The 277,097-nt window shown below is 45.0% G+C and overlaps 10 protein-coding genes and 2 non-coding genes across 17 annotated transcripts; 5 read left to right on the top strand and 7 right to left on the bottom strand.

The window, feature by feature from the left end:
* Positions 1 to 40,373: 40,373 nt before the first annotated feature.
* LOC100196392 (glucosylceramidase beta) lies at positions 40,374 to 50,419 on the bottom strand. The gene is made up of 5 exons (NM_001141421.2): positions 50,335 to 50,419; positions 41,572 to 41,640; positions 41,116 to 41,307; positions 40,840 to 40,986; positions 40,374 to 40,667 (listed from the first exon to the last, which is right to left on the bottom strand). The coding sequence occupies exons 2-5, from the start codon at positions 41,633 to 41,635 to the stop codon at positions 40,570 to 40,572; spliced, it is 501 nt and encodes a 166-aa protein (NP_001134893.1). The 5' UTR covers positions 41,636 to 41,640; positions 50,335 to 50,419; the 3' UTR covers positions 40,374 to 40,569.
* Positions 50,420 to 66,820: 16,401 nt separating this feature from the next.
* On the top strand, positions 66,821 to 79,882 carry asal (Mannose-specific lectin). Of its 2 annotated transcripts, XM_014201873.2 has the most exons (4): positions 66,821 to 67,062; positions 69,516 to 69,608; positions 69,942 to 70,035; positions 78,826 to 79,882. In XM_014201873.2, exons 3-4 carry the CDS (start codon positions 69,946 to 69,948, stop codon positions 79,069 to 79,071), a joined length of 336 nt encoding a protein of 111 aa, XP_014057348.1. In that variant the 5' UTR covers positions 66,821 to 67,062; positions 69,516 to 69,608; positions 69,942 to 69,945; the 3' UTR covers positions 79,072 to 79,882.
* Positions 79,883 to 100,797: 20,915 nt separating this feature from the next.
* Positions 100,798 to 111,518, bottom strand: LOC106591640 (28S ribosomal protein S29, mitochondrial). 2 transcript variants are annotated; one of them, XM_045699031.1, is made up of 13 exons: positions 111,328 to 111,518; positions 111,047 to 111,088; positions 107,617 to 107,730; positions 107,427 to 107,528; positions 107,246 to 107,354; positions 105,439 to 105,531; positions 105,219 to 105,349; positions 102,979 to 103,059; positions 102,220 to 102,384; positions 101,940 to 101,999; positions 101,742 to 101,831; positions 101,380 to 101,497; positions 100,798 to 101,283 (listed from the first exon to the last, which is right to left on the bottom strand). In XM_045699031.1, exons 1-13 carry the CDS (start codon positions 111,352 to 111,354, stop codon positions 101,198 to 101,200), a joined length of 1,218 nt encoding a protein of 405 aa, XP_045554987.1. In that variant the 5' UTR covers positions 111,355 to 111,518; the 3' UTR covers positions 100,798 to 101,197. The 2 variants fall into 2 exon arrangements, with proteins under 2 accessions (XP_045554987.1, XP_045554992.1); XM_045699036.1 differs by having other exon boundaries at positions 111,314 to 111,461.
* Positions 111,519 to 112,099: 581 nt separating this feature from the next.
* On the top strand, positions 112,100 to 140,580 carry LOC106590786 (histone-lysine N-methyltransferase ASH1L-like). The gene is given in 13 exon segments (XM_045699017.1): positions 112,100 to 112,301; positions 118,182 to 118,894; positions 120,227 to 122,944; positions 122,947 to 124,567; positions 133,031 to 133,340; positions 133,652 to 133,825; positions 133,936 to 134,027; positions 136,659 to 136,732; positions 136,831 to 136,876; positions 137,108 to 137,243; positions 137,354 to 137,517; positions 138,134 to 138,228; positions 138,419 to 140,580. Coding segments are annotated over 12 exon segments (6,114 nt in total). The 5' UTR covers positions 112,100 to 112,301; positions 118,182 to 118,324; the 3' UTR covers positions 138,533 to 140,580.
* A 1,016-nt stretch (positions 140,581 to 141,596) lies between these two features.
* On the bottom strand, positions 141,597 to 168,734 carry LOC106605797 (uncharacterized). Its single transcript, XM_045712843.1, has 13 exons — positions 167,769 to 168,734; positions 166,776 to 167,551; positions 165,266 to 166,581; positions 152,854 to 152,976; positions 152,507 to 152,583; positions 151,775 to 151,792; positions 150,226 to 150,400; positions 149,566 to 149,671; positions 149,435 to 149,481; positions 148,762 to 149,279; positions 148,384 to 148,628; positions 148,123 to 148,281; positions 141,597 to 146,410 (listed from the first exon to the last, which is right to left on the bottom strand). Exons 1-13 carry the CDS (start codon positions 168,732 to 168,734, stop codon positions 146,245 to 146,247), a joined length of 4,692 nt encoding a protein of 1,563 aa, XP_045568799.1. The 3' UTR covers positions 141,597 to 146,244.
* A 2,359-nt stretch (positions 168,735 to 171,093) lies between these two features.
* fpps (Farnesyl pyrophosphate synthetase) lies at positions 171,094 to 175,367 on the bottom strand. 2 transcript variants are annotated; one of them, NM_001140378.1, is given in 10 exon segments: positions 171,094 to 172,592; positions 172,759 to 172,893; positions 173,031 to 173,108; positions 173,208 to 173,280; positions 173,439 to 173,527; positions 173,618 to 173,740; positions 173,949 to 174,029; positions 174,144 to 174,284; positions 174,468 to 174,623; positions 175,307 to 175,367. In NM_001140378.1, coding segments are annotated over 10 exon segments (1,080 nt in total). In that variant the 5' UTR covers positions 175,310 to 175,367; the 3' UTR covers positions 171,094 to 172,391.
* A 509-nt stretch (positions 175,368 to 175,876) lies between these two features.
* On the bottom strand, positions 175,877 to 180,328 carry LOC123728170 (protein FAM189B-like). The gene is made up of 6 exons (XM_045699007.1): positions 180,139 to 180,328; positions 179,703 to 180,043; positions 179,187 to 179,255; positions 178,913 to 179,094; positions 178,627 to 178,773; positions 175,877 to 178,522 (listed from the first exon to the last, which is right to left on the bottom strand). The coding sequence occupies exons 2-6, from the start codon at positions 180,016 to 180,018 to the stop codon at positions 178,271 to 178,273; spliced, it is 966 nt and encodes a 321-aa protein (XP_045554963.1). The 5' UTR covers positions 180,019 to 180,043; positions 180,139 to 180,328; the 3' UTR covers positions 175,877 to 178,270.
* Positions 180,329 to 181,078: 750 nt separating this feature from the next.
* LOC123733553 (protein FAM189B-like) lies at positions 181,079 to 249,923 on the bottom strand. Its single transcript, XM_045712842.1, has 9 exons — positions 248,492 to 249,923; positions 247,792 to 247,848; positions 246,782 to 246,889; positions 246,292 to 246,408; positions 186,164 to 186,271; positions 185,863 to 186,023; positions 181,521 to 181,620; positions 181,147 to 181,219; positions 181,079 to 181,089 (listed from the first exon to the last, which is right to left on the bottom strand). The coding sequence occupies exons 1-9, from the start codon at positions 248,720 to 248,722 to the stop codon at positions 181,079 to 181,081; spliced, it is 966 nt and encodes a 321-aa protein (XP_045568798.1). The 5' UTR covers positions 248,723 to 249,923.
* Positions 249,924 to 250,461: 538 nt separating this feature from the next.
* On the bottom strand, positions 250,462 to 260,564 carry LOC106605895 (ras-related protein Rab-13). Its single transcript, XM_045699001.1, has 7 exons — positions 259,901 to 260,564; positions 259,003 to 259,063; positions 254,775 to 254,835; positions 254,410 to 254,487; positions 252,769 to 252,858; positions 252,462 to 252,527; positions 250,462 to 252,232 (listed from the first exon to the last, which is right to left on the bottom strand). The coding sequence occupies exons 1-7, from the start codon at positions 260,022 to 260,024 to the stop codon at positions 252,113 to 252,115; spliced, it is 600 nt and encodes a 199-aa protein (XP_045554957.1). The 5' UTR covers positions 260,025 to 260,564; the 3' UTR covers positions 250,462 to 252,112.
* A 432-nt stretch (positions 260,565 to 260,996) lies between these two features.
* LOC106605899 (40S ribosomal protein S27) lies at positions 260,997 to 265,568 on the top strand. Of its 3 annotated transcripts, XM_014201900.2 has the most exons (5): positions 260,997 to 261,102; positions 261,688 to 261,796; positions 262,451 to 262,561; positions 263,385 to 263,503; positions 265,294 to 265,568. In XM_014201900.2, the coding sequence occupies exons 1-4, from the start codon at positions 261,097 to 261,099 to the stop codon at positions 263,474 to 263,476; spliced, it is 318 nt and encodes a 105-aa protein (XP_014057375.1). In that variant the 5' UTR covers positions 260,997 to 261,096; the 3' UTR covers positions 263,477 to 263,503; positions 265,294 to 265,568. The 3 variants fall into 3 exon arrangements, with proteins under 3 accessions (XP_014057375.1, XP_045554942.1, XP_014057376.1); XM_045698986.1 differs by lacking the exon at positions 263,385 to 263,503 and having other exon boundaries at positions 260,998 to 261,102; XM_014201901.1 differs by lacking the exons at positions 260,997 to 261,102; positions 263,385 to 263,503 and having other exon boundaries at positions 261,646 to 261,796.
* LOC123739739 (small nucleolar RNA SNORA13) lies at positions 262,205 to 262,340 on the top strand. Its single transcript, XR_006767896.1, has one exon. It is a non-coding gene; the product is annotated as a small nucleolar RNA SNORA13 (small nucleolar RNA).
* On the top strand, positions 262,636 to 262,770 carry LOC123739750 (small nucleolar RNA SNORA13). The gene has a single exon (XR_006767907.1). It is a non-coding gene; the product is annotated as a small nucleolar RNA SNORA13 (small nucleolar RNA).
* Positions 265,569 to 277,097: the final 11,529 nt, after the last annotated feature.

The following is a 277,097-nucleotide window of genomic DNA, read 5'->3' as shown; positions in this document are numbered from 1 at the left end:
AGAAGGTGGTACAGTACCTGAAGTGGGCCATGCTATAGAAGGTGGTACAGTACCTGAAGTGGGCCATGCTATAGAAGGTGGTACAGTACCTGAAGTGGGCCATGCTATAGAAGGTGGTACAGTACCTGAAGTGGGCCATGCTCTAGAAGGTGGGACAGTACCTGAAGTGGGCCATGCTATAGAAGGTAGTACAGTACCTGAAGTGGGCCATGCTATAGAAGGTGGTACAGTACCTGAAGTGGGCCATGCTATAGAAGGTGGTACAGTACCTGAAGTGGGCCATGCTATAGAAGGTGGGACAGTACAGTACCTGAAGTGGGCCATGCTATAGAAGGTGGGACAGTACAGTACCTGAAGTGGGCTATGCTATAGAAGGTGGTACAGTACCTGAAGTGGGCCATGCTATAGAAGGTGGTACAGTACCTGAAGTGGGCTATGCTAAAGAAGTTGGTACAGTACCTGAAGTGGGCCATGCAATAGAAGGTGGTACAGTACCTGAAGTGGGCCATGCTATAGAAGGTGGGACAGTACAGTACCTGAAGTGGGCCATGCTATAGAAGGTGGTACAGTACCTGAAGTGGGCCATGCTATAGAAGGTGGGACAGTACAGTACCTGAAGTGGGCCATGCTATAGAAGGTGGTACAGTACAGTACCTGAAGTGGGCCATGCTATAGAAGGTGGGACAGTACAGTACCTGAAGTGGGCCATGTTATAGAAGGTGGTACAGTACCTGAAGTGGGCCATGCTATAGAAGGTGGTACAGTACCTGAAGTGGGCCATGCTATAGAAGGTGGTACAGTACCTGAAGTGGGCCATGCTCTAGAAGGTGGGACAGTACGTGAAGTGGGCCATGCTATAGAAGGTAGTACAGTACCGGAAGTGGGCTATGCTATAGAAGGTGGTACAGTACCTGAAGTGGGCCATGCTATAGAAGGTGGTACAGTACCTGAAGTGGGCCATGCTATAGAACGTGGTACAGTACCTGAAGTGGGCCATGCTATAGAAGGTGGTACAGTACCTGAAGTGGGCCATGCTATAGAAGGTGGTACAGTACCTGAAGTGGGCCATGCTATAGAAGGTGGTACAGTACCTGAAGTGGGCCATGCTCTAGAAGGTGGGACAGTACATGAAGTGGGCCATGCTATAGAAGGTAGTACAGTACCGGAAGTGGGCTATGCTATAGAAGGTGGTACAGTACCTGAAGTGGGCCATGCTATAGAAGGTGGTACAGTACCTGAAGTGGTCCATGCTATAGAAGGTGGGACAGTACAGTACCTGAAGTGGGCCATGCTATAGAAGGTGGGACAGTACAGTACCTGAAGTGGGCTATGCTATAGAAGGTGGTACAGTACCTGAAGTGGGCCATGCTATAGAAGGTGGTACAGTACCTGAAGTGGGCTATGCTATAGAAGTTGGTACAGTACCTGAAGTGGGCCATGCAATAGAAGGAGGTACAGTACCTGAAGTGGGCCATGCTATAGAAGGTGGGACAGTACAGTACCTGAAGTGGGCCATGCTATAGAAGGTGGTACAGTACCTGAAGTGGGCCATGCTATAGAAGGTGGGACAGTACAGTACCTGAAGTGGGCCATGCTATAGAAGGTGGTACAGTACAGTACCTGAAGTGGGCCATGCTATAGAAGGTGGGACAGTACAGTACCTGAAGTGGGCCATGCTATAGAAGGTGGTACAGTACCTGAAGTGGGCCATGCTATAGAAGGTGGTACAGTACCTGAAGTGGGCCATGCTATAGAAGGTGGTACAGTACCTGAAGTGGGCCATGCTATAGAAGGTGGGACAGTACGTGAAGTGGGCCATGCTATAGAAGGTAGTACAGTACCGGAAGTGGGCTATGCTATAGAAGGTGGTACAGTACCTGAAGTGGGCCATGCTATAGAAGGTGGTACAGTACCTGAAGTGGGCCATGCTATAGAACGTGGTACAGTACCTGAAGTGGGCCATGCTATAGAAGGTGGTACAGTACCTGAAGTGGGCCATGCTATAGAAGGTGGTACAGTACCTGAAGTGGGCCATGCTCTAGAAGGTGGGACAGTACCTGAAGTGGGCCATGCTATAGAAGGTAGTACAGTACCGGAAGTGGGCTATGCTATAGAAGGTGGTACAGTACCTGAAGTGGGCCATGCTATAGAAGGTGGTACAGTACCTGAAGTGGTCCATGCTATAGAAGGTGGGACAGTACAGTACCTGAAGTGGGCCATGCTATAGAAGGTGGGACAGTACAGTACCTGAAGTGGGCTATGCTATAGAAGGTGGTACAGTACCTGAAGTGGGCCATGCTATAGAAGGTGGTACAGTACCTGAAGTGGGCTATGCTAAAGAAGTTGGTACAGTACCTGAAGTGGGCCATGCAATAGAAGGTGGTACAGTACCTGAAGTGGGCCATGCTATAGAAGGTGGGACAGTACAGTACCTGAAGTGGGCCATGCTATAGAAGGTGGTACAGTACCTGAAGTGGGCCATGCTATAGAAGGTGGGACAGTACAGTACCTGAAGTGGGCCATGCTATAGAAGGTGGTACAGTACAGTACCTGAAGTGGGCCATGCTATAGAAGGTGGGACAGTACAGTACCTGAAGTGGGCCATGTTATAGAAGGTGGTACAGTACCTGAAGTGGGCCATGCTATAGAAGGTGGGACAGTACCTGAAGTGGGCCATGCTATAGAAGGTGGTACAGTACCTGAAGTGGGCCATGCTATAGAAGGTGGTACAGTACCTGAAGTGGGCCATGCTATAGAAGGTGGGACAGTACAGTACCTGAAGTGGGCCATGCTATAGAAGGTGGGACAGTACCTGAAGTGGGCCAGGCTGTAGAAGGTGGTACAGTACCTGAAGAGGGCTATGCTATAGAAGGTGGTACAGTACCTGAAGTGGGCCATGCTATAGAAGGTGGTACAGTACCTGAAGTGGGCCATGCTATAGAAGGTGGTACAGTACCTGAAGTGGGCCATGCTATAGAAGGTAGTACAGTACCTGAAGTGGGCCATGCTATAGAAGGTGGTACAGTACAGTACCTGAAGTGAGCCATGCTATAGAAGGTGGTAATGTACCTGAAGTGGGCCATGCTGTAGAAGGTGGTACAGTACCTGAAGTGGGCCATGCTATAGAAGGTGGGACAGTACAGTACCTGAAGTGGGCCATGCTATAGAAGGTGGTACAGTACCTGAAGTGGGCCATGCTATAGAAGGTGAGTACAGTACCTGAAGTGGGCCATGCTATAGAAGGTGAGACAGTACAGTACCTGAAGTGGGCCATGCTATAGAAGGTGGTACAGTACCTGAAGTGGGCCATGCTATAGAAGGTGGTACAGTACCTGAAGTGGGCCATGCTATAGAAGGTGGTACAGTACCTGAAGTGGGCCATGCTATAGAAGGTGGGACAGTACAGTACCTGAAGTGGGCCATGCTATAGAAGGTGGTACAGTACCTGAAGTGGGCCATGCTATAGAAGGTGGTACAGTACCTGAAGTGGGCCATGCTCTAGAAGGTGGGACAGTACGTGAAGTGGGCCATGCTATAGAAGGTAGTACAGTACCGGAAGTGGGCTATGCTATAGAAGGTGGTACAGTACCTGAAGTGGGCCATGCTATAGAAGGTGGTACAGTACCTGAAGTGGGCCATGCTATAGAAGGTGGTACAGTACCTGAAGTGGGCCATGCTATAGAAGGTGGTACAGTACCTGAAGTGGGCCATGCTATAGAAGGTGGTACAGTACCTGAAGTGGGCCATGCTCTAGAAGGTGGGACAGTACCTGAAGTGGGCCATGCTATAGAAGGTAGTACAGTACCGGAAGTGGGCTATGCTATAGAAGGTGGTACAGTACCTGAAGTGGGCCATGCTATAGAAGGTGGTACAGTACCTGAAGTGGGCCATGCTATAGAAGGTGGGACAGTACAGTACCTGAAGTGGGCCATGCTATAGAAGGTGGGACAGTACAGTACCTGAAGTGGGCCATGCTAAAGAAGTTGGTACAGTACCTGAAGTGGGCCATGCTATAGAAGGTGGTACAGTACCTGAAGTGGGCCATGCTATAGAAGGTGGGACAGTACAGTACCTGAAGTGGGCCATGCTATAGAAGGTGGGACAGTACAGTACCTGAAGTGGGCCATGCTATAGAAGGTGGTACAGTACAGTACCTGAAGTGGGCCATGCTATAGAAGGTGGTACAGTACCTGAAGTGGGCCATGCTATAGAAGGTGGGACAGTACCTGAAGTGGGCCATGCTATAGAAGGTGGTACAGTACCTGAAGTGGGCCATGCTATAGAAGGTGGTACAGTACCTGAAGTGGGCCATGCTATAGAAGGTGGGACAGTACAGTACCTGAAGTGGGCCATGCTATAGAAGGTGGTACAGTACCTGAAGTGGGCCATGCTATAGAAGGTGGTACAGTACCTGAAGTGGGCCATGCTATAGAAGGTGGTACAGTACCTGAAGTGGGCCATGCTATAGAAGGTGGTACAGTACCATACCTGAAGTGGGCTATGCTATAGAAGGTGGGACAGTACAGTACCTGAAGTGGGCCATGCTATAGAAGGTGGGACAGTACAGTACCTGAAGTGGGCCATGCTATAGAAGGTGGTACAGTACCTGAAGTGGGCTATGCTATAGAAGGTGGTACAGTACCATACCTGAAGTGGGCTATGCTATAGAAGGTGGGCCAGTACAGTACCTGAAGTGGGCCATGCTATAGAAGGTGGGACAGTACAGTACCTGAAGTGGGCCATGCAATAGAAGGTGGGACAGTACCTGAAGTGGGCTATGCTATAGAAGGTGGTACAGTACCATACCTGAAGTGGGCTATGCTATAGAAGGTGGGCCAGTACAGTACCTGAAGTGGGCCATGCTATAGAAGGTGGTACAGTACCTGAAGTGGGCCATGCTATAGAAGGTTGTACAGTACCTGAAGTGGGCCATGCTATAGAAGGTGGTACAGTACCTGAAGTGGGCCATGCTATAGAAGGTGGTACAGTACCGGAAGTGGGCCATGCTATAGAAGGTGGTACAGTACCTGAAGTGGGCCATGCTATAGAAGGTGGTACAGTACCTGAAGTGGGCCATGCTATAGAAGGTGGTACAGTACCTGAAGTGGGCCATGCTATAGAAGGTGGTACAGTACCTGAAGTGGGCCATGCTATAGAAGGTGGTACAGTACCTGAAGTGGGCCATGCTCTAGAAGGTGGGACAGTACCTGAAGTGGGCCATGCTATAGAAGGTAGTACAGTACCGGAAGTGGGCTATGCTATAGAAGGTGGTACAGTACCTGAAGTGGGCCATGCTATAGAAGGTGGTACAGTACCTGAAGTGGGCCATGCTATAGAAGGTGGGACAGTACAGTACCTGAAGTGGGCCATGCTATAGAAGGTGGGACAGTACAGTACCTGAAGTGGGCTATGCTATAGAAGGTGGTACAGTACCTGAAGTGGGCCATGCTATAGAAGGTGGTACAGTACCTGAAGTGGGCTATGCTAAAGAAGTTGGTACAGTACCTGAAGTGGGCCATGCTATAGAAGGTGGGACAGTACAGTACCTGAAGTGGGCCATGCTATAGAAGGTGGTACAGTACCTGAAGTGGGCCATGCTATAGAAGGTGGGACAGTACAGTACCTGAAGTGGGCCATGCTATAGAAGGTGGGACAGTACAGTACCTGAAGTGGGCCATGCTATAGAAGGTGGTACAGTACAGTACCTGAAGTGGGCCATGCTATAGAAGGTGGGACAGTACAGTACCTGAAGTGGGCCATGCTATAGAAGGTGGTACAGTACCTGAAGTGGGCCATGCTATAGAAGGTGGTACAGTACCTGAAGTGGGCCATGCTATAGAAGGTGGGACAGTACCTGAAGTGGGCCATGCTATAGAAGGTGGTACAGTACCTGAAGTGGGCCATGCTATAGAAGGTGGGACAGTACAGTACCTGAAGTGGGCCATGCTATAGAAGGTGGGACAGTACCTGAAGTGGGCCATGCTATAGAAGGTAGTACAGTACCTGAAGTGGGCTATGCTATAGAAGGTGGGACAGTACCTGAAGTGGGCCATGCTATAGAAGGTGGTACAGTACCTGAAGTGGGCTATGCTATAGAAGGTGGTACAGTACCATACCTGAAGTGGGCTATGCTATAGAAGGTGGGCCAGTACAGTACCTGAAGTGGGCCATGCTATAGAAGGTGGGACAGTACAGTACCTGAAGTGGGCCATGCAATAGAAGGTGGGACAGTACCTGAAGTGGGCTATGCTATAGAAGGTGGTACAGTACCTGAACTGGGCCATGCTATAGAAGGTGGGACAGTACAGTACCTGAAGTGGGCCATGCTATAGAAGGTGGTACAGTACCTGAAGTGGGCTATGCTATAGAAGGTGGTACAGTACCTGAAGTGGGCCATGCTATAGAAGGTGGTACAGTACCTGAAGTGGGCCATGCTATAGAAGGTGGTACAGCACCTGAAGTGGGCCATGCTATAGAAGGTGGTACAGCACCTGAAGTGGGCCATGCTATAGAAGGTGGGACAGTACAGTACCTTAAGTGGGCCATGCTATAAAAGGTGGGACAGTACAGTACCTGAAGTGGGCCATGCTATAGAAGGTGGGACAGTACCTGAAGTGGGCCATGCTATAGAAGGTGGGACAGTACAGTACCTGAAGTGGGCCATGCTATAGAAGGTGGGACAGTACAGTACCTGAAGTGGGCCATGCTATAGAAGGTGAGACAGTACAGTACCTGAAGTGGGCCATGCTATAGAAGGTGGTACAGTACCTGAAGTGGGCCATGCTATAGAAGGTGGTACAGTACCTGAAGTGGGCCATGCTATAGAAGGTGGGACAGTACCTGAAGTGGGCCAGGCTGTAGAAGGTGGTACAGTACCTGAAGAGGGCTATGCTATAGAAGGTGGTACAGTACCTGAAGTGGGCCATGCTATAGAAGGTGGTACAGTACCTGAAGTGGGCCATGCTATAGAAGGTGGTACAGTACAGTACCTGAAGTGGGCCATGCTATAGAAGGTGGTACAGTACCTGAAGTGGGCCATGCTATAGAAGGTGGTACAGTACCTGAAGAGGGCCATGCTATAGAAGGTGGTACAGTACCTGAAGTGGGCCATGCTATAGAAGGTGGGACAGTACCTGAAGTGGGCCATGCTATAGAAGGTGGTACAGTACCTGAAGTGGGCCATGCTATAGAAGGTGGTACAGTACCTGAAGTGGGCCATGCTATAGAAGGTGGTACAGTACCTGAAGTGGGCCATGCTATAGAAGGTGGTACAGTACCTGAAGTGGGCCATGCTATAGAAGGTGGTACAGTACAGTACCTGAAGTGAGCCATGCTATAGAAGGTGGTACAGTACCTGAAGTGGGCCATGCTATAGAAGGTGGTACAGTACCTGAAGTGGGCCATGCTATAGAAGGTGGGACAGTACAGTACCTGAAGTGGGCCATGCTATAGAAGGTGGTACAGTACCTGAAGTGGGCCATGCTGTAGAAGGTGGTACAGTACCTGAAGTGGGCCATGCTATAGAAGGTGAGACAGTACAGTACCTGAAGTGGGCCATGCTATAGAAGGTGAGACAGTACCTGAAGTGGGCCATGCTATAGAAGGTGGTACAGTACCTGAAGTGGGCCATGCTATAGAAGGTGGTACAGTACCTGAAGTGGGCCATGCTATAGAAGGTGGGACAGTACAGTACCTGAAGTGGGCCATGCTATAGAAGGTGGTACAGTACCTGAAGTGGGCCATGCTACAGAAGGTGGTACAGTACCTGAAGTGGGCCATGCTATAGAAGGTGGTACAGTACCTGAAGTGAGCCATGCTATAGAAGGTGGTACAGTACCTGAAGTGGGCCATGCTATAGAAGATGGTACAGTACCTGAAGTGAGCCATGCTATAGAAGGTGGTACAGTACAGTACCTGAAGTGGGCCATGCTATAGAAGGTGGGACAGTACCTGAAGTGGGCCATGCTATAGAAGATGGTACAGTACCTGAAGTGGGCCATGCTATAGAAGGTGGTACAGTACCTGAAGTGGGCCATGCTATAGAAGGTGGGACAGTACAGTACCTGAAGTGGGCCATGCTATAGAAGGTGGTACAGTACCTGAAGTGGGCCATGCTATAGAAGATGGTACAGTACCTGAAGTGGGCCATGCTATAGAAGGTGGTACAGTACCTGAAGTGGGCCATGCTATAGAAGGTGGTACAGTACCTGAAGTGGGCCATGCTATAGAAGGTGGTACAGTACCTGAAGTGGGCCATGCTATAGAAGGTGGGACAGTACCTGAAGTGGGCCATGCTATAGAAGGTGGTACAGTACCTGAAGTGGGCCATGCTATAGAAGGTGGTACAGTACCTGAAGTGGGCCATGCTATAGAAGGTGGTACAGTACCTGAAGTGGGCCATGCTATAGAAGGTGGTACAGTACAGTACCTGAAGTGGGCCATGCTATAGAAGGTGGTACAGTACCTGAAGTGGGCCATGCTATAGAAGGTGGTACAGTACCTGAAGTGGGCCATGCTATAGAAGGTGGTACAGTACCTGAAGTGGGCCATGCTATAGAAGGTGGGACAGTACCTGAAGTGGGCCAGGCTGTAGAAGGTGGTACAGTACCTGAAGAGGGCTATGCTATAGAAGGTGGTACAGTACCTGAAGTGGGCCATGCTATAGAAGGTGGTACAGTACCTGAAGTGGGCCATGCTATAGAAGGTAGTACAGTACCTGAAGTGGGCCATGCTATAGAAGGTGGTACAGTACAGTACCTGAAGTGAGCCATGCTATAGAAGGTGGTACAGTACCTGAAGTGGGCCATGCTGTAGAAGGTGGTACAGTACCTGAAGTGGGCCATGCTATAGAAGGTGGGACAGTACAGTACCTGAAGTGAGCCATGCTATAGAAGGTGGTACAGTACCTGAAGTGGGCCATGCTGTAGAAGGTGGTACAGTACCTGAAGTGGGCCATGCTATAGAAGGTGAGACAGTACAGTACCTGAAGTGGGCCATGCTATAGAAGGTGAGACAGTACCTGAAGTGGGCCATGCTGTAGAAGGTGGTACAGTACCTGAAGTGGGCCATGCTATAGAAGGTGGTACAGTACCTGAAGTGGGCCATGCTATAGAAGGTGGGACAGTACAGTACCTGAAGTGGGCCATGCTATAGAAGGTGGTACAGTACCTGAAGTGGGCCATGCTACAGAAGGTGGTACAGTACCTGAAGTGGGCCATGCTATAGAAGGTGGGACAGTACCTGAAGTGAGCCATGCTATAGAAGGTGGTACAGTACCTGAAGTGGGCCATGCTATAGAAGATGGTACAGTACCTGAAGTGAGCCATGCTATAGAAGGTGGTACAGTACAGTACCTGAAGTGGGCCATGCTATAGAAGGTGGGACAGTACCTGAAGTGGGCCATGCTATAGAAGATGGTACAGTACCTGAAGTGAGCCATGCTATAGAAGGTGGTACAGTACCTGAAGTGGGCCATGCTATAGAAGGTGGGACAGTACAGTACCTGAAGTGGGCCATGCTATAGAAGGTGGTACAGTACCTGAAGTGGGCCATGCTATAGAAGATGGTACAGTACCTGAAGTGGGCCATGCTATAGAAGGTGGTACAGTACCTGAAGTGGGCCATGCTATAGAAGGTGGGACAGTACAGTACCTGAAGTGGGCCATGCTATAGAAGGTGGGACAGTACCTGAAGTGGGCCATGCTATAGAAGGTGGTACAGTACCTGAAGTGGGCCATGCTATAGAAGGTGGGACAGTACCTGAAGTGGGCCATGCTATAGAAGGTGGTACAGTACCTGAAGTGGGCCATGCGATAGAAGGTGGTACAGTACCGTACCTGAAGTGGGCTATGCTATAGAAGGTGGGACAGTACAGTACCTGAAGTGGGCCATGCTATAGAAGGTGGGACAGTACAGTACCTGAAGTGGGCCATGCTATAGAAGGTGGTACAGTACCTGAAGTGGGCCATGCTATAGAAGGTGGTACAGTACCTGAAGTGGGCCATGCTATAGAAGGTGGTACAGTACCATACCTGAAGTGGGCTATGCTATAGAAGGTGGGCCAGTACAGTACCTGAAGTGGGCCATGCTATAGAAGGTGGGACAGTACAGTACCTGAAGTGGGCCATGCTATAGAAGGTGGGACAGTACCTGAAGTGGGCCATGCTATAGAAGGTGGTACAGTACCTGAAGTGGGCCATGCTATAGAAGGTGGGACAGTACAGTACCTGAAGTGGGCCATGCTATAGAAGGTGGTACAGTACCTGAAGTGGGCCATGCTATAGAAGGTGGTACAGTACCTGAAGTGGGCCATGCTATAGAAGGTGGTACAGTACCTGAAGTGGGCCATGCTATAGAAGGTGGTACAGCACCTGAAGTGGGCCATGCTATAGAAGGTGGTACAGCACCTGAAGTGGGCCATGCTATAGAAGGTGGGACAGTACAGTACCTTAAGTGGGCCATGCTATAGAAGGTGGGACAGTACAGTACCTGAAGTGGGCCATGCTATAGAAGGTGGTACAGTACCTGAAGTGGGCCATGCTATAGAAGGTGGGACAGTACAGTACCTGAAGTGGGCCATGCTATAGAAGGTGGGACAGTACAGTACCTGAAGTGGGCCATGCTATAGAAGGTGGTACAGTACCTGAAGTGGGCCATGCTATAGAAGGTGGTACAGTACCTGAAGTGGGCCATGCTATAGAAGGTGGTACAGTACCTGAAGTGGGCCATGCTATAGAAGGTGGTACAGTACCTGAAGTGGGCCATGCTATAGAAGGTGGTACAGTACCTGAAGTGGGCCATGCTATAGAAGGTGGTACAGTACCTGAAGTGGGCCATGCTATAGAAGGTGGTACAGTACCTGAAGTGGGCCATGCTATAGAAGGTGGTACAGTACCTGAAGTGGGCCATGCTATAGAAGGTGGACAGTACAGTACCTGAAGTGGGCCATGCTATAGAAGGTGGTACAGTACCTGAAGTGGGCCATGCTATAGAAGGTGGTACAGTACCTGAAGTGGGCCATGCTATAGAAGGTGGTACAGTACCTGAAGTGGGCCATGCTATAGAAGGTGGTACAGTACCTGAAGTGGGCCATGCTATAGAAGGTGGTACAGTACCTGAAGTGGGCCATGCTATAGAAGGTGGTACAGTACCTGAAGTGGGCCATGCTATAGAAGGTGGTACAGTACCTGAAGTGGGCCATGCTATAGAAGGTGGTACAGTACCTGAAGTGGGCCATGCTATAGAAGGTGGGACAGTACCTGAAGTGGGCCATGCTATAGAAGGTGGTACAGTACCTGAAGTGGGCCATGCTATAGAAGGTGGTACAGTACCTGAAGTGGGCCATGCTATAGAAGGTGGCTACAGTACCTGAAGTGGGCCATGCTATAGAAGGTGGGACAGTACAGTACCTGAAGTGGGCCATGCTATAGAAGGTGGTACAGTACCTGAAGTGGGCCATGCTATAGAAGGTGGTACAGTACCTGAAGTGGGCCATGCTATAGAAGGTGGTACAGTACAGTACCTGAAGTGGGCCATGCTATAGAAGGTGGTACAGTACCTGAAGTGGGCCATGCTATAGAAGGTGGTACAGTACCTGAAGTGGGCCATGCTATAGAAGGTGGTACAGTACCTGAAGTGGGCCATGCTATAGAAGGTGGTACAGTACCTGAAGTGGGCCATGCTATAGAAGGTGGTACAGTACCTGAAGTGGGCCATGCTATAGAAGGTGGGACAGTACAGTACCTGAAGTGGGCCATGCTATAGAAGGTGGGACAGTACAGTACCTGAAGTGGGCCATGCTATAGAAGCTGGTACAGTACAGTACAGTACCTGAAGTGGGCCATGCTATAGAAGGTGGGAGAGTACCTGAAGTGGGCCATGCTATAGAAGGTGGTACAGTACCATACCTGAAGTGGGCTATGCTATAGAAGGTGGTACAGTACCTGAAGTGGGCCATGCTATAGAAGGTGGTACAGTACCTGAAGTGGGCCATGCTATAGAAGGTGGTACAGTACCTGAAGTGGGCCATGCTATAGAAGGTGGGACAGTACCTGAAGTGGGCCATGCTATAGAAGGTGGGACAGTACCTGAAGTGGGCCATGCTATAGAAGGTGGTACAGTACCTGAAGTGGGCCATGCTATAGAAGGTGGTACAGTACAGTACCTGAAGTGGGCCATGCTATAGAAGGTGGTACAGTACCTGAAGTGGGCCATGCTATAGAAGGTGGTACAGTACCTGAAGTGGGCCATGCTATAGAAGGTGGGACAGTACAGTACCTGAAGTGGGCCATGCTATAGAAGGTGGTACAGTACCTGAAGTGGGCCATGCTATAGAAGGTGGTACAGTACCTGAAGTGGGCCATGCTATAGAAGGTGGGACAGTACAGTACCTGAAGTGGGCCATGCTATAGAAGGTGGTACAGTACCTGAAGTGGGCCATGCTATAGAAGGTGGTACAGTACCTGAAGTGGGCCATGCTATAGAAGGTGGTACAGTACCTGAAGTGGGCCATGCTATAGAAGGTGGGACAGTACAGTACCTGAAGTGGGCCATGCTATAGAAGGTGGTACAGTACCTGAAGTGGGCCATGCTATAGAAGGTGGTACAGTACCTGAAGTGGGCCATGCTATAGAAGGTGGGTACAGTACCTGAAGTGGGCCATGCTATAGAAGGTGGTACAGTACCTGAAGTGGGCCATGCTATAGAAGGTGGGACAGTACAGTACCTGAAGTGGGCCATGCTATAGAAGGTGGTACAGTACAGTACCTGAAGTGGGCCATGCTATAGAAGGTGGATACAGTACCTGAAGTGGGCCATGCTATAGAAGGTGGTACAGTACCTGAAGTGGGCCATGCTATAGAAGGTGGTACAGTACCTGAAGTGGGCCATGCTATAGAAGGTGGGACAGTACAGTACCTGAAGTGGGCCATGCTATAGAAGGTGGTACAGTACCTGAAGTGGGCCATGCTATAGAAGGTGGTACAGTACCTGAAGTGGGCCATGCTATAGAAGGTGGTACAGTACCTGAAGTGGGCCATGCTATAGAAGGTGGTACAGTACCTGAAGTGGGCCATGCTATAGAAGGTGGGCCAGTACAGTACCTGAAGTGGGCCATGCTATAGAAGGTGAGACAGTACAGTACCTGAAGTGGGCCATGCTATAGAAGGTGGGACAGTACCTGAAGTGGGCCATGCTATAGAAGGTGGTACAGTACCTGAAGTGGGCCATGCTATAGAAGGTGGGACAGTACAGTACCTGAAGTGGGCCATGCTATAGAAGGTGGTACAGTACCTGAAGTGGGCCATGCTATAGAAGGTGGTACAGTACCTGAAGTGGGCCATGCTATAGAAGGTGGTACAGTACCTGAAGTGGGCCATGCTATAGAAGGTGGTACAGCACCTGAAGTGGGCCATGCTATAGAAGGTGGTACAGCACCTGAAGTGGGCCATGCTATAGAAGGTGGGACAGTACAGTACCTGAAGTGGGCCATGCTATAGAAGGTGGGACAGTACAGTACCTGAAGTGGGCCATGCTATAGAAGGTGGTACAGTACAGTACCTGAAGTGGGCCATGCTATAGAAGGTGGTACAGTACCTGAAGTGGGCCATGCTATAGAAGGTGGTACAGTACCTGAAGTGGGCCATGCTATAGAAGGTGGTACAGTACCTGAAGTGGGCCATGCTATAGAAGGTGGGACAGTACAGTACCTGAAGTGGGCCATGCTATAGAAGGTGAGACAGTACAGTACCTGAAGTGGGCCATGCTATAGAAGGTGGTACAGTACCTGAAGTGGGCCATGCTATAGAAGGTGGTACAGTACCTGAAGTGGGCCATGCTATAGAAGGTGGTACAGTACCTGAAGTGGGCCATGCTATAGAAGGTGGGACAGTACCTGAAGTGGGCCATGCTATAGAAGGTGGTACAGTACCTGAAGTGGGCTATGCTATAGAAGGTGGTACAGTACCTGAAGTGGGCCATGCTATAGAAGGTGGTACAGTACCTGAAGTGGGCCATGCTATAGAAGGTGGTACAGTACAGTACCTGAAGTGGGCCATGTTATAGGTGGTACAGTACGGTACCTGAAGTGGGCCATGCTATAGAAGGTGGTACAGTACCTGAAGTGGGCCATGCTATAGAAGGTGGTACAGTACCTGAAGTGGGCCATGCTATAGAAGGTAGTACAGTACCTGAAGTGGGCCATGCTATAGAAGGTGGTACAGTACAGTACCTGAAGTGAGCCATGCTATAGAAGGTGGTACAGTACCTGAAGTGGGCCATGCTATAGAAGGTGGTACAGTACCTGAAGTGGGCCATGCTATAGAAGGTGGGACAGTACAGTACCTGAAGTGGGCCATGCTATAGAAGGTGGTACAGTACCTGAAGTGGGCCATGCTATAGAAGGTGGTACAGTACCTGAAGTGGGCCATGCTATAGAAGGTGGGACAGTACAGTACCTGAAGTGGGCCATGCTATAGAAGGTGGGACAGTACCTGAAGTGGGCCATGCTATAGAAGGTGGTACAGTACCTGAAGTGGGCCATGCTATAGAAGGTGGTACAGTACCTGAAGTGGGCCATGCTATAGAAGGTGGGACAGTACAGTACCTGAAGTGGGCCATGCTATAGAAGGTGGTACAGTACCTGAAGTGGGCCATGCTATAGAAGGTGGTACAGTACCTGAAGTGGGCCATGCTATAGAAGGTGGTACAGTACCTGAAGTGAGCCATGCTATAGAAGGTGGTACAGTACCTGAAGTGGGCCATGCTATAGAAGATGGTACAGTACCTGAAGTGAGCCATGCTATAGAAGGTGGTACAGTACAGTACCTGAAGTGGGCCATGCTATAGAAGGTGGGACAGTACCTGAAGTGGGCCATGCTATAGAAGGTGGTACAGTACCTGAAGTGGGCCATGCTATAGAAGATGGTACAGTACCTGAAGTGAGCCATGCTATAGAAGGTGGTACAGTACCTGAAGTGGGCCATGCTATAGAAGGTGGGACAGTACAGTACCTGAAGTGGGCCATGCTATAGAAGGTGGTACAGTACCTGAAGTGGGCCATGCTATAGAAGGTGGGTACAGTACCTGAAGTGGGCCATGCTATAGAAGGTGGTACAGTACCTGAAGTGGGCCATGCTATAGAAGGTGGTACAGTACCTGAAGTGGGCCATGCTATAGAAGGTGGTACAGTACCTGAAGTGGGCCATGCTATAGAAGGTGGTACAGTACCTGAAGTGGGCCATGCTATAGAAGGTGGTACAGTACCTGAAGTGGGCCATGCTATAGAAGGTGGTACAGTACCTGAAGTGGGCCATGCTATAGAAGGTGGTACAGTACCTGAAGTGGGCCATGCTATAGAAGGTGGTACAGTACCTGAAGTGGGCCATGCTATAGAAGGTGGGTACAGTACCTGAAGTGGGCCATGCTATAGAAGGTGGTACAGTACCTGAAGTGGGCCATGCTATAGAAGGTGGTACAGTACCTGAAGTGGGCCATGCTATAGAAGGTGGTACAGTACACCTGAAGTGGGCCATGCTATAGAAGGTGGTACAGTACCTGAAGTGAGCCATGCTATAGAAGGTGGTACAGTACCTGAAGTGGGCCATGCTATAGAAGATGGTACAGTACCTGAAGTGGGCCATGCTATAGAAGGTGGTACAGTACCTGAAGTGGGCCATGCTATAGAAGGTGGTACAGTACCTGAAGTGGGCCATGCTATAGAAGGTGGTACAGTACCTGAAGTGGGCCATGCTATAGAAGGTGGGACAGTACCTGAAGTGGGCCATGCTATAGAAGGTAGTACAGTACCTGAAGTGGGCTATGCTATAGAAGGTGGTACAGTACCTGAAGTGGGCCATGCTATAGAAGGTGGACTACAGTACCTGAAGTGGGCCATGCTATAGAAGGTGAGACAGTACAGTACCTGAAGTGGGCCATGCTATAGAAGGTGGTACAGTACCTGAAGTGGGCCATGCTATAGAAGGTGGTACAGTACCTGAAGTGGGCCATGCTATAGAAGGTGGTACAGTACCTGAAGTGGGCCATGCTATAGAAGGTGGTACAGTACCTGAAGTGGGCCATGCTATAGAAGGTGGGAAGGTACAGTACCTGAAGTGGGCCATGCTATAGAAGGTGGTACAGTACCTGAAGTGGGCCATGCTATAGAAGGTGGGACAGTACAGTACCTGAAGTGGGCCATGCTATAGAAGGTGGTACAGTACAGTACCTGAAGTGGGCCATGCTATAGAAGGTGGGACAGTACAGTACCTGAAGTGGGCCATGTTATAGAAGGTGGTACAGTACCTGAAGTGGGCCATGCTATAGAAGGTGGGACAGTACCTGAAGTGGGCCATGCTATAGAAGGTGGGACAGTACCTGAAGTGGGCCATGCTATAGAAGGTGGTACAGTACCTGAAGTGGGCCATGCTATAGAAGGTGGGACAGTACAGTACCTGAAGTGGGCCATGCTATAGAAGGTGGGACAGTACCTGAAGTGGGCCATGCTATAGAAGGTAGTACAGTACCTGAAGTGGGCTATGCTATAGAAGGTGGGCCAGTACAGTACCTGAAGTGGGCCATGCTATAGAAGGTGGGACAGTACAGTACCTGAAGTGGGCCATGCAATAGAAGGTGGGACAGTACCTGAAGTGGGCTATGCTATAGAAGGTGGTACAGTACCTGAACTGGGCCATGCTATAGAAGGTGGGACAGTACAGTACCTGAAGTGGGCCATGCTATAGAAGGTGGTACAGTACCTGAAGTGGGCTATGCTATAGAAGGTGGTACAGTACCTGAAGTGGGCCATGCTATAGAAGGTGGTACAGTACCTGAAGTGGGCCATGCTATAGAAGGTGGTACAGCACCTGAAGTGGGCCATGCTATAGAAGGTGGTACAGCACCTGAAGTGGGCCATGCTATAGAAGGTGGGACAGTACAGTACCTTAAGTGGGCCATGCTATAAAAGGTGGGACAGTACAGTACCTGAAGTGGGCCATGCTATAGAAGGTGGTACAGTACAGTACCTGAAGTGGGCCATGCTATAGAAGGTGGGACAGTACCTGAAGTGGGCCATGCTATAGAAGGTGGGACAGTACAGTACCTGAAGTGGGCCATGCTATAGAAGGTGGGACAGTACAGTACCTGAAGTGGGCCATGCTATAGAAGGTGAGACAGTACAGTACCTGAAGTGGGCCATGCTATAGAAGGTGGTACAGTACCTGAAGTGGGCCATGCTATAGAAGGTGGGACAGTACAGTACCTGAAGTGGGCCATGCTATAGAAGGTGGTACAGTACCTGAAGTGGGCCATGCTATAGAAGGTGGTACAGTACCTGAAGTGGGCCATGCTATAGAAGGTGGTACAGTACCTGAAGTGGGCCATGCTATAGAAGGTGGGACAGTACCTGAAGTGGGCCATGCTATAGAAGGTGGTACAGTACCTGAAGTGGGCCATGCTCTAGAAGGTGGTACAGTACCTGAAGTGGGCCATGCTATAGAAGGTAGTACAGTACCGGAAGTGGGCTATGCTATAGAAGGTGGTACAGTACCTGAAGTGGGCCATGCTATAGAAGATGGTACAGTACCTGAAGTGGGCCATGCTATAGAAGGTGGTACAGTACCTGAAGTGGGCCATGCTATAGAAGGTGGTACAGTACCTGAAGTGGGCCATGCTATAGAAGGTGGTACAGTACCTGAAGTGGGCCATGCTATAGAAGATGGTACAGTACCTGAAGTGGGCCATGCTATAGAAGGTGGTACAGTACCTGAAGTGGGCCATGCTATAGAAGGTGGTACAGTACCTGAAGTGGGCCATGCTATAGAAGGTGGTACAGTACCTGAAGTGGGCCATGCTATAGAAGGTGGTACAGTACCTGAAGTGGGCCATGCTATAGAAGGTGAGACAGTACCTGAAGTGGGCCATGCTATAGAAGGTGGTACAGTACCTGAAGTGGGCCATGCTATAGAAGGTGGTACAGTACCTGAAGTGGGCCATGCTATAGAAGGTGGGACAGTACAGTACCTGAAGTGGGCCATGCTATAGAAGGTGGGACAGTACAGTACCTGAAGTGGGCTATGCTATAGAAGGTGGTACAGTACCTGAAGTGGGCCATGCTATAGAAGGTGGTACAGTACCTGAAGTGGGCCATGCTATAGAAGGTGGTACAGTACCTGAAGTGGGCCATGCTATAGAAGGTGGTACAGTACCTGAAGTGGGCCATGCTATAGAAGGTGGGACAGTACAGTACCTGAAGTGGGCCATGCTATAGAAGGTGGTACAGTACCTGAAGTGGGCCATGCTATAGAAGGTGGGACAGTACAGTACCTGAAGTGGGCCATGCTATAGAAGGTGGTACAGTACAGTACCTGAAGTGGGCCATGCTATAGAAGGTGGGACAGTACAGTACCTGAAGTGGGCCATGCTATAGAAGGTGGTACAGTACCTGAAGTGGGCCATGCTATAGAAGGTGGGACAGTACCTGAAGTGGGCCATGCTATAGAAGGTGGGACAGTACCTGAAGTGGGCCATGCTATAGAAGGTGGTACAGTACCTGAAGTGGGCCATGCTATAGAAGGTGGGACAGTACAGTACCTGAAGTGGGCCATGCTATAGAAGGTGGGACAGTACCTGAAGTGGGCCATGCTATAGAAGGTGGTACAGTACCTGAAGTGGGCCATGCTATAGAAGGTGGGACAGTACAGTACCTGAAGTGGGCCATGCTATAGAAGGTGGGACAGTACAGTACCTGAAGTGGGCCATGCTATAGAAGGTGGTACAGTACCTGAAGTGGGCCATGCTATAGAAGGTGGTACAGTACCTGAACTGGGCCATGCTATAGAAGGTGGGACAGTACAGTACCTGAAGTGGGCCATGCTATAGAAGGTGGTACAGTACCTGAAGTGGGCCATGCTATAGAAGGTGGTACAGTACCTGAAGTGGGCCATGCTATAGAAGGTGGTACAGTACCTGAAGTGGGCCATGCTATAGAAGGTGGTACAGCACCTGAAGTGGGCCATGCTATAGAAGGTGGTACAGCACCTGAAGTGGGCCATGCTATAGAAGGTGGGACAGTACAGTACCTTAAGTGGGCCATGCTATAGAAGGTGGGACAGTACAGTACCTGAAGTGGGCCATGCTATAGAAGGTGGTACAGTACAGTACCTGAAGTGGGCCATGCTATAGAAGGTGGTACAGTACCTGAAGTGGGCCATGCTATAGAAGGTGGGACAGTACAGTACCTGAAGTGGGCCATGCTATAGAAGGTGGGACAGTACAGTACCTGAAGTGGGCCATGCTATAGAAGGTGGGACAGTACAGTACCTGAAGTGGGCCATGCTATAGAAGGTGGTACAGTACCTGAAGTGGGCCATGCTATAGAAGGTGGTACAGTACCTGAAGTGGGCCATGCTATAGAAGGTGGTACAGTACCTGAAGTGGGCCATGCTATAGAAGGTGGTACAGTACAGCACCTGAAGTGGGCCATGCTATAGAAGGTGGTACAGTACCTGAAGTGGGCCATGCTATAGAAGGTGGTACAGTACCTGAAGTGGGCCATGCTATAGAAGGTGGTACAGTACCTGAAGTGGGCCATGCTATAGAAGGTGGTACAGTACAGTACCTGAAGTGGGCCATGCTATAGAAGGTGGTACAGTACCTGAAGTGGGCCATGCTATAGAAGGTGGTACAGTACCTGAAGTGGGCCATGCTATAGAAGGTGGACAGTACAGTACCTGAAGTGGGCCATGCTATAGAAGGTGGTACAGTACCTGAAGTGGGCCATGCTATAGAAGGTGGTACAGTACCTGAAGTGGGCCATGCTATAGAAGGTGGGACAGTACAGTACCTGAAGTGGGCCATGCTATAGAAGGTGAGTACAGTACCTGAAGTGGGCCATGCTATAGAAGGTGGTACAGTACCTGAAGTGGGCCATGCTATAGAAGGTGGTACAGTACCTGAAGTGGGCCATGCTATAGAAGGTGGGACAGTACAGTACCTGAAGTGGGCCATGCTATAGAAGGTGGTACAGTACCTGAAGTGGGCCATGCTATAGAAGGTGGTACAGTACCTGAAGTGGGCCATGCTATAGAAGGTGGTACAGTACCTGAAGTGGGCCATGCTATAGAAGGTGGTACAGTACCTGAAGTGGGCCATGCTATAGAAGGTGGTACAGTACAGCACCTGAAGTGGGCCATGCTATAGAAGGTGGTACAGTACCTGAAGTGGGCCATGCTATAGAAGGTGGTACAGTACCTGAAGTGGGCCATGCTATAGAAGGTGGTACAGTACCTGAAGTGGGCCATGCTATAGAAGGTGGTACAGTACAGTACCTGAAGTGGGCCATGCTATAGAAGGTGGTACAGTACCTGAAGTGGGCCATGCTATAGAAGGTGGTACAGTACCTGAAGTGGGCCATGCTATAGAAGGTGGTACAGTACCTGAAGTGGGCCATGCTATAGAAGGTGGGACAGTACAGTACCTGAAGTGGGCCATGCTATAGAAGGTGGTACAGTACCTGAAGTGGGCCATGCTATAGAAGGTGGTACAGTACCTGAAGTGGGCCATGCTATAGAAGGTGGTACAGTACCTGAAGTGGGCCATGCTATAGAAGGTGGTACAGTACCTGAAGTGGGCCATGCTATAGAAGGTGGTACAGTACCATACCTGAAGTGGGCTATGCTATAGAAGGTGGGACAGTACAGTACCTGAAGTGGGCCATGCTATAGAAGGTGGGACAGTACAGTACCTGAAGTGGGCCATGTTATAGAAGGTGGTACAGTACCTGAAGTGGGCCATGCTATAGAAGGTGGTACAGTACCTGAAGTGGGCCATGCTATAGAAGGTGGTACAGTACACCTGAAGTGGGCCATGCTATAGAAGGTGGTACAGTACCTGAAGTGGGCCATGCTATAGAAGGTGGTACAGTACCTGAAGTGGGCCATGCTATAGAAGGTGGTACAGTACCTGAAGTGGGCCATGCTATAGAAGGTGGTACAGTACCTGAAGTGGGCCATGCTATAGAAGGTGGTACAGTACCTGAAGTGGGCCATGCTATAGAAGGTGGTACAGTACCTGAAGTGGGCCATGCTATAGAAGGTGGGACAGTACAGTACCTGAAGTGGGCCATGCTATAGAAGGTGGGACAGTACAGTACCTGAAGTGGGCCATGCTATAGAAGGTGGTACAGTACAGACCTGAAGTGGGCCATGCTATAGAAGGTGGTACAGTACCTGAAGTGGGCCATGCTATAGAAGGTGGGACAGTACAGTACCTGAAGTGGGCCATGCTATAGAAGGTGGGACAGTACAGTACCTGAAGTGGGCCATGCTATAGAAGGTGGGACAGTACAGTACCTGAAGTGGGCCATGCTATAGAAGGTGGTACAGTACCTGAAGTGGGCCATGCTATAGAAGGTGGTACAGTACCTGAAGTGGGCCATGCTATAGAAGGTGGTACAGTACCTGAAGTGGGCCATGCTATAGAAGGTGGTACAGTACCTGAAGTGGGCCATGCTATAGAAGGTGGTACAGTACCTGAAGTGGGCCATGCTATAGAAGGTGGTACAGTACCTGAAGTGGGCCATGCTATAGAAGGTGGTACAGTACCTGAAGTGGGCCATGCTATAGAAGGTGGTACAGTACAGTACCTGAAGTGGGCCATGCTATAGAAGGTGGTACAGTACCTGAAGTGGGCCATGCTATAGAAGGTGGTACAGTACCTGAAGTGGGCCATGCTATAGAAGGTGGTACAGTACCTGAAGTGGGCCATGCTATAGAAGGTGGTACAGTACAGCACCTGAAGTGGGCCATGCTATAGAAGGTGGTACAGTACCTGAAGTGGGCCATGCTATAGAAGGTGGTACAGTACCTGAAGTGGGCCATGCTATAGAAGGTGGGACAGTACAGTACCTGAAGTGAGCCATGCTATAGAAGGTGGTACAGTACCTGAAGTGGGCCATGCTATAGAAGGTGGTACAGTACCTGAAGTGGGCCATGCTATAGAAGGTGGTACAGTACCTGAAGTGGGCCATGCTATAGAAGGTGGTACAGTACCTGAAGTGGGCCATGCTATAGAAGGTGGTACAGTACCTGAAGTGGGCCATGCTATAGAAGGTGGACAGTACAGTACCTGAAGTGGGCCATGCTATAGAAGGTGGTACAGTACCCTGAAGTGGGCCATGCTATAGAAGGTGGTACAGTACAGTACCTGAAGTGGGCCATGTTATAGGTGGTACAGTACGGTACCTGAAGTGGGCCATGCTATAGAAGGTGGTACAGTACCTGAAGTGGGCCATGCTATAGAAGGTGGTACAGTACCTGAAGTGGGCCATGCTATAGAAGGTGGTACAGTACAGTACCTGAAGTGGGCCATGCTATAGAAGGTGGGACAGTACAGTACCTGAAGTGGGCCATGCTATAGAAGGTGGTACAGTACCTGAAGTGGGCCATGCTATAGAAGGTGGTACAGTACCTGAAGTGGGCCATGCTATAGAAGGTGGTACAGTACCTGAAGTGGGCCATGCTATAGAAGGTGGTACAGTACCTGAAGTGGGCCATGCTATAGAAGGTGGTACAGTACCTGAAGTGGGCCATGCTATAGAAGGTGGTACAGTACCTGAAGTGGGCCATGCTATAGAAGGTGGTACAGTACCTGAAGTGGGCCATGCTATAGAAGGTGGTACAGTACAGTACCTGAAGTGGGCCATGCTATAGAAGGTGGTACAGCATACCTGAAGTGGGCCATGCTATAGAAGGTGGTACAGTACCTGAAGTGGGCCATGCTATAGAAGGTGGTACAGTACCTGAAGTGGGCCATGCTATAGAAGGTGGTACAGTACCTGAAGTGGGCCATGCTATAGAAGGTGGTACAGTACCTGAAGTGGGCCATGCTATAGAAGGTGGTACAGTACCTGAAGTGGGCCATGCTATAGAAGGTGGTACAGTACAGCACCTGAAGTGGGCCATGCTATAGAAGGTGGTACAGTACCTGAAGTGGGCCATGCTATAGAAGGTGGTACAGTACCTGAAGTGGGCCATGCTATAGAAGGTGGTACAGTACCTGAAGTGGGCCATGCTATAGAAGGTGGTACAGTACCTGAAGTGGGCCATGCTATAGAAGGTGGTACAGTACCTGAAGTGGGCCATGCTATAGAAGGTGGGACAGTACAGTACCTGAAGTGGGCCATGCTATAGAAGGTGGGTACAGTACCTGAAGTGGGCCATGCTATAGAAGGTGGTACAGTACCTGAAGTGGGCCATGCTATAGAAGGTGGTACAGTACCTGAAGTGGGCCATGCTATAGAAGGTGGTACAGTACCTGAAGTGGGCCATGCTATAGAAGGTGGTACAGTACCTGAAGTGGGCCATGCTATAGAAGGTGGTACAGTACCTGAAGTGGGCCATGCTATAGAAGGTGGTACAGTACCTGAAGTGGGCCATGCTATAGAAGGTGGTACAGTACCTGAAGTGGGCCATGCTATAGAAGGTGGTACAGTACCTGAAGTGGGCCATGCTATAGAAGGTGGTACAGTACCTGAAGTGGGCCATGCTATAGAAGGTGGGACAGTACAGTACCTGAAGTGGGCCATGCTATAGAAGGTGGTACAGTACCTGAAGTGGGCCATGCTATAGAAGGTGGTACAGTCACCTGAAGTGGGCCATGCTATAGAAGGTGGGACAGTACAGTACCTGAAGTGGGCCATGCTATAGAAGGTGGTACAGTACAGTACCTGAAGTGGGCCATGCTATAGAAGGTGGTACAGTACCTGAAGTGGGCCATGCTATAGAAGGTGGTACAGTACCTGAAGTGGGCCATGCTATAGAAGGTGGTACAGTACCTGAAGTGGGCCATGCTATAGAAGGTGGGACAGTACAGTACCTGAAGTGGGCCATGCTATAGAAGGTGGTACAGCAGTACCTGAAGTGGGCCATGCTATAGAAGGTGGTACAGTACCTGAAGTGGGCCATGCTATAGAAGGTGGTACAGTACCTGAAGTGGGCCATGCTATAGAAGGTGGTACAGTACAGCACCTGAAGTGGGCCATGCTATAGAAGGTGGTACAGTACCTGAAGTGGGCCATGCTATAGAAGGTGGTACAGTACCTGAAGTGGGCCATGCTATAGAAGGTGGTACAGTACCTGAAGTGGGCCATGCTATAGAAGGTGGTACAGTACCTGAAGTGGGCCATGCTATAGAAGGTGGTACAGTACCTGAAGTGGGCCATGCTATAGAAGGTGGTACAGTACCTGAAGTGGGCCATGCTATAGAAGGTGGTACAGTACCTGAAGTGGGCCATGCTATAGAAGGTGGTACAGTACCTGAAGTGGGCCATGCTATAGAAGGTGGTACAGTACCTGAAGTGGGCCATGCTATAGAAGGTGGGACAGTCACCTGAAGTGGGCCATGCTATAGAAGGTGGTGACAGTACCTGAAGTGGGCCATGCTATAGAAGGTGGTACAGTACCTGAAGTGGGCCATGCTATAGAAGGTGGTACAGTACCTGAAGTGGGCCATGCTATAGAAGGTGGTACAGTCACCTGAAGTGGGCCATGCTATAGAAGGTGGTACAGTACCTGAAGTGGGCCATGCTATAGAAGGTGGGACAGTACAGTACCTGAAGTGGGCCATGCTATAGAAGGTGGTACAGTACCTGAAGTGGGCCATGCTATAGAAGGTGGGACAGTACAGTACCTGAAGTGGGCCATGCTATAGAAGGTGGTACAGTACCTGAAGTGGGCCATGCTATAGAAGGTGGTACAGTACCTGAAGTGGGCCATGCTATAGAAGGTGGTACAGTACCTGAAGTGGGCCATGCTATAGAAGGTGGTACAGTACCTGAAGTGGGCCATGCTATAGAAGGTGGGACAGTACAGTACCTGAAGTGGGCCATGCTATAGAAGGTGGGACAGTACCTGAAGTGGGCCATGCTATAGAAGGTGGTACAGTACCTGAAGTGGGCCATGCTATAGAAGGTGGTACAGTACCTGAAGTGGGCCATGCTATAGAAGGTGGGACAGTACAGTACCTGAAGTGGGCCATGCTATAGAAGGTGGTACAGTACCTGAAGTGGGCCATGCTATAGAAGGTGGTACAGTACCTGAAGTGGGCCATGCTATAGAAGGTGGGACAGTACAGTACCTGAAGTGGGCCATGCTATAGAAGGTGGTACAGTACCTGAAGTGGGCCATGCTATAGAAGGTGGTACAGTACCTGAAGTGGGCCATGCTATAGAAGGTGGTACAGTACAGTACCTGAAGTGGGCCATGTTATAGGTGGTACAGTACGGTACCTGAAGTGGGCCATGCTATAGAAGGTGGTACAGTACCTGAAGTGGGCCATGCTATAGAAGGTGGTACAGTACCTGAAGTGGGCCATGCTATAGAAGGTGGTACAGTACCTGAAGTGGGCCATGCTATAGAAGGTGGTACAGCACCTGAAGTGGGCCATGCTATAGAAGGTGGTACAGTACCTGAAGTGGGCCATGCTATAGAAGGTGGTACAGTACCTGAAGTGGGCCATGCTATAGAAGGTGGTACAGTACCTGAAGTGGGCCATGCTATAGAAGGTGGTACAGTACAGTACCTGAAGTGGGCCATGCTATAGAAGGTGGTACAGTACCTGAAGTGGGCCATGCTATAGAAGGTGGTACAGTACCTGAAGTGGGCCATGCTATAGAAGGTAGTACAGTACCTGAAGTGGGCCATGCTATAGAAGGTGGTACAGTACCTGAAGTGGGCCATGCTATAGAAGGTGGGACAGTACAGCACCTGAAGTGGGCCATGCTATAGAAGGTGGTACAGACAGTACCTGAAGTGGGCCATGCTATAGAAGGTGGTACAGTACCTGAAGTGGGCCATGCTATAGAAGGTGGTACAGTACCTGAAGTGGGCCATGCTATAGAAGGTGGTACAGTACCTGAAGTGGGCCATGCTATAGAAGGTGGTACAGTACCTGAAGTGGGCCATGCTATAGAAGGTGGTACAGTACCTGAAGTGGGCCATGCTATAGAAGGTGGTACAGTACAGTACCTGAAGTGGGCCATGCTATAGAAGGTGGGACAGTACAGCACCTGAAGTGGGCCATGCTATAGAAGGTGGTACAGTACCTGAAGTGGGCCATGCTATAGAAGGTGGTACAGTCACCTGAAGTGGGCCATGCTATAGAAGGTGGTACAGTACCTGAAGTGGGCCATGCTATAGAAGGTGGGACAGTACAGTACCTGAAGTGGGCCATGCTATAGAAGGTGGTACAGTACCTGAAGTGGGCCATGCTATAGAAGGTGGTACAGTACCTGAAGTGGGCCATGCTATAGAAGGTGGTACAGTACCTGAAGTGGGCCATGCTATAGAAGGTGGTACAGTACCTGAAGTGGGCCATGCTATAGAAGGTGGGTACAGTACCTGAAGTGGGCCATGCTATAGAAGGTGGTACAGTACCTGAAGTGGGCCATGCTATAGAAGGTGGTACAGTACCTGAAGTGGGCCATGCTATAGAAGGTGGTACAGTACCTGAAGTGGGCCATGCTATAGAAGGTGGATACAGTACCTGAAGTGGGCCATGCTATAGAAGGTGGTACAGTACCTGAAGTGGGCCATGCTATAGAAGGTGGTACAGTACCTGAAGTGGGCCATGCTATAGAAGGTGGGACAGTACAGTACCTGAAGTGGGCCATGCTATAGAAGGTGGGACAGTACCTGAAGTGGGCCATGCTATAGAAGGTGGTACAGTACCTGAAGTGGGCCATGCTATAGAAGGTGGTACAGTACCTGAAGTGGGCCATGCTATAGAAGGTGGTACAGTACCTGAAGTGGGCCATGCTATAGAAGGTGGGACAGTACAGTACCTGAAGTGGGCCATGCTATAGAAGGTGGGTACAGTACCTGAAGTGGGCCATGCTATAGAAGGTGGTACAGTACCTGAAGTGGGCCATGCTATAGAAGGTGGTACAGTACCTGAAGTGGGCCATGCTATAGAAGGTGGTACAGTACCTGAAGTGGGCCATGCTATAGAAGGTGGGACAGTACAGTACCTGAAGTGGGCCATGCTATAGAAGGTGGTACAGTACCTGAAGTGGGCCATGCTATAGAAGGTGGTACAGTACCTGAAGTGGGCCATGCTATAGAAGGTGGTACAGCAGTACCTGAAGTGGGCCATGCTATAGAAGGTGGTACAGTACCTGAAGTGGGCCATGCTATAGAAGGTGGTACAGTACCTGAAGTGGGCCATGCTATAGAAGGTGGGACAGTACAGTACCTGAAGTGGGCCATGCTATAGAAGGTGGGACAGCACCTGAAGTGGGCCATGCTATAGAAGGTGGTACAGTACCTGAAGTGGGCCATGCTATAGAAGGTGGTACAGTACCTGAAGTGGGCCATGCTATAGAAGGTGGTACAGTACCTGAAGTGGGCCATGCTATAGAAGGTGGGACAGTACAGTACCTGAAGTGGGCCATGCTATAGAAGGTGGTACAGTACCTGAAGTGGGCCATGCTATAGAAGGTGGTACAGTACCTGAAGTGGGCCATGCTATAGAAGGTGGTACAGTACCTGAAGTGGGCCATGCTATAGAAGGTGGGACAGTACAGTACCTGAAGTGGGCCATGCTATAGAAGGTGGGTACAGTACCTGAAGTGGGCCATGCTATAGAAGGTGGTACAGTACCTGAAGTGGGCCATGCTATAGAAGGTGGTACAGTACCTGAAGTGGGCCATGCTATAGAAGGTGGGACAGTACAGTACCTGAAGTGGGCCATGCTATAGAAGGTGGTACAGTACCTGAAGTGGGCCATGCTATAGAAGGTGGTACAGTACCTGAAGTGGGCCATGCTATAGAAGGTGGTACAGTACCTGAAGTGGGCCATGCTATAGAAGGTGGTACAGTACCTGAAGTGGGCCATGCTATAGAAGGTGGTACAGTACACCTGAAGTGGGCCATGCTATAGAAGGTGGGCGTACAGTACCTGAAGTGGGCCATGCTATAGAAGGTGGTACAGTACCTGAAGTGGGCCATGCTATAGAAGGTGGTACAGTACCTGAAGTGGGCCATGCTATAGAAGGTGGTAAAGTACCTGAAGTGGGCCATGCTATAGAAGGTGGGACAGTACAGTACCTGAAGTGGGCCATGCTATAGAAGGTGGTACAGTACCTGAAGTGGGCCATGCTATAGAAGGTGGTACAGTACCTGAAGTGGGCCATGCTATAGAAGGTAGTACAGTACCTGAAGTGGGCCATGCTATAGAAGGTGGTACAGTACCTGAAGTGGGCCATGCTATAGAAGGTGGTACAGTACCTGAAGTGGGCCATGCTATAGAAGGTGGGACAGTACAGTACCTGAAGTGGGCCATGCTATAGAAGGTGGTACAGTACCTGAAGTGGGCCATGCTATAGAAGGTGGTACAGTACAGTACCTGAAGTGAGCCATGCTATAGAAGGTGGTACAGTACCTGAAGTGGGCCATGCTATAGAAGGTGGTACAGTACAGTACCTGAAGTGGGCCATGTTATAGGTGGTACAGTACGGTACCTGAAGTGGGCCATGCTATAGAAGGTGGGACAGTACAGTACCTGAAGTGGGCCATGCTATAGAAGGTGGTACAGTACAGCCTGAAGTGGGCCATGCTATAGAAGGTGGTACAGTACCTGAAGTGGGCCATGCTATAGAAGGTGGTACAGTACCTGAAGTGGGCCATGCTATATTAGGTGGTACAGTACCTGAAGTGGGCCATGCTATAGAAGGTAGTACAGTACCTGAAGTGGGCCATGCTATAGAAGGTGGTACAGTACCTGAAGTGGGCCATGCTATAGAAGGTGGTACAGTACCTGAAGTGGGCCATGCTATAGAAGGTGGTACAGTACCTGAAGTGGGCCATGCTATAGAAGGTGGGACAGTACAGTACCTGAAGTGGGCCATGCTATAGAAGGTGGACTACAGTACCTGAAGTGGGCCATGCTATAGAAGGTGGTACAGTACCTGAAGTGGGCCATGCTATAGAAGGTGGTACAGTACCTGAAGTGGGCCATGCTATAGAAGGTGGTACAGTACCTGAAGTGGGCCATGCTATAGAAGGTGGGACAGTACAGTACCTGAAGTGGGCCATGCTATAGAAGGTGGTACAGTACCTGAAGTGGGCCATGCTATAGAAGGTGGTACAGTACCTGAAGTGGGCCATGCTATAGAAGGTGGTACAGTACCTGAAGTGGGCCATGCTATAGAAGGTGGTACAGTACCTGAAGTGGGCCATGCTATAGAAGGTGGTACAGTACCTGAAGTGGGCCATGCTATAGAAGGTGGTACAGTACCTGAAGTGGGCCATGCTATAGAAGGTGGTACAGTACCTGAAGTGGGCCATGCTATAGAAGGTGGTACAGTACCTGAAGTGGGCCATGCTATAGAAGGTGGGACAGTACAGTACCTGAAGTGGGCCATGCTATAGAAGGTGGTACAGTACCTGAAGTGGGCCATGCTATAGAAGGTGGTACAGTACCTGAAGTGGGCCATGCTATAGAAGGTGGTACAGTACACCTGAAGTGGGCCATGCTATAGAAGGTGGTACAGTACCTGAAGTGGGCCATGCTATAGAAGGTGGGACAGTACAGTACCTGAAGTGGGCCATGCTATAGAAGGTGGGACAGTACAGTACCTGAAGTGGGCCATGCTATAGAAGGTGGTACAGTACCTGAAGTGGGCCATGCTATAGAAGGTGGTACAGTACCTGAAGTGGGCCATGCTATAGAAGGTGGACTACAGTACCTGAAGTGGGCCATGCTATAGAAGGTGGTACAGTACCTGAAGTGGGCCATGCTATAGAAGGTGGTACAGTACCTGAAGTGGGCCATGCTATAGAAGGTGGTACAGTACCTGAAGTGGGCCATGCTATAGAAGGTGGTACAGTACCTGAAGTGGGCCATGCTATAGAAGGTGGGACAGTACAGTACCTGAAGTGGGCCATGCTATAGAAGGTGGTACAGTACCTGAAGTGGGCCATGCTATAGAAGGTGGTACAGTACCTGAAGTGGGCCATGCTATAGAAGGTGGTACAGTACCTGAAGTGGGCCATGCTATAGAAGGTGGTACAGTACCTGAAGTGGGCCATGCTATAGAAGGTGGGACAGTACAGTACCTGAAGTGGGCCATGCTATAGAAGGTGGTACAGTACAGCCTGAAGTGGGCCATGCTATAGAAGGTGGTACAGTACCTGAAGTGGGCCATGCTATAGAAGGTGGTACAGTACCTGAAGTGGGCCATGCTATAGAAGGTGGGACAGTACCTGAAGTGGGCCATGCTATAGAAGGTGGTACAGTACCTGAAGTGGGCCATGCTATAGAAGGTGGTACAGTACCTGAAGTGGGCCATGCTATAGAAGGTGGGACAGTACAGTACCTGAAGTGGGCCATGCTATAGAAGGTGGTACAGTACCTGAAGTGGGCCATGCTATAGAAGGTGGTACAGTACCTGAAGTGGGCCATGCTATAGAAGGTGGTACAGTACCTGAAGTGGGCCATGCTATAGAAGGTGGGTACAGTACCTGAAGTGGGCCATGCTATAGAAGGTGGTACAGTACCTGAAGTGGGCCATGCTATAGAAGGTGGGTACAGTACCTGAAGTGGGCCATGCTATAGAAGGTGGTACAGTACCTGAAGTGGGCCATGCTATAGAAGGTGGTACAGTACCTGAAGTGGGCCATGCTATAGAAGGTGGTACAGTACCTGAAGTGGGCCATGCTATAGAAGGTGGGACAGTACAGTACCTGAAGTGGGCCATGCTATAGAAGGTGGTACAGTACCTGAAGTGGGCCATGCTATAGAAGGTGGTACAGTACCTGAAGTGGGCCATGCTATAGAAGGTGGTACAGTACCTGAAGTGGGCCATGCTATAGAAGGTGGTACAGTACCTGAAGTGGGCCATGCTATAGAAGGTGGGTACAGTACCTGAAGTGGGCCATGCTATAGAAGGTGGTACAGTACCTGAAGTGGGCCATGCTATAGAAGGTGGTACAGTACCTGAAGTGGGCCATGCTATAGAAGGTGGGACTACAGTACCTGAAGTGGGCCATGCTATAGAAGGTGGGACAGTACAGTACCTGAAGTGGGCCATGCTATAGAAGGTGGTACAGTACCTGAAGTGGGCCATGCTATAGAAGGTGGTACAGTACCTGAAGTGGGCCATGCTATAGAAGGTGGATACAGTACCTGAAGTGGGCCATGCTATAGAAGGTGGTACAGTACCTGAAGTGGGCCATGCTATAGAAGGTGGTACAGTACCTGAAGTGGGCCATGCTATAGAAGGTGGTACAGTACCTGAAGTGGGCCATGCTATAGAAGGTGGTACAGTACCTGAAGTGGGCCATGCTATAGAAGGTGGTACAGTACCTGAAGTGGGCCATGCTATAGAAGGTGGTACAGTACCTGAAGTGGGCCATGCTATAGAAGGTGGTACAGTACAGTACCTGAAGTGGGCCATGCTATAGAAGGTGGTACAGTACCTGAAGTGGGCCATGCTATAGAAGGTGGTACAGTACCTGAAGTGGGCCATGCTATAGAAGGTGGTACAGTACCTGAAGTGGGCCATGCTATAGAAGGTGGGACAGTACAGTACCTGAAGTGGGCCATGCTATAGAAGGTGGTACAGTACCTGAAGTGGGCCATGCTATAGAAGGTGGTACAGTACCTGAAGTGGGCCATGCTATAGAAGGTGGTACAGTACCTGAAGTGGGCCATGCTATAGAAGGTGGGTACAGTACCTGAAGTGGGCCATGCTATAGAAGGTGGCTACAGTACCTGAAGTGGGCCATGCTATAGAAGGTGGTACAGTACCTGAAGTGGGCCATGCTATAGAAGGTGGTACAGTACCTGAAGTGGGCCATGCTATAGAAGGTGGTACAGTACCTGAAGTGGGCCATGCTATAGAAGGTGGGTACAGTACCTGAAGTGGGCCATGCTATAGAAGGTGGGACAGTACAGTACCTGAAGTGGGCCATGCTATAGAAGGTGGTACAGTACCTGAAGTGGGCCATGCTATAGAAGGTGGTACAGTACCTGAAGTGGGCCATGCTATAGAAGGTGGGACAGTACAGTACCTGAAGTGGGCCATGCTATAGAAGGTGGGACAGTACACCTGAAGTGGGCCATGCTATAGAAGGTGGTACAGTACCTGAAGTGGGCCATGCTATAGAAGGTGGGACAGTACCTGAAGTGGGCCATGCTATAGAAGGTGGTACAGTACCTGAAGTGGGCCATGCTATAGAAGGTGGATACAGTACCTGAAGTGGGCCATGCTATAGAAGGTGGGACAGTACAGTACCTGAAGTGGGCCATGCTATAGAAGGTGGTACAGTACCTGAAGTGGGCCATGCTATAGAAGGTGGGACAGTACAGTACCTGAAGTGGGCCATGCTATAGAAGGTGGTACAGTACCTGAAGTGGGCCATGCTATAGAAGGTGGTACAGTACCTGAAGTGGGCCATGCTATAGAAGGTGGTACAGTACCTGAAGTGGGCCATGCTATAGAAGGTGGTACAGTACCTGAAGTGGGCCATGCTATAGAAGGTGGTACAGTACCTGAAGTGGGCCATGCTATAGAAGGTGGTACAGTACCTGAAGTGGGCCATGCTATAGAAGGTGGGACAGTACCTGAAGTGGGCCATGCTATAGAAGGTGGCTACAGTACCTGAAGTGGGCCATGCTATAGAAGGTGGTACAGTACAGCACCTGAAGTGGGCCATGCTATAGAAGGTGGTACAGTACCTGAAGTGGGCCATGCTATAGAAGGTGGTACAGTACCTGAAGTGGGCCATGCTATAGAAGGTGGTACAGTACCTGAAGTGGGCCATGCTATAGAAGGTGGGACAGTACAGTACCTGAAGTGGGCCATGCTATAGAAGGTGGTACAGTACCTGAAGTGGGCCATGCTATAGAAGGTGGTACAGTACCTGAAGTGGGCCATGCTATAGAAGGTGGGTACAGTACCTGAAGTGGGCCATGCTATAGAAGGTGGTACAGTACCTGAAGTGGGCCATGCTATAGAAGGTGGTACAGTACCTGAAGTGGGCCATGCTATAGAAGGTGGGACAGTACCTGAAGTGGGCCATGCTATAGAAGGTGGTACAGTACCTGAAGTGGGCCATGCTATAGAAGGTGGTACAGTACCTGAAGTGGGCCATGCTATAGAAGGTGGCGTACAGTACCTGAAGTGGGCCATGCTATAGAAGGTGGTACAGTACCTGAAGTGGGCCATGCTATAGAAGGTGGGACAGTACCTGAAGTGGGCCATGCTATAGAAGGTGGTACAGTACCTTAAGTGGGCCATGCTATAGAAGGTGGGACAGTACCTGAAGTGGGCCATGCTATAGAAGGTGGGACAGTACCTGAAGTGGGCCATGCTATAGAAGGTGGTACAGTACCTGAAGTGGGCCATGCTATAGAAGGTGGTACAGTACCTGAAGTGGGCCATGCTATAGAAGGTGGGACAGTACAGTACCTGAAGTGGGCCATGCTATAGAAGGTGGGACAGTACAGTACCTGAAGTGGGCCATGTTATAGAAGGTGGTACAGTACCTGAAGTGGGCCATGCTATAGAAGATGGTACAATACCTGAAGTGAGCCATGCTATAGAAGGTGGTACAGTACCTGAAGTGGGCCATGCTATAGAAGGTGGTACAGTACCTGAAGTGGGCCATGCTATAGAAGGTGGTACAGTACCTGAAGTGAGCCATGCTATAGAAGGTGGTACAGTACCTGAAGTGGGCCATGCTATAGAAGGTGGTACAGTACCTGAAGTGGGCCATGCTATAGAAGGTGGTACAGTACCTGAAGTGGGCCATGCTATAGAAGGTGGGACAGTACAGTACCTGAAGTGGGCCATGCTATAGAAGGTGGTACAGTACCTGAAGTGGGCCATGCTATAGAAGGTGGTACAGTACCTGAAGTGGGCCATGCTATAGAAGGTGGTACAGTACCTGAAGTGGGCCATGCTATAGAAGTTGAAACAGTACCTGAAGTGGGCCATGCTATAGAAGGTGGGACAGTACCTGAAGTGAGCCATGCTATAGAAGGTGGTACAGTACCTGAAGTGGGCCATGCTATAGAAGGTGGTACAGTACCTGAAGTGGGGCATGCTATAGAAGGTGGTACAGTACCTGAAGTGGGCCATGCTATAGAAGGTGGGACAGTACAGTACCTGAAGTGGGCCATGCTATAGTAGGTGGGACAGTACCTGAAGTGGGCCATGCTATAGAAGGTGGTATAGTACCTGAAGTGGGCCATGCTATAGAAGGTGGTACAGTACCTGAAGTGGGCCATGCTATAGAAGGTGCGACAGTACAGTACCTGAAGTGGGCCATGCTATAGAAGGTGGGACAGTACAGTACCTGAAGTGGGCCATGCTATAGAAGGTGGGACAGTACCTGAAGTGGGCCATGCTATAGAAGGTGGGACAGTACAGTACCTTAAGTGGGCCATGCTATAGAAGGTGGGACAGTACCTGAAGTGGGCCATGCTATAGAAGGTGGGACAGTACCTGAAGTGGGCCATGCTATAGAAGGTGGTACAGTACCTGAAGTGGGCCATGCTATAGAAGGTGGTAAAGTACCTGAAGTGGGCCATGCAATAGAAGGTGGTACAGTACCGTACCTGAAGTGGGCTATGCTATAGAAGGTGGGACAGTACAGTACCTGAAGTGGGCCATGCTATAGAAGGTGGGACAGTACAGTACCTGAAGTGGGCCATGCTATAGAAGGTGGTACAGTACCTGAAGTGGGCCATGCTATAGAAGATGGTACAATACCTGAAGTGAGCCATGCTATAGAAGGTGGTACAGTACCTGAAGTGGGCCATGCTATAGAAGGTGGTACAGTACCTGAAGTGGGCCATGCTATAGAAGGTGGGACAGTACCTGAAGTGAGCCATGCTATAGAAGGTGGTACAGTACCTGAAGTGGGCCATGCTATAGAAGGTGGGACAGTACAGTACCTGAAGTGGGCCATGCTATAGTAGGTGGTACAGTACCTGAAGTGGGCCATGCTATAGAAGGTGGTACAGTACCTGAAGTGGGCCATGCTATAGAAGGTGGTACAGTACCTGAAGTGGGCCATGCTATAGAAGGTGGGACAGTACAGTACCTGAAGTGGGCCATGCTATAGTAGGTGGGACAGTACAGTACCTGAAGTGGGCCATGTTGTAGAAGGTGGTACAGTACCTGAAGTGGGCCATGCTATAGAAGGTGGGACAGTACCTGAAGTGGGCCATGCTATAGAAGGTAGTACAGTACCTGAAGTGGGCCATGCTATAGAAGGTGGTACAGTACCTGAAGTGGGCCATGCTATAGAAGGTGGTACAGTACCTGAAGTGGGCCATGCTATAGAAGGTGGTACAGTACCTGAAGTGGGCCATGCTATAGAAGGTGGTACAGTACCTGAAGTGGGCCATGCTATAGAAGGTGGGACAGTAGCTGAAGTGGGCCATGCTATAGAAGGTGAGACAGTACAGTACCTGAAGTGGGCCATGCTATAGAAGGTGGTACAGTACCTGAAGTGGGCCATGCTATAGAAGGTGGTACAGTACCTGAAGTGGGCCATGCTATAGAAGGTGGTACAGTACCTGAAGTGGGCCATGCTATAAAAGGTGGGACAGTACAGTACCTGAAGTGGGCCATGCTATAGAAGGTGGTACAGTACCTGAAGTGGGCCATGCTATAGGAGGTGGGACAGTACAGTACCTGAAGTGGGCCATGCTATAGAAGGTGGTACAGTACCTGAAGTGGGCCATGCTATAGGAGGTGGGACAGTACAGTACCTGAAGTGGGCCATGCTATAGAAGGTGGTACAGTACCTGAAGTGGGACATGCTATAGAAGGTGGGACAGTACCTGAAGTGGGCCATGCTGTTGAAGGTGGGACAGTACCTGAAGTGGGCCATGCTATAGAAGGTGGTACAGTACCTGAAGTGGGCCATGCTATAGAAGGTGGGACAGTACAGTACCTGAAGTGGGCCATGCTATAGAAGGTGGTACAGTACCTGAAGTGGGCCATGCTATAGAAGGTGGGACAGTACCTGAAGTTGGCCATGCTATAGAAGGTGGTACAGTACCTGAAGTGGGCCATGCTATAGAAGGTGGGACAGTACAGTGCCTGAAGTGGGCCATGCTATAGAAGGTGGGACAGTACCTGAAGTGGGCTATGCTATAGGTGGTGGTACAGTACCTGAAGTGGGCCATGCTATAGAAGGTGGGACAGTACAGTACCTGAAGTGGGCCATGCTGTAGAAGGTGGGACAGTACCTGAAGTGGGCCATGCTATAGAAGGTGAGACAGTACAGTACCTGAAGTGGGCCATGCTAGAGAAGGTAGTACAGTACCTGAACTGGGCCATGTTATAGAAGGTGGGACAGTACAGTACCTGAAGTGGGCCATGCTATAGAAGGTGGGACAGTACAGTACCTGAAGTGGGCTATGCTATAGAAGGTGGGACAGTACCTGAAGTGGACCATGCTATAGAAGGTGGGACAGTACCTGAAGTGGGCCATGCTATAGAAGGTGGGACAGTACAGTACCTGAAGTGGGCCATGCTATAGAAGGTGGGACAGTACAGTACCTGAAGTGGGCCATGCTATAGAAGGTGGTACAGTACCTGAAGTGGGCCATGCTATAGGAGGTGGGACAGTACAGTACCTGAAGTGGGCCATGCTATAGAAGGTGGTACAGTACCTGAAGTGGGACATGCTATAGAAGGTGGGACAGTACCTGAAGTGGGCTATGTTGTTGAAGGTGGGACAGTACCTGAAGTGGGCCATGCTATAGAAGGTGGTACAGTACCTGAAGTGGGCCATGCTATAGAAGGTGGGACAGTACAGTACCTGAAGTGGGCCATGCTATAGAAGGTGGTACAGTACCTGAAGTGGGCCATGCTATAGAAGGTGGGACAGTACCTGAAGTTGGCCATGCAATAGAAGGTGGTACAGTACCTGAAGTGGGCTATGCTATAGAAGGTGGGACAGTACAGTGCCTGAAGTGGGCCATGCTATAGAAGGTGGGACAGTACCTGAAGTGGGCTATGCTATAGGTGGTGGTACAGTACCTGAAGTGGGCCATGCTATAGAAGGTGGGACAGTACAGTACCTGAAGTGGGCCATGCTGTAGAAGGTGGGACAGTACCTGAAGTGGGCCATGCTATAGAAGGTGAGACAGTACAGTACCTGAAGTGGGCCATGCTAGAGAAGGTAGTACAGTACCTGAACTGGGCCATGCTATAGAAGGTGGGACAGTACAGTACCTGAAGTGGGCCATGCTATAGAAGGTGGGACAGTACAGTACCTGAAGTGGGCTATGCTATAGAAGGTGGGACAGTACCTGAAGTGGACCATGCTATAGAAGGTGGGACAGTACCTGAAGTGGGCCATGCTATAGAAGGTGGGACAGTACAGTACCTGAAGTGGGCCATGCTATAGAAGGTGGGACAGTACAGTACCTGAAGTGGGCCATGCTATAGAAGGTGGGCTGTTTGTAAAAGATGTCTCGGCTGTAGTACACGATGATGGGGCTGTCCACGAAGTTCTTCACCCAGTTGGGCCCTCCTCCTTGGTCCAGAGCCAGGTTCCAGTCTGTCCAGCCCACCACATAGTGGTTCAGGTCCTACAGCAGACAAGAGAGGAGAGGGAGAGTAGAGAGAGGAAGAAAGTGACTCATTCACTGTCTAGTTTGTGTTGTTGTGTTACCTGGCATTGCATCAGCATAAACAATACAGGAATCTGACAAAACATTGAGGTCACACTCAACTTGTTTTTGTCTGACGTCATGCTGACCTGTTCAATTACCTGCTACAGTAACACCTTCACTTGCACATGTACACCTGTACGATGTCATTCTCACCCGTGAGCCATACGACTAAGAAATAGTACGTATTGACGATCCTCATTCTAGGTCATATGGCTATCTAACCTGTATGATGCTGTGTGCGTACTGCTCAGCCCTCTCCCAGCTGCCCAGCCGTACTCCTCTGTCTGTGGGGCTCCAGCCAGCACAGGCCTCCGTTCCAAACAGGTAGTATTCTGGGTACAGGTGGTGGGTAGTGCCGAGGGAGAGCTCTGCCGGCACCAGGGTGTCCAGGTACCAGTGGACTCCAACACCATGGATATACCTGCCAGCACGCACATCACTGAGGACCTGGGGGGAGGAGCATACTTCAATATTGTCCAAATGTACACTTTCAACATCTCACTATTTCTTTATGGACTTCTCCCCTTTTCCCATTCCTCCTTCTTTTGTTGACTCTCTCTACTCTCTGTCCTTGACCCTACCTTACCCCATCCCTTCATCTCTCATTCCTTTCCTCCCTCTCAAAGCCTACCCCTGTTCTTTTCTTCTTTCAGAGTCCCTCTCTCTCACCACTTTAGCCCAGTGTGGCAGTAGCAGTCTGTTGTCGTCCAGGATGAGGAGGTGTGTGTGGGGGTGTGTGGAGGTGTGCAGGGCGGGGCCAAGGTCTAGGCCCACCCAATCCCTCTGCTCCTCTGCTGTGAAGCCCAGAGCCTGGAAACTGGAGCAGAGAAAACAGATTACTGTTATAATATAATATATGCCATTTAGCAGACGCTTTTATCCAAAGCGTGCATAGATTTGACGTATTTTGGTGGTTCCGGGAATCGCACCCACTACCCTGGCTTTACAAGCTCCATACTCTACCAACTGAGCTAAAAGAACCTGTAACATGTACTTCCTCTATAACTAACTTCATTACCAGAATGTAATTACTAACTAAATATCACTTTTTCCTGTTGTCAATTATGTACCTGCCTTAGATACACATGTAATATAAAGTGAGATGTGACCTGTAGTTGGTCATCTGTCCAGCAGAGGGCTCGTTGCCTGTGGTCATGGCCCAGAATGACAGGTTGTATTTGGCATACTCCTCCAGGAACCTGAGGAAGAGGAAGTAGAATGAATACTCAGAGAGAGGGGGAAAAGTCCAACTCCTCTGTAAGGCTCCATGTCCCCAGTTCTTTGTGTGTATGATTTTTGTATGATAACTGACAGGGTATTTAGGCCAGGTCTTTGTGTGTATACTGTATGATACCTGACATAGTATTTAGCCCAGGTCTTTGTGTGTATACTGTATGATAACTGACAGGGTATTTAGGCCAGGTCTTTGTGTGTATACTGTATGATACATGACATAGTATTTAGCCCAGGTCTTTGTGTGAATACTGTATGATAACTGACATAGTATTTAGCCCAGGCCTTTGTGTGTATACTGTATGATACCTGACATAGTATTTAGCCCAGGTCTTTGTGTGTATACTGTATGATACCTGACATAGTATTTAGCCCAGGTCTTTGTGTGTATACTGTATGATGCCTGACATAGTATTTAGCCCAGGTCTTGTGCTCCTTGCCCCCAGGCTGGCCCTTCAGAGAGCCCTTGCCAGTGAGAGCACTGTTGGTCTTCAACCATGCGGGGGCGCTCCAGGCACTGGCCAGCAGAGACAGGGGGTGGGGCGACAGGGCCTGGGCTCGCTGCAGCAGGGGGATCTGGGATTGGAACAACAACAGGGAAGTGGTGTTGTGAGTACATACATCCCTATTCATCCATGACTGCATGGCCATGCACGACTCCAACTCATTCATCAGTGGTAGGCCTGTTACCCGGCTACCGTCAGACATTCGAAGACATTACAGGTGTATCAAAGCCAAGACAGGGAGACAAAAAAACTGCTTCTAATACCAGGCCATCAGACTGTTGAACAGCCATCACTAGCTGTCTACAAGGTGATGCACACTCACTGACACCGCATACTGTCCCATGTTATAGAGACATTGAACCACTAGTCACTTCCTGTTTCACACTGTATTTAAATACTGTATCCCGACATAGATAAATTATTCTGCATTATTGAAGGTCCCCAAGAACACAGTGGCCTCCATCATTCTTAAATGAAAGACGTTTGGAACCACCAAGACTCTTCCTAGAGCTGGCCGCCCGGCCAAACTCCACTTCACAATAACAGCACTTACAGTTGACCAGAACAGCTCTAGCAGGGCAGAAATGTGACAAGCTGACTTGTTGGAAAGGTGGCATCCTATGACTGTGCCACGTTAAAAGTTACTGAGCTCTTCAGTATGGGCCATTCTTTGCCAATGTTTGTCTATGGAAATTGAATTGCTGTGTGCTCGATTTTATACACCTGTCACAACGGTGTGGCTGAAATAGCCAAATCCACTAATTTCAAGTGGTGTCCACATACTTCTGGCCATGTAGTGTACCACTGCTGTAAATCCCATTCTTAGTTTAGCTTGTGGTGTACATACTGTATGGATTTCATTTGGATACTGCTACAGTGCTGTTTAGGGTGTTCATTTGATTCGGACGTTCTTCATTTCGTGTCTTTTTTTTTTCTTCTTTTAATTGTTTGACATCTGACTGCAGTGTTTGGAGCCAGTAACATAAGCATTTCGCTGCACCGCTGTAACACCTGCTAAACTGTTTACGTGACCAATAAACTTTAATTTGATATGTTTACAATCTAACAAGTCAAAGAACAGAAAGTCTCTCTGTTTCCAGCTCTATCTAAACCACCTTCATGTTAGTGTCTTCTGGTGTTAAGGTAAAGTTGTCCAGGTTGTAATCTCCAGGTGAGTCGGCGTAGGTGTACAGATGGGTTGAGAAGTCACAGCTGGCAATGGGCACCCGCACCACACTGTACCCAATACCGGGAACACAAAGCAACAGCAGTATACACACTTAACTCAGCCTTTATTTGACCAGGTTTGTCCCATTGACATAAAAGGTCTTACTCAAATAAAATAGGCAGGACTATTCTAGTAATTATGATTATAGCTATGGCCCTTACTGACACCCTGACCTCTCACCCTGAGCAGAGAAGTACTGTCGTAGTAGCTGGTCCTGTGTTCTGGGGGACAGAGACAGGATGTTGATGGCAGCTGAGTCTGTCATGGCTCCTCCAAACCCTCTGATCCTCTGGTACTTCTGGTTGGGAACCACAGTCAGCCTGAGAACTGGGAGGGAGAGAAGGGGGTGGTCAGTACAGGTCCTGAAGGGTAACAGTGTGTGCAGGCTTTTGTCTTTTTTTGTTTCTCACCCATGGGCTAGTGGGGGTTGTTGTTTTCAGCCCAGGCTATTCTCACCTGCTCCAGTGCTGTTGTTCTGTACCTGTCCCTGTCCTCTCTGCAGCCTGCTGCCAGCCTTACTGCTGGTGAAGGACAGGAACTGCCCCAGTGCAGGTAGTGTGTCCGACCCAATACTGTCACAGTGGGTGGAGTTACACTCACACACCACCGAGCCATGGCCAAAGTTACGGGCCACACACTCATCACTGCCTGGGGAGAAAACACACACAGGGTTATAGAGGGTCGTTTATAAGGGAAATGAGGAGAAGGGAAGCTATGGGTCTTGGGTCATCAGCGTCAATAAATGACATGACTGACAGTGGTAAATATGCTGATTTAAACAATGCAGTTCAGAAACGTGTCATAAAGCTGTATGTGTTAAGTAGTTATAAACATGGTCATGGCTGGTTCTACATTTAATTCGACTAGTTAGTTAGTTCCCATGTGAAAGTGGCCATACATAACATACTGTACCTCTGGATCGTGTTGCTACTCCAATGAACAAAGCGAGAGGGATGAGTGCTGTTGACAATGGCATTCTATCTGTAGAGAGAGCAGAGAATAACAGCAGCATGCTGACAGGTGCTGTAGCCTACTAGCCCCTGGTCATGACTCTCAGTTCCATTACATACATACGGAGTAACGTATGGCTCCTTTAGTCCATTAGCTAGTGTCATTTTAATCCGCAACTGTAACATTCACTGTCACCAGTGCGCATCAGAGGTTCGTTCTTACTTAGTTTTTATCAGGATCTTTGACATGTCATAAAGTGCACGTCAAGTATTGAGTCACATGTCCAACTGATCGATTTTCTCTGCTATGTCCGGATTGTCCAAAATTGTATGGACCTCGATAGTCATATGACAAGCGCACTGTGGTACGTCACTTCGATGTAAATTGTAGTTTACCGCTAGGGGTCGCCAGTGACAAATACAAGGTTGGGAACATTGCCCACCATAGTATTGTAACCAATGTGTAACAAGCCTGCAAAGCCTGAAATTCACGTAGCTAGTTAACTAGCATAAACAGTTCGGGACGATCATTTCCATGAAATAATCAAGTTGTGGTTTATTTGGATGAATATAGTAGCCACCAACCTGGACCCAACGCACACAGGCGCTACTCAAAGTGACTGGCCCAGCGCGCCCCAGACAGCGTCGTCACATACAGAAACTCATTTGCATAACACTGTGTGATAGACTGAGAGATATTCAAACGTATACACACGTTAGTTTACGTTACCCATGTAAATATAATCCATGGATTCTATTTCTGACATTAACTTAGACTGAAACACATCATTTAACTGACTAAACATAAAACAATATATATGTAACCCACTGAGACATTGTACAGTGACCACACAGATAGAACAATAACCTAGTGTGGGTTAGTTATTGACATTTTTTTTTTTAACCAGGTAAGCTAGTTGAGAACAAGTTCTCATTTACAACTGCTACCTGGCCAAGATAAAGCAAAGCAGTGCGACAAAAACAACAACACAGAGTTACACATGGAATAAACAAGCTTACAGTCAATAACACAATAGAAAAAAGAAAGTCTATATACAGTGTGTACAAATGGCGTGAGGAGTTAAGGCAATACATAGGCCATAGTAGCGAAGTAATTACAATTTAGCAAATTAACACTGGAGTGATAGATGAGCAGATGATGATGTGCAAGTAGTGATACTGGTGTGGAAAAGAGCAGAAAGGTTCATTAAAACGATATGGTGATTAGGTAGGTAGATTGGGGGCTATTTACAGATGGACTATGTACAGCTGCAGCGATCGGTTAGCTGCTCAGATAGCTGATGTTTAAAGTTAGTGAGGGAAATAAAAGTCTCCAGCTTCAGCATTTTTTGCAATTCGTTCCAGTTACTGGCAGCAGAGAACTGGAAGGAAAGGCGACCAAAGCAGGTGCTGGCTTTGGGGATGACCAGTGAGATATACCTGCTGGAGCATGTGCTACGGGTGGGTGTTGTTATCGTGACCAGTGAGCTGAGGTAAGGCAAAGCTTTACCTAGCATAGACTTATAGATGACCTGGAGCCAGTGGGTCTGGCGACTAGAGCATACAGGTCACAGTGGTGGTTGGTATAAGGGGCTTTGGTAACAAAAACGGATGGCACTGTGATAGACTGCATTATGAAAATCTTTGTCAATGCTTTCTGAATGTATATGGTTACCAGTGTTAAAAACCAAACCCTCTTGCCAAGCGGGCTTCCTAACTGTTAATATATAGTTCAGTGCTCCTAACAGTTCTTTGGGGTCCACCCCCTGACCTGCTGCAATTGACTCAGGTGCTTGACACTTTCTCTTGTAGGTGCACAGGGCATCTCAGTGTTTACGTCCGTTTGTGATGTATATGTCTCTGTGTCTTTGACTAGCTTTCAGTCCTGACAGTGTCCAGTTCCCTTTCAGCTGACACATCAACATCCCTTGGAGCCCACAGTTTACCATTTTCCTCCACCCTTCTCCTGAAGGGTAACCTAGGCAACACTGGTTTATTGTGCTCTGAAACAACCCCAAAGTAAGGTTTGAGTATAAGTAAGGTTATAGTGTACGATGGAATAATAAGGCCCATTCCACTGTACTACAGTACTTCATACAGCACATCTGACCGTTGTTTCTGCAATTTAAAAGTAAGCTGACAACCTCTTCTTCTGGTATTCACTAAGCCACACCCATTCATTATCCTCATACCTGGGGGTGTCATCTTTAGATCAAACACTGTGGCCCTCCAGGATATCTCTCTCTTGCTCTAATCATGTCGACTATCTCCTAGCAAATCCTTTTCAAACTTTGTGTAATGAAGAAATACAGAGAAAACTTCTCGTGGTGCTCATTAGCCACTCAACATTACATAAGGACATGGCAAAAAAATTGAAGATTCATCCAGAGTTGTTTGGATGGAAGCAGTGGCTAGCAGCTGTATTGAGGTAGCTAACGTTAGCTAGTTAGGACGTATCTTTGTTGATGTTTGATGTCAGACCGATGCTGAATTTGATTCTGAACGTAAAATACACTTTACACTTTAAAAGTAAATGCTAAAGTCCTGTGGTCTTTAGTGCACTAAGAGCTAAATATAGGGGAAGTAACTAGCCTATAAACTGATCATAACCCAAATGTTAGAAAGTTTGTGTGGCTCAAAACTCATTTCTTGCATTGGTGCATTCAATTTGTAGTGTAGTGGTTTTGATGCATATTCGTTTTATGTACATATCTTATTTTTGCCCTACCAATATTTACATGTTAAAATCACCACTGTCAAGCCATAACACCCCATTCTTCACATGTAATGCCTCCCCACAGTTGTTTGAATGGCTTGAATTTCGTCTGTTTGCATTTCAACAGGGCGCTCTGCTCTACCCTCTTTTTTCAATTTCTTTAACTGGAAGACCACTGGGTCTCTATCCTGTGCTTCCAAAAGGAAAGCTGCATTTGTTTGAACTAACTGGCTTGTTTGAGCTCTGACTGCAGGCTCAATAGCGACACCCTGAGGCTTGATGACGATGGCTCTCAGATTGACAGTAAACTACCGTGGGTCGGCTGTGTCTACAGGTCATTACCTTAGTCCCTTCCCTTAACCCTAATAGCCCAGATCTAAAGACACCAAAGAGCTGGAGTTTAGACTGGGACTGGACATAAAATAACTTTAATCAGGGCGTAGAGACACCGTCTGAGACAGAGTGGCGATGACCACCCCGCCACACTGAGGAAAGAGAGGGACAGAGAGAGACCCATATACTGTAGGGGCGTTGGTGTAAATGACAATCAAATATTTATTTTGGACCTTTATTTTAACAAGGAGTCCCATTGAGACCAAGGTCTCTTTTGCAAGGGAGCCCTGCATCTCACAATTACACAACAAATGACACATAGGAAATACACCAGAAAATAAATATACAAGGAACACACTCATGAAAAACAATCACATTCCTCAGCAGAGGTCCTCATTAAACACTGAAATGCCCAAAAGGCACCAATACATCCATTTCTAGGGAACTCTGAAAACTGTTCCATACTGTACATGGGGTGGAAAGAAACAGATGGAATTTCCAGAGTTAACTTGTTAGGGCTAGGGGGCAGTATTTACACGGCCGGATAAAAAACGTACCCGATTTAATCTGAGTATTACTACTGCCCAGAAACTAGAATATGCATATAATTATGGGCTTTGGATAGAAAACACCCTAAAGATTCTAAAACTGTTTGAATGGTGTCTGTGAGTATAACAGAACTCATATGGCAGGCAAAAACCTGAGAAGATTCTGTACAGGAAGTGCCCTCTCTGACCATTCCTTAGGCTTCTTGACTCTTTTTATTGAAAACTTAGGATCTTTGCTGTAACGTGACACTTCCTACGGCTCCCATAGGCTCTCAGAACCCGGGAAAAAGCTGAATGACGTCTTTGCAGCCCCTGGCTGAAAAACATTAGCGCCTTTGGTAAGTGGTCTATCAGAGGACAATGAGACTGAGGCGCGTGCACGAGGCGACCCCATGTTTTTATTTTCTCTCTCTTTGAGCTAAAACACAGATTCCCGGTCGGAATATTATCGCTTTTTTACGAGAAAAATGGCATAAAAATGGATTTTAAACAGCGGTTGACATGCTTCGAAGTACGGTAATGGAATATTTAGAAATTTTTTGTCACGAAACGCGTCGGGCGCGTCACCCTTCTTTACACTTCGGATAGTGTCTTGAACGCACAAACAAAACAGAGGATATTTGAACATAACTATGGATTATTTTGAACCAAACCAACATTTGTTATTGAAGTAGAAGTCCTGGGAGTGCATTCTGACGAAGAACAGCAAAGGTAATAACATTTTTCTTATAGTAAATCTGACTTTGGTGAGGGCTAAACTTGGTGGGTGTCTAAATAGCTAGCCCTGTGATGCCGGGCTATCTACTTAGAATATTGCAAAATGTGCTTTCACCCAAAAGCTATTTTAAAATCGGACATAGCGAGTGCATAAAGGAGTTCTGTATCTATAATTCTTAAAATAATTGTTATGTTTTTTGTGAACGTTTATCGTGAGTAATTTAGTAAGTTCACCGGAAGTGTTCGGTGGGAATGCTAGTTCTGAACGTCACATGCTAATGTAAAAAGCTCGTTTTTGATATAAATATGAACTTGATTGAACAAAACATGCATGTATTGTATAACATAATGTCCTAGGAGTGTCATCTGATGAAGATCATCAAAGGTTAGTGCTGCATTTAGCTGTGGTTTTGGTTTTTGTGACATTATATGCTAGCTTGAAAAATGGGTGTCTGATTATTTCTGGCTGGGTACTCTGCTGACATAATCTAATGTTTTGCTTTCGTTGTAAAGCCTTTTCGAAATCGGACAATGTGGTTAGATTAACGAGAGTCTTGTCTTTAAAATGGTGTAAAATAGTCATATGTTTGAGAAATTGAAGTTATAGCATTTTTGAGGTATTTGTATTTCGCGCCACGGGATTCCACTGGCTGTTGACTAGGGTGGGACGCAAATGTCCCACCTAGCCCAGAGAGGTTAACTGGGCAAAGTTTAGATATCAGTACGGGAACCGTAGCTTCTCCCCCAGACGCCTCATGTTTCAGTGTTACAGGAGCGGATAGCCTCTCCATGCACTGATGTCCCGTTGCTGATCGTACAATGATTTTCTCCCCTGATGACGCAATCCCCCTGGGGGCATCCTCATTACATATGGCTGTTCTACAAGCACCAGTATCACATAGGAACTTAATTTTCTTTCCAATACTGTAAGAGTTAAAAACGGTTTCTGTTCCTGTGCCAAGGCCAGATCCACATTAGCTAATTCAAACACTTCACATTCAAAATCTAAGTTATTTGACATACTCAGTTTTAAATCTAGTTCTCCATCGTCACTGTCAGGCCCTCCATACCAGTTTGTCCAGTCAGTCTCGTTCTCTGTCATAGGGTCCTTCTCTAGTCAGGATTCATCGTCTTCGTCCTCTGAATGAGGTTTTGGGCGTCTTTCCCTTTTTATCTACCTTACACTTTGGTTTTTGTTTACAATCGCGGTGATTATGTCCCGTCCTACCACAATGCTCACATGGGGCCTTACACTCTCTAGCAAAATGCCCATCTTTCTGACAATTGTAACATTTTCTAGTTCCCCCCTTTGACGTTCCTTTTCCGTCTGGTCTAGTCCTGTCCTCTCTTTCTCTTCCTCCCATGACCTTGTCTTCTAAAACTGACATTGGAAATGCATCTTTCCTGTTCTCTTTCTTCCTCCTTTCTGTCTGTGCATGCTGTTCATGGTGGACAGCATATCTTTTTACCTCCGCCAGGGTAGCTAATCCCCATCCTACCAAATTTTTCCTCACCTCCTTACTTACTTCAGGATGCATCCCTGTCAAAAAGGCTATCTTTAATTGCTGATGATAAGGGGTGTTTTGGTCTCCCCCGTGGGGAGGTTCTGGTGTGCCACTGTTGGCGTTAAATACATCCTTTAACCGTTCTAGGTACTGGCTGACCGTCTCACTATCTCCGTCTGCATTCAGTTATCTTGGAGAAATCGGCATGTCGGTGATAATGTACCGTCAGATTAGCGCATAATTCCGTGATTTTAGCTCTAAAAGGATCCCCTGGCCCCTCGGTCCACTGAATGACGTTCCCGTCCTGCCCCGTGGGCACCCACGCCCCACGCACGGCGAACCAATCCTTACCTACAATGGTTCTGACTGCTCTCTCTATCTCCCCTGTGTCTAATCTAAAACTGGACGCTAGCCCGTTCAAATCTCTCTCAAATCCAGCCATTCCTGTCTTAGGGTGGGGAATCCCTTCCACTGCCTTCTCTATATCTCTCTGTGTCCAGGGCCTGTAGACCCGAACAGTAGGTTCGTTATCCCCCACCCCAGCTTGGGGATTGGGTAGTTCTATCAGGGGATACTGCTCTTCTCTCTCCCCACTGTCTTCTTCCCCACTATAATACTGAAACTCCCTCCTTGGTTTTAGTCTATTCCTTTCTCCTGTGTCTGATGTTCTCCTGAGTAGTCCTGATCGGTTCTGCCTTGGAGAATGTGCTTGATACTTTCCCTTCCACAACATTTCTCTATCTTTTATTGTTTGAGCCTCGGCCCATGCCCTTTCCAACTCTACTTTCCTCGATGCTGCAACAATCAGTTCCTGTTCTTTCTCCCTCTCTATTTTTCTATTTCTCTCATTCTCTCTCTCTCTCTCTCTACCTCTTCACCACCCACGCCTCGATCATAAGCTGGGGGAGGTTCAACCCGGGGCGGCAACTGCACTCTCCTCTGAACCACCACCACCTCATCATCGGGATTTCCCCTCCACGCTTGGTCTACCAGCGATGGGTATAGGTTTTGACCCCCACCCCCACCCGATTGGCTTATTCTTTCGGCTGGAGGAGCGGAGGGTAGTGTTTCTTGGCTCTCTATGACTTCCTTTTTCTTCTCTCCTTCCACCCTCTTTCTGGCTTCTGAAAGCCAGACCCTAGCTGTGTTCAAACCTTGTTTTTTCGGCTTGTTCTCATCTCTCCCACATTCCTTATGCATCCGTTTAATCATAGACTCCAGTTTATCTACGTCCAGGCGACCCTCAAACCCATATTTCTTCCTCCATTTTGGGCCATAATCTACATTCCGTTTATCTTTTAGCTCCATATATCTCTTATCGCCTGTGAGTTCTCCACGCCCCTTAGACCCTTTACTTCCCATTTTAACCTGGTTTTGTTCTATTACGACTACTAATTTGGATCTATGATTATCTTACCTTGTTTTATTTAATTACACTCTGTTAATTTGGATCTACAATTAGTTTACCTTGTTCCGTTTAATTTAATGCTCTTGCCTCTCCTCCTTTTTGGACTTTATTTCAGTGTTGTCTTTTGAATCGGATCTATGGTTAATTCACTCTTGTTAATTGACCATCGGAGTTATCTTGTTCGCATAGGACGGTAATTCTATCTCTCAAAACCTATTTTATATCCTCTCCTCTCCTCAATTTAGGATTTTATTTACGTATGTCTCTTGACTCGGATCTATGGCTAATTTACCACTCGTTAATTAACCCTTTAAGTTATCCTATTTGCACAAAATCACCGTCCTATCTCACAGCACCTATTTTATATCCCTTCTTAATAACCTCTCGGCCACTTCACAAAGAAAACACTGACCTCAATTATTAAGCTAGTTTAATTTATGGTAGTGCACATGTACCTCAGGTCTTTGCGGACCTGCGCCCTTATCGATTTTGTTAATACACAAAATAAAAACACCTTAGTGAATCTGTTTAGAATAACTAAGCTCTTATTATTGATAAATTCCAAGTATTTAGAACATCAAATCCAAGATACCTTAAATTATTCCCCCAAATTCGTGAATAAAGATTTACTGATCTTCGTCTTGTAGGCTGGGAAAAGCAATGTTGGTTGGATTCCGTCACCGTCTCTGTCGACCTTAGATATATGCCGGCCTGTTATGGAACCCCAACGTCAGGGGTCAGGTCTTTAATTTACGGGTCAAAGACCCGCCCGTGCACGGTTTTCGGCGTGTCACCTTTGGACGACAGGGGCAGGTATTGAAATCCGGCTCGAAGGACCAAATTATTATGAGAATTTTGTTCCCAATGTTCATAAACTGAACTTCAATTAAACTACTCAGTCTGCACCCCAGAGTTTGTAAGGTTCTGGTTAAATGACACAGACGGAGGCCCAGCCTACAATAGTCAACCAAGTTTATTCACGAGAGCTCTGAATATCATACAATGTACACAGCCTTTTATACCTAACATTTGGTCATATCATATGTCATACCCCTTACAGATGCCCCCTCCTCTTCTTTAACACTGTGTAAATAAGCACACAAGTCTTCTCCATCACATACATTGCTTATCATATCCTGCCCCATGTTACATAATCTACTGTAAGCCTAAAGGTTTCTCCCCTCCCAGGGTGGGGAGACCTTCTTCCTGTTATTAGTTTCACAGTGGTCACAAGTTGTCTGTTAACAGTTCCCCTTTTTCCTTGAATGTCTTGCTTACATTGCTAAATCCTTAAGCTTAAACTTTTCCTACACACACACACACATTAGTACCTTCATCTTATAATCACTCGGTTATACATTTTCAGGGTGAAATCATTTAGTCAAACCTTTAATCATAACATTTTCATTACAGGTTCTTAGAAGAGAAGTGCACTGAACCAATCATGTTGCAAGACTGGATCCCAGACTAATAAAGGGCACGTTGACGCTGGACTCACCATGTCCACCAGCTCTCCTAGTGGCCGACCCTCCTCAGTGCTCTCTCTCTCTTAGTCCACACATACCGCTGCCTCAACTTGATCTAAAACAACAACACAAGGAGAGATACACTAGTCACACATACAGCACACCTCAAGTTTCCATACATACCTTACTTCTAATGTCTTATGTTAGGATTAGGGGAGGGAAAGCTGATCCAAGATCTGTTCCTGCAGGCAACATGTACCTGGCGCCCACTATCAGTCTGAGGAGGAGGAGCTACCTTGGAGAGAGAGTTTTCATTGGTGGATCTGTAGGTGTGTAGCCAGTTGGAGGCATGAACTGGCTGGTCGAAGCGGGAAGCGTGGTAGGAGGAGGGCAGCAGTTCCTTACAGTTCTTCACCTACAGGTGGGCTATAGAGAGGAGATTATTATCACAATCATTATTATCATCATTCTTTTGTCTGTCTGTGTGTATGCCGTCTCGGTGTGTGTGTGTGTAGTACTAGCCATCCCTGTGTGGAGCAGTAGTGGACAGTATGACAGAGAGACATGGTCTTCCCACTGCCCTTCACCCCATCTACACAACCAGTCAAGGTCAACACCAACACAATACAACACAATACAGGTAGACAACACTGGTCAGACAGGTATGGGGATGACTGTGTGTATATTAAATGTGTAAAGGTACATTGAGGTGTGATCAGGTGTATTAGGTAGGGTAGGATACAGAGTAGGTAGCGCAGGGTGGGCTTGCTGTAGTCGGCTCTCTTCAGGTGAGATATCAGCTCCAGAGCTCGCTGCCTCACCATCACACAGCCCTCATTAAATGTCTTCACCTGGACACGGGTACAGACAGTCAGTCGTACTGTAACACACACACACTAACACATTTTGGACACGGACAGGTTAAGGTGTGTATACTGTATGATCCATAACATATTATTTAGCCCAGGTTTAGGTGTGATTACTGCATGTTACCTGACATGGTATTTAGCCCAGGTCTTGTGCACCTTGCCCCCAGGTTAACCTTTTATTTAACCAGGTTAGTCTTGTTTTAAGGGGAGACCTGGACTCAAGAGAGACATGGACTCAAGTAAGACCTGGACACAAGACTCAAGATAGACATGGACTCAAGAGAGACATGGACTCAAGTAAGACCTGGACACAAGGCTCGAGAGAGACCTGGACACAAGGCTCGAGAGAGAGACCTGGACACAAGGCTCGAGAGAGAGAGAGACCTGGACACATGGCTCGAGAGAGACCTGGACACAAGGCTCGAGAGAGAGACCTGGACACATGGCTCGAGAGAGAGACCTGGACACAAGGCTCGAGAGAGAGAGACCTGGACACAAGGCTCGAGAGAGAGACCTGGACACAAGGCTCGAGAGAGAGACCTGGACACAAGGCTCGAGAGAGAGACCTGGACACATGGCTCGAGAGAGACCTGGACACAAGGCTCGAGAGAGAGACCTGGACACAAGGCTCGAGAGAGAAACCTGGACACATGGCTCGAGAGAGACCTGGACACATGGCTCGAGAGAGAGACCTGGACACATGGCTCGAGAGAGACCTGGACACATGGCTCGAGAGAGACCTGGACACATGGCTCGAGAGAGACCTGGACGCATGGCTCGAGAGAGACCTGGGCGCATGGCTCGAGAGAGACCTGGGCGCATGGCTCGAGAGAGACCTGGGCGCATGGCTCGAGAGAGAGTGAGACCTGGGCGCATGGCTCGAGAGAGACCTGGACACAAGGCCCGAGAGAGACCTGCCCCCTGTCTCTGCTGGCCAATTCCTGGAGCGCCCCTGCATGGTTGCAGACCAAAAGTGCTCTCACTGGGAAGGTCTCTCTGAAGGGTTAAATAAAATAAATTGTATGGTGTGAACCCAGTGGAAAATGTAGTACTACTCCTGCATGCCATCAGATTTTATGGGTGAATCTCATTCAAATGTTTTATTTGTCAACAACATAAAGTGACATCGTATTGATCAGAGTGATGAGTCCTGTTCATTTGATTGACGGTTGTATGGAGTGGTTCTGGCTTTATTAAGTGTTTAACAGTTTGCATATCTCTCTGAAAAGAGTATATTCAAAATGTCTCCACTGGTCACAATGGATTGAGCGATGAACACTTAGCTTCAACACAAATCCCTCAACCAGTTTCTTGGCCACTGTTTCTGCTTCCTGATTAGGTATGGCGTTAGCACTCTTTTTTTTGTAAGAGGCAATGTACAACCATGTCCCTGTTGGAGAACCCTCTGAAAAAAGTTCCAGATAGAACTATTTTCGGATCATATCGAACCCGTTTTGATTCCACATAGAACATCATATTATTTTGGGTGTAGCGAAATGCTTGTGCGTCTAGTTCTAACAGTGTAGCAATATCTAACAAGCAATATCTAACAATTTCACAACATATACCCAATACACACAAATCTTAGTAAAGGAATGGAATTAAGAATAGATAAATATATGGACGAGCAATGTCAGAGCGGCATAGACAGTAGAATACAGTATATACGTACGAGATGAGTAATGTAAGATACAGTTGAAGTCGGAAATTTACATACACCTTAGCCAAATACATTTAAACTCAGTTTTTCACAATCCCTGACATTTAATCCTAGTAAAAATTCCCTGTTTTAGGTCAGTTAGGATCACCACTTTATTTTAAAAATGTGAAATGTCAGAATAACAGTAGAGAGAACGATTTATTTCAGATTTTATTTCTTTCATCACATTCCCAGTGGGTCAGAAGTTTGCATACACTCAATTAGTATTTGGTAGCGTTGCCTTTAAATTGTTTCACTTGGGTCAAGTGTTTCGGGTAGCCTTCCACAACCTTCCCACAGTAAGTTTGGTGAATTTTGGCCCATTCCTCCTGACAGAGCTGGTGTAACTGAGTCAGGTTTGTAGGCCTCCTTGCTCGCACACGCTTTTTCAGTTCTGCCCACAAATGTTCTAAAGGATTGAGGTCAGGGCTTTGTGATGGCCACTCCAATACCCTGACTTTGTTGTCCTTAAGCCATTTTGCCACAACTTCGGAAGTATGCTTGGGGTCATTGTTCATTTGGAAGACCCATTTGCGACCAAGTTTTAACTTCCTGACTGCTGTCTTGAAATGTTGCTTCAATTTATCCACATAATTTTCCTTCCTCGTGATGCCATCTATTTTGTGAAGTGCACCAGTCCCTCCTGCAGCAAAGCACCCCCACAACATGATGCTACCATCCCCATGCTTCACGATTGGCATGGTGTTCTTTGGCTTGCAAGCCTCCCCCTTTTTCCTCCAAGCATAACGATGGTCATTATGGCCAAACAGTTCTATTTTTGTTTGATCAGACCAGAGAACATTTCTCCAAAAAGTACGATCTTTGTCCCCATGGGCAGTTGCAAACCGTAGTCTGGATTTTTTTATGGCGGTTTTGGAGCAGTGGCTTCTTCCTTGCTGAGCTGCCTTTCAGGTTATGTCGATATAGGACTCGTTTTACTGTGGACTTTTGTACCTGTTTCCTCCAGCATCTTCACAAGGTCCTTTGCTGTTGTTCTGGGATTGATTTGCACTTTTCGCACCAAAGTACGTTCATCTCTAGGAGACACAACACGTCTCCTTCCTGAGCGGTATGGCAGCTGCGTGGTCTCATGGTGTTGATCCTTTTGTACTATTGTTTGTACAGATGAACGTGGTACCTTCAGGCGTTTAGAAATTGTTCCCAAGGATGAACCAGACTTGTGGAGGTCTACAATTTTTTTTCTGAGGTCTTGGCTGATTTCTTTTGATTGTCCCATGATGTCAAGCAAAGAGGCACTGAATTTGAAGGTAGGCCTTGAAATACATCCACACGTACACCTCCAATTGACTCAAACAATGTCAATTAGCCTATCAGAAACTTCTAAAGCCATGACATCATTTTCTGGAATTTTCCAAGCTGTTTAAAGGCACAGTCAACTTAGTGTATGTAAACTTCTGACCACTGGAATTGTGATACAGTGAATTATAAGTGAAATAATCTGTCTGTAAACGATTGTTGGAAAAATGACTTGTCATGCACAAAGTAGATGTCCTAACCGACTTGCCAAAACTATAGTTTGTTAACAAGAAATTTGTGGAGTGGTTGAAAAACAAGTTTTAATGACTCCAACCTAAGTCTATGTAAACTTCCAACTTCAACTGTATGTAAATATTATTAAAGTGACTAGTGTTCCATTTATTAAAGTGGCCAATGATTTCACACTTTGAGATATCAGCTGATGTAAGAAGGGCTATATAAATACATTTAATATACACAATGTCTGTGTATATTTAAATGCAGCAGCCTCTCTGTGCTAGTGATGGCTGTTTAACAGTCTGATGGCCTTGAGATAGAAGCTGTTTTTCAGTATCTCGGTCCCAGCTTTGATGCACATGTACTGACTTCGCCTTATGGATGATAACGGGGTGAACAGGCAGTGGCTCAGTTGGTTGTTGCCCTTGATGATCTTTTTGGCCTTCCTGTGACATCTGGTGCTGTAGGTGTCCTGGAGGGCAGGTAGTTTGTGGTTGTGTGGTTGTGGGCGGTGCAGTTGCCGTACCAGGCGGTGATACAGCCCGACATGATGCTCTTAATTGTGCATCTGCAAAGGTTTGAGAGGGTTCTAGGTGACAAGTCATATTTCTTCTGCCTCCTGAGGTTGTTGCGCCTTCTTCACCACACTGTCTGTGTGGGTGGACCATTTCAGTTTGTCAGTGACGTGTACACCGAGGAACTTAAACTTTCCACCTTCTCCACTGGTGTCCAGTCGATGTGGATAGGGCAGTGCTCCCTCTGTTGTTTCCTGAAGTCCACAATCATCTCCTTTGCTTTGTTGACGTTGAGTGAATGTTATTTTCCTGCCACCACACTCCCAGAGCCATCACCTCCTCTCTGTAGGCTGTCTCATCGTTGTTGGTAATCAAGCCTACTACTGTTGTGTTGTCTGCAAACTTGATGATTGAGTTGGAGGCGTGCTTGGACATGCAGTCATAGGTGAACAGGGAGTACAGGAGGGGGCTGAGCACGCACCCTTGTGGGGCCCCAGTATTGAGGATCAGCAAAGTGGAGGTGTTGTTTCCTACCTTCATTACCTGGGGGCGGCCCGTCAGGTGGTCCAGGACCCAATTGCACAGGGCGGGGTTCAGACCCAGGGCCTTGAGCTTAATGATGAGCTTGGAGGGTACTATGGTGTTGAATGCTGAGCTTTAGTCAATGAACAGCATTCTTACATAAATATTTGTCTTGTCCAGATGGGATAGGGCAGTGTGCAGTGTGATGGCGATTGCATCGTCTGTGGACCTAATGGGGAGGTAAGCAAATTGAATTGGGTCTAGGGTGACAGGTAAGGTGGAGGTGATATGATCCTTGACTAGTCTCTCAAAGCACTTCATGATGACAGAAGTGAGTGCTACGGGGCAATGGTCAGTTCAGTTACCTTTGCTTTTTTGGGTACAGGAAAAATGGTGGACATCTTGAAGCATGTGGGGACAGCAGACTGGGATAGGGAGAGATTGAATATGTCCGTTAACACACAAGCCAGCTGGTCTGCGCATGATCTGAGGACGCGGCTAGGGATGCCATCTGGGATGACAGACATCCGAAGGTTAACACTTTTAAATGTCTTATGTCAGCCGCAGAGAAGGAGAACCCACAGTCCTTGGTAGCGGGCTACGTCGGTGGCACTGTGTTATCCTCAAAGCATGCAAAGAACACGTTTAGCTTGTCCGGAAGCAAGACGTCGTTGTCCGTGACGTGGCTGGTTTTCCTTTTGTAGTCCGTGATTGTCTGTAGACCCTGCCACACACGTCTCGTGTCTGAGCCGTTGAATTGCGACTCCACTTTGTCTCTATACTGACGTTTTGCCTGTTTGATTGCCTTGCGGAGGGAATGACTACTCTGTTTGTATTCTGCCATATATTCCCAGTCACCTTGCCATGGTTAAATGCGGTGGTTCGCGCTTTCAGTTTGGTGCAAATGCTGCCAACTATCCACAGTTTCTGGTTAGGGTAGGTTTTAATAGTCTCAGTGGGTACAACGTTTCCTATGCACTTCCTGATAAACTCAGTCACCGTCTCAGTGTATTTGTCAATATTGTTCTCGGAAGCTAACCGGAACCTATCCCAGTCCGCATGATCAAAACAATCTTGAAGCGTGGATTCCAATTGGTCAGACCAGCATTGAATAGTCCTTAGCATGGGTTCTTCCTGTTTGAGTTTCTGCTTATTGGAAAGGAGGAGCAAAATGGAGTCGCGGTCAGATTTGCCAAAAGGAGGGTGGGGGAGTGAGCATGACAACCATCTTGTGTAAATCGGGGATGTCTCCTTTCATATCTGGAAAAGGACTAAATAGTAGAAGTAGAAACTGATGCTGCTGCAGCATTGCTCATCTTCACAGTGGGAATCCAGTCGACATGGGTGTCTTGATAGAGGTCAGCTGGTCAACCTACAGTACATAAACAAATGAAGAACCCAACTGATGTTAGAATATCACTTCTTCATTTCACCTATACCATCTGTGCTCTTGACTGTTTGGTTGTGTTTAATTCAGGCGTTTTTGTGTCATATAATGATTAAATCTATTGTTGGGCTGGAACAACCAACAGTTATCACTGCAGGTTAACCTATCCCATTGAGGCCTTGGTTCTATACTGTAATGTCCATACATTTCCATCCTCTTATGAATAAAGTTCAACAAATTATCATTGGGCCAATAATGTCCTCCTCCAGGCTAGATGCACCTGTACAATTTGTGTATCCCCTTCGAAGGCCTAGATTACATGGTTGCATTCAAGACAAGGACGTTTGTATTGATCTGTTGTCTGTGTCAGCAGAGTAGGCCTAAGATAATCTGTGATTTGCCATATTAAAAAAGATTCTGCTAAAGTCTCCAGTCATATAAAGTGTAGTAGAATTGCATGAAGTGTTTATCAAAGGCCACATTTTTCCCGTGCAAAAGAAAGACATGTCTCTGATATGGCCTATAGGCCTATGCCACTATGCGCTCATTAACAGCCTTAATGACTATCCAATGTACTCCTCACATTAGGAATAGTCGGCTTACATTAATCTGCAAAAACGACTACAAGCACTAGACTACAAGCACTGCACAGACAATGACCGTAGTGAAGAATCAACTAGTTTTAGGCACTTTAATCATGCAGCTTGGGGTAGCCACTTAGCTGTTGTTGGAAGAATTAATGTGGTGGTCTTCCAACATGCCCGCCAGGAGGAGTCTTATGTCAACTGCAACCCACTACCATTGCTACTACTAACATTACTACTGCTGTCGTTACCACTACTACTATTTCACAACCATAAATACTTCAAGACTAGCAAGCAAACACATTTAACTTTTCTAGTTCAACTAGGACTGGTACATTAATAGGGCAATCTGCAGTTGCTACATCCATTTTTCAACTTGTAAATTAATGACATGATGATGTTCCCATTGATTCTTGAAGAATATAACTTGTAAATGCGTCAATCATCAGAACACAAAATATAAGCTTGTTTTTACTCCAATATTTGTCAACAAAGTAAAAGTAAACAAACACTATAAACTATCAATTTTATATCCTGGATGGTCAGTCCTTGCATCCATAGCTCTGTCTATGAATTTAAGAGTGGTTACATTTCCCCAACCCCATCCCTCAGCTTTTTACCAAAACAGGGGCGGGGAAGAATCTTGGTTATTATTTCAACTGTGGATTGATGGGGAGATTGGTGGTGAATAACACATACATTCTTCAGAAACACTGTTCTTGTCATGGTTCCACCTGTCACCAGAGGGTAGAGACCATCCTAGAGGAGTAATGACACTCAGGTGTGTTCTATCACCAATTATGATTTCCCTTTTAAGAGAGATGTGTTTTCTGTTTCCATTTGCAGAAGCTTGATTCGTTTGCCGTGTGCGTTTGTTGCCTGAATGAGTGGTCTAGCCCTAGTGTTTGTTGTTTTCCCAGTGTTACTGTGATGTTACTGTTTCTCAGTAAAGTATTTTAGTTTATCCTAAACCACTGATTCCTAGTCTGGTCTCTTCTCTGCACCTGGGTCCAACCCCATGTCACAGTTCTGTTAATAGTTCACTAAAGTTTATTGCAACATACTGGCAGCCTACTCGTCTTCTGTTATTCCATGGTAATGACTACTACCTGATGTTATGGAATGATAAAGAAATGTGGGCGAATACTGAGAAACATCCTCCTTTAACTTGTCACAGCATGCTAATGAGACTTCCATTGAGTAACATTTTTCCAGAGAACCATTGTGAGCGGATGTCATGCCTATTCTTCAACATTGACACATTGAATAACCAATCTGATGCATTGCATCAAATAAATCAAATCAAATGTTATTAGACACATGCGCCGAATACAACAGGTATGCTTACTTACAACAGTGAAATGCTTACTTACGAACCCCTAACCAACAATGTAGTTTAAAAAAATACAGATAAGAATAAGAGATAAAAGTAACAAGTAATTAAAGAGCAGCAGTGAAATAACAATAGCGAGACTATATACAGTGGGGTAATGATACAGAATCAATGTGCGGGGGCACCGGTTAGTTGAGGTAGTATATACATGTAGGTAAAGTTATTAAAGTGACTATGCATAGATGACAAGAGAGAGTAGCAGTGGTGTAACGAGGGGAGGGGGGGTCACTGCAAATAGTCTGGGTAGCCATTTGACTAGATGTTCAGGAGTCTTATGGCTTGGGGGTAGAAGCTGTTTAGAAGCCTCTTGGACCTAGACTTGGCACTCCGGTACCGCTTGCCATGTGGTAGCAGAGAGAACAGTCTATGACTAGGGTGGCTGGAGTCTTGACCATTTTTAGGGCCTTCCTCTGACAGCGCCTGGTATAGAGGTCCTGGATGGCAGGAAGCTTGGCCCCAGTGATGTACTGGGCCGTTCACACTACCCTTTGTAGTGCCTTGCGTTCGGAGGCAGGCACTGATGCAACCAGTCAGGATCCTGTCGATGGTGCAGCTGTAGAACCTTTGAGGATCTGAGGACCCATGCCAAATCTTTTCAGTCTCCTGAGGGGGAAAAGGTTTTGTCGTGCCCTCTTCACGACTGTCTTGGTGTGCTTGGGCCATGTTAGTTTGTTGGTGATGTGGACACCAAGGAACTTGAAGCTCTCAACCTGCTCCACTGCAGCCCCGTTGATGAGAATAGGGGTGTGCTTGGTCCTCTTTTTCCTGTAGTCCACAATCATCTCCTTTGTCTTGATCACGTTGAGGGAGAGGTTGTTGTCCTGGCACCACACTGTCAGGTCTGTAACCTCCTCCCTATAAGCTATCTCGTCGTTGTCGGTGATCAGGCTTACCACTGTTGTGTCATCTGCTAACTTAATAATGATGTTGGAGTCGTGCCTGGCCATGCAGTCATGAGTGAACAAGGAGTACAGGAAGGGACTGAGCACACACCCCTGAGGGGCCCCTGTGTTGAGGATCAGTGTGGCGGATGTGTTGTTACCTACCCTTACCACCTGGGGGCGGCCCGTTATGAAGTCCAGGAACCATTTTCAGAGGGAGGTGTTATTTCCCAGGATCCTTAGCTTATTGATGAGCTTTGAGGGCACTATGGTGTTGAATGCTGAGCTGTAGTCAATGAATAGCATTCTCACATAGGTGTTCCTTTTGTCCAGGTGGGAAAGGGCAGTGTGGAGTGCAATAGAGATTGCATCATCGATGGATCTGTTGAGGCGGTATGCAAATTTGGGGGGGGTCTAGGGTTTCTGGGATAATGGTGTTGATGTGAGCCATGACCAGCCTTTCAAAGCACTTCATGGCTACAGACCTGAATACTACGGGTCGGTAGTCATTTAGGCTGGTTACCTTAGTGTTCTTAGGCACAGGGACTTTTGTAGCCTGCTTAAAACATGTTGGTATTACAGACTCGGACAGGGTGAGGTTGAAAATGTGACGACACTTGCTAGTTGGTCAGCGCACGCTCGCTGTACAAGTCCTGGTTATCCGTCTGGCCCTGCGGCCTTGTGAATGTTGACCTGTTTAAAGGTCTTACTCACATCGGCTGCGGAGAGAGTGATCACACAGTCTTCCAGAACAGCTGGTGCTCTCACGCATGTTTCAGTATTATTTTCCTCGAAGCGTAGAAGTAGTTTAGCTCGTCTGGTAGGCTCGTGTCACTGGGCAGCTCTCGGCTGTGCATCCCTTTGTAGTCTGTAATGGTTTGCAAGCCCTGCCACATCCGACGAGCATCAGAGCCGGTGTAGTACGACTCGATCTTAGCCCTGTATTGATGCTTTGCCTGTTTGATGGTTCGTCTGAGTGCATAGCGGGATTTCTTATAAGCTTCCGGGTTAGAGTCCCGCTCCTTGAAAGCGGCATCTCTAGCCTTTAGCTCAGTGTGGATGCTGCATGTAACCCATGGCTTCTGGTTGGGGTATGTACGTACGGTCACTGTAGGAACAACGTCATCAATGCACTTATTGATGAAGCCAATGACTGATGTGGTGTACTCCTCAATGCCATCGGAGGAATCCGGGAACATATTCCAGTCTGTGCTAGCAAAATAGTCCTGTAGCTTAACATCTGCTTCATCTGACCACTTTTTTATTGATCTAGTCACTGGTGCTTCTTGCTATAATTTTAGCTTGTAAGCAGGAATCAGGAGGATAGAATTATGGTCAGATTTGCCAAATGGAGGGTGAGGGAGAGTTTTGTATGCATCTCTGTGTGTGGAGTAAAGGTGGTCCAGAGTTTTTTTCCTTTGGTTGCACATTTAACATGCTGATAGAAATTTGGCAAAACGGATTTAAGTTTCCCTGCATTAAAGTCCCCGGCTGCTAGTAGCACCGCCTCTGGGTGAGTGTTTTCTGGTTTGCTTTAGTGCCAGCCTCTGACTGTGGTGGTATGTAAACAGCTATGAAAAATACAGATGAAATCTCTCTAGGTAGATAGTGTGGTCTACAGCTTATCATGAGATACTATACCTCAGGCGAGTAATAGCTTGAGACTTCCTTAGATATCGTGCACCAGCTGTTATTTACAAAAATACATTGTCTGCCACCCCTTGTCTTACCAGACGCCGCTGTTCTATCCTGCCGGTGCAGCATATAACAAGCCAGCTGTATGTTGATAGTGTCGTCGTTCAGCCGTGAAGCATAAGATATTACAGTTTTGAATGTCCCATTGGTAGTTTAATTTTCCGCGTAGGTCATCTAATTTATTGTCCAAAGATTGCACGTTTGCAAGAAGAATGGAAGGAAGTGGGGGTTTTTGCGATCGCCTACGAATTCTCAGAAGGCAGCCCGCCCTCCGTTCCCTTTATCTCCTCCTCCTCTTCACGCAAATCACAGGGATCTGGGCCTGTTCCCGAGAAAGCAGTATATCGTTCGCCTCGGGCTCGTCAGACTCGTTAAAGGAAAAAAAGGATTCTGCCAGTCCATGGTGAGTAATCACAGTCCTGATGTCCAGAAGTTTTTTTCAGTCATAAGACACGGTAGCGGCAACATTATGTACAAAATAAGTACAAAAACAAGATACAAACAACGCAAATAAACGAACAAAACAACACAATTGGTTGGGGGCACGTAAAACGTCTGCCTTCTTCTCCGGCGCCATTTTACAACTGTCATACCCAATCATCAGAACACAAAATAAAAGCTTGGTTTTACTCCAATTTTTGTAAACAACGGAAAAGTAAACAAACACTATAACTTATCATTTTGATATCATGGATGGTCAGTCCTTGCATCCATAGCTTTTTCTATGAATTTAAGAGTGGTTACATTTCTCGAGCCCCAACCCTCAGCTTTTTACCAAAACATGGCCGGGGAAGATGTTTGGTTCTTGTTTCAACTGCGGATTGACGCTTTAAGATGGGTGGGGAATAACACATCAATTCTTCAGAACACAGTTCTGTTAATAGTTCACTAAAGATATTTGCAACATACTGGCAGCCTACTCGTCTTCTGTTATTCCATGGAAATGACTACTACCTGATGTTATGGAATGATAAAGAAATGTGGGCGAATACTGAGAAACATCCTCCTTTAACTTGTCACAGCATGCTAATGAGACTTCCATAGTTGGGTGTTGAGTAACATTTTCCCAGAGAACCATTGTGAGTGGGAGTCATGCCTATTCTTCAAACATTGACACATTGAAAAAAACAATCTGAAGCATTCTATCAATTAACACACGCTAGTTTTAAGCATCTGTTCCAGAAAGGGTAGGATTTAAGGCCCTTTCTTACCAAGTCCTTTCCTCACTCCTGAGTCCTGATGTCACGACTTCCGCCGAAGTCGGTCCCTCTCCTTGTTCGGGCGGCGTTCGGCGGTTGACGTCACCGGCCTTCTAGCCACCGCTGATCCACTTTTCATTTTTCCATTTGTTTTGTCTTTGTTTTACACACCTGATTTCAATCCCACAATTACAGTTTCATTATTTAACCCTCTGTTCCCCCATGGGTTTTTGTGAGTGATTGTTTATTGTATTTTCGGTCTGTCATGGTCTGTGTGTATTTGTTACTTTGTTATTTGACATGTTGAGTACAGGGGCGGAAATCCCAGGGGGGACGGGGGACACACGACCCCCCCATCCTGGGAAAAATATGATTTGTGTCCCCCAATATATCACTGAAACATAACTATGTAATTTAAATAATATTTCATAATACGCAATGAAAGCAATTGTGCTGATTATAGACACTTAATAGCTCGTTTTTAAGATTCAAAAGATTGCGACCCCCCCACCCTTTGCCTCACAATGGTTTGATCCACTGCCAGTTCCTTAGCTTGTGAGGTAACGTAGAGGTCGTATCTACTGTCTGAAAGGCACTCAATGCACGTAACTGACGTGAGGTTAATCCAGTCAATCACGCACACACACTAGCTGAATATGCAGAGCTAGCGCGCAAATATTAACTATTAAGCTAGCTAGTACCTATTCCATTTATGTGGCGTCGTCAAAGATGGAATCTTTTGCTATCGTCAATTTATTCCAAGATCAGCATTCATGTAAGTTAGTGCTTCAAAGTCCCTGTGATAAGGTTAGCGATAAACTGAACAGAACTACACTCTCTTCTACCATTGTTTTAAATATATTTAATGGCCTCGTTGCAAAAGCTAAATTGTCGCAAGGGAACTTTTATTTATATATTTTATTTGACCTTTATTTAACCCGGGTAGCAAAGATTATAGCAAACACCACTGAATTGGTGCTCGCTAGCTTTGCAAATTCAGCTATTGTTAGAAGCCAGCCAATATGAAACAAACGATTAAAATTACAAAAGGTTGCAGCATATGTTGTGTAAGTGGTGAACTCATACAGCTGTCAACTCTTGTCACTGCAATCCGTTTCACATTTGCTAGCTACCTTTTAGATCGAAGCCCATATAGAATGATAGAAGATAAGACGATAGAAGCCCATCTCCTACTGTAAATAACCTACACACTGTGTGTGTGTAGCCAACCAGGTAGAAAAATGGCAGAAAAAAGACGGACATCAGAGTATTTTTCAGTACACCAAAACGCAAAGTAAGAACCCTAGTAGCCTAATATCTCAAAGACTAGTTGATAAAATGTTCATAAGAAAGAAATGAAATTCTAATGGAAATGTTTCACAATGATGTCATTAGGCAGAGCAGGCAACAGATGGCACACAGACAGCAGAGTTGGGGACAGATATGCAGGGACAGACTGGCAGAGACAGGGAGTCTCAGTTAAGTTTGTTGAGTCTTTGTTTGGCAACATTATGAAAGGTTCTCAATTTGTTTGACTTGTAAAATAGGAACATAATTGGAAAATGCCATGGATACCCCCACTCTCAACTTAAACTGGTGACTGAACTAAGATTTGTTAAAGGCAATGGTATTACTATTGTGATTAGTTGTGTAGTTTTGGGTACCGGTAGTTAGGAGTACAGCAAACACTTTATTTCTTTGGTTCCTCAATATACATTTACCATATTAAACGTAGGCTATGTGTTACAGCACTACTTTTGGTGTCCCCCTCAGGAATTGCTCTTGAGAAAATGTAATGTAATTGTCCCCTCCAAAGTTGATATCAGATTTTCGCCCCTGGTTGAGTAAAAGTACGTTGATTACTCATATCTGCTGTCCTGCACCTGACTCTCTACACCAGCCACACATAGGACCCATTACACCTGAAGTAATGCCTTGGCAAGTTGAGGAGGAAGTGACACTTTGAGAATGAGGAAACATTGCAGGAAAACATTCAATAACATATTTATTTTCATCACAGAAAAACTGATAGGCTACTACAGGATTCTCTTGACATGGGATTTCACCAACTATCTTTCTTTCCTCAAACCGTGGCAGAAATGAACTGCTTTATAGTAGTGAATGTGGTATTTTATGGTTTATTTGAATAGGGACAGGTACAAACACATTAACACATTTAATAAACAATAATCTGATGCATTGCACCATAGTGTATAGCGCACTTGTTTTCAACACCTGACTCGTGGTGTTGATTGTGCTTCTGGAATATGTTGAGTCATTGTCAGTAGTGTAAAGTACTTCATTAAAAATACTTGAAAGCTTCTGTACTGCACTGCGGCCTCGTGTTTTGGTAGCCCATGCCATGGTGTGTCGTTGTCCAGCAACCGGCGCAGAGGCTCACAGACTGTTGATAGGTGTGGCATGAACTTTGCAAGATAGTCTGCAAAGCCGATGAGACGCTGTACTCCTTTTGCATCAGAGGGGTATGGCATGTCGAGGATCACTCTGACTTTGTTTGGGTCTGGCTTCAGGCCTTTGGCCGAGAGAATGTGGCCATGGAAGTGGACGTCTTTCACCTTGAACTGCAGCTTCTTCAGGCCAAGGCAAAGCTTAACTGATCGGCAGCGGTCCATCAGTGCCAGGAGCTTCACATCATAGTCGCGTTCTGCTTTTTCATCTGTGTCACCACAACCACAGCCTACGATCAGGACATCATCGGCGATGGGTTCAATGCCCTTGAGCCCAGCCAGTAACTCGTGCTGCTTGCGTTGGTATACCTCAGGCGCCACTGAGGCACCAAACGGGAGCTTGAGCCAGTGTTTCTGGCCCCAGGGGTCCAGAAGGTATTCATGAAGCTGCTTTCTTCGTCCAGCTTGCATTGAAGGAATGCATCTCGGGCGTCCACCAAGGTGAAAATCCTAGCCTTGGGAAGCTTGTAGAGGACATCCTCCAGTGTCGGCATGATGTAGTGGGATCGTTTCAGTGCTTGGTTCAGATGCTTTGGGTCGATGCAGACCCTCAGCTTCTCTGTTTTTTTCACTATGACCATATTGCTGATCCAGTCAGTTGGTTTAGTCACAGATGTCATGTGGCCATCGGCCTCATACTTGTCCAGCTGGGCCTTCACAGCCACTTTCATTGCAATGGGCACATTGCGAGGAGCACACTGGACTGGAGTGACGCTCTCATCCAATTCAAAGTGTACCTCCCCAGGCACTGATTCAACGGGCCTGTTGAATACATCGGCATATCTGCTGAGTAGTTGTTCTTCGGACAGGGGTCCATGCTGGACATGCTCCACGATGTGCAGGTCATTTGGTACGGTGAATTGTATCAGTCCCAGGCGTTCGCATGTAGAGCCTGAGAGGAGAGAATGTTGACTGGTTTTCACAATCTCAAACTCCAGCTTGTGTTTGCGTCCCCGAATAACACATTCGGTCACAAAGATGCCCATAGAGCTCATTAGCTCTCCTGTGTACAGCTTTAGTCTAGTATCACTGGGCAAGAGATGTGTATCAGGTGCCAGATTGATTTTGTATTTGTAGCTCATTACGTTGCTTGTTGTGTAGTCGTAGTGTCACAAACCATTTCTTCCCTCTTCAGTGTACAGCTCCAATGGATTCATGCATGTAAATGTCACTTTCACTGTTCTGAACACTGAGTGACATCATCAACACAGTGAATCTTGCCCTCACTCACCCGTCTTTTGCTTTTGAGACACACTTTTACAAAGTGATTATTAGTTCCACAAGCTCTGCATGGTTTTCTGTAGGCAGGGCAGTGCTCTTTGCCTCGTGCATGTGTATTTCCACAGTATTTACATGCTATGGGGCTCTCTGTGTTCACCGTTCGTGGTGAATTACTCTGCCTCGATTGGTTTTGTCTGAATGTCTGCCTGGCAACAGCGTGAACAGTGTCAACGTCGGTGCGTGGGGTTTTGATTTCCATTGCTCTCATTCTCATGTCAGTGACTTCAGCAGTGCGGCACATTTCAATGGCAGTTACTAATGTTAAGCCTCTCTCTCTCAGTAGACGCCGGCGCGTATCCTCATTTGCAATTGCCAGTACTATTTTGTCACGAAACAATTCATCTTTCAATCCCCCGTATTCACAAGTAGTGGATCTTTCTCTCAAACGTGTTACAAAGTTGTGTACTGACTCACCCTCTTCCTGTTTGCAGCTTCTGAAAACAAACCAATCGTAAATGACGTTCCTGGCAGGTTTTAAGTAATTCTCCAATGCATCCAATATAGCCATTGCATCACACTGTTGTCGTGCTGTGAGGGTGAGATTGTGCTTGTAGATATGCCTGCATTTGCTGCCCATTAACCTCCTCAGAGTTGCCGCTTGGACGTCGTTGGGTTTCTCATGTAGACCGGTTGCCAGCGCATAGTCCTCGAATTCATCCCTGAAGTTGTTCCAATTAGTATTCCAGTCCCCTGTGAGAACCATGGGAGTTGGTGGCGGAATGTTCGCTGCCATAGCGATGGAATAGGAGATCTCTTTGCCTTCAGCCATCGACGTAGGTAGTGATGCTAGCTTGCCAGCTAACAACGAGTTGATCAGTGTTGTGACTAGCAGTAGGAAACGGCGTGTGTTCGCAAATGGAACGTAACTGCGCCTATACTGTACTTAGCTACAAAAATAACAAACGTGTTGTATTCGAGCCACTTCTGATACCATGTTTCAGTATGATATGTTGGATAAAGGAATAAAGACAGACACCAATGTCAAGTTCAATAGCCTTCAAGCATTGTACAAATCCCTACACGCGTAGTCCGGGGAACAGTCCGTCTAGTCGATTACCTATCAACTAGACTCCGTAACAATCATCCCTGGTCATTTCTACTGCCCCTGATCTAGCGGACTCACTAAACCCTAGCTTTGTTTGTAAATTATGTCTTAGTGTTTAAGCGTGCCCCTGGCTATCGGTAAATATAAAAAAACTAGAAAATGGTGCAGTCTGGTTTGCTTAATATAAGGAATTTGAAATTATTCAATTATTCAACTTTTACTTTTCATACTTAAGTATATTTTAGCAATTACATTTACTTTTGATACTTAAGTATATTTAAAAACAAATATATATATATATATATATATATATATTTACATACACTGCTCAAAAAAATAAAGGGAACACTTAAACAACACAATGTAACTCCAAGTCAATCACACTTCTGTGAAATCAAACGTCCACTTAGGAAGCAACACTGATTGACAATAAATTTCACATGCTGTTGTGCAAATGGAATAGACAACAGGTGGAAATTATAGGCAATTAGCAAGACACCCCCAATAAAGGAGTGGTTCTGCAGGTGGTGACCACAGACCACTTCTTAGTTCCTATGCTTCCTGTCTGATGTTTTGGTCACTTTTGAATGCTGGCGGTGCTTTCACTCTAGTGGTAGCATGAGACGGAGTCTACAACCCACACAAGTGGCTCAGGTAGTGCAGCTCATCCAGGATGGCACATCAATGCGAGCTGTGGCAAGAAGGTTTGCTGTGTCTGTCAGCGTAGTGTCCAGAGCATGGAGGCGCTACCAGGAGACAGGCCAGTACATCAGGAGATGTGGAGGAGGCCGTAGGAGGGCAACAACCCAGCAGCAGGACCGCTACCTCCGCCTTTGTACAAGGAAGAGCAGGAGGAGCAATGCCAGGAGCCCTGCAAAATGACCTCCAGCAGGCCACAAATGTTCATGTGTCTGCTCAAACGGTCAGAAACAGACTCCATGAGGGTGGTATGAGGGCCCGACGTCCACAGGTGGGGGTTGTGCTTACAGCCCAACACCGTGCAGGACGTTTGGCATTTGCCGGAGAACACCAAGATGGGCAAATTCGCCACTGGCGCTCTGTGCTCTTCACAGATGAAAGCAGGTTCACACTGACCACATGGGACAGACATGACAGAGTCTGGAGATGCCGTGGAGAACGTTCTGCTGCCTGCAACATCCTCCAGCATGACCGTTTTGGCGGTGGGTCAGTCATGGTGTGGGGTGGCATTTCTTTGGGGGGCCGCACAGCCCTCCATGTGCTCGCCAGAGGTAGCCTAACTGCCATTAGGTACCGAGATGAGATCCTCAGACCCCTTGTGAGACCATATGCTGGTGCGGATGGCCCTGGGTTCCTCCTAATGCAAGACAATGCTAGACCTCATGTGGCTGGAGTGTGTCAGCAGTTCCTGCAAGAGGAAGGCATTGATGCTATGGACTGGCCCGCCCGTTTCCCAGACCTGAATCCAATTGAGCACATCTGGGACATCATGTCTCGCTCCATCCACCAACGCCACGTTGCACCACAGACTGTCCAGGAGTTGGCGGATGCTTTAGTCCAGGTCTGGGAGGAGATCCCTCAGGAGACCATCCGCCACCTCATCAGCAGCATGCCCAGGCGTTGTAGGGAGGTCATACAGGCACGTGGAGGCCACACACACTACTGAGCCTCATTTTGACTTGTTTTAAGGAAATTACATCAAAGTTGGATCAGCCTGTAGTGTGGTTTTCCACTTGAATTTTGAGTGTGACTCCAAATCCATACCTCCATGGGTTGATAAATTGGATTTCCATTGATTATTTTTGTGTGATTTTGTTGTCAGCACATTCAACTATGTAAAGAAAAAAGTATTTAATAAGATTATTTTATTAATTCAGATCTAGGATGTGTTATTTTAGTGTTCCCTTTATTTTTTGAGCAGTGTATTTATATATATATATATATATATATATATATATATATATATATATATATATATATATATATATATTACTCAAATAAGATTTTACTGGGTGACTTTTACTTTAGCCATTTTTTATTAAGGTATCTTTCCTTTTACTCAAGTAGGACATTTGGGTACTTTTTCCACCACTGGTCATTGTAACTATCATGTTCATTTCAGTTTCACTTGGTCAAATATAATGTACAGTGGATGCCACCCATTTCCTCATCCTTATTACTCCACCCCCTTCACCTGAGCAGGGATATAAGGCCAGAGCTGCTTCATCACCGCACAACTGCAACCTGCCACTGAACCTGCAATTCACCTCTTCAATCTACTGCTCCTAAATACTTGTAAGTTCCTTTAAGAACTTGAGGTAACTCTTACTTGAACATGTGTGTTTTTTCATTTATGCACAGGGAATGGCCACAGTTAAATTAGGTTTTAATGAGTTGCATTTCCATTACTTGTGTATATTATTTAGTTGTTTACATTTGGCATTTAGAACAGAAATGATCCATTGTCATTATAAAAGGACTAGTTTAGGTACATTTTTTCTCTCTCTCTCTCTTTTTTTGTCTAAATGTGTTTTGCTCCTTCCTGTTTGGGTTTGTGTTTACTATAGAAGCAGACTTTGCCACTATAATAAACTGCAGCAAATAAACAATATAAATCCTCTCTTTCAGAATCATGAGTATGAACTACATGAGCACCGAGAGGATTCTGCTGAAAGGGGACTACCTCCTCTCCAACAATGGACAATTTAAAGCTATCTTTCAGGTACAATAGTTAGTGAAACACATACATTTCAATTATATTAACATTAGATATCTGGTCTGCAACTGATTTTGACCTTAGAAAAGTATATTTTGTAGGGATGTAACGATTCACGCTTTGATCAGACAGACAGCGTCATTAAATCAAAGCTGTGTAATAAATTCTGTAGTCAAACTTTAATTATATATTTCAAAAATGTTTAATGGATATGTGTGCAACAAAAGTTCAACATTCACCTTCTGCTACCATTAACGTCAAGCTGTCTACGCATACAGTTTGATGCATAAATTCAATAAATCCAACATAATTCGGGGCGTTCCTTGATATCAGGAAACGTCGGTTGGTGTCTGCCATTGATCAGACCATCGATATTAGGAAATATCCATTGGTGCCTGTCATTGGTACCTGCCATTGGTCAGTTCCTGCACTGTCCCATGTTGTTTATAGCAAAGAGACTTACAGATTTCCAATGTGGAAAAAGTTGCTATTTTTAAAGTCATTTTTTATTTAACCTTTTTTACCTAGACAAGTCAGTTAAGAACAAATTCTTATTTACAATGACGGCCTACACCGGCCAAACCCTGGGCCACCGCTGGGCCATTTGTGCGCTGCCCTATGGTACTCCCAAACACAGACAGTTGAGATACAGCCTGAATGCTTTAATGCTTTACATATGATCAGATTCTTCTTCTTTTTTTATTACTTTGACTGTCAGTGGATGGATGCATTTTGTACCGCCATGAAACAGCACTAATAAACTTGACATTATTGTATTGCATAGCCTACAACAGACATATTAGACTGTAAAAAGTCAATTACACAGTTAACAGTAATAAAGTTTATTGAACAACCATTCAAAGTTAAAAACATTACAACAGTCTAACATTGACAAAACTAAATTAAAATTAGACCGTTTGAATGAATTTCTGGCAAAGTGAGAGGCTATAACACTGGTGCCTTCAGCTATCCTCAGCTGAACCTTAATCTTGAAATATGATCTTTATTCTCTATATATATATACACACACACACTACTGTTCAAAAGTTTGGGGCCACTTAGAAATGTTATTGTTTTTGAAAGATAAGCACATTTCTTGTCCATTAAAATAACATCAAATTGATCAGAAATAGAGTGTAGACATTGTTAATGTTGTAAATGACTAGTGTAGCTGGAAACGACTGATTTTTTTTATGGAATATCTACATAGGCGTACATAGCCCCATTATCAGCAAGCATCACTCCTGTGTTCCAAAACCACGTTGTGTTAGCTATCATTTGCAAAGTCTATCATTTGAAAAGGCTAATTGATCATTAGAAAACGCTGTTCTGATTAAAGAAGCAATAAAACTGTCCTTCTAGAGACTGGTTGTGTATCTGGAGCATCAGCATTTGTGGGTTCAATTACAGGCTCAAAATGTCCAGAAACAAATAACTTTCTTCTGAAACTCGTCAGTCTATTATTGTTCTGAGAAATGAAGGCTATTTCATATGAGAAATTACCAAGAAACTAAAGATCTCGAAACTGAAGATCTCGAGGCGTCTGTTTTTTCTCTGAGTAAGAAAAGCTATTCAAGAATTGACTACATTTCTTTCTCTCCAAAAATGCATTCAACAATTTACTGGATAAAAACAATTTGTGATATAGTGATATTGATCATTCTGATTAACAGAAAAATACACTTCGGAACAGTAGTTGGAGAATTATCAGCGGGCATCTTCTGGATCCGAAATGTATTAAATACCTAAACTAAAACCTTTACCATTACAAATGTAGACATAGAGGACAGAGAAAAGCCAACAGCTGATATCATTTGTTATGCCTTTAAGGTGTACATTGGGGCGGCAAGTAGCCCAGTGGTTAAAGCGTTTGGCCAGTAACCGAAAGCTTGCTAGATCGAATCCCCGAGCTGACAAGGTAAAAATCTGTCGTTCTGCCCCTGAACAAGGCAGTTAACCAACTGTTCCTACACCGTCATTGTAAATAAGAATTTGTTCTTAACTGACTTGCCTATTTAAATAAACATTTTAAAAAACATTAGGGAAATAATAATCTCATACTCTGCAAAAAGTTACATCTGATTTAGAAATTAAAATGAAAGAAAAATAAATAAATCACAACCTTAGAAAAAGCACATAAAAAATCTTTACAAGATAAAGAAGAAAATAACATTTCTGAATTTAAGCAGGAATACGATCTTTTACTTTTAAAGAGAGCCAACTCTTAAACTCAAATAAAGCAAACTACTTACTGGCAAATAAGCCTGGTAAATATCTCACAAAACGAATACATGCTAAACCAGTTATAATTGTAAAAGATACAAATGAATGTTAATTCGAAACAACAATGCAATTAATGACAATTTTAAAAGCTTTATGGAAATTGAGATAAATCAGAATAAACAGTTGGATGAATCCTATAGCCTTCTTAGCCTCAACAACCCTGAAGCAATTATCAGCAGATGAAAAATAAAATCCTAAAAACAGAGACCACCAAAAAATAAATATTAGATGCTTTTAAAACATTCGCGTGGAGAAAAAGCACCAGGAATGGGCAGCTTTCTCATCGAATTACCTCATGAATGGACTTGCAATATATTTTATTTTTATTGTACAGGTTCACGATCAGAAATAGTTTTGGTAGTTTTTCTTTAAACAATCAGTGTATATTAGGGATGTGCATCTTTCCCGTTTAAAACGATTAGATACGTAGGCCTATCTAGATACATGGGCTCTTATATGAAACATGTTTTAGTTTGAAACGATACGGTTTGATTAGAGAACGAATTGATGAGATTCAGTTCGATGCGATATGATTCTATGCACTAACATTTGTTGCATAAACACATTCATTTCCCATTCTAAATGAATATCTGCTGCTGATGGAGATCATGAGCTAGATTTTTTTTTTACCTTTATTTAACCAGTTAGGCTAGTTGAGAACAAGTTCTCATTTACAACTGCGACCTGGCCAAGATAAAGCAAAGCAGTGCGACACAAACAACAACACAGAGTTACACATGGAATAAACAAGCATACAGTCAATAACACAATAGAAAAAAAGAAAGTCTATATATAGTGTGTGCAAATGGCGTGAGGAGGTAAGGCAATAAATATGCCATGGTAGCGAAGTAATTACAATTTAACAGATTAACACTGGAGTGATAAATGACCAGAGGATGATGTGCAAGTAGTGATACTGGTGTGCAAAAGAGCAGAAAAGTAAATAAAAAAATATGGGGATGAGGTAGGTAGATTGGGTGGATTATTTACAGATGGACTATGTACAGCTGCAGCGATCGGTGAGCTGCTCAGATAGCTGATGTTTAAAGTTAGTGAGGGAAATAAGTCTCCAACTTCAGTGATTTTTGCAATCCATTCCTGTTACTGGCAGCAGAGAACTGGAAGAAAAGGCGGCCAAAGGAGGTGTTGTCTTTGGGGATGACCAGTGAGATATACCTGCTGGAGGCCGTGCTGCGGGTGGGTGTTGTTATCGTGACCAGTGAGCTGAGATATGGTGGAGCTTTACCTAGCATAGACTTATAGATGACCTGGAGCCAGTGGGTCTGGCGACAAATATGTAGCTAGGGCCAGCCGACTAGAGCATACAGGTCGCAGTGGTGGGTGGTATAAGGGGCTTTGGTAACAAAACGGATGGCACTGGGATAGACTGCTTCCAGTTTGCTGAGTAGAGTATTGGAAGCTATGTTGTAGATGACATCGCCGAAGTTGAGGATCGGTAGGATAGTCAGTTTTACTAGGGTAAGTTTGGCAGCGTGAGTGAAGGAGGCTTTGTTGCGAAATAGAAAGCCGATTCTAGATTTCATTTTGGATTGGAGATGTTTGATATGAGTCTGGAAGGAGAGTTTACAGTCTAGCCAGACACCTAGGTATTTGTAGTTGTCCACATATTCTAGGTCAGAACCGTCCAGAGTAGTGATGCTAGTCGGGCGGGCGGGTGCGGGCAGCGAACGTTTGAAGAAGCATGCATTTGGTTTTACTAGCGTTTAAGAGCAGTTGGAGGCCACGGAAGGAGTGTTGGTTGGCATTGAACCTCGTTTGGAGGTTAGTTAACAGTGTCCAAAGAAGGGCCAGAAGTATACAGAATGGTGTCGTCTGCGTAGAGGTGGATGAGGGGATCACCCGCAGCAAGAGCGACATCGTTGATTTAAACAGAGAAAAGAGTCGGCCCGAGAAATGAACCCTGTGGTACCCCCATAGAGACTGCCAGAGGTCCGGACAACAGGCCCTTCGATTTGACACACTGAACTCTGTCTGCGAAGTAGTTGGTGAACCAGGCCAGGCAGTCATTTGAGAAACCAAGGCTATTGAGTCTGCCGATAAGAATACGGTGATTGACAGAGTCGAAAACCTTGGCCAGGTCGATGAAGACGGCTGTACAGTACTGTCTTTTATCGATGGCGGTTATGATATCGTTTAGTACCTTGAGCGTGGCTGAGGTGCACCCATGACCAGCTCGGAAACCGGATTGCACAGCGGAGAAGGTACGGTGGGATTCGAAATGGTCAGTGATCTGTTTATTAACTTGGCTTTCGAAGACTTTAGAAAGGCAGGGCAGGATGGATATAAAACACACTGGTAATAGGGGTTGCAACAATGGCGACGGATAATTTTAGAAAGAGAGGATCCAGATTGTCTAGCCCAGCTTATTTGTACTTGTCCAGGTTTTGCAGCTCATTCAGAACATCTTCTATCTGGATTTGGGTGAAGGAGAAGCTGGGGAGGCTCGGGCAAGTAGCTGCGAGGGGTGCAGAGCTGTTGGCCGGGGTTGGGATAGCCAGGAGGAAAGCATGCCAGCTGTAGAGAAATGCTTATTTAAATTTTTGATTATCATGGATTTATCGGTGGTGACCGTGTTTCCTAGCCTCAGTGCAGTGGGCAGCTGGAAGGAGGTGCTCGTGTTTTCCATGGACTTTACAGTGTCCCAAAACTTTTTGGAGTTAGAGCTACAGGATGCAAATTTCTGTTTGAAAAAGCTAGCCTTTGCTTTCCTGACTGACTGAGTGTATTGGTTCCTGACTTCCCTGAACAGTTGCATATCGCGGGGACTATTCGATGCAAGTGCAGTCCGCCACAGGGTGTTTTTGTGCTGGTGGAGGGCAGTCACGTCTGGAGTGAACCAAGGGCTATATCTGTTCTTAGTTCTACGTTTTTGAAAGGGGCATGCTTATTTAAGATGGTGAGGAAATTACTTTTAAAGAACGACCAGGCATCCTCGACTGACGGGATGAAGTCAATATCCTTCCAGGATTCCTGGGCCAGGTCGATTATAAAGGCCTGCTCGCAGAAGTGTTTTAGGGAGCGTTTGACAGTGATGAGGGGTGGTCGTTTGACCGCGGACCCATAGTGGTTGCAGGCAATGAGGTAGTGATCGCTGAGATCCTGATTGAAAACAGCAGAGGTGTATTTGGAGGGCAAGTTGGTCAGGATAATATCTATGAGGGTGCCCATGTTTACGGATTTAGGGTTGTACCTGGTGGTTTCCTTGATAATTTGTGTGAGATTGAGGGCATCTAGTTTAGATTGTAGGACTGCTGGGGTGTTAAGCATATCCCAGTTTAGGTCACCTAACAGAACGAACTCTGAAGATAGATTAGGGGCAATCAATTCACATATGGTGTCCAGGGCACAGCTGGGAGCTGAGGGGGGGTCTATAACAGGCGGCAACAGTGAGAGACTTATTTCTGGAGAGATTAAATAAAAAAATTAGAAGCTCGAACTGTTTGGGCATAGACCTGGAAAGTATGACAGAACTTTGCAAGCTATCTCTGCAGTAGATCGCAACTCCTCCCCCTTTGGCAGTTCTATCTTGATGGAAAATGTTGTAGTTGGGTATGGAAATCTCCGAATTTTTGGTGGCCTTCCGAAGCCAGGATTCAGACACGGCAAGGACATCAGGGTTGGCAGAGTGTGCTAAAGCAGTGAGTAAAACAAACTTAGGGAGGAGGCTTCTGATGTTAACATACATGAAACCAGGGCTTTTTCGATTACAGAAGTCAACAAATGAGAGTGCCTGGGGACACGCAGGGCCTGGGTTCTGATTCCTGATGATGACTGCTTGTCTAGCTTGCTAGCTAAAATTTTTAAAGTATGATGTTGACATGATCAGTCCAATCAAATCTACGGTAGATATAACATAATGCGTGTGTGTAAATGATGTATGTCTATATAGGCACTTGAGCTGAGCAATAATGGAGACTAGGCATCTACCACCCCACTCAATGTTGTCTCTGAGCATTTCCTGTTATCCTGTAAGTAAATCCGAGACACTGCATTTAGTATGGATATGCAGTGGCAATTTTAGCATGTAAATCTTGGTGGGTGAACAGAAAAAAAAAATGTTTTAGATGCATGACAGCAAAGCCAATACACAACACTAAGCAATACACGAATTGCACTATAATGGTGACAAACGGTGCCCACAAACTGTTAAGGCCTTCATAAAGCTGTCCCAGCAGCAGAGATTTATTTTCAGCACAATGGACTAAATCATTACCACCTGGCTATCATTGGAGCCTTGTCTGGCAGCGAAACAGTTAATTCATCCTCATTTACTGCCTTTTAAAAAAACATAGCTGATATGGCTACTTGCTTAAACAAATGTGGTTTCTACTGATAATTGATATGTACAAACTATGGCATAAGGGGACAACGAGCAGAGAAGAGGCAATCCGTAATTTCGATCACAACATTAATGAGCGATCTAGAATGGACGCAGTCAATATTGCTAATTGTTCAGCACTTTTGAAATGTACAGTGACAGAATTCAGAACATGGGCCGTTCTTACAGTATTCTCCCTGTACAAGTCAGTACCATAGGAGAAAGGGGGCATATAAGCAGACAATGAAAGCTCTTACAATATTCAATGATTACATTACTCTAAAACAGGCTATAGGCTACATGTGCACCACCAAGTCAGAACAGTAGGGGGGAGGGACCAAATTATTAGGGTGAGGCACATGGGCTACTAACAGCTTACTACACAAAATACACGTAGTAGTACTTTCTTAGCTACAGTATACATATCTCCCTGTCATATTATATAATTTATGCAGCAGCAAACAAGACATTTTTGGACTCCCCTTGTTGTGCCGTGCTCACTTGAACAGGAAGGTGGCGCGGCGATGCTTGTGGGCAAATTTTTCATCAAACTTTGTCATCAAAGTCTGGCATTTTCTGGATTTATGGTGTTTTCAAGACAATTGGGAACTAGAAAAAGAAACAAGGTTAAATCATGACGTCAGTGATCTTCAGGTCGGAGCTCTAGAAAGAGGCCCGAATTCACAACTTTGAATTCCGAGTTGAATGACCACTCAAAAATGTATTTTCCAAGTCTGAGCTTGTTTTTTTCAGAGTTCCCAGTTGTCTTGAACTCATTAAAGTCTGAGATTTCCAAGTTCCAAGTTTTCAGTTGTTTTGAATGCGGCAGAAGGCATGCTGGATTGACAGCATGGCCAATGTATTCAAACTTTTCTGGCCCGTGGTGTTGAATGTTTATCCTTTTAAGCTTGGAATAGAGACCCTTAAACCCAGACTTGGACCACACACCGTCTCCACTGAATAGCAGGCTAGTGATTGCTTTGCAACGCTTGCAGTTAGCCACTGATTCCTTCCAAACAACTCATTGTTGAATTTGCCATTTCCAACTTGTTGTGTAATGTTTATGTCCAATGGCTGATGAGCAGCAATACATTTTATCTATAATTTCTCTCCATATGACAAGGATTGAAAAGGATTTGCCAGCAGACTGTCAGCGTTATTCATGACGATGACTGCTTGTCTAGCTTGCTAGCTAAAATGTTGAAAGTATGATGTTGACATGATCAGTCCAATCAAATCTATGGTAGATATAATGTGATTTAACATAATTTATCTGTGGCCAATGACCTTGAGCCTTCTTGGATGGGCACTTCTAATGTAACTCTATAGCAGCACCCATGGGGCTTGAATTTGAGGTCTCCCTGTATATTTTGTGGTGATGTGGTGTCCCCATGAGTGACAGAACACTGAGCCAATCACGGCGCAACTAGAGAACATTACCAACCCCTAAGCTCTGTATTTTCCGATGGCTGCCCCACCACCACCACAGAAAGCACTGAGCTAAGCTGAAACACCTGCATTTTGGAGCTGTCTTACTCAAAAAAGCAAAAAAAAAACCATGTTCGTATGCGGATTTATTAACAACATTTTTTTTTTTTTTTTACATTGTTTGCAAACTGATATGTGACACGTATTAATGCCAAAATAACATGTAAAGCAGGCTCTGCCCCACCTTCCCTCAATGACATGTTACGTTTCCTAATGTGTGTATTAATTTGTGGATGTTCATTATACATTTCGATTGATATGTTACGAATTGCAGATTTTAATTTAGAATGGAAAATTAAACAAATCTTAGTGCATCGATTTACATCGCATCAAACCAAATCGCATTGATTCATTCTCTAATCAAACCGAATCGCACCGAATTGTTTCATATGAAAACGTATCATTCCTGTATCATATCGCAGACCAAGTATCTAGATACGTATCAAATCGTCTTGAATGGGATAAATGCACACCGCTAATATTTTGATTTAGCTGACAAACACTTGCCGCGAATATTGAAAAATAATTTGGGAAATATTTTTCGCCCTATAACTTAATTATTTATTTTTTAAGTAATCATTTAAAAGTGGATGAAAGGAATACACAGCAGTACAGAACAGAGGCATCCTGAACAGAGGTCATCTTTCTCTAACATGTTTATATGGTAATTCATTTTCTCTTTGCAGACCGATGGCAACTTTGTGCTCTACGGTTGGGGTCGGGTTGTCTGGGCATCAAACACTGTGAACAAAGATGCTCAGAGGCTCATCCTCCAACAGGATGGTAACCTGGTCATCTACACCACACAGGACCATCCCATTTGGGCAAGTCACACTGCCCGTTGCAACAATAGACAAAGAGGTCACCTCACCCTCACTGACAAAGGTACCCTGGAGCTCTACGGAGATCGAGAGGTGATCTGGAAATCATAACATCATTGGATCCTCATACCTGTCTACTGTAACACCGACCGGCCCAACAATGCACAAAGAGGTCACCTCACCCTCACTGACGAAGATGCCCTGATGCTCTACAGTCCCAGAAATGTGGTCTGGTGCTCTCGTGAGGACACTAGTAATGAGGCAGAGTAACATCTTCACTTTACCATACCTGTCTACGTCTACCACTAAAATGTGGATTCAAAAGCCTTGAGGCTTTTTCAAATCAAATCAAATGTTATTAGTCACATGCGCCAAATACAACAGGTGTAGTTACGAGCCCCTAACCAACAATGCAGTTAAAAAAAATAAGGATAAGAATAAAAAATAAAAGTAACAAGTAATTAAAGAGCAGCAGTAAAATAACAATAGCGACACTATATACAGGGGGTACCGATACAGAACAAAAGAGCAGGGGCACCGGTTAGTTGAGGTAATATGTACATGTAGGTAGTTAGTAAAGTGACTATGCGTAGATGATAACAACAGAGTAGCAGCAGCGTAAAAGGGGGGGGAGCAATGCAAATAGTCTGAGTAGCCATTTGATTAGGTGTTCGGGAGTCTTATGGCTTGGAGGTAGAAGCTGTTTAGAAGCCTCTTGGACCTAGACTTGCCATGCGATACCAGAGAGAACAGTCTATGACTATGGTGGCTGGAGTCGTTGACAATTTTAATAAAGAATAAAATAAAGAATATATTGGCTTTTAAAGTAGTGGTTTGTGTTGTAATTCTGTGCATTGTGACTGTGCTGATTCTCAATGTTTTCTGTAGACAATAAACATCACTACTAACTTTTCATCATGGAGATTATAGCTTTTTTGGCTCACATAAAATAATACATGAGACCTCAGAAATACTGTATCATGCATCACAACAGAATGAATTATGGCAGGATACACACATATACATGGATTATAACGTTACAGCTATGTGTGAGGTTGTGTCTGTGTTTGTCAGTTAGTGGGTGTCTGTATCAGTGTATCTATTGATTGTTCATGATTATGGGTGTGTGAGTGTGTGTGTCCATGTGTGATGTTACAGGAAGGCACACAGTCTCTCCAGTACAGAAGAGTTTCTGTTGCTGAGGAAGGTCAGTTCTTTCTTCCTCTGTCCAGCCTGATGGGGAGAGAGAGAGAGAGAGAGAGAGAGAGAGATGGGGAGAGAAATCTCTCAGAAATCAGTTCAACATGTCATAATCTAAACCATCACAAACAGTGCCAGTAGTGAAAGTGATTATCTCTTACTGTGTGGGTGTTGTAGCCAGTGGCGGTCCAGGTAGTAGAGGTAACAGCTCTCACCTCCTTCTCACTGAGGGTGCTGGTGCATATGAATATGGAGTAGAATCTTCAGATCTCCTCTCCAAGAATTTGGAAATCTTACATTTTTACATTTTTATTTCCATATTTGCCCCCAAAAATATATACACATTGTTTAGTATATACCACAGGCACTAACTAATAGTGAAAAAGTGAAATATGGCGACGAAAACCAACAGAACATCTAATGCAAAGTTGACAAAGGCCCAGGCCCAACAAGCAGCAGCTAGCACCATTTTGAGAACTGATGACTACAACTCTCCAGCTACCCAGCAACAAGATTCTGCCACGGCCATGTGTCAACAAATGAAAGAGGCTGTAATAACTATCAATGATCGTTGAACAGGCTTGAGACAATGTTTGAGTCTCAAGACAGCACAGGCCGAACTGAAGGGCTGCATAGACACCTGAGTGAAGAACGAGCAAAGGTTCTCAATTTAGAGGGCAGGAGTCGCAGGCTGAACATCAAACTCGTGGGGATTTTGGAGGACGAAGAACAAGGGAAACGCACAGAGTTTGTGTCTAAGCTCATTCCCAAGCTGCTGGGCGACGATAACTTCCCAAAGCCCCTCATAATTGACTATGCATACCGCTCTCTACAGGTGAAGCCCTCACTAGGTGCCAAGCCGCACATCATAATCGCAAGGGTACATCACTTTCAGGAAAATAAACTCATTCTATGACTTGGATGACAGCAAGCTATGGAATACAAAGGCCAAAAGGTTCTCATCTTCTCAGACTACACCATGGAGGTGATGGAGCAACAGTGCACATTCCAAGATGTGATGCAGACCATGAGAGAGGCAGAGGTGAAATAGAGCTTTCGTTTTCCAGACAAGCTACATGTTCATCACAACGGCATGCCAAGAGTCTTCACCAAGCCCAAAGAGGCTGCAAGCATCAAATCAAAACTACAACAAACCGCCTGAAAGCGTGAAATCACTCGCCACAAAATTCTGGGATATTGTCTGAGCAAACAGTGGATTTTATGTTTATTCATGAACGGTAACATATTAATTTGTTTTCCAACAACTGAGGAGAGGACTGTTAGTTAAGTCTAAGTGTTGTTAGCTTGTTAGCGTCGTATTTGTCTGTTCTAGCCATCATGACCGGCGGTCTTAATTTACGTGAGATTGGTGAAAACAGTGCTTCATTTGGGGAAGCAGTCGGGAGGCCGGGTTTCTCTGGGGTCTGTTACTGTGTTTTGTTTTCTGCTGCCAGACAAGTTTTATTTTAATTCGTACATGTTTAAGATGTTTTATTTGAAATGTTCTTGGATATAAATGCCAGGAAACGATCATGGTAATCAGTCAGATGTTAAAGGTGTCATATTAATCTCCTGGAATGTGCACGGTCTCGGGCACACACGCAAAAAGGGTATGGTATTTAAGCAATTGAAATCACTTGGTGCTGACATCATTTTCCTGCAAGAAACGCACATAAAAGCCACGGTGCAGCAACATCTGAGATCCAACTGGATTTCTCAAGTTTATCAATCACCCTTCTCTTCCAAGGCTTGAGGTGTTGCTATTCACTTCTGTAAAAACATCCCTTTTCAACTCTCGTCCTTGTCTACAGACCCACACGGTAAGTATATCATAGTATCAGGGAAAATTAATACTGTTATAATCACAGACACCATTCAAACAGTTTTAGAAACTTTGGAGTGTTTTCTATCCAAAGCCAATAATTATATGCATATTCTACTTACTGGGCAGGAGTAGTAACCAGATTAAATCGGGTACTTTTTTTATCCAGCCGTGTCAATACTGCCCCCTAGCCCTAACAGGTTAAACGTGTTACTGTTCTGTACGGTGTTTGCCGGGCTGCGCCCCGTGCGTTAAACGTTTCCGTACGATTCTCCTATTTTTGGGTGTTATGCGCACCCTGCGCTTTTTTTCGGACGCCTTATTGTCTACGGTGGAAATAAACTTTTGATCTACCGGACCTCAGTCTCCTGCATTTGACTCTGCTCCTTTCCTGCTCCTAAGAGAATACGTGACAGTAATCAGTCAGATGTTAAAGGTGTCATATTAATCTCCTGGAATGTGCACGGTCTCGGGCACACACGCAAAAAGGGTATGGTATTTAAGCAATTGAAATCACTTGGTGCTGACATCATTTTACTGCAAGAAACGCACATAAATGCCACGGTGCAGCGGCATCTGAGATCCAACTGGATTTCTCAAGTTTATCAATCACCCTTCTCTTCCAAGGCTTGATGTGTTGCTATTCATTTCTGTAAAAACATCCCTTTTCAACTCTCGTCCTTGTCTACAGACCCACACGGTAAGTATATCATAGTATCAGGGAAAATTAACTATTTCCCTGTCACCCTATTTAACGTTTATGGCCCAAACATTGATGACCCACATTTCTTTCGTAATGTCTTTGATTTACTCCCAGATCTTAGTACCACTAATCTAATAATCAAAGGCGATTTTAATTGTTACATTGACCTGTATCTTGACAGACTGTCTACAAGTACTCCACCAAATATCACCTCTGTCCAGGTTCTAAATAATCTAATCAAATCCAGCAATCTAGTGTACATCTGGAGACGGCAACATCCTACTCATTCTACTCTCATGTTCCCAAGTATTATTCTACAATCGACTACTTCCAAATAGATTCCAAATTGATACCCAACGTGCTCAATTTGAAATGACATAGCATCTTAATAAGTGACCACAGTCCAATTATCTTGTCCCTCAATCTTGCTTTACCAAAACAGAATTACAGTTGGCGTTTTAACCCCTCCTTGCTCACAGACCATGAATTAATTGACTGCATGACAGCCAAGTTCAAGTCCGGGCTCTGGCTGGGCCACTCAAGGACATTCAGAGACTTGTCCCGAAGCCATTCCTGCGTTGTCTTGGCTGTATGCTTAGAGTCGTTGTCCTGTTGGAAGGTGAACCTTATCCTCAGTCTGAGGTCCTGAGCGCTCTGGAGCAGGTTTTCATCAAGAATCTCTCTGTACTTTGCTCCGTTCATCTTTCCCTCGATCCTGACTAGTCTCCCAGTCCCTGCCGCTGAAAAACATCCCCACAGCATGGTTCTGCCACCCCCATTCTTCACCGTAGGGATGGTGCCAGACGTGATGCTTGGCATTCAGGCCAAAGAGTTCAAACTTGGTTTCATCAGGCCAGCAAATGTAGTTTCTTATGGTCTGAGAGTCCTTTAGGTGCCTTTTCGCAAACTCCAAATGGCTGTCATATGCCTTTTACTGAGGAGTGGCTTCCGTCTGGCCACTCTACCATAAAGGCCTGATTGGTGTAGTGCTGCAGAGATGGTTGTCCTTCTGGAAGATTCTCCCATCTCCACAGAGGAACTCTGGAGTTCTGTCAGAGTGACCATCAGGTTCTTGGTCACCTCCCTGACCAAGGGCCTTCTCCCCTGATTGCTCACTTTGGCCGGGCGGCCAAAGAGGAAGAGTCTTGGTGGTTCCAAACTTCTTCCATTTAAGAATGATTGAGGCCACTGTGTTTTTGGGGACCTTCAATACTGCATGAATGTTTTGGTGCCCTTCCCCACATCTGTGCCTCGACACAATTTTGTCTCGGAGCTCTACGGACAATTCCTTTGACCTCATGGCTTGGTTTTTACTCTGACATGCACTGTCAACTGTGAGACCTTATATAGACAGGTGTGTTCCTTTCCAAATCATGTCCAATCAATTGAATTTGCCACAGGTGGACTCCAATCAAGTTGTAGAAACATCTCAAGGATGATAAATGGAAACAGGATGCACCTGAGCTCAATTTCGAGTCTCATAGCAAAGGTTCTGAATACTTATGTAAATAAGGTATCTGGGTTTTTTTTATCTGATAAATTTGCAAAACAAATTGAAAAACCTGTTTTAACTTTGTCATTATGCAGTATTGTGTGTAGATTGATGAGGGAAAAAAGTATTTCATCTATTTTAGAATAAGGCTGTAACATAACTAAATGTGGAAAAGGTCAAGGGGTCTGAATACTTTCTGAATGCACCGTATATTCTTCCAGATTTGATGCTTCTAGTTCTGATGTATCAGCCTTCTTATATTCCATCAGCCTGCCAAAACTTGATGATAGTGACAAAAAGTAACTGCCAAAACTTGATGATAGCACTAATGTGCTTGAACAACATGTAAAAAACATTATTCATCCGGATCAGACAGTGTTCATCTCCGGAAAGTCTTTTCATAATGTGCGCAGGCTGCTTAACATTCTATATGCAAATCATGCGAAAGGCTCCAAGGCGGCTATTATATCGCTAGATGCTCAAAAAGCGTTTGACCAAATAGAATCATCATACATGTTCGAAACACTCACTAGGTTTGCATTTGGTCACTTATTAATCACCTGGGTCAAAATGCTCTGTGCCTCCACAACATACTTTATTCTGACCTCCAGTGACAAATCCAGTCCTTTTGAACTACATAGATCTGTTCAGCAGGGCTGGCCACTCAGTCCTCTGCTCTTCGCTGTTTCCCTTGAACCACTAGCGATACAAATAAGGGACCATCCTAATTTTCAAGGTCTTAAAGTAGGAAACAAAGAAAGCTGCATTTTGTAATAAGCTTCTATACATCTCGGACCCAGTAGCCTCTGTTCCTAACTTACAAGACTTAATCAATTCATTTGGCAAAATATCTGGCCATTTAAGAAATTGGGGGAAACGTGATCTCATGCGTATCTCAAATCAAATCAAATGTATTTATATAGCCCTTCTTACATCAGCTGATATCTCAAAGTGCTGTACAGAAACCCAGCCTAAAACCCCAAACAGCAAGCAATGCAGGTGTAGGAAAAACTCCCTAGAAAGGCCAAAACCTAGGAAGAAACCTAGAGAGGAACCAGGCTATGAGGGGTGGCCAGTCCTCTTCTAGCTGTGCCGGGTGGAGATTATAGCAGAACATGGCCAAGATGTTCAAATTTTCATAAATGACCAGCATGGTCAAATAATAATAATCACAGTAGTTGTCGAGGGTGCAACAGGTCAGCACCTCAACCGCTCCTGCTGTCTTTAGAGAGTTGGAAACAGCAGGTCTGGGACAGGTAGCACGTCCGGTGAACAGGTCAGGGTTCCATAGCCGCAGGCAGAACAGTTGAAACTGGATCAGCAGCACGGCAAGGTGGAATGGGGACAGCAAGGAGTCATCATGCCAGGTAGTCCTGAGGCATGGTCCTAGGGCTCAGGTCCTCTATGAGAGAAAAAGAAAGATAGAAATATAATTAGAAAGAGCATTCCTAAATTCACACAGGACACCAGGTAAAACAGGAGAAATACTCCAGATATAACAGACTGACCCTAGCCCCCCGACACATAAACTACTGCAGCATAAATACTGGAGGCTGAGACAGGAGGGGTCAGGAGACACTGTGGCCCCATCCGATGATACCCTTGGACAGGGCCAAACAAGGTAGGTTATAACCCCACCCACTTTGCCAAAGCACAGCCCCCACACCACTAAAGGGATATCTTCAACCACCAACTTACCATCCTGAGACAAGGCCGAGTATAGCCCACAAAGATCTCCGCCACGGCACAACCCAAGGGGGGGCGCCAACCCAGACAGGAAGACCACGTCAGTGACTCAACCCACTCAAGTGACGCACCCCTCCTAGGGACGGCATGGAAGAGCACTAGTAAGCCAGTGACTCAGCCCCTGTAACAGGGTTAGAGGCAGAGAATCCCAGTGGAGAGAGGGGAACCGACCAGGCAGAGACAGCAAGGGTGGTTTGTTGCTCCAGTGCCTTTCTGTTCACCTTCACACTCCTGGGCCAGACTACGCTCAATCATAGGACCTACTGAAAAGATGAGTCTTCATAAAGACTTAAAGGTTGAGACCAAGTCTGCGTCTCTCACATGGGTAGGCAAACCATTCCATAAAAATGGAGCTCTATAGGAGAAAGCCCTGCCTCCAACTGTTTGCTTAGAAATTCTAGGGACAATTAGGAGGAGTGCGTCTTGTGACCGTAGCGTACGTGTAGGTATATACGGCAGGACCAAATCGGAAAGATAGGTATGAGCAAGCCCACGTAATGTTTTGTAGGTTAGCAGTAAAACCTTGAAATCAGCCCTTGCCTTAACAGGAAGCCAGTGTAGGGAGGGTAGCACTGGAGTAATATCATCAAATTTTTTAGTTCTAGTCAGGATTCTAGCAGCCATATTTAGCACTAACTGAAGTTGATTTAGTGCTTTATCCGGGGAGCCGGAAAGTAGAGCATTGCAGTAGTCTAACCTGGAAGTAACAAAAGCATGGATTCATTTTTCTGCATAATGTTTGGACAGAAAATTTCAAATTTTTACAATGTTACGTAGATGGAAAAAAGCTGTCCTTGAAACAATCTTGATATGTTCGTCAAAAGTTAGAGATCAGGGTCCAGAGTAACGCCGAGGTCCTTCACAGTTTTATTTGAGACGACTGTACAACCATCAAGATTAATTGTCAGATTCAACAGATCTCTTTGTTTCTTGGGACCTAGAACAAGCATTTTTGTTTTGTCCGAGTTTAAAAGTAGAAAGTTTGCAGCCATCCACTTCCTTATGTCTGAAACTGTCATAGGAATTTTCTATCCTAATGATATTAATTAACAATCAATAAGCCTTGACTAATCCCCAAGGTTTGTAAGACAATGGGTTAATAATTAGGCAAGGACTCAGCTTTCTGCAAAAGGTTCGTACGGTTTATTCAGAGAACGTTCTGCCCAACATTAACAAAGAAGTTCATTTTATCCTCTCTCTCCGCTTACGCACACACCTCCACACCAACAGTAGATTACCTACGCACACACATACACACAAACAGTAGGTGAACAGTATCTCTCCCTTGACTTCCCACCACTGTTAATCACTATCCAGCGCTGCCCGTTCCTTTCCCCCGAGATTAGAGAAGCCTTGAGGGTCACTCCCTTTCTCCTCTAAGTTACTCCAAGTTCCTCAGCTGCAGGGTCAAGCACAGTCTACTTGTTGTTATCTTAGGCCCACTAAAACACACACACACACACACACACACACACACACACACACATTTTGTCCTGGGCCTCTACTAGACCTTATGGGACTAACGTTCAGTACATTAATTATTCATTATCCATGCTACATAACTACTAATTAATAATAGATTATTGATTCATTTACCTTTATTAGATAATTCTCTTATCAGAAACACAGGCTTCCAGCGAGGGCAATTGTGTGGGGCTTCACCATTTTTCATTGAAATGTACAGCTGTGTGTCATCCGCATAGCAGTGAAAGTTAACATTATGTTTTCGAATGACATCCCCAAGAGTTAAAATACACAGTGAAAACAATAATGGTCCTAAAATGGAACCTTGAGGAACACAGAAATGTACAGTTGATTTGTCAGAGGACAAACCATTCACAGAGACAAACTGATATCTTTCCGACAGATAAGATCTAAACCAGGCCAGACCTTGTCCGTGTAGACCAATTTGGGTTTCCAATCTCTCCAAAAGAATGTGGTGATCAACGGTATCAAAAGCAGCACTAAGGTCTAGGAGCATGAGGACAGATGCAGAGCCTCAGTCTGACGCCATTAAAAGGTAATTTACCACCTTCACAAGTGCAGTCTCAGTGCTATGATGGGGTCTAAAATGAGACAGAAGCATTTCGTATATATTGTTTGTCTTCAGGAAGGCAGTGAGTTGCTGCGCAACAGCTTTTCAAATTTTTTTTGAGAGGAATGGGAGATTCAATATAGGCCGATATTTTTTTAGATTTTCTGGGTCAAGGTTTGGCTTTTTCAAGAGAGGCTTTATTACTGCCACTTTTAGTGAGTTTGGTACACATCCGGTGGATAGAGAGCCGTTTATTTAAAGAGGAGTCCGTGATTTCCTTTCTAATGATCATGATCTTTTCCACAAAGAAGTTAATTAATGATCCTAGGAGGGCCAAGCACAGGAAGCAGCTCTTTCAGGTTTAGAGGCCATGATTATTTAAATCATTGTGTCAAGAGATATAGTACTAAAACACTTGAGTGTCTCCCTTGATCCTAGGTCCTGGCAGAGTTGTGCAGACTCAGGACAACTGAGCTTTGGAGGAATACGCAGATTTAACCTGTTAACCTCTTTGGGTAGGGGGCAGTATTTTCACATCCGGATAAAAAACGTACCCGATTGAATCTGGTTGTTACTACTGCCCAGAAACTAGAATATGCATATAATTGTTTGATTTGGATAGAAAACACCCTAAAGTTTCTAAAACTGTTTGAATGGTGTCTGTGAGTATAACAGAACTCATATGGCAGGCCAAAACCTGAGAAGATTCTGTACAGGAAGTGCCCTCTCTGACCATTTCTTGGCCTTCTACACTCTCTTTATCGAAAACAGAGGATCTCTGCTGTAACGTGACACTTTCTAAGGCTCCCATAGGCTCTCAGAAGGCGCCAGAACGTTGAATGATGACTCTGCAGCCCCTGCCTGAAAAACAGTAGCGCATTTGGATAGTGGTCGATCTGAGAACAATGAGACGGGTCCGCGCGTGCACGTGAAGAGGCCATTTTACATTTTCAGTCTTTGAACGAAAAAGACGTCTCCCGGTCGGAATATTATCGCTATTTTACGAGAAAAATCGCATAAAAATTGATTTTAAACAGCGTTTGACATGCTTCGAAGTACGGTAATGGAATATTTAGATTTTTTTTGTCACGATACGCGCCGGCGCGTCACCCTTCGGATCGTGTCTTGAACACAAGAACAAAACAGAGGATATTTGAACATAACTATGGATTATTTTGAACCAAAACAACATTTGTGGATGCAGTAGAAGTCCTGGGAGTGCATTCTGACGAAGAACAGCAAAGGTAATCCAATTTTTCTTATAGTAAATCTGAGTTTGGTGAGTGCCAAACTTGGTGGGTGTCAAATTAGCTAGCCCGTGATGGCGAGCTATCTACTCAGAATATTGCAAAATGTGCTTTTGCCGAAAAGCTATTTTAAAATCTGACACCGCGATTGCATAAAGGACTTCTGTATCTATAATTCTTAAAATAATTGTTATGTTTTTTGTGAACGTTTATCGTGAGTAATTTAGTAAATTCACCGGAAGTTTTCGGTATGTTTGCTAGTTCTGAACGTCACATGCTAATGTAAAAAGCTGTTTTTTTATATAAATATGAACCTGATTGAACAAAACATGCATGTATTGTATAACATAATGTCCTAGGAGTGTGATCTGATGAAGATCATCAAAGGTTAGTGCTGCATTTAGCTGTGGTTTTGGTTTTTGTGACATATATGCTTGCTTTGAAAATGGCTGTGTGATTATTTTTGGCAGGGTAGTCTCCTGACATAAATCTAATGTTTTGCTTTCGCTGTAAAGCCTTTTTGAAATCGGACAATGTGGTTAGATTAACGAGAGTCTTGTCTTTAAAATGGTGTAAATTAGTTGATTGTTTGAGAAAATTGAATTGTGGTATTTTAGTTGGTTTTGTATTTCGCGCCGTGCGATTCCATTGGCTGTTGGCTAGGGGTTCCGCAGACATCTGTCCTTAAAGAGGAGTCCGTAATTTGCTTTCTAATGATCATGATCTTTTCCTCAAAGAAGTTCATGAATTTATTACTGCTGAAGTGAAAGCCATCCTCTCTTGGGGAATGCTTCTTTTTAGTTAGCTTTGCGATGGTATCAAAAATAAATTGTTCTTATTTTCCTCAATTAGGTTGGAAAAATAGGATGATCCAGCAGCAGTGAGGGCTATTCGATACTGCACGGTATTGTCTTTCCAAGCTAGTCGGAAGACTTCCAGTTTGGTGTGGTGCCATTTCTGTTCCAATTTTCTGGAAGCTTGCTTCAGAGCTCGGGTATTTTCTGTATACCAGGGAGCTAGTTTCTTATGACAAATGTTTTTCGTTTTTAGGGGTGCAACTGCATCTAGAGTATTGCGCAAGGTTACATTCATTTCCTCAGTTAGGTGGTTAACTGATTTTTGTCCTCTGACGTCCTTGGGTAGGCAGAGGGAGTCTGGAAGGGCATCAAGGTATCTTTGGTTTGTCTGAGAATTTATAGCACGACTTTTGATGCTCCTTGGTTGGGGTCTGAGCAAATTATTTGTTGCGATTGCAAACGTAATAAAATGGTGGTCCAATAGTCCAGGATTATGAGGAAAAACATTAAGATCCACAACATTTATTCCATGGGACAAAACTGGTTCCAGAGTATGACTGTGGCAGTGAATAGGTCCGGAGACATGTTGGACAAAACCCACTGAGTCGATGATGGCTCCGAAAGCCTTTTGGAGTGGGTCTGTGGACTTTTCCATGTGAATATTAAAGTCACCAAACATTTGAATATTATCTGCTATGACTACAAGGTCCAATAGGAATTCAGGGAACTCAGTGAGGAATACTGTATATGGCCCAGGAGGCCTGTAAACAGTAGCTATAAAAAGTGATTGAGTAGGCTGCATAGATTTCAAGACTAGAAGCTCAAAAGACAAAAACATATATATTTTTTAATCTCATATAATATTACAGCAAGCGAGCTACAGAGGATACCATTTTAAATGGTGCATGACCACTTAACTTACTAAAAATACCCAGAAATCCAAAGCTCATCTTCAAGCTTAACTACAGTGAGCTGGTAGCCAGAATCTTCTCATTTTTCTTACCTCTTCATTTTTGAAGACATTGGACTCGACAATCTTGCCATTTGTCTGGGGTTACAAAAAACATCATATTTGTTAAGCCTACTTGCAAAAGCCCAAGGAAAGTGGTGGTATAGGCCTACACATCTTTACGCATTACTACTGGGCTGCAAATGCCAGGGCATTAACATACTGCCATCTGGGTTTCCCTGATAAGTTGGACACGGTTGCCCCCCTGTGGCTACATATGGAAGTCAAGTCTGTAACAAATTCCTCTCTTCCAGCCTTGCCTTTCTCCAAATCAGTGCCCAAACAAACTGACAGGCAACAACTCTGTTAGTTTTAGTTTTATTCAGGACTAACTCCTCCAGCAGATTTATCATGATTTGGGGACCTTCTGGACAAAGACTGATTGTGAACACTAGGAATGCTTAGTGTTGTTCTATTCCAGTCACATGTCTTGCTTAAGCAATACCTCACATGTCTGGCAGCTGTGTTTTTTTTTGGCATTGTTTTGTGTGTTTTTGTTTTGTACTAAATTGCAAAAGAAAATCCTTTAAAATAAAATATATATACAAAAAAATATATAAACTCCTCACTGTAGAGGGAGACTGGTACTGAGACAAACGGGTCCATGCTGTCAAAGCCACAGAGGATGAGGATAGAAGTTTTTATAGGTGAACTTCTGTTTCTATTTGACAGGTCATACAATAACATGAAACATGATGCATGAAAACACGTCAGAAGGGTCTTGTCCAAAAACATCTAGATCATTGCCATAGTCCCTTCCCCCTAATAGCCCTGATCTAAAGACACCAAATGGCTGGAGGTCGTTTTTGGACTGGACATACAACAACATTAATCACAACACAACAGCAGTAGGCCTGATTAACAACAATGACGAGACAGCCTACAGGGAGGAGGTGAGGGCCCTGGCGGAGTGGTGCCAGGAAAATAACCTCTCCCTTAACGTCAACAAAACGAAGGAGCTGATCGTGGACTTCGGGAAACAGCAGAGGGAGCACGCCCCTATCCACATCGACGGGACCGCAGTGGAGAAGGTGAAAAGCATCAAGTTCCTTGACGTACACATCACTGACAATCTAAAATGGTCCACCCACACAGACAGTGTGGTGAAGACGGCACAACACCGCCTCTTTAACCTCAGGTGACTGAAGAAATTCAGCTTGGCCCCTAAGACCCTCACAAACTTTTACAGATGCACAATTGAGAGCATCCCGTCATGCTGTATCGCCGCCTGGTACGGCAACTGTATCGCCCGCAACCGCAGGGCTCTCCAGAGAGTGATGCGGTCTGCCCAACGCACACTTCCTGCCCTCCAGGACACCTACAGCACCTGATATCACAGGAAGGACAAAAAGTTAATTGAGGACATGAACCAACCAAGCCACTGCCTGTTCACCCGGCTACCATCCAGAAGGAGAGGTCAGTACAGGTGCATCAAAGCTGGGATCGAGAGTCTGAAAAACAGCTTCTACCCCCAAGCAATAAGACTGTTAAATAACCATCACTAGCCAGATACCTTAGAGGCTGCAGCCCTAGTCACTTTAATAATGTTTACATACTGCTTTACTCATTTCATGTGTATACTGTATTCTATTCTACTGTATTTTAGTCAATGCCTCTCCGACATTGCTTGTCCTAATATTAATATATTTCTTAATTCCATTCTTTTACTTTTTAATTTGTGTGTACCCCTGACTTCGCATTAGACATACAGTTGAAGTCAGAAGTTTGCATACGCCTTTGCCAAATACATTTAAACTCCGTTTTTCACAATCCCTGACATTTAATCCTAGTAACAATTCCCTGTTTTAGGTCAGTAAGGATCACCACTTTATTTTAAGAATGTGAAATTTCAGAATAATAGTAGAGAGAATGATTTATTTCAGCTTTTATTTCTTTCATCACATTTCCAGTGGGTCAGAAGCTTACATACACTCAATTAGTATTTGGTAACATTGCCTTTAAATTGTTTCACTTGGGTGAAATGTTACGGGTAGCCTTCCACAAGCTTCCCACAATAAGTTGGATGAATTTTGGCCTATTCCTCCTGACAGAGCTGGTGTAACTGAGTAAGATTTGTAGGCCTCCTTGCTCGCAAACACTTTTTCAGTTCTGCCCACATATGATCTATAGGTTTGAGGTCAGGGCTTTGTGATGGCCACTCCAATACCCTGACTTTGTTGTCCTTAAGCCATTTTGCCACAACTTTGGAAGTATGCTTGGGGTCATTGTTCATTTGGAAGACCCATTTGTAACCAAGCTTTAACTTCCTGACTGCTGTCTTGAGATGTTGCTTCAATATATCCACATAAGTTTCCTTCCTCGTGATGCCATCTACTTTGTGAAGTGCACCAGTCCCTCCTGCAGCAAAGCACCCCCACAACATGATGCTACGAACCCCATGCTTCACGGTTGGGATGGTGTTCTTTGGCTTGCAAGCCTCCCCCTTTTCCTCCAAGCATAACGATGGTCATTATAGCCAAACAGTTCTATTTTTGTTTCATCAGACCAGAGGACATTTCTCCAAAAAGTACGATCTTTGTCCCCATGTGCAGTTGCAAACTGTAGTCTGGCTCTTTTATGGCAGTTTTGGAGCAGTGGCTTCTTCCTTGCTGAGCGGGCTTTCAGGTTATGTTGATATAGGACTCGTTTTACTGTGGACATAGATACTTTTGTACCTGTTTCCTCCAGTATCTTCACAAGGTCCTTTGCTGTTGTTCTCGGATTGATTTGCACTTTTCGCACCAACGTACATTCATCTCTAGGAGACACAAGACGTCTCCTTCCTGAGTGGTATGACGGCTGCGTGGTCTCATGGTGTTTATCCTTTTGTACTATTGTTTGTACAGATGAACGTGGTACCTTCAGGAGTTTGGAAATTGTTCCCAAGGATGAACCAGACTTGTGGAGGTCTACAATTCTTTTCCTGAGGTCTTTGCTGATTTCTTTTGCTTGTCCCATGATGTCCCATGATGTCAAGCAAAGAGGCACTGAATTTGAAGGTAGGCCTTGAAATACATCCACATCCAGAAGCTTCTAGAGCCATGACATGATTTTCTGGAATTTTCCAAGCTGTTTATAGTCACAGTCAACTTAATGTATGTAAACTTCTGACCCACTGGAATTGTGATACAGTGAATTATAAGTGAAATAATCTGTCTGTAAACAATTGTTGGAAAAAATACTTGTGTCATGCACAAAGAAGATGTCCTAACCGACTTGCCAAGACTTGTGGAATGGTTGATAAACGAGTTTTAATGACTCCAACCTGTATGTAAACTTCCGACTTCAACTGTAAATCATCTTCCTCAAGTTATAAACCAACGTCAACTCCTCTGGGAGGGACGGACGGACGTAGGGACGTAGGGACGTAGGGACGGACGGACGTATTTAAACACTTGCTTAGGTACAACCTCTGATCTTTCCAAGCATTTTTTATATGCTAAAACAGGATAAAAATTTTAAGAAAAATAAGAAAACATATCAAATCATACTACTGTATGTAAACGTCTGTCTGTCTGTCTGTCCGTCCGTCTGTCCAGACAGACGTTTACATACAGTAGTATGATTTGATATGTTTTCTTATTTTTCTTAAAATTTTTATCCTGTTTTAGCATATAAAAAATGCTTGGAAAGATCAGAGGTTGTACCTAAGTAAGTGTTTAAATACGTCCCTACGTCCGCCCCTACGTCCGTCCCTACGTCCGTCCGGACAGACAGACAGACAGACAGACAGACAGACAGACAGACAGACAGACAGACAGACAGACAGACAGACAGACAGACAGAGAAAAAGAGGATGAAATGGAGGGAGAGAAAGAGACAGCTTCTATCTCAAGGCCATCAGACTGTTAAATAGCCATCACTAGCTGGATACCACCCGTTTACTCAACCCTGCACCTTAGAGGCTGCTGCCCTTGTCACATTAATAATGTTTACATACTGCTTTACTCATTTCATATGTGTATACTGTATTCTATTCTACTGTATTTTAGTCAATGCCACTCCGACATTTTAGATTTGTGTGTATTGTTGTAAGGAAGCTAGGACCACACGCATTTCACTACACCCACAATAACATCTGCTAAATATGTGTATGTGACCAATAATTGATTTGAACAAGAGGTAATCATTTTTCCTGAGCTCTCCATTAGACATAGAGGATAACCACTCCATGCAGTTCTCACCCAGTCATTGTAGATCATCTTCCTCACGTTATGAACCAACGTCAACTCCTCTGGAGCCACTTGACAGACAGGAGAAAGAAAGAGAAAGAGAGAGAGGTCAGTCAGGTACTCAACCCTTACACAGAAATTACAAAGACAACAAAATGGAAGCAATAAATCAACATCACAGTGACTGACTATTTAGAATGTATTAGTACAGGGCTCTGGTCCTCCAAGAGCAAGGTCCTCCCCAAGAGACCATTGACTCCATCTACAGCCAAAGCCAGCCTGAAGCCCCCGTCAGCCCTCTCTGTCCCCACAGCCTGTAGCCTCATCTCCCTCAGCACTACTGCTCACAATGCGTTTAAACTGTGATACATGGTACGGTGTTCTTATAAGAGAAGTGCACTGAACCAATCATCTGGTAGAACTGGAGCCCAGACTAATATAGGGCAAGTGTACACTGAACGCTCCATGTCCACTAGCTCCCCTAGTGGCCGTCCCTCCTCAGTGCTCTCTCTCTCTGCCATTTTACCTCTCTCACTGCCATTTACCATCTGGACAAAAAGAACACCTATGTGAGAATGTTGTTTGTTGACTACAGCTCAGCGTTCAACACCACAGTGCCCTCCAAGCTCATCATTAAGGTAGGGACCGGGTCGACCCCAGGTGGTGAGGGTAGGCAACAACACATCCACCACTCTGACCCTCAATACAGGGGTCCCTCAGGGATGCGTGTTTAGTCCCCTCCTGTACTTCCTGTTCACCCACGACTGCGTGGCCGAGCAGAACACCATCATTAAGTTTGCCGACGACACGATGGTAGTAAGCCTGATCACCGACAACGATGAGACAGCCTACAGGGAGGAGGTCAGAGACCTGGCAGTGTGGTGCCGGGACAACAACCTCTCCCTCGACATCAGCAAGACAAATGAGCTGATCGTGAATTACAGGAAACAGAGGGCTGAGCATACCCCCATCTACATCGATGGGGCTGTAGTGGAGAAGATTGTGAGCTTCAAGTTCCTCGGTGTCCACATCACTAAGGAATTATCATGGCCCACACACACCAACACCGTCGTGAAGAGGGCACGACAATGCCTCTTCCGCCTCAGGAGGCTGAAAAGATTCAGCATGGGCCCTCAGATCCTCAAAAAGTTGTACAACTGCACCACTGAGAGCATCTTGACTGGCTGCATCACCGCTTGGTATGGCATCTGCTTGGCATACGACCCAGTACATCACTGGGGCCGAGGTCCCTACCATCCATGACCTCTATACCAGGCCGTGTCAGAGGAAGGCCGTAAAAATTGTCTAAGACTCCAGCCACCCAAGTCATAGACTGTTCTCTCTGCTACCGCACGGCAAGCGGTACCGATGCACCAAGTCTGGAACAAACAGGACCATGAACAGCTTCTACCCCCACCAAGCCATAAGACTGCTAAATAGTTAACAATAGCTATCCAAACTATCTGCATTTACCCTTTTTGCACTAACTCTTTTGACTCATTACATACGCTGCTGATGCTGTTTATTATCTATCCTGTTGCCTAGTCACTTTATCCCTTTATCCCTGTTTGAAAAGGAAATCATCTCCAAAAAAATCAAGCCTTAGAAAGTTGGTTGCAATTTCAGTTTTATCCACCTGAAAAGACAGAACAAATAATACAACAAATATTGTGGTTAAACTCAAATATACTAATTGATAAAAAAAAAACGTATTTTTCAAAGAAATGTTTAAAAAAGGTATAATTTTAGTGAATGATATCATAAATAGGACTGGTGGAGTTATGTCACACATGCAGCTAACACAGACACATGGAAATGTCTGCTCTACCCAAAATTACAACCAACTAATTGCAGCATTACCACAAAAATGGAAGAGGCAAGTAGAAGGGGAAAAAAGTAAGGAACTTGTATGTCGGCCCTGTATTAAAGAACATAAATGGTTAAATAAAAGTGTGATAAATAAAAACATATACCAATTTCATTTAAGGACCAAAAAACTGACAGCTGTGCCATATAAATTGCAAAATAGTTGGGAAGAGATTTTCGATGTACCCATTCCATGGCACATGGTTTATGAATTGATACGCAAAACAACGCCGGATTCAAATCTTTGAATTTTTCTATTTAAATTACTATACAAAATTCTTGCAACCAATAGAATGTTAAATATATGGGGGATACAATCTTCCCAGCTCTGCAGATTTTGCTGTGAGGAGGCAGAGTCATTAGATCATTTATTTTGGTATTGTCCATATGTAGCTCGTTTTTGGTCACAGGTCCAGGAATGGCTGAAGAATTGCAACATTTGCCTAGAACTAACGCTGCAGATAGCAATACTGGGTGATTTGAAAAGCCATAGTCAATCAATCAATAATATAATAATTATTTTAGCAAAAATGTTTATTTTTAAATTTACAATCTGTAGAAGCTATGAGAATAGAAAGGTTCAGTACTTTTTTCAAATAGAAATACAAAAAGGATGGTGTTGAGAGATAGATGGGAGGGGTTGAATGGATCTGAAGGGTGGGACTAATAACAAGATAACCAATGTAAAACATACAGGGTCTGTAAAATGTATATAGGTTCAGAAATATGGATATAGATTTACAAAAGAATATATATGGGGGATTGGAAATGATGCAGACAATTACATTGATGGAAGCAACAATCTTTCCGCAATGTTAAGCTGATCCAGCCCTTAATAAAAAAATAATAAATAAATACAATTAAAAAAGTAAAATAGTTAACAATAGCTATCCGAACTATCTGCATTTACCCTTTTTGCACTAACTCATTACATATGCTGCTGTTGCTGTTTATTATCTATCCTGTTGCCTAGTCACTTTATCCCTACCTATATGTACATATCTACCTCAATTACCATGTACCCCTGCACATTGACTCGGTACTGGTTCCCCCGTGTATATAGCCAAGTTATCGTTACTCATTGTGTATTTATTCCTTGTTATTTTACTGCTCCTCTTTAATTACTTGTTTTTTTTCTATTAGTTCTCTTTTTTTCTCTCTGCGTTGTTGGGAAGGGCCCATAAATAAGCCTTTCACTGTTAATCTACACCTGTTGTTTACGAAGCATGTGGCAAATACAATTTGATTAGATTTATTTGGATTTGCCACTGTGTTTTTAACCGTTTACATGTACATACTGACCCAACTTATATTGCCTGTCAAAAGACTGTTGATACTATTTGTGATTTCTGAACTAAAATCATTTCAAATTTGCTTAAAATCGCCATCAACTTCAAAGGGAAATGTGGGATTTGCCACTGCTCTTGATCCGTTTCAGCTAAAGACCAACCCAACATTCAAATGTGCAGAATGACTCAACATAGATAATGTCAACACAGATTTTTGCTACCATTCATACTTTATAAACTATAAAGCTTGTTGTATCCCCATTCATTTTAATGGCAGATTGCAGGCTTCAACATTCTTAACTGAAATCCCTGCAACAGAACTTTCAGAATGTTCAAACTAAAACTTAAAAACACATTATATTGCTTAAGATATTATCTGACCCGGAGCCAGGATAAAGTGACTAAGGGGGGCAGTTGAAATCGGCGATGGGGCAAAACATTTGGGGGGGTTTTGCATTGGAATTATATTGAATTCTGATTATACTGTATAATCACGCTATACCACAATACACATAAAGTTCAAATGCCGAGACTCCGAGATCATTGAAATGCTTTTGAAATCTGTGATGCGCTGTATTAGCACAATGGACGCCCTACAGCTAGGCTGTTTTGGTAATGAATATTACCTAAAAGATCGATAGGGCAATTCACCTATTACAAACAGCCTATGTGAATGCAGTCGTACACACAGCTGTTTTACCAAAAATAATGCAAACTAAATGCTGAAAGTTGTAGCCTAGTTATTCATGCATGCAAACAAAAATACTGAATAGCAGTTTGGCTTAGAATACCGAAAACTGCGAACAGAACAAAACAAAGAAACAGTGGTACCAACTAGTAGGAGTAGTAAACAAAATATCAGATGAATAAAGGCATGACAATCTATATTTAGGCTAGTTATATTAACAGTAAATAAACGCAGTAAACCAAAGATGAACGGAGATCCAAAACATAGCCTACAGCAGGGTTCCCCAACTGGCGGCCCACGGGATGAATTTGTCGGTTAAGTAATACTGCAAGACAGCACAGCAAATAAATTAACTTTTAGGTATAAATTAAAAACCTACAGGGTTGGGTCAAATCCAATACAACACAGAGTGAAACCCTTTTCTATTTTCAAGTATTGTGGTGGCAGCATCATGTTATGGGTATGCTTGTCATTGGTAGGGATTGGGGAGTTTGTCAGGATCAAAAGAAATATGAAAGGAACAAAGCCCAGGTAAAAAGTTAGTCTTTGGAAAACCTGACCCTGGGATAGTTTTCTTTTTCAGCTAGACAATTGCACACATTTTAATTCCAAAGACACACCAGAATAGATTGCCAAGAGGTGACAAGGTTTAAATATCACTTCGCATCAATAATCCCCAACCAACAATGCACTAAGCCTGAGTAATTTTGACTAAATCGATGGATATACTGTGTTACCCTAAGAGTTGTGCAAAATTGGTGGTAAGGATCCACCAATTATTTACAGATGTAATGGCTGCCAAAGGTGCTTCTGCCAAGTACTACCCTGAGGAGGGGGTGGTTACCTATCAAATTATGAAATTTATTTATTGGAACATTTTCTATAACTTTTTCACTTTTAAAATGTGGATTAGGTTGTGTAGATCTGTAGGAAAAAAACAAATGTAACCCATTCTTAGCAAAATGTGAAAAAAAGTTCAAGGGGGTGTAGACTTTCTTTTGGCACTGTATATTTTGCTGACGTACACCAGTGGGTTTTGGCGTACACTACGCTAATATGAAAAAAATGTAATTTAGGAAATGTTATCACCCTCTAACTTAATAATAATAATTTATAAGTGGATCAAGGGAATGCACACAGCAGTACAGAACAGAGGCATCCTTTTACGCTAATTCATTTTATATTTGCAGGCCAATGGCAACTTTGTGCTCTATAGTTGGAGTCAGGTTCTCTGGGAATCAAACTCTGAACACAGATGATCATGAGCTCATCCTCCAACAGGATGGGAACCTGGTCATCTACACCAGGGTTTCCCAAACTCAGTCCTGCTGAGTCAGTTGTGTAGTGCCAGGGCAAAAAAACTAAACGTGCACCCAGGGGGGCCCCAGGACTGAGTTTGGGAAACCCTGATCTACACCACACAGGGCCATCCCACAGGCCACCCATCAATGCACAAAGCGGTCAACTCACCCTCACTGACAAGGGTGCCCAGGTGTTCCAGTCCCAGAAATGTGGTCTGGTGCTCTCGTGAGGACACTAGTAATGAGGCAGAGTAACATCTTCACTTTACCATACCTGTCTATACCACTAAAATGCATATTCAAAAGCCTTGAGGCTTTTTAACCCTTTGATTTGGTCAAATAAAAATGTATTGACTTTTAAAGTAGTGGTTTGTGTTGTAATTCTGCGCATTGTGTCAGATACTCTCTATATTCAAAAGACAAACATCACTACTAACTTTATCGGCTCATATAAGAGAACATGAGATCTGTTTTTCATGTACATTTTTATTATGAAAAAGACATACACTATCATGCATCACACCAGAATAATTTATGGAGGGATACACACATATACATGGATTATAACATTGCAGTTATGCGTGAGTCTGTATTGGTGTTTGTCCCATAGAGAATGATAGAGGCCGCTAGTGGCCTTGATAGTGCGTCGGCAGCACCATTGAGGGCTTCCACCATGCTTCCGCCATTTTAAAGTAGTCAAAGTAGTCAACTGAGTGGGGATTCCTATGGGTTGTAGCCTCAATGGGGCTGCCCATGCTGTCACAGACGCTGTAAAGGCACAGATATAAAGATGAGTCCTCTATCTATCTCTATGGTTTGTCCATGATTATGGGTGTGTGTGAGTGGGAGGGAGTGGGTCCATGTGTGATGTTACAGGAAGGCACACAGTCTCTCCAGTACAGAAGGGTTTTTGTTGCTGAGGAAGATCAGTTCTTTCTTCCCTTCCTCTGTCTGACCTGATGGAGAGACAGAAATCTCCCAGAAATCAGTTCAACATGTCATAGTCTAAACCATCACAAACAGTGCCAGTGGTGAAAGTGACTATCTCTTACTGTGTGGGTGTTGTAGCCAGTGGCGGTCCAGGTAGTAGAGGTAACTGCTCTCAAACTCCTTCTCACTGTAGAGGGAGACTGGTACTGGGACAAACGGGTCCATGCTGTCAAAGCCCTCCTGTAGGAGGAACAAAGAGGATGAGGATAGAATTTTTTATAGGTGAACTTCTGTTTCTATTTGACTGGTCATACAATAACATGAAACATGATGCATGTAAACACGTCAGAAGGGTCTTGTGCAAAAACCTCTACATCCTCCCCTTAGCCCTTGTTAGCCCAGATCAATAGACACCAAGGGTTAGAGGTCGTTTTTGGACTGGACATACAACAACATTAACCAGGATGTAATCATAACCCCTGACCTCTCCCAGCAGCTCCTGGGGCAGGTAGGCAGAGCTTGGAGCGTAGAGCGACCCTGTCTGAGACAGAGTGGCGATGACCGCCCCTCCACACTGAGGAGAGAAAGAGAGGGAGAGATAGGGGTGGTGGTGTAAATAACAATCATGTAATTTTCTTATGTCTATTAGACATAGAGGATAACAACTCCATGCAGTTCTCACCCAGTCATTGTTGATCATCTTCCTCAAGTTATGAACCAACGTCAACTCCTCTGGAGCCACCTGACAGACAGGAGAAGAGAGAGACACAGAAAAAGTAGAGAGAGAAGGGAAAAGTGACAGGAAAAGAGGATGAAATGGAGGGGAGAGAGAGACAGGTCAGTCAAGTAAGCAATCTTTACACAGAAATTACAAAGATACAAAAATGGAAGCAATATAAATCAACATGTATTTTTTATAGATCCACAGTGAGAGGTGAATGAATGTATAGGTGTATAAGTACAGGGCTCTTATCCTCCTTCTTGAGCGTGGTCCTTCCCCAGAGACCGTTGACTCCATCAACAGCCACAGCCAGCCTGAAGCCCCCCTCTGTCCCCCCAGCCTGTAGCCTCAGCTCCTTTAGAACTGCCCCCACCACATCACTGCTGCTCTTCACACGAGACACTCCCTGGGGTGAAAAAAACACAGTTTAACAATGATACGTGGTATGAGATTCTCAAGAGAAGTGCACTGAACCAGTTATGTTGCAGAACTGGAGCCCAGACGCAAGGCGTTCACATGATTCCCAGCCAAAACAGGTCGGAACAGTTTGTGCATATATTACGACGACATTGTGATGTTTGTGTTCATTTGTTTCTGGAGGCAAGCCGAAGTCGGTAGCTGAAGTCTACGCCCCTTCGTTGGTGATTGGTCAACAGTAGGGATTCTGCAATAAAGTCTTTGTTGTCATTCAACAAGAGATTACTTGTTTTCATGCACATTTTTTCATTGAAAAATACTGCACCATACATCTTAGTTAGATATAAAATTGCACGACTAAGATCTCCTTGGCAAAAACTTCATAACAGATTTAAGTTATTTTAGATTAATTCTGACTACGGCACCTCAAATGGACAAACAGCACTATTAACGCTTTCTCATTTTTGAAGTGAAGGTCTTTCAAGGGAGCATGCGAGCACACTCGTTCGGTTCGCCTAGCCAAGTTCGGCCAAACTAAAGGATGCTGACGCCTTAATAAAGGGCACGTTGACGCTGGACTCACCATGTCCACCAGCTCCCCTAATGGCCGTCCCTCCTCAGTGCTCTCTCTCTTAGTCCACACGTACCGCTGCCTCAACTTGATCTAAAACAACAAGGGGAGACAGTGACAAATACAGGATGCCTCAAGGAGTAAAAATATGCTAAACAACTGTATGCAATAGTATTTAAAATGACATCTCTGTACCACACACACACAATTATCAGTAAGGTTCCTAAGTCAAGCAATGAATTTCAAGCACAGATTCAACCAAAGGCAAGGGAGCTTTTCCTACGGTTCACAAAGGACACCTATTGGTGGTTTGGAAAAATACAAATAAAACAGACATTGAATATTCCTTTGAGTATGGTGGAGCTATTATTGATGCACCATCCAAAGTGTAAAATTAAACCCACTTCGCCACAGTGATACAGGCGGCAATCCTAACGTAGTTTCCGGAGAGGCAGGAACCGCTCAGAGATTTCACCATGAGGCGAAACGTGATTTTAAAAAGTTTGAGTTTAAAGGCTGTGATAGGAGATAACGGAGGATGGATCAACATTGTAGTTATTTCACAATACTAACATAATTGATAGAGTGAAAAGAAGGAAGCCATCCTGTTTGCAATAAGGCACTAAAGTAATACTGAATAAAATGTGGCATGAAATTAACTTTTTGTCCTGAATATCACTGAGTATCATGTCATATCTTCAAGAATGGTGGTGGCTGCATCATGTTATGGGTATGCTTGTCATCGGCAACACCTCTGGAGTTTTTTAGGATAAAAAGAAACAGACACTGGGAAACAAACAAAGCCAAATATACACTGGAATTGCTTACCAAGATGATATTGAATTTTCCTGAGTGGCCTAGTTATAGTGTTGACTTACAATCAGCTTGAAAATCTATGGCAATAGTTGAAAATGGCTGTCTAGCAATGATCAACAACCAACTTCACAATAAAAAATAAAAAAAGAATAGGCAAATATTGTACAATCCAGGTGTGCAAAGCTCTCAGAGACTTACCCAGAAAGACTCACAGCTGTAATTGCTACTAAAAGGTGATTGACATGTATTAACTCAAATCAAAATATTAGTTTTATTTTCCATGAATTAAATTTTTTTAATGTTTCTTCCACTTTGAAAACTTGTGTAGATGGTCGACAAAAAAACAACAATTAAATCAATTTTAATCCTGCTTTGTAACAACAAAACCTGGAAAAAGTCAAGGTGTGTGAATACTTTCTAAAGGCACTGTATCTTATTTCTAATGTTAGGATTAGGGGATGGTAAACTGATCCTAGATTTGTTCCTACAGGCAACACGTACAGTGCCAGTCAAAGGTTTGGACACACCTACTTATTCCAGGGTTGTTTTTTTTATTACTATTTTCCACATTGTAGAATAATAGTGAAGACATCAAAACTATGTAATAACATATGGAATCATGTAGTAACCCAAAAAGTGTTAAACAAATCAGAAAATATTTTTGATTACCGTAAATTTGGGACTATAAGCCGCAACTTTTTTCCCAGGCTTTGAACCTCGCGGCTTAAACAATGACGCGGCTAATATATGGATTTTTCCCGCTTTCAATTTCCAAAAAAAACACATTCTGTGACGTGCTCAGTTTTTTGGCGGCATGAAGCTTTGATTTGACCAATGAAATTGTTGAACGGGTTAAGGTCAAACAACTTTTTTGTTTACTGTTTAGATTAAATCGAGCGCTCTCAAACTTCCCATCATTCTGATTACGGTAGTCATTTTGTCACCCTCATCATGGCAAAGACACGGAGAAATGCATATGATGCAGCTTTCAAGTTGAAGGCAATTGATCTGGCTGTTGGAAAAGGAAATAGAGCTGCTGCACGGGAGCTTGGTCTTAATGAGTCGATGATAAGACGTTGGAAACAGCAGCGTGAGGAATTGACTCAGTGCAAAAAGACAACTAAAGCTTACTGCTAATTTTTTATTTTTTGTTACAAGCCGTGTTTCGTTAAAGCCTGTGTAAAGTTAATTTGTTTCAATGTACCGGTAGGCACCTGCGGCTTATAGACATGTGCGGCTTATTTATGTTCAAAATAATAAAAAATAATAATAATTCGGTGCGTGCGGCTTATATTCAGGTGCGCTTAATAGTCCGGAAATTACAGTATTCAAAATAGCCACCCTTTGCCTTGATGACAGCTTTGTACACTGTGTGCCCAAACTTTTGACTGGCACTGTACCTGGCGCCCACTATCTATCTGAGGAGGAGGAGCTACCTTGGAGAGGAAGTGTTCATTGGTGGTTCTGAAGTTGCGTAGCCAGTTGGAGGCCTGTATTGGCTGGTCAAAGCGGGAGGTGTGGTAGGAGGAGGGCAACAGCTCCTTACAGTTCTTCACCCACAGGTGGGCTATAGAGGAGATTATTATCACAATCATTATTATCATCATCATTATTTTGTGTGTGTGTGTATGCCATGTTGGGGTGTATGTGTGTTACCATCTGGTATGTGTAGTACTAGCCATCCCTGTGTGGAGCAGTAGTGGACAGTATGACAGAGAGACATGGTCTTCCCACTGCCCTTCACACCATCTACACAACCAGTCAAGGTCAACACCAACACAATACAGGTAGACAACACTGGTCATAGAGCGGTACGGGGATGACTGTGTGTACAGTCGTGGCCAAAAGTTTTGAGAATGACACAAATATTAATTTCCACAAAGTTTGCTGCCTCAGTTTGTATGATGGCAATTTGCACATACTCCAGAATGTTATGAAGAGTGATCAGATGAATTGCAATTAATTGCAAAATCCCTCTTTGCCATGGAAATGAACTCAATCCCCCAAAAAACATTTCCACTGCATTTCAGCCCTGCCACAAAAGGACCAGCTGACATCATGTCAGTGATTCTCTCGTTAACACACGTGCCGTCATATTTTTTATATATATTTTTTTATTATATTTTAGTCATTTAGCAGACGCTCTTAACCAGAGCGACTTACAGTAGTGAATGCATACATTTCATACCTTTTTTTTCGTGTGCTGGCCCCCCGTGGGAATCAAACCCACAACCCTGGTGTTACAAACACCATGCTCTACCAACTGAGCTGCACAAAAAGGACTTCACAGGCAAGGATATTGCTGCCAGTAAGATTGCACCTAAATCAACCATTTATCGGATCATCAAGAATTTCAAGGAGAGCGGTTCAATTGTTGTGAAGAAGGCTTCTGGGCGCCCAAGAAAGTCAAGCAAGCGCCAGGACCGTCTCCTAAAGTTGATTCAGCTGCGGGATCGGGGCACCACCAGTACAGAGCTTGCTCAGGAATTGCAGCAGGCAGGTGTGAGTGCATCTGCACGCACAGTGAGGCAAAGACTTTTGGAGGATGGCCTGGTGTCAAGAAGGGCAGCAAAGAAGCCACTTCTCTCCAGAAAAAAACATCATGGACAGACTGATATTCTGCAAAAGGTACTGGGATTGGACTGCTGAGGACTGGGGTAAAGTCATTTTCTCTGATGAATCCCCTTTCCGATTGCATCCGGGAAAAAAGCTTGTCCGGAAAAGACAAGGTGAGCGCTACCATCAGACCTGTGTCATGCCAACAGTAAAGCATCCTGAGACCATTCATGTGTGGGGTTGCTTCTCAGCCAAGGGAGTGGGCTCACTCACAATTTTGCCTAAGAACACAGCCATGAATAAAGAATGGTACTAACACATCCTCAGAGGGCAACTTCTCCCAAACATCCAGGAACAGTTTTGTGACGAACAATGCCTTTTCCAGCATGATGGAGCACCTTGCCATAAGGCAAAAGTGATAACTAAGTGGCTCGGGGAACAAAACATTGACATTTTGGGTCCATGGCCAGGAAACTCCCCAGACCTTAATCCCATTGAGAACTTGTGGTCAATCCTCAAGAGGGAGGTGGACAAACCAAAACCCACAAATTCTGACAAACTCCAAGCATTGATTATGCAAGAATGGGCTGCCATCTGTCAGGATGTGGCCCAGAAGTTAATTGACAGCATGCCAGGGCGGATTGCAGAGGTCTTGAAAAAGAAGAGGTGACTCTTTGCATCAACTTCATGTAATTGTCAATAAAAGCCTTTGACACTTATGAAATGCTTGTAATTATACTTCAGTATTCCATAGTAACATCTGACAAAAATATCTAAAGACACTGAAGCAGCAAACTTTGTGGAAATTAATATCTGTGTCATTCTCAAAAATGTTAGCCACGACTGTATATTAAATGTATAAAGGTATATTGAGGTGTGATCAGGTGTATTAGGTAGGGTAGGATACAGAGTAGGTAGCGCAGGGTGGGCTTGCTGTAGTCGGCTCTCTTCAGGTGAGATATCAGCTCCAGAGCTGGCTGCCTCACCATCACACAGCCCTCGTTAAACGTCTTCACCTGGACACGGGTACAGACCGTCAGTCATACTGTAATACACACACACACACACACACACACACACACAAATACCTGTTGTTGGTATCGTGGCGGCAGGCCGTGGGGGAAGACAGTGTGGAAGTGGGAGGGGGGCACAGTGTAGTACTGCCCTAGGTGCTGTTCTGACTGACAGGCCTGGGGACAGAGGGAGATGAAATATCAGTACCCTCCACACTTATTACCACATGCTACAGAATAAAGTGTGATTGATTCTTCCACCTACCGGGTCGTTCTCCTGTGTTCTGAAGATGGAAAATGTCTCCGGTCTCGTCTCCATGCCAACCGCCTCCAGCTGCTGGCCACACCCACTGCCATGGAGCGGCCGCACCGGCACTACCTGTCCGTGACATCATCACATTCCACAGGTAAGATGCAGGTGGAGGTGTTGAGCGTCTATCATAGTCCAAAACGTGTACGCCTAAGCACAGCAGTGTTCTAGAATTTAGGACCGTTAAAATGAACTACAGTACAGTGGTGAAGCACAAAACACATTTCTACTAGTACCAGCACATCTCCAGAAAGACATGTACTGTATTTGTATCGTACTGACTTTTTATATGCATTGATCACATGGAAACTGACATCCCAACGCATCTTAAATGTTAATAAATATTCATAGCTAGCACTAGCTCAAGATGTACTCTTAAGGAGCCTAACGTCGCCGTTACTCCTTAAGGTCCAAGGACCTTATGTTATTTTCAGAGGTAGACTGGCTCTGGCAGCCAAAACTTCTAAACGCCAATCGATTCTCAAATGCGATACTAGAAAAATAAGGCCCTTTACTTTTATATCACATCAAAATAATTTAACAAATGCAAAATACACACATACTGTACACCACAGGAGGATGGTGGCACCTTAATTGGGGAGGACAGGCTCGTGGTAATGGCTGGAGCGGAATAAGTGGAATGGTATCAAATAAATAAAACATGGTTTCTAGGTGTTTGATGCCATTCCATTAGCTCCTTTCCAGTCATTATTATGAGCCGTCCTCCCCTCAGCAGCCTCCACCACTGTATATTGTTTTTTAAATTTTAATTTCACCTTTATTTAACCAGTTAGGCTAGTTGAGAAGAAGTTCTCATTCACAACTGCGACCTGGCCAAGATAAAGCCAAGCAGTGCAACACAAAACAACAGAGTTACACATGGAATAAACAAACATGCAGTCAAGTATATATACACAGTGTGTGCAAATGAGGTAGGATAAGGGAGGTAAGGCAATAAATAGGCTATAGTGGCGAAATAATTACAATATAGCAATTAAACACTGGAGTGAGATGTGCAGAAAATGAGTGTGCAAGTAGACATACTGGGGTGCAAAGGAGCAAAATAAATAAAATAAATAACAGTATGGGGATGAGGTAGTTGGATGGGCTATTACAGATGGGCTATGTACAGGTGCAGTGATCTGCTCTGATAGCTGGTGCTTAAAGATAGTGAGGGAGATATGGGTCTCCAGCTTCAGTGATTTTTGCAGTTCGTTCCAGTCATTGGCAGCAGAAAACTGGAAGGAAAGGTGGCCAAAGGAGGAATTAGCTTTGGGGGTGACCATTGACATATACCTGCTGGAGCGCGTGCTACGGGTGGGTGCTGCTATGGTGACCAGTGAGCTGAGATAAGGCGGAGCTTTACCTAGCAAAGACTTATAGATGACCTTGGAGCCAGTGGGTTTGATGACGAATATGAGGCGAGGGCAAGCCAACAAGAGCATTCAAGTCCCAGTGGTGGGTAGTATATGGGGCTTTGGTGACAAAACGGATGGCACTGTGATAGACTGCATCCAATTTGCTGAGTAAAGTGTTGGAGGCTAATTTGTAAATGACATTGCCGAAGTCAAGGATGGGCAGGATAGTCAGTTTTACTAGGGGGTTTGGCAGCATGAGTGAAGGATGCTTTGTTGCGAAATAGGAAGCCGATTCTAGATTTAATTTTGGATTGGAGATGCTTAATGTGAGTCGAAGGAGAGTTAACAGTCTAACCAGACTCCTAGGTATGTGTAGTTGTCCACATATTCTAAGTCAGAACCGTCCAAAGTAGTGATGATGGACGGGCGGGCCGGTGTGGGCAGCGATCGGTTGAAGAGCATGCATTTAGTTTTACTTGCATTTAAGAGCAGTTGGAGGCCACGGAAGGAGAGTTGTACGGCATTGAAGCTTGTCTGAAGGTTAGTTAACAGTGTCCAAAGAAGGGCCAGAAGTATACAAAATGGTGTCGTCTGCGTAGAGGTAGATCAGAGAATCACCAGCAGCAAGAGCGACATCATTGATGTATACAGAGAAAAGAGTCGGCCCGAGAACTGAACCCTGTGGCACCCCCATAGAGACTGCCAGAGTTTCGGACAACAGCCCTCCGATTTGACACACTGAACTCTGTCTGAGAAGTAGTTGGTGAAACAGACGAGGCAGTCATTTGAGAAACCAAGGGTGTTAAGTCTGCCGATTAGAATGTGGTGATTGACAGAGTCGAAAGCCTTGGCCAGGTCGATGAATACAGCTGCACAGTATTGTCTCTTATGGATGGCGGTTATGATATCGTTTAGGACCTTGAGCGTGGCTGAGGTGGGCCGGTGAGGGCAGCGGTGAGGTGGGCCTCCTCTGCATCTCACAAAGACATGGCGGATGGAACCAAACATCTCAAATTTGGATTCATCAGACCAAAAGGACAGATTTCTACCAGTGTAATGTCCATTGCTTGTGTTTCTTGGCCCAATCAAGTCTCTTCTTCTTATTGGTGTCCTTTAGTAGTGGCTTCTTTGCAGCAATTCGACATGGTCTTTTACCAAATAGGGTTATCTTCAGTATACCACTCCTGCCTTGTCACAACACAACTGATTGGCTCAAATGCATTAAGGAAAGAAATTCCACAAATAAACGTTTACCAAGGTACACCTCTCAATTGAAATGCATTCCAGGTGACTATGTCATGAAGCTGGTTGAGAGAATGGCAAGTGTGCAGAGCTTTGAGCTTTTCATTGTTTTGATGTCTTCACTATTATTCTACAATTTCGAAAATAGTAAAAATAAAGAAAAACCCTGGAATGAGTAGGTGTGTCCAATCTTTTTACTGGTACTGTATATATTTTTTTTATTGTTTCTCGCTGATATGAAAGATAAGGAAGCGATGCATGTTAATGTTCAGACCGAGCGTTGGGGCTCTTAACTAAACACTTATGTGTAATGGAAATGAGAGTTGAGTCAGCACATAATTAGGTATAAGGGACTATAGTATTAGTGCAAGCCTCAAGCTCTCTTCATTCTAATACTCAATCATAGACACTTACCGACAGTTGTGGCTGCTTTGTGTGATGTATTGTTGTCTCTACCTTCTTGCCAAATTGTGCTGTTGTCTGTGCCCAAAAATGTTTGTACCATGTTTTGTGCTGCTACGATGCTGTGTTATCATGTGTTGCTGCCTTGCTATGTTGTTTTCTTAGGTCTCTCTTTGTGTAGTGTGGTGTTGTCTCTCTTGTCGTGATGTGTGTTTTGTCCTATATATTTCTTTTTTTTTATCCCAGCTCCCGTCCCCGCAGGAGGCCTTTTTGCCTTTTGGTAGGCCGTCATTGTAAATAAGAATTTGTTCTTAACTGACTTGCCTAGTTAAATAAAATAAATAAAGCAATGAATTTCATGGGATCTTGCACCATGGACTCACCGTTTGTCGTAATCTGAAGGATAGTCTGCGAAGGGCCATGGTCTGGAACATGAATAAGTACATAAACCCAGGTCAGTTTACACAGTTACACTGGTACCATCTGTACTATTGCAGGGGCGACCTTCACTGTAAAATAATGACTATGTTTTTAGGACTAGCAATGTAATCTCAGCTCAATATCTGCTAGCAAGACACTAACATGCATCCTTGTTTTACAGTACACTGCAGCAAGACTACAACAACTGTATGTACACAACAACAATTTACCAATTAATTCATACAATTAAAATCCAAACAGGCAAGGTCATGTAGTTTTAGACGGTTCAGGTCTATTTTGAAAACACTGAAGAGTTGCACAATTTCGGTCGAACTGTCACGGTGCTAAATCTGTGGCGGTCGCCATTTTGGTTTGTAGACGAAGGATGTTACGTAGAGAGCTGAAATATGCGCATCGTTTCCGCAAATCCAGATGTCATCCACAGTTTTTTTTTAGAGCTAGGTGGTCTTATTTAGAACCAGTCTGATTTATATATATATAACGTCCACATAATAACTGTTTGTTGGCCTAAAATAGATTTAAGTCAATGGACCTAGGATTTAGGCCTATAGGTTTCCAATGGTTATGACAGGATGAGGAAAAACTGTATAAACATTCTCAGGGTGATTCTATGCAAGATGGTCCCATACATTTCAAAGTGGAGTATGCGGGAATGAAACCAAAAAATATATTGTTTTCGTTTGTTATATAATTATAGCCTTAGGCCTAGTATTTGACATTCAACCACAATAATGTTCGATAGAGATAATTTTTTTAATGAAATACAATTTCTTAACAACAAAAAAAAAAACAGTAGGCTTTGGCTGTATAGGCTTACATTTACATCATTACATTTACATTTAAGTCATTTAGCAGACGCTCTTATCCAGAGCGACTTACAAATTGGTGCATTCACCTTATAATATCCAGTGGAACAACCACTTTACAATAGTGCATCTAAATCTTACAGTCTACTGCATCTCCCATAGCGCACATCAATCACCCTTCTCTCCCTCCCTTCTCTCCCGCCTCTTGGAGCTCCTGAAAGAGTGCGGTGTGTTGCTTTCAGCTTGTTTGAGACTGCTGTAACCTTCTACTCAGTGCATCTACTACGGGCGCTTTCCGCTCAGAAGCCCCGGTTTTGTGAATGGGCTTCAGTCCGCTCTGACTTCAACCGTGCCCGGGTAGCGCAAGGAACGAATTCAGATATGCAAACAGGTAACTGCTTGGGAAAGAAGGGCCAAGAGAAAGCAAGGCTTGATATGTCGTCGCCATTTTGTTATAATTTTTTTATATCATTATGTATTTCTAAATAATTTAGGCTATTTTGTGAACATAAGTTTTTAGCAACTTTTTAAAAATCATTTAGATGCACATTGAACTGTTGAGGTATTTTATTATTTCGGCCAACTGCACATATAGCTTCTGATTACATTTTCTCACGAAAGTTGCCTTTGCTAAGAGATTGCTGGCGTATGTGCTCATCATTTATTACGAGTGAAGCTCGCAACTATGCAATCGAATAGAAAGCCTAGCTGTCAACAATGTTTTGGCACAGAATGACGCAGCCTCACGGGGGGCGTTCACCGTCCTCTAGCACAGTGCACGATCTGATCAGTCTGAAGGAAACAATGTAGCCGAACTTTCCCTTTTCCTGGCTGGCTGAGAAATAGTTACAAAATAAACTAAACAAAACTGGCCCGCGATTGATACCCCACCTCCCCCATTTTTTATAACAAAATAAAACATAGGATTTTGTTTATGTAAAAAAAAAAAAAAGACTAAAATCACAAGGAATTCAGCTACACATTTGTTTAATTTAGGAAATATGTTCCCAAGTATACCACAAATTAAAAAAGAGACATGTCTTTTGTATGTGATCATGTCTCAATGTAATCAAGGTATGAAATGATTGCTATTTTCAAAATACAATCTATTATTGGTATTAGTTGTGGTGAATTTGCAGCATTATTATAATTATGCACCGGGCCATAACCATCGACTCCGCGGCGGAATCTACTTGTCTTCGCCTGCAGTACTGTAACAAGCTCTCCACCTAGCTGTTGAGACATGTTACTACGGAGAATGCTACTGTAGTGTCTTCAACCCAGCGCTATGAAAACCGCCGCGCAAATGTTGTTCTCTTCTGTATCCAGCCAGCCTATGCGTAGGGATTCCTAGGAGGAGTAGGCCTAGCGACTTTAGTTATGTAACCAAACCAATATCTGAATACATCGCATGATTGTTGACGGTTGTCGAGAGGATAGGACAGTATCACCAAGCTCTCTTATCTTGTCTAATGTAGGCTAAACGCAGTTCTGGGACACGCACGCTCGGTAAGTAGCACGAATATGTCTAATTTTGTAACATATCAAACCATCATGTTATGTTAGTTAGTAAGTATATGCTAGCGTGCTGTATCACAGCGTTGCGACAATATTGCATCTGTCATATAATTTATTATGGGGGTGTGGGACCAGGGTTGAATTTTCCCTTCACAGACTGTGATAATATTTATTAAGCCAATGTTGCTGACACAAGTATTATAAGGTAGACAGAGGACAGATGAGGGAGGGGAAAGGGGCATGGACTCATCACACAAAAAAATACTGTATCATCATAGAGAATTGTGATAACTGACAGACATGTAATAGTTTAATGGTTAAATTCGTTGTGCAATTATATGTATTATTGGCAGATGTTCTATGAAATAGGCTATATGAATGACAACAACAACAATGGCACGTGTCATGTCATCACCTACGTTATGTGTGCACTGTGCGTAATGCCTACAAGCTACCATAGTTCACACGATGCATCGCCATTCGCAAAATAAACTAGTGCGTAATGTTGACATGACAGTGACACCGTGAACGCGGGTAGATCACACAAGTGAGTGTGGTACTGGACATCACTCCCCTCCGCTCTAGATCAGCCAGCCAGTGTAGCAGCGACCAGGGTACACAATGTACGCCCCACCGACCAAGAGCCTGATACAGACAGTAATAACTGTGAAGAGAAGGGCAGAGAGTGTGCGTGTGTGTCACAACATTAGCTCTCTTAGATATATTGGTAACGAACATGTTAAGACTCCTGGGGGGTACTGATAGTCTATTATTGAGAATAGAATTGTATTGGATTCATCGTTTGTGTGTGTCTCCTAAAGGTCTGAACCAAGAGTTTGATATCAGACCATTTGTTACATGAATATATCACTTTGATTTATCTTGCCTTCCAGGTCTCCTTGGCCATTTTGTAAATATATATTATTTTCTGTAACTACTACATGTTCCCATCTCATTGATATCAAATTATTAGAGGTACACAAATAGTTTTTGCACCCACCATGTGTCACCATGTGTGCGTAATGGTCATGTGAGGTCAAATGTGAATATTTTGGGATGTGAGCACTCAGTTTGTTTATTTGACCTGACGAAGATCCGTTTCAGATGGAAACGTTGTCAATAAAGTGGTGAATTGGGAGCTTTAACAGTGTGCAGGCCTTCTTGTTCTTTAGTAGTGTTCTTTATTAGCCCAGTACCTATGTTTTTAAGGATGTGCGTATGACCACCAACTTTTCTCTGTGTGTGTCTCATCAGCTTGTATGGAGTAGCGGTACCACTTAGTATACTGAAATACTATCTCAACCGATCACTATCATGTACACTACATGACCAAAAGTATATGGACACCTGCTCGTCGAACATCTCATTCCAAAATCATAGGCATTAATATGGAGCTGGTTGGCCAGGGAAACCCATTTAATGAAGCTCCTGACAAACAGTTATTGTGTTGACGTTGATTTCAGAGGCAGTTTGGAACTCGGTAGTGAGCGTTGCAGCTGAGGACAGACGATTTTTATGTGCTACACACTTCAGCACTCGGGTGTCCCATTCTGTCAGCTTGTGTGGCCTACCACTTTGTGGCTGAGCCGTTGTTGCTCCTAGATGTTTCCACTTTACAATAACAGCACTTACAGTTGACCGGGGAAGCTCTAGCAGGGCAGAAATTTGATGAACTGACTTGATGGAAAAGTGGCATCCTATGACGGTACCACGTTGAAAGTCACTGAGCTCTTCAGTAAGGCCATTCTACTGACAATGTTTGTCTGTGGAGATTGCATGGCTGTGTGCGCAACTTTATACACCTGTCAGCAACGGATGTGGCTGAAATAGCCGAATTCCCTCATTTGAAGGGGTGTCCACATACTTTTGTATATATAGCGTATAATGGGATGATCTGTCACTAGTGTGTTTTCATAGAGATGCTTATGTACTAGTAGTTATGGCTGATAACAGTGACAGTCTGATGGAGATGGTTGGATATGAGAGGGCCCTTACAATGATTTAACCCACTGCTTGTTGAGTGCAGAGGATCAAAATGATAATAGTGTCAACTCTATCCATCACTCTGACATCTGCAATAGCTGTAGACCCGCTGCTTAAAGGCAGACTGAGCGAAATTACTTTGCCACGAGCAGCACCGGAGATATTGAGATGAGCAAGATGCAAGACTTCACTCTCACTCAGTCACACACAGTATCTGCGCATGTGCAGGGCTTCGCTTCACGCTGTTCACAGCGTGGTAGCCAGGTCATCAAAACAGAGAAGTTGAGCCAATGCTCAATTACAGTAGTTGTTGCGAAAATTGACCCACTATGCTGTTTACTTTCTGCATCTACATCATATCGCTGAGTCTACTTTTAATGTTGCGATATCGTTGACTGCTGGTTAGTTAGCACGACAGACACTACCTTGGAACAGACAGACAGGCTGTTTATAGGACTGAGGTTCATAACATTCCTATTTAGTCATAGTGAATAATACCATTAGCTTTTGTTCTGTCCAGTATGTATTGGCCACACCTCTTTCCTCAGTCTATCTACATGTAGGCTACGTGTGGGCCTGCTTGTTGACTCATGGCACTTGTACTTGTGTTATCTAAACACGTAATGTTGCCTATTCTATAATGCCATATTCTGAAAATGAAAGGTATTTCAACCTGTCACTCAATCTAGCCAACTTTACATTGTATTGACAAACAGGGCTATACTATATTGTACTGTAGTATACTGTACTATACTGTCCTCTATCTCACCATGTCTTCATGTCACTGTGACCTCCACAATATGTACACTCTCTCTCTCTCTCTCTCTCTCTCTCTCTCTGTGTGTGTCTGTCTATCTGTGTGTGTGTCTGTCTATCTGGGTCAGGCCACAGTAGTGGTCACTGTAGAGGTGACCAGTAGTCTGAGAGATACTGAGCTCTATATGATAACATGGTCTGACTGGAAGCCTCTTCAGAGGAGAAGGACAAGGCACTGTTGAGAGACAGATGAGTTGTTTCGTAAGAGGCTCTCCATAGAGAGTAAAGAATGTACAACAGGGTGTGTTTTATTAGGAAATGAAGAGAGGGAGAGAGAGAGAGGAATGAGACAGAGGGGAATGAGACAGAGGGGATGATAGGGAAAGAGTTATAGGAGATGGTGTTTGTTTTGGCGTGTATTGGTCAGCACATAGACTACAGAGCAAGTGTGTATGTGTGAGAGGGAGACAGAGAGAGGGAGACAGAGAGAGGGAGACAGAGAGAGGGAGTCAGAGAGAGGGAGACAGAGAGAGGGAGACAGACAGAGAGAGTAGAGTAAAGTATGGCTGTTCAGGGGAACATTATTGTTGGGTGTGTTACTTGCCATAGCATCACATTAAAAGTCCATTTACAAAGGGGTCAATGAAAAGCTTACTTGACTTAGAGGAAACCAGGAGAGGGGGAGGAATTCACACTCGTTTCCAAAAATAAGTTTTGCCCGTTCCTACGGATTGGTGTTACACCACTACTGAGAGGGGAGGAGGGGAACGTTCTGGAGGACGTGAATGGAAGGATTGAGGTTGAAGAGGAGAAAAAGAATGAAGAGAAGAGGGGGAGGAAATATGGTTTTCATTAACATGGATACGGTGCCTGGTGCTGGGTTGACCGTTTTACTGTGTGGTCTGTTCCGAGAGAGAGAGTTGCAAAGGGTTGCTGACAGACATGAAACAGAGAAGGTTGGAGAGAAAAGAGAGAAAGGCAGAGTACAGTAGAGAGGAGGGAGGAGGGAGGGAAAGGTAGCAGGGTTGTGGTGTGGAGAGAAGTAGAAGTTGGTATCGAGCATAAGCCCTTAGATCTGTGATCCCTTCACGAACGAAAGAAAGAAAGAAAGATGGAGAAAGGAAGGAATGATACCTTTTTAAAGAATTTGAAGAGAGTTTTCCAGTAAGTGCAGGCATTCTTGGAAAGGGCTGCTCTGCTGAGTATGATTGGTCCCCTGGGGTTCCGTTCAGTGAGGTCATCAGTGAGGTCATCATCTGAATCATCTCCTGAGTGACTTTACTGCAATCTGCTTCATACGACCACACACACACACACACACCATACACACACACACACACACACACACACACACACACACACACACACACACCATACACACACACACACCACACACACACACACACACACACACACACACACACACACACACACACACACACACACACACACACACACACACACACACACACACACACACACACACACACACACACACACACACACACACACACACACACACACACCATACACACACACACACACCATACACACACACACACCACATACACACACACACACCATACACACGCGGCTAGGGAAATTGTATTGCAGCATTTTCTTCAGGACTTTGGCCGGAGAGAGCGGAGGAAAGAGAGGGAGCTGACTCCAGTTGTAGGGTTTAGTATAGTGTCGGGTTGCCAGGCTGGGTGATGCTGTGGTCAGCTGCAGTGGAGAACAGGACATAGTCTACTTGTAAGCTGACATTTAACTGGTGTCTTTTGTCGTCTGTTGAAAGCATTATAGGAAGTGCCAGTATAGTTTAGAGGCAGTATAGTTTCTGTGTTTTCACGTTCTTGTAAAGTACTTTACATTTGGATTGTCATTCTGTTGTTTTTCAGTAAAGCTGACAGAGACTTCTCCTGTTGTTGTTGTATTGCTGCTACTAATGTCTGGTGTCAGTGAAATGACCTCTTTCTCTGTCTGTTTCTCTCTTTCACTCCATCCTTCTCAGTTCAAGCCTGACTGACAGACAGAGAGGGACAGAGCGCTGGACATTTGGGTCAAGAAAGCTTTTTGATATTTAATCTCTGGACAATACCTGTTCCCTCCCACCCTGGGTGCCTCACCCCCCACCCCTCCCCCCTCACATCTCTGATGGACCAGAGAGCGAAGGGGGGTCCATATCTACCTCCACCATCCTCACCGCCTCTCCTCCCCACAGCCCCACCACAGCAGTACCCAGAGAAAGAGGTAGGCGGTGGGACGAGGAAGAGGATAGAGAAGGAAGCAGGTGGTGCAGTACTGGAGGTGCTCATTGAGGGGCGCTGTGGTGCTGCAGGGCAGAGACAGCTCCCATTCCCAGGCAGAGAGAGGAGCTGCACTGAGGGTAATGTGAGGCTGAGGATCGGAGTCCAAACGGCCAAACGCACCAAGAAACCCCCCAGGACCCTGGAGGGCTACGAGTGTAAACCCACCATCAGGACGTACCAGAGGCCTGGGAGGGGGGCAGCAGGGAGGGGGAGTCAGGAGGGAGGGGGGAGTGGGCAGGGGAACAGCCCTCTGGAGGAGGGGGACGGAGAGCAGAACCAGGGGTCAGACCCCAGCACCACCCAGACCAGGAAGATACACTCCTCCTCGCCTCCGTCTTCATCATCATCATCATCAACAGCCCCTACAACCACCCCTCCCAGCCCAGCCAACCCTCAGACTGCGCCAGCCAAACAGGTAAGAAGAGAACCACTACTACCTCACTGAATACCTGACTTGTTAATCGCTTGCTACTAGTTTATTACATTGACTAGTACTTCAGTTCTGTTTTATACACCGGCTCCCCTACAAATCTCTCCAGTGTGAAGAAGTATTCACATTTGACACAATTATATATTATTACACATTTATGTAGGCTTGTGCATGATATGCATTAGTGTTCAGTATGTGTGTTTCCTATTCATCCCCCAGCAGGCGTGCTATCCGATCCAGAACACTCAGCGGTTCCTAATGGTTTCTAATAATAATAAGGTCAAGTGAGTGATTGTCTGGATAGAGAAAGTTAAACAGCAGCAGCAGTGGTGTGTTAGAATAGAGAACAGGACTATTAATAGTCACACAGCACAGCAACTATTAGCAGCTGATCCAGACATTGGTCCATCAGCTCTTATGACAATCACCCACCCCAGAGAGTAGATTATTGCTTTAGCTGCAAACACACCAGTCAAATTACAGGACAAGCATGAAATGTCAAGCCTCCTCATCTCTATTCGTGGCCATTTATAGCTACCAATAGCACAGCTGCCTTTCTCTCTCTTTCTCGATCGCTCTCTAGTTCTCTCTACTCTGTCTCTTTCTCTCTGTCTATTTTTACCTCCCCTCTTTTCTCTACCTGCTCTCATTTCTCTTTCTCTCCACCTCTCTCTCTTTCTCGATCGCTCAATTTCTCCTCTTGCCGGGTCAACCTCATTTCAGTCTCCATCACCTCAGCTTCTCTCCTCCCATTTGTCCTAATTTCTCTATCTTTCTCTCGCTCTCTCTTCGTCTCTCTCGCTCTCTCTCTTTTCCTCTCTCTCTCTTCCTCTCACGCTCTCTCTTCCTCTCTTCCTCTCTTTCTGTCTCTTTCTCTCTCTCTCTCTTTGTCATTGTGTCCTTTAGCTGTCTTCCAACAGGCTTGCACCAGCACCCCACCCTTACTGTTTCTCTCTCTTGTTTGCTCTCCTTTTCCCTCCCTCTTTCTCTTTCCTCTCCCTGTCCTCTCTCTGACCCACTAATGCTAATGAACTATGCAGCTCTGAAACACATTACATTTACATACCTCTACTTCCTTGTCAACAAGGGCACAATGCTGTAAATTATTAGAAAATAGCAATTGTGTAATACATGAACAGAACTCTATCATAGGTCTAACCGGGATTCTTTTGGAGAAATATTTCTTTCAAATATTTTTGATTATATTAAAATCTTTACCTGTAAATTAACTAGATATTTTCTGATCTTTTCTGACATAATAAATGACCAATCTGATCTGATAACAATGTGTTTATAACCATGTTTTCATCCCAGCAGGTCCCTGTGAACCTGGGCTATAAGAAGTCAGACACCCTACCGGAGAAACCAAGGCACCCTGACCCACCTGATGCCCACAGCAAACTACCCTCACCTGCCCAAATGGACCAGGCAACCCCCTCTGACCCCACAGCTTCATCTCCCCATTCCCCCTTGGTAAAGGACCCTAGCGGTGAGGCAGGTGTTAAGGGGGAGGGAGGTATGCTGAATGGAGGAGTACCTACAGTCACCTGCCATCCTACCAGACTCACAAAGGTCAAAGGTCGCAAACAGAACTGTTCTTCCTCAGCCGCCCCCTCTAACGTGAACTCAACAACAAGACCTCCAGCCTCCAGCCCCCATCAGGCTGACATTGCAGCCCAGGACAGGACTACAGACTTCAGCTGCCCTCCTACACCGCCCCCATCCACACCCCTACTTCCAGACCAGAGAGGAGCCCCAGTGGCTGATGGAAGACTGAGTCCTGCTGCCTCCCTCACCAGCCTGAGCAGGGGACCATTACTACCGTCCTCTGTGGGAAATGAGAGAGGGAAGGAAGAGAAAGCCAAGAAGAAGAAAGAGAAAGATGACAAAGCGAGGGGTGAGAAAGGGAAGGGCAAGAGAGGGGAGAAGGGGAGAGGGAAGGAGGACAGAGGGAGGAATGAGAGTCCAAAGATGGACAGAGATGAGAGAGGGAAGGAGGGAACTGGGATGGATGAGAGCAGGAGGGATATGACGGGGAAGGAGGAGAGAAATGGGGACGAGGACAAGGAAAGAGAGAAGCCCAGAGACTTGAGGATGAATAAATCGCCCTCTTCTACAAAGTGTCAGATGTTGTCTGAGGTTCAGAGCAGGAAGACAGGTACACCCAGCCCAGACCTGACCAGAGGAACAGGGGAATCAGATGATACTCGTGCCCCCTCAAGACCCACCGTCTCTCCCTCCAACCCATCCACTGCCTCCTCTCCCCTCACCTCCCTCCCTCCTCCCTCTCTCTCTCTCCACTCTTCCTCTCCTCCTACTTCCCCCCGAGAGCAGGACAGCCGTCCACTGAAGAAACGTAAGACCCGACGGCCAAGCTGGACCAGGCTGGTGAACCGGGCACAGAGACTGGCAGAGAACCCAGATGGCCCCCAAGATGCCCCCTTAGTTGCCCCACAGACCCCCACTAGCCCCCAGACATCCCCTACTTCCCCCCAGACATCCCCCACTACCCCCCAGACACCCGCAACTACCAACTCACCCAACCTTTGGTCAGCTGAGTCATGCCTAGCCCCCTCCGTTCCCCCACCCTCCAGTCCGTCCTCCCTCTCCCCCTCTACCTCAACCCCTGTGAGACCCAGACCAGCAGGGCGACCCCCATCCCCCACCCAGTCTCACCTGTTGACCTCTGACCCTAGCCCTTCACCTGGACCTGGCCGTCCCGTCTCTCAGGCCAGAAAAAGGGGTCGCCCCAAATCCCAAACCTCGAGCTTAGACGAACCCCAACCCAGACACTCCCCCAAACCTACCCGAGCTGAGGTGCTCCCTCATGGGCATGATGAGACTCCGGACCCCCATGTGCTCAACCCAGTGCTGGATCACAGTCCCACCCTCACCAATCCCTCTAGCCCCAACCCCACGCCCAGGAAACGAGGTCGCCCCAAACGGCTGCCCCCCTCCCCCCTCCTCCCCAAACAGACTCTACAGGACCACAACAGGGGTACACTGACCCCCTCTGGAGGTGAGGAGGGGGGTAAAGACTTCCCCTCTGAAAAGGGGAACAGGAAGCTGAGGATGAGGAGCATCATCGGAGAGATGAAGAGGAGGAAGAGGAGGAGGCTACTCAGGGAAATGCTTTCTGGGTGTGGAGGGGGGAAGGAGGGGAGAGGAAGAGAGGGAGGTAGAGAGAACTCTCGTGGGGGTGCAGGAGGGGTGTGTGGGTTGGCCACAGCACCCTCCCTGTCCTCCTCCTTTGGGGGTAACCTAGGTCCCCAGATCAACGTGAGTAAGAGGGGGACCATCTACATGGGAAAGAGGAGAGGACGCAAACCCAAAGCTCCAGCTAACTCTAACCCTGCCTCTCAGTCCACACTGTTCACCAGTCTCTCTGGTCCCTCTCTCTTCTCCTCTCCCCAGCCCCATCCTCCCCTCTCTCACCCATTCCCCTCCCCATCTCTCACCCACTCCAGTGGAGCCCAGAGCCCTTACAGTGATGGAGGCTGCACAGAACCAGCTCCCTCCCTCTTCCTCCCCCACACCTTCTCCCTCCCCTCACCCTCCTCCTCCTGCGCATCACCACGTCCTCTCTCCTCCTCCTTCTCCTCCTCCTCATCCCTCTCTCCCTCCCTAAAGAGGAGTTCTCCAGGTCAGGGACGACATCCCCTCTTCCACCATCCCTCCAGCAGACTCTCTTCTCCTCCTCTTCCTCACCCTCCTCACCCTCCTCACCCCCATCTGCCTGACTTCCCCGCACACCTGAAAGAGGCCACACCCTCACCTATCAGTAAATCACACAGCAAGGAGATGTTGCCTAGTGACAGTGTGATTGGAATGGACCACAACACTATCTCAGAGCGGGGGGAGAGGAGGGGCCGAGGGAGAGGGGGGGTAACCATGGGGATGACCTCAGATGTCACCAGGTCAGTGTTCCGGACAGGTTTAGGGGTCAACCTGAAGGGTCAGAGACAACCCTCGCCCTCCATGTTACTAGAACACCCCCCTGTACCCTCACCCATCAGAGTGTCAGCCTCACCCCCTCTCCCCCCTCTGCCTCCCCCAGACACACGCCTCCTTCTGACTTAGTGGAACCCAGAGACAGACACAGGCACAGGCGGAGGGGGTACGAATGTCCCTATACCTGCCCCCCCTGCCCCTGCCTAGGGCACAACCAGCGCTCCCACCTGGACCTCTGCCCCTGCCTCGGGCACCACACACACAAGAGACAGAAACACAAACGCAAGAGGAAGTACCAGCACCTGCTCATGCACGCGCACGACCCAGACTTCCTCTCTGAACTGGACGATCTCATTGGGCAGTTCAGCGAGGTCCGCATCGGTCGCCATCGTGATTGGGCGAGAGCTGGACTGGGGCAGGATCTCGATGAGAGTGGGGGGAAAAGACGCCACTCTTCCTTATTGTCATCGCAAAATTTCCTCTCAAACGTTTACAGAATCAACTTGAGTGGATACTACTCGCCTCACCCCCTGTCTTACCCCCCTCACCCCTCCTTCTCCCCGCTCCACCCCCACCCCTGCCACGGCCTGCCTTATGGCAGCAGAAAGCCAGAGCAGAGGTTGAGGTGTGGCTGTCCCACCAAGCCCTGTGAGTCCCTAGACCAGGGTGACTGTGGCCAGGGGCGGAGGTGTGCCTTACAGGGTATCGCAGGGCACCTCCACCCCTCCTCTCTCAGTACCCCCCTGTCCTCCTCCACCACCTCTTCCACCACCCCCATGCCTCTGGGTTTTGGCTACTACAGAGGCTATCCTCTGACCATGGCCCATTACCCAAACCCCCACCCCTCCTTTCCCCTGCCTCCCCCTCACCCCTACGCCCCCCACCACCCCCACCTCCACCCCCCTCACCTCCTCCTCAACCCAGCCAGGTTCCACAGGAGGAGGAGCAGGCAGCTGAGGGAGGCTGGGTTGGGTGGAGGTGGAGGTGAGGACGTGGGGGTTAGGGGTGAAGGAAAGAGGGCCGGGGTCCGTTCCTGTCCAGCAGGGTCCATCCCTGGTAGGTCCTGTGTCTGTGGGGGGAGTGAACACAAGCTCAGACACAAACATCGTCACAGACAGCGTGATCGTGACGGAACGGAAGAAGAGGAGGGGAGAGTTGCAGGGTCACAGCTAAGGTCAGAGTTCACCACAGGGTCAGGAGAAAGTAGAAAGACTGGAGGACAAGGGAGTGCTGGGTTGATGGAGTCTCCATGGCAACATAGGCACGGCAAATACCCCTCATCTTTCTTCTCTGCTTCTGCTAAACCAGCCTCTTCATCATCATCATCATCAGAGAGGCTCAAACACACACCCCTCACATGTCTAGGCTCCTCTCACCTGTCCTCGTTTGGGGAGGGCTGGGGGGGTCGGCAGAACCCCTGGCTGAGGAGAGGGGGGCTGGGGGCAGGATTCAGACCCCCCGATCCCACCTGGGGCACTCTGACAGAAGGGCAGAGAACGGCCGCTGTGGGGGGGTCAGAGAAAGAGGCGGGGGAGAGACACACACCCTGTCACAGCACCTTCACCCCCCCGACACACACCAACCTCTTCACCTCCTCTGTCACCAGTGGGAGGGGCATGAGGAGCGGAAGAGACAATTGGAGACCAGGGAGTCAAGACGGGTCACTGAGGAGTGAGGAGCCATCACAGACAGAGAGGAGAGGCACAGGTGAGACGGGAATGTTGTGTGAGTGTGTGTGTGTGTGTGTGTGTGTGTGTGTGTGTGTGTGTGTGTGTGTGTGTGTGTGTGTGTGTGTGTGGAGAGAGAGTGAGAGAGAGAGAATTATTGAAACCAGGCACCCAGGCTAGACATACTACAGTGACAGCAGGTTTTCACATAGCAGAGACAGTAGTAAGGTTGGTAGACTGTCCTTCTCTCAGGTAATGTAATCACTACATAAGAGAGGAAATTAGTCTCTGTTCTTTTTATTATCACAGCAGTTAGAGACATGAACAGAGAACCTGCATGACACATGAACTGTCACACATACACGCGTACACTCACACACGCACACATTATTTTCCCCTCATTTGTTGGTTCATTCTCACAGTCTGTTAATAACCCTTCCAGTCCGATCTGCCAGAGATCTTAGAAATGTCTCTGGTTGTGAAGTTGGCCACCTGCTGTGCTGTTTGAGCCCTGGGCTATGAAGCTATGAGCAGAACACAGTCATTAGTTAACCACTAGTCTCTATGTATAGTCCTGTTCATGTGTCACTGTCTCAGCTGCTGCTTGTCTGTCTGCCTGCATGGCTGGCTGGCTGGCCAACATACTGTACACTGGCTGGCTGGCTGGCTGGCTGGCCAACATACTGTACACTGTCTGCCTGGCTGGCCAACATACTGTACACTGGCCGGCTGGCTGGCCAACATACTGTACACTGTCTACCTGGCTGGCCAACATACTGTACACTGTCTGCCTGGCTGGCCAACATACTGTACACTGTCTGCCTGGCTGGCTGGCCAACATACTGTACACTGTCTGCCTGGCTGGCCAACATACTGTACACTGTCTGCCTGGCTGGCCAAAATACTGTACACTGGCTGGCTGGCCAACATACTGTACACTGGCTGCCTGGCTGGCCAACATACTGTACACTGTCTGCCTGGCTGGCTGGCCAACATACTGTACACTGTCTGCCTGGCTGGCCAACATACTGTACACTGGCTGGCTGGCTGGCTGGCCAACATACTGTACACTGTCTGCCTGGCTGGCCAACATACTGTACACTGGCTGCCTGGCTGGCTGGCCAACATACTGTACACTGTCTGCCTGGCTGGCTGGCCAACATACTGTACACTGTCTGCATGGCTGGCCAACATACTGTACTGTACACTGTCTGCCTGGCTGGGCAACATACTGTACACTGGCTGGCTGGCTGGCCAACATACTGTACACTGTCTGCCTGGCTGGCCAACATACTGTACACTGGCTGCCTGGCTGGCCAACATACTGTACACTGGCTGGCTGGCTGGCCAACATACTGTACACTGGCTGGCTGGCTGGCCAACATACTGTACACTGGCTGGCTGGCTGGCCAACATACTGTGCACTGGCTGCCTGGCTGGCCAACATACTGTACACTGGCTGGCTGGCTGGCCAACATACTGTACACTGTCTGCCTGGCTGGCTGGGCAACATACTGTACACTGGCTGCCTGGCTGGGCAACATACTGTACACTGTCTGCCTGGCTGGCTGGGCAACATACTGTACACTGGCTGCCTGGCTGGGCAACATACTGTACACTGTCTGCCTGGCTGGCCAACATACTGTACACTGGCTGCCTGGCTGGCCAACATACTGTACACTGTCTGCCTGGCTGGGCAACATACTGTACACTGGCTGCCTGGCTGGCCAACATACTGTACACTGTCTGCCTGGCTGGGCAACATACTGTACACTGTCTGCCTGGCTGGGCAACATACTGTACACTGGCTGGCTGGCCGGCCAACATACTGTACACTGTCTGCCTGGCTGGCCAACATACTGTACACTGTCTGCCTGGCTGGCTGGCCAACATACTGTACACTGTCTGCCTGGCTGGCTGGGCAACATACTGTACACTGTCTGCCTGGCTGGGCAACATGCTGTACACTGTCTGCCTGGCTGGCCAACATACTGTACACTGTCTGCCTGGCTGGCCAACATACTGTACACTGTCTGCCCTGGCTGGGCAACATACTGTACACTGGCTGGCTGGCTGGCCAACATACTGTACACTGTCTGCCTGGCTGGCCAACATACTGTACACTGTCTGCCTGGCTGGGCAACATACTGTACACTGGCTGCCTGGCTGGCCAACATACTGTACACTGGCTGCCTGGCTGGCCAACATACTGTACACTGGCTGGCTGGCTGGGCAACATACTGTACACTGTCTGCCTGGCTGGGCAACATACTGTACACTGGCTGGCTGGCTGGCTGGCCAACATACTGTACACTGTCTGCCTGGCTGGCCAAAATACTGTACACTGGCTGGCTGGCCAACATACTGTACACTGGCTGCCTGGCTGGCCAACATACTGTACACTGTCTGCCTGGCTGGCTGGCCAACATACTGTACACTGTCTGCCTGGCTGGCCAACATACTGTACACTGGCTGGCTGGCTGGCTGGCCAACATACTGTACACTGTCTGCCTGGCTGGCCAACATACTGTACACTGGCTGCCTGGCTGGCTGGCCAACATACTGTACACTGTCTGCCTGGCTGGCTGGCCAACATACTGTACACTGTCTGCATGGCTGGCCAACATACTGTACTGTACACTGTCTGCCTGGCTGGGCAACATACTGTACACTGGCTGGCTGGCTGGCCAACATACTGTACACTGTCTGCCTGGCTGGCCAACATACTGTACACTGGCTGCCTGGCTGGCCAACATACTGTACACTGGCTGGCTGGCTGGCCAACATACTGTACACTGGCTGGCTGGCTGGCCAACATACTGTACACTGGCTGGCTGGCTGGCCAACATACTGTGCACTGGCTGCCTGGCTGGCCAACATACTGTACACTGGCTGGCTGGCTGGCCAACATACTGTACACTGTCTGCCTGGCTGGCTGGGCAACATACTGTACACTGGCTGCCTGGCTGGGCAACATACTGTACACTGTCTGCCTGGCTGGCTGGGCAACATACTGTACACTGGCTGCCTGGCTGGGCAACATACTGTACACTGTCTGCCTGGCTGGCCAACATACTGTACACTGGCTGCCTGGCTGGCCAACATACTGTACACTGTCTGCCTGGCTGGGCAACATACTGTACACTGGCTGCCTGGCTGGCCAACATACTGTACACTGTCTGCCTGGCTGGGCAACATACTGTACACTGTCTGCCTGGCTGGGCAACATACTGTACACTGGCTGGCTGGCCGGCCAACATACTGTACACTGTCTGCCTGGCTGGCCAACATACTGTACACTGTCTGCCTGGCTGGCTGGCCAACATACTGTACACTGTCTGCCTGGCTGGCTGGGCAACATACTGTACACTGTCTGCCTGGCTGGGCAACATGCTGTACACTGTCTGCCTGGCTGGCCAACATACTGTACACTGTCTGCCTGGCTGGCCAACATACTGTACACTGTCTGCCCTGGCTGGGCAACATACTGTACACTGGCTGGCTGGCTGGCCAACATACTGTACACTGTCTGCCTGGCTGGCCAACATACTGTACACTGTCTGCCTGGCTGGGCAACATACTGTACACTGGCTGCCTGGCTGGCCAACATACTGTACACTGGCTGCCTGGCTGGCCAACATACTGTACACTGGCTGGCTGGCTGGGCAACATACTGTACACTGTCTGCCTGGCTGGGCAACATACTGTACACTGGCTGGCTGGCTGGCCAACATACTGTACACTGGCTGCCTGGCTGGGCAACATACTGTACACTGTCTGCCTGGCTGGCCAACATACTGTACACTGTCTGCCTGGCTGGCCAACATACTGTACACTGTCTGCCTGGCTGGCCAACATACTGTACACTGTCTGCCTGGCTGGGCAACATACTGTACACTGGCTGGCTGGCTGGCCAACATACTGTACACTGTCTGCCTGGCTGGCCAACATACTGTACACTGTCTGCCTGGCTGGGCAACATACTGTACACTGGCTGCCTGGCTGGCCAACATACTGTACACTGGCTGCCTGGCTGGCCAACATACTGTACACTGGCTGGCTGGCTGGGCAACATACTGTACACTGTCTGCCTGGCTGGGCAACATACTGTACACTGGCTGGCTGGCTGGCCAACATACTGTACACTGGCTGCCTGGCTGGCCAACATACTGTACACTGGCTGCCTGGCTGGCCAACATACTGTACACTGGCTGGCTGGCTGGGCAACATACTGTACACTGTCTGCCTGGCTGGGCAACATACTGTACACTGGCTGGCTGGCTGGCCAACATACTTTTCACTGTCTGCCTGGCTGGCCAACATACTGTACACTGTCTGCCTGGCTGGCCAACATACTGTACACTGGCTGCCTGGCTGGCCAACATACTGTACACTGGCTGGCTGGCTGGCCAACATACTGTACACTGTCTGCCTGGCTGGCCAACATACTGTACACTGTCTGCCTGACTGGGCAACATACTGTACACTGGATGGCTGGCTGGCCAACATACTGTACACTGGCTGGCTGGCTGGCCAACATACTGTACACTGTCTGCCTGGCTGGCCAACATACTGTACACTGTCTGCCTGCCTGGCTGGCCAACATACTGTACACTGGCTGCCTGGCTGGCCAACATACTGTACACTGGCTGGCTGGCTGGCCAACATACTGTACACTGTCTGCCTGGCTGGCCAACATACTGTACACTGTCTGCCTGGCTGGGCAACATACTGTACACTGGATGGCTGGCTGGCCAACATACTGTACACTGTCTGCCTGGCTGGCCAACATACTGTACACTGTCTGCCTGGCTGGGCAACATACTGTACACTGGCTGCCTGGCTGGCCAACATACTGTACACTGGCTGGCTGGCTGGCCAACATACTGTACACTGTCTGGCTGGCTGGCTGGCCAACATACTGTACACTGTCTGCCTGGCTGGCCAACATACTGTACACTGGCTGCCTGGCTGGGCAACATACTGTACACTGGCTGGCTGGCTGGGCAACATACTGTACACTGGCTGGCTGGCTGGCCAACATACTGTACACTGGCTGCCTGGCTGGCTGGCTGGCTGGCCAACATACTGTACACTGGCTGGCTGGCTGGCCAACATACTGTACACTGGCTGCCTGGCTGGCTGGCTGGCTGGCCAACATACTGTACACTGGCTGGCTGGCTGGCCAACATACTGTACACTGGCTGCCTGGCTGGGCAACATACTGTACGGTACACTGTACGGTACACTGTCTGTCTGGCTGGCCAACATACGGTAAGTGTAATACTATAAAGCTAGGTGTTATTTTAGATTCTGAACTCCATTTTGAATCACACATTAGGAATGTGACCAAAATAGCTTTTTGCCACCTGAGGAACATTGCCAAGGTGCGGCCGCTTCTCTCTTAGGCTGGTACAGAGAGACTCATCCATGCTTTTATTACAAACAGGCTTGACTACTGTAATGCCTTCCTGTCTGGTCTACCCAAGAAAGCCATTGGTCAACTGCAAAACATACAGAATGTTGCAGCGCGGGTACTGACCAAGACCAGATGGAGAGAACACATTACACAGGTTTTAAGGTCTCTGCACTGGCTGCCTGTGAGTTTTAGAATTCATTTAAAGATTATTCTATTGGTTTTTAAAACAATCCACGATTGTGCACCCCAATGCATGTCAATTAAGTTATGTACCCAGTAGGTCCCTCAGGTCCTCTGGTACTGGCCTTTTAACTACCCCAAAGCCTAGGACCAAGAGACATGGAGAGGCAGCCTTTAGTTATTATGCCCCCTGCCTCTGGAAGAGCCTGCCAGAGAACCTGAGGGGGGCCGAAACTGTGGACATATTTCAAATAGATCTTAAAACATACCTTTTCCTTAGGGTGCTTTTTAGTCATTCAGGTTTTATTGTTATTCTTTAGTTTTTTATCCTCTTATGTTTGTGGTGTAGTAAATATTCTATTTTCATATGTTTTATTTTTTATGTGAAGCACATTGTGTTGCATTCCATGTCTGAAATGTGCTGTGTAATTAAAGCTTCATTTAATTTGACTTGCTGTACACTGCGTGGCTGGCTGGCCAACATACTGTACTGTACACTGCCTGGCTGGCTGGCCAACATACTGTACTGTACACTGCCTGGCTGGCTGGCCAACATACTGTACTGTACACTGCCTGGCTGGCTGGCTGGCTGGCTGGCCAACATACTGTACTGTACACTGCCTGGCTGGCTGGCTGGCTGGCTGGCTGGCCAACATACTGTACTGTACACTGGCTGGCTGGCTGGCCAACATACTGTACTGTACACTGGCTGGCTGGCTGGCCAACATACTGTACACTGGCTGGCTGGCTGGCCAACATACTGTACTGTACACTGGCTGGCTGGCTGGCCAACATACTGTACAGTACACTGGCTGGCTGGCCACTGCCTGGCTGGCTGGCTGGCTGGCCAACATACTGTACTGTACACTGCCTGTCTGGCTGGCTGTCTGGCCAACATACTGTACTGTACACTGCCTGTCTGGCTGGCTGGCTGGCCAACATACCGTACTGTACACTGCCTGGCTGGCCAACATACTGTACTGTACACTGCCTGGCTGGCTGGCCAACATACTGTATTGTACACTGCCTGGCTGGCCAACATACTGTACTGTACACTGCCTGGCTGGCTGGCCAACATACTGTATTGTACACTGACTGGCTGGCCAACATACTGTACACTGCCTGGCTGGCTGGCCAACATACTGTATTGTACACTGACTGGCTGGCCAACATACTGTACACTGCCTGGCTGGCTGGCTGGCCAACATACTGTACTGTACACTGCCTGGCTGGCTGGCTGGCCAACATATAATACTGTACACTGCCTGGCTGGCTGGCTGGCTAACACACTGTAATGTACACTGCCTGGATGGCTGGCTGGCCAACATACTGTACTGTACACTGCCTGGCTGGCTGGCTGGCCAACATATAATACTGTACACTGCCTGGCTGGCTGAGTGGCTGGCCAACATACTGTACTGTACACTGCCTGGCTGGCTGGCTGGCCAACATACTGTACTGTACACTGCCTGGCTGGCTGGCTGAGCGGCTGGCCAACATACTTTACTATACACTGCCTGGCTGGCTGGCCAACATATAATACTGTACACTGCCTGCCTGCCTGGCTGGCTGGCTGGCAAACATACTGTACTGTACACTGCTTTGCTGAGTGGCTGGCCAACATACTGTAGTATACACTGTCTGGCTGGCTGGCTGTTCAACATACTGTACAGTACACTGCCTAGCTGTCTGGCCAACAATACAGTACACTGCCTACCTGGCTGGCTGGCTGGCTGGCCAACATACTATACTGTACACTGCCTGGCTGACAGGCTGGCCAACATACTGTCCAGTACGCTGGCTGGAAAAACACTAGAAGGAAAGGCTGCTCAGTCAGGGTTAATGTTGGGGAATTTTGGAAAGATGGGAAGAAAAGAGATACTTGAGGAGAAGTGATGGATAGAGGGATGGCGGGGGACTGATAGTGAGGGAGGATAGAGAGGGAGGGCAGAGGGAGGGAGGTAAAGAGTTGTTTTTGAGAGGGGAGGAGGGAGGATGGATTTGTTTGGCAGTCGCACATCATCTAACCAGACACATATGTGACTGAGCACACACACACACAGCCCACACACACACATTCTAATGTATAATTTGTGTGTGTGGGTGTTTGCGCGCGTGCGTGTATACCAGAGGGGGCTTGTGGGAGGAGATATAGGTGGACGGGCTCTTTGTAATGCCTGGAATGGAATTAGTAGAATTGTACCAAACACATCAAATACATGGAAAGATTGACTCTGTTCCAATGATTCTATTCCAGCCGCTACAATGAGCCCGTCCTCCTAAAGCTCATTCCACCAGCCTTCTCTGGTGCATACCGTGCGCGTATGTGTGTGTGCTTGACTGCTTGTTGTGATTCCCAGAAGGGGAGTATATGATTTGAGGGGAATACCAGGCAGCAGTGCAAAGGAAGTGTAGAGTCACCCCATCCCAGGCACACACTGAGACAGACTGCTGCTGTTTCAGTTACTGATACATATACACCTCTCTCTCTCTCTCTCTCTCTCTTCCCCTCTCTTTATTTCCCAATCATTCCCTTTCTCTCCTCTCTCTCTTCCCCTCTCTTTATTTCCCAATCATTCCCTTTCCTCTCTCTCTCTTCCCCTCTCTTTATTTCCCAATCATTCCCTTTCTCCTCTCTCTCTCTCTTCCCCTCTTTATTTCCCAATCATTCCCTTTCTCCTCTCTCTCTCTTCCCCTCTCTTTATTTCCCAATCATTCCCTTTCTCCTCTCTCTCTCTTCCCCTCTCTTTATTTCCCAATCATTCCCTTTCTCCTTTCTCTCTCTTCCCCTCTCTTTATTTCCCAATCATTCCCTTTCTCCTTTCTCTGTCTCCCACCTCTCTCTGTCCTCTCTCTCTCTCTCACTCCCTGTCCTCGCTCCAATGACTTCTCTCTGGACTCAAGACCCACACTATGACCTGAGCAGGAGGCAACTGAAGTGGCTGAGAACCGGTCAAAGTTTTGGGGCTAAGAGAGGGCCTGGACGACCCAGGAAGAACCCTCTAGCCTCCCCTTTGGTCTCCCCCTTCCTCTCTCCTACAAGCCAACCAAACCCTCCAACTGAGACAGACGTCCAGAACAGAGACAGAAACAGAGGAGGAGGAGATTCAGTACAAGAGGTGATTGAAGCTGTGATTCAGAGCCAGAGGAGGAGAAGACGGAAGAGGAGGCGCATTGAGAAAGAGGAGGTTGAGCGTCCATCCTGTCTCCAAAGGTAAACCGTCAGAACTCACCCTTATCCCAATTGACCCAGCGAGTGCCCTCGCAGATGGTCGTAAAGTTTAACGCAACAACATTTCACTCCCACAGCGATCAAAGCGTTACTGAGAAAGTCTAGAAAATGCATGCTGTTTTACATACCCTGCAACTAGCTGCTAGATGTGCACTGAAGGCTTAATACCTCACACAGACAAAGTATATTAACACATGGTTGACAGCACTGTGTGCTAAGCCAGTGCCCTTTCTCTCTCTTTTTCTTTCTCTCTATCCTATCTCTCGCTCTCTCACTTTATTCCTTCCTCTTAGTTCTGGTGAAGGTGAGCCAGTCACCCACACCCCCTCCATATGCACAGGCCAATCAGAGCTAACCCAAACTCCATCCCTAACCCCGGCCAGCCAATCAGATAAGGGAGCTGACCAGCTGCCGAGGAAGAGGTTTCAGAGGGCGGGGCTCTACTCAGATGACTACAAAACTACAGAGTGAGTTTTCATACACCCGTTCATACAAACTAACTTCACATACTCTGAATTGATTTCACAAATGGTGTGTATTCTATTTATTTCCTAGTGTAAATGTGTCTCTTCCCCAGTCCCTCCTCTCAGAACCAGCTGAACAGAGAGAGACTGGAATATACACCAGGAGAACAAGACTACAGCCTCCTGCCTGCTCCCATACATGTTGGTGAGTTTTTATTTGACCTTTATTTAACCAGGTAGGCCAGTTGAGAACAAGTTCTCATTTACAACTGTGACCTGGCCAAGATAAAGCAAAGCAAAGCAGTGCAACACAGACAACAACACAGTTACACATGGAATAAACAAACGTACAGTCAATAACACAATAGGAAAAAAAGTCTATATACAGTGTGTGCAAATGGTGTGGAGTGAAGGCAATAAATAGGCCATAGTAGCGAAGTAATTACAATTTAGCAAATTAACACTGGAGTGATAGATGTGCAAGTAGAAATACTGGTGTGCAAAAGAGCAAAAAAAGTAAATAATAACAATATGGGGATGAGGTAGGTTGTTGGATGGGCTATTTACAGATGGGCTGTGTACAGCTGCAGCGATCGGTAAGCTGCTCAGATAGCTGATGTTTAAGTTAGTGAGGGAGATATAAGTCTCCAACTTCAGCGATTTTTGCAATTCATTCCAGTAATTGGCAGCAGAGAACTGGAAGGAAAAGCGGCCAAAGGGAGTGTTGGCTTTGGGGATGACCAGTGAGATATACCTGCTGGCGCGCGTGCTACGGGTGGGTGTTGTTAGGGTGACTTTACCTAGCATAGACTTATAGATGACCTGGAGCCAGTGGGTCTGGCGACGAAAATGTAGCGAGGGCCAGCCGACGAGAGCATACAGGTCGCAGTGGTGGGTGGTATATGGGGCTTTGGTGACAAAACGGATGGCACTGTGATAGACTGCATCCAGTTTGCTGAGTAGAGTGTTGGAGGTTATTTTGTAAATGACATCGCCGAAGTCGAGGATCGGTAGGATAGTCAGTTTTACAAGGGTATGTTTGGCAGCGTGAGTGAAGGAGGCCTTGTTGCGAAATAGGAAGCCGATTCTGGATTTAATTTTGGATTGGAGATGTTTAATATGAGTCTGGAAGGAGAGTTTACAGTCTAGCCAGACACCTAGGTATTTGTAGTTGTCCACATATTCTAAGTCAGAACCATCCAGATTAGTGATGCTGGTCGGGCAGGTGGGTGCGGGCAGCGATCGGTTGAAGAGCATGCATTTAGTTTTACTAGCGTTTAAGAGCAGTTGGAGGCCACGGAAGGAGTGTTGTATGGCATTGAGTCTCGTTTGGGGGTTTGTTAACACAGTGTTCAAAGAAGGGCCAGATGTATACAGAATGGTGTCGTCTGCGTAGAGGTGGATCAAGGAATCACCCGCAGCAAGAGCGTCATCGTTGATATATACAGAGAAAAGAGTCGGCCCGAGAATTGAACCCTGTGGTACCCCCATAGAGACTGTCAGAGGTCTGGACAACAGGCCCTCCGATTTGACACACTGAACTCTATCTATACGTCTATAACAGTTTGGATCCAGACTGTCACCCTCTTTGAAGAGGGGGGTGACCGCGGCATCTTTCCAATCTTTAGGAATCTCGGACGATACGAAAGAGCGGTTGAACAGACTGGTAATAGGGGTTGCAACAATGGCGGCAGATCATTTTAGAAAGAGAGGGTCCAGTTTGTCTAATCCAGCTGATTTATACGGGTCCAGGTTTTGCAGCTCTTTCAGAACACCTGCTATCTGGATTTGGGTGAAGGAGAAGCTGGGGAGGCTTGGGCAAGTAGCTGCAGGGCAAGTAGCTGCAAGGGGTGCCGAGCTGTTGGCCGGAGTTGGGGTAGCCAGGAGGAAAGCATGGCCAGCTGTAGAGATATGCTTATTGAAATTATCGATTATCGAGGATTTATCGGTGGTGACAGTGTTTCCTAGCCTCAGTGCAGTGGGCAGCTGGGAGGAGGTGCTCTTATTCTCCATGGACTTTACAGTGTCCCAAAACTTTTTGGAGTTAGAGCTACAGGATGCAAATTTCTGTTTGAAAAATCTAGCCTTTGCTTTCCTAACTGACTGCGTGTATTGGCTCCTGACTTCCCTGAAAAGTTGCATATTGTGGGGACTATTCGATGCTAGTGCAGTCCGCCACAGGATGTTTTTGTGCTGGTCAAGGGCAGTCAGGTCTGGAGTGAACCAAGGGCTATATCTGTTCTTAGTTCTACATTTTTTGAAAGGGGCATGCTTATTTAAGATGGTGAGGAAATTACTTTTAAAGAATGACCAGGCATCCTCTACTGACGGCAGGAGGTCAATATCCTTCCAGGATACCCGGGCCAGGTCGATTAGAAAGGCCTGCTCGCAGAAGTGTTTTAGGGAGCGTTTGACAGTGATGAGGGGTGGTCGTTTGACTGCGGACCCATTACGGATGCAGGCAATGAAGCAGTGATCGCTGAGATCCTGATTGAAAACAGCAGAGGTGTATTTGGAGGGCAAGTTGGTCAGGATAATATCTATGAGGGTGCCCATGTTTTCGGATTTAGGGTTGTACCTGGTGGGTTCCTTGATGATTTGTGTGAGATTGAGGGCATCTAGCTTAGATTGTAGGACTGCCGGGGTGTTAAGCATATCCCAGTTTAGGTCACCTAACAGAACGAAGTGTGTGTGTGTGTGTGTGTGTGTGTGTGTGTGTGTGTGTGTGTGTGTGTGTGTGTGTGTGTGTGTGTGTGTGTGTGTGTGTGTGTGTGTGTGTGTGTGTGTGAGAGAGATTGTGTGTGTCAGGTTTTTAACACCCCCCTTTCTCTCACAGGGAAGTACCTAAGAATGAGACGTATTGACTTTCAGTTGCCTTTTGACGTCATGTGGCTCTTCAGGCACAACCAGGTGTGTAACACACACACTATACACTATACACAATGTACAAACACACACACACAGAATAAACTCACTCACTTGAATGACCATGTCTCTGTGTGTTCCAGCTCCACAAAGAGCCAGATGTTCATCTGACCAGAGAGATCTCATCCTGTGAGTACCCTAAAGTCACAGCTGGCTTCTGTATGTGCATACGGTGCATACCATACACAACGTTAATACTGTAGTGTGTACATCAATACTTGACTTCAACATGACTTACCACCCTACTTGGTTGGGGGGGGGGGGGGGGACATCCCACTGTTGCAGTGACACGTTGAAAGTGTTCGGTCTGTGTGGAGGGATCCATACCTCATTATCTCTCTGTCTTTGTTTTCCTCCCAGACCAACCAAAAGAGAAGAGCCTGTCCAGTCACCAGACAGGGGTGTCCCTCCCTCCCTCTCCCCATGAGGAGTGTTCCAGTCCCAGTAAGAAGCTGTTTCCCTACCTGGACATGGAGCCTATGACCACCAGTGACAGGTAAAGACAGAAGACAACCCGCCATGTCAGTACACATGGAGGTGCAGACTAGTAGTTTGTGTGCATTTCTCAAAATAATGATCTTATTTATGTATTTGTTTGATTGTCAGGGTGTTTGTCCTGAAGCACCGCGTGTTCCTTTTGAGGAACTGGGAGAGGGTCAGAGACAGACAGATACGCCTGAGGAGGGGGAGAGAGGGGGAACGAGAGAAAGATGGAGGAGGAGTTTCCAGCTATGTAGCTACTGGGGACAACAACAGCCACATCATGTCAGGTCCATGAAGCAAGTGTGTGTGTTAGTTTAAGTTTTTGTAGGTGTGTGTGTGCTCGCACGCCTGTGTGTGTGCGCCTGTGTGTCAGTGTGTTTTATTTTAAATGTGTTCATTGTCTTTCAGTAGTATTGTACTGAGTGTATGTTTCTATGGACATAAATGTGTGTGTTCATCTCAGTGCTCAGTTTAGCTCTCTGTTTTACAGTATTTATTGAGCCATATCATATTCAGCATTACACACACAGCAGTTTTCCAACCACAGAAATAAGTGCTTTCCCATTTCTGTCATCTCTTCACTGCCGTCCAAGAACATCCAGCTAGGTTCAGCTTTCCCCATAAACTATCAACCAAAATGTATTTCCATCAAACAGTCACCAGCTAAGAACAGACACTCATAAAGGAATTTTAAGGACATCTACTGTATATATATATATACACACACACACACACACACACACACACACACACACACACACACACACACACACACACACACACACACACACACACACACACACACACACACACACACACACACACACACACACACACACACACACACACACACACACACACAATTCCATCCATGGGCACTAAGGTTCTTTCCCCTCCCTCTAGGTCGACAAATGGCGGTGAAGAAGAAGGTTGTGTGGACTAGTGAGCCCCTTCGTGATCCCCAGTGCCCCCATAACCCCCTCAGCACCACGCTCCATGTGAGTGCTCTCCTGAGTGCTCTACTCTGAGTACTCTACTCTGAGTGCTCTCCCCTGTACTGTAACTGTAAAGATATTCACTCATTAGTGTCTCCCATGAGGGCTGTCTTGAAGTATTCATATGGAGTTCTTTGTCTGTGTCACTAATTCTTATAACTAACTCCTGATGCCGCATCTGCCCCCACCACAGCTCACTCAGAACAGACAAGAGGAGAAAAAACAGGTGGAGGAGGAAGAGGAGGGCTGGAGGGAGGTCCGGAAGGAGCGACTGAACAACATACTCCTGAAGCTGCGGCAGACATGATTGGTGAGAGAGGACAAGGAAGGAAGGAGGGGGGAAATCTCAGCTCAATCTCCCTTCTTCTTCCAAGTAGCTCAGTTCAGCTAACTTTGCACTAGTGTTGGGGGGAAAAAGCTTCCCTGAAATGATTTGTTATAAAGATGATTTTGGCCTTTGTTTCTGAGAGGAATGAGGGTGTTGTTGTTTACTGTACCATTGAGAATGATTGACAGATGGTCAGCAGACCAGTGACAGTCTGATTTAATAGTCAGAGAGGGTGGAAGGGATGGATGGAGACCATAGAGTCTTAGGGCTGGATTCAATTCGTATTGCGGAAGATCCGCATTATAGCTCGATTTAAATGTAAAGGAAATGTTCCCATGTTCTCGCAGACTACATTCACAGTAAACGCTGCATGTCGGCTCAATCTGAAATTACCATGACAATATCATTTTTTACAATTTTACCCCCTTTTTTGTGATATCCAATTACGATCTTGTCTCATCGCTGCAACTACCCAATGGGCTCGGACAGGCGAAGGTCGAGTCATGCGTCCTCCAAAGCGTGACCCAAGCCGCGCTTCTTAACACCTGCTTGCTTAACCGGAATGTGTCGGAGGAAACACCGGCCAACTGAGACTGTCAGCTTGCAGGTGCCTGGCCTGCCACAAGGAGTCGCTAGAGCGCGATGAGCCAAGTAAAGCCCCCTTCGGGCCAAACCTTCCACTAACCCGGACAACCCTGGGCCAATTGTGCGCCGCCCTATGGGACTCCCAGTCACAGCCGGTTGTGACACAGCCTGGGATCGAACCCCAGGCTGTAGTGACACCGCAACACTGCGATGCAGTGCCATAGACCGCTGCCATATACCGCTGCACCACTTGGGAGGCCTACCTCTACATTTTTATGCAGATCTTCTGCAATACTTTCGCGATACACAGCCCTTAGGGTTTGATTCAATCCCTGTCGCTGAAGTTCGGCACTATAGCATGATTGTAAAGGTAATTTCCAATTGAGCCGATATATGCAGTTTTTACCGTGAATGCAGTCTCCGCTATAATGCGGGACATTTCCTTTAATGTTCTCTTCAGCTCTACGTATTGAATCAAGCCTTTAATGTAAAAGTGCCATGTTGTAAATAAACTGACGCCTAAGTGAGTTCAATCTCCAAAAGCAATACGTCCTGTAAGGATTTCAGTACAGTAACTTTAATATCAGTACCAGTACCAGCTAGAGACCCTTCTATGTATCAAACCAAGTAGTTTTTATTGCCTTAGTGAATATGATCATTTCAAGATCGTTATATTGTACCAATGATAATGCAGTAACATTGACCTAAGTAATGTATTGAATCAATTTCATAATTGATAGTTATTATCTAAGCGTTAAAGTTAATAGTCAAAGGCCTTCATTTTGCTACAAAGTGTTAAACATAACTGACCTATGTTAAATATTGCTATGATTGTATATGACTTTCTTTTCTTCACCTCTATACTTTTTCTGACTGATGGAATGTTCTTCTTTTTATTTTGGTCAATCAGGAAAATGAATTGAATCTGAGATTTGTAACCGTTCATTTGTACAGTTCTCTTTGGTGCAGTTTCTAGTTTGACTTTGAACACTAAGTTGAATGTTTTATAGTTGACCTGTGTATTTGCTTCACTCACTATTGCCAATGGGTGATTAGGAATATTATAGCATTCATCAATATAGTGAAGGGTTATTTATGTAGTTTGCATGAAATGTAACTTTGGGCTGGATTCAATCCGTATCGCTGAAGATCGCATTAAAGTGTAAAGGTAACTTCCGATTAGGCCGACATAGGCAGTGTTTATCGTGAATGCAGTCTCCACGAACGTGGAAACATTGCCTTTAAATTTAAATGGAGCTATAACGCAGATCTCCCGTGATACTTCTGCGATGCGGTGAGAATCCAGCCCTTTGTTGTACAATTTAAATTGCTGCTTATAACCTGTCTTTGGAGAAAATACCACAGAGTTCATCTGACAGAATGTCATTTCAAACATTGACCTTATTATCAATAACAATAAAATGGCGTTTTTGTTTACAGAGCATTGTGGACTTGTTATATTCTAAAGCACTTAACCCTTCATACTATCACAGGCCCATGAATATCGCTGCTCCTCCATCCTTATGAAGACGCTGCATAACTGGTGGGATATTCATTACACATAATGGAGCCACTGCTAAATAACCAACATGTAAATGTGTTATATACAGCACCATCTGCTGGTGTAAAGCTGAATGACTCCAATGGCCAGGTGATACAGCGTTTTCCTCCATCACAACCCTCATCTGAGGACGTGACCTCAAGAGGACAGACAGACAGGCAGGACTGAGCCTGAGGCCCTTCTCTCCTACTTACCTTCAGCAAATCACTGATCTGTATGTGATTATGTAGGCTATGTGTAAGTGGATGCTGGTGGGAGGACCTATAGGAGGATGGACTCATTGTAATGGCTGGAATGGAATTAATGGAACAGTACTAAACAAACATGGCAACCACTCCGTTCCATCCATTCCATTCCAGCCATTACAATGAGCTCGTCCACCTATAGCTCCTCCCACGAGCCTCCACTCTGCATGTGTGAGCTAAAGCTGCCTAGCCAATCCCTCCCTCTCAGGTCTGTGGGTACTTTAATGAGGAAATCATTTAAAGTATTCAAACAGGGATAGTTTCTCATTTCAGAGAGTAAGTCCTTCCCTCGATCTTCCCTCATGCACTCCCCTTCACCGCTCTGACAGAAGTGGCTAGGTCAGATGAAAACATACACTAAGCTCTTTGATTGGAATGGCTTTAATATCGAGGTACCACATACTTTCTAGGCAAGAATTTGCCATAGCTCGATGGAATAGAGCAGGGTTATTCAACTCTTACCCTACGAGGTCCGGAGCCTGCTGGTTTTCTGTTCTACCTGATGATGAATTGCACTCACCTGGTGTCTGTGGTCTAAATCAGTCCCTCATTAGAGGGGAACAATGAAAAAACACAGTGGAAGTGGCTTTGAGGTCCAGAGATGAGATTGAGGGGAATAGAGAAGAAATGAGACACATGAGAGACTTTGAGGTTTGGTTTATGTTGATTATTTATTGGGTATTTACAAACAAGCTCATGCGGGAGTCGGACGCTGACTGACGCTACAGGGACACAGTACACTATGGAACAGTGAGGTACAGGGCAGGCTACATCACACCAGAGAGATACAGAACCCACTGCTACACACACAGACACATGCTCGTTCACACACACACACACCAGTGGAGGCTGAGGGGAGGACGGCTCATAATAATGGCTGGAACGGAGCGAATGGAATGGCATCAAACCAGGTGTTTCATGTATTTGATAACGTTCCACATATTCCGCTCCAGCCATTACCACAAGCCTGTCCTCCCCAATTATGGTGCCACCAACCTCCTGTGACACACACACACACACACACACACACACACACACACACACACACACACACACACACACACACACACACACACACACACACACACACACACAGAGATAGATAGATAGATAGATTGATAGATAGATGTGAGGGGATAAATACAACAGAGCTATATACCTTTCAGGGACTCCAGGGTCAATAAATACCACCTCCAATAAATGTACAGCTTTTCATACAAATCAATGCATTTATCATGGATCATCTCACACAATGGAAAATATACCCGAATCAATGACAAAAATAACAAAAAAATCCTTGTCAACATACTGAGATTGTTACCGTCACAGACCATGTGTATTTCCTGAAGTTAGGTTTACCCTTCACCTGCATCTAGGCATGGCACATTGAATGGTGGGCCTTGCTGACACTAACTAGCTCCTCCCTCATACAGCCTAATTTACTACAAGCTGTAATTAAAATACATTATAGATAGCTCTAAAACGACTCATGTCAATTGACTGGCCTAAGAAAGTAGTTGTCTATCTTGTTTTGTTGCCGTGACCCAGCTAAAGCCTTTAGAAAACCAGGGGTTTAGTGTGACTGGCCATGACACACAGTGGCTCCACTGTTTGGTAAACAACTATCTATTCTAGATACACATTGTCTTGAGACACCAGCGATTTGGATTAGCTAGTTAGGTTGTTGACATACTAGCCAGTGCCATACCATTGCATTTGGTGGAAGATTTGGTAGCCTGTGTAATGCAAGTGCAAAGTTACAATGTTTCCAATCTAATGTTGTCATAGGGTTGTCATAGGGACACTAACCCTGTGCTACACCACAGAGGCTTGTTGGCATGGTAACCTTTTATATTTTTTTCTGACCAATCAAAAGAGCGATATTCCCATTGAATTTGAATTTATGGGTAATATGTTCTATTCTTCATTCCTCAAGTAACCTGAACTCTTCAAGAAGCGCCATGTCACCCGCAAGTGACAAAACAAAAAAAACAGCATACAAACAGTTCCTTTAAACCAGAAGCCTTTGAGAAGTACATCATTATGCATCATCATTACCAAGCCTACAGAATAACTACCAACCAAATCAGAAGATAAACATAGTAATAAACATTATTACTTTAACGTTATTCAACTACCACTATCGTTACTACGGTATTAAAAATGATGACCTTACACGGGTTAGCATGACAGGTAGGGAAAGAAGGAAGGTACATATGAGAGCTGAGGTACGGTTGGGGGAAGGACAGCCTCTTCCTCAAACACATAGGCTTGACAGTCGTGGTATCTTCATACACATACAGTACATCAGGGAGTAGCTTACTGCTTCATCTGAAAGCTTGGATAGTCTCGGTCAGGAATGTACAACTATGGAAACCCACATTGTCTACTGGTCTCTGTAGTCTTTTCAATTGTCTTATAGTCAGACTTAGTAATGCCCAGGTAACCAGTAGAGTTAAATATCTGGGGAATCAAAGATACTAATTGATCTATGAGGTAAAGGAAAAGTAACCAGACTACAGTTGATCAACCCTGGGCTGAGTAGAAAGAGACAGGTCTCAAGTCCCTCAGACTGTTAATCTGTCTGTTAATCTGTCTGTTTATCTATCTGTTTATCTGTCTGTTAATCTGTCTGTTAATCTGTCTGTTAATCTGTCTGTTTATCTATCTGTTAATCTGTCTGTTTATCTGTCTGTTTATCTGTCTGTTTATCTATCTGTTTATCTGTCTGTTTATCTGTCTGTTTATCTATCTGTTTATCTATCTGTTTATCTGTCTGTTTATCTGTCTGTCTGTCTATCTGTTTATGTGTCTGTTTATCTGTCTGTTTATCTGTCTGTTTATCTGTCTATCTCAAAGCATTGATATTTCCATAAGCACTGAGTAGTATGTGTTAGTGAGGTTTAAGAGGTGTGGACTGATTGAAGTTACAGCATTGCTATGCCAGTTATACTAATATACTGTTGGATACTAGAATGTCCTTTAGATAGATATGTGTTGTATAGATAGATACTCTTCTGCATTCTAGGGTTGGGCTCAATTCGAATTGAAGGCTGCCAATTCAGGAAGTGATTTTAATTTAAAATCAGCTAATTAAAAAACATAAATAGCTTCTCTTTTTTAATTCATTAAGAAGTCATTAAAAAAAGAGGCCCCTATTTCAATCATCGAATTGGAATTTCAGTTTACTTCCTGAATTGACTGCCATATTGAGCCCAACCCTGCTGCATTCACTCAAAGCATTTATTATACAATAAATACAGTGTAAAGGTATGAGACTAAATCTATCAGGGTATGATGACGCTATGAAGGATATGAAGTCAAGGCAATGCATACAACACACACTAAGATGAAGCCACTGGATTCCAATAATTGACAAAAACACTGGAGCTGTGTATAATGACTATAGAGTAGTGACTGGTGAGTTGGGGATAAAAGGCCAGATCACTTATCAATTTGATTCATGATCAACCGTATCTATAGTAACGTTTGACTATCTGTTTCTCTTGGTTATCTATCTATCTATCTATCTCGGTTAAATTAATCTATATTTATATACCTATATATTATGTATGTATATTTATACAGTCAAATAGTTATCCTTTTTAAACTGACTATTAATTGTAGTGGGAACATGTCAAACACACACACACAGAGACCAGGCGAAAGAGGTGAGAGATCAATAGGGGTGAAAGGTCAAATAGAACACAGAAAACAGCTACATTTCACTATGGTACTACGTTACGTAACAGGGGCTACGCTCCAATACTCTACCATGGCTCCCTTCACCGGTTAGCCTGGCGCAAGGTCTGGGTCCTGGGTCTGAGGCGAAGGAGTTGGCTAGAGCAGAAACAGACCTGGCTACCAGGCTATAAATCTTCCCATAGTGACTGCTGATCTGAAAGTGTCTGGATAAGCTGAATGCATGCGTTGCATGTTTCGTCACAATATAGTTTTTAACGTTCGTCTGGACTGATGCCCGACTGAGCATTCTACTCAATGCATCGTCAATAAGCGCTGATGAAGATTTCATCGAAAGTGCATTACAGTGGCCAGGAAATACAATGACATTCAAAAACAGGCAAATTATTATTAGGAAACCCATTCGTCATCATTTAGATGTCACCAGATAGACTTTAGATGCAGTATAACGTTAGCTAACTAGCTTAAATTGAGGGGAGGCCACCTGATTGTAACTAGCTAACGTTAGCCTTGCTAGCTATTTTTGCAAAATAAATGATGACGTTGCCATCTGTCTAAAGTAAATTTGACGACATGATCATGCTGGGAAAGTTGTTTCCTACTACATTTTTGACTACTTTAGCAACGTCACCGTATTTCCACAGGCACTATAGTGTAATTTAGACTAAACAGTAGTTAGACTCATTTCAGAATGACTGGACTTATCACCACTTTAGGGCAACGCCGATGGCGGCTTGAGAAAGTTCATAACAATGGCATGTAGTGACGGAGGTGCAACCTATGAATAGAATTCTACAAAGCTTTATCCAGTCCTCCTCAGATCAGTGGTCACCAAAGAGAGGAGATGATGAATGGAGGACATTTATAGGGATAGTCCACACCAAGATAAGTGTTTGTCTGAAGTTTTCACACTTCAAAAGTGGTCTGAAGTCGTGCTGGGTCCATATTCCACACCATCTGGTGAGCTAAATTAAATCTTCATTAAATCCCCCTAATTAGATGGCATTGAGTTTTGCAGATTTCTACCAGTGCATATAGTGGGATCTACACAACAAGATGGTGCGGAGTACGGACTGAACTAAATCACTTAGACCAGAGATCATCAACTAGATTCAGCCATGGATGGTCAGGGGGCTGGAACATAATCACAAATCATTTGTAAACTGCAAATTGACCGCAAGAAGCCCAAACAGATATAACATTTGACAAAAATGTAATCATTTCAAACCTTGCTTAGATTTGTAAACAATCACATCTCTCTCTATGTGTGGGAATACTTTGGAACAGATTTCCAACATTTACTGCTGATTTTAGTCTTTTATGTCCAACAAGTAATTCTAACCCTTTGCTCAGAAAACTTGGGGGCCAAATAAAATCATGGGCCGCCAGTTGGGGAACCCTGACATACGACTTTGGACTACTTTAGAGATATAAAAACGTGATTTGAACTTAGATTCGGGGGTGAACTATTTCTCTGAGAGCATTGGGACTTCGCCACAGCCTCTCTATGGTTGCCTAAATACATTATAGCTTTATGACTTCATTTTCCCTCCCCCATATATATTCAAACAATCAAAACTCTGATACGGTGTCTGAAATCACAGGATCAGTGAGGCGTAGCCAATGGGTACGAGCCCCTCTCGGTCTCCCTGACGACAGCGAATCCAGTCGTGATCGACACCCCCTAAAACCACTAACTCCTCCCCTTTCTGGAAGCTTAGCTCCGCCCCTGTGCCAGAGTGGTCGCATAGTGTTCTGACTGACCTGCGAAAGAGAGAAAAATAAGTGATACTGCTGTAAAAAAGTGTCATAAGAATGACGTAACACCGTCATAGACAGTCACGATAACTGAACTGAACAAACTAAACATGTAATCTAGATATACACTGCTCAAAAAAATAAAGGGAACACTTAAACAACACAATGTAACTCCAAGTCAATCACACTTCTGTGAAATCAAACTGTCCACTTAGGAAGCAACACTGATTGACAATAAATTTCACATGCTGTTGTGCAAATGGAATAGACAGCAGGTGGAAATGATAGGCAATTAGCAAGACACCCCCAATAAAGGAGTGGTTCTGCAGGTGGTGACCACAGACCACTTCTCAGTTCCTATGCTTCCTGGCTGATTTTTTTGTCACTTTTGAATGCTGGCGGTGCTTTCACTCTAGTGGTACCATGAGACGGAGTCTACAACCCACACAAGTGGCTCAGGTAGTGCAGCTCATCCAGGATGGCACATCAATGCGAGCTGTAGCAAGAAGCTTTGCTGTGTCTGTCAGCGTAGTGTCCAGAGCATGGAGGCGCTACCAGGAGACAGGCCAGTACATCAGGAGACGTGGAGGAGGCCGTAGGAGGGCAACAACCCAGCAGCAGGACCACTACCTCTGCCTTTGTGCAAGGAGGAGCAGGAAGAGCACTGCCAGAGCCCTGCAAAATGACCTCCAGCAGGCCACAAATGTGCATGTGTCTGCTCAAACGGTCAGAAACAGACTCCATGAGGGTGGTATGAGGGCCCGACGTCCACAGGTGGGGGTTGTGCTTACAGCCCAACACCGTGCAGGACGTTTGGCATTTGCCAGAGAACACCAAGATTGGCAAATTCGCCACTGGCGCCCTGTGCTCTTCACAGATGAAAGCAGGTTCACACTGAGCACATGTGACAGTCTGGAGACGCCGTGGAGAACGTTCTGCTGCCTGCAACATCCTCCAGCATGACCGGTTTAGCGGTGGGTCAGTCATGGTGTGGGGTGGCATTTCTTTGGGGGGCCACACAGCCCTCCATGTGCTCGCCAGAGGTAGCCTGACTGCCATTAGGTACCGAGATGAGATCCTCAGACCCCTTGTGAGACCATATGCTGGTGCGGTTGGCCCTGGGTTCCTCCTAATGCAAGACAATGCTAGACCTCATGTGGCTGGAGTGTGTCAGCAGTTCCTGCAAGAGGAAGGCATTGATGCTATGGACTGGCCCGCCCGTTCCCCAGACCTGAATCCAATTGAGCACATCTGGGTCATCATGTCTCGCTCCATCCACCAACGCCACGTTGCACCACAGACTGTCCAGGAGTTGGCGGATGCTTTAGTCCAGGTCTGGGAGGAGATCCCTCAGGAGACCATCCGCCACCTCATCAGGAGCATGCCCAGGCGTTGTAGGGAGGTCATACAGGCACGTGGAGGCCACACACACTACTGAGCCTCATTTTGACTTGTTTTAAGGACATTACATCAAAGTTGGATCAGCCTGTAGTGTGGTTTTCCACTTTAATTTTGAGTGTGACTCCAAATCCAGACCTCCATGGGTTGATAAATTGGATTTCCATTGATTATTTTTGTGTGATTTTGTTGTCAGTACATTCAACTATGTAAAGAAAAAAGTATTTAATAAGATTATTTCATTCATTCAGATCTAGGATGTGTTATTTTAGTGTTCCCTTTATTTTTTTGAGCAGTATATTTCCACATATTTCCAATACCTGAGGGGTCTTGGGTTGTCCCATGTCTCCTCCATCTCTCTCTCTACCACCTCTTCTACCTGCTGGGGCTCCAGCACCCTCCTCTGGTTAGCGCTGGAACTGCTGCTCACCATCCGGGTCAGAACAGACACCCCTGGAGACAACCACTGAGATGGACGTCTGGGGAGGGAGAGAGATACATCAGTGATAAGAGTAAGATACTTCAACTGTCTAGTATCAGAAAACTCTATCACACAAACACGTGCACACACACCAGCGCACCTGGTTGGAAGTGTGGGTATCGTGGGGTTATTGGAGGCTCCAAACAGCCGTCCCAAACCCCAGGGGACCGCCAATGCTCCATCGACCTGAGGAGGGTCACTCCTGGCCTGGGTACTGGCCTGGGGCTCTGGGGGGTCTCTGGATGTCCCCTCCTGGTTCTGTACTGCAGACAGGCTGAGTTCAGCCAGGTTCTGGCCCAGCTTGCCCCCCCAGCGTACCACAGCCCCCCATCCCTGCTGGATCACCTAGGGAGAGAATAACAGCTCAGAAAAGTGCTGTGTGATACGGACACCCACCCACCCATGCATTCAAACAAACACACACAAACAAACACACACACACAAATACACAAATACACACACATTGAATTGTGCTCACCTGTCCTGCCTGTTGGGAGAGACTGGCCTCCTCAACATTAGGAGGTGCTAGCTCCATCATTTCTTTCTCCTGAACCCACATCAGCTGAGGACTTGTCTCCGCAAGACCCCCAGAGACCTTCGCAGGCCCCACACTGAGACTCTCTGGCTTCAGTGACTCCACCAACCCTCTCACCCCTGAATTGGCCAGGGACGACGAGCTCGCATTACGATTGGTCGCCTCGGGTTCTGCTCTCCCAAAGTCCAGCTCTGATAGGCTCTCGAGATAGCTGCTGCCCCTGCCTTGGGAAGCGGACCCCCGGGGCGAGAGCCTGAATCCCAGGTCCTGATTGGGTGGGCTGGGGATCTCTGGGCTGTGATTGGCTGGCTCCAGGTGGTGGTGCTGGAAGAGCAGGTCGAGGTTAAGGGTCAGGAGACTGAGGGGCTGCAGCAGGAGGAGGAGCTCCTCAAACAGAGGCTGGCAGGAAGTCAATGACAAACGCATGAAGGAGGAGGGCCGGTAGAACGTCACCAACACATCTGACAGAGAGAGACGGAGGCGAAGGAGAGAGAGAGAAAGAGACGGAAGGGGAGAGAGAGGGGGTGGGGTGAAGGGAGGAGAGAAATAATGTTATAACATATTAATATTCAAACAGATAGATTGCGGACATGAACTTTAGTCTTCAGAGACTTACCACTGCATGACTGGAGATGGGACAGCCAGAAATCCATAAGCTTGATGCTGAACGAGAGACAAGAAGCAGGTGAGAATTGGAATTGAAAAAGTCAAACAGAAAAACCCTAGGAGAGAAGAGCCAGGTCTTACTTGAGGAGGCCGAGGAGGAAGGCGTTGAACCTGTGTTTGTTCTGCCTGAGCTGGGGCAGCTCTCCTATTCTAGCCTGGAGGCTGTACAGGGACTGAGTGCTGGGCCCTGGAGGGAGAAGGGGAGCAGAGACGAGAGAAAGAAAGGCTTTGGTTAAGCTTTGGCACAGAGAAACAAATCAATATCTAATCAACATGTTATGTTACCTTTGACCTGAATTGACTGAAATTGAAATGAACAAGTACTGAGTCAATGGAATAACCCTGATCAGCAGAGTAGTGGGAAGGAGAGAATAAGAGGGAATAGAGGAGGGGAGAGAGTGATAATCAGAGAGAGAGATAGAGAGAAGGATGACTCAACACTGCAGAATAATGAGTGCCAGACTAGAGCGAGAGAGGAGAGGAGGAGAGAGAGACTGAAAGTACTATGAACCCACATGATGTCTGGGAGGGTGAGAGAGATACACATTGGAAAGAGGAAGAGAGATATTGAGAGATTGGCTATGTACTTCCATCATGTCTGAGAAGGAGAAATAGAGAGAGATGGATATAGAGAGAGATATATAAATATATGGAAAGGCAGGGGGTATAACAACCACAGCCCTCCTATGCTGTCTATGTTCTCTTGTAACCCACCTCTGTACTGCGCTCCAGAGTTCCTACCTGGCCTGGTGGAGGCCTGGACCAGTCCCCAGGCTGAGTTTGGCCTCCTGCCCGAGATCAAATCACTCTGGTGGGGCTTGAGGCCGTCAGAGAGCAGGCTCCGCAGGGCGGGGCACAAACACTGCAGCACCAGCCGACCCAGAGACGGATTCACACTGCTGTCTCCTGATAGAGCCTGGAAAGGGGAGGAGAGAGGAGAAAGTAGAGTGGCAAAATAGAGGAGGCGAGAGAGGGAAGAGGGGATGAAGAGGGAATAAATAGGGGAGAGAGGGAGAGGAGAGGGGAGAAACAGGGGAGGAGAGAGAGGGAAGAGAGGAGAGGAGAGAAATAGTGGAGGAGAGAGGGAAGAGAGGAGAGGGGAGAAATAGGGGAGGAGAGAGGGAAGAGAGGAGAGGAGAGAAATAGTGGAGGAGAGAGGGAAGAGAGGAGAGGGGAGAAATAGGGGAGGAGAGAGAGGGAAGAGAGAAGAGGAGAGGGGAGAAATAGGGGAGGAGAGAGGGAAGAGAGGAGAGGAGAGAAATAGGGGAGGAGAGAGAGGGAAGAGAGAAGAGGGGAGAAATAGAGGAGGAGAAAGGGAGAGAGGAGAGGAGAGGGGAGAAATAGGGGAGGAGAGAGGGAAGAGAGGAGAAATAGTGGAGGAGAGAGGGAGAGGAGGGGAGAGGAGAGAAATAGGGGAGGAGAGAGAGGGAAGAGAGGAGAGGGGAGAAATAGAGGAGGAGAAAGGGAAGAGAGGAGAGGAGAGGGGAGAAATAGGGGAGGAGAGAGGGAAGAGAGGAGAAATAGTGGAGGAGAGAGGGAGAGGAGGGGAGAGGAGAGAAATAGGGGAGGAGAGAGGGAAGAGAGGAGAGGAGAGGTGAGAAATAGGGGAGGAGAGAGGGAGGAGAGGAGAAATAGTGGAGGAGAGAGGGAGAGGAGGGGAGATGGGAGAAATAGGGGAGGAGAGAGGGAAGAGAGGAGAGGAGAGGAGAGGGGAGAAATAGGGGAGGAGAGAGGGAAGAGAGGAGAGGGGAGAAATAGGGGAGGAGAGAGGGAAGAGAGGAGAGGGGAGAAATAGAGGAGGAGAGAGGGAAGAGAGGAGAGGGGAGAAATAGAGGAGGAGAGAGGGAAGAGAGGAGAGGAGAGGGGAGGAAAGAGGGAAGAGAGGAGAGGGGAGAAATAGAAGAGGAGAGAGAGAGGCAAGAAATAGAGGAGAGACAGAATAAAGGAGGGGATGGGAGAAATAGGAGAGAAAGTGGGAGGAGAGGAGAAATGGCAGAAGAGAGAGATTGAAGAGGGAACGGAGAGAGGGGAGGAGAGAGAGGTAAGAGAGGAGAGGGGAGAAATAGGAGAGAAGAGAGGGAGGAGGGGAGAAATAGAGAGAGATGGAAGAAAGGAGAGGGTGTTATGGATAGGAAGAGAAGATAAATCGAGAAGGATGAAAACAGAGATATAGAAGAGGAAAGGAGTAGAGAGAAATATGTGGGAAAGAGGGATGTGGAAGGAAGGAGTTAGTATACAGAGGTTCTGACTACTGAGCCAAAGATAGGGATATCTGAAGACAACCTAGCACCTTGTTAATGGAGGCAGACTAGGGGAGAGGAAGAGGGAGAGACAGAAAGAGACACAGATATGTCCTGTTATTCAATGGATGATTCATATATGGAGGATTCATATATAGATATAGAGCCACTAACAGGCTGTTTGAGCCATCAAGTGTCACACGTTATTAAGTTCCAATGAGCTGAATGCAACCACCGCTGCTACAGACCGACGTCTAATTCCAGAGACACGGATACACAAATCCTATAAGGCAATGAAGTCTTTGGGGAGTTTGAGCTGGTTGATCTTCTGTCTGTCTGTTTTTCACTTTGCCTGTCGGTGTGGAAACCCTGTCATAGCAACAGTTAACAATACATCGTTAGGGGCGGTAGCTAGGTATTATAAACGCGGGGGTGGAGGTTTGTACTGATTGGATTACCTCCTCCTTTCACCAAAATGTGAAATCGGAGGAAGATGATTGGCCCTCATATTTCTCCTAATTGAAATGAATATAATTGATTGATCCACAGAGGAGAAGCTGGGTTTGCTGCCAGCATCAGACAACAGCGAACAGTAGAAACAAACAGGCATGCCCTCAGAAATACATCATTAAAGTACAGACATAATGATTAAAAACTCAAGGCCATTTTCCATATCTCACATCATGTGGTGTGTACACCATGTTACTGAAGAGACAGTGTTAAACATGGTGTTAAACATGGTGTTAAACATGGTGTTAAACGCAGAGACAGTGGAAACTGACCTTCTGCACCAGGGTCCGTGAGGTGCTGAACTGAGCCAAAATGGCCTCCACTGCCACACTGACTGCACTGACCAGAGCTGTGGACGGGAACAGTTAGACATACACAAACATCATTTCTCTAACAGTGTAAATGTACATGAATAAATGTACTGGATGTACTGTATATCACATAGACTGTATATAAATATACATCTAGGCTATATATGATCCCGTGTGACTCAGTTGGTAGAGCATGGTGCTTGCAACACCAGGGTTGTGGGTTTGATTCCCACGGGGGACCAGTATGAAAATGTATGAACTTAAGTCACTCTGGATAAGAGCGTCTGCTAAATACAGGTATATCGTACCTCTTTTTTCCAGCAGGCACAGAGAGGACAGCCCTAGGCCTCTCAGAGGGGCCTTCACGTCATCGCCCATCCAGGAAGTCCCGCCTCTCTGTACAGAGCCGGCGAATGAGACGCTACGAACCGCTGAGATTGACAGAGATAGAGGAAGGATCACTTACAACCTACTCTACTCTAATCAGTGGTGGACTCACCGAGAGGAAGAGCAATGTTACTTGGTATTTCTGTGTAACTGTTTGAGTATTAGTGATATTAGTTGTTTTAGCAGTTAGTTAAAGCAGTGGTAGAGTAGCAGTACTATCAGTAGTAGTGTAGTAGTGATAGCATAGTGATAGCATAGCTTAGTTTCTTGAAACATCCCAGTCCAATATTTTTCACAGATTCTAAAATGGTTGTCTTGTACACTTTGCTTTTCCAATATTCTACACAGGACATCGTCCCTTCTGAGGGTGGTACATTATGTGAATGGGAAGCGGATGCATTAACCTGGACAGACACAGGAAACATAAAACCTCCTATTGGAGAAGACAGCCATGCAGAAGTCAGCTATCAGTCACAGGTTGGTGGCACCTTGGTTGGGGAGGACAGGCTTGTGGTAATGTCTGGAGAGGAATGACTGGAATGGGATCAAATACATCAAACACCTGGTTCCCATGTGTTTGATGTCATTCCATTTGCTCCGTTCCCACCATTATTATGAGCCGTCCTCCCCTCAACAGCCTCCTGTGGTATCAGTAAGGTGTGAGAACATTCCTGTCTGACCTCATGATGAAACATATAGACACTATAGAAGGTTAGTGTTCAGCCCAGTTTATAGCCATTCACCACTACATTAAACACATCGTGTATAGTCGTACCCAAACACACGTATCTACACCAATGCACGCATTCATGCACACACTAAAGCGTGATAATCATCATCACAGTGATTATCATGGTTCAACAGAAGCTGAAGGTCATAGCTTTATTAAGGTGAGGTGTCTATTTCAGCACTCCATGCAATACAGACACACGACAGTATGGACAGACAGACTGACAGAGTGACAGACAGACAGACAGAGATATAGATATACACACAGACAGACAGACCTGATTGACAGCGAGATAGATATACACACTGAGACGGACAGACAGACTACAGACAGACTGACAGGGCGATAGAGATGTAGATAAACACACAGACAGACAAACTGACAGACAGGTGAGCAGGGTGTTAGACAGACTAACAGAGTGACAGACAGGCGAGCAGGGTGTTAGACAGACAGACAGACAGAGTGACAGACAGGCGAGCAGGGTGTTAGACAGACAGACAGAGTGACAGACAGGCAAGCAGGGTGTTAGACAGGGGGAGGGAGTGACAGACAGGCGAGCAGGGTGTTAGACAGGGGGAGGGAGTGACAGACAGGTGAGCAGGGTGTTAGACAGACAGACAGAGTGACAGACAGGCAAGCAGGGTGTTAGACAGACAGACAGACAGAGTGACAGACAGGCGAGCAGGGTGTTAGACAGACAGACAGAGTGACAGACAGGCAAGCAGGGTGTTAGACAGACAGACAGAGTGACAGACAGGCGAGCAGGGTGTTAGACAGACAGACAGAGTGACAGACAGGCAAGCAGGGTGTTAGACAGACAGACAGACAGAGTGACAGACAGGCGAGCAGGGTGTTAGACAGACAGACAGAGTGACAGACAGGCAAGCAGGGTGTTAGACAGACAGACAGAGTGACAGACAGGCGAGCAGGGTGTTAGACAGACAGACAGACAGAGTGACAGACAGGCGAGCAGGGTGTTAGACAGGGGGAGGGAGTGACAGACAGGCGAGCAGGGTGTTAGACAGCGGGAGGGAGTGACAGACAGGCGAGCAGGGTGTTAGACAGACTAACAAAGTGACAGACAGGCGAGCAGGGTGTTAGACAGACAGAGTGACAGACAGGCGAGCAGGGTGTTAGACAGACTAACAGAGTGACAGACAGGTGAGCAGGGTGTTAGACAGACTAACAGAGTGACAGACAGGCGAGCAGGGTGTTAGACAGGGGGAGGGAGTGACAGACAGGCGAGCAGGGTGTTAGACAGGGGGAGGGAGTGACAGACAGGCGAGCAGGGTGTTAGACGGGGAGGGAGTGACAGACAGACGAGCAGGGTGTTAGACAGGGGGAGGGAGTGACAGACAGACGAGCAGGGTGTTAGACAGGGGGAGGGAGTGACAGACAGGCGAGCAGGGTGTTGGACAGGGGGAGGGAGTGACAGACAGGCGAGCAGGGTGTTAGACAGGGGGAGGGAGTGACAGACAGGCGAGCAGGGTGTTAGACAGGGGAGGGAGTGACAGACAGGCGAGCAGGGTGTTAGACAGGGGAGGGAGTGACAGACAGGCGAGCAGGGTGTTAGACAGGGGGAGGGAGTGACAGACAGGCGAGCAGGGTGTTAAACAGACAGACAGAGTGACAGACAGGCGAGCAGGGTGTTAGACAGGGGAGGGAGTGTGAGAGAGAGAGCTCTTACTCAGCGCGGGTGGCAGCGGCGGAGCCTGGATGAGTTTTGGGGGGTCTGAGGTTTTCCTGGGGGGATAGGGGGTAGAGGAAGGGGTAGTAGAGGGGGGCGGCCAGGGCATGGAGGGTGTGAGAGCGGGGGAACAGGGGTGAGCTGAGGCAGGACGCGTCCAGGCCTGGAGGGGGGGCTCCAGAGCGATGGGGGGGGTCGAGAGCCCCGATGGGGGAGAGGCGGGGAGGAGCACCCCTGTGGATGGGACAGTTTTTGGGGTGGTAGAGGTACCAGGAGGGGAGCGGAGGGAGATCTTTAGAGGTTCTACTCTGGCCAGGGAGAGAGGTGTATGTGTGTGTGTCAGTGCAACCAAGGGAACCGACGGTGTGTGTTTTGGCATATTCCATCATCATCGCGTCAACGTTTTTATATGGGGTGGTGCAGCCTTGAGTGTGTGTGTCATTGCTGACGAGTGTGTGTGAGCCGGTGTGAGGCTGTTTATCAGTGGCGTTGGCGGTGCAGTACAGGGAGTCAAAGTTAGTGATGGATTCAGAGCCAAAGCCATACTCCAGCTTTTCTTTAGTCTTGGAGTCATTCACATAACGATACAAACTATCAATGTTGCTCTTGAAGTCCTTTCCAAAACGACGTGCAGAGCCTCCATCCTTCTTAAAATAGTCACTATAGCTATATCCAGAATCAATAGCATTCTTAGAATAAGTTCCATGGCTGTCTTCATTTAAATCTGTATGAGTGTATGGTGTAGCAAAGGGGTTAGATAACTGGGTAGTGTAGGGGTTAGGGGCCGTGGCTGTGGACTGGGTAGTGTAGGGGTTAGGGGCCGTGGCTGTGGACTGGGTAGTGTAGGGGTTAGGGGCCGTGGCTGTGGACTGGGTAGTGTAGGGGTTAGTGCCTACGGCTGTGGACTGGGTTTCAGTGTGGCTGTGAGGTTGGGTCCTGGGGACTGGTCTCGCATGAGCACCACAGTATCCTGGGCGGTAAGGGGGGATTACAGAGTGGAGGAAATAGGAGGAGGGCTGGGAGTGGGCCAGGGAGAGAGGGGGTGAGGACACTGCCCAGTCAAAAGGGGCAAAGGGCAGGAGGGGAGAAGGGAGAGGAGTATGAGTAACAGAGGCAGGTTGAGGTGGAAATGTGGATTTGAGGTGGACAAGGGGGGCATTCAGGGGGTAGGAGTGTGAGTAAGTGGTGTGTGGGTGGGGGGCAGGTAGGGATAGTTGGGGTAGTTGGGGGCAGGTAGGGGTAGTTGGGGGCAGGTAGGGGTAGTTGGGGGTAGGTAGGGGTCGTTGGGGGCAGGTACGGGTAGTTGGGGGCAGGTAGGGGTAGTTGGGGGCAGGTTGGGGGCAGGTAGGGGTAGTTGGGGGTAGGTAGGGGTAGTTGGGGACAGGTAGGGGTAGTTGGGGGCAGGTAGGGGAGTTGGGGCAGGTAGGGGTAGTTGGGGGCAGGTAGGGGTAGTTGGGGGCAGGTAGGGGGAGTTGGGGCAGGTAGGGGTAGTGGGGGGCAGGTAGGGGTAGTTGGGGGCAGGTTGGGGACAGGTAGGGGTAGTTGGGGGTAGGTAGGGGTAGTTGGGGGCAGGTAGGGGTAGTTGGGGGCAGGTAGGGGTAGTTGGGGGTAGGTAGGGGTAGGTAGGGGTAGTTGGGGGCCGGAGGACAAGCGAAAGCGGAGAAGAGGGGAAGGTAAAGGAGAAGTAGAGCCATGGACAAATGTTGGAAGGACGGATAGGATAGAGGGATGAGAACAAGGAGAGGAGCAAAAATGTATGTTGCAAATAAATTGGGAGGAGAGAGAGAAATGGAGAGAATGTTAGTGTCTGTTGAGAGAAGAATGCAATGTAAACCAGTAGATCCCCACCACAACATGTAGTAACGCAGTACACCACCCAGTACCCACACAACAACATATGTCCAATAGTCTGACCCAACAGATGCACACAGACTGACCACAATACATGACAGAGTCAATGGAGGTGGTTCATGAACAGAGGAGTCAAAGTTCAGGTTTAGAGAAGCCTTTCTCTATTGTTTCCTAATCTCACAGTCGTTCACCATTATTTCAACCACGCCCAAACCTTTTTCCAGTGGTTTAAGCTAGTGGTTTCATGTTCTACTCTTCCGTCAGTGTGTATTCTGTATTATAAAATGTATATGTGCAGGTGACTGGCAAAGATGAGGTTATCACTGTCCATAGTTAGTGCCACTCTCTCTCTCTGTAAAGTAGTGGTATGCTGTTCTCTCTCTCTGTACAGTAGTGGTATGCTGTTCTCTCTCTCTGTACAGTAGTGGTATGCTGTTCTCTCTCTCTCTCTCTCTGTACAGTAGTGGTATGCTGTTCTCTCTCTCTGTACAGTAGTGGTATGCTGTTCTCTCTCTCTCTCTCTCTCTCTGTACAGTAGTGGTATGCTGTTCTCTCTCTCTGTACAGTAGTGGTATGCTGTTCTCTCTCTCTGTACAGTAGTGGTATGCTGTTCTCTCTCTCTGTACAGTAGTGGTATGCTGTCCTCTCTCTCTGTACAGTAGTGGTATGCTGTTCTCTCTCTCTCTGTACAGTAGTGGTATGCTGTTCTCTCTCTCTCTCTCTCTCTGTACAGTAGTGGTATGCTGGTTTCTCTCTCTCTGTACAGTGGTGGTATGCTGTTCTCTCTCTCTGTACAGTAGTGGTATGCTGTCCTCTCTCTCTCTGTACAGTAGTGGTATGCTGTTCTCTCTCTCTGTACAGTAGTGGTATGGTATTCTCTCTCTCTCTGTACAGTAGTGGTATGCTGTTCTCTCTCTCTCTGTACAGTAGTGGTATGCTGTCCTCTCTCTCTCTGTACAGTAGTGGTATGCTGTTCTCTCTCTCTGTACAGTAGTGGTATGCTGTTCTCTCTCTCTGTACAGTAGTGGTATGCTGTTCTCTCTCTCTCTGTACAGTAGTGGTATGCTGTTCTCTCTCTCTCTGTACAGTAGTGGTATGCTGTCCTCTCTCTCTCTCTGTACAGTAGTGGTATGCTGTTCTCTCTCTCTCTGTACAGTAGTGGTATATTGTTCTCTCTCTCTCTGTACAGTAGTGGTATGCTGTTCTCTCTCTGTACAGTAGTGGTATGCTGTCCTCTCTCTCTCTCTGTACAGTAGTGGTATGCTGTTCTCTCTCTCTCTCTATATATACAGTAGTGGTATGCTGTTTTCTCTCTCTGTACAGTAGTGGTATGCTGTCCTCTCTCTCTCTCTCTCTCTCGTACAGTAGTGGTATGCTGTTTTCTCTCTCTATGTACAGTAGTGGTATGCTGTTTTCTCTCTCTCTGTACAGTAGTGGTATGCTGTTCTCTCTCTCTCTGTACAGTAGTGGTATGCTGTTCTCTCTCTCTCTCTGTACAGTAGTGGTATGCTGTCCTCTCTCTCTGTACAGTAGTGGTATGCTGTTCTCTCTCTCTGTACAGTAGTGGTATGCTGTTCTCTCTATGAACAGTAGTGGTATGCTGTCCTCTCTCTATGAACAGTAGTGGTATGCTGTTCTCTCTCTCTCTCTCTCTCTCTCTGTACAGTAGTGGTATGCTGTCCTCTCTCTCTGTACAGTAGTGGTATGCTGTCCTCTCTCTCTGTACAGTAGTGGTATGCTGTCCTCTCTCTCTGTACAGTAGTGGTATGCTGTTCTCTCTCTCTCTGTACAGTAGTGGTATGCTGTTCTCTCTCTGTACAGTAGTGGTATGCTGTTCTCTCTCTCTGTACAGTACAGTAGTGGTATGCTGTTCTCTCTCTCTGTACAGTAGTGGTATGCTGTTCTCTCTCTCTCTGTACAGTAGTGGTATGCTGTTCTCTCTCTCTCTGTACAGTAGTGGTATGCTGTTCTCTCTCTCTCTGTACAGTAGTGGTATGCTGTTCTCTCTCTCTATGTACAGTAGTGGTATGCTGTTCTCTCTCTGTACAGTAGTGGTATGCTGTTCTCTCTCTCTCTGTACAGTAGTGGTATGCTGTCCTCTCTCTCTGTACAGTAGTGGTATGCTGTTCTCTCTCTCTCTCTGTACAGTAGTGGTATGCTGTCCTCTCTCTCTGTACAGTAGTGGTATGCTGTTCTCTCTCTCTCTGTACAGTAGTGGTATGCTGTCATCTCTCTCTGTACAGTAGTGGTATGCTGTCCTCTCTCTCTGTACAGTAGTGGTATGCTGTTCTCTCTCTCTGTACAGTAGTGGTATGCTGTTCTCTCTCTCTCTGTACAGTAGTGGTATGCTGTTCTCTCTCTCTCTGTACAGTAGTGGTATGCTGTTCTCTCTCTCTGTACAGTAGTGGTATGCTGTTCTCTCTCTCTGTAAAGTAGTGGTATGCTGTTCTCTCTCTCTCTGTACAGTAGTGGTATGCTGTTCTCTCTCTCTCTGTAAAGTAGTGGTATGCTGTCCTCTCTCTCTCTGTACAGTAGTGGTATGCTGTCCTCCATCTTCACCTTCTCTCTCTCTCTCTCTCTCTCTTTCTTTCCCTCTCTCTAGCAGAGAAGAGTACCGTTGGTTACGCTGAGTCAGGCTATGGAGAGTTCTGTTCCTGCCTGGCTGCGCACTGTCTATCTCTCTGTCTCCTTGGAGATGATTGGATAATAGCCTATGCTGACCAGAAGTCCATTCTGCACAGAAATACATTGTCTCATTTAATATCACCGTGACAGAGAGATAGAGGCTCCACAGAGCGTGTTAACTACCATACCTTGGTTTAGCCTTGAGTTGATCTGGCTCTCTCTCAGATGCAGCCACACATTACACTTCCTGTTTTTTTTTGCGCTACTGTGAAATAAGTCTCTGCCATTGGTTGGTAGATGGAGCCCCTCCTCTTTGGTTCTTAAAGCTGTACACGCACACGTGACAAATAGTCTGGTCTGGATTGTATTATTTGTTTACAGTCTGTGGGTAGAAGTTGGCCCTACATAACCTAGGATAAGTTTATCCTACTGCTGTGACGAGCTGCCCATACATAACTCCTTCCACGTTGACAAATACCATACAACTTGGCTTTTACATACACACAGAGGGAAGCACACTACACACACATTCACACGCACACACACACATTCAGCATTTCTCCTGAAATGTACATTGTGACTTTGATTACAAAAATATATATTTCAGACAATAATCACACAATGAAATTACTTAATGTAAATTGTTCTCAAAACAATAAAGCTGTGTAATTGAAATACAGATGAATAGAGGTATTCAGCCCTTCAGCCTATGGAACTAAGAACTAGAGGTCGACCGATTAATCGGAATGGCCGATTAATTAGGGCCGATTTCAAGATTACATAATAATCAGTAATCTGCATTTTTTAACACCGATCATGGCCGATTACATTGCACTCCACGAGGAGACTGCGTGGCAGACTGACTACCTGTTATGCGAGTGCAGCAAGGAGCCAAGGTAAGGTGCTAGCTAGCATTAAACTTATCTTATAAAAAACAATCAATCTTAACATAATCACTAGTTAACTACACATGGTTGATGATATTACTAGTTTATCTAGCTTGTCCTGCGTTGCATATAACCGATGCGGTGCCTGTTAATTTATCATTGAATCACAGCCTACTTCGCCAAACGGTGATTTAACAAGCGCGTTGGCAAAAAAAGCACTGTCGTTGCACCAATGTGTACCAAACCATAAACATCAACGCCTTTCTTAAAATCAATACACAAGTATATATTTTTAAACCTGCATATTTAGTTAATATTGCCTGCTAACATGAATTTCTTTTAACTAGGGAAATTGTGTCACTTCTCTTGCGTTCTGTGCAACAGAGTCAGGGTATATGCAGCAGTTTGGGCCGCCTGGCTCGTTGCTAACTGCGTGAAGACCATTTCTTCCTAACAAAGACAGCCGACTTCGCCAAACGGGGGATGATTTTACAAAAGCGCATTTGCGAAAAAAGCACAATCGTTGCACGACTGTACCTAACCATAAACATCAATGCCTTTCTTAAAATCAATACACAGAAGTATATTTTTTTAAACCTGCATATTTAGTTAAAAGAAATCCAGGTTAGCAGGCAATATTAAACTAGGGAAATTGTGTAACTTCTCTTGCGTTAATTGCACGCAGTCAGGGTATATGCAACAGTTTGGGCCGAAAGGCTCATTGCGAACTAATTTTCCAGAATTTTACGTAATTATGACATAACATTGAAGGTTGTGCAATGTAACAGCAATATTTAGACTTAGGGATGCCACCAGTTAGATAAAAATACGGACCGGTTTCGTATTTCAATGAAAGAATAAACGTTTTGTTTTCGAAATGATAGTTTCCGGATTTGACCATATTAATGACCAAAGGCTCGTATTTCTGTGTGTTATTATACACTGCTCAAAAAAATAAAGGGAACACTAAAATAACACATCCTAGATCTGAATGAATGAAATAATCTTATTAAATACTTTTTTCTTTACATAGTTGAATGTGCTGACAACAAAAATCACACAAAAATAATCAATGGAAATCCAATTTATCAACCCATAGAGGTCTGGATTTGGAGTCACACTCAAAATTAAAGTGGAAAACCACACTACAGGCTGATCCAACTTTGATGTAATGTCCTTAAAACAAGTCAAAATGAGGCTCAGTAGTGTGTGTGGCCTCCACGTGCCTGTATGACCTCCCTACATCGCCTGGGCATGCTCCTGATGAGGTGGCGGATGGTCTCCTGAGGAATCTCCTCCCAGACCTGGACTAAAGCATCCGCCAACTCCTGGACAGTCTGTGGTGCAACGTGGCGTTGGTGGATGGAGCGAGACATGATGTCCCAGATGTGTTCAATTGGATTCAGGTCTGGGGAACGGGCGGTCCATAGCATCAATGCCTTCCTCTTGCAGGAACTGCTGACACACTCCAGCCACATGAGGTCTAGCATTGTCTTGCATTAGGAGGAACCCAGGGCCAACCACACCAGCATATGGTCTCACAAGGGGTCTGAGGATCTCATCCCGGTACCTAATGGCAGTCAGGCTACCTCTGGCGAGCACATGGAGGGCTGTGCGGCCCCCCAAAGAAATGCCACCCCACACCATGACTGACCCACCGCCAAACCGGTCATGCTGGAGGATGTTGCAGGCAGCAGAACGTTCTCCAAGGCGTCTCCAGACTCTGTCACGTGCTCAGTGTGAACCTGCTTTCATCTGTGAAGAGCACAGGGCGCCAGTGGGGAATTTGCCAATCTTGGTGTTCTCTGGCAAATGCCAAACGTCCTGCACGGTGTTGGGCTGTAAGCACAACCCCCACCTATGGACGTCGGGCCCTCATACCACCCTCATGGAGTCTGTTTCTGACCGTTTGAGCAGACACATGCACATTTGTGGCCTGCTGGAGGTCATTTTGCAGGGCTCTGGCAGTGCTCCTCCTGCTGGGTTGTTGCCCTCCTACGGCCTCCTCCATGTCTCCTGATGTACTGGCCTGTCTCCTGGTAGCGCCTCCATGCTCTGGACACTACGCTGACAGACACAGCAAACCTTCTTGCTACAGCTCGCATTGATGTGCCATCCTGGATGAGCTGCACTACCTGAGCCACTTGTGTGGGTTGTAGACTCGGTCTCATGCTACCACTAGAGTGAAAGCACCGCCAGCATTCAAAAGTGACCAAAACGTCAGCCAGGAAGCATAGGAACTGAGAAGTGGTCTGTGGTCACCACCTGCAGAACCACTCCTTTATTGGGGGTGTCTTGCTAATTGCCTATAATTTCCACCTGTTGTCTATTCCATTTGCACAATAGTATGTGAAATTTATTGTCAATCAGTGTTGCTTCCTAAGTGGACAGTTTGATTTCACAGAAGTGTGATTGACTTGGAGTTACATTGTGTTGTTTAAGTGTTCCCTTTATTTTTTTTAGCAGTGTATTATAATTAAGTCTATGATTTGATAGAGCAGTCTGACTGAGCGGTGGTAGGCAGCAGCAGGCTTGTAAGCATTCATTCAAACAGCACTTTACAGCGTTTTGCCAGCAGCTCTTAGCTGTGCTTCAAGCATTGCGCTGTTTATGACTTCAAGCCTATCAACTCCAGAGATTAGGCTGGCAGTACTAAAGTACCTATTAGAACATCCAATAGTCAAAGGTATATGAAATACAAATGGTATAGAGAGAAATAGTCCTATAATAACTACAACCTAAAACTTCTTACCTGGGAATATTGAAGACTCATGTTAAAAGGAACCACCAACTTTCATATGTTCTCATGTTCTGAGCAAGGAACTTAAACATTAGCTTTTTTACATGGCACATATTGCACTTCCTTCTCCAAACTTTGTTTTTGCATTATTTAAACCAAATTGAACATGTTTCATTATTTATTTCAGACTAAATTGATTTTATTAATGTATTATATTAAGTTAAAATAAAAGCGTTCATTGTTCATTATTATTATTGTTCAGTATTGTTGTAATTGTCATTATCTCTCTCTCTCTCTCTCTCTCTCCATCTCCGTCTATGTCAGCCTCTCTCTCTATATATATATATATATATATATATAAATAGGGCGATTAATCGGCAGCGGGGTTTTTTGGTCCTCCGATAATCGGTATCGGTATTAAAAAAATCACAATCGGTCGACCTCTACTAAGAACCACTCTAAAGGTAGCCTATAGTATGAGTAATCAGATTTGAGCTGAATCTCAGCCACTCTGGGATGGGGAGAACAGTCTGGAAAAAAGAAAGATGGAAGATAGAGGAGAAAGGAGTGAGTGAGAGGTCAAGGACAGAAGAGAGACAGGAGGAGGTAGGCAACAAAACATGAACCGATGACTCACCAGATAGTGGAGAGAGAGAAGGCATAATAGAGGGAAGGGGAGACCGAGAGAACGGGGTACAGTGTATAAACAGTGAAAAGGATAGAAAGAGAATGAGGGAGGAGGAATGAGACAGAAAGAGGAAAAGAGATAGAAAGAGGAAGAGAGATATACAGAGAGAGAGAGCTAGAGGGAGATGGGGAGAGAGAGAGAGAGAGAGAGAGAGAGAGAGGGAGATGGGGAGAGGGGAAGAGAGAGAGAGAGAGAGAGAGAGAGAGGGTGAGCTAGAGGGAGATAGAGAGGAGATGGGGAGAGAGAGAGGAGATGGGGAGAGAGAGAGAGAGATGGGGGAGAGAGAGATGGGGAGAGGGAGAGAGAGATGGGGAGAGAGAGAGAGAGAGAGAGAGAGAGAGAGAGAGAGAGAGAGAGAGAGAGAGAGAGAGAGTGAGCTAGAGGGAGATGGAGAGAGAGAGAGGAGATGGGGAGAGAGAGATGGGGAGAGAGAGAGAGAGAGAGATGGGGGAGAGAGAGATGGGGAGAGAGAGAGAGAGAGAGAGAGAGAGAGAGAGAGAGAGAGAGAGAGAGAGAGGGTGAGCTAGAGGGAGATGGAGAGAGAGAGAGGGGCTGACATAGACGGAGATGGAGAGAGGGAGAGATAGCTGTGGGTACTCCATTGCTTCCCCCCAGGCTGCAGATTGGATGAATAATTTAATAAGGCAGTGATGACATCACACCAGGCCCACAGGAAGCACTGAAGAGATTCCACCATCTCTTCCTCCCTCTCTGTCTCCCTCTCCCACTCTGCCCCATACACTTACCTGTCCATCCCTGAAAAAGAATGAGTGCAGCCCATCTAATCCTTTCCATCTCCTTCATCTATCTGTCCATCCTAGATAGAAACTACATTGCACTGCACCCATCTATGTATGTATCTCTATCTTGTTCCCCCTTATTTCTCTTTCCCTCTACTCTGGAATGCGGGGGATTCTCCCGTGTTTTTGTCACCCTTCTCTCTGCTGGTTTAGTTTTTATTCCCAAGAGAGGACACAGTTTCAGATGTGGTGTTGTGTACATAATATTAGATGGAAGGTGGCTACAGTGAATACTGTAGTTTGTTACTACCTCCACATTTTCACCCCAAATCAGCACCTCAAAGTCAACAACTAGGCCTATAGTCATCATCATCATCTAACTCACCTGTAGTTCTTGACTCCCAGGTTCTTCCTCCATCAGCTGTTCCTCTCACCTCCACCTCTTCTTCCTCTACCTCTTCTTTCCTCTTTTCTCCCTCCTCTTTTCTCTGTCCATCCATCCTCCACAGGTTCCCTTCACTGGCTGAGCACCCAATCTGCTGCGAGGGACATAACTCGGGTTGTCCAATCGCATCCTCTGCTTTCTGGAACATTTCCCTAAAAGCAGCCAATGAGGTGAGGGGAGGTGGTTGCAGGAAGGTGGCCTGGGCCTGGGAGGTGTACTCCCATTGGATTCCGTCGCTGTCCGTCTTTTCCCTCCTCCACTTGAGGTTGTAGAGGAAGTCAGGGTCAGGGGTTATGACTGTGGGATCAGGATCCGGTTCAGTTATTAGTTGGTAGGCCGGGGAGCTGTGTTTGCTACGGTTACGCAGTTCCTTGAAGGTCATCACTTTTGAACCCGACCCTGACGTTGACCCAGATGACGACGTTGACCCGGAAGTAGATTTCTTCAGGGTTTCCTCATTGGATTTTCTAACTTCCAAGGGCGGGTTCAGGGTTTCACCATCGGGGGAGAAAGCCATGAGCCAATCAAATCGCTCTGGGCGTAAAGAGTTGGCGAGAAGGGTGCAAACCTTGAGGGGGGGCAGGGTAGGGGGGACAGGGGGTAAGGGACGCGGGGGAGGAGCGGGAGGGATTTCCGAGAGCACAGGGGAATATTTGAAAGTCTCAAAGTTAACATTGTTAGAGGTGTTGGTATTGCCAGTGCTGTAGTAGGGGTCAGATGCTAGGCTAACGTTAGCCCCAAACCCACTGTTTCTCTTCCTCCTTCTCGCCATGTCAGTGAAAGACGTGGTTCTAAACACATCTCTGCTCTCCTCTTTCTCTCCCTCATCCTCCTTTACTCCTCCAAATATATCAGTCTCTCTATCCCTCTCCACCCCTGACCTCCCTCCTCCATCTCTCCATCCATCCACAGCCAACCCATCTATATCATACTGCTCCTTAGCCCTCTCCTCTTTTCTCCTCATCCCTCTATCTTGTGTCTGTCCAGGCCTGGAGGTGTGGTGGGTCTCCCCCGCTCCCTCCTCCTCCAGTCCCCCCACACAAACCCCCAGCTCTGGGCTGAGTTTCAGGAGCTCAGCCTGGGTCAGTCCTGCTAGCACCAGTAGCTTACGGATCTCATCATCCAACGCATGGAAAGAGGGAGGGGGAGGGATGGCAGGGGGGGTGGCGGAGTTGGAGATGGAAATGGTGGGAGCAGGGGGGAGAGGAGGAGGGCGAGAGGTGGGAGGGGGAGGGACAGGGGGGTCTTCCCGCATCCTGCTTGGAGGGTGGCGAGACGCTGAGCCTCCTTACGGGCTAGGTGCTTCCTCCGAGGGGGGGGATGGGGGGGAGTGGAGGAGGGGAGGGAGAATGGGAGAGGGGAAGATTTGTAGAGAGTAAAGTAAGGGATGGGCTGACAGAGAAGAGGAGGGTGGACGGAGCGTGGGGAAGGAGGGAGGGCCTTCTCACACCTGAAGGTGTAGAAAGTGGGGGATGAGGATGGAGAGGTGCAGACAGAGACGGAGGGGGTGATGTCACGGCTGATGTTGATGTAGGTGTGGAGTTCAGAGTTCACGCTGGCATAGCGGGCAGGGGGTTTGGGGGGTCTCGGTGGGGGCTCTATGGGCGAAGAGGTCTCTGATTGTGAGACCAGGGGCTCGTCACAGTCTGAAGGTGCTGTCAGATCCACTCCAGCATCAGAGAACTCCTGGGAATCTCCCAACGACCCTCCCCGGCCCTTATACAGCTTCCAAGACATATCCACGTTCCCCATCTCATCCAGAACATCAGAGAGATCCTCCTTGCCCAGATCACCTAGATCCAGTCCCTTCTCATGGAGCCTGGCGATGTGGGCCAGCTTCACCTGCCTGTTGACACTCTCCAGTCGGTCCAGGTGATCCAGTCGATCCCTCAGTAGATCCCCCTGAGGATCCCCCTCCAGGTCCCAGCGAGCCACCTGAATCACCTGGCTAAAGCGCTCCATCTTTCCAAAGTCTCCCACTGACTCCAGGAAGTCCAGGAGGCCTAGTTTGGCGACCTCTGACCCTAAGCCTGTCTGACCTTTGACCCCCAGGTAGTCAGAGGAGGAGGGGGAGGCGGGGGCGGAGGGGTAGCCCTCGTCTGGGGAGCAGGCGTGTGGGGGGGAGGAAGGGCAACGAGAGACAGAGGGGGGTTTGGGGTTGAGGAGCAGGACTGGGGGTGAACGGGAGGCTGGGTAGCGTTCAGGAACGTGAATGAGAGTGTGGTCCTGAGAGATTAACAGATCAGCGTTCCCCTTGTGGCCAGAGGACGAGAGAGAGATGGAGAGATCGGCGCAGTCTGACTCCAGATCGGAGCAGGAGCTGATGGAAGTGGAGGATGAGGAGGTGGAGGAGGTCAGGGAGAGATCCAGGAGAGAGGGAGGGAAGTCACAGCACGATGGGACCAATGTGTCATCATCATCATCATCATCATCATCATCATACACTGTTTTCTTCTTCCTCCTCCGTTTCTTTCTTGTTATCCATCTCTTCCTCCTCTGTTTCTTTCTTGTTATCCATCTCTTCCTCCTCTGTTTCTTTCTTGTTATCCATCTCTTCCTCCTCTGTTTCTTTCTTGTTATCCATCTCTTCCTCTGTTTCTTTCTTGTTATCCATCTCTTCCTCCTCTGTTTCTTTCTTGTTATCCATCTCTTCCTCCGTTTCTTTCTTGTTATCCATCTCTTCCTCCATTTCTTTCTTGTTATCCATCTCTTCCTCTGTTTCTTTCTTGTTATCTATGACCACATCTGTGTTCTTGTTAACATCTGCATTCTCCTCATCTTTTATTCCTTTCTCCAGTTCCAGGCCATTAGGGGGGCAGGCCGGGGCCAGGACCTGAGGCTGGGGCCTGGTCTGAGAGGGGCTGGCCTGTGTCTTGGTCTTGCCCCCTGTCCCCTCCTGTCTCTGGGGTAGCAGGGGAGGTGGTGGAGGGGGCTGAAGCTTCAGCTGCTGTCTGATGGAGATGGTATTGTTGTTGTTGTGGTTGTGGTTGAACAGACTGTTATTGTCCTGGGGGGAATGGCCGTCGCAGCACAGACAAGGCAGGCTGGGTTCATTACAGTTGGGGTCCAGATGAGGAAGAAGAGGAAGAGGAGGAGGAGGAGGGGCGCGTTTGGACACAGCTGCTGCTGCACGGACACTTTTGGGTTTGGGTTTGGTCGTAGAGAGGGGAGCTGTGTTTCTCTGTAAGCCCAATCTGGGGGCACGAGGCTGGACCCCCACCCTGGTCCTGGAAGACTCGGGGGTCGCTTTGGTGGAGCGCCGAGGAGAGGAAATGGTGTTCATGTTTTTGTCTTCCCTCTGGGAAACAGGGCCGTGTGTCTTTGGTTCCGCTGCGGTGGTGGTCCGCCTGCTCGTGTCGATGCGACGAGGCCTCGAGGGCGGAGCGAAGGTTCGGCTAGAGGAGTGCATTTTAGGAATAATAGTTTTCTAATTGTCAATTATTTCTGTTTCTATAGAAACAGGGGTTCTGTTTTCTATCTAAAACATGACGGTCACATCTTGGCTTGACTCCAAAGATCCTGCAACATCAAAAGAGACTTGCAGTCAATAGAGGCACAGCAGATAATAGAGATGAGAGGAGTCTGTGCTTCCATGTTCCTCTAACTGCACAAGGGAGCAGCTTGTTCTTGTTCATAAGAAATCTTAGAAGTTAAATCATCCCCTGGTTTGTTCCATATATCTATTGGGCTTTTCTGCTGTATAATTACCTCATCAGTGCTGGGACTAGTTAGATGAAAATTCAATCCATCTCTCCTCTCCTCCCTCCCTCTCTCTCTCTATATAAACAGACAGACACGTGTACACACACACACACACACACACACCTAAATTCAATGTCAGTGATAAGAGAGGAGATCTCCATGAAAACAGTTGGGAACTAATGAAGGATTATTGTCATCCTTCAGCATCCCAGTCTACTCTGAGATTCAGCTTGATGGAGTGATGATGTTAAACCCTTGAGAAAGGATGTACTGTAACTCTCACTCGCTCTCTGACAAATAGGTGAAGTATAGGCCATGTAAATTGAATCGTGATAAATCAAAATGAACTATCTCAATTCTAAGCTTATTTGCGTTAAAATAAATGTTGACGGAAATTATTTACACAGGAAGCAACCAAATATCACACCGTCAACCTCTCAGTCATTGATCTTCCTACTGTATTTGCTTTGCCAAATGTGTTCTTGCCAAGTGTTTCAGGAACTAGGTCGCTTATATTGCCTCTAACATAAAACCGTTGATGCAAGTTGTATCTATTTAATAAATCTTTCTAGACCCTTGAATGTATTCGATGGGTAAAAGTCATGTATTTTTTGTTGACATTTATTTTAACTAGGCACGTCAGTTAAGAACAAATTATTATTTACAATGACGGCCTAGGAACAGTCGGTTAACTTGTTCAGGGGCAGAACGACAGATTTTTACCTTGTCAGCTCGGGGATTCGATCTGGTTACTGGCCCTACGCTCTAACCACTAGGCTACCTGCTGCCCCCAATATATAGCCTAGTACAAACATCTTTAGTAAACAAGATCAAATGATTTAGAGCAGAAAATCCTCAATTGCGCAATGACTAAGGTGCAGGCTGTCTTTTAAAAGCCATCCACTGCCCAGGCTAAACACACTGCTCATATTCCTCCACAGCAGCAGCACCGTGCCCTTCACATCAAACCGGGAGAAGAAGGTAGGCCCATATAAATCAGAACCTGAACAGCGCTTAGATCGGGCCTGGGACACGTCGGCCTGTTCAGAACCGTTAGAATAACGCCCCGTAACCGCAGAGCACATCATCTGCTGGATTTTCGGTATTTACCATCGGATTTACCGACCTGAAGTGGCGGATGGAGACCGTGGAGAGGGGGAGGGAGAGGAGGAGGGGAGAGGAGAGGGGGAGGGAGAGGAAGAGGGGAGGGGAGGGGAGAGGAGGAGGAGGGGGTACCTCAAGCCGCATCGTCCTGACACAGCCACCACCCGCTACTAATGACAAAATGTATCGCAATTGTTATTAAATGAACTATAACATGCCTATGTCTGTCATTCTAGTAAACAACCGTAAGCTATAAATCAAGACAACGGCTATTCAAATTGGTTATCTGGATCTGGGGATGTGGGCAGGGGTTGAAAGCATAGCAAAACATATAGCCTAGATCTCGGTACATAGAGAGCATTTGGTCAACAACACCTATAATCATATGATTGTGAGATATTTGACTCACCATCGGCTCGGTTGAGGAGAAGATGGAGATGCTGGAGCCCGTTCTCGGTAAACGGATGCGAGCGCACGCAACCCCGTCCGACCAACGGACAGCCTCTCTAAGGGTTAAAGCGAGATCTCGCTCCTCTCGCGACCACCTTATCTTTCGTCATCCGCCTATTTCTCTAGCTCCTCCGCCGGGAACACACCCCTCTTCTGCCTCACCAATCAATCTCCCTCTCTGTTCATGTCAGCTCCTTCCATCCCCCAGCCTTCCCTTCCTCCCTCCAAGAAGAAGACAATCACTACGGAATCTTCTACCGTATTCTCTTTTATCCGCCATCATACTCCCTCCATCTTTATAATTCTCTTTCATTCTCAGTGGTAAAAGCACATGCTGTATAGTAGTCTGTTCACACTGATGAGCAAGACAGGGCTATACTGTTTCCCTATTAAACACAGGAACCGTGAAAAACACACTCATTGTCTTTATGAATCATGATGGAAAGCCATACAGTGTTAGAGCTCGCTGTACTTTATATTGTTTTCCACTAAAGTTCTGAATACCAAACCCATGTTGGTCACATTTCTTTATTAAAAGCAATAAGATGCCATATTGTCAGCAGCAGGTAGATGTACAGTAGTAATTATACAGAAAGAGATGATTACACAGAGGGAGATAGAGAAAACAAAATACAAAGACAGAACATGGTGTGAGAGACAGTAGGATTGTTCCTTTCAGGAAGCTCCTGCTCTATAGACTGCACTCTACTAAACCACTCGGGCCGGTAGAGACCAGAGCACTCGGCCGGTAGAGACCAGAGCACTCGGGCCGGTAGAGACCAGAGCACTCGGCCCGGTAGAGACCAGAGCACTCGGGCCGGTAGAGACCAGACGCACTCGGGCCGGTAGAGACCAGAGCACTCGGGCCGGTAGAGACCAGAGCACTCGGGCCGGTAGAGACCAGAGCACTCGGGCCGGTAGAGACCAGACGCACTCGGGCCGGTAGAGACCAGAGCACTCGGGCCGGTAGAGACCAGAGCACTCGGGCCGGTAGAGACCAGAGCACTCGGGCCGGTAGAGACCAGAGCACTCGGGCCGGTAGAGACCAGAGCACTCGGGCCGGTAGAGACCAGAGCACTCGGGCCGGTAGAGACCAGAGCACTCGGGCCGGTAGAGACCAGAGCACTCGGCCGGTAGAGACCAGAGCACTCTGCTAAACAGGGCCCAAGGTTGCCATCCTGATTGATGTGATCATCAACCAATAATGTCACTCCCTGCCGTCATCATCAAATCCACAGGATTCTAGAGCAGACAGCTCCTAACAGTGACATGATGTCATACTCACGTCATCATCAATAAATAAAGAGATTGATACAGAGACAGACATACTTTTTTGATGACATGATATTCCCAGTTTGAGTAATCAGTTATTCTGTACATAATTGAAAATCATATTATGGAGAAAAGAAAGTGGGCACACAGGGGTCCTTGAAGACCAGGTTTAAGACTGACTGGCCAAATCGCAACCAGGATCACTCACAGTCCAAACTAAAGCCTTGTTCTATTTAGGTCCCTAGACCCTTAACCTAACCCAGGGCTCTCCAACCCTGTTCCTGGAGAGCTACCCTCCTGTAGGTTTCCACTCTTATTACAATCAGGTGCGTTAGATTAGGGTTGGAGCGAAAACCTACAGGATGGCAGCTCTCCAGGACCAGGGTTGGAGAGTCCTGCCCTAGCCCTTAACCCCATGGTGTTCACTGAAGGGGTAGGAGCAGGGGACCGAAATGGAAGCAGCCACACCAACTAGCCCTCCTCAGTCCAGCTACAGTGCAACACACACTAAATAAAAACAGTCCCCTCATCACAGTCTTCACTTGTTTCTCTTGTAGATTTTCTTGGCGAAGTTGAGGAAAACTGCGTGTGGAAGGTTTTGGGCGTGACGCGCGATGAGTTTCTGTAAGCGCTGATAGCTGTCGCCTTCGTATTGGTGGTACAGGGTGGGCATCTGTAGGGTGTTGTACAGTGCTTTCACCTTCTCCACACTCACACTGTCATGCCGACCATAACATGACTGGAAGAGGAAAATAAAATAAAAGTGAATTATTCCTCACCAGAGATAGTCTAGTCAGAGCAGTTTACTGTATTGAGCTATGTAAAGAAGTTAATAAATGCATTCAATCCTCCATCCATCATGGTTTGATGTGTTTATGGTCAACTGTTCATGGTTGACCTCTCACCTCCAGCTCTGCCCTTTGTTCCGGGGTCATGACCCCTAGAGCGGTCACCACCAGCCAGCCGCATTTGTTGTCCTGGATGTCTGTTCCAATCTTCCCCGTCACCGCCGGGTCGCCATAGCAATCCAGGTAGTCATCCTGGCAACAGAGAAGCATTGTAAAACAATGCTGTTATGACATTGTTTGTGTTTGTGTGTGTGTGTGTGTGTGTGTGTGTGTGTGTGTGTGTGTGTGTGTGTGTGTGTGTCAGTCTCATAGAATTACTGTGGTCTCACCTGTATCTGGAAGAACTCTCCCATCTCCAGTAAGATGTGCTTGGCGTTGTTGTGTTCCTCTTCACTGTCGATGCCCGCCTGGGAATTATTCAGAAAGAGATACTCCATTTCTATAAGTTACAGTTTCTGCACCTTGTATAATGAGACTGACCAGACATTACAACACTAAACACTCACCATGTACATGGCTGCTGCCACAGGGAGGTAGAAGGAGTAGAAGGCAGTCTTGTACTTTACTATGGCCTTATATCTGACACACAGGGAGAGGGAGGGAGAAAGAATAAAGATTATACCCTTCCAAACCCCAACAGCCATACACTCATTCTGTCAACAACACCCAATCACCTGTACCTTAAATCTCCATATACCCCTCCATCTCTATATCCCCCCTCTCTCTCTCTTACAAACCTCTCCATGGTGAAGCGGTTGAGGTCTATTTGACCAGGAGGAGCGGTCATCAGGTCCAGTGCCTGGCCCAGCTCTGTCTGGAAGGACGTCTGAAACACACAGGGACAGAGAAACAATAGTCAGCTACAGCACAAGAGTCAGCTGTGTGTGTGTGTGTGTGTGTGTGTGTGTGTGTGTACCTCAGTGAAGAGCTCCAATAGGTGTACATAGTAGGGCTGTGCCCTGCAGTGTCTGCGCAGTAGTCTGTAGATGGATCCCTCCAGGAGGAAGGAATCATTGATGGCATCCAGACCCACTCTCTCCTGAGAAACAACAGCCATGTTACTGACTGAGCAAACCCTTCAAACCCTACTACGTTAACAGGGACACATGGTGTTGTTGGCAGGTGATGCAATATGGAAGTTGATGTAAGCTTACAGTTAGTTTTGGGTAAACCAGTTGGCTGACCATAACAATGCTTTTAGATTAGACTACAATTCTTGTGTGAGCGATAACATTAGTCAGTCTCACCCTCTTGTACCAGCAGGGCTGACCTCGCCGAGTCACTGAAGCATCCATGATGTCATCAGCTACCAGGAAGAACGCCTGGAGCTGAGAGAGAGAGAGGAGAGAGAGAGAGAGAAATAAAAAGTCAGCGTTAGTCACTTCACTGTGGTACCTCAGCAAAGTGCTAATTGATGCAATAACTGAGTGTGTGTCTCTCACCAGCTCAATGCACCAGCCAACTAGCAGGGCCCTTCGCACAGCATCCTGGGTCAGCTCAGTGGGAGGAACAAGCTCCCTCAAAGAGCCAATCACAGACAGACCTCTGTTTCTTTTTCCTCCAGGAGTGTTGTAATGCAACACCTAAGAGAAAGAGAGACAGAGAAATAGAGATGAGTTGTATGGCATCTTTGCACATCTCAATTTCTCAAATCAAACTAGCAACTACCCCTAGACACTTCTCATAGATCTGAAGGAGAAATACTTTTTTTTAACTTCCTATAGTGGTCTCACAACCCCTACACACCCAAACACAACACACCCTACCTCTCGGAGTCTGTTGAGAGCGTCAGTGAGGACAGAGTCTGTGAGGTCCTGCTCTGTGAGCTCAGTCACCAGCTCCTCAAACTGGGCTTCAAACAGCTGTGGGTCTGACTGCACTGCCCCCGAGTGGTGGGTCCCGTTGCTGCAACTACTGTCACCCTGAGAGCAGAGGACATTTCAGATTGTGAGGGAAAGGCAAGAAGGAGATAGAAAACAACAGCATTAGTTTCCAAAGCATCACATGTTAATACAAGGTCTGGTTTGTGCTTATCCCCCCCCCAAAAAAAATGCTTACACAGAAACATAGTTCACAGTGTCAACGACAACAACTCTCAGTTTGTTAGCTAACAGTACTAAGTTAGTTGGTTATACCAATGTAGCTAACTAACTAAAACTGTAAGCTCATTACACACACAAGCAGAAAGGGTGAACATCTTTACAGCAAACTGCACAACTACAGTAAATGACAGCTAGCAACATCCCAGCGGTGCTGTCAGCAGTAGCTTCAACAGTCTGTTCTCTGCAGTAATGTGACGAATTTGAGGTGAAACTATAGCTAACAGTCTGTGTTCACTATCTCGAAAGACCCAGATAAACAAAGTCTAATAATAGAGATGACCCACTAACATGAGTAAAAATAGCAAGTTACCTTGGCTAGAATACGACTAGCTACCTAACGTTACCTAGCTACTGTAGACAGAGCTTAGTCTCCAGATAGTAAACTTGTCTGGCTAGACATTCACGACACAGAGCGATATCAAGCCTGAAAGTTAGATCCCTTTCATAAATAGATAACTAGATAAGCAATTTCACACTAGGTTGATATCTGCTGTCCTTCTTACCATGATTATCTTGTCCTTGCTCGTAGTGACAGTCTGTTTGGCAAATCCCTCTTCACTGGTGTTTCTTTACCTGTCAAATGGGAGAGTACGACGCACGCAGAATTTAGTAATTCGGTATATTGTAGTTTTTCACCACAATGGCGTTAATTTTACCGCTTAGCTTAGGAACTAAACGTCCCGACAGCCTTCGCGAGTGATGGCAGGGCCGTGGGACCACAAGGCTTCATATGACATCGAGCCTTTTGATTCGATAACGCCATCGAACCAGGATGGGCTTTCGGGCTGACTAACCAATAGAAATCCGGAAGAGGAGGAGTTTAGATGGGGGGACATGTCTGATGTTCAGAGAGTTTTGTGGTGAAAGGAACTGCCCTCAAAATATGTACATTAACCCAATCAATTGCTTAGCATGAGTTAGAGGTTTCTTTGCTAATAGTCTAATACATGAAACAATATATAATATGCAACATTAAATCTGTGGTTCATAAGAACAGAATAAAATGGAATAGCGCATTTCTATAAAATGTTTCGACTAGCTACACATTTTGAACGCATTAGACACATGAACACTTTCATGTTGTGGATAATTTATTCAATATGTTGAAATACATGACTTGCATTAAAAGTTCTTGCATTAGAACATTTACATATCATATTTGAAGAGAATAATATGTTTATTCAGTTAGGCTCTATCACTTCAAGCCATACAATTATACAATGTGCAAAATAGGAGGTAGAAATTATAGCAACATTTTTAACACAGCTCAGTGCTTCTGTGTGTTTGAGTGTGTGTGTGTGGTTGTGTGTCTGTCTGCTGTCTGTGTGTGTGTGTGTGTGTGTGTGTGTGTGTGTGTGTGTGTGTGTGTGTGTGTGTGTGTGTGTGTGTGTGTGTGTGTGTGTGTGTGTGTGTGTGTGTGTGTGTGTGTGTGTGTGTGTGTGTGCGCGCGTGTGTGTGTGCATATGTGTATCTGTGTGTTGTGTTTAAATCAGTTAGATACATAATTGTGTGTATATTCAAAACTTAAGTCTTCACAATATCGCCATTCCGTGTATAACTCTTGTCCGACTGGGTTGAGGTTAGCTAGCTTTCTAGTCCAATGCAGACAGTATGTCCTCTAAGAATACTGCACACTTTGTGTCGTCCAACCTCCAGTATCAGACTATAATATGCAGATTCTCATAGTTCCCACTAAGTCTTGCTGGAACTACCATCCTGAATATCTGATCCCCAACATCTATACAAACTTATCTGTACATTTATTGCAAGAATCTCTTTAGTGCTTTTGGAATCATACTGAGGTGCAATTTATCATACATAACCGTTCAGCCAGAGCCATACACATCACAGAGTTCGTGGATGATAGTTAGTTAGATCTCAGTATATCTACGGCTCTGGGTTCAACAGCACAACATTGATCCATCCCCTTCACTATACATTAACACATTTCCAAAGGCTCAGAGCAACTAGGTTTTGGTGCAAGAGAGAGAGAGAGAGGGAGAAAAGTAAGAAGCATTGCCAAAACATGCAGCTAAAGTCATTCTTAGGGGGAGGTTAGTTATTTTGTAGGATTTGATACACAGGGAGGGAAGTTGTAGTATTTGACCAAGGCTCCTGTTCATTTGGAGTACATTATGGGGGGTTTTGTAGCATAACAAACAAATCAAATCGCTATGTCCACGGTCATCTCAGAGAGAGGAAACGCCGAGTTTGGGAGTATGATGTCTTAGACCAGTGTTATTACATTTACATTTTAGTCATTTAGCAGACGCTCTTATCCAGAGTGACTTACAGTAGTGAATGCATACATTTCATACATTTTTTTCTTCTATGCTGGCCCCCCGTGGGAATCGAACCCACAACCCTGGTGTTGCAAACACCATGCTCTACCAACTGAGCTACAGGGAAGGCTGTAATAGAGTTAGTTTTGAGTTTGGGGTAGATGGTATGTGAGTTTTGAGTTTGAGGCACCTTTCTTCTGAAGGCAGTTTGGAGATGGACTAGGTAAGGGGTGTTGAGGATTACATGTTGATTTTACCTCAAGAAAATGAACCACAAAAAAAAATGACTAAAATAATAACGATGTAAGATTGTAAACATACGGCGACACTAGCAGGCCATTAAACTTTCACTGTCAGTGGGCAAAACGAGTATACATTTTCTGTACATTTTACAGTGTCATCAGGAGAAAAGGAAGGTTAACCATTTCACGAGTGGAAGACAAAAAGGTGAGTTCCGTGAACACTTAAAATGAGTTTCGCTCCGGATGAAGAGCTGGATTAATGAACGTACATTTGAGTTTTGAAAAAGAGTGAGCAGTTTAATGAGTGTATGCGGTTCGTGTGAGAGTGATGTTCACAGCTCCAGAAAAGTGTTTACCTTAGACACAGATCTAGGATCAGCTTATGCTCCACTGATCCTAACCTTAACCATTAGGAGGGGAAACACTAAACTGACCATAGCTCAGAGTCTAGGAGAAACTTAATTATCCTACTCCTTCTCTCCATCCTCTCTAGTCTTGAAGTTAGAGAGAGATCCCAGAGAGTTGGAGAGGACAGATAGAGTTGTGTTCAGTATGGCTAGGTGGAGGTTGAAGATAGGAGGTTAGTCGAGAGGTCAAAGTTCAGGAAAGGAAGGCCAGGCACAGGTGCAGAGGAGGGCTCCAAGGGGAAAGAGGAAGGATGCATGTTGAAAGTATTGGAACAAGGCTGTAGCAAAGGTCCAGTCGTTCCCTCCTCATAGTGCTGACTCCCTCCACCGCCCATCAGGATATGTCAGTAGCCTGTTCCTTCATCCTTCCTCTCCCATGTCTAACTCATCCTACCATCCTTCGCCTCTCCTCCTCCCTTTGTATCTCTTCTTCATTAGACCATACCATGCCTCCACTCTCCTCTGTGTGTGTACACTTTCTGCCTCCTCTCCTTTTCCTCCCCCTCCCCTCCCATCTTTCCTCCCTCCTCCCCCTCTCACAGGGCTGACTCTGTGTACAGCGCCCCTGATGACCCGTGAGGGGGGTTGGCTGTCAGTAATCGCCATAGCGACGCAGAGGAGGAGGAGCTTAAGTCGCCGCAGCTGCGCAAGTGGATCCCCTCCGTCACAGGGGTTTGGTTGCTATGACGGCGGTTGTGGCGGCTGTCGCTATGGGAGTGGTGGTGACCACGGTGATGAGGGTGTGGGGGGTGGGATCCCTGGCTGGCCCCCCAGGAGTTACGTAACACCTGGAGACAGACAGACAGACACTAGTGTGAGTGTGTGCGTCTGTATGTGTGTGTGAGTATGTGTGTATTTACTGTATGTGTGTATATGTGTCAGTGTGTGTTACCTGCTCTAAAGGGAGATGGCCTGTCCCGTTGCCCTCCACCCCGCCTCTCCTTTTCTGACCTTGTCCCGTGTTCCCAGAATGCTCTGCGGCGGACGCCAGGTTCCGTTTGGAGCGCTGCAGGAAGCGAGCCACCAACCCCCTCGTCACCTGACAGGAAGAAAAGGAGAGAGGATGAGAAATGAGGACCTGGCATAATCTTTCTACATACAATATGTCAATTTCTAGATATAAGTATCTTTGCAGAGTTTATGGCTGCTGTTATTAGTCTTTTTCAGCCATTACACACCTTGAGGTCCCCAAGAGAGCGGTTGCATTCTTTGGGCAGGTGCAAGGGAGAGTTGGCGGGGCCTTTGGAGAGGGGCAAGGTGCGCCCCATGGTGGCTGCCTTCACACTGCCTTTCCTGGGGAGGAGGGCTGAGGGGGGCACCAGAGAGGAGCGGGGCAGCAGGCATGCCTCAGAGGACGGACCTGGGGAAGACAGACAGAAACTATAATCTGTAGTGTCTAACCCAAGGGTGGTCAATACTGCCTTCTCTAACCGCTAACCTTTAACTTCTCACCTGTGTCTGTAGAGGTCTGAGAGCCCTCCCTCACTCCTTTACTGCCCACTGAGCCACCACTGAAGTCAACTAGAGCAGAGAGGGAGGGAGAGAGCAGAGAGGGAGGGAGAGAGGAGAGAGGGAGAGGAGAGAGGGAGGGGAGAGAAGAGAAGGAGTTGGGAGAAGGGAGAGAGGGTGGGAGAGTTGAGAAAGGGAGGAGAGAAGGAGGGAGAGAGAGGAAGGGAGAGAGGAGAAAGGGAGGGAGGAGAAAGGAAGGGAGAGAGGAGAGAGGGAGGGGAGAGATGGAGGGAGAGGGAGGGAGAGATAGAGGAGAGAGGGAGGGAGAGAGAGAGAGGAGAGAGGGAGTGAAAGAGGAGAGAGTGAGGGAGAGGGAGAGAGGGAGGTATGATATAGATATGAAATGCAAACTATCACCTCGTCTTTCTTGCATAGTGTGTTATATAGTGTGTTCATAGTGTGAGTTGTAAATCACTAACACTGGATGTCTGTACATGTGTGTTGTGTGTGTGTACCCACCTGTATCAGCAGAAGAGCTGAGGCCAGGCTCGCTGTGTGACCTCACTAGGGTCAGAAGCCCGCCACTATCCCTCCTCTCGCTCCTTCCACCCTGACGACGCAGGTATAACGGCTGTAGGGGGAGGGGCACCCCATTGCCCTGACCACCCTGCTGATTGACAGCTGAGGATGAGGAAGTGGCAGGAGCTGCAGAGGCAGAGGTGGAACCGCGTCGTAAAGGGGTGCAAGGCCCGACTCGTTTCTCTAGGATAGAGGAGCGCTGGTGAGAGGTGGCGCCCTCTAGCAGCTCCAACTGGGAACAACTACTGGCCAACATAGCCTGTCGCCTCAACACTGGAGACCTGCAAAGAGGGGGGAGGGGGAGGGTTGTTCTCTTTTGAGAAGGAGCTGTAAGAAAGTGGCTGTGAACTGTGTGTGTGATTGTCCTTGTACTTACCTGTATGTAGCTGTAGCAGTGCTAGATGAGGAGCAGGAGTTGGACCTCTCTCCTCTGTAGCATCGCCTGGCCCTGGGGCCCACCAGGGGACTCTCTACCAGGGGACTCTCCGGGGCTTGGGGAGGGGGGGCACGGAAGCTCACATACTCCCCTCCTTCTCCCCCGTCTCCCCCCTCCACTCCCCAGGTGCTCCCTCTCTCCCCCCTAGCCCTCCCCCCCACCCCAACGAGGCAGGAGTCCTCTGAAGGTGAGGAGTCATCTGGGATGTCAATGATCTCCGACATCAACAGAGAACCACTGTCCATGGAGACTGGATGGAGGGAGACGGTTCATTTACTTGTTTATATAAGGCTAAATTTATGAATTGGCAGTGTTGCCTGTTTACAGTTGAAGTCGGAAGTTTACATACACTTAGGTTGCAGTCATTAAAACTCGTTTTTCAACCTCTCTACAAATTTCTTGTTAACAAACTATAGTTTTGGCAAGTCGGTTAGGACATCTACTTTCTGCATGACACAAGTCATTTTTCCAACAATTGTTTACAAACAGATTATTTCACTTATAATTCACTGTATCACAATTCCAGTGGGTCAGAAGTTTACATACACTAAATTGACTGCCTTTAAACTGCTTGGAAAATTCCAGAAAATGATGTCATGGCTTTAGAAGCTTCTGATAGGCTAACTGATACAATTTGAGTCAATTGGAGGTGTACCTGTGGATGTATTTCAAGGCCAACCTTCAAATTCAGTGCCTCTTTGCTTGACATCATGGGAAAATCAAAAGAAATCAGCCAAGACCTCAGAATATTTTTTTTACTAGGATTAAATGTCAGGAACTGTGAAAAACTGAGTTTAAATGTATTTGGCTAAGGTGTATGTAAACTTCTGATTTGAACTGTAGGTAAAGAGTCAATGGGCCCTTCATGGAAACTCTCCATTCAATACAGACCTGTAAAAACATGAATAATAGAGCTGAAGTGAACAGAATGTAGCATGTGACTCTCACCCTCTCCGCTGAAGGCAGTGGATGTGGCCCTCTCTCCTGACAGCTCGTTCCCATGGCTGTCAAACACCGTGGCCTAAAGACAACCACACAGGACATGTGTTTAATAGACACACACACCCGCATGCACACGTACACACATACAAACACACAGAGGCAACTGTCCTGTATTCCTGCTTAGCACATTCTCTCTCTCTCCACACACACACACACACACACACACACACACACACACACACACACACACACACACACACACACACACACACACACACACACACACACACACACACACACACACACACACACACACACACACACACACACACACACACACACACACACACAAGCAAACATGTCCAGATTACCCCACTGACCTGGCTAGCTGCTCTCTGTCCCATCACTAATTCGTAAGGAGGGGGACAGTCAGTGGGGTACAGAGGCACTGGACTCTCCATCGACCCGTTATAGGTGATACTGAGGACATATAGATACACAGACAAACAATGAAGAATGATTTTATTGGCTATTTACAAATGCTAGCGTGTGTGTGTAATAATAATATATATATTTGTGTTTACAGTTTTTTTTCCAATTGCTAACATGCATTGGTCCAAACTGAAGTCACATTGTGAAAACTCTTCACACAGTCAGCGACACAGAAGTGTATTTGGACCAAACTGTGAATCATTTTTCATTGCTTTCACACAAAATGCATCCAATGACCTTATTCTCCAAAATCCATGAACTTTTTTCTCATTCATACTCCACCACCTGCAAAACTATATACTTGCAGCACGTTTTCAAATGCTGACACACTGTTTCCAAAACTGTGAAAAACACATTCAACACAGAATGATGGCAAATGTCATGCATTTCTGCAGTAACCTGATTGAAACATAGAAAAACTCAGCAGAACATTTAATAATTCCAAACACAGCTGATTGCAATTTCAGCTGAAAGCCTACCCAAGTGTCCTGTTTTTAGTCTCGCTACCAAACAGACAAAAGAGGACGGCTTAGGAATGATTTAGCTTGGAAACATGGATGAAGGAAGACAGGTTGGTGGGGGAAGAAGAGTGGCAGGGAGAGGGAGAATGTGTGGAGGATGAGATAAGGGCCACAATTATTGACCATGTTGTAAACCATGGTCTCTCTTGAACTACATATTACAGTACAATACAGTATGTTTACATTTTTACATGTACTGACATTTGGAAATATATTGATTGTTTTGTGTTTTTCAGTAGGATCCAAAGGTTGCCTCCCAGAGGAGGAAGAGGCAGAATATTATCAGCTGAACAGGAAATTGCCGTGGTTGACATGATAATTGGCAACAATGCAATAAAACTGTGGGAAGTTCGGGACAGAGTGCTGGTAGACTATCACTTTTGGGAATGTGAATACAGTCAGCACAACGACAATTGCCAGAGTCCTAGAGAAACATAAAATAAGGATGAAGCAGTTGTACACTGTACCCTTTGAGAGAAACGGTGAACCTGTGAGAGAACTCCGGTATCAGTATGTCCAGGTAAGATGTCTGTTCAATACATACACATGTAAAGTACTGTAAAACTGTGGATTTACTGTATTTTAGAGAGTAATGGAGATGGAAGCCAGGCAAACTGCACATACACTCATCTTTGTGGATAAAGCTGGATTCAACCTGGCAAAAACATGCCACAGGGGAAGAAATGTGATTGGACAGAGAGCAACCGTGGATGTCCCAGGCCAGAGAGGAGCTAACATCACAATGTGTGCAGTACTGTCCAATGGTGGTTTGCTGTTACACAAACCACTCATTGGCCCCTACAATACAGAGAGGCTCACTTCTTTTCTGGATGACCTGCATAATCGACTTGTGCCAGCGGAGGAGAGAGGGGCAAGAAACTCCCCTACCTTCGTTGTTGTGTGGGATAATGTGGCATTCCACCACTCTGCTGCAGTCACAGACTGGTTTACTGCACATCCCAGGATGTCAGTACTATTCCTGCCTACATACTCCCCCTTCCTAAACCCCATAGAGGAGTTTCTCTCTGCGTGGAGGTGGAAGGATTATGACCACCATCCACATGACCAGATGTCCTTACTGGACATGAATGCGGGGTGTGGAGACACTTCTCCTGAAGACTGCCAGGGTTGGATTACAAATTACAGAAGATACTTTCCAAGATGCATCAACTGAGAAGACTTAAGATGTGATGTTGATGAGAACTTGTGGCCAAATGCAGGAGAGAGGGAGAACTAGAACCCTCACAGTACTGTACAGTATGAGTGATTATACTATACATGTTGATGAGAACTAGAACCCTCACAGTACTGTACAGTATGAGTGATTATACTACACATGTTGATGAGAACTAGAACCCTCACAGTACTGTACAGTATGAGTGATTATACTATACATGTTGATGAGAACTAGAACCCTCACAGTACTGTACAGTATGAGTGATTATACTATACATGTTGATGAGAACTAGAACCCTCACAGTACTGTACAGTATGAGTGATTATACTAGACATGTTGATGAGAACTAGAACCCTCACAGTACTGTACAGTATGAGTGATTATACTATACATGTTGATGAGAACTAGAACCCTCACAGTACTGTACAGTATGAGTGATTATACTACACATGTTGATGAGAACTAGAACCCTCACAGTACTGTACAGTATGAGTGATTATACTATACATGTTGATGAGAACTAGAACCCTCACAGTACCGTACAGTATGAGTGTTATACTATACATGTTGATGAGAACTAGAACCCTCACAGTACTGTACAGTATGAGTGTTATACTACACATGTTGATGAGAACTAGAACCCTCACAGTACTGTACAGTATGAGTGATTATACTATACATGTTGATGAGAACTAGAACCCTCACAGTACTGTACAGTATGAGTGATTATACTATACATGTTGATGAGAGCTAGAACCCTCACAGTACTGTACAGTATGAGTGATTATACTATACATGTTGATGAGAACTAGAACCCTCACAGTACTGTACAGTATGAGTGATTATACCAGACATGTTGATGAGAACTAGAACCCTCACAGTACTGTACAGTATGAGTGATTATACTATACATGTTGATGAGAACTAGAACCCTCACAGTACTGTACAGTATGAGTGATTATACTATACATGTTGATGAGAACTAGAACCCTCACAGTACCGTACAGTATGAGTGATTATACTACACATGTTGATGAGAACTAGAACCCTCACAGTACCGTACAGTATGAGTGATTATACTACACATGTTGATGAGAACTAGAACCCTCACAGTACTGTACAGTATGAGTGATTATACTATACATGTTGATGAGAACTAGAACCCTCACAGTACTGTACAGTATGAGTGATTATACTATACATGTTGATGAGAACTAGAACCCTCACAGTACTGTACAGTATGAGTGATTATACTACACATGTTGATGAGAACTAGAACCCTCACAGTACTGTACAGTATGAGTGATTATACTATACATGTTGATGAGAACTAGAACCCTCACAGTACTGTACAGTATGAGTGATTATACTACACATGTTGATGAGAACTAGAACCCTCACAGTACTGTACAGTATGAGTGATTATACTATACATGTTGATGAGAACTAGAACCCTCACAGTACTGTACAGTATGAGTGATTATACTATACATGTTGATGAGAACTAGAACCCTCACAGTACTGTACAGTATGAGTGATTATACTATACATGTTGATGAGAACTAGAACCCTCACAGTACTGTACAGTATGAGTGATTATACTATACATGTTGATGAGAGCTAGAACCCTCACAGTACTGTACAGTATGAGTGATTATACTATACATGTTGATGAGAGCTAGAACCCTCACAGTACTGTACAGTATGAGTGATTATACTATACATGTTGATGAGAACTAGAACCCTCACAGTACTGTATAGTATGAGTGTTATACTATACATGTTGTTAATGTGTTTTTGTAATTATTATTGCAGTCCTGGAATTTCTGGAATTAGTTTTTTGTTTCAACTTTTTATTGTTCACAAGTAAATTACTATATGCAAAGATATAGAAAAAATTAAGGTTATTGAAGCAAATTGCTGCATTTCTGATTCATTCTTGTTACATATACTTTAGTACAGTCAATAAAGTGAAAAGGTGTTCATCTTATTCTATAATGAAATACTGATTTATGTGAAAAATCATTCAAACTTCAAAGAAAAGTCCATCATTTATGTAATTCTCCCTGTTAGTGTTTTTTAGGTCAGTGTGTTATGAGTGACTGTATGCTTTCTGAGTGAGAATTGTTGCCAGTGTTTTGGTCGAACAAGCTTATTTTGAGACATGTATGAAGTGTTTTGGTGGTTTGAATGAGTTTTGGAGGTGAGATTAACTGTTTGGCCAAGATGCATGTTGGTAATGCAGACTGTGTGAAGAGTTTTGAAAGAGTGGCTTCAGTATTGACCAATGATTGTTAGCAATTGAAGAAAAACTGTAACAAATGTGGTTCTTGCATACCCCAACTCCCCCTGAGACACCCGCAGGGAGTGGGGTCACAGCCAGGGTCACCATTGTCCAGCGCCCCTGGAGCAATTAGGGTTAAGTGCGATGCTCAAGGGCACAGCAACATATTTATCACCTTGTCAGGTCCGGTATCCGAACCAGCAACCCCAACGCTCTAACCTTCAGGCTACCTGTGTGTGTGTTATTACCTCTGTGCGTCTGTCTCAGAGCTGCAGGTGTATTCAGGGGGGTAGTAGGGGGGCGGAGGGATGGGCGGGACAAACTCCTCAAAGTCCATGATGTTGGTCAGGAAGGCGTCCTGAGGAGTGGTGCATTCTGGGTTGACGGAGCGAGAGCGGTGCGGGGCAAGCTAGAGAGAAACAAACAGAGATAGAGGAGGGGAGGAATCATAAGGGATGGATAAAGAAAATATTTTGTGTGTGTGTGTGTGTGTGTGTGTGTGTGTGTGTGTGTGTGTGTGTGTGTGTGTGTGTGTGTGTGTAGACTCACCAGGTGCACTAGGTCCAGGGAGAAGATGTGTATACTACAGGTGACAGTAGAGAGAGTACAGATGATGGTAGAGAGAATACTCAGACCACAAGCACTGAACAACAGGTCCTGGAACAGAGAAGAGGACACTCAGACCACAAGCACTGAACAACAGGTCCTGGAACAGAGAAGAGGACACTCAGACCACAAACACTGAACAACAGGTCCTGGAACAGAGAAGAGGACACTCAGACCACAAGCACTGAACAACAGGTCCTGGAACAGAGGAGAGAATACTCAGACCACAAGCACTGAACAACAGGTCCTGGAACAGAGGAGAGAATACTCAGACCACAAGCACTGAACAACAGGTCCTGGAACAGAGAAGAGGACACTCAGACCACAAGCACTGAACAACAGGTCCTGGAACAGAGAAGAGGACACTCAGACCACAAACACTGAACAACAGGTCCTGGAACAGAGAAGAGGACACTCAGACCACAAGCACTGAATAACAGGTCCTGGAACAGAGAAGAGGACACTCAGACCACAAGCACTGAACAACAGGTCCTGGAACAGAGGAGAGGAGATCAGCACGTAACACACAGTCAGGAGGCCAGGGCAGTTAGGAGCAGTTTGGTTACTGTTTGTAATAATTTATACATACTGCAGCGTGCATCATGTGCCTTGGCTATTATATTATGCTCTGCTTACATCATCTGCATCAATTATTGTCGACATCAGAAAACGTAGCCCACATACTCTCAGAGAATATAGACGCCACACACACTGAGCTGTCATTAAACACACACACACTGAGCTGTCATTAAACACACACACACTGAGCTGTCATTAAACACACACACACTGAGCTGTCATTAAACACACACACACTGAGCTGTCATCAAACACACACACACTGAGCTGTCATTAAACACACACACTGAGCTGTCATTAAACACACACACACTGAGCTGTCATTAAACACACACACACTGAGCTGTCATTAAACACACACACACTGAGCTGTCATTAAACACACACACTGAGCTGTCATTAAACACACACACTGAGCTGTCATTAAACACACACACTGAGCTGTCATTAAACACACACACTGAGCTGTCATTAAACACACACACTGAGCTGTCATTAAACACACACACACTGAGCTGTCATTAAACACACACACACTGAGCTGTCATTAAACACACACACTGAGCTGTCATTAAACACACACACACTGAGCTGTCATAAAACACACACACTGAGCTGTCATTAAACACACACACACTGAGCTGTCATAAAACACACACACTGAGCTGTCATTAAACACACACACTGAGCTGTCATTAAACACACACACTGAGCTGTCATAAAACACACACACTGAGCTGTCATTAAACACACACACTGAGCTGTCATTAAACACACACACTGAGCTGTCATTAAACACACACACCTGAGCTGTCATTAAAACACACACACTGAGCTGTCATTAAACACACACACACTGAGCTGTCATTAAACACACACACTGAGCTGTCATTAAACACACACACACTGAGCTGTCATTAAACACACACACTGAGCTGTCATTAAACACACACACACACTGAGCTGTCATTAAACACACACACACTGAGCTGTCATTAAAAACACACACACTGAGCTGTCATTAAACACACACACTGAGCTGTCATTAAACACACACACTGAGCTGTCATTAAACACACACACTGAGCTGTCATTAAACACACACACTGAGCTGTCATAAAACACACACACTGAGCTGTCATTAAACACACACACTGAGCTGTCATTAAACACACACACACTGAGCTGTCATTAAACACACACACTGAGCTGTCATTAAACACACACACACTGAGCTGTCATTAAACACACACACTGAGCTGTCATTAAACACACACACTGAGCTGTCATTAAACACACACACTGAGCTGTCATTAAACACACACACTGAGCTGTCATTAAACACACACACTGAGCTGTCATTAAACACACACACTGAGCTGTCATTAAACACACACACTGAGCTGTCATTAAACACACACACACTGAGCTGTCATAAAACACACACACTGAGCTGTCATTAAACACACACACTGAGCTGTCATTAAACACACACACTGAGCTGTCATTAAACACACACACACTGAGCTGTCATCAAACACACACACACTGAGCTGTCATTAAACACACACACACTGAGCTGTCATTAAACACACACACACTGAGCTGTCATTAAACACACACACACTGAGCTGTCATCAAACACACACACACTGAGCTGTCATCAAACACACACACACTGAGCTGTCATTAAACACACACACTGAGCTGTCATTAAACACACACACACTGAGCTGTCATTAAACACACACACACTGAGCTGTCATTAAACACACACACACTGAGCTGTCATTAAACACACACACTGAGCTGTCATTAAACACACACACACTGAGCTGTCATTAAACACACACACACTGAGCTGTCATTAAACACACACACTGAGCTGTCATTAAACACACACACTGAGCTGTCATTAAACACACACACTGAGCTGTCATTAAACACACACACTGAGCTGTCATTAAACACACACACTGAGCTGTCATTAAACACACACACTGAGCTGTCATTAAACACACACACTGAGCTGTCATTAAACACACACACTGAGCTGTCATTAAACACACACACTGAGCTGTCATTAAACACACACACTGAGCTGTCATTAAACACACACACTGAGCTGTCATTAAACACACACACACTGAGCTGTCATTAAACACACACACTGAGCTGTCATTAAACACACACACTGAGCTGTCATTAAACACACACACACTGAGCTGTCATTAAACACACACACTGAGCTGTCATTAAACACACACACACTGAGCTGTCATTAAACACACACACACTGAGCTGTCAAAAAACACACACACTGAGCTGTCATTAAACACACACACACTGAGCTGTCATAAAACACACACACTGAGCTGTCATTAAACACACACACTGAGCTGTCATTAAACACACACACTGAGCTGTCATTAAACACACACACACTGAGCTGTCATTAAAACACACACACTGAGCTGTCATTAAACACACACACTGAGCTGTCATAAAACACACACACTGAGCTGTCATTAAACACAACACACTGAGCTGTCATTAAACACACACACACTGAGCTGTCATTAAACAACACACACTGAGCTGTCATAAAACACACACACACTGAGCTGTCATTAAACACACACACTGAGCTGTCATTAAACACACACACTAAGCTGTCATTAAACACACACACTAAGCTGTCATTAAACACACACACTGAGCTGTCATAAAACACACACACTAAGCTGTCATAAAACACACACACTAAGCTGTCATTAAACACACACACTAAGCTGTCATTAAAAACACACACACACTGAGCTGTCATTAAACACACACACTGAGCTGTCATAAAACACACACACTGAGCTGTCATTACACACACACACTGAGCTGTCATTAAACACACACACACACTGAGCTGTCATTAAACACACACACTGAGCTGTCATTAAACACACACACTGAGCTGTCATTAAACACACACACTGAGCTGTCATTAAACACACACACTGAGCTGTCATAAAACAGACACACTGAGCTGTCATAAAACACACACACTGAGCTGTCATTAAACACACACACTGAGCTGTCATTACACACACACTGAGCTGTCATTAAACACACACACACTGAGCTGTCATTAAACACACACACTGAGCTGTCATTAAACACACACACTGAGCTGTCATTAAACACACACACTGAGCTGTCATAAAACACACACACTGAGCTGTCATTAAACACACACACTGAGCTGTCATTAAACACACACACTGAGCTGTCATTAAACACACACACACTGAGCTGTCATTAAACACACACACTGAGCTGTCATTAAACACACACACTGAGCTGTCATTAAACACACACACTGAGCTGTCATTAAACACACACACTGAGCTGTCATTAAACACACACACACTGAGCTGTCATTAAACACACACACTGAGCTGTCATTAAACACACACACTGAGCTGTCATTAAACACACACACTGAGCTGTCATTAAACACACACACACTGAGCTGTCATTAAACACACACACTGAGCTGTCATTAAACACACACACTGAGCTTTCATAAAACACACACACTGAGCTGTCATTAAACACACACACTGAGCTGTCATTAAACACACACACTGAGCTGTCATTAAACACACACACACTGAGCTGTCATTAAACACACACACTGAGCTGTCATTAAACACACACACACTGAGCTGTCATTAAACACACACACACTGAGCTGTCATTAAACACACACACACTGAGCTGTCATTAAACACACACACACTGAGCTGTCATTAAACACACACACTGAGCTGTCATTAAACACACACACTGAGCTGTCATTAAACACACACACTGAGCTGTCATTAAACACACACACTGAGCTGTCATTAAACACACACACTAAGCTGTCATTAAACACACACACTGAGCTGTCATAAAACACACACACTGAGCTGTCATAAAACACACACACTAAGCTGTCATTAAACACACACACCAAGCTGTCATTAAATACACACACACACTGAGCTGTCATTAAACACACACACTGAGCAGTCATAAAACACACACACTGAGCTGTCATTAAACACACACACACTGAGCTGTCATTAAACACACACATACTGAGCTGTCATTAAACACACACACTGAGCTGTCATTAAACACACACACACTGAGCTGTCATTAAACACACACACACTGAGCTGTCATTAAACACACACACTGAGCTGTCATTAAACACACACACTGAGCTGTCATTAAACACACACACTGAGCTGTCATTAAACACACACACTGAGCAGTCATTAAACACACACACTGAGCTGTCATTAAACACACACACTGAGCTGTCATTAAACACACACACTGAGCTGTCATTAAACACACACACACTGAGCTGTCATTAAACACACACACACTGAGCTGTCATTAAACACACACACTGAGCTGTCATTAAAACACACACACTGAGCTGTCATTAAACACACACACTGAGCTGTCATTAAACACACACACACTGAGCTGTCATTAAACACACACACACTGAGCTGTCATTAAACACACACACACTGAGCTGTCATTAAAACACACACACTGAGCTGTCATTAAACACACACACTGAGCTGTCATTAAACACACACACTGAGCTGTCATTAAACACACACACTGAGCTGTCATTAAACACACACACTAAGCTGTCATTAAACACACACACTAAGCTGTCATTAAACACACACACTGAGCTGTCATAAAACACACACACTGAGCTGTCATAAAACACACACACTAAGCTGTCATTAAACACACACACCAAGCTGTCATTAAACACACACACACACTGAGCTGTCATTAAACACACACACTGAGCAGTCATAAAACACACACACTGAGCTGTCATTAAACACACACACACACTGAGCTGTCATTAAACACACACATACTGAGCTGTCATTAAACACACACACTGAGCTGTCATTAAACACACACACTGAGCTGTCATTAAACACACACACACTGAGATGTCATTAAACACACACACTGAGCTGTCATTAAACACACACACTGAGCTGTCATTAAACACACACACTGAGCTGTCATTAAACACACACACTGAGCTGTCATTAAACACACACACTGAGCTGTCATTAAACACACACACACACTGAGCTGTCATTAAACACACACACTGAGCTGTCATTAAACACACACACTGAGCTGTCATTAAACACACACACTGAGCTGTCATTAAACACACACACTGAGCTGTCATAAAACACACACACTGAGCTGTCATAAAACACACACACTGAGCTGTCATTAAACACACACACTGAGCTGTCATTAAACACACACACTGAGCTGTCATTAAACACACACACTGAGCTGTCATTAAACACACACACTGAGCTGTCATTAAAACACACACACTGAGCTGTCATAAAACAGACACACTGAGCTGTCATAAAACACACACACTGAGCTGTCATTAAACACACACACTGAGCTGTCATTAAACACACACACTGAGCTGTCATTAAACACACACACTGAGCTGTCATAAAACACACACACTGAGCTGTCATAAAACACACACACTGAGCTGTCATTAAACACACACACTGAGCTGTCATTACACACACACACTGAGCTGTCATTAAACACACACACACTGAGCTGTCATTAAACACACACACTGAGCTGTCATTAAACACACACACTGAGCTGTCATTAAACACACACACTGAGCTGTCATTAAACACACACACTGAGCTGTCATTAAACACACACACTGAGCTGTCATTAAAACACACACACTGAGCTGTCATTAAACACACACACTGAGCTGTCATTAAACACACACACACTGAGCTGTCATTAAAACACACACACTGAGCTGTCATTAAACACACACACTGAGCTGTCATTAAACACACACACTGAGCTGTCATTAAACACACACACTGAGCTGTCATTAAACACACACACTGAGCTGTCATTAAACACACACACTGAGCTGTCATTAAACACACACACTGAGCTGTCATTAAACACACACACACTGAGCTGTCATTAAACACACACACTGAGCTGTCATTAAACACACACACTGAGCTGTCATTAAACACACACACTGAGCTGTCATTAAAACACACACACTGAGCTGTCATTAAACACACACACTGAGCTGTCATTAAACACACACACACTGAGCTGTCATTAAAAACACACACACTGAGCTGTCATTAAACACACACACTGAGCTGTCATTAAACACACACACTGAGCTGTCATTAAACACACACACTGAGCTGTCATTAAACACACACACACTGAGCTGTCATAAAACACACACACTGAGCTGTCATTAAACACACACACTGAGCTGTCATAAAACACACACACTGAGCTGTCATTAAACACACACACTGAGCTGTCATTAAACACACACACTGAGCTGTCATTAAACACACACACTGAGCTGTCATTAAACACACACACACTGAGCTGTCATTAAACACACACACTGAGCTGTCATTAAACACACACACTGAGCTGTCATTAAACACACACACTGAGCTGTCATTAAACACACACACTGAGCTGTCATTAAACACACACACTGAGCTGTCATTAAACACACACACTGAGCTGTCATTAAACACACACACTGAGCTGTCATTAAACACACACACTGAGCTGTCATTAAACACACACACTGAGCTGTCATTAAACACACACACTGAGCTGTCATTAAACACACACACTGAGCTGTCATTAAACACACACACTGAGCTGTCATTAAAACACACACACTGAGCTGTCATTAAACACACACACTGAGCTGTCATTAAACACACACACTGAGCTGTCATTAAACACACACACACTGAGCTGTCATTAAACACACACACTGAGCTGTCATTAAACACACACACTGAGCTGTCATTAAACACACACACTGAGCTGTCATTAAACACACACACTGAGCTGTCATTAAACACACACACACTGAGCTGTCATTAAACACACACACTGAGCTGTCATTAAACACACACACTGAGCTGTCATTAAACACACACACACTGAGCTGTCATTAAACACACACACTGAGCTGTCATTAAACACACACACTGAGCTGTCATTAAACACACACACTGAGCTGTCATTAAACACACACACTGAGCTGTCATTAAACACACACACTGAGCTGTCATTAAAACACACACACTGAGCTGTCATTAAACACACACACTGAGCTGTCATTAAACACACACACTGAGCTGTCATTAAACACACACACTGAGCTGTCATTAAACACACACACACTGAGCTGTCATTAAACACACACACTGAGCTGTCATTAAACACACACACTGAGCTGTCATTAAAACACACACACTGAGCTGTCATTAAAACACACACACTGAGCTGTCATTAAAACACACACACTGAGCTGTCATTAAAACACACACACTGAGCTGTCATTAAACACACACACTGAGCTGTCATTAAACACACACACTGAGCTGTCATTAAACACACACACACTGAGCTGTCATTAAACACACACACACTGAGCTGTCATTAAACACACACACTGAGCTGTCATTAAACACACACACTGAGCTGTCATTAAACACACACACTGAGCTGTCATTAAACACACACACTGAGCTGTCATTAAACACACACACTGAGCTGTCATTAAAACACACACACTGAGCTGTCATTAAACACACACACTGAGCTGTCATTAAACACACACACTGAGCTGTCATTAAAACACACACACTGAGCTGTCATTAAACACACACACTGAGCTGTCATTAAACACACACACACTGAGCTGTCATTAAACACACACACACTGAGCTGTCATTAAACACACACACTGAGCTGTCATTAAACACACACACTGAGCTGTCATTAAACCACACACACTGAGCTGTCATTAAAACACACACACTGAGCTGTCATTAAACACACACACTGAGCTGTCATTAAACACACACACTGAGCTGTCATTAAACACACACACTGAGCTGTCATTAAACACACACACTGAGCTGTCATTAAACACACACACTGAGCTGTCATTAAACACACACACTGAGCTGTCATTAAACACACACACTGAGCTGTCATTAAACACACACACACTGAGCTGTCATTAAAACACACACACTGAGCTGTCATTAAACAACACACACTGAGCTGTCATTAAACACACACACTGAGCTGTCATTAAACACACACACTGAGCTGTCATTAAACACACACACACTGAGCTGTCATTAAACACACACACTGAGCTGTCATTAAACACACACACTGAGCTGTCATTAAACACACACACTGAGCTGTCATTAAACACACACACTGAGCTGTCATTAAAACACACACACTGAGCTGTCATTAAACACACACACTGAGCTGTCATTAAACACACACACACTGAGCTGTCATTAAACACACACACTGAGCTGTCATAAAACACACACACTGAGCTGTCATTAAACACACACACACTGAGCTGTCATTAAACACACACACACTGAGCTGTCATTAAACACACACACTGAGCTGTCATTAAACACACACACACTGAGCTGTCATTAAACACACACACACTGAGCTGTCATTAAACACACACACTGAGCTGTCATTAAACACACACACTGAGCTGTCATTAAACACACACACTGAGCTGTCATTAAACACACACACTGAGCTGTCATTAAACACACACACTGAGCTGTCATTAAACACACACACTGAGCTGTCATTAAACACACACACACTGAGCTGTCATTAAACACACACACACTGAGCTGTCATTAAACACACACACACTGAGCTGTCATTAAACACACACACACTGAGCTGTCATTAAACACACACACACTGAGCTGTCATTAAAACACACACACTGAGCTGTCATTAAACACACACACACTGAGCTGTCATTAAACACACACACTGAGCTGTCATTAAACACACACACTGAGCTGTCATTAAACACACACACACTGAGCTGTCATTAAACACACACACTGAGCTGTCATTAAACACACACACTGAGCTGTCATTAAACACACACACTGAGCTGTCATTAAACACACACACTGAGCTGTCATTAAACACACACACTGAGCTGTCATTAAACACACACACTGAGCTGTCATTAAAACACACACACTGAGCTGTCATTAAACACACACACACTGAGCTGTCATTAAACACACACACTGAGCTGTCATTAAAAACACACACACTGAGCTGTCATTAAACACACACACTGAGCTGTCATAAAACACACACACTGAGCTGTCATTAAACACACACACTGAGCTGTCATTAAACACACACACACTGAGCTGTCATTAAACACACACACTGAGCTGTCATTAAACACACACACTGAGCTGTCATTAAACACACACACTGAGCTGTCATTAAACACACACACTGAGCTGTCATTAAACACACACACACTGAGCTGTCATTAAACACACACACTGAGCTGTCATTAAACACACACACTGAGCTGTCATTAAACACACACACTGAGCTGTCATTAAACACACACACACTGAGCTGTCATTAAACACACACACTGAGCTGTCATTAAACACACACACTGAGCTGTCATTAAACACACACACACTGAGCTGTCATTAAACACACACACTGAGCTGTCATTAAACACACACACTGAGCTGTCATTAAACACACACACTGAGCTGTCATTAAACACACACACTGAGCTGTCATAAAACACACACACTGAGCTGTCATTAAACACACACACTGAGCTGTCATTAAACACACACACTGAGCTGTCATTAAACACACACACACTGAGCTGTCATTAAACACACACACTGAGCTGTCATTAAACACACACACATGAGCTGTCATTAAACACACACACTGAGCTGTCATTAAACACACACACTGAGCTGTCATAAAACACACACACTGAGCTGTCATTAAACACACACACTGAGCTGTCATTAAACACACACACTGAGCTGTCATTAAACACACACACTGAGCTGTCATTAAACACACACACTGAGCTGTCATTAAACACACACACTGAGCTGTCATTAAACACACACACTGAGCTGTCATTAAACACACACACTGAGCTGTCATTAAACACACACACTGAGCTGTCATTAAACACACACACTGAGCTGTCATTAAACACACACACACTGAGCTGTCATTAAAACACACACACTGAGCTGTCATTAAAACACACACACTGAGCTGTCATTAAACACACACACACTGAGCTGTCATTAAACACACACACACTGAGCTGTCATTAAACACACACACTGAGCTGTCATTAAACACACACACTGAGCTGTCATTAAACACACACACTGAGCTGTCATTAAACACACACACTGAGCTGTCATTAAACACACACACTGAGCTGTCATTAAACACACACACTGAGCTGTCATTAAACACACACACTGAGCTGTCATTAAAACACACACACTGAGCTGTCATTAAACACACACACACTGAGCTGTCATTAAACACACACACTGAGCTGTCATTAAAACACACACACTGAGCTGTCATTAAACACACACACTGAGCTGTCATTAAAACACACACACTGAGCTGTCATTAAACCACACACACTGAGCTGTCATTAAACACACACACTGAGCTGTCATTAAACACACACACTGAGCTGTCATTAAACACACACACACTGAGCTGTCATTAAACACACACACTGAGCTGTCATTAAACACACACACTGAGCTGTCATTAAAACACACACACTGAGCTGTCATTAAACACACACACTGAGCTGTCATTAAACACACACACTGAGCTGTCATTAAACACACACACTGAGCTGTCATTAAACACACACACTGAGCTGTCATTAAACACACACACTGAGCTGTCATTAAACACACACACACTGAGCTGTCATTAAACACACACACTGAGCTGTCATAAAACACACACACTGAGCTGTCATTAAACACACACACACTGAGCTGTCATTAAACACACACACTGAGCTGTCATTAAACACACACACTGAGCTGTCATTAAACACACACACTGAGCTGTCATTAAACACACACACTGAGCTGTCATTAAACACACACACTGAGCTGTCATTAAACACACACACACTGAGCTGTCATTAAACACACACACACTGAGCTGTCATTAAACACACACACTGAGCTGTCATTAAACACACACACTGAGCTGTCATTAAAACACACACACTGAGCTGTCATTAAACACACACACACTGAGCTGTCATTAAACACACACACTGAGCTGTCATTAAACACACACACTGAGCTGTCATTAAACACACACACTGAGCTGTCATTAAACACACACACTGAGCTGTCATTAAACACACACACTGAGCTGTCATTAAACACACACACTGAGCTGTCATTAAACACACACACTGAGCTGTCATTAAACACACACACTGAGCTGTCATTAAACACACACACTGAGCTGTCATTAAACACACACACTGAGCTGTCATTAAACACACACACTGAGCTGTCATTAAACACACACACTGAGCTGTCATTAAACACACACACTGAGCTGTCATTAAACACACACACTGAGCTGTCATTAAACACACACACTGAGCTGTCATTAAACACACACACACTGAGCTGTCATTAAACACACACACTGAGCTGTCATTAAACACACACACACTGAGCTGTCATTAAACACACACACTGAGCTGTCATTAAACACACACACTGAGCTGTCATTAAAAACACACACACTGAGCTGTCATTAAACACACACACACTGAGCTGTCATTAAACACACACACACTGAGCTGTCATTAAACACACACACACTGAGCTGTCATTAAACACACACACTGAGCTGTCATTAAACACACACACTGAGCTGTCATTAAACACACACACTGAGCTGTCATTAAACACACACACTGAGCTGTCATTAAACACACACACTGAGCTGTCATTAAACACACACACTGAGCTGTCATTAAACACACACACTGAGCTGTCATTAAACACACACACTGAGCTGTCATTAAACACACACACTGAGCTGTCATTAAACACACACACTGAGCTGTCATTAAAACACACACACTGAGCTGTCATTAAACACACACACACTGAGCTGTCATTAAACACACACACTGAGCTGTCATTAAACACACACACTGAGCTGTCATTAAACACACACACTGAGCTGTCATTAAACACACACACTGAGCTGTCATTAAACACACACACACTGAGCTGTCATTAAACACACACACTGAGCTGTCATTAAACACACACACTGAGCTGTCATTAAACACACACACTGAGCTGTCATTAAACACACACACTGAGCTGTCATTAAACACACACACTGAGCTGTCATTAAACACACACACTGAGCTGTCATTAAACACACACACTGAGCTGTCATTAAACACACACACTGAGCTGTCATTAAACAACACACACTGAGCTGTCATTAAACACACACACTGAGCTGTCATTAAACACACACACTGAGCTGTCATTAAACACACACACTGAGCTGTCATTAAACACACACACTGAGCTGTCATTAAACACACACACTGAGCTGTCATTAAACACACACACCTGAGCTGTCATTAAAAACACACACTGAGCTGTCATTAAAACACACACACTGAGCTGTCATTAAACACACACACTGAGCTGTCATTAAACACACACACACTGAGCTGTCATTAAACACACACACACTGAGCTGTCATTAAACACACACACTGAGCTGTCATTAAACACACACACTGAGCTGTCATTAAACACACACACTGAGCTGTCATTAAACACACACACTGAGCTGTCATTAAACACACACACTGAGCTGTCATTAAACACACACACTGAGCTGTCATTAAACACACACACACTGAGCTGTCATTAAACACACACACTGAGCTGTCATTAAACACACACACTGAGCTGTCATTAAACACACACACACTGAGCTGTCATTAAACACACACACTGAGCTGTCATTAAACACACACACTGAGCTGTCATTAAACAACACACACTGAGCTGTCATTAAACACACACACTGAGCTGTCATTAAACACACACACTGAGCTGTCATTAAACACACACACTGAGCTGTCATTAAACACACACACACTGAGCTGTCATTAAACACACACACTGAGCTGTCATTAAACACACACACTGAGCTGTCATTAAACACACACACACTGAGCTGTCATTAAACACACACACTGAGCTGTCATTAAACACACACACTGAGCTGTCATTAAACACACACACTGAGCTGTCATTAAACACACACACTGAGCTGTCATTAAACACACACACACTGAGCTGTCATTAAACACACACACACTGAGCTGTCATTAAACACACACACACTGAGCTGTCATTAAACACACACACACTGAGCTGTCATTAAACACACACACTGAGCTGTCATTAAACACACACACACTGAGCTGTCATTAAACACACACACTGAGCTGTCATTAAACACACACACTGAGCTGTCATTAAACACACACACACTGAGCTGTCATTAAACACACACACTGAGCTGTCATTAAACACACACACACTGAGCTGTCATTAAACACACACACTGAGCTGTCATTAAACACACACACTGAGCTGTCATTAAACACACACACTGAGCTGTCATTAAACCACACACACTGAGCTGTCATTAAACACACACACTGAGCTGTCATAAAACACACACACTGAGCTGTCATTAAACACACACACTGAGCTGTCATTAAACACACACACACTGAGCTGTCATTAAACACACACACTGAGCTGTCATTAAACACACACACTGAGCTGTCATTAAACACACACACTGAGCTGTCATTAAACACACACACTGAGCTGTCATTAAAACACACACACTGAGCTGTCATTAAACACACACACTGAGCTGTCATTAAACACACACACTGAGCTGTCATTAAACACACACACTGAGCTGTCATTAAACACACACACTGAGCTGTCATTAAACACACACACTGAGCTGTCATTAAACACACACACTGAGCTGTCATTAAACACACACACTGAGCTGTCATTAAACACACACACACTGAGCTGTCATTAAACACACACACTGAGCTGTCATTAAACACACACACTGAGCTGTCATTAAACACACACACTGAGCTGTCATTAAACACACACACTGAGCTGTCATTAAACACACACACTGAGCTGTCATTAAACACACACACTGAGCTGTCATTAAACACACACACTGAGCTGTCATTAAAACACACACACTGAGCTGTCATTAAACACACACACTGAGCTGTCATTAAACACACACACTGAGCTGTCATTAAACACACACACTGAGCTGTCATTAAACACACACACTGAGCTGTCATTAAACACACACACTGAGCTGTCATTAAACACACACACACTGAGCTGTCATTAAACACACACACTGAGCTGTCATTAAACACACACACACTGAGCTGTCATTAAACACACACACTGAGCTGTCATTAAACACACACACTGAGCTGTCATTAAACACACACACACTGAGCTGTCATTAAACACACACACTGAGCTGTCATTAAACACACACACTGAGCTGTCATTAAACACACACACTGAGCTGTCATTAAACACACACACACTGAGCTGTCATTAAACACACACACTGAGCTGTCATTAAACACACACACTGAGCTGTCATTAAACACACACACTGAGCTGTCATTAAAACACACACACTGAGCTGTCATTAAACACACACACACTGAGCTGTCATTAAACACACACACTGAGCTGTCATTAAACACACACACACTGAGCTGTCATTAAACACACACACTGAGCTGTCATTAAACACACACACTGAGCTGTCATTAAACACACACACTGAGCTGTCATTAAACACACACACTGAGCTGTCATTAAACACACACACTGAGCTGTCATTAAACACACACACTGAGCTGTCATTAAACACACACACACTGAGCTGTCATTAAACACACACACTGAGCTGTCATTAAACACACACACTGAGCTGTCATTAAACACACACACTGAGCTGTCATTAAACACACACACACTGAGCTGTCATTAAACACACACACTGAGCTGTCATTAAACACACACACACTGAGCTGTCATTAAAACACACACACTGAGCTGTCATTAAACACACACACACTGAGCTGTCATTAAACACACACACTGAGCTGTCATTAAACACACACACTGAGCTGTCATTAAACACACACACACTGAGCTGTCATTAAACACACACACTGAGCTGTCATTAAACACACACACTGAGCTGTCATTAAACACACACACACTGAGCTGTCATTAAACACACACACTGAGCTGTCATTAAACACACACACTGAGCTGTCATTAAACACACACACTGAGCTGTCATTAAACACACACACTGAGCTGTCATTAAACAACACACACTGAGCTGTCATTAAACACACACACACTGAGCTGTCATTAAACACACACACTGAGCTGTCATTAAACACACACACACTGAGCTGTCATTAAACACACACACTGAGCTGTCATTAAACACACACACTGAGCTGTCATTAAACACACACACTGAGCTGTCATTAAACACACACACACTGAGCTGTCATTAAAACACACACACTGAGCTGTCATTAAACACACACACTGAGCTGTCATTAAACACACACACTGAGCTGTCATTAAACACACACACTGAGCTGTCATTAAACACACACACTGAGCTGTCATTAAACACACACACTGAGCTGTCATTAAAACACACACACTGAGCTGTCATTAAACACACACACTGAGCTGTCATTAAAACACACACACTGAGCTGTCATTAAACACACACACTGAGCTGTCATTAAACACACACACTGAGCTGTCATTAAACACACACACTGAGCTGTCATTAAAACACACACACTGAGCTGTCATTAAACACACACACTGAGCTGTCATTAAACACACACACTGAGCTGTCATTAAACACACACACTGAGCTGTCATTAAAACACACACACTGAGCTGTCATTAAACACACACACTGAGCTGTCATTAAACACACACACACTGAGCTGTCATTAAACACACACACTGAGCTGTCATTAAACACACACACTGAGCTGTCATTAAACACACACACTGAGCTGTCATTAAACACACACACTGAGCTGTCATTAAACACACACACTGAGCTGTCATTAAACACACACACTGAGCTGTCATTAAACACACACACACTGAGCTGTCATTAAAACACACACACTGAGCTGTCATTAAACACACACACTGAGCTGTCATTAAACACACACACACTGAGCTGTCATTAAACACACACACCTGAGCTGTCATTAAACACACACACTGAGCTGTCATTAAACACACACACTGAGCTGTCATTAAACACACACACTGAGCTGTCATTAAACACACACACTGAGCTGTCATTAAACACACACACTGAGCTGTCATTAAACACACACACTGAGCTGTCATTAAAACACACACACTGAGCTGTCATTAAACACACACACTGAGCTGTCATTAAACACACACACTGAGCTGTCATTAAACAACACACACTGAGCTGTCATTAAACAACACACACTGAGCTGTCATTAAACACACACACTGAGCTGTCATTAAACACACACACTGAGCTGTCATTAAACACACACACTGAGCTGTCATTAAAACACACACACTGAGCTGTCATTAAACACACACACTGAGCTGTCATTAAACACACACACTGAGCTGTCATTAAACACACACACTGAGCTGTCATTAAACACACACACCTGAGCTGTCATTAAACACACACACTGAGCTGTCATTAAACACACACACTGAGCTGTCATTAAAACACACACACTGAGCTGTCATTAAACACACACACTGAGCTGTCATTAAACACACACACTGAGCTGTCATTAAACACACACACTGAGCTGTCATTAAACACACACACTGAGCTGTCATTAAACACACACACTGAGCTGTCATTAAACACACACACTGAGCTGTCATTAAACACACACACTGAGCTGTCATTAAACACACACACACTGAGCTGTCATTAAACACACACACTGAGCTGTCATTAAACACACACACTGAGCTGTCATTAAACACACACACTGAGCTGTCATTAAACACACACACTGAGCTGTCATTAAACACACACACTGAGCTGTCATTAAACACACACACACTGAGCTGTCATTAAAACACACACACTGAGCTGTCATTAAACACACACACTGAGCTGTCATTAAACACACACACCACTGAGCTGTCATTAAACACACACACTGAGCTGTCATTAAACACACACACACTGAGCTGTCATTAAACAACACACACTGAGCTGTCATTAAACACACACACTGAGCTGTCATTAAACACACACACTGAGCTGTCATTAAACACACACACTGAGCTGTCATTAAACCACACACACTGAGCTGTCATTAAACACACACACTGAGCTGTCATTAAACACACACACTGAGCTGTCATTAAACACACACACACTGAGCTGTCATTAAACACACACACTGAGCTGTCATTAAAAACACACACACTGAGCTGTCATTAAACACACACACTGAGCTGTCATTAAACACACACACTGAGCTGTCATTAAACACACACACACTGAGCTGTCATTAAACACACACACTGAGCTGTCATAAAACACACACACTGAGCTGTCATTAAACACACACACTGAGCTGTCATTAAACACACACACACTGAGCTGTCATTAAACACACACACACTGAGCTGTCATTAAACACACACACTGAGCTGTCATTAAACACACACACTGAGCTGTCATTAAACACACACACTGAGCTGTCATTAAACACACACACTGAGCTGTCATTAAACACACACACTGAGCTGTCATTAAACACACACACACTGAGCTGTCATTAAACACACACACTGAGCTGTCATTAAACACACACACTGAGCTGTCATTAAACACACACACTGAGCTGTCATTAAACACACACACTGAGCTGTCATTAAACACACACACACTGAGCTGTCATTAAACACACACACACTGAGCTGTCATTAAACACACACACACTGAGCTGTCATTAAACACACACACTGAGCTGTCATTAAACACACACACTGAGCTGTCATTAAACACACACACTGAGCTGTCATTAAACACACACACTGAGCTGTCATTAAACACACACACTGAGCTGTCATTAAACACACACACTGAGCTGTCATTAAACACACACACTGAGCTGTCATTAAACACACACACTGAGCTGTCATTAAACACACACACTGAGCTGTCATTAAACACACACACTGAGCTGTCATTAAACACACACACACTGAGCTGTCATTAAACACACACACACTGAGCTGTCATTAAACACACACACTGAGCTGTCATTAAACACACACACACTGAGCTGTCATTAAACACACACACTGAGCTGTCATTAAACACACACACTGAGCTGTCATTAAACACACACACTGAGCTGTCATTAAACACACACACTGAGCTGTCATTAAACACACACACTGAGCTGTCATTAAACACACACACACTGAGCTGTCATTAAACACACACACTGAGCTGTCATTAAACACACACACTGAGCTGTCATTAAACACACACACTGAGCTGTCATTAAACACACACACTGAGCTGTCATTAAAACACACACACTGAGCTGTCATTAAACACACACACTGAGCTGTCATTAAACACACACACACTGAGCTGTCATTAAACACACACACTGAGCTGTCATTAAACACACACACACTGAGCTGTCATTAAACACACACACTGAGCTGTCATTAAACACACACACACTGAGCTGTCATTAAACACACACACATGAGCTGTCATTAAACACACACACTGAGCTGTCATTAAACACACACACTGAGCTGTCATTAAACACACACACTGAGCTGTCATTAAACACACACACACTGAGCTGTCATTAAACACACACACTGAGCTGTCATTAAACACACACACTGAGCTGTCATTAAACACACACACTGAGCTGTCATTAAACACACACACTGAGCTGTCATTAAACACACACACTGAGCTGTCATTAAACACACACACACTGAGCTGTCATTAAACACACACACTGAGCTGTCATTAAAACACACACACTGAGCTGTCATTAAACACACACACTGAGCTGTCATTAAACACACACACTGAGCTGTCATTAAACACACACACACTGAGCTGTCATTAAACACACACACTGAGCTGTCATTAAACACACACACTGAGCTGTCATTAAACACACACACTGAGCTGTCATTAAACACACACACTGAGCTGTCATTAAACACACACACTGAGCTGTCATTAAACACACACACACTGAGCTGTCATTAAACACACACACTGAGCTGTCATTAAACACACACACTGAGCTGTCATTAAACACACACACACTGAGCTGTCATTAAAACACACACACTGAGCTGTCATTAAACACACACACTGAGCTGTCATTAAACACACACACTGAGCTGTCATTAAACACACACACTGAGCTGTCATTAAACACACACACTGAGCTGTCATTAAACACACACACTGAGCTGTCATTAAACACACACACTGAGCTGTCATTAAACACACACACTGAGCTGTCATTAAACACACACACTGAGCTGTCATTAAACACACACACTGAGCTGTCATTAAACACACACACACTGAGCTGTCATTAAACACACACACCTGAGCTGTCATTAAACACACACACTGAGCTGTCATTAAACACACACACTGAGCTGTCATTAAACACACACACTGAGCTGTCATTAAACACACACACTGAGCTGTCATTAAAACACACACACTGAGCTGTCATTAAACACACACACTGAGCTGTCATTAAACACACACACTGAGCTGTCATTAAACACACACACTGAGCTGTCATTAAACACACACACTGAGCTGTCATTAAACACACACACTGAGCTGTCATTAAACACACACACTGAGCTGTCATTAAACACACACACTGAGCTGTCATTAAACACACACACTGAGCTGTCATTAAACACACACACTGAGCTGTCATTAAACACACACACTGAGCTGTCATTAAACACACACACTGAGCTGTCATTAAACACACACACTGAGCTGTCATTAAACCACACACACTGAGCTGTCATTAAACACACACACTGAGCTGTCATTAAACACACACACACTGAGCTGTCATTAAACACACACACACTGAGCTGTCATTAAACACACACACACTGAGCTGTCATTAAACAACACACACTGAGCTGTCATTAAACACACACACTGAGCTGTCATTAAACACACACACATGAGCTGTCATTAAAACACACACACTGAGCTGTCATTAAACACACACACTGAGCTGTCATTAAACACACACACTGAGCTGTCATTAAACACACACACTGAGCTGTCATTAAACACACACACTGAGCTGTCATTAAACACACACACTGAGCTGTCATTAAACACACACACTGAGCTGTCATTAAACACACACACTGAGCTGTCATTAAACACACACACTGAGCTGTCATTAAACACACACACTGAGCTGTCATTAAACACACACACTGAGCTGTCATTAAACACACACACTGAGCTGTCATTAAACACACACACTGAGCTGTCATTAAACACACACACTGAGCTGTCATTAAACACACACACACTGAGCTGTCATTAAACACACACACACTGAGCTGTCATTAAACACACACACTGAGCTGTCATTAAACACACACACTGAGCTGTCATTAAACACACACACACTGAGCTGTCATTAAACACACACACTGAGCTGTCATTAAACACACACACTGAGCTGTCATTAAACACACACACTGAGCTGTCATTAAACACACACACTGAGCTGTCATTAAACACACACACTGAGCTGTCATTAAACACACACACTGAGCTGTCATTAAACACACACACTGAGCTGTCATTAAACACACACACACTGAGCTGTCATTAAACACACACACCTGAGCTGTCATTAAACACACACACCTGAGCTGTCATTAAACACACACACACTGAGCTGTCATTAAACACACACACTGAGCTGTCATTAAACACACACACACTGAGCTGTCATTAAACACACACACACTGAGCTGTCATTAAACACACACACTGAGCTGTCATTAAACACACACACACTGAGCTGTCATTAAACACACACACTGAGCTGTCATTAAACACACACACTGAGCTGTCATTAAACACACACACCTGAGCTGTCATTAAACACACACACTGAGCTGTCATTAAACACACACACTGAGCTGTCATTAAACACACACACTGAGCTGTCATTAAACACACACACTGAGCTGTCATAAAACACACACACTGAGCTGTCATTAAACACACACACTGAGCTGTCATTAAACACACACACTGAGCTGTCATTAAACACACACACTGAGCTGTCATTAAACACACACACTGAGCTGTCATTAAACACACACACACTGAGCTGTCATTAAACAACACACACTGAGCTGTCATTAAACACACACACTGAGCTGTCATTAAACACACACACACTGAGCTGTCATTAAACACACACACTGAGCTGTCATTAAACACACACACTGAGCTGTCATTAAACACACACACTGAGCTGTCATTAAACACACACACACTGAGCTGTCATTAAACACACACACTGAGCTGTCATTAAACACACACACTGAGCTGTCATTAAACACACACACTGAGCTGTCATTAAACACACACACACTGAGCTGTCATTAAACACACACACTGAGCTGTCATTAAACACACACACATGAGCTGTCATTAAACACACACACACTGAGCTGTCATTAAACACACACACTGAGCTGTCATTAAACACACACACACTGAGCTGTCATTAAACACACACACTGAGCTGTCATTAAACACACACACTGAGCTGTCATTAAACACACACACTGAGCTGTCATTAAACACACACACACTGAGCTGTCATTAAACACACACACTGAGCTGTCATTAAACACACACACTGAGCTGTCATTAAACACACACACACTGAGCTGTCATTAAACACACACACTGAGCTGTCATTAAACACACACACACTGAGCTGTCATTAAACACACACACACTGAGCTGTCATTAAACACACACACTGAGCTGTCATTAAACACACACACTGAGCTGTCATTAAACACACACACTGAGCTGTCATTAAACACACACACTGAGCTGTCATTAAAACACACACACTGAGCTGTCATTAAACACACACACTGAGCTGTCATTAAACACACACACTGAGCTGTCATTAAACACACACACTGAGCTGTCATTAAACACACACACTGAGCTGTCATTAAACACACACACACTGAGCTGTCATTAAACACACACACACTGAGCTGTCATTAAACACACACACTGAGCTGTCATTAAACACACACACTGAGCTGTCATTAAACACACACACTGAGCTGTCATTAAACACACACACTGAGCTGTCATTAAACACACACACTGAGCTGTCATTAAACACACACACTGAGCTGTCATTAAACACACACACTGAGCTGTCATTAAACACACACACTGAGCTGTCATTAAACACACACACTGAGCTGTCATTAAACACACACACACTGAGCTGTCATTAAACACACACACTGAGCTGTCATTAAACACACACACACTGAGCTGTCATTAAACACACACACTGAGCTGTCATTAAACACACACACACTGAGCTGTCATTAAACACACACACTGAGCTGTCATTAAAAACACACACACTGAGCTGTCATTAAACACACACACTGAGCTGTCATTAAAACACACACACTGAGCTGTCATTAAACACACACACTGAGCTGTCATTAAACACACACACTGAGCTGTCATTAAACACACACACTGAGCTGTCATTAAACACACACACATGAGCTGTCATTAAACACACACACTGAGCTGTCATTAAACACACACACTGAGCTGTCATTAAACACACACACTGAGCTGTCATTAAAACACACACACTGAGCTGTCATTAAACACACACACTGAGCTGTCATTAAACACACACACTGAGCTGTCATTAAACACACACACTGAGCTGTCATTAAACACACACACATGAGCTGTCATTAAACACACACACACTGAGCTGTCATTAAAACACACACACTGAGCTGTCATTAAACACACACACTGAGCTGTCATTAAACACACACACTGAGCTGTCATTAAACACACACACTGAGCTGTCATTAAACACACACACTGAGCTGTCATTAAACACACACACTGAGCTGTCATTAAACACACACACATGAGCTGTCATTAAACACACACACTGAGCTGTCATTAAACACACACACTGAGCTGTCATTAAACACACACACTGAGCTGTCATTAAACACACACACTGAGCTGTCATTAAACACACACACTGAGCTGTCATTAAACAACACACACTGAGCTGTCATTAAACACACACACACTGAGCTGTCATTAAACACACACACACTGAGCTGTCATTAAACACACACACACTGAGCTGTCATTAAACACACACACTGAGCTGTCATTAAACACACACACACTGAGCTGTCATTAAACACACACACTGAGCTGTCATTAAACACACACACTGAGCTGTCATAAAACACACACACTGAGCTGTCATTAAACACACACACTGAGCTGTCATTAAACACACACACTGAGCTGTCATTAAACACACACACACTGAGCTGTCATTAAACACACACACTGAGCTGTCATTAAACAACACACACTGAGCTGTCATTAAACACACACACACTGAGCTGTCATTAAACACACACACTGAGCTGTCATTAAACACACACACTGAGCTGTCATTAAACACACACACTGAGCTGTCATTAAACACACACACACTGAGCTGTCATTAAACACACACACTGAGCTGTCATTAAACACACACACTGAGCTGTCATTAAACACACACACTGAGCTGTCATTAAACACACACACTGAGCTGTCATTAAACACACACACTGAGCTGTCATTAAACACACACACTGAGCTGTCATTAAACACACACACTGAGCTGTCATTAAACACACACACTGAGCTGTCATTAAACACACACACTGAGCTGTCATTAAACACACACACTGAGCTGTCATTAAACACACACACTGAGCTGTCATTAAACACACACACTGAGCTGTCATTAAACACACACACTGAGCTGTCATTAAACAACACACACTGAGCTGTCATTAAACAACACACACTGAGCTGTCATTAAACACACACACACTGAGCTGTCATTAAACACACACACACTGAGCTGTCATTAAACACACACACACTGAGCTGTCATTAAACACACACACTGAGCTGTCATTAAACACACACACTGAGCTGTCATTAAACACACACACACTGAGCTGTCATTAAACACACACACTGAGCTGTCATTAAACACACACACACTGAGCTGTCATTAAACACACACACTGAGCTGTCATTAAACACACACACTGAGCTGTCATAAAACACACACACTGAGCTGTCATTAAACACACACACTGAGCTGTCATAAAACACACACACTGAGCTGTCATTAAACACACACACACTGAGCTGTCATTAAACACACACACTGAGCTGTCATTAAACACACACACTGAGCTGTCATTAAACACACACACACTGAGCTGTCATTAAACACACACACACTGAGCTGTCATTAAACACACACACTGAGCTGTCATTAAACACACACACACTGAGCTGTCATTAAACACACACACACTGAGCTGTCATTAAACACACACACTGAGCTGTCATTAAACACACACACACTGAGCTGTCATTAAACACACACACTGAGCTGTCATTAAACACACACACTGAGCTGTCATTAAACACACACACTGAGCTGTCATTAAACACACACACTGAGCTGTCATTAAACACACACACTGAGCTGTCATTAAACACACACACTGAGCTGTCATTAAACACACACACTGAGCTGTCATTAAACACACACACCTGAGCTGTCATTAAACACACACACTGAGCTGTCATTAAACACACACACACTGAGCTGTCATTAAACACACACACTGAGCTGTCATTAAACACACACACTGAGCTGTCATTAAACACACACACACTGAGCTGTCATTAAACACACACACACTGAGCTGTCATTAAACACACACACACTGAGCTGTCATTAAACACACACACTGAGCTGTCATTAAACACACACACACTGAGCTGTCATTAAACACACACACTGAGCTGTCATTAAACACACACACTGAGCTGTCATTAAACACACACACTGAGCTGTCATTAAACACACACACTGAGCTGTCATTAAACACACACACTGAGCTGTCATTAAACACACACACTGAGCTGTCATTAAACACACACACTGAGCTGTCATTAAACACACACACATGAGCTGTCATTAAACACACACACTGAGCTGTCATTAAACACACACACTGAGCTGTCATTAAACACACACACACTGAGCTGTCATTAAACAACACACACTGAGCTGTCATTAAACACACACACTGAGCTGTCATTAAACACACACACACTGAGCTGTCATTAAACACACACACTGAGCTGTCATTAAACACACACACTGAGCTGTCATTAAACACACACACATGAGCTGTCATTAAACACACACACACTGAGCTGTCATTAAACACACACACTGAGCTGTCATTAAAACACACACACTGAGCTGTCATTAAACACACACACTGAGCTGTCATTAAACACACACACTGAGCTGTCATTAAACACACACACTGAGCTGTCATTAAACACACACACTGAGCTGTCATTAAACACACACACCTGAGCTGTCATTAAACACACACACTGAGCTGTCATTAAACACACACACACTGAGCTGTCATTAAACACACACACTGAGCTGTCATTAAACACACACACACTGAGCTGTCATTAAACAACACACACTGAGCTGTCATTAAACACACACACTGAGCTGTCATTAAACACACACACACTGAGCTGTCATTAAACACACACACTGAGCTGTCATTAAACACACACACTGAGCTGTCATTAAACACACACACTGAGCTGTCATTAAACACACACACTGAGCTGTCATTAAACACACACACTGAGCTGTCATTAAACACACACACTGAGCTGTCATTAAACACACACACTGAGCTGTCATTAAACACACACACTGAGCTGTCATTAAACACACACACTGAGCTGTCATAAAACACACACTAGTCATTAAACACACACACTGAGCTGTCATTAAACACACACACACTGAGCTGTCATTAAACACACACACTGAGCTGTCATTAAACACACACACTGAGCTGTCATTAAACACACACACTGAGCTGTCATTAAACACACACACTGAGCTGTCATTAAACACACACACATGAGCTGTCATTAAACACACACACTGAGCTGTCATTAAACACACACACTGAGCTGTCATTAAACACACACACTGAGCTGTCATTAAACACACACACTGAGCTGTCATTAAACACACACACTGAGCTGTCATTAAACACACACACTGAGCTGTCATTAAACACACACACTGAGCTGTCATTAAACACACACACACTGAGCTGTCATTAAACACACACACACTGAGCTGTCATTAAACACACACACTGAGCTGTCATTAAACACACACACACTGAGCTGTCATTAAACACACACACACTGAGCTGTCATTAAACACACACACTGAGCTGTCATAAAACACACACACTGAGCTGTCATTAAACACACACACACTGAGCTGTCATTAAACACACACACTGAGCTGTCATTAAACACACACACTGAGCTGTCATTAAACACACACACACTGAGCTGTCATTAAACACACACACACTGAGCTGTCATTAAACACACACACTGAGCTGTCATTAAACACACACACTGAGCTGTCATTAAACACACACACTGAGCTGTCATTAAACACACACACTGAGCTGTCATTAAAACACACACACTGAGCTGTCATTAAAACACACACACTGAGCTGTCATTAAACACACACACTGAGCTGTCATTAAACACACACACTGAGCTGTCATTAAACACACACACACTGAGCTGTCATTAAACACACACACTGAGCTGTCATTAAACACACACACTGAGCTGTCATTAAACACACACACTGAGCTGTCATTAAAACACACACACTGAGCTGTCATTAAACACACACACCTGAGCTGTCATTAAACACACACACTGAGCTGTCATTAAACACACACACTGAGCTGTCATTAAACACACACACTGAGCTGTCATTAAACAACACACACTGAGCTGTCATTAAACACACACACTGAGCTGTCATTAAACACACACACACTGAGCTGTCATTAAACACACACACTGAGCTGTCATTAAACACACACACTGAGCTGTCATTAAACACACACACTGAGCTGTCATTAAACACACACACACTGAGCTGTCATTAAACACACACACACTGAGCTGTCATTAAACACACACACTGAGCTGTCATTAAACACACACACTGAGCTGTCATTAAACCACACACACTGAGCTGTCATTAAACACACACACTGAGCTGTCATTAAACACACACACTGAGCTGTCATTAAACACACACACTGAGCTGTCATTAAACACACACACTGAGCTGTCATTAAACACACACACATGAGCTGTCATTAAACACACACACACTGAGCTGTCATTAAACACACACACTGAGCTGTCATTAAACACACACACTGAGCTGTCATTAAACACACACACTGAGCTGTCATTAAACACACACACTGAGCTGTCATTAAACACACACACTGAGCTGTCATTAAACACACACACACTGAGCTGTCATTAAACACACACACTGAGCTGTCATTAAACACACACACACTGAGCTGTCATTAAACACACACACCTGAGCTGTCATTAAACACACACACACTGAGCTGTCATTAAACACACACACACTGAGCTGTCATTAAACACACACACTGAGCTGTCATTAAACACACACACTGAGCTGTCATTAAACACACACACTGAGCTGTCATTAAACACACACACTGAGCTGTCATTAAACACACACACTGAGCTGTCATTAAACACACACACTGAGCTGTCATTAAACACACACACTGAGCTGTCATTAAACACACACACACTGAGCTGTCATTAAACACACACACTGAGCTGTCATTAAACACACACACACTGAGCTGTCATTAAACACACACACTGAGCTGTCATTAAACACACACACTGAGCTGTCATTAAACACACACACCTGAGCTGTCATTAAACACACACACACTGAGCTGTCATTAAACACACACACTGAGCTGTCATTAAACACACACACTGAGCTGTCATTAAACACACACACTGAGCTGTCATTAAACACACACACTGAGCTGTCATTAAACACACACACTGAGCTGTCATTAAACACACACACTGAGCTGTCATTAAACACACACACCTGAGCTGTCATTAAACACACACACACTGAGCTGTCATTAAACACACACACACTGAGCTGTCATTAAACACACACACACTGAGCTGTCATTAAACACACACACTGAGCTGTCATTAAACACACACACTGAGCTGTCATTAAACACACACACACTGAGCTGTCATTAAACACACACACACTGAGCTGTCATTAAACACACACACTGAGCTGTCATTAAACACACACACCTGAGCTGTCATTAAACACACACACACTGAGCTGTCATTAAACACACACACTGAGCTGTCATTAAACACACACACTGAGCTGTCATTAAACACACACACTGAGCTGTCATTAAACACACACACTGAGCTGTCATTAAACACACACACTGAGCTGTCATTAAACACACACACTGAGCTGTCATTAAACACACACACTGAGCTGTCATTAAACACACACACTGAGCTGTCATTAAACACACACACCTGAGCTGTCATTAAAACACACACACTGAGCTGTCATTAAACACACACACTGAGCTGTCATTAAACACACACACTGAGCTGTCATTAAACACACACACACTGAGCTGTCATTAAACACACACACTGAGCTGTCATTAAACACACACACTGAGCTGTCATTAAACACACACACTGAGCTGTCATTAAACACACACACCTGAGCTGTCATTAAACACACACACTGAGCTGTCATTAAACACACACACCTGAGCTGTCATTAAACACACACACTGAGCTGTCATTAAACACACACACTGAGCTGTCATTAAACACACACACTGAGCTGTCATTAAACACACACACTGAGCTGTCATTAAACACACACACTGAGCTGTCATTAAACACACACACACTGAGCTGTCATTAAACACACACACTGAGCTGTCATTAAACACACACACTGAGCTGTCATTAAACACACACACACTGAGCTGTCATTAAACACACACACTGAGCTGTCATTAAACACACACACTGAGCTGTCATTAAACACACACACTGAGCTGTCATTAAACACACACACTGAGCTGTCATTAAACACACACACTGAGCTGTCATTAAACACACACACTGAGCTGTCATTAAACACACACACTGAGCTGTCATTAAACACACACACTGAGCTGTCATTAAACACACACACTGAGCTGTCATTAAACACACACACTGAGCTGTCATTAAACACACACACTGAGCTGTCATTAAACACACACACTGAGCTGTCATTAAACACACACACTGAGCTGTCATTAAACACACACACACTGAGCTGTCATTAAACACACACACTGAGCTGTCATTAAACACACACACTGAGCTGTCATTAAACACACACACTGAGCTGTCATTAAAACACACACACTGAGCTGTCATTAAACACACACACTGAGCTGTCATTAAAACACACACACTGAGCTGTCATTAAACACACACACTGAGCTGTCATTAAACACACACACTGAGCTGTCATTAAACACACACACTGAGCTGTCATTAAACACACACACTGAGCTGTCATTAAACACACACACTGAGCTGTCATTAAACACACACACTGAGCTGTCATTAAACACACACACTGAGCTGTCATTAAACACACACACTGAGCTGTCATTAAACACACACACTGAGCTGTCATTAAACACACACACTGAGCTGTCATTAAACACACACACTGAGCTGTCATTAAACACACACACTGAGCTGTCATTAAACACACACACACTGAGCTGTCATTAAACACACACACACTGAGCTGTCATTAAACACACACACTGAGCTGTCATTAAACACACACACACTGAGCTGTCATTAAACACACACACTGAGCTGTCATTAAACACACACACTGAGCTGTCATTAAACACACACACTGAGCTGTCATTAAACACACACACTGAGCTGTCATTAAACACACACACTGAGCTGTCATTAAACACACACACTGAGCTGTCATTAAACACACACACTGAGCTGTCATTAAACACACACACCTGAGCTGTCATTAAACACACACACTGAGCTGTCATTAAACACACACACTGAGCTGTCATTAAACACACACACTGAGCTGTCATTAAAACACACACACTGAGCTGTCATTAAACACACACACACTGAGCTGTCATTAAACACACACACTGAGCTGTCATTAAACACACACACACTGAGCTGTCATTAAACACACACACTGAGCTGTCATTAAACACACACACTGAGCTGTCATTAAACACACACACTGAGCTGTCATTAAACACACACACTGAGCTGTCATTAAACACACACACTGAGCTGTCATTAAACACACACACTGAGCTGTCATTAAACACACACACTGAGCTGTCATTAAACACACACACTGAGCTGTCATTAAACACACACACACTGAGCTGTCATTAAACACACACACTGAGCTGTCATTAAACACACACACTGAGCTGTCATTAAACACACACACTGAGCTGTCATTAAACACACACACTGAGCTGTCATTAAACACACACACTGAGCTGTCATTAAACACACACACTGAGCTGTCATTAAACACACACACTGAGCTGTCATTAAACACACACACACTGAGCTGTCATTAAACACACACACCTGAGCTGTCATTAAACACACACACTGAGCTGTCATTAAACACACACACACTGAGCTGTCATTAAACACACACACTGAGCTGTCATTAAACACACACACTGAGCTGTCATTAAACACACACACTGAGCTGTCATTAAACACACACACTGAGCTGTCATTAAACACACACACTGAGCTGTCATTAAACACACACACTGAGCTGTCATTAAACACACACACTGAGCTGTCATTAAACACACACACTGAGCTGTCATTAAAACACACACACTGAGCTGTCATTAAACAACACACACTGAGCTGTCATTAAACACACACACTGAGCTGTCATTAAACACACACACTGAGCTGTCATTAAACACACACACACTGAGCTGTCATTAAACACACACACACTGAGCTGTCATTAAACACACACACTGAGCTGTCATTAAACACACACACTGAGCTGTCATTAAACACACACACTGAGCTGTCATTAAACACACACACTGAGCTGTCATTAAACACACACACTGAGCTGTCATTAAACACACACACTGAGCTGTCATTAAACACACACACTGAGCTGTCATTAAACACACACACTGAGCTGTCATTAAACCACACACACTGAGCTGTCATTAAACACACACACTGAGCTGTCATTAAACACACACACTGAGCTGTCATTAAACACACACACTGAGCTGTCATTAAACACACACACTGAGCTGTCATTAAACACACACACTGAGCTGTCATAAAACACACACACTGAGCTGTCATTAAACACACACACTGAGCTGTCATTAAACACACACACTGAGCTGTCATTAAACACACACACTGAGCTGTCATTAAACACACACACTGAGCTGTCATTAAACACACACACACTGAGCTGTCATTAAACACACACACTGAGCTGTCATTAAACACACACACTGAGCTGTCATTAAACACACACACACTGAGCTGTCATTAAACACACACACACTGAGCTGTCATTAAACACACACACTGAGCTGTCATTAAACACACACACTGAGCTGTCATTAAACACACACACTGAGCTGTCATTAAAACACACACACTGAGCTGTCATTAAACACACACACTGAGCTGTCATTAAACACACACACTGAGCTGTCATTAAAACACACACACTGAGCTGTCATTAAACACACACACTGAGCTGTCATTAAACACACACACACTGAGCTGTCATAAAACACACACACATGAGCTGTCATTAAACACACACACTGAGCTGTCATTAAACACACACACACTGAGCTGTCATTAAACACACACACACTGAGCTGTCATTAAACACACACACTGAGCTGTCATTAAACACACACACTGAGCTGTCATAAAACACACACACTGAGCTGTCATTAAACACACACACTGAGCTGTCATTAAACACACACACTGAGCTGTCATTAAACACACACACTGAGCTGTCATTAAACACACACACTGAGCTGTCATTAAACACACACACTGAGCTGTCATTAAACACACACACTGAGCTGTCATTAAACACACACACTGAGCTGTCATTAAACACACACACTGAGCTGTCATTAAACACACACACTGAGCTGTCATTAAACAACACACACTGAGCTGTCATTAAAACACACACACTGAGCTGTCATTAAACACACACACTGAGCTGTCATTAAACACACACACTGAGCTGTCATTAAAAACACACACTGAGCTGTCATTAAACACACACACTGAGCTGTCATTAAACACACACACACTGAGCTGTCATAAAACACACACACTGAGCTGTCATTAAACACACACACTGAGCTGTCATTAAACACACACACTGAGCTGTCATTAAACACACACACTGAGCTGTCATTAAACACACACACTGAGCTGTCATTAAAACACACACACTGAGCTGTCATTAAACACACACACTGAGCTGTCATTAAACACACACACTGAGCTGTCATTAAACACACACACTGAGCTGTCATTAAACACACACACACTGAGCTGTCATTAAACACACACACTGAGCTGTCATTAAACACACACACACTGAGCTGTCATTAAACACACACACACTGAGCTGTCATTAAACACACACACTGAGCTGTCATTAAACACACACACTGAGCTGTCATTAAACACACACACTGAGCTGTCATTAAACACACACACTGAGCTGTCATTAAACACACACACTGAGCTGTCATTAAACACACACACTGAGCTGTCATTAAACACACACACTGAGCTGTCATTAAACACACACACTGAGCTGTCATTAAACACACACACTGAGCTGTCATTAAACACACACACACTGAGCTGTCATTAAACACACACACTGAGCTGTCATTAAACACACACACTGAGCTGTCATTAAACACACACACACTGAGCTGTCATTAAACACACACACTGAGCTGTCATTAAACACACACACTGAGCTGTCATTAAACACACACACTGAGCTGTCATTAAACACACACACACTGAGCTGTCATTAAACACACACACTGAGCTGTCATTAAACACACACACTGAGCTGTCATTAAACACACACACTGAGCTGTCATTAAACACACACACTGAGCTGTCATTAAACACACACACTGAGCTGTCATTAAAACACACACACTGAGCTGTCATTAAACACACACACTGAGCTGTCATTAAACACACACACTGAGCTGTCATTAAACACACACACTGAGCTGTCATTAAACACACACACATGAGCTGTCATTAAACACACACACACTGAGCTGTCATTAAACACACACACTGAGCTGTCATTAAACACACACACTGAGCTGTCATTAAACACACACACACTGAGCTGTCATTAAACACACACACTGAGCTGTCATTAAAACACACACACTGAGCTGTCATTAAACACACACACTGAGCTGTCATTAAACACACACACTGAGCTGTCATTAAACACACACACTGAGCTGTCATTAAACACACACACTGAGCTGTCATTAAACACACACACTGAGCTGTCATTAAACACACACACTGAGCTGTCATTAAACACACACACTGAGCTGTCATTAAACACACACACTGAGCTGTCATTAAACACACACACTGAGCTGTCATTAAACACACACACACTGAGCTGTCATTAAACACACACACTGAGCTGTCATTAAACACACACACTGAGCTGTCATTAAACACACACACACTGAGCTGTCATTAAACACACACACCTGAGCTGTCATTAAACACACACACTGAGCTGTCATTAAACACACACACTGAGCTGTCATTAAACACACACACACTGAGCTGTCATTAAACACACACACTGAGCTGTCATTAAAACACACACACTGAGCTGTCATTAAACACACACACTGAGCTGTCATTAAACACACACACTGAGCTGTCATTAAACACACACACTGAGCTGTCATTAAACACACACACTGAGCTGTCATTAAACACACACACTGAGCTGTCATTAAACACACACACTGAGCTGTCATTAAACACACACACTGAGCTGTCATTAAAACACACACACTGAGCTGTCATTAAACACACACACTGAGCTGTCATTAAACACACACACTGAGCTGTCATTAAACACACACACTGAGCTGTCATTAAACACACACACACTGAGCTGTCATTAAACACACACACTGAGCTGTCATTAAACACACACACTGAGCTGTCATTAAACACACACACTGAGCTGTCATTAAACACACACACACTGAGCTGTCATTAAACACACACACACTGAGCTGTCATTAAACACACACACTGAGCTGTCATTAAACACACACACTGAGCTGTCATTAAACACACACACTGAGCTGTCATTAAACACACACACTGAGCTGTCATTAAACACACACACTGAGCTGTCATTAAACACACACACTGAGCTGTCATTAAACACACACACACTGAGCTGTCATTAAAACACACACACTGAGCTGTCATTAAACACACACACACTGAGCTGTCATTAAACACACACACTGAGCTGTCATTAAACACACACACTGAGCTGTCATTAAACACACACACTGAGCTGTCATTAAACACACACACACTGAGCTGTCATTAAACACACACACTGAGCTGTCATTAAAAACACACACACTGAGCTGTCATTAAACACACACACTGAGCTGTCATAAAACACACACACTGAGCTGTCATTAAACACACACACTGAGCTGTCATTAAACACACACACTGAGCTGTCATTAAACCACACACACTGAGCTGTCATTAAACACACACACTGAGCTGTCATTAAACACACACACTGAGCTGTCATTAAACACACACACACTGAGCTGTCATTAAACACACACACTGAGCTGTCATTAAACACACACACTGAGCTGTCATTAAACACACACACTGAGCTGTCATTAAACACACACACTGAGCTGTCATTAAACACACACACTGAGCTGTCATTAAACACACACACTGAGCTGTCATTAAACACACACACTGAGCTGTCATTAAACACACACACTGAGCTGTCATTAAACACACACACTGAGCTGTCATTAAAACACACACACTGAGCTGTCATTAAACACACACACTGAGCTGTCATTAAACACACACACACTGAGCTGTCATTAAACACACACACTGAGCTGTCATTAAACACACACACTGAGCTGTCATTAAACACACACACTGAGCTGTCATTAAAACACACACACTGAGCTGTCATTAAAACACACACACTGAGCTGTCATTAAACACACACACTGAGCTGTCATTAAACACACACACTGAGCTGTCATTAAACACACACACTGAGCTGTCATTAAACACACACACTGAGCTGTCATTAAACACACACACTGAGCTGTCATTAAAACACACACACTGAGCTGTCATTAAACACACACACTGAGCTGTCATTAAACACACACACTGAGCTGTCATTAAACACACACACTGAGCTGTCATTAAACACACACACTGAGCTGTCATTAAACACACACACTGAGCTGTCATTAAAACACACACACTGAGCTGTCATTAAACACACACACACTGAGCTGTCATTAAACACACACACTGAGCTGTCATTAAACACACACACTGAGCTGTCATTAAACACACACACTGAGCTGTCATTAAACACACACACACTGAGCTGTCATTAAACACACACACTGAGCTGTCATTAAACACACACACTGAGCTGTCATTAAACACACACACCTGAGCTGTCATTAAACACACACACTGAGCTGTCATTAAACACACACACTGAGCTGTCATTAAACACACACACTGAGCTGTCATTAAACACACACACTGAGCTGTCATTAAACACACACACTGAGCTGTCATTAAACACACACACACTGAGCTGTCATTAAACACACACACTGAGCTGTCATTAAACACACACACTGAGCTGTCATTAAACACACACACCTGAGCTGTCATTAAACACACACACTGAGCTGTCATTAAAACACACACACTGAGCTGTCATTAAACACACACACACTGAGCTGTCATTAAACACACACACACTGAGCTGTCATTAAACACACACACACTGAGCTGTCATTAAACACACACACTGAGCTGTCATTAAACACACACACTGAGCTGTCATTAAACACACACACTGAGCTGTCATTAAACACACACACTGAGCTGTCATTAAACACACACACTGAGCTGTCATTAAACACACACACTGAGCTGTCATTAAACACACACACTGAGCTGTCATTAAACACACACACTGAGCTGTCATTAAACACACACACTGAGCTGTCATTAAACACACACACACTGAGCTGTCATTAAACACACACACTGAGCTGTCATAAAACACACACACTGAGCTGTCATTAAACACACACACCTGAGCTGTCATTAAACACACACACACTGAGCTGTCATTAAACACACACACCTGAGCTGTCATTAAACACACACACTGAGCTGTCATTAAACACACACACATGAGCTGTCATTAAACACACACACTGAGCTGTCATTAAACACACACACTGAGCTGTCATTAAACACACACACTGAGCTGTCATTAAACACACACACTGAGCTGTCATTAAACACACACACTGAGCTGTCATTAAACACACACACTGAGCTGTCATTAAACACACACACATGAGCTGTCATTAAACACACACACCTGAGCTGTCATTAAACACACACACTGAGCTGTCATTAAACACACACACTGAGCTGTCATTAAACACACACACTGAGCTGTCATTAAACACACACACTGAGCTGTCATTAAACACACACACTGAGCTGTCATTAAACACACACACTGAGCTGTCATTAAAACACACACACTGAGCTGTCATTAAACACACACACTGAGCTGTCATTAAACACACACACTGAGCTGTCATTAAACACACACACACTGAGCTGTCATTAAACACACACACTGAGCTGTCATTAAACACACACACTGAGCTGTCATTAAACACACACACTGAGCTGTCATTAAACACACACACTGAGCTGTCATTAAACACACACACACTGAGCTGTCATTAAACACACACACACTGAGCTGTCATTAAACACACACACACTGAGCTGTCATTAAACACACACACTGAGCTGTCATTAAACACACACACTGAGCTGTCATTAAACACACACACTGAGCTGTCATTAAACACACACACTGAGCTGTCATTAAACACACACACTGAGCTGTCATTAAACACACACACTGAGCTGTCATTAAACACACACACTGAGCTGTCATTAAACACACACACTGAGCTGTCATTAAACACACACACTGAGCTGTCATTAAACACACACACTGAGCTGTCATTAAACACACACACACTGAGCTGTCATTAAAACACACACACTGAGCTGTCATTAAACACACACACTGAGCTGTCATTAAACACACACACTGAGCTGTCATTAAACACACACACTGAGCTGTCATTAAACACACACACTGAGCTGTCATTAAACACACACACTGAGCTGTCATTAAACACACACACACTGAGCTGTCATTAAACACACACACTGAGCTGTCATTAAACACACACACTGAGCTGTCATTAAACACACACACTGAGCTGTCATTAAACACACACACTGAGCTGTCATTAAACACACACACTGAGCTGTCATTAAACACACACACTGAGCTGTCATTAAACACACACACTGAGCTGTCATTAAACACACACACACTGAGCTGTCATTAAACACACACACTGAGCTGTCATTAAACACACACACTGAGCTGTCATTAAACACACACACTGAGCTGTCATTAAACACACACACTGAGCTGTCATTAAACACACACACTGAGCTGTCATTAAACACACACACTGAGCTGTCATTAAACACACACACCTGAGCTGTCATTAAAACACACACACTGAGCTGTCATTAAACACACACACTGAGCTGTCATTAAACACACACACACTGAGCTGTCATAAAACACACACACTGAGCTGTCATTAAACACACACACTGAGCTGTCATTAAACACACACACTGAGCTGTCATTAAACACACACACTGAGCTGTCATTAAACACACACACACTGAGCTGTCATTAAACACACACACTGAGCTGTCATTAAACACACACACTGAGCTGTCATTAAACACACACACTGAGCTGTCATAAAACACACACACTGAGCTGTCATTAAACACACACACTGAGCTGTCATTAAACACACACACTGAGCTGTCATTAAACACACACACTGAGCTGTCATTAAACACACACACACTGAGCTGTCATTAAACACACACACTGAGCTGTCATTAAACACACACACTGAGCTGTCATTAAAAACACACACACTGAGCTGTCATTAAACACACACACTGAGCTGTCATTAAACACACACACTGAGCTGTCATTAAACACACACACTGAGCTGTCATTAAACACACACACACTGAGCTGTCATTAAACACACACACACTGAGCTGTCATTAAACACACACACACTGAGCTGTCATTAAACACACACACTGAGCTGTCATTAAACACACACACTGAGCTGTCATTAAACACACACACACTGAGCTGTCATTAAACACACACACTGAGCTGTCATTAAACACACACACTGAGCTGTCATTAAACACACACACTGAGCTGTCATTAAACACACACACTGAGCTGTCATTAAACCACACACACTGAGCTGTCATTAAACACACACACTGAGCTGTCATTAAACACACACACTGAGCTGTCATTAAACACACACACCTGAGCTGTCATTAAACACACACACTGAGCTGTCATTAAACACACACACTGAGCTGTCATTAAACACACACACTGAGCTGTCATTAAACACACACACTGAGCTGTCATTAAACACACACACTGAGCTGTCATTAAAACACACACACTGAGCTGTCATTAAACACACACACCTGAGCTGTCATTAAAACACACACACTGAGCTGTCATTAAACACACACACACTGAGCTGTCATTAAAACACACACACTGAGCTGTCATTAAACACACACACCTGAGCTGTCATTAAACACACACACTGAGCTGTCATTAAAACACACACACTGAGCTGTCATTAAACACACACACTGAGCTGTCATTAAACACACACACTGAGCTGTCATTAAACACACACACTGAGCTGTCATTAAACACACACACTGAGCTGTCATTAAACACACACACTGAGCTGTCATTAAACACACACACTGAGCTGTCATTAAACACACACACTGAGCTGTCATTAAACACACACACTGAGCTGTCATTAAACACACACACTGAGCTGTCATTAAACACACACACTGAGCTGTCATTAAACACACACACTGAGCTGTCATTAAACACACACACTGAGCTGTCATTAAACACACACACACTGAGCTGTCATTAAACACACACACTGAGCTGTCATTAAACACACACACTGAGCTGTCATTAAACACACACACTGAGCTGTCATTAAACACACACACTGAGCTGTCATTAAACACACACACTGAGCTGTCATTAAACACACACACTGAGCTGTCATTAAACACACACACACTGAGCTGTCATTAAACACACACACTGAGCTGTCATTAAACACACACACTGAGCTGTCATTAAACACACACACTGAGCTGTCATTAAACACACACACTGAGCTGTCATTAAACACACACACTGAGCTGTCATTAAACACACACACTGAGCTGTCATTAAACACACACACTGAGCTGTCATTAAACACACACACTGAGCTGTCATTAAACACACACACTGAGCTGTCATTAAAACACACACACTGAGCTGTCATTAAACACACACACTGAGCTGTCATTAAACACACACACTGAGCTGTCATTAAAACACACACACTGAGCTGTCATTAAACACACACACTGAGCTGTCATTAAACACACACACTGAGCTGTCATTAAACACACACACTGAGCTGTCATTAAACACACACACTGAGCTGTCATTAAACACACACACACTGAGCTGTCATTAAACACACACACTGAGCTGTCATTAAACACACACACTGAGCTGTCATTAAACACACACACACTGAGCTGTCATTAAACACACACACACTGAGCTGTCATTAAACACACACACCTGAGCTGTCATTAAACACACACACTGAGCTGTCATTAAACACACACACTGAGCTGTCATTAAACACACACACTGAGCTGTCATTAAACACACACACTGAGCTGTCATTAAACACACACACTGAGCTGTCATTAAAACACACACACTGAGCTGTCATTAAACACACACACTGAGCTGTCATTAAACACACACACTGAGCTGTCATTAAACACACACACACTGAGCTGTCATTAAACACACACACCTGAGCTGTCATTAAACACACACACTGAGCTGTCATTAAACACACACACTGAGCTGTCATTAAACACACACACACTGAGCTGTCATTAAACACACACACTGAGCTGTCATTAAACACACACACTGAGCTGTCATTAAACACACACACTGAGCTGTCATTAAACACACACACTGAGCTGTCATTAAACACACACACTGAGCTGTCATTAAACACACACACTGAGCTGTCATTAAAACACACACACTGAGCTGTCATTAAACACACACACTGAGCTGTCATTAAACACACACACTGAGCTGTCATTAAACACACACACTGAGCTGTCATTAAACACACACACCTGAGCTGTCATTAAACACACACACTGAGCTGTCATTAAACACACACACTGAGCTGTCATTAAACACACACACACTGAGCTGTCATTAAACACACACACTGAGCTGTCATTAAACACACACACTGAGCTGTCATTAAACACACACACTGAGCTGTCATTAAACACACACACTGAGCTGTCATTAAAACACACACACTGAGCTGTCATTAAACACACACACTGAGCTGTCATTAAACACACACACTGAGCTGTCATTAAACACACACACTGAGCTGTCATTAAACACACACACACTGAGCTGTCATTAAAACACACACACTGAGCTGTCATTAAACACACACACTGAGCTGTCATTAAACACACACACTGAGCTGTCATTAAACACACACACTGAGCTGTCATTAAACACACACACTGAGCTGTCATTAAACACACACACTGAGCTGTCATTAAACACACACACTGAGCTGTCATTAAACACACACACACTGAGCTGTCATTAAACACACACACTGAGCTGTCATTAAACACACACACTGAGCTGTCATTAAACACACACACTGAGCTGTCATTAAACACACACACTGAGCTGTCATTAAACACACACACACTGAGCTGTCATTAAACACACACACACTGAGCTGTCATTAAACACACACACTGAGCTGTCATTAAACACACACACACTGAGCTGTCATTAAACACACACACACTGAGCTGTCATTAAAAACACACACACTGAGCTGTCATTAAACACACACACTGAGCTGTCATAAAACACACACACTGAGCTGTCATTAAACACACACACTGAGCTGTCATTAAACACACACACTGAGCTGTCATTAAACACACACACTGAGCTGTCATTAAACACACACACACTGAGCTGTCATTAAACACACACACTGAGCTGTCATTAAACACACACACTGAGCTGTCATTAAACACACACACTGAGCTGTCATTAAAACACACACACTGAGCTGTCATTAAACACACACACTGAGCTGTCATTAAAACACACACACTGAGCTGTCATTAAACACACACACACTGAGCTGTCATTAAACACACACACACTGAGCTGTCATTAAACACACACACTGAGCTGTCATTAAACACACACACTGAGCTGTCATTAAACACACACACACTGAGCTGTCATTAAACACACACACTGAGCTGTCATTAAACACACACACTGAGCTGTCATTAAACACACACACCTGAGCTGTCATTAAACACACACACCTGAGCTGTCATTAAACACACACACTGAGCTGTCATTAAACACACACACACTGAGCTGTCATTAAAACACACACACTGAGCTGTCATTAAAACACACACACTGAGCTGTCATTAAACACACACACACTGAGCTGTCATTAAACACACACACTGAGCTGTCATTAAACACACACACTGAGCTGTCATTAAACACACACACTGAGCTGTCATTAAAACACACACACTGAGCTGTCATTAAACACACACACTGAGCTGTCATTAAACACACACCCACACTGAGCTGTCATTAAACACACACACTGAGCTGTCATTAAACACACACACTGAGCTGTCATTAAAACACACACACTGAGCTGTCATTAAACACACACACTGAGCTGTCATTAAACACACACACTGAGCTGTCATTAAACACACACACTGAGCTGTCATTAAACACACACACTGAGCTGTCATTAAACACACACACTGAGCTGTCATTAAACACACACACACTGAGCTGTCATTAAACACACACACACTGAGCTGTCATTAAACACACACACTGAGCTGTCATTAAACACACACACTGAGCTGTCATTAAACACACACACACTGAGCTGTCATTAAACACACACACTGAGCTGTCATTAAACACACACACCTGAGCTGTCATTAAACACACACACTGAGCTGTCATTAAACACACACACTGAGCTGTCATTAAACACACACACTGAGCTGTCATTAAACACACACACACTGAGCTGTCATTAAACACACACACCTGAGCTGTCATTAAACACACACACTGAGCTGTCATTAAACACACACACTGAGCTGTCATTAAACACACACACACTGAGCTGTCATTAAACACACACACTGAGCTGTCATTAAACACACACACTGAGCTGTCATTAAACACACACACACTGAGCTGTCATTAAACACACACACCTGAGCTGTCATTAAACACACACACTGAGCTGTCATTAAACACACACACTGAGCTGTCATTAAACACACACACTGAGCTGTCATTAAACACACACACTGAGCTGTCATTAAACACACACACTGAGCTGTCATTAAACACACACACTGAGCTGTCATTAAACACACACACCTGAGCTGTCATTAAACACACACACTGAGCTGTCATTAAACACACACACTGAGCTGTCATTAAACACACACACACTGAGCTGTCATTAAACACACACACTGAGCTGTCATTAAACACACACACTGAGCTGTCATTAAACACACACACTGAGCTGTCATTAAACACACACACACTGAGCTGTCATTAAACACACACACTGAGCTGTCATTAAACACACACACTGAGCTGTCATTAAAACACACACACTGAGCTGTCATTAAACACACACACACTGAGCTGTCATTAAACACACACACTGAGCTGTCATTAAACACACACACTGAGCTGTCATTAAACACACACACTGAGCTGTCATTAAACACACACACTGAGCTGTCATTAAACACACACACTGAGCTGTCATTAAACACACACACTGAGCTGTCATTAAACACACACACTGAGCTGTCATTAAACACACACACTGAGCTGTCATTAAACACACACACTGAGCTGTCATTAAACACACACACTGAGCTGTCATTAAACACACACACTGAGCTGTCATTAAAACACACACACTGAGCTGTCATTAAACACACACACTGAGCTGTCATTAAACACACACACTGAGCTGTCATTAAACACACACACACTGAGCTGTCATTAAACACACACACTGAGCTGTCATTAAACACACACACTGAGCTGTCATTAAACACACACACTGAGCTGTCATTAAAACACACACACTGAGCTGTCATTAAACACACACACTGAGCTGTCATTAAACACACACACTGAGCTGTCATTAAACACACACACTGAGCTGTCATTAAACACACACACTGAGCTGTCATTAAACACACACACACTGAGCTGTCATTAAACACACACACTGAGCTGTCATTAAACACACACACTGAGCTGTCATTAAAACACACACACTGAGCTGTCATTAAACACACACACACTGAGCTGTCATTAAACACACACACTGAGCTGTCATTAAAACACACACACTGAGCTGTCATTAAACACACACACACTGAGCTGTCATTAAACACACACACACTGAGCTGTCATTAAACACACACACTGAGCTGTCATTAAACACACACACTGAGCTGTCATTAAACACACACACTGAGCTGTCATTAAACACACACACTGAGCTGTCATTAAACACACACACCTGAGCTGTCATTAAACACACACACTGAGCTGTCATTAAACACACACACTGAGCTGTCATTAAACACACACACTGAGCTGTCATTAAACACACACACTGAGCTGTCATTAAACACACACACACTGAGCTGTCATTAAACACACACACTGAGCTGTCATTAAACACACACACTGAGCTGTCATTAAACACACACACACTGAGCTGTCATTAAACACACACACTGAGCTGTCATTAAACACACACACTGAGCTGTCATTAAACACACACACTGAGCTGTCATTAAACACACACACTGAGCTGTCATTAAACACACACACTGAGCTGTCATTAAACACACACACTGAGCTGTCATTAAACACACACACTGAGCTGTCATTAAACACACACACTGAGCTGTCATTAAACACACACACACTGAGCTGTCATTAAACACACACACTGAGCTGTCATTAAACACACACACTGAGCTGTCATTAAACACACACACTGAGCTGTCATTAAACACACACACTGAGCTGTCATTAAACACACACACCTGAGCTGTCATTAAACACACACACTGAGCTGTCATTAAACACACACACTGAGCTGTCATTAAACACACACACTGAGCTGTCATTAAACACACACACTGAGCTGTCATTAAACACACACACTGAGCTGTCATTAAACACACACACTGAGCTGTCATTAAACACACACACTGAGCTGTCATTAAACACACACACTGAGCTGTCATTAAACACACACACTGAGCTGTCATTAAACACACACACACTGAGCTGTCATTAAACACACACACACTGAGCTGTCATTAAACACACACACTGAGCTGTCATTAAACACACACACTGAGCTGTCATTAAACACACACACTGAGCTGTCATTAAACACACACACCTGAGCTGTCATTAAACACACACACTGAGCTGTCATTAAACACACACACTGAGCTGTCATTAAACACACACACTGAGCTGTCATTAAACACACACACTGAGCTGTCATTAAACACACACACTGAGCTGTCATTAAACACACACACACTGAGCTGTCATTAAACACACACACTGAGCTGTCATTAAAACACACACACTGAGCTGTCATTAAACACACACACTGAGCTGTCATTAAACACACACACTGAGCTGTCATTAAAACACACACACTGAGCTGTCATTAAAACACACACACTGAGCTGTCATTAAACACACACACACTGAGCTGTCATTAAACACACACACTGAGCTGTCATTAAACACACACACTGAGCTGTCATTAAACACACACACACTGAGCTGTCATTAAACACACACACTGAGCTGTCATTAAACACACACACCTGAGCTGTCATTAAACACACACACTGAGCTGTCATTAAACACACACACACTGAGCTGTCATTAAACACACACACACTGAGCTGTCATTAAACACACACACACTGAGCTGTCATTAAACACACACACTGAGCTGTCATTAAACACACACACTGAGCTGTCATTAAACACACACACCTGAGCTGTCATTAAACACACACACACTGAGCTGTCATTAAACACACACACACTGAGCTGTCATTAAACACACACACTGAGCTGTCATTAAACACACACACTGAGCTGTCATTAAAACACACACACTGAGCTGTCATTAAACACACACACTGAGCTGTCATTAAACACACACACACACTGAGCTGTCATTAAACACACACACTGAGCTGTCATTAAACACACACACTGAGCTGTCATTAAACACACACACTGAGCTGTCATTAAACACACACACTGAGCTGTCATTAAACACACACACCTGAGCTGTCATTAAACACACACACCTGAGCTGTCATTAAACACACACACTGAGCTGTCATTAAACACACACACACTGAGCTGTCATTAAAACACACACACTGAGCTGTCATTAAACACACACACTGAGCTGTCATTAAACACACACACTGAGCTGTCATTAAACACACACACACTGAGCTGTCATTAAACACACACACTGAGCTGTCATTAAACACACACACTGAGCTGTCATTAAACACACACACTGAGCTGTCATTAAACACACACACTGAGCTGTCATTAAACACACACACTGAGCTGTCATAAAACACACACACTGAGCTGTCATTAAACACACACACACTGAGCTGTCATTAAACACACACACTGAGCTGTCATTAAACACACACACTGAGCTGTCATTAAACACACACACACTGAGCTGTCATTAAACACACACACTGAGCTGTCATTAAACACACACACTGAGCTGTCATTAAACACACACACACTGAGCTGTCATTAAACACACACACACTGAGCTGTCATTAAACACACACACTGAGCTGTCATTAAACACACACACTGAGCTGTCATTAAACACACACACTGAGCTGTCATTAAACACACACACACTGAGCTGTCATTAAACACACACACTGAGCTGTCATTAAAAACACACACCTGAGCTGTCATTAAACACACACACTGAGCTGTCATTAAACACACACACTGAGCTGTCATTAAACACACACACACTGAGCTGTCATTAAACACACACACTGAGCTGTCATTAAACACACACACTGAGCTGTCATTAAACACACACACTGAGCTGTCATTAAACACACACACTGAGCTGTCATTAAACACACACACACTGAGCTGTCATTAAACACACACACTGAGCTGTCATTAAACACACACACTGAGCTGTCATTAAACACACACACACTGAGCTGTCATTAAACACACACACCTGAGCTGTCATTAAACACACACACACCTGAGCTGTCATTAAACACACACACACTGAGCTGTCATTAAAACACACACACTGAGCTGTCATTAAACACACACACTGAGCTGTCATAAAACACACACACTGAGCTGTCATTAAACACACACACTGAGCTGTCATTAAACACACACACACTGAGCTGTCATTAAACACACACACTGAGCTGTCATTAAACACACACACTGAGCTGTCATTAAACACACACACTGAGCTGTCATTAAACACACACACTGAGCTGTCATTAAACACACACACTGAGCTGTCATTAAACACACACACTGAGCTGTCATTAAACACACACACTGAGCTGTCATTAAACACACACACTGAGCTGTCATTAAACACACACACACTGAGCTGTCATTAAACACACACACTGAGCTGTCATTAAACACACACACTGAGCTGTCATTAAACACACACACTGAGCTGTCATTAAACACACACACTGAGCTGTCATTAAACACACACACACTGAGCTGTCATTAAAACACACACACTGAGCTGTCATTAAACACACACACCTGAGCTGTCATTAAACACACACACTGAGCTGTCATTAAACACACACACTGAGCTGTCATTAAAACACACACACTGAGCTGTCATTAAACACACACACTGAGCTGTCATTAAACACACACACTGAGCTGTCATTAAAACACACACACTGAGCTGTCATTAAAACACACACACTGAGCTGTCATTAAAACACACACACTGAGCTGTCATTAAACACACACACCTGAGCTGTCATTAAACACACACACTGAGCTGTCATTAAACACACACACTGAGCTGTCATTAAACACACACACTGAGCTGTCATAAAACACACACACTGAGCTGTCATTAAACACACACACTGAGCTGTCATTAAACACACACACTGAGCTGTCATTAAACACACACACTGAGCTGTCATTAAACACACACACACTGAGCTGTCATTAAACACACACACACTGAGCTGTCATTAAACACACACACTGAGCTGTCATTAAACACACACACTGAGCTGTCATAAAACACACACACTGAGCTGTCATTAAACACACACACTGAGCTGTCATTAAACACACACACTGAGCTGTCATTAAACACACACACTGAGCTGTCATTAAACACACACACTGAGCTGTCATTAAACACACACACTGAGCTGTCATTAAACACACACACTGAGCTGTCATTAAACACACACACTGAGCTGTCATTAAACACACACACTGAGCTGTCATTAAAACACACACACTGAGCTGTCATTAAAACACACACACTGAGCTGTCATTAAACACACACACTGAGCTGTCATTAAACACACACACACTGAGCTGTCATTAAACACACACACTGAGCTGTCATTAAACACACACACTGAGCTGTCATTAAACACACACACACTGAGCTGTCATTAAACACACACACTGAGCTGTCATTAAACACACACACACTGAGCTGTCATTAAACACACACACTGAGCTGTCATTAAACACACACACTGAGCTGTCATTAAACACACACACTGAGCTGTCATTAAACACACACACACTGAGCTGTCATTAAACACACACACACTGAGCTGTCATTAAACACACACACACTGAGCTGTCATAAAACACACACACTGAGCTGTCATAAAACACACACACTGAGCTGTCATTAAACACACACACTGAGCTGTCATAAAACACACACACTGAGCTGTCATTAAACACACACACCTGAGCTGTCATTAAACACACACACTGAGATGTCATTAAACACACACACACTGAGCTGTCATTAAACACACACACTGAGCTGTCATTAAACACACACACTGAGCTGTCATTAAAACACACACACTGAGCTGTCATTAAACACACACACTGAGCTGTCATTAAACACACACACTGAGCTGTCATTAAACACACACACACTGAGCTGTCATTAAACACACACACTGAGCTGTCATTAAACACACACACTGAGCTGTCATTAAACACACACACTGAGCTGTCATTAAAACACACACACTGAGCTGTCATTAAACACACACACTGAGCTGTCATTAAACACACACACTGAGCTGTCATTAAACACACACACTGAGCTGTCATTAAACACACACACTGAGCTGTCATTAAACACACACACTGAGCTGTCATTAAACACACACACTGAGCTGTCATTAAACACACACACTGAGCTGTCATTAAACACACACACTGAGCTGTCATTAAACACACACACTGAGCTGTCATTAAACACACACACACTGAGCTGTCATTAAACACACACACTGAGCTGTCATTAAACACACACACTGAGCTGTCATTAAACACACACACTGAGCTGTCATTAAACACACACACCTGAGCTGTCATTAAACACACACACACTGAGCTGTCATTAAACACACACACTGAGCTGTCATTAAACACACACACTGAGCTGTCATTAAACACACACACTGAGCTGTCATTAAACACACACACTGAGCTGTCATTAAACACACACACACTGAGCTGTCATAAAACACACACACTGAGCTGTCATTAAACACACACACTGAGCTGTCATTAAACACACACACTGAGCTGTCATTAAACACACACACTGAGCTGTCATTAAACACACACACTGAGCTGTCATAAAACACACACACTGAGCTGTCATTAAACACACACACACTGAGCTGTCATTAAACACACACACTGAGCTGTCATTAAACACACACACTGAGCTGTCATAAAACACACACACTGAGCTGTCATTAAACACACACACTGAGCTGTCATAAAACACACACACTGAGCTGTCATTAAACACACACACTGAGCTGTCATTAAACACACACACTGAGCTGTCATTAAACACACACACACTGAGCTGTCATTAAACACACACACTGAGCTGTCATTAAACACACACACTGAGCTGTCATTAAACACACACACACTGAGCTGTCATTAAACACACACACTGAGCTGTCATTAAACACACACACTGAGCTGTCATTAAACACACACACTGAGCTGTCATTAAACACACACACACTGAGCTGTCATTAAACACACACACACTGAGCTGTCATTAAACACACACACACTGAGCTGTCATTAAAACACACACACTGAGCTGTCATTAAACACACACACACTGAGCTGTCATTAAACACACACACTGAGCTGTCATTAAACACACACACTGAGCTGTCATTAAACACACACACACTGAGCTGTCATTAAACACACACACACTGAGCTGTCATTAAACACACACACTGAGCTGTCATTAAACACACACACTGAGCTGTCATTAAACACACACACACTGAGCTGTCATTAAACACACACACTGAGCTGTCATTAAACACACACACTGAGCTGTCATTAAAACACACACACTGAGCTGTCATTAAACACACACACACTGAGCTGTCATTAAACACACACACTGAGCTGTCATTAAACACACACACACTGAGCTGTCATTAAACACACACACACTGAGCTGTCATTAAACACACACACTGAGCTGTCATTAAACACACACACTGAGCTGTCATTAAACACACACACTGAGCTGTCATTAAACACACACACTGAGCTGTCATTAAACACACACACTGAGCTGTCATTAAACACACACACTGAGCTGTCATTAAACACACACACTGAGCTGTCATTAAACACACACACTGAGCTGTCATTAAACACACACACTGAGCTGTCATTAAACACACACACTGAGCTGTCATTAAACACACACACTGAGCTGTCATTAAACACACACACTGAGCTGTCATTAAACACACACACTGAGCTGTCATTAAACACACACACTGAGCTGTCATTAAACACACACACACTGAGCTGTCATTAAACACACACACACTGAGCTGTCATTAAACACACACACTGAGCTGTCATTAAACACACACACACTGAGCTGTCATTAAACACACACACTGAGCTGTCATTAAACACACACACTGAGCTGTCATTAAACACACACACTGAGCTGTCATTAAACACACACACACTGAGCTGTCATTAAACACACACACTGAGCTGTCATTAAACACACACACTGAGCTGTCATTAAACACACACACACTGAGCTGTCATTAAACACACACACACTGAGCTGTCATTAAACACACACACTGAGCTGTCATTAAACACACACACTGAGCTGTCATTAAACACACACACACTGAGCTGTCATTAAAACACACACACTGAGCTGTCATTAAACACACACACTGAGCTGTCATTAAACACACACACTGAGCTGTCATTAAACACACACACACTGAGCTGTCATTAAACACACACACTGAGCTGTCATTAAACACACACACTGAGCTGTCATTAAACACACACACTGAGCTGTCATTAAACACACACACTGAGCTGTCATTAAACACACACACTGAGCTGTCATTAAACACACACACTGAGCTGTCATTAAAACACACACACTGAGCTGTCATTAAACACACACACTGAGCTGTCATTAAACACACACACTGAGCTGTCATTAAACACACACACTGAGCTGTCATTAAACACACACACTGAGCTGTCATTAAACACACACACCTGAGCTGTCATTAAACACACACACTGAGCTGTCATTAAACACACACACTGAGCTGTCATTAAACACACACACTGAGCTGTCATTAAACACACACACTGAGCTGTCATTAAACACACACACTGAGCTGTCATTAAACACACACACTGAGCTGTCATTAAACACACACACTGAGCTGTCATTAAACACACACACACTGAGCTGTCATTAAACACACACACTGAGCTGTCATTAAACACACACACACTGAGCTGTCATTAAACACACACACTGAGCTGTCATTAAACACACACACTGAGCTGTCATAAAACACACACACTGAGCTGTCATTAAACACACACACACTGAGCTGTCATTAAACACACACACTGAGCTGTCATTAAACACACACACTGAGCTGTCATTAAACACACACACACTGAGCTGTCATTAAACACACACACTGAGCTGTCATTAAACACACACACTGAGCTGTCATTAAACACACACACACTGAGCTGTCATAAAACACACACACTGAGCTGTCATTAAACACACACACTGAGCTGTCATTAAACACACACACTGAGCTGTCATTAAACACACACACTGAGCTGTCATTAAAACACACACACTGAGCTGTCATTAAACACACACACTGAGCTGTCATTAAACACACACACTGAGCTGTCATTAAACACACACACTGAGCTGTCATTAAACACACACACTGAGCTGTCATTAAACACACACACCTGAGCTGTCATTAAACACACACACTGAGCTGTCATTAAACACACACACTGAGCTGTCATTAAACACACACACACTGAGCTGTCATTAAACACACACACTGAGCTGTCATTAAACACACACACTGAGCTGTCATTAAACACACACACTGAGCTGTCATTAAAACACACACACTGAGCTGTCATTAAACACACACACTGAGCTGTCATTAAAACACACACACTGAGCTGTCATTAAACACACACACTGAGCTGTCATTAAACACACACACACTGAGCTGTCATTAAACACACACACTGAGCTGTCATTAAACACACACACTGAGCTGTCATTAAACACACACACTGAGCTGTCATTAAAACACACACACTGAGCTGTCATTAAACACACACACTGAGCTGTCATAAAACACACACACTGAGCTGTCATTAAACACACACACTGAGCTGTCATTAAACACACACACTGAGCTGTCATTAAACACACACACACTGAGCTGTCATAAAACACACACACTGAGCTGTCATTAAACACACACACTGAGCTGTCATTAAACACACACACTGAGCTGTCATTAAACACACACACTGAGCTGTCATTAAACACACACACACTGAGCTGTCATTAAAACACACACACTGAGCTGTCATTAAACACACACACTGAGCTGTCATTAAACACACACACTGAGCTGTCATTAAAACACACACACTGAGCTGTCATTAAACACACACACACTGAGCTGTCATTAAACACACACACTGAGCTGTCATTAAACACACACACTGAGCTGTCATTAAACACACACACTGAGCTGTCATTAAACAACACACACTGAGCTGTCATTAAACACACACACTGAGCTGTCATTAAACACACACACTGAGCTGTCATTAAACACACACACTGAGCTGTCATTAAACACACACACTGAGCTGTCATTAAACACACACACTGAGCTGTCATTAAACACACACACTGAGCTGTCATTAAAACACACACACTGAGCTGTCATTAAACACACACACACTGAGCTGTCATTAAACACACACACTGAGCTGTCATTAAACACACACACTGAGCTGTCATTAAACACACACACTGAGCTGTCATTAAACACACACACTGAGCTGTCATTAAACACACACACTGAGCTGTCATTAAACACACACACACTGAGCTGTCATTAAACACACACACACTGAGCTGTCATTAAACACACACACTGAGCTGTCATTAAACACACACACTGAGCTGTCATTAAACACACACACTGAGCTGTCATTAAACACACACACTGAGCTGTCATTAAACACACACACTGAGCTGTCATTAAAACACACACACTGAGCTGTCATTAAACACACACACACTGAGCTGTCATTAAACACACACACCTGAGCTGTCATTAAACACACACACACTGAGCTGTCATTAAACACACACACTGAGCTGTCATTAAACACACACACTGAGCTGTCATTAAACACACACACACTGAGCTGTCATTAAACACACACACCTGAGCTGTCATTAAACACACACACTGAGCTGTCATTAAACACACACACTGAGCTGTCATTAAACACACACACTGAGCTGTCATTAAACACACACACTGAGCTGTCATTAAACACACACACTGAGCTGTCATTAAACACACACACACTGAGCTGTCATTAAACACACACACACTGAGCTGTCATTAAACACACACACTGAGCTGTCATTAAACACACACACTGAGCTGTCATTAAACACACACACTGAGCTGTCATTAAACACACACACACTGAGCTGTCATTAAACACACACACTGAGCTGTCATTAAACACACACACTGAGCTGTCATTAAACACACACACTGAGCTGTCATTAAACACACACACTGAGCTGTCATTAAACACACACACTGAGCTGTCATTAAAACACACACACTGAGCTGTCATTAAACACACACACTGAGCTGTCATTAAAACACACACACTGAGCTGTCATTAAACACACACACACTGAGCTGTCATTAAACACACACACTGAGCTGTCATTAAACACACACACTGAGCTGTCATTAAACACACACACTGAGCTGTCATTAAACACACACACTGAGCTGTCATTAAACACACACACTGAGCTGTCATTAAACACACACACCTGAGCTGTCATTAAACACACACACTGAGCTGTCATTAAACACACACACACTGAGCTGTCATTAAACACACACACTGAGCTGTCATTAAACACACACACACTGAGCTGTCATTAAAACACACACACTGAGCTGTCATTAAACACACACACTGAGCTGTCATTAAACACACACACTGAGCTGTCATTAAACACACACACTGAGCTGTCATTAAACACACACACTGAGCTGTCATTAAACACACACACACTGAGCTGTCATTAAACACACACACACTGAGCTGTCATTAAACACACACACTGAGCTGTCATTAAACACACACACTGAGCTGTCATTAAACACACACACTGAGCTGTCATTAAACACACACACTGAGCTGTCATTAAACACACACACTGAGCTGTCATTAAACACACACACACTGAGCTGTCATTAAACACACACACTGAGCTGTCATTAAACACACACACACTGAGCTGTCATTAAACACACACACTGAGCTGTCATTAAACACACACACTGAGCTGTCATTAAACACACACACTGAGCTGTCATTAAACACACACACTGAGCTGTCATTAAACACACACACTGAGCTGTCATTAAACACACACACACTGAGCTGTCATTAAACACACACACTGAGCTGTCATTAAACACACACACTGAGCTGTCATTAAACACACACACTGAGCTGTCATTAAACACACACACTGAGCTGTCATTAAACACACACACACTGAGCTGTCATTAAACACACACACTGAGCTGTCATTAAACACACACACACTGAGCTGTCATTAAACACACACACTGAGCTGTCATTAAACACACACACACTGAGCTGTCATTAAACACACACACTGAGCTGTCATTAAACACACACACTGAGCTGTCATTAAACACACACACTGAGCTGTCATTAAACACACACACACTGAGCTGTCATTAAACACACACACTGAGCTGTCATTAAACACACACACTGAGCTGTCATTAAACACACACACACTGAGCTGTCATTAAACACACACACTGAGCTGTCATTAAACACACACACTGAGCTGTCATTAAACACACACACACTGAGCTGTCATTAAACACACACACACTGAGCTGTCATTAAACACACACACTGAGCTGTCATTAAACACACACACCTGAGCTGTCATTAAACACACACACTGAGCTGTCATTAAACACACACACTGAGCTGTCATTAAACACACACACTGAGCTGTCATTAAAACACACACACTGAGCTGTCATTAAACACACACACACTGAGCTGTCATTAAACACACACACTGAGCTGTCATTAAACACACACACACTGAGCTGTCATTAAACACACACACCTGAGCTGTCATTAAACACACACACTGAGCTGTCATTAAACACACACACTGAGCTGTCATTAAACACACACACTGAGCTGTCATTAAACACACACACTGAGCTGTCATTAAACACACACACTGAGCTGTCATTAAACACACACACTGAGCTGTCATTAAACACACACACACTGAGCTGTCATTAAACACACACACTGAGCTGTCATTAAACACACACACACTGAGCTGTCATTAAACACACACACACTGAGCTGTCATTAAACACACACACTGAGCTGTCATTAAACACACACACTGAGCTGTCATTAAACACACACACTGAGCTGTCATTAAACACACACACTGAGCTGTCATTAAACACACACACACTGAGCTGTCATTAAACACACACACACTGAGCTGTCATTAAACACACACACTGAGCTGTCATTAAACACACACACTGAGCTGTCATTAAACACACACACTGAGCTGTCATTAAAACACACACACTGAGCTGTCATTAAACACACACACTGAGCTGTCATTAAACACACACACTGAGCTGTCATTAAACACACACACACTGAGCTGTCATTAAACACACACACTGAGCTGTCATTAAACACACACACACTGAGCTGTCATTAAACACACACACTGAGCTGTCATTAAACACACACACTGAGCTGTCATTAAACACACACACTGAGCTGTCATTAAACACACACACTGAGCTGTCATTAAACACACACACTGAGCTGTCATTAAACACACACACACTGAGCTGTCATTAAACACACACACTGAGCTGTCATTAAACACACACACTGAGCTGTCATTAAACACACACACTGAGCTGTCATTAAACACACACACTGAGCTGTCATTAAACACACACACTGAGCTGTCATTAAACACACACACTGAGCTGTCATTAAACACACACACTGAGCTGTCATTAAACACACACACTGAGCTGTCATTAAACACACACACTGAGCTGTCATTAAACACACACACTGAGCTGTCATTAAACACACACACTGAGCTGTCATTAAACACACACACTGAGCTGTCATTAAAACACACACACTGAGCTGTCATTAAACACACACACTGAGCTGTCATTAAACACACACACTGAGCTGTCATTAAACACACACACCTGAGCTGTCATTAAACACACACACACTGAGCTGTCATTAAACACACACACTGAGCTGTCATTAAACACACACACACTGAGCTGTCATTAAACACACACACTGAGCTGTCATTAAACACACACACTGAGCTGTCATTAAACACACACACACTGAGCTGTCATTAAACACACACACTGAGCTGTCATTAAACACACACACTGAGCTGTCATTAAACACACACACTGAGCTGTCATTAAACACACACACTGAGCTGTCATTAAACACACACACTGAGCTGTCATTAAACACACACACTGAGCTGTCATTAAACACACACACTGAGCTGTCATTAAACACACACACTGAGCTGTCATTAAACACACACACACTGAGCTGTCATTAAACACACACACTGAGCTGTCATTAAACACACACACTGAGCTGTCATTAAACACACACACTGAGCTGTCATTAAAACACACACACTGAGCTGTCATTAAACACACACACACTGAGCTGTCATTAAACACACACACTGAGCTGTCATTAAAACACACACACTGAGCTGTCATTAAACACACACACTGAGCTGTCATTAAACACACACACTGAGCTGTCATTAAACACACACACACTGAGCTGTCATTAAACACACACACTGAGCTGTCATTAAACACACACACTGAGCTGTCATTAAACACACACACTGAGCTGTCATTAAACACACACACTGAGCTGTCATTAAACACACACACTGAGCTGTCATTAAACACACACACACTGAGCTGTCATTAAACACACACACACTGAGCTGTCATTAAACACACACACTGAGCTGTCATTAAACACACACACCTGAGCTGTCATTAAAACACACACACTGAGCTGTCATTAAACACACACACTGAGCTGTCATAAAACACACACACTGAGCTGTCATTAAACACACACACACTGAGCTGTCATTAAACACACACACACTGAGCTGTCATTAAAAACACACACACTGAGCTGTCATTAAACACACACACTGAGCTGTCATAAAACACACACACTGAGCTGTCATTAAACACACACACTGAGCTGTCATTAAACACACACACTGAGCTGTCATTAAACACACACACACTGAGCTGTCATTAAACACACACACTGAGCTGTCATTAAACACACACACTGAGCTGTCATTAAACACACACACTGAGCTGTCATTAAACACACACACACTGAGCTGTCATTAAACACACACACACTGAGCTGTCATTAAACACACACACTGAGCTGTCATTAAACACACACACTGAGCTGTCATTAAACACACACACTGAGCTGTCATTAAACACACACACTGAGCTGTCATTAAACACACACACTGAGCTGTCATTAAACACACACACACTGAGCTGTCATTAAACACACACACACTGAGCTGTCATTAAACACACACACTGAGCTGTCATAAAACACACACACTGAGCTGTCATTAAACACACACACTGAGCTGTCATTAAACACACACACACTGAGCTGTCATTAAACACACACACTGAGCTGTCATAAAACACACACACTGAGCTGTCATAAAACAGACACACACCTTTAGCTGATGTCTGACAGAGTGGCAGTCTGCGTTTAGGTAGAGGACCAGGGTCTCCTCCTCGTTTATAGAGCAGGAGTGTGTTGGAGCGCAACACACACACAACCCATTCTCCACCTGCAAAGCACACACACAGAGGATTAACACACACACAACCCATTCTCCACCTGCAAAGCACACACACAGAGGATTAACACACACACAACCCATTCTCCACCTGCAAAGCACACACACAGAGGATTAACACACACACAACCCATTCTCCACCTGCAAAGCACACACACAGAGGATTAACACACACACAACCCATTCTCCACCTGCAAAGCACACACACAGAGGATCAACACACACACAGAGGATTAACACACACACATACTCTCCACAGGGCTGTGTGCATCTCTCTGATTCAGAGGGGTTGGGTTAAATGAGGAAGACACATTTTGGTTGAATGCATTCAGTTGTACAACCCATTTCCCCTTTCCCTACATACCTGGCAGGTGAGGAGAGACTTGACCATCTGTGCATTCTGACAGGAGAGCATGGATCCAGCCAGACTAAGGATGACACACACAGCAGACAGCAGCATGAAGAGGGAGACCTGGAGAGGGAGACATGGGGAGGACTCGTAGGGGGTCAGAGAACTACACATGGGATGAGTAACCTTGGCTGTGACCTAAATACTTGTTCTAGCTGCCTATAGGCTGTAGCTCGGTGGGCTCGGTGTGCAGATGACCTGTGTTCCAATCAGGTAGCAGGTTGGTCCGTTACATACACACGCACAAACACACATACACACAAACACACACACACAAACATACATACACACAAACACACACACGCACAAACACACGCACAAACACACACACACAAACACACGCACAAACATACATACACACAAACACACACACACAAACACACGCACAAACACACACACACAAACACACGCACAAACATACATACACACAAACACACACAAACACACGCACAACCATACATACACACAAACACACACACACAAACATACATACACACAAACACACACACACAAACATACATACACACAAACACACACACACACACACAAACATACATACACACAAACACCCACAAACACACGCACAAACATACATACACACAAACACACACACACACACACAAACATACATACACACACACAAACACACACACACAAACATACATACACACAAACACACACACACAAACATACATACACACAAACACACGCACAAACATACATACACACAAACACACACACGCACAAACACACGCACGCACAAACACACACACACAAACATACATACACGCAAACACACACACACAAACATACATACACACAAACACACGCACAAACATACATACACACACACACACAAACATACATACATACACACAAACACACACAAACACACGCACAAACACACAAACACACACACACACACACACCATAGACATATAAATAGACACTTGTGTACTACTCACCACAAGAGTGAGTGGTCTTCTCCATGAGATAAGTCCAACTAACCCTGATGCCACAACCTAAGAACAACACACACATTACAGTAAGGAAAATCCATTCATCAATTATCATATCTAGAAAACAATCAACCACAGCCAGGAAATATGGGATCATTTCAATATTCTGAAGAGGTTTCTTCTCCATGTATCCTTTCCTCCATCTGCACTCCATCTCCATCTAACAGAGACATTCTCCATACTGCTTTCACCTATAAAACAGCCTTCTGTCTTTTCAGGGGCGAGTTTCACATACAGATGTAGGATCTTCATTTGAGCCAGTTTGGTGCAGTTTGGACAATAATCCTGCCGCAAAAGGAAATGTGAATTATTATGTGAATTATAATTTGCGGATATTTTTGTACGGGTTGATACATTTTCAGTTAGGGCAAATCATGCCAGAAATTTCAAAGTGGGAAAAAATAAAATACACTACAAGTTTGCATTTCATGCTTTGCATGAAATAGTGATCAAATGAAGGTCCCACATCTGTAAAATATAAATCTATTTTTTTGCATTCAGATCATGTTCCTCCATTGCATAATGGACTTATGATTATCCTGCTAAACATGATATTTAGGTTTCCAGGATCGTCCCTCCTTATCAGTGCAGATGAAGGAAAGGTAGTGATTCAGCCCATTTAAAGATGCTCCCACAGGATACTCACAAAGAAGCCGGCCCAGAAGGGGCAGGACTGTCGTACGCGGGCTGAGGATGTGAAGGCCATGCTGGTGAAGGAGAAGGCCAGGACCATGGCCCCCAGGCCCAAGTGGCACAGCCCCAGGTACAGCAGCAGTTTGGCGCCACCCTGACGGCCAGACATGCCCCGGCAGCTATCTGACCAGCCCCTAGAGCCAGAGGCTGACACTACACTGCTGGAGTCTGACCGGGATGGCATGGCTGGTGGGTGTGGAGAGTGGTGAGTCTGTGTGCGTGTGTAGGCCTATATGCGGTGTGTGTGTGTGTGTGTGTGTGTGTGTGTGTGTGTGTGTGTGAAAGAGAGATGGAGAGTTTGTTGCTTTGAAAAAAATCCCCCCCTTTTCACTTTGACCCGGCGTAGTCAATTGGCAGATGACAAAGCGCGTTGTGCAATCCGCAAGGTTCGATCCTGACGCGCCTCAGTGCAGTTTCCAAAAACTCTCAACTCAGAAGCCTGGGCTATTTAGCATATGAAAACAGCAATAGCTGCTTAGCAGAGTGTTTATGTCCTATTAAAACTGCACCCCAGACAAGGAAAAAAACAAGAAAAATACCTAGGGCTAATCCTTGAGAACCTAAATGCATTTACGACACACAGCTCCGTTCCTCCGTTCCTCCGTTCCTCTCTCTCCATATCTCTACCTCCTAAGGTCCATAGCATTGCGCTGGGCGGAGCCCCGAGGCCGCAGCCCTGTAGCATCACCCGTTAATAAGCACCAGATATCCCGTTGTTTCTACCGTAATGAGAAACCACATGTATTGTGTAGGGCGGTGAGTGGGTCTGGATCTTGTCAAGGTGACGAGGAACAAGCATCGAAACAAGGCCCGAGTTGTTCTGTCCTCACGAAGGTCCGACGACCGGACCTATCCGAAGGATGAGAGAGATAGCTCTTGATCAGATCTTAATCGGTCCGGTCGGCAAACCGTTCAGGTTAAGAAATTACTTAAATCCGTCGAAAGTAAACGTAAATAAATGATAGGAAGTCCATCCTCCTTGAGCCGTCGGTACGTTTGTGCTGTTTTCATTTACTATTCCTCCTCTTTCCATCTTTTGCCTCCGTGGGAGTTTTGCGCTGGAACACACAAACTCACCCCCCTCTGTCCTCTTCTCTCTTCCCTGCAGCAGTCACGCGGGCCTCTCGTTCTGCTTCTGTATATCCCGGACATCTACCTCACTGCACCGAATTATACGTCACACACACATCTCAAGCGATCGGTTCCAGTTTCACACACATCCGTTTCCCAAGTCAAAGAGCCTTGCTGATGATCATTCTTCTCTTTCCCGTTCACCATCACCCCACCCCTCCATCCTCTCTCCTTCACCATAGAGGCAAAATAAAGGAATGCCTAGTGTTTGTAAACCGACACGTCGTCATGTGACGAAAATGCACGCAAGACGCGCGAGGAGGATGCGGCAAAGCCCGAGTGTCCTGGTGGTGCTGATGCTGCGCGGGAGGGGCACCCACCTTCAAGGCTTACTGCAGCCAGCCAATCAGATAGGATTTCACTGCACTGTGCGTCCTCCAGGAAGTTTGTAGTCCCAGGACTATAGGCAGTTGTAGTTCCCTATTATACACGTCTCACACTATAGGACTGCCTGCATGTCACATTATGTTTCACTTTGGTTCCATCCTCATCTCTTATATAGGCCTATACATACCAGGGGGAAGAAATGGCGAGGGGCTCAACAAGAACATTTATGTAAACCATTAGACACATTTTGCCCAGCTGGTATTGTCATAGCGTAAAAATGCAGCAATGCTCTTTAGGGGGGGCTGTTAGACTTATTCATGAAACTGTGAATGTTTGGAGAGTGGGGGACAATGCACTGACTCCTGTAAACTGAGATACACTATTTTAGTGGGACAGACAAGAGTGATGCACCAAAATGCAATTCACCCTGAGAAAATTAAAGTATAAGCCTACAAAATAGAAGGGTTCTTTTTGACAGTCTTTTATTGAATAGGCTAAGCAGCGCGTATGTAAAATGGAATACATTGGTCATAAGATAATTGATCAGACAAGGAATGGTGGATAGGGTGAAAAGGTGTGTGACGGAAAAGAGGAAAGGTGAAGGAGGGGACAGTGAGATATCAGAGTAAAAACACACAGGGTGCATCATCAACAGTCTGGTGTAGCTTCTTCCCCTCGTCTTCTTCCCAGAAGACACTTTAGAGTATTGAAATGAACCCATAGACAGAGAAGCTTGCTGGCACAGTAATTATTATATAGTGTCTGGCATGGGAAGCGACATCATTCCTTCCTTCAGAGTAATCACTGATCTGACACGTTTGGAATGGTGAGAGTATCGAGGTGGAAGTCTTGTCCAATCACAGTACAGTATATGATATATGGAGAGATATATTTGCAAATCTATCCAGTAGTACATCAGTGATTACCTCCAGGGGTGCACCACACTTTATGTAGTAGAAGAATAGTTTACAACAGGCACAACCCAGATCACTCATCTTTACGTAGTGTGGAAAACACAGGCAAAATTACAATTCAGGGTGAACTATCCCTTTAAGAGCATAATGTTCCATCACCATAGTTACAGCATATAGATCTAAACTCCCGTCACTCTCTAGAATGCCCCCTGTGCTCTGCCTAAACAGCTCTGAGCTGCTATGACCATAGAAATAAAACAAATGGAAAGGAATGTCTGCGTGTTGTCCTAATTCAAATTCTTTGGCTGTGACACTGAAAAGTGATTCTATGGCAGCGGTGCACAACTCAGGTCCTCTAGTTACACTCTCGAGACAATCTACTGTTACATCAACTGTTCAATCAAAAAGCAAGAATGTGATTGGCAGTTTCACTGAAAGGTCACTTGTTAATGTTCCTGGTTAATCAAGGAAAAATAATTCCTCTGAAATAGAGAGATCAGATGAAACACAGCAGACTCTTGTTCCATTAAGGAGCTGTGCACCACTTCCCTACAGTGTGAAGTCCAGAGCCATGGGATTACAGAGTTCAGCAAACTCGGTTTGGGATTTAGAATTTGAGCGACCACCATGTTGGTTCCAAAACATCTAATTCAACAGATCATTGTAGAAGGAATTCATATTGGAATGTTGTCTCATGGAACATGCAGAGCCAACATGGAAGATATTTTCCTTAACTCTGTATGGCTCTGGTGGAGTGTAAACATACCATGGCTGTCAATCAGTCAGTCACCATGACAACAAAGCCATTGCAGGAGATTGAAGACAGTTGATACAAAACATGTTTTGGGTGAAATCAAGGTGGTGTTCATCCTATTATTTAAACAAACCACTGGATATTCCTCTGTAAAATGCCCTTGGACCACCTCAACATAGTTACATGGTCATTAAAAGTGCAATCCATAAGTTACGCTTTCTGGTAAAAAAAAATGTAGTTAGCATGTTTTAAAGGGGAGGGGGTAGTAAATGAAAACATTTATATATTTTCTCAAGTCAATAGTGTTTGAAATTGATCTTGTTGCCACAGGGGACAGAGAACTTGTGGATTGCGCCTTTGAAACCCTTTCCTTTGCAATAATATTGTTCCTATATGTGATAGTTCCCTCAGGTAACGAGGAGTCAGCCAGGACAGGCCAGCTCTGCCTCTACAGTAGGAGACATTTGGAGGATTTCTTCTCAGCGTTGGTGATTTTGACCTCGCGACCTGTGGAGCCCGGCTTCTTGCTGGACTTCAGTAGAATATCTCGAGCCAAAGCCATAAAAGACTACAGAGAGGCAGGAAGAGGTGGAGGGAGAGAGAGGCAGAGAAAGGGTAACAGTAGGCGAGAGGGGGCATGGGGATTATTAGAGTATGTGGCACATGTAACCTGTATGAAAAGAACATATCACCCATATTCCCCATGTGAAATGCATAATAAAGGACCAGATAAAGACAGACTCTGTGATTGAATAAAGGACATAAATATAATATCTAAAATAACATATTTATCTCACCTCATCAACATTGATGCTGGCCTTTGCACTGGTCTCAAAGAATCTGATCCCATGATCCTTTGCCAGCTGTCAACAACATAACACAAGTGTGATTACAGCAGGATATGATGTCACGTCCCTCTCCTAATCAGCAGAGTTTATGCCACGTTCAAAACAACTGGGAACATGTTGAAAAGTCAGAGCTCTTAGCCCTCAATGATCCACACATCCATTCATCCATCACTAACATCTGCACATCAGTGTCAATATCATTGAAAGAAAACACTTCATAATCAAAACAATGATTATTAAAATTGTAGAGGCTCACCTTTTCCCCCGTTTCCTTGGATACCTTCCTCTTGGCCTCAATGTCACACTTGTTAGCTAGCAACATCCGGCTGACCCCCGCTGATGCATTCTGGGGGATAAAAGATAGGGAGTTGGCATCCATTTTATATTTCAATGACGTATCCCTCAACTTCTGGCCTTAATTCTGCCTCCACAAGCACCCTCTAGGAGGTTTTAATTCAGCTCTACATTGGAGCCACGTCTAACTCTTGGTTCAGATGGGAAATCATGAACTCATTTCAAAATGTCCACTTTGAACTTATCTTTGTTAACTATGCAAACAAAATTAAACACATTTAAACATGTTTTTGGGAGTGTAGTTGTATGCCCCGTTATTCGCTAAAGGCACCCCCGTAGAAAACAGACCAACATCTAGTCTCAATGTAACCCTTGTTATTGTGGTTTATAGATGGCAAGTCTGGTCAATCAGAATAATGTCCTGTGCAGTCATTCCATAAGACTGTCTGTCTAGGGGTTGTTTGATGTCACTGTGCATAATGGCTGATTCATCTAAAGAATGTTAACATGTTTCTATAATGAGGACCAGGACTGTGCCTCCAATGTCAGTGGAGAGACAGCTACATAATTTCTGCTCCTCGTGCTTTTCTAAAAGTCATCCATCACTGACCACAGAATAAGGAAACAGTAGTATGAGACCCTCTGGTAGTGTTGCTCATGTCTCATTGTATTGTTTCAAATCCTTCCTAGAGGCCTGAGAAAATGCTGCCCTCTCAGTTTCTTTCTGGCCTGTGTCATGTCTTGTCCTTTCCCTCTTTCACAACAGTCAGTCTTCGTGTTTCCCTGTCAACAGTCAGTCTTCGTGTTTCCCTGTCAACAGTCAGTCTTCGTGTTTCCCTGTCAACAGTCAGTCTGTGTGTTTCCCTGTCAACAGTCAGTCTTCGTGTTTCCCTGTCAACAGTCAGTCTTCGTGTTTCCCTGTCAACAGTCAGTCTTCGTGTTTCCCTGTCAACAGTCAGTCTTCGTGTTTCCCTGTCAACAGTCAGTCTTCGTGTTTCCCTGTCAACTGTTTCCCTGTCAACAGTCAGTCTTCGTGTTTCCCTGTCAACAGTCAGTCTGTGTGTTTCCCTGTCAACAGTCAGTCTTCGTGTTTCCCTGTCAACAGTCAGTCTTCGTGTTTCCCTGTCAACAGTCAGTCTTCGTGTTTCCCTGTCAACAGTCAGTCTTCGTGTTTCCCTGTCAACAGTCAGTCTTCGTGTTTCCCTGTCAACAGTCAGTCTTCGTGTTTCCCTGTCAACAGCCAGTCTTCGTGTTTCCCTGTCAACAGTCAGTCTTCGTGTTTCCCTGTCAACTGTTTCCCTGTCAACAGTCAGTCTTCGTGTTTCCCTGTCAACAGTCAGTCTGTGTGTTTCCCTGTCAACAGTCAGTCTTCGTGTTTCCCTGTCAACAGTCAGTCTTCGTGTTTCCCTGTCAACAGTCAGTCTTCGTGTTTCCCTGTCAACAGTCAGTCTTCGTGTTTCCCTGTCAACAGTCAGTCTGTGTGTTTCCCTGTCAACAGTCAGTCTTCGTGTTTCCCTGTCAACAGTCAGTCTGTGTGTTTCCCTGTCAACAGTCAGTCTTCGTGTTTCCCTGTCAACAGTCAGTCTGTGTGTTTCCCTGTCACCTCCTTGATGCTCTTCATCCAGTTCTGAATGTTCTCGTAGGACTTCTCGTCTGTGATGTCATACACCAGGATGATGCCCTGAGAGATCACGGGAGACATGAGTCAAAAATAAAACATTGTGCAATTCAAAATCAACCTGATGGATGTAAGAAATATGATACTAATAGTTTCAGTCATAATCTTACACCCATAATGTTCTCTCATATCTACAAAGGTGAAGGGAGAGAGAAGGCCCGTTTATGCCTGGTGCTAAGATGCCCATTTTGTCCTGATCTTGTCCACATTCTGATTGTGCTCACAGTTTTAGACAGGTGTAGATGATTAAATGGCTTGTGATCTGATCGAGAGAGAGTTGAGAGACTCACCATAGCTCCTCTGTAGTAGGCTGTAGTGATGGTCTTAAACCTCTCCTGCCCTGCTGTGTCCCTGGAAACAGAATACATTAGAGAAAATGTTTCACCTCCTTCAAAAAGTAGCTCTTTGAACACCCTAGAGTACAGATGTAGGATCTTAATTTGAGCCAGTTTGCTACAACAGGAAAATAATCCTGCAGCAACAGGAAATGTGAATTATTATGTGGATTATAATTAATGGAGCATTTTTGTGGGGGTTGATACATTTTCCATAAGGGTAAATCAAGTCTGAAATTTCAAAGTGGAAATTACACATTTTAGAACCCTTTTTAAAAATCAAATACACTACAAGTTTGGATTTCATGCTTTGCAGGATGATTCTCAGAAACAAAAGAATGATCAAATTAAGATCCTACATCTGTAGTGAGCACTGAAACTACTGCAGATTTGTCTGTGTTGGCAGCTGTTCTTTCTCTATACATTTCCTGTTTTTCTAACGCAGCACCCAATTCAAAGAGTACACTGTTTATACATACATATCCAGAGCAATACAGCCTTTACACACGTGTCCTGCACATCAATTATCCACGCTTCTGCAAAAACATTACGCTATGGTCACACTAATGTTCTCACAGCACAGAACGTGGAAGTTCCCCACCTACACACTGAGCTATAGTCGGCAAAGGAGGTTGGTGGCACCTTAAATTGGGGGGGACAGGCTCGTTCTAATGACTGGAGCGGAATAAGTGAAATGGTAACAAATACATCAAACACATGGTTTCCAGGTGTTTGATGCCACTCCATTTGCTCCGTTCTGTCCATTCTCCCCTCAGCAGCCTCCTGTGATGGTCAATATGGCATATCCCCCTAATGGCTCAAGTCAGGATTTGGGGAGGTTAACCTGATCCTGTATTAAAGGACAACTTCTACCAGGGGTGTGGAATCCACAGAGATGAGACATGCGTATGTTTTATGCCAGTTCAATAAACTCTTTATGGCGGCTTCAGATTTCATGTCTGGCTTTATGATAACTCACTGGCATTCACTGACAGATAAAACATAGGTGAAGTCATAGCCTACACCAAAGGCCTTGCCAGTCAATATCTCAGTGTACTCAGTGACATATGCCAGATATACACTATATATAAAAAAGTATGTGGACACCTCTTCTAAAATTAGTGGGTTCGGCTATTTCAGCCACACCCATTGCTGACAGGTGTATAAAAATCGAGCACACCGCCATGCAATCTCCATTGACAAACATTGGCAGTACAATGGCCTTACTGAAGAGCTCAGTGACTTTGAATGTGGCACCGTCATAGGATGCAACCTTTTCAACAAGTCAGTTCGTGCTAGAGCTGCCCGAGTCAACTGTAAGTGCTGTTATTGTGAAGTGGAAACGCCTAGGAGCAACAACGGCTCAGTCGTGAAGTCGTAGGCCACAAAAGCTCACAGAACGGGACTGCTGAGTGCTGAAGCACGTACCGTGTAAAAATTGTCACTCACTACCAAGTTCCAAACTGCCTCTGCATAAGAACTGTTCATTGGGAGCTTGATGAAATGGGTTTCCATGGCCGAACAGCCTCACACAAGCCTAAGATCTCCATGCGCAATGCCAAGCGTCAGGTAGAGTGGTGTAAAGCTAGCTGCCATTGGACTCTGGAGCAGTGGAAACATGTTCTCTGGAATGATGAATCACGCTTTACCATCTGGCAGTCCGACCGACAAATCTGGGTTTGGCTGATGCCACGACAAAGCTACCTGCCCCAATGCATAGTGCTAACTGTACAGTTTGGTGGAGGAGGAATAATGGTCTGGGGCTGTTTTTCATGGTTCCGGCTAGGCCCCTTAGTTCCAGTGAAGGGAAATCTTAACACTACAGCATACAATGACATTCTGGACGATTCTGTGCTTCCAACTTTGTGGCAACAGTTTGGGGAAGGCCCTTTCCTGTTTCAGCATGACAAAGCCAAGTCCATACAAAAATGGTTTGTCGAGATTGGTGTGTTAGAACTTGACTGGCCTGCACAGAGCCCTGACCTCAACCCCATATTAATGCCCATGAATCTGGAATGAGATGTTCAACGAACAGGTGCCCACATGCTTTTGGTCACCACGAGCCTACCAGATGAGCTAAATGCCTTTCATGCTCGCTTCGAGGCAAGCAACACTGAAGCATGCATGAGAGCACCAGCTGTATGATCACGCTCTCCATAGCCGATGTGAGCAAGATCTTTAAAAACAGGTCAACATTCACAAGGCTGCAGGGACAGATGGATTACCAGGACGTGTACTCAAAGCATTACCAACTGGCAAGTGTCTTCACTGACATGTTCAACCTCACCGAGTCTGTAATACTTACACGTTTCAAAATGACCACCATAGTCCCTGTGACCAAGAAAGCAAAGGTAACCTGCCTACATGATTACTGCCCCGTAGCACTCACTTCGGTAGCCATGAAGTGCTTTGAAAGGCTGGTCATGGCTCACATCAACACCATCATGCCAGAAACCCTAGACCCACTCCAATTCACATACCACCCCAACAGATCCACAGATGATGCAATCTCTATTGCACTCCACACTGCCCTTTCCCACCTGGACAAATGGAACACATATGTGAGAATGCTGTTCATTGACTACAGCTCAGTGTTCAACACCAGTGCCCAAAAAAGCTCATCACTAAGCTAAGGACCCTGGGAATAAACACCTCCATCTGCAACTGGATCCTGGACTTCCTGACGGGCCGCCCCCAGGTGGTAAGGGTAGGCAACAACACATCTGCCATGTTGATTCGCAACACTGGGGCCCCTCAGGGGTGCATGTTGAGTCCCCTCCTGTACTCCCTGTTCACCCATGACTGCATGGCCAAGCACGACTCCAACACCATCATTAAGTTTGCTGACGACACAACAGTGGTAGGCCTGATCACCGACAACGATGAGACAGCCTATAGGGAGGAGTTCTAGACCTGGCAGTGTGGTGCCAGGAGTACAACCTCTCCCTCAATGTGAGCAAGACAAAGGAGCTGATCGTGGCCTACAGGAAAAGGCAGGCCGAACAGGCCCCCATTAACATCGACGGGACTGAAGTGGAGCGGGTCGAGAGTTTCAAGTTCCTTGGTGTCCACATCACCAACAAACTATCATGGTCCAAACACACCAAGACAGTTGTGAAGAGGGCACGACAACACCTTTTTGGGCATGGGTCCCCAGATCCTCAATAAGTTCTATAGCTGCACCATCGGGCGGCAGGTAGCCTAGTGGTTAGAGTGTTAGACTTGTAACTGAAAGGTCGCAAGATCGAATCCCCGAGCTGACAAGGTAAAAATCTGTCGTTCTGCCTCTGAACAAGGCAGTTAACCCACTGTTCCTAGGTCATCATTGAAAATAAGAATTTGTTCTTAACTGACTTGCCTAGTTAAATAAAGGTAAAAAATCAAGAGCATCCTGACCAGTTGCATCACCGCCTGGTATGGTAACTGCTCGGCATCTGACCGTAAGGCGCTACAGAGGGTAGTGCGTACAGCCCAGTACATCACTGGGGCCAAGCTTCCTGACATCCAGGACCTATATAATAGGCGGTGTCAGAGGAAAGCCCAAAAAATTGTCAACCACTCCAGTCACCCAAGTCATAGACTGTTCTCTCTGCTACCGCAAGGCAAGCGGTACCGGAGCGCCAAGTCTAGGACCAAAAGGCTCCTTAACAGCTTCTACCCCCAAGCCATAAGACTGCTGAACAACTAATCAAATGGCCACCTGGACTATCTACATTGTCCCCCTACATTTCTTGAACTGCATTGTTGGTTAAGCGCTTGTAAGTAAGCATTTCACGGTAAGGTCTACTACACCTGTTGTATTTGGCGCATGTGACAAATACAATGTGATTTTGATTTGTAGTGTATATTGCAGCTATTGCATACTGGGTTGCCTGCCTTTAGTCTAACAAGACAAATAAAATCAAAATCTTGCATTCCTAAGGTCTTGTACTACAATCAGTGTGTGGTGACCCTTTGAGTGACATTTGGACAGTAAACCCTGTCATAAACAGTTGGTTGTTTTGGTAAAAAGGGAGGTTCCTCTTTCCTCTGAGAAAGAGAAGTAGACACATGTCCATAACACACGAGGAGTTGAATAAAATCTGTGTGTCGGTCCCATAACGGTCATCACTCTTAGAGAGCAGCAAACAGTAGTCCTAAATGGACCTTTCATTCTTTCTCTGCCTGGATCCTCTTCTCTTACCAGACTTGCAGTTTGACTTTCTTTCCCTCCACGTCTATGGTCTTTACTTTAAAGTCGATGCCTGAAGAAAGGATGGGAGGATGACAGAGAGAGGGGAGGGAGGAGGTCGACAGGAAGGGAGGGAAGACAATGAGTTCAATTCCCACACACATTGCAGCAAATATAGGTCATGCCAATTAAACCATTTAACATGCATGGAGGGGGAGACAGGCATTCTCAATTCATCAAACTTTCACTGGGATAGTAAAGTCTGTCTAGCTCTGCCCCATTCTGCTGTATTGTACCACACACACACACACACACACACACACACACACACACACACACACACACACACACACACACACACACACACACACACACACACACACACACACACACGGTCTCTGGGTTTGTTATTGTCTGGGTTTCCTGCAGGACAGGGACGGTCAGAGAAAGAGAGGGATGGCAGATAGAGAGAGAGGGCAGAGAGAGGACAGAGAAGATGGGCGTCTTAAACTGTGAATTCCAAGGGAGGACAACCATTTTTCTGATAATGAGAGACTGAAAAGAGATAGGAGAGATAGGAGGAATGGGGGTGGGTGGACCCTCTGGGTAAAGTGAGGGAAGGGAGAGGGAGATATGGAAAAGATATAGAAACAACAGCAACACAGCAATAATGCAGGTGAACTACAATAGGGATATAGGAAGACAGCGATAGACGTGTAGAGACATGAACACAGCAGAACTGGAAACGTGAGATAACTGCGTGGTGAAAGTGATAAGAACTTGGCATTATATGTTAGCTGACAGAATGGTACCTATATCAGCAATGACGAATTTAAAGGGTTGCTGAATATTTTGGGGGCGATTAGGCTATAACCGATTAAATGGGATTTCGTAGAGCTAGGCTACATACCGATAGTTGATATGTAGGTTGAGTTGAAGTTGTCCTCAGCAAATCGAATAATCAGACATGTTTTCCCCACTCCACTATCTCCGATGAGTAATAATTTGAAAAGGAAGTCGTACTTCTTCGCCATAATGTTTTTCAAAGTGTTTGGTGAATGATCAGAAACTATGACTCTTTACAAAACCAATACACTTTCCAATGTTCTTCTTACACTTATTTGTAACGTTTAAGAGGTTAACAAATGCCTTAAAAAGTATTGCTCAACATACACAAAGGTCAAAATCACACTCTCATTTCTCCTGGGGAATTTCTGCTTTCTTTAGCATAAAATCCGCTAGTTTTCCCTTTCCCTTGAAAACTGTCACCGGTAAATACGGTTCTCCCCCAATGTCTCTTTTGGTCCGAGAAAAATAAAACAGAACGCCACAAGTTCAAAACGAAAGTTGGAACCAACGTTTCAGCACTTCAATGGGCTATACAATTCTACAGCGCCACAAAGCTTTGTTAAAATCCATTTATCAAGCCAAAATGTCAAGTTATTTTCTTCCAAAGGCCGATTAACATACATCCATTCCACACAGACAGGGCTACGTTTTCGCCCAAAAACTTTCTCCTGCCGAAGTTCACGTAGAATTACGTAGAGGGAGAGGTTCAGTTATTACAGTGGAGGGAACAGACTGACATGGGACAGCAGGAATGACCGATACTGCTTATAGACAGCAGAGGGCGCTCGACCATATGAATAAAGTCAATGGTTATTTAGGTGTATTATAGAGCCCCATGTACTGAAATATGTTATAATATCTCTGTATACGTTTCCTTAGTACCATATTTATTTTCGTGGATAAAACAATGAGTAACAAACACGATTTGACTGACAAGTAAATGAAAAAATGAGGTGGATGAGAAATATAAAATTGAATGTCTCTATTAAAAAATATGTGGTCTCTCCCTCACACTGCGAGAGAAATCTAACAAAATGTGCCAGTAAGGCTAGTTATAGATGGCGCTGAACAAAACCTCTGTGTGTAGACCTGTGTTTTGGAAGAGTTGACCTCACAAACATGGCCTCCTTTGTCTCGCCTCCTTGACACGTAATAGCGACAAAACACTTCCGGCCCCTGCTCTTCGACCCCGTTCATTTATTAACTGTCAACTTCCGGTTGATCCTTCTTTTCGGCAACGGCTACAAACTCGCCAACATGCCAGTAAGTGCGCACACAGGCAATATAACCCTTGCTTCAGCTCGGGAATTTTGTTTGAGCGGGACATGACCACATCCATCGATGTATTAGAACTTTGCAAATATTCAGATTTATTTATATTCAGAATTATTCAACCAATGGATAGCTAGAACAATCTTAAACTGCGTGCCAAGCGCGTGCTATGGTCTGCTGAATTGATGCAATATGGCGGCGTACATGCACTAGAAAGCATGGACTGACATGTAACTAACTAGTTTGATGTTTAGTGATTGTTTCTAAGCATTTGACAGCGCTTGTACACGATGCAGTTTTACTAGATATGCGCATTCCTTGACTTATGTTTGTTAGTGGACGTACGCATTCTTTAGCTAAACAAGCTAACGTTAAAAAGCTTAGGCTAGCCAGTACTGAAGTTACTAGCCAGGCGTTTACCAGACGAAATTTTTTTGTCAAATATTTTTGATTATACTAACTTACGTACACGTCTCCTGTATGGACATTTGTTTTAACTTGTTAGTTAGCTAGATTATCAAATGGACTTTTCCATCTGCATTTTCTAAGATGGCCACCCTCTGGTTTCTCTTTCAGCTCGCAAAGGACCTGTTGCACCCAACCTCCGAGGAGGAGAAGAGAAGTCACAAGAAGAAGCGTCTTGTACAGAGCCCTAACTCGTATTTTATGGATGTCAAATGTCCAGGTTAGTGTGTCTCCCTGTAGCTTAGCTAGAAGTGACTCCCAGGCTCAGCTCACACCAAACGCAGCCATCATTGTAAATAAGAACGTGTTCTTAACTGACTTTAAAAAAAAAGTTAACTAAACTGACATTGGTTTAGAATCAAAGGATGTGGGACCATATTCAACTGACAAGTCATTGGTTTGCCTGTCTTCAGTAAAACTGGTCAGTCCGCCAATGGAAACTCGATGTGGCTCGGTTGGTAGAGCATTGTGCTTTCAAAGCCAGGGTTGTGGGTTTGATTCCCACAGGGGAACAGTACAACAATGTATGCGCTCTGTAAGTTGTCAGCTAAATGACTTAAATGTAAATCTAGTCTGGTAGTTATTGATTACTGAGACTGACTTGTTTCTAGAGGGATGAGTAGCGACTTGCCTTTATGTGTTGCCCATTCATTGTCTCCAGAGTGAATGAGGTGTCAACCAAGGCATACAGTAACCTTGTGATTGTCTTTGTTTGGAAGGAGTCTCCACTGATTCCTTTCAATAACTGCAAGAACACAACAGTAATTCGAACATAATTTGTGTGTGATTTGTTGGGACTGAAAACACGAGTACGTCTCGTTCAGTTTAGGACATTGAGGTGAATGTTAATTTGTCTTTACTGTTCTCTCTACAGGATGCTATAAGATCACGACAGTGTTCAGTCACGCCCAGACGGTCGTGCTGTGTGTCGGATGCTCCACAGTCCTGTGTCAACCTACAGGGGGTAAAGCACGCCTCACAGAAGGTACTATACTACACACACTCCCAGCCTTCCACACAGAGTATCCAGGATGGAAAAATACTGTTGGACATGATTGATGCCTTTATGTGTTGCCCATTCATTGTCTCCAGAGTGAATGAGGTGTCTACCAAGGCATACAGTAACCTTGTGATTGTCTTTGTTTGGAAGGAGTCTCCACTGATTCCTTTCAATAAGTAACTGCAGGAACACAGTAGTATACAGAAATAATACTGTCTGTTCTGTTTCTAGTTGTAAAAGTCTGACCTGCCACTCTTTAGAATCATGCCATGAGATGTCAAATAAAACTATTTTTGTTTTCCAGTTAAATGTAGTTTTCATACTTTACTGACCATGACCAAAATAATTTAATGTATTGCTTTTCAATAGCCCCAATTGAAGTGTGATCCTTTACCAGCTCAGCTGGCTTGGTTTGTATTCACCACAGCTCAGGTTGGCAGTATTTGTGGGGATAGGAATGGCCAGGGACCTCACAATATCAGAACAATACTGAAAGGAAGATTCCATCCAAAACCACTCATTCCTATCATTTACAGTGCTACATAACACTGTGGACAATGTTTTGTGAAGAAATGTTTCATTTTGTTATAAGGTTGGTAGCAACTTGTGGAAATCTGTTGCAGCTCAAGTCGACTACAAAATCCACAATGCAAAGCTCTATAGGCTAGCTAGGTAGGTAGCTGGCTCGCAAACGTACCTAAACACAAGTCAATATCAGCATATGAAGTTGCTAGTTAGCTATGAAATCACCTAAACAAACTGCACTATCAATTTAGGAGTCTACAATCTCACCATTTTCGACCTGCAGATCGATGTGCCTCATCGTGGAGTCTGACATTCACAGCAGCACCATGCAATGCACCCTGGACTGACGAAGCAGACACAGGAGGAATGTGTTAGACCCTCTGTTAAATTACACATTTCGATGTAAGAAAATTGCAAAAATGATGGCTCATTTGAGAGAAGACAACCTCTCGTGTTATGACATTGGCCCGTATTAAAATCTGACCTGTATGACGGACTGTTTTGCAATCTAAAAGTCATATTCCTATTGACTATCAGTGGTGCCTGAATTTCTGGCTGCTTGAACGGCAATGGCTCCGATACACATGAATTGATAGAACATCACCAAGAGATGCACAAAAACACATTCAAAATGCTGTGTATTGCGATTTGATGTTAAACATATTTCTCACTATGTGCTGTTGCCAGGTGGAACCTATTCCCTGTATTGTTTGCTTAGTGACAGCGGTGCTATATACCGTTTCCTGGGTCATCAGTCAGTTGGTCAATATTGTACTAGTATTAATGATTGACAATATTGGCATGCAATGAGTTCCTAGTGAATGTCTGTCCATATAACATGCTGACTGGACCATGTTGGTTTTGTATGTCCACACCAGACGCGATCCAAGACAGGCAGGTTGAAATATCAGAACGAGCTCTGAACCAACTATATACTAAGATATAAACGCAGCATGTGTTGGTCCCATGAGCTGAAATAAAAGATCCCTGTTAGTGAGCATATCTCCTTTGCCAAGATAATCCACCTGACAGGTGTGGTATATCAAGAAGCTGATTCAACAGCATGATCATTACACAGAAGGCCACTCAAATGTGCAGTTTTGTCAGACAACACAATGCCACAGATGAGTTGAGGGATCGTGCAGTTGGCATGCTGACTGCAGGAATATCCACCAGAGCATTGAATGTTTTTCTCTACCATAACCTGCCTTCGTCGTTTTAAGAGAATTTGGCAGTACATCCAATCGGCGTCGCGTGGGTGAACAGTGCCCCAGGGTTACGGTATGGGCAGGAATAAGCTATGAACACAATTGTATTTCATCAATGGCAATTTGAATGCACAGAAATAGCATGAGACCCTTTTTTTAATCTTAGACCAACAGATGCATATGTCTTCCCAGTCATGTGAAATCCATAGATTAGGGCTTAATGAATTTATTTACATTGACTGATTTGTTCAGGTTGAAACACAAAACATTTAGCTACCTTGCTGTTGCGAGCTAATTTGTCCTGGGAGATAAACTGTTCGCTGCTCTGGCTCCCTCACGACACCAGGACAGCGGAGTCAATCACCACCTTCCGGAGACACCTGAAACCCCACCTCTTTAAGGAATACCTGGGATAGGATAAAGTAAAGATGTACTATTGTAAAGTGGTTGTTCATCATAAGGTGAATGCACCAATTTGTAAGTCGCTCTGGATAAATTACATAGATGTATACATTGGGTTATTTTATCTGAAATGCACAATGTCCTTTTTTCTGGATCTCTGTAGAATATTGACCCATTTTGAGTTGTACACAATTGTGTGTTCTATACTCCGACAATCCACAGATAAAAGGGGAAACCTATTTAGTTTCTAGTGTACTCTTCTTCTGTGGGCTTTGTCGGTTGGCAACCAACTTAAGTGCATTACCACCACCGACTGGACTGGTGTGTGGACCTTTAGTTCATATTTCTATAACCAATGTGGGTATATGCTCCTAAAAACCAATGAGAAGATGGGAGAGGTGGGACTTGCAGCGCGTCAAACGCTGGTTACGCAGACGAGTGTACAGTTTAGATTAAATTATTGAATAACCGGTAGGCTGTCAGTCTGGCCTTAACAATAAACTGTTTGATCTTCTCACTCTCCCTCCCATATAAAAGTGAAATCTGTCTGGGACCATAACTAACTCTTTCTCCTTCACCCAGGATGCTCATTCAGGAGAAAACAGCACTAGACTCTCAGCAATGGAGCTTGTTGGATCGAGAGACCCAAGGGAGGAGAGACGGGATTGACCCCACAGTGACCCTGCTCAGGAAGTGACAACGCGAGAGGAAAAGTGGAGATGAAACTGAAGAAGAGGAAAGATGGTGTTGAGCTCTGTTTTGTGTACGTAGAGAAAACGTCCCCTGGCATGATGACATCACTCCTCCATCGGCCTTTCTCTCACTTCTTAATAAAGTTTAGTTTTTTCGTTAAAGAATCCAGTTTACTTGTCAGTCTTTGATCCAGGTGTCATATGTTTGACTCTATTATTAGAAAACAACATGGTGTCATATGGGGAAGGTAAGCTGGTCCTAGATCTATGCCTGAACAACTACCTCGAGACCCTGTTCAAGTAGACCCACTGTTCTTAAATTAGGGTGTCACTCATTCCATGGAGGACCTAGGATCTGCTGGGTTTTCCCTTTCAATTAAGACCTAGGCAACCAGGTGAGGACAGTAATCCGTGACCTTAATTCAACCAAGTACAAGGGAGGAGAGAACCCGCAGACACTCGTCCCTCTGGAATGAGTTTGACACCTGTGCCAACGCAACACACTGACAACGTTTGGCAGGAAATTGTTTAGTTGAAGGTTTTAACATGGATCATTCACAGGGCTGTTAGTGTGTGCTCCAGCTGTGTCTGGGGACGAGGGTCTGATTCAGGGAGAGAAACGCACCGTCCTGCTGCATTCCACTGGAGAACACACACCAGCTTAGACACAACCCTAAGACTGCTGCATTCCACTGGAGAACACACACCAGCTTAGACACAACCCTAAGACTGCTGCATCCCACTGGAGAACACACACCAGCTTAGACACAACACTAAGACTGCTGAATTCCACTGGAGAACAATTACCTCTGATATAAAGCCTAGAAATAATTTATGCTACCTGATGCACCAATATAGTAGGAGAAGATAACTGGTACTGACGTGTGTTTGGGTACAGGCCGACCACCGGGACAGGAACCGTCTGCATGCAGGAGTTGTACACTGACAAATACAGAAGAGAGTAAGTCACCACCAACTGAGAGGTTAGTTACCTATGAACAAGGTGGTGGTGGTGTGGTTAGTTACCGATGAACGTGGTGGTGTGATTAGTTACCTATGAACGTGGTGGTGTGGTTAGTTACCTATGAACAAGTGGTGGTGTGGTTAGTTACCTATGAACAAGGTGTGTGGTGTGGTTAGTTACCTATGAACGAGGTGGTGTGGTTAGTTACCTATGAACGTGGTGGTGTGGTTAGTTACCTATGAACAAGGTAGTGGTGGTGTGGTTAGTTACCTATGAACAAGGTAGTGGTGGTGTGGTTAGTTACCTATGAACGTGGTGGTGTGGTTAGTTACCTATGAACGTGGTGGTGTGGTTAGTTACCTATGAGCGTGGTGGTGTGGTTAGTTACCTATGAGCGTGGTGGTGTGGTTAGTTACCTATGAGCGTGGTGGTGTGGTTAGTTACCTATGAACGTGGTGGTGTGGTTAGTTACCTATGAGCGTGGTGGTGTGGTTAGTTACCTATGAGCGTGGTGGTGTGGTTAGTTACCTATGAGCGTGGTGGTGTGGTTAGTTACCTATGAACGTGGTGGTGTGGTTAGTTACCTATGAACAAGGTGGTGTGGTTAGTTACCTATGAACAAGGTAGTGGTGGTGTGGTTAGTTACCAATGAACAAGGTAGTGGTGGTGTGGTTAGTTACCTATGAACAAGGTGGTGTGGTTAGTTACCTATGAACAAGGTGGTGTGATTAGTTACCTATGAACAAGGTGGTGTGGTTAGTTACCTATGAACAAGGTGGTGTGATTAGTTACCTATGAACAAGGTGGTGTGGTTAGTTACCTATGAACAAGGTAGTGGTGGTGTGGTTAGTTACCTATGAACGTGGTGGTGTGGTTAGTTACCTATGAACGTGGTGGTGTGGTTAGTTACCTATGAACAAGGTAGTGGTGGTGTGGTTAGTTACCTATGAACAAGGTAGTGGTGGTGTGGTTAGTTACCTATGAACGTGGTGGTGTGGTTAGTTACCTATGAACAAGGTAGTGGTGGTGTGGTTAGTTACCTATGAGCGTGGTGGTGTGGTTAGTTACCTATGAGCGTGGTGGTGTGGTTAGTTACCTATGAACAAGGTGGTGGTGGTGTGGTTAGTTACCTATGAACGTGGTGGTGTGGTTAGTTACCTATGAACGTGGTGGTGTGGTTAGTTACCTATGAACAAGGTGGTGTGATTAGTTACCTATGAACAAGGTAGTGGTGGTGTGGTTAGTTACCTATGAACAAGGTGGTGTGGTTAGTTACCTATGAACGTGGTGGTGTGGTTAGTTACCTATGAACAAGGTAGTGGTGGTGTGGTTAGTTACCTATGAACTTTATGGTGTGTTTAGTTACCTATGAACAAGGTAGTGGTGGTGTGGTTAGTTACCTATGAACGTGGTGGTGTGGTTAGTTACCTATGAGCGTGGTGGTGTGGTTAGTTACCTATGAACGTGGTGGTGTGGTTAGTTACCTATGAGCGTGGTGGTGTGGTTAGTTACCTATGAGCGTGGTGGTGTGGTTAGTTACCTATGAGCGTGGTGGTGTGGTTAGTTACCTATGAACGTGGTGGTGTGGTTAGTTACCTATGAGCGTGGTGGTGTGGTTAGTTACCTATGAGCGTGGTGGTGTGGTTAGTTACCTATGAGCGTGGTGGTGTGGTTAGTTACCTATGAACGTGGTGGTGTGGTTAGTTACCTATGAACAAGGTGGTGTGGTTAGTTACCTATGAACAAGGTGGTGTGATTAGTTACCTATGAACAAGGTGGTGTGGTTAGTTACCTATGAACAAGGTAGTGGTGGTGTGGTTAGTTACCTATGAACAAGGTAGTGGTGGTGTGGTTAGTTACCTATGAACAAGGTGGTGTGATTAGTTACCTATGAACAAGGTGGTGTGGTTAGTTACCTATGAACAAGGTAGTGGTGGTGTGGTTAGTTACCTATGAACGTGGTGGTGTGGTTAGTTACCTATGAACGTGGTGGTGTGGTTAGTTACCTATGAACAAGGTAGTGGTGGTGTGGTTAGTTACCTATGAACGTGGTGGTGTGTTTAGTTACCTATGAACGTGGTGGTGTGTTTAGTTACCTATGAACAAGGTAGTGGTGGTGTGGTTAGTTACCTATGAACAAGGTAGTGGTGGTGTGGTTAGTTACCTATGAACGTGGTGGTGTGGTTAGTTACCTATGAACAAGGTAGTGGTGGTGTGGTTAGTTACCTATGAACGTGGTGGTGTGGTTAGTTACCTATGAACGTGGTGGTGTGGTTAGTTACCTATGAACGTGGTGGTGTGGTTAGTTACCTATGAGCGTGGTGGTGTGGTTAGTTACCTATGAACGTGGTGGTGTGGTTAGTTACCTATGAACAAGGTGGTGTGGTTAGTTACCTATGAACAAGGTGGTGGTGGTGTGGTTAGTTACCTATGAACGTGGTGGTGTGGTTAGTTACCTATGAGCAAGGACGTGTGGTTAGTTACCTATGAACAAGGTGGTGTGGTTAGTTAACTACGAACAAGGTAGTGGTGGTGTGGTTAGTTACCTATGAACAAGGTAGTGGTGGTGTGGTTAGTTACCTATGAACAAGGTGGTGGTGGTGTGGTTAGTTAACTATGAACAAGGTAGTGGTGGTGTGGTTAGTTACCTATGAAAAAGGTGGTGGTGGTGTGGTTAGTTACCTATGAACAAGGTAGTGATGGTGTGGTTAGTTACCTATGAACAAGGTGGTGTGGTTAGTTACCTATGAACAAGGTAGTGGTGGTGTGGTTAGTTACCTATGAACAAGGTAGTGGTGGTGTGGTTAGTTACCTATGAATAAGGTAGTGGTGGTGTGGTTAGTTACCTACGAACAAGGTAGTGGTGGTGTGGTTAGTTACCTATGAATAAGGTAGTGGTGGTGTGGTTAGTTACCTATGAACAAGGTAGTGGTGGTGTGGTTAGTTACCTATGAACAAGGTAGTGGTGGTGTGGTTAGTAACCTATGAACAAGGTAGTGGTGGTGTGGTTAGTTACCTATGAACAAGGTAGTGGTGGTGTGGTTAGTTACCTATGAACAAGGTAGTGGTGGTGTGGTTAGTTACCTATGAACAAGGTAGTGGTGGTGGGGTTAGTAACCTATGAACAAGGTAGTGGTGGTGTGGTTAGTTACCTATGAACAAGGTAGTGGTGGTGTGGTTAGTAACCTATGAACAAGGTAGTGGTGGTGTGGTTAGTTACCTATGAACAAGGTGGTGTGGTTAGTTACCTATGAACAAGGTAGTGGTGGTGTGGTTAGTTACCTATGAACAAGGTAGTGGTGGTGTGGTTAGTTACCTATGAATAAGGTAGTGGTGGTGTGGTTAGTTACCTATGAACAAGGTGGTGGTGGTGTGGTTAGTTACCTATGAACAAGGTAGTGGTGGTGTGGTTAGTAACCTATGAACAAGGTAGTGGCGGTGTGGTTAGTTACCTATGAACAAGGTGGTGGTGGTGTGGTTAGTTACCTATGAATAAGGTAGTGGTGGTGTGGTTAGTTACCTCTGAATAAGGTAGTGGTGGTGTGGTTAGTAACCTATGAACAAGGTAGTGGCGGTGTGGTTAGTTACCTATGAACAAGGTGGTGGTGGTGTGGTTAGTTACCTATGAACAAGGTGGTGTGGTTAGTTACCTATGAACAAGGTAGTGGCGGTGTGGTTAGTTACCTATGAACAAGGTGGTGGTGGTGTGGTTAGTTACCTATGAATTACGCGGTGGCGGTGTGGTTAGTTACCTATGAACAAGGTAGTGGTGGTGTGGTTAGTTACCTATGAACAAGGTAGTGGTGGTGTGGTTAGTTACCTATGAACAAGGTAGTGGTGGTGTGGTTAGTTACCTATGAACAAGGTAGTGGTGGTGTGGTTAGTTACCTATGAACAAGGTAGTGGTGGTGTGGTTAGTTACCTATGAACAAGGTAGTGGTGGTGTGATTAGTTACCTATGGAAGGTGGTGGTGTGGTTAGTTACCTCTGAACAAGGTAGTGGTGGTGTGGTTAGTTACCTATGAACAATTGGTGGTGGTGTGGTTAGTTACCTATGAACAAGGTGGTGTGGTTAGTTACCTATGAACAAGGTAGTGGTGGTGTGGTTAGTTACCTATGAAGAAGGTAGTGGTGGTGTGGTTAGTTACCTATTAGAAGGTGGTGGTGTGGTTAGTTACCTATGAATAAGGTAGTGGTGGTGTGGTTAGTAACCTATGAACAATATGGTGGTGGTGTGGTTAGTTACCTATGAACAAGGTGGTGTGGTTAGTTACCTATGAACAACGTAGTGGTGGTGTGGTTAGTTACCTATGAACAAGGTGGTGTGGTTAGTTACCTATGAACAAGGTAGTGGTGGTGTGGTTAGTTACCTACGAACAAGGTAGTGGTGGTGTGGTTAGTTACCTATGAACAAGGTAGTGGTGGTGTGGTTAGTTACCTATGAACAAGGTAGTGGTGGTGTGGTTAGTTACCTATGAACAAGGTAGTGGTGGTGTGGATAGTTACCTACGAACAAGGCGGTGGTGGTGTGGATAGTTACCTATGAACAAGGTAGTGGTGGTGTGGTTAGTTACCTATGAACAAGGTAGTGGTGGTGTGGTTAGTTACCTATGAACAAGGTGGTGGTGGTGTGGTTAATTACCTATGAACAAGGTGGTGGTGGTGTGGTTAATTACCTTGAATAAGGTTGTGGTGGTGTGGTTAGTTACCTATGAGCGTGGTGGTGTGGTTAGTTACCTATGAACAAGGTGGTGTGGTTAGTTACCTATGAACAAGGTGGTGGTGGTGTGGTTAGTTACCTATGAACGTGGTGGTGTGGTTAGTTACCTATGAGCAAGGACGTGTGGTTAGTTACCTATGAACAAGGTGGTGTGGTTAGTTAACTACGAACAAGGTAGTGGTGGTGTGGTTAGTTACCTATGAACAAGGTAGTGGTGGTGTGGTTAGTTACCTATGAATAAGGTAGTGGTGGTGTGGTTAGTTACCTACGAACAAGGTAGTGGTGGTGTGGTTAGTTACCTATGAACAAGGTAGTGGTGGTGTGGTTAGTTACCTATGAATTAGGTAGTGGTGGTGTGGTTAGTTACCTATGAACAAGGTAGTGGTGGTGTGGTTAGTTACCTATGAACAAGGTAGTGGTGGTGTGGTTAGTAACCTATGAACAAGGTAGTGGTGGTGTGGTTAGTTACCTATGAACAAGGTAGTGGTGGTGTGGTTAGTTACCTATGAACAAGGTAGTGGTGGTGTGGTTAGTTACCTATGAACAAGGTAGTGGTGGTGTGGTTAGTAACCTATGAACAAGGTAGTGGTGGTGTGGTTAGTTACCAATGAACAAGGTAGTGGCGGTGTGGTTAGTTACCTATGAACAACGTAGTGGTGGTGTGGTTAGTTACCTATGAATAAGGTAGTGGTGGTGTGGTTAGTTACCTCTGAATAAGGTAGTGGTGGTGTGGTTAGTAACCTATGAACAAGGTAGTGGCAGTGTGGTTAGTTACCTATGAACAAGGTGGTGGTGGTGTGGTTAGTTACCTATGAACAAGGTGGTGTGGTTAGTTACCTATGAACAAGGTAGTGGCGGTGTGGTTAGTTACCTATGAACAAGGTGGTGGTGGTGTGGTTAGTTACCTATGAATAAGGCAGTGGTGGTGTGGTTAGTTACCTATGAACAAGGTGGTGTGGTTAGTTACCTATGAACAAGGTAGTGGTGGTGTGGTTAGTTACCTATGAACAAGGTAGTGGTGGTGTGGTTAGTAACCTATGAACAAGGTAGTGGTGGTGTGGTTAGTTACCTATGAACAAGGTGGTGTGGTTAGTTACCTATGAACAAGGTAGTGGTGGTGTGGTTAGTTACCTATGAATAAGGTAGTGGTGGTGTGGTTAGTTACCTATGAATAAGGTGGTGGTGGTGTGGTTAGTTACCTATGAACAAGGTGGTGTGGTTATGTTACCTATGAATAAGGTAGTGGTGGTGTGGTTAGTAACCTATGAACAAGGTAGTGGCGGTGTGGTTAGTTACCTATGAACAAGGTGGTGGTGGTGTGGTTAGTTACCTATGAATAAGGTAGTGGTGGTGTGGTTAGTTACCTCTGAATAAGGTAGTGGTGGTGTGGTTAGTAACCTATGAACAAGGTAGTGGCGGTGTGGTTAGTTACCTATGAACAAGGTGGTGGTGGTGTGGTTAGTTACCTATGAACAAGGTGGTGTGGTTAGTTACCTATGAACAAGGTAGTGGCGGTGTGGTTAGTTACCTATGAACAAGGTGGTGGTGGTGTGGTTAGTTACCTATGAATAAGGCAGTGGCGGTGTGGTTAGTTAGCTATGAACAAGGTAGTGGTGGTGTGGTTAGTTACCTATGAATAAGGTAGTGGTGGTGTGGTTAGTAACCTATGAACAAGGTAGTGGTGGTGTGGTTAGTTACCTATGAACAAGGTAGTGGTGGTGTGGTTAGTTACCTATGAACAAGGTAGTGGTGGTGTGGTTAGTTACCTATGAACAAGGTAGTGGTGGTGTGGTTAGTTACCTATGAATAAGGTAGTGGTGGTGTGGTTAGTTACCTATTAGAAGGTGGTGGTGTGGTTAGTTACCTCTGAATAAGGTAGTGGTGGTGTGGTTAGTTACCTATGAACAATATGGTGGTGGTGTGGTTAGTTACCTATGAACAAGGTGGTGTGGTTAGTTACCTATGAATAAGGTAGTGGTGGTGTGGTTAGTTACCTATGAAGAAGGTAGTGGTGGTGTGATTAGTTACCTATTAGAAGGTGGTGGTGTGGTTAGTTACCTCTGAATAAGGTAGTGGTGGTGTGGTTAGTAACCTATGAACAATATAGTGGTGGTGTGGTTAGTTACCTATGAAGAAGGTAGTGGTGGTGTGATTAGTTACCTATTAGAAGGTGGTGGTGTGGTTAGTTACCTCTGAATAAGGTAGTGGTGGTGTGGTTAGTAACCTATGAACAATAGTGGTGGTGTGGTTAGTTACCTATGAACAAGGTGGTGTGGTTAGTTACCTATGAATAACGTAGTGGTGGTGTGGTTAGTTACCTATGAACAAGGTGGTGTGGTTAGTTACCTATGAACAAGGTAGTGGTGGTGTGGTTAGTTACCTACGAACAAGGTAGTGGTGGTGTGGTTAGTTACCTATGAACAAGGTAGTGGTGGTGTGGTTAGTTACCTATGAATAAGGTAGTGGTGGTGTGGATAGTTACCTATGAATAAGGTAGTGGTGGTGTGGATAGTTACCTACGAACAAGGCGGTGGCGGTGTGGATAGTTACCTACGAACAAGGCGGTGGCGGTGTGGTTAGTTAGCTATGAACAAGGTAGTGGTGGTGTGGTTAGTTACCTATGAACAAGGTAGTGGTGGTGTGGTTAGTAACCTATGAACAAGGTGGTGGTGGTGTGGTTAATTACCTTGAATAAGGTTGTGGTGGTGTGGTTAGTTACCTATGAACGTGGTGGTGTGGTTAGTTACCGATGAACAAGGTAGTGGTGGTGGGGTTAGTAACCTATGAACAAGGTAGTGGTGGTGTGGTTAGTTACCTATGAACAAGGTAGTGGTGGTGTGGTTAGTTACCTATGAAGAAGGTGGTGTGGTTAGTTACCTATGAATAAGGTAGTGGTGGTGTGGTTAGTTACCTATGAACAAGGTAGTGGTGGTGTGGTTAGTTACCTATGAAGAAGGTGGTGTGGTTAGTTACCTATGAATAAGGTAGTGGTGGTGTGGTTAGTTACCTATGAAGAAGGTGGTGGTGTGGTTAGTTACCTATGAACAAGGTGGTGTGGTTAGTTACCTATGAACAAGGTAGTGGTGGTGTGGTTAGTTACCTATGAATAAGGTAGTGGTGGTGTGGTTAGTTACCTACGAACAAGGTAGTGGTGGTGTGGTTAGTTACCTATGAACAAGGTAGTGGTGGTGTGGTTAGTTACCTATGAACAAGGTGGTGGTGGTGTGGTTAGTTACCTATGAACAAGGTAGTGGTGGTGTGGTTAGTTACCTACGAACAAGGTGGTGGCGGTGTGGTTAGTTACCTATGAACAAGGTAGTGGTGGTGTGGTTAGTTACCTATGAAGAAGGTGGTGGTGGTGTGATTAGTTACCTATTAACAAGGTGGTGGTGTGGTTAGTTACCTCTGAATAAGGTAGTGGTGGTGTGGTTAGTAACCTATGAACAAGGTAGTGGTGGTGTGGTTAGTTACCTACGAACAAGGCAGTGGTGGTGTGGTTAGTTACCTACGAACAAGGCAGTGGTGGTGTGGTTAGTTACCTATGAACAAGGTAGTGGTGGTGTGGTTAGTTACCTTGAATAAGGTTGTGGTGGGATGGTTAGTTACCTATTAACAATGTGGTGGTGTGGTTAGTTACCTATGAACAAGGTAGTGGTGGTGTGGTTAGTTACCTATGAACAAGGTGGTGTGGTTAGTTACCTATGAACAAGGTAGTGGTGGTGTGGTTAGTTACCTATGAACAAGGTAGTGGTGGTGTGGTTAGTTACCTATGAACAAGGTAGTGGTGGTGTGGTTAGTTACCTATGAACAAGGTAGTGGTGGTGTGGTTAGTTACCTATGAACAAGGTAGTGGTGGTGTGGTTAGTTACCTCTGAATAAGGTAGTGGTGGTGTGGTTAGTTACCTATTAGAAGGTGGTGGTGTGGTTAGTTACCTCTGAACAAGGTAGTGGTGGTGTGGTTAGTTACCTATGAACAATGGTGGTGGTGTGGTTAGTTACCAATGAACAAGGTGGTGTGGTTAGTTACCTATGAACAAGGTAGTGGTGGTGTGGTTAGTTACCTATGAACAAGGTAGTGGTGGTGTGGTTAGTTACCTATGAAGAAGGTAGTGGTGGTGTGGTTAGTTACCTCTGAACAAGGTAGTGGTGGTGTGGTTAGTAACCTATGAACAATATAGTGGTGGTGTGGTTAGTTACCTATGAAGAAGGTAGTGGTGGTGTGGTTAGTTACCTATGAGAAGGTGGTGGTGTGGTTAGTTACCTCTGAACAAGGTAGTGGTGGTGTGGTTAGTAACCTATGAACAATGGTGGTGGTGTGGTTAGTTACCTATGAACAAGGTGGTGTGGTTAGTTACCTATGAACAACGTAGTGGTGGTGTGGTTAGTTACCTATGAACAAGGTGGTGGTGGTTAGTTACCTATGAACAAGGTAGTGGTGGTGTGGTTAGTTACCTATGAACAAGGTAGTGGTGGTGTGGTTAGTTACCTATGAACAAGGTAGTGGTGGTGTGGTTAGTTACCTATGAACAAGGTAGTGGTGGTGTGGTTAGTTACCTATGAACAAGGTAGTGGTGGTGTGGTTAGTTACCTACGAACAAGGTGGTGGTGGTGTGGTTAGTTACCTACGAACAAGGTGGTGGCGGTGTGGTTAGTTACCTATGAACAAGGTAGTGGTGGTGTGGTTAGTTACCCTATGAACAAGGTAGTGGTGGTGTGGTTAGTTACCTATGAACAAGGTGGTGGTGGTGTGGTTAGTTACCCTTGAACAAGGTTGTGGTGGTGTGGTTAGTTACCTATGAGCGTGGTGGTGTGGTTAGTTACCTATGAACAAGGTAGTGGTGGTGTGGTTAGTTACCTATGAACAAGGTAGTGGTGGTGTGGTTAGTAAACTATGAACAAGGTAGTGGTGGTGTGGTTAGTTACCTATGAAGGTGGTGGTGTGGTTAGTTACCTATGAACAAGGTAGTGGTGGTGTGGTTAGTAACCTATGAACAAAGGTGGTGGTGTGGTTAGTTACCTATGAACAAGGTGGTGTGGTTAGTTACCTATGAACAAGGTAGTGGTGGTGTGGTTAGTTACCTATGAACAAGGTGGTGGTGTGGTTAGTTACCTATGAACAAGGTGGTGTGGTTAGTTACCTATGAATAACGTGAGTGGTGGTGTGGTTAGTTACCTATGAACAAGGTGGTGTGGTTAGTTACCTATGAACAAGGTAGTGGTGGTGTGGTTAGTTACCTATGAACAAGGTAGTGGTGGTGTGGTTAGTTACCTACGAACAAGGTAGTGGTGGTGTGGTTAGTTACCTATGAACAAGGTAGTGGTGGTGTGGTTAGTTACCTATGAACAAGGTAGTGGTGGTGTGGTTAGTTACCTATGAACAAGGTAGTGGTGGTGTGGTTAGTTACCTACGAACAAGGCTGTGGTGGTGTGGTTAGTTACCTATGAACAAGGTAGTGGTGGTGTGGTTAGTTACCTATGAAGAAGGTAGTGGTGGTGTGGTTAGTTACCCTATTAACAAGGTGGTGGTGTGGTTAGTTACCTATGAACAAGGTAGTGGTGGTGTGGTTAGTTACCTATGAACAAGGCAGTGGTGGTGTGGTTAGTTACCCTACGAACAAGGTAGTGGTGGTGTGGTTAGTTACCTACGAACAAGGTAGTGGTGGTGTGGTTAGTTACCTATGAACAAGGTAGTGGTGGTGTGGTTAGTTACCTATGAACAAGGTTGTGGTGGTGGTTAGTTACCTATTAACAAGGTGGTGGTGTGGTTAGTTACCTATGAACAAGGTAGTGGTGGTGTGGTTAGTTACCTATGAACAAGGTAGTGGTGGTGTGGTTACTTACCTATGAACAAGGTAGTGGTGGTGTGGTTAGTTACCTATGAACAAGGTAGTGGTGGTGTGGTTAGTTACCTATGAACAAGGTAGTGGTGGTGTGGTTAGTTACCTATGAACAAGGTAGTGGTGGTGTGGTTAGTTACCTATGAACGAGGGTGGTGGTGTGGTTAGTTACC

Source organism: Salmo salar, chromosome ssa02 (genome assembly GCF_905237065.1).
Source record: "Salmo salar chromosome ssa02, Ssal_v3.1, whole genome shotgun sequence".
Classification (NCBI taxonomy): Eukaryota; Metazoa; Chordata; class Actinopteri; order Salmoniformes; family Salmonidae; genus Salmo; species Salmo salar.
The sequence above is the reverse complement of the archived record's forward strand: the minus strand, read 5'-3'. Positions and strand labels throughout refer to the sequence as shown.

Excerpts from the sequence above, each read along its gene's own strand:
- LOC106605797 (XM_045712843.1), bottom strand. The coding sequence starts at position 168,734 with ATGCACTCCTCTAGCCGAACCTTCGCTCCGCCCTCGAGGCCTCGTCGC. Across the intron at positions 149,280-149,434 it reads CCATCTCCAGTCATGCAGTG|ATGTGTTGGTGACGTTCTAC; the intron begins GTAAGTCTCTGA and ends TCTCTCTGTCAG. Across the intron at positions 146,411-148,122 it reads GACAACCCAAGACCCCTCAG|GTCAGTCAGAACACTATGCG; the intron begins GTATTGGAAATA and ends TCTCTTTCGCAG.
- fpps (XM_045695795.1), bottom strand. The coding sequence starts at position 173,996 with ATGGATGCTTCAGTGACTCGGCGAGGTCAGCCCTGCTGGTACAAGAGG. Across the intron at positions 173,741-173,948 it reads AGCCCTGCTGGTACAAGAGG|GAGAGAGTGGGTCTGGATGC; the intron begins GTGAGACTGACT and ends GTTGTTTCTCAG. Across the intron at positions 172,894-173,030 it reads GAGAGTTCTTCCAGATACAG|GATGACTACCTGGATTGCTA; the intron begins GTGAGACCACAG and ends CTCTGTTGCCAG.
- LOC106605895 (XM_045699001.1), bottom strand. The coding sequence starts at position 260,024 with ATGGCGAAGAAGTACGACTTCCTTTTCAAATTATTACTCATCGGAGAT. Across the intron at positions 254,836-259,002 it reads AAAGTCAAACTGCAAGTCTG|GGACACAGCAGGGCAGGAGA; the intron begins GTAAGAGAAGAG and ends TTCTGTTTCCAG. Across the intron at positions 252,859-254,409 it reads GGATGAAGAGCATCAAGGAG|AATGCATCAGCGGGGGTCAG; the intron begins GTGACAGGGAAA and ends TTTATCCCCCAG.
- LOC100196392 (NM_001141421.2), bottom strand. The coding sequence starts at position 41,635 with ATGCCATTGTCAACAGCACTCATCCCTCTCGCTTTGTTCATTGGAGTA. Across the intron at positions 41,308-41,571 it reads AGTAGCAACACGATCCAGAG|GCAGTGATGAGTGTGTGGCC; the intron begins GTACAGTATGTT and ends TTTTCTCCCCAG. Across the intron at positions 40,668-40,839 it reads ACAGTACTTCTCTGCTCAGG|TGTGGTGCGGGTGCCCATTG; the intron begins GTGAGAGGTCAG and ends TATTGGGTACAG.
- LOC106605899 (XM_014201900.2), top strand. Across the intron at positions 261,797-262,450 it reads TATGGATGTCAAATGTCCAG|GATGCTATAAGATCACGACA; the intron begins GTTAGTGTGTCT and ends TTCTCTCTACAG. Across the intron at positions 262,562-263,384 it reads TAAAGCACGCCTCACAGAAG|ATCGATGTGCCTCATCGTGG; the intron begins GTACTATACTAC and ends TTCGACCTGCAG.
- LOC123733553 (XM_045712842.1), bottom strand. The coding sequence starts at position 248,722 with ATGCCATCCCGGTCAGACTCCAGCAGTGTAGTGTCAGCCTCTGGCTCT. Across the intron at positions 186,272-246,291 it reads CTGTCAGACATCAGCTAAAG|GACCTGTTGTTCAGTGCTTG; the intron begins GTGTGTGTCTGT and ends TCTCTGTTCCAG. Across the intron at positions 186,024-186,163 it reads CCCTGGACCTAGTGCACCTG|CTTGCCCCGCACCGCTCTCG; the intron begins GTGAGTCTACAC and ends GTTTCTCTCTAG.
- asal (XM_014201873.2), top strand. The coding sequence starts at position 69,946 with ATGAGTATGAACTACATGAGCACCGAGAGGATTCTGCTGAAAGGGGAC. Across the intron at positions 70,036-78,825 it reads AATTTAAAGCTATCTTTCAG|ACCGATGGCAACTTTGTGCT; the intron begins GTACAATAGTTA and ends TTCTCTTTGCAG.
- LOC123728170 (XM_045699007.1), bottom strand. The coding sequence starts at position 180,018 with ATGTTGGCCAGTAGTTGTTCCCAGTTGGAGCTGCTAGAGGGCGCCACC. Across the intron at positions 179,256-179,702 it reads CAGCTCTTCTGCTGATACAG|TTGACTTCAGTGGTGGCTCA; the intron begins GTGGGTACACAC and ends TCTCTGCTCTAG. Across the intron at positions 178,523-178,626 it reads GCCATCTCCCTTTAGAGCAG|GTGTTACGTAACTCCTGGGG; the intron begins GTAACACACACT and ends GTCTGTCTCCAG.
- LOC106591640 (XM_045699031.1), bottom strand. The coding sequence starts at position 111,354 with ATGACCTTGCCTGTTTGGATTTTAATT. Across the intron at positions 105,532-107,245 it reads CACCCTGCGCTACCTACTCT|ATGGTGTGAAGGGCAGTGGG; the intron begins GTATCCTACCCT and ends CTGGTTGTGTAG. Across the intron at positions 101,832-101,939 it reads AGATGATCAACAATGACTGG|TGTGGAGGGGCGGTCATCGC; the intron begins GTGAGAACTGCA and ends TTCTCTCCTCAG.